Source organism: Schistocerca americana, chromosome 2 (genome assembly GCF_021461395.2).
Source record: "Schistocerca americana isolate TAMUIC-IGC-003095 chromosome 2, iqSchAmer2.1, whole genome shotgun sequence".
NCBI lineage: Eukaryota > Metazoa > Arthropoda > Insecta > Orthoptera > Acrididae > Schistocerca > Schistocerca americana.
In genome coordinates, this window is record NC_060120.1 from 481,408,551 (window position 1) to 481,696,908 (window position 288,358).

Here is a 288,358-nt window from a genome sequence, read left to right on the forward strand (position 1 = left end):
GACAAACTGCCTATTGGCTTCTGTCTCGGGTTCTTCGGCCGACGTTCATCTAATGATTTTTCTGACGTTTCGCCAGCACGAGTGGCTGGCATTGTCAAAGCTTCACCCTCCATTGCCGGTGGTGAACTGGAGCCGAGCGCTGCTGCTGCTGCTTACATCTAATACTTTCCCCTCTTTGGGGAAGTGTGAGGGGGAGTTTGTAGCCTTTCGGCTTTTACTCCCCTGTGTACTTGTGTGTGTGATTATTTCTGTACTTTTTTGATGTCTGTGATTTGTGATGTTTGTTCTGTGTGGGTCTGGTACTTGCCTGAGGTTTGGCGAGATAATTGTAGCATTTTGGGTAGGAGTAGGATTTGGGAATGGGTATTGGGATTTTTCTCTTCGACTTAGTCGTCGAAGATCGTCATGGGGCGATTGTGTTTATCGCGGGACATGTCATACCGACCTAGGGAGTGGATGAGAGCATTTCCCGACCTGGAAGTACCTTCATAGAAGGCCCTTGCCAGGTCTTGAAAACGCTCTCTCAGTAGTGGGATTTCCGCAGCGGCATGCAAATCGTCGATAGGGAATCCAAGGGGTAAACGCAGTGCCCTCCTGAGGGCGCGGTTCTGCAGCCTCTGGAGATTGTCCAGGTGCTGCTTCGCCGCGTATCCCCAGACAGGACACGCGTATTCCATGACTGGCCGGATCAGGGCCTGGTACACGTTCACTCCTACTGAGCAGGAAAGGGAGCTGGATGAGTTGAGGATTGGGTACAGGATGGACATTCTGGCACAGACCTTCCTATGGACCTCGTCTATGTGGGGTTTCCACGTAAGACGAGAGTCCAAGGTTACGCCAAGGTACTTGGCGGTTCTGCGCCAGGGGAGTTGGGTTCCGTTTAGGTGAAGGTGGAGGGGGGGCCGTTGAGGAGGTTCGCGCCTTCCGAGCCTACGGGTGATCAGCATCGCCTGCGTCTTTTCAGAATTGATGGTGATTCGCCAGCGACGGGCCCAAGTTTCTGTGTCATCTAAAACCCTTTGTAGCCTACGGATGACCAGGTCCTTGTTCGCGTTTCTTGTGTAGAAGGCTGTATCGTCAGCGTACTGTGCAGTGTGCACCAGGGGGGCCGTTGGAGTGTCCGCAGTGTACAGACTGTACAAAACGGGCCCCAGGACCGATCCCTGTGGCACCCCAGCACGAATACGCCTTCTGGTGGAGGTGGACGTTTCTACTTTGACAGAGAAAGTTCTGTTCGAGAGATAGCTTTTAATCTGTTTAACTATACTCCCGGGGAACCCTTGGGTGTACAACTTGTAGAGTAGCCCTCTATGCCATACTGAGTCAAAGGCCTTGGCTACGTCAAGTAGCACTATCCCGCAGTAGCCTCTGTGGTTGAAGCCCTCTGTGGCTGCTTCAACCACTCTCATGATCTGTTGTGGGGCAGAGTGGTTCTGCCGGAATCCGAATTGGAAATCCGGCAGAATTTGCTCTCTGGTGATGTGTTCTTGTATGGGTCTTAGCAGGAGGCGCTCGTAGATCTTGCTGAGAGTTGGCAAGAGGCTAATCGGCCTGTAGTGCTGCGGGAACAGAGGGTCTTTCCCTGGTTTGTGTATTGCGACCACTTCCGCGTGTTTCCAGCAGGCTGGGAACTCGCGGGTACGAGTAATCTCGTTGAAGACGTTCGCGAGGTGTTCGATCGCCGTGGGTGGGAGGTTTTTGACCAACTGGTTGGTGACATTGTCATGTCCTGGCGCCTTTTTGGAGGGGAGGTACCTAATTACTTTTGCCACGTCTTCGGGGGCAAAAACTGTGGGTTCGTCTTCTGGGTCCTCCTCAGCATTGAGGAAGACAGCCAGTTGACGACGGACCACTCTTTCATGCTCATCATCCTGGGGTTCAGCCGCTTGGAACTGCTTCTCGAAAGTGTCGGCGAGGGCGTTGGCCTTTTCAGCATTGCTGTAGGCCATACCCCGCTCGCCATGCAGTGGCGGCATCCTAGCGCGTCTTCTTGTGAATTGTTTGGTTGCTTGCCAAAGTGTGTGATCGTCTACTTTGAGGGCCGAGAGGCGGTTTTGCCATTGCTGGTTTCTGTGCTCATTGAGCGCTACCTTCAATTCTCTCTGTAGACGATTGAGCAGCCTCCTTGTGGCCTGGTTTCTGGTTATCTTCCACTCTTTTGCCACTCGGGTTCTTCGGCCGACGTTCATCTAATGATTTTTCTGACGTTTCGCCAGCACGAGTGGCTGGCATTGTCAAAGCTTCACCCTCCATTGCCGGTGGTGAACTGGAGCCGAGCTCGCGGGCGCAGACTATATATACCTGGCGCGCCAACGTCCGAGGGCTTCTCCGCGGTCATTTCCGGTGCGGTTCTCCTCTTGCTACCTGCGACGGTCGTTCGCTGCAGTACGGGAAGCCAGGATCCGTTGACCTTAAGGCTTTCCTCTTTCTTGTTCAAACTATTCGCGTGTGTTTGTATTTCTACAGCTTCTCTGGACAAGCGCATGTGATAGTGCTTCTCTACAGCCAGAACTTCCGTGTCGGCGAATTTTATTACGTGGTCGGTCTCATTGAGTGCGTGCTCTGCCACGGCCGATTTCTCCACCTGCCCCAACCTACAATGTCGCTTATGCTCGTTGATCCTGGTGTTGATGGATCGTCCAGTCATTCCGACATAAAATTCTTCCGCATGTGCATGGCATACGGTATATTCCCGACATTGCAAGTGGGTCTCTTTTCTCCTTCGCCGATCTAAGACACACTTTGATCTTCCTTGTCGGTTTGAAAATCGTCTTTACGCCATGTTTGCGCAATATACGGCCGATTCCGTCCGTCACTCTGGTAATGTATGGCAGAAAGGCCGTACCCGACATTTCTTTTTCTGTTTCCTTACTTCGCCGAGTGTTTGGCTCTGTTACACTTCTAATATAATTTTTGGAGTACCCATTGCTCCTCAGAACAGTTTCCAGGTGTTGCATTTCTCGTTTGAGGTGTTGCGGCTCACATATTCGTCCTGCTCTCGTTACGAGCGTACTAATCATGCCGCTTTTCTGGCTCAGGTGGTGGTTTGACAGTTTGTGCAGGTATCGGTCCGTATGTGTCGGTTTTCGATACACGCTGTGTACCAGGTTTTCGCCGTCCCTTGTGACCAGCACATCTAGAAATGGCAGTTTCTTGTCCTTTTCTACTTCCATGGTAAATGTTATGTTGGCATGGAGGCTGTTCAAGTGTCTTAGGAAGTCACCGAGCTGTTCTTCTCCATGGCTCCACACCACGAAAGTATCATCGACGTTCCTGTACCACACCTTAGGTTTGCAAGTCGCCGAGTCCAGTGCCTGTGCTTCGAATTGTTCCATGAAGAAGTTGGCCACCACTGGACTGAGAGGACTACCCATGGCCACGCCTTCCAGCTGTTCGTAGAAATCTCCATTCCACGTGAAATAGCTCGTGGTGAGACATGCATGGAAGAGCTTTCTGATGTCCTGCGGGAAAATGGAAAGGATGTGCTCCAGAGCGTCACTGAGTGGCACTTTCGTAAATAACGAAACAACATCAAAGCTGACCAAGATGTCGTTTGGTGCAAGTTTCAGTTTCTTCAGCTTCTCAATGAAATGTCCTGAGTCCTTAATGTTTGTGTCGGTCTTCCCCACGTGTGGCTGGAGCAGAGAGGCCAAGTGTTTTGCCAATTTATATGTTGGTGATCCAGGAGCGCTAACGATCGGTCTCAGTGGAACGTTGTTCTTATGGATCTTGGGTAATCCATACAGCCGAGGTGGTAGGGCTTCTGTGTTGCGCAGGTTTCTCTGTATGTCCGCCGGCAGAGAAGACGCCTTGATTAATCGATTCGTATTCCGTGTGATACGCTGCGTCGGGTCTGCGCTTAGTTTTCGGTACGTCGTCGGATCTAATAGGTCTCGGATCTTTTGCTCATAATCTTCGGTCTTCATTACGGCGGTCGCATTCCCCTTATCGGCAGGCAGTACTAATATACTCTTGTCGGCGTTGAGATTCTTAATGGCTTGTACCTCTTCTTTCTTCAGGTTGCAAGCTGGTGGTTTTGCTCGGCGCAGAATCCTGGCTGTTTCCGTGCGTATTTCCTCTGCCCTTTCACAAGGAAGGGTCCGAATGGCTGCTTCGGTGTTGGCAATGATATCCTCCATAGGTATAGTTCTCGGGATGATAGCGAAATTCCCTCCTTTTTGAAGAACAGACACTTCCTCTTCGGTCAATTGTCGTTCAGCGAGGTTGACCACTGTGTGTGACATGTCGGGAATCGCCTTGTCGGTCTGCTTCCGGCATCTTTCAAACTTTTTCTTCTGTCGCTCGGTGCAGCGCTCGAGTTCGTTGTGCATGCTCCTGTGAGTGATGCTGTCGATCTTGTCCCAGTCGTCTCGATGCATTCTGCTACTTAGTTGATAGAAAATGTCTAGAAGTTCCTGATCCGTTCTTGCCAAGTCTCTCCGTGTTGTATGTATTCGCTCACGAAGAAAAGCTCGTTCCATACTGTCTTAGATACGATGTGCTTGGGCGGTAGTGAATAGGGGCTTACACCTCAAGAACTTCGGTGTAGCACATTCATCTCGGCACCGTGACAGAAAGGCGAGAGAGGACATCAGTCGCGCTTTCTTCTTCCGTCGTTGGTCAAGGCGTCGGTACAATCTGCAAATCTCCTCCCCGTAGAGGTGCGATACAAAATTGCTAAGGCTTTCGTGGCCACTTGTTGGCAAACTGCCTATTGGCTTCTGTCTCGGGTTCTTCGGCCGACGTTCATCTAATGATTTTTCTGACGTTTCGTCAGCACGAGTGACTGCCATTGTCAAAGCTTCACTCTCCATTGCCGGTGGCGAACTGGAGCCGAGCTCGCGGGCGCAGACTATATGTACCTGGCGCGCCAACGTACGAGGGCTTCTCCGCGGTCATTTCCGGTGCGGTTCTCCTCTTGCTACCTGCGACGGTCGTACGCTGCAGTACGGGAAGCCAGGATCCGTTGACCTTAAGGATTTCCTCTTTCTTGTTCAAAGTGTTCGCGTGTTTTTTATTTCTACAGCTTCTCTGAACAAGCGCGTGTGATAGTGCTTCTCTACAGCCAGAACTTCCGTGTCGGCGAATTTTATTACGTGGTCGGTCTCATTGAGTGCGTGCTCCGCCACGGCCGATTTCTTCACCTGCCCCAACCTACAATGTCGCTTATGCTCGTTGATAAAGGTGTTGATGGATAGTCCAGTCATTCCGACATAAACTTTTCCGCATGTGCGTGGTATACGGTTTACTCCCGACATTGCAAGTGGGTCTCTTTTCTCCTTCGCCGATCTAAGACACTCTTTGATCTTCCTTGTCGGTTTGAAAATCGTCTTTACGCCGTGTTTGCGCAATATACGGCCGATTCTGTCCGTCACTCCATGTGCATCTCTTTTTTCCTAAGAAATGTATTAGTATTCTTAAACTGGTTGAAGATCGTAAACTTAATTCGTCATCGTTTTTATTGGTGCGTTGTTCTCCAAATATCCCCACATCTCCTGAGACAGGTATGTTACCGAGTCTGGCATTTAAATCACAACAGATGAGAAACTGATATATGTAATTTACTCTGTTTCGACAACGTGTTGAAAGCCTGCAGCATATGATTCTTGGGATGGCTTCCACGTCTAACTAGTGACCTGACAGGCTATAACAGGTTTATTGCGTTCCTTAAATTGCCGCCACCCTCAGACCGATGTCACGTGAGGGTGGCGAAGTACCCCCCGACGCGGAACCAATGTGCAACCACTGGATAACCAAGGCGCCCAGGATGCTCCTTGTTTGTGACTTTTTTATATCCTTTCCTGAATTCCTGTATCCAAGTGGAACGCGGCTCTAACCGTGTACGAAACGAATTTAGCTATACACGTTCTCTGTGGACAGTCCCTTGGCTCACAAAAACCGCGTTGTCCTTGTCGATACACACTTACAGTACACCCGCCATCTTGGCCTGACTGCAGACCACGGAATACTGTGTATCGGCTACTTTCTATGCAACATGTGCAACCAATTTCTTGACACATATAGGAGAGAAATTTGAAGCAGTATGCGGTATTCTGGCGTTTACGACTTATTTATTGATTCATTCTCATAATTCGAGCATGAATTTAATGGCTTTGATTTTAGCTCAAGAGCTAGAAATACCGGGTGATCAAAAAGTCAGTATAAATTTGAAAACTTAATAAACCACGGAATAATGTAGATAGGGAGGTAAAAATTGACACACATGCTTGGAATGACATGGGGTTTTATTAGAACAAAAAAGAGTTCACAGAATGTCCGACAGATGGCGCTGGACAGCAAAACGTCACTGACTGCGCATGACAATTGTGTATAAAAGGAGCTGTTACGAGAGAGAGAATCAGATGCGCCAGCAGTCGCAGCATGTTGGCGTTACCTGAAAAGGCGCTTTTAGTGAAGCTGTATTATAAGAAAGGGGGAATGTGCTAGTTCAGCGTTACGATCCTATCGCCATAGGAAGGGGATTCGAATGGGTAAAGGTCCGTTGACAAATACAGCTGTGGCGGGAATGGTTTCGAAGTTCGAAGCCACGGATTGTTTACACAATAGACTCCATAGTGGCCGACCAAGCACAAGGCGTAATGCTGCTGACACAGTTCAGGAAGAAATGGAGACTGTAGCGGGTTCGTCTATGCACGGGGTAGTCAGCGCTCGTGCGGTCGCACGTTTCACCGGCATTCCATACACTACTGTTTCGTTGGCACTGAGGCGTACCCTCCGATGCTATCCGTACAAAATCCATCGGCATTATGAACTGTTACCTGGGAATTTAGTGAAGCGGAGGGCATTTGCGGTGGAGGCGTTTCAAAAGATGGCGGAAGATGACGATTGGTTGAGTAACGTGTTGTGGACCGACGAAGCTCATTTCACGCTCCGAGGTTCTGTCAACGCCTACAACTGCAGAATTTTGGCTACCGAAAATCCTAGAACTGTCGTGGAAACTCCATTGCACGACGAGGAAGTCATGGTATGGGTTGGATTTACCACATCTAACGTTATCGGACCTTTTTTCTTCGAGAAAATGCGTGATTCTGGTTTTGTAACTGCTACCGTGACGGGTGAGAGGTACATCGATATGTTACAGAATAGCATCATCCCCAGCCTGGCTGATAAACACCTGCTGGAACGTACGATGTTTATGCAGGATGGCGCTACACCCCGTATTGCTAGACGCGTGAAAGATCTCTTGAGCGCGTCGTTTGATGATGATCGTGTGCTCAGCTGCCACTTTTGTCATGCTTGGCCTCCCAGGTCTCCAGACCTCAGTCCGTGCGATTATTCGCTTTGGGGTTACCTGAAGTCGCAAGTGTATCGTGATCGACCGACGTGTCTAGGGATGCTGAAAGACAACATCCGACGCCAATGCCTCACCATAACTCCAGACATGCTTTAAAGTGCTGTTCACAACATTATTCCTCGACTACAGCTATTGTTGAGGAATGATGGTGGACATATTTAGCATTTCCTCTAAAGAACATCATCTTTGCTTTGTCTTACTTTGTTATGCTTATTTTTGCTATTCTGTTGAGATGCAGCGCCATCTGTCGGACATTTTTTGAACTTTTGTATTTTTTGGTTAAAATAAAACCCCATGTCATTTGTAACGTTCCCTGGCAAACTCACGCTATTAATGAACAAGAGTTTATTTGTACCATATACGCCGCTCTGAGCAAGTTGTATATACCGTAATTATTGAACAAACAATATTATTGAATTTTGTGTAAAAGACATTTGTTATTATCGTAATATTTTTTGTAGTAATATTTAGGATAGTAAATTTTCTATATTTGTTATGTGATTGTGAAATGTGTCAGTATCTGCGATAACAGAGATGTGAAATTTAGCCAGAGGAGAATAATATTGTCAAAATACAAAGAAATGTTAATAGTCAGCAGTAGTATAAAAGAACCATGTACAGCGTATTCTTTGGTCTTCTCTGTGTAGAGCTGAATGCGAGAGGAAGCTGTGTTGAAGCGATTTATGAATGTGTAGACTTCTTTTGTCTCTGTCTAGATTTAGCCGCCATTAGAGCAGAAGTTACAAATTAATGTGAGTTGAATTATTGTTTGATCTAAATATATTAGAATTTATCAAAAGTGTGTATTATTAATGTAAATTAGCTTGCCCATGTCATCTATAAAATTTCTTTAAAGAATTTTCAGCATTTTTAGCGGTGTTGCTGGGCTGTGCCGCGACCGATCGATTTGCAGCGGCGGCACATTTAAAAAATTGTTCCGCTAAAGGAAAATCAACCAAACCCGTAAATCGGGAACAGAAAGATAAAAATTAACAGTGAATTAAGAAATTGTTCTTCTTTTACAGTGATCCTGAGACTGATGAATTTTAAACTAATTATACGTTTGTGCATTCGTAGGCGGATAGTTAATGTTAGTTAACATTGAAATTTAACAATTTTGGTTCTTTCAAATAACTTAAATGTATAGCGAAGTAGGTTTGATCAGTGATAATTAAATGTCGGCTTGGCAATAATTAACTATTTTCTGCTAATAGAGATAATCTTGTGTTCCATAGTTAACGCCGGGATAGAATTCAGTAAATATTTAACAAAAAATCCACTACATTTAGAAAATGTGTGCCAAGGCCGAATGATGTAAAGGATTTAATTCTCAACTAAATATTCTTAATCAGTCAATATGAGTTCACGTAATTTTTAAATGTACGTAATTCTTTTGAAAGTGAATTTTTTTATTACCACACGTAAATAAGAGAGAGGTTCTACAACAAAGTTCGTACTTACAGAAGAAAGTTAAAGAAAGGCAAATTAAGTAACTAAAAGCAATAATAATTATTATACTATCTTTAACGAAAATAAAAGCAATTTCGTTAAATTGATACCTGACAAGTGCTCCAGCAAACATGCAACAAGTTCACAAACAGTGTACTATCCTTATGGGCATTTTTCCTGCTGTGGAAAAAAACGCACACAGTTATTGGCAGTTATTATTCAGTAGGCCTTCACTAGTCTGGTTTGCACAATGTTTCGTTGTCACAGTAACACGTTTTATGGGCACACAATATTTTTCACTATGTCATGACTTGTCATTAGTCACACGCAAGTTTTCACCTTAGGACAAAACGTATCACTGTAGTCAATGCGCTTTCCTAGCGTCCCTTGACACACAAAGAATTAAAGTTTGACACTAACTTGATCCACCGTCCGTTATCGGCTCACTGTTCGTGTCGTGCTAGTTCCTTGTCCACTTGCACACACGGCGATGATACAGTTTTTTATTACTTATACACAACAACTTCGTGACGTATTGCTGCAGGTTTAACAGTTACTGTCTGTCTCTGCCACACAATACTGCACTTTTGTTTAAGTTCCTTTATTTTTATTTACAATGCCCGCTGCGCAATTTTTGTAACAGCACATTCGTAACTGTTTACCAAGGTGTGTGATATTTGCGTACATGGTAACAAATATTAAAATTTCGTATTAGTTTGCCCAAAAATCATCTATATTCCTGTTCGAGTAGATTTTATTTGTGCATTCCAGCCGGATTCAGGCATATTGTTCAATAACTCCTTTGAAATTATGTCTTACTTCAATTGCAAGGTCCTACGTAACTACAGTGTAGTCTCTGTAGGCTAAAATTGACTTGGACTGTATCAGGCTAGCTCCTTTTTTACTGATTGAATCTGCACATGCTTCAATTGGAGCTTCTTTGTGCGTAACTTTGCGCTACTTAAATTTGCAATAAGTTTGCCTCCCATGGTGCCCTCGGGTCACTACTGGGTGCATTATTCTCTCTGATAACATTGGTTAGATAATAAAGTTCTCAGGGCCTCATATTATTGATATTATTCTGGGTTCGAATCTGTCAATCTGACAGCTACACATATATACATATATACACATATAATAGAAAAGATTGTACGAGAAATATTTCAAGTTTGACACACATATAGAATATTATGCAGTACACAAACTAATCATTACTAAAATGTTCCTCCTGACTGATCTCTGTCACAATTTAACACTATAAATAATTGCACTAATCAGGTTATCTGTGCAGACATTTAGAGCATGTTTAAGCTAACATTAATTAAAAGAAGACATAACACAAATATTCATAAACAAAAGAGAAAGTCAATCATATTCTTATAACTAAATACTTCTACACTAGTACATTATGTCTACAGATCACACATCATTAATGTTCATTCATTTACAAAAGAATGGTGTCCACATAGGACTATTAGTCTTTTACTGTAGGAATATTTTTACATCCTTACGCGGATACAGTCCCCGTACTCTCCCTGAGTGGGGATCTGCTAAGAGATAGCTACACTCATGTGGCACACTTACTACTCTAAAAGGTCCATTGTACACCAATTGCCACTTGCTATTCTGTTTCAAGGATGCCGAGGACTTAGGATGATTGCGTAAGAGTACCAAGTCCCCAACACTAAATTTTTGGTTATTCGTCACATGTCGATTATATTTTTCTTTCCTTTTCTGAGCGCACCTGGTAAGGTTGCACCCTGCTTTTCTTATCTTCTCTTCCTTAGGCTCAGGAATGACTGGGACCTTAGGCAAAGGTGCCAGCCACTCATTCAGAACTCTATTATTATTCATTATAATCTCGTTTGGTGGATACCCCGTAGAAGCATGCGGGGTTGCGTTGTGAATTTCCACAAACTTAGGTATCAGATCTGGCCATCTTGTGTGCTTATATGCAATGTATAACCTGAAAAATTTATTTAACTCTCCAAATGTTCTCTCTACTAAACTTGCTTGTGGGTGAAAACGGGATATTAGTATGTGCTTTATATCATGTTCATGTAAATAGTTTTTCCAGGTATGGCCTGTAAAATAGGAAGCATTATCCGATATTATCGCTTCAGGCTTACCCACTTGCGTAAAATATTCTTTCCCTAACCATTTAACTATTCCACGAGCAGTGGCTGATTTAAGGCAGTATATTTTTAAGTATTTAGAGAAAAGGTCATACACCGCTAAAATGTACTTTAATCCACCCCTGGCTCGTGGGTGGGGTCCTGCTATGTCTATAGATACTAACTGAAGTGGCCGATGAGGCACTATAGGATGCAGTTCAAACCTTGTGGACTTATTTTGAAACTTAGCTTTTTGGCACAGAGGACAAGTCCTGATAATGGTGCGAGTCTGCTGGCTTATTCCCTTAAAGTAACAGAATCTGGATAAAATCCTTATTGTTTTGCCTATCCCAGCGTGATCCCATGCTAAATGCGTGTGCCACACTACAGCTGGGATAGCCTGTTGCGGTATACACACGACTCCATGGTCATTTGACACACCTGTTTTATAATACAGAATATTATCTATTATTTTGAAATTCTGAACACTTTTAAGATTGGTTCCTTCTTTAATTTTGCTAATGATATCTCGCCAAATCGGATCAGTTTCCTGCAATATAGACATATTCTTACACATATGTAAAAAGTCCCTCCTATGTACCTTATCTTGTACTAAGAGTATGCGATATTCCTCCGATTGTTCCAAAATCTTTGACATTGAGGATTGCCTTAGTGGAAGCCTCGACAAGGCGTCAGCTACAACAATATCTTGTCCTTTTAGGTACATAATCTTAATTTTATTTTCCTGCAATGCTAACCTCCATCTTAGCAAGCGGGTATGGTATAATTTGCAAGACATTAAATAGCTCAGAGCCTGGTGGTCACTGAATACTTTGACTTCTTTACCATTGATGTAATAATTGAATTTCTTTACCGCCCAAACCACTGCAAGAGCCTCTAATTCGGTAGCGGAATATGCTCTCTCACAGCTGTTTAGTGTGCGGCTGGCAAATCCGATTACATTGATTGTTGTGGGGTCGTTGCTCCTGTCCCACTGAAATAAACAAGCGCCCAGACCGTGTGAACACGAATCCGTCGCTATGCAAAAATCTTTTGTCATGTCTGGGTGTCGCAGTATGTTTGCATTCACCAAGGCGTTTTTGATAGCGTCAAATGCGCGTTGACATTCTTCTGTCCACACCCAGTGAGCATTTTTACGCAACAGGCTCAATAAAGATTCGTTATTCATTAATTGGTTCGGAACAAACCGTCTAAAAAAGGATGCAAGACCTATAAACGCTTTGAGTTGTCTCTTAGTTCTCGGACTAGGAAACCCACGAATTGCGTCAAGTTTTTTGCTGTCAGGTTTGATGCCTTGTGGTGTTATTATGTGACCTAGAAATTTAATCTGATTACGTCCAAATTTGGATTTCTCAAGATTCGCTGTTACCCCCGCTTGCTTAAACCTTTCTAAGACTCTACCCAGTAGTTCTACGTGCTCCTCCCAGGTGGCAGTAGCAATCACCAGATCGTCTACATACACTGTTACCCTTTGCAGCAAATCCGACCTAAAACCGCGTCGAGGGCTGTTATGAAAACTCCTGCACTTACATTTAAGCCGAAAGGTAGTACCCTAAATTGGTAGCTCCTTCCCCCAAATATAAATGCAGTATATTTCCTCGACTCGGGTGTGAGCAGGATTTGCCAGAATGAACTTTTCATATCAATAGATGTCAAATATTGCACTCCATGAAATTTTTGAATTTCCTCATCTAAGTTTTCCGGATGAGTCCTGACAGGTACAATAATTTCGTTTATGTCTCTCGCATCTAATACTAACCGTACCTGTCCGTCTGCTTTTGCTACCGCCACCAAAGGACTATTATAAGGGGACAAAGATGGTTCTATTATTCCCCACTCGATCAGTTTTCTTATTTCTTTAGCTACTATTTCCTTCTTGGACCAAGGAATGGAGTATGAGGCTCGACAGTAGGTTTTGTGAGGCTTCACCTCGATATTGTACTGATATCCCTTAACAATTCCTGGTCGTTCTGAAAATACATCTGCATAGTTAGTTAATAACTGTACCAAATCCTGCTGTTGCATTGAGTTCAAATTTTCGGACTGTGATACTTTGTCCACTAGTGCGTCCACATTTGTTTTTAATTGATCACTTTCTACGTCTGGATAATAGAGATTTTGTCCTTGACAATGATTGTCTAACTGTAGTATCCACTGATTCCTACACTTTATGTTAATAGCATTACAATTAGGCACAGGTACCTCTTCAGATCTGAGCATGGACAATTCTATCCTCCTACCAGCGTTCATCAAACTTAATTTTCCCCGAGAAAGGTCGATTACTGCGTCCCTTTCTCTCAAAAAATCTACCCCCAAAATGCAGGCTACCCTTAAACCCTTTACTACCAGGAATGAGCACGCTATGGCTTCTTCCCCTATATACATCTCTACCCGCACTTGGAGTTTAATTATTTGTCGCTGTGCACTTATGGCTCCAGTGACTTTACAATTCGAAGGTTCAAATGGCTCTGAGCACTATGGGACTCAACTGCTGAGGTCATTAGTCCCCTAGAACTTAGAACTAGTTAAACCTAACTAACCTAAGGACATCACAAACATCCATGCCCGAGGCAGGATTCGAACCTGCGATCGTAGCGGTCTTGCGGTTCCAGACTGCAGCGCCTTTAACCGCACGGCCACTTCGGCCGGCGACTTTACAATTGTTCACAGGAAAAGTCAGCATACGCCTTTCTTTCCCCAGTACTTTGAATAAGTCCATACTCATGACACTGACAGTAGCACCTGTATCTACGATCGCTTGCACATCAATATTGTTAATTTTGATCTCTATTATCGCTTGTACTTTGTCTTTGTGCTCCTTTATGCACGTGGATGGTTCAGTTATCAATTCATGTCCCATCTGTAACCCGTCATTATACCTGAGGATACAGATTCCCAATGTTTTGTTCGGTGTCGGGCTGCTCTCACTCCAAACCTCAGCCGACGATGGAGAGCGTACCTCGGCTGAATCTACACTCCTGGAAATGGAAAAAAGAACACATTGACACCGGTGTGTCAGACCCACCATACTTGCTCCGGACACTGCGAGAGGGCTGTACAAGCAATGATCACACGCACGGCACAGCGGACACACCAGGAACCGCGATGTTGGCCGTCGAATGGCGCTAGCTGCGCAGCGTTTGTGCACCGCCGCCATCAGTGTCAGCCAGTTTGCCGTGGCATACGGAGCTCCATCGCAGTCTTTAACACTGGTAGCATTCCGCGACAGCGTGGACGTGAACCGTATGTGCAGTTGACGGACTTTGAGCGAGGGCGTATAGTGGGCATGCGGGAGGCCGGGTGGACGTACCGCCGAATTGCTCAACACGTGGGGCGTGAGGTCTCCACAGTACATCGATGTTGTCGCCAGTGGTCGGCGGAAGGTGCACGTGCCCGTCGACCTGGGACCGGACCGCAGCGACGCACGGATGCACGCCAAGACCGTAGGATCCTACGCAGTGCCGTAGGGGACCGCACCGCCACTTCCCAGCAAATTAGGGACACTGTTGCTCCTGGGGTATCGGCGAGGACCATTCGCAACCGTCTCCATTAAGCTGGGCTACGGTCCCGCACACCGTTAGGCCGTCTTCCGCTCACGCCCCAACATCGTGCAGCCCGCCTCCAGTGGTGTCGCGACAGGCGTGAATGGAGGGACGAATGGAGACGTGTCGTCTTCAGCGATGAGAGTCGCTTCTGCCTTGGTGCCAATGATGGTCGTATGCGTGTTTGGCGCCGTGCAGGTGAGCGCCACAATCAGGACTGCATACGACCGAGGCACACAGGGCCAACACCCGGCATCATGGTGTGGGGAGCAATCTCCTACACTGGCCGTACACCACTGGTGATCGTCGAGGGGACACTGAATAGTGCACGGTACATCCAAACCGTCATCGAACCCATCGTTCTACCATTCCTAGACCGGCAAGGGAACTTGCTGTTCCAACAGGACAATGCACGTCCGCATGTATCCCGTGCCACCCAACGTGCTCTAGAAGGTGTAAGTCAACTACCCTGGCCAGCAAGATCTCCGGATCTGTCCCCCATTGAGCATGTTTGGGACTGGATGAAGCGTCGTCTCACGCGGTCTGCACGTCCAGCACGAACGCTGGTCCAACTGAGGCGCCAGGTGGAAATGGCATGGCAAGCCGTTCCACAGGACTACATCCAGCATCTCTACGATCGTCTCCATGGGAGAATAGCAGCCTGCATTGCTGCGAAAGGTGGATATACACTGTACTAGTGCCGACATTGTGCATGCTCTGTTGCCTGTGTCTATGTGCCTGTGGTTCTGTCAGTGTGATCATGTGATGTATCTGACCCCAGGAATGTGTCAATAAAGTTTCCCCTTCCTGGGACAATGAATTCACGGTGTTCTTATTTCAATTTCCAGGAGTGTAGTTTGTTGAATTATTACAGGTGGATGGGTGTGGCTGCTCTGTGTCACTGACCTCCACTATGTGTAAGTTGTGTTGCGTCGGCCGCCACGGTTGCGCAATTGGCGCATTTTGTGGTGGCGGTCGGTTATTGTCATATCCTTCACTGTTTGGCCGGTCCGTACTGGGCCTCTGGTTCTGTGCCCAAGTTCGGTTTGCATCATTATAGGTATTAGTGTTCCACGGCCCCCTGGCATTTTTCCATCTACTATTGCTTGGTGGGCCTGTTTCATATCGGTCATCAGACCTCCTTCTCCGGTCATTATTCACCGACGGACTATTGCCGTTCCGATCTCTACCTCTATTCCCGTTTTGTACATAATTTTGTCTCCTATTGTTACCTCCGCCGTTTCCATTATTTGGTGGAGGCGTGTTATTTCGACCATTTCTGTAACCGTTTCCGTTACTTCTAGCCTGTTCAGAGGCTGCTTTAACATCCTCCTGAATCAGGTCAATTGAGTCCAGAACAGACAAGAAATGTTCCATGTCATTTTCGGGCACGTGTATAAGTTTTTCCTTTACGTGCATCGGCAAGTGTGACTTCAAAAGTCTGATCAAATCCCGGGATGAAATCTGCTCGTCCCAATAACAGGTCTTATTAATGTACTTCTCAAAATATTTTCGCAAATTGCCTAATCGTGGAGAATACGGCTCTGGATTGTATACCTCCTTCCGTAATCTCTCCTGAATACATGTTGACCAGTATTTGGCCAAGAATGCCTTTTCAAATTGCTCATATGTATGGCAACTGTCAGCTGCTTCGGTTGCCCATAATGCAGCATCTCCTTGTATGTAAGACATAACGAACTGTATTTTCTGTGTATGACTCCAAACGCTAGGCAAAATGTTTCTAAATCCCTTGATAAACACTACAGGGTGAACAGATTTCTTCTCCGTTGTAAATGTCTGAAACTGTCGGTTTCTAATCAGGCTTTCTTCAATCACTACTTTGGAATGACATTTATTTATTTCGCTTACATTGGTTGCCTGTTCTGTCTCGCAGTCGCAGTTTTTTACTGCTGTATTTATATGCCTATCATTGTTGGACCTGGCTGGCGTGACATACAGCTGTAAGTCGTCATGCCGCAAGCTGATTTCTATTTCGGCAAGACGACGGTTGACATTCCGCTGCCACAGCGGAATGTCAGTGTGTACCACCTCTTTCAGGCTCTGCACTTCCGCATTTGAGCCCACATCTTTGGCTTCAATCGCGGCGTGCACTTTCTCGTCTATTTCCTTTATAAATTCGGAATGTCAGTGTGTACCACCTCTTTCAGGTTCTGCACTTCCGCATTTGAGCCCACATCTTTGGCTTCAATCGCGGCGTGCACTTTCTCGTCTATTTCCTTTATAAATTCGCTTTCCATTTTGTGCACTTGTTCGGATACTTTGTGCTCAATTACTTGATTTGTGTCAATCTCTAATTGTTCCACCCTGTTGGTCAGTACACTGATTTCCTCTACGATACTGGCGTTAGCCACTTGGATACTATCTACTCTTTCGCTTAGTTCTTGCACCGTTTTGGGTATGGTTTCATAGTTTTGTTTCAAACTAACTATCTAACTTTGCATAGCTTCCAAAGATTGCATTAACTGCAAGTCTCTCTCATGCAGGCGTCGGTCACGCTCTGCTTGTTTAGCATCACGTTCTCTTTCGCGTTCTGCATGCATACGGGCAAATTCAGCTACCAATCTCTGGTGACGCTCTGCTTGTTCAGCATCACGTTCTCTATCACGCTCTGCTTGCGTACGTACAAATTCAGCTTGGAAATTGAGTATGCGCTCGAACATAACTCTTAATGATTGCACTTCTGACACCTCACCACTCTCTGGTCCGTGTCCAGTGCCTGCGGGTGGCACAGTATTTCCGCTATCAACTGAATCACTGGGTGGCAGTGGCAACATTTCTTGCCCTTCTGCCCCCAGACTCTCACATTGCACTTCCTGAACTACGTCACTAACATTACTTTGTGTCCCACTTTCTAACTCGGTATCACTACTTACTAACTGTTGTTCATTATCCATGTTGATATCCTTCTGACTACGCAATCTAACCATAGTAAACAAAAGAAATAAAATCTGAACTAAATATCCTAACACTCAGGTTTCACTGACATAATCACACAAGAAATGGTCATTTGTTAAAACACACTTATTATATACTACAGTGACTAACTACTCAAATGTCCTGTTATTTTAAAACAAAGCACTAACAACAAGCACACCACTAATGATCCGAGAACACTGCACTGAGGCTACTTTACCACCCACAGGACAACTACACTGTAGCTTTACCTTTTGGTGATCTATCTTGGGTGCAGCTGCCCCCTGATATTGTGGTAGGTAATTAATTTTTCGAAATAATGAGCTCTCTTCTTCAGCTTGCCTCTGGGTATATAGTGTTCTCATGCAAAAAATCATATACAGGTATTACCACACAATATTGGTTATGCAATACATACAATACATGGAAAAATTATTAAATGTTCTCCAACAAAGTTCGACTATAATAATTCCCTAGTTATCTCATGGGTATTTAGTGGCCACTGCATATTCGAGCCCTACGTTGGGCGCCAATTTAACGAAATTGCTTTTATTTTCGTTAAAGATAGTATAATAATTATTATTGCTTTTAGTTACTTAATTTGCCTTTCTTTAACTTTCTTCTGTAAGTACGAACTTTGTTGTAGAACCTCTCTCTTATTTACATGTGGTAATTAAAAAATTCACTTTCAAAAGAATTACGTACATTTAAAAATTACGTGAACTCATATTGACTGATTAAGAATATTTAGTTGAGAATTAAATCCTTTACATCATTCGGCCTTGGCTCACATTTTCTAAATGTAGTGGATTTTTTGTTAAGTATTTACTGAATTCTATCCCGGCGTTAACTATGGAACACAAGATTATCTCTATTAGCAGAAAATGGTTAATTATTGCCAAGCCGACATTTAATTATCACTGATCAAACCTACTTCGCTATACATTTAAGTTATTTGAAAGAACCAAAATTGTTAAATTTCAATGTTAACTAACACTAACTATCCGCCTACGAATGCACAAACGTATAATTAGTTTAAAATTCATCAGTCTCAGGATCACTGTAAAAGAAGAACAATTTCTTAATTCACTGTTAATTTTTATCTTTCTGTTCCCGATTTACGGGTTTGGTTGATTTTCCTTTAGCGGAACAATTTTTTAAATGTGCCGCCGCTGCAAATCGATCGGTCGCGGCACAGCCCAGCAACACCGCTAAAAATGCTGAAAATTCTTTAAAGAAATTTTATAGATGACATGGGCAAGCTAATTTACATTAATAATACACACTTTTGATAAATTCTAATATATTTAGATCAAACAATAATTCAACTCACATTAATTTGTAACTTCTGCTCTAATGGCGGCTAAATCTAGACAGAGGCAAAAGAAGTCTACACATTCATAAATCGCTTCAACACAGCTTCCTCTCGCATTCAGCTCTACACAGAGAAGACCAAAGAATACGCTGTACATGGTTCTTTTATACTACTGCTGACTATTAACATTTCTTTGTAATTTGACAATATTATTCTCCTCTGGCTAAATTTCACATCTCTGTTATCGCAGATACTGACACATTTCACAATCACGTAACAAATATAGAAAATTTACTATCCTAAATACAGAGAGAATATTACTACAAAAAATATTACGATAATAACAAATGTCTTTTACACAAAATTCAATAATATTTTTTGTTCAATAATTACGGTATATACAACTTGCTCAGAGCGGCGTATATGGTACAAATAAACTCTTGTTCATTAATAGCGTGAGTTTGCCAGGGAACGTTACACATTCCAAGCATGTGTGTCAATTTGAACCTCTCTATCTAAATTATTCCGTGATTTATTCAGTTTTCAAATTTATACTGACTTTTTGATCACCCGGTATATCGGAGAAGAGGAAACAGCCATGTAGCTGATAACTATGAAAGCGAAATTTTCATAGAAATCTCTAAGAGGCACTGAGAACTCTAAAAAAAAGTGACTACCGATGATGAAATGCTGTCAGCAAACCATTTTAGAATGGAAAAAAATAAAAGTATAATGAAGTATTTGATTACGTCAGTGTCACTGAAGAGGATTAAGACAAATAAATCAGTGGTGTTAGAAAATATTTATTGCACTAGCGAAGCAGTGTGGTCAGTATAAATGTCTGGGACAGAGCTATTCCGTTCCTGGTACCGTCTATACACTATTGCTTCAGCTGTGTAGCTGTGAGCTGTCTATGCCGCGTGTAGCGGGGCAGAAGGTACACGCCAAGCCACTCCAGAGGGGTCCCCGCGGAAGGACGGGCCCCGGAGACACAGCCCGCACCTGCGCCGTACGTTGACAGCCGCTGCTTGCCGCTTCCTACCCCATCGACAAACCCCCTGCCGCGCCCCCGACCGGCGAGATTAAATGGGGTGAGCCTGTGCCAAGCGATCGATGCCAATCGCGTCGCATAAATCTCGGCCCGGAAAGAAATACCGACAGGCTTTCTTGTGTCGGCGACGAGCGAGGACGTCTTCTCTCACGGGGGCCGGCGATCGGGGGTGCGGTAGCCACCAGCCAGTAGTCTAGAGGCCAGCCAGCGCCAGGGGTGGCGCGTGGCGCGGCTGGCGACTCGCCTTCCTAGCTTCACGCTGGTCTATCCGGTACTCCTGCAAATTAGGATGGCGTGCATATCGGTGCTGCTAAGTAACAAAGAGTCGTCTTAGCGTGCACGGGCAGTGCCTTTGTGAGTGACATCCGTTTTTAATCTAAAAGCTTGTCTGCACAGATCAGCAAAGCGCTAAAATGAAAATGGACGAAGGGGAGCCAAATTTGATATGGCCATATGGCTTAGAACCTCTTGCGCACTTCCTTGAACATATGAACAGCACGCATCCGAGCATGCAGTTCACTGTAGAGACTGAGAAAAAAGAAAGGCTGCCATTTTGAGATATTTTGGTCCAACGAAAGTCGGATGGACGTGTCGGCCACTCAGTGTACGGCAAGCCGAAGCACGCTGATTTACATCTTAGTTTTCATCTACCAGCCCAGAAGAGGGCAGTTTTAAATACATAAGTACACAATGCAAAACTGTTTCTGATGAGGAACACTTGGTTGGTTGGTTGGTTTGAGGAAGGAGACCAGACAGCGTGGTCATCGGTCTCATCGGATTAGGGAAGGATTGGGAGGGAAGTCGGCCGTGCCCTTTCAGAGGAACCATACCAGCATTTGCCTGGAGTGATTTAGGGAAATCACGGAAAACCTAAATCAGGATGGCCGGACACGGGATTGAACCATCGTCCCCCCAAATGCGAGTCCAGTGTCTAACCACTGCGCCACCCCGCTCTGAGGAACACTTGGATTCCGGAATTAATCAAATGTACATGCTCCGAAAGAGCAGCTGTGGTTCACGTGATATGAAGTCAGCGTTCTCCAAGAAACTTGAAATTTGAAAATGTTCAACTTTCACGTGATGAGTCACTGACTGCATTCCTTCCTGATTGCGGAGCTGCATCCAGCAAAATAGGTAGAGTCCTAGGAGGACGAGGTATAAGACCTATTTTCCGACCTCCTAAGAAGATAAAAGAGATGCTACGCCCTATTAAGTACAATGTCGGCCTCAGGACCATTAGAATTTATAACATCCCACGTGAGTTTGAAACCAATTACATCGGTCGTTTCATCTGTGGCGTTTTGCAGAACATCAACAGCATGCTAAAAATCGAGAACTGGAGAAATCGTCAATTGCTGATCGGAGCCTTACAAGCAAACACAAAATGTTGCTTGGCGAAACCAAATTTCTGTCACAGACTCCTACATAACGGGATTTTGTAATTGAAGAGGCTGTAGAAATATAGATGTGTGAGCAGAACTTCAACCGTGACAGCGCTACAGTCTGGAACCGCGCGACCGCTACGGTCGCAGGTTCGAATCCTACATCGAGCATGGATGTGTGTGATGTCCTTAGGTTAGTTAGGTTTAAATAGTTCTAAGTTCTAGGCGACTGATGACCTCAGAAGTTAAGTCCCATAGTGCTCAGAGACATTTGAACCAAAAGCCGCCTAAGGGGCCATTGACGACACCTCAGCAGCAGTTTGGATGACGGAGCTAATCTTCGAAAGCTCCAGATTTTGCCGTGAACTGATGCGGCAAGAAGTCCGAGAATCTTTTACTTGATGCTAAATTAAGTAAAAACAAGATAACACAGCTGTTTTGTTATCTGTGGTTTTCATTTCGAGAACTAGTCTGATGCAGCTCTCCATGTCAGTGTATCCTGTGCAAGTATATTTATCGCTATAAAATAACTGCAACCTGCAACTTCCCTCCATTACCAGACCGACTATTGCTAGATGTCTCACGACGTCTCCTATGAATCGATCCCTTCTTTTAGTGAGGTTGTCACATAAATTTCTTATGGCTCCAGTTTGGTTCAGAATATCCTGATTAGCTACGCGGTCTGCCCATCTAATCTTCAGCATCCCTCCGTAACACATTTCAAAATCTTTTATTCTCTTCGCGTCGTAACTGATCACGTTCACGTGGCTCACGCTTCATTGCCGTGCAAGCCTTCACCTTCAGAAAGACTCCTTAACACTTACAATCATGTTATTAACAAATTTCACTTTTTCAGTACTGGACTTCTTGCTCCTGCCAATTTACATTTTATATTATTTCCATTTCGGCCAGCGATACGAACTTAATAAGCAAACTCGTCTACTACTTTTAGAGTCTCATTTCCTAATGTAATTCCTTCAGCATCGGGTGACTGAAGTCGACTGCACTACATTACCACTGTTTTATTTTGGTTGATGTTCATCTTACAATCTGTTTTACAGACACCGTCCATTCCGTTAAACGGCTCTCCCAAGTTTCTTGCCATTTCTGACACAATTACAAGGTCATCAGTTAACCTCAAAGTTTTAATATTTTCTCCATCATCATCTGCATCTTCCTTTCAAGAATTACGTGGTTTCCCGTTCCGAACTCCCCAAAAAAATCATTTCCATCTCTCTCGATGTCTTCCAGAATCTATTTTCCCATTCGGCTTGTAGTCCAGGAGCTTCTGGGGAATTCTGTGACCTGACAGTCTCATGAGGTGCGTCTAATATTCACGACATTTTTGAATTTTTTCATTCATGTTGAAAGTATTTAATTCTTTTCTAATATCTTCGTTTCTAATCATAATCTCTTCCTGTATAACCCTTCGTCTTTCTTAGGAACCTTATATCTGCCGTTTAAATTTTACCTTCTTTCCTATTGTGGTAACTTAGCTATCGCTTCCATGAGATAACATAGGAACCGCCATTATTTTATAGAATTTCATGATGGTTTCTGTTTGTACTTCAAGCCCCAATGTTATGCTAATGGTACCACAGAGAGCTTGGAATTTGTGTATTTTATTTTCGATATCAGAGTCAAAATCGAGACTTATATAGCACAGCCTAAATAAGAGATTTGAGACATTTGTTCTAAAACTGAATTATCCAAAACGATATTTATCTGACTCGATATTTTCCTCGGAATGCCATTGTTTCTGTTTTGCTGCTAGAAATTTTAAAGTTGTACTTCTTGCAAATTTCGTTCAGCTGGTGTAGTATATTGATCTTTGGAAGCCATCTTCATTCTTTTGAATGATAACGATATCATTACAAAAGTACGTTCACGTATTTCCCATTCGTTATTTTAATTCCTTTGTTTACTTCCATTTTCATTTGGGAGGCATGAAGTCAATGTAAATATTAAAAATATTTCGAAGTATCTGCTTGGTTTCCTTTATTGCTTGCTCAATATACAGATTGAATAACATCAGAGCTAGGTTACAACCCAGTGATACTCTATTCTCAACTACTGCTTGCCTTTAACGTCCATCGATTCTTACAAGTGAAGTTTGGTTTCTGTACAAGTTCCAGGTAACTTCTCGCTTCCTGAATTGCATCCCTGCTACTTTCAGAATTTCAAAGAGTATAGTCTAAACAACATTGTCAGATTTATCTCTAAATCTGTAAATGCTATAAATGTAGGTAAGACTTCCTTCAGTCAGTGACTCAAAGAGTCAGTATTGCTTTGCATGTTACTATTTTTCCCCAGAATCCAAACCGTAACACGCACGTAATAGTTTCACTGTATTATTTATTACTACTAGGAGTAAGCATAAAATTTTAAATACCACCTTCAAAATTAAAATACTTTTTGCTTGCCTTAGCTCTACGTAATCTACCCAGTTTGTCTAATGTGGGGGTATTTCAATTGTCCCTGTAATGCAACATGGATCAGTTAGACAGGACACATCCCAAAGTAATGAATTACGAACTCAATGACTACTAAATGAAACAAGAATCAGAATTAGTTCGGTTTATTACCTTTAAAGTGACGCATGAGTCTTCTGACAAGCAGTAATAACACTCGAGTACGACCTTGGTACATCTGAAAAAAGGTCTGGGGTAAGATTCTATTAAGTGTGTATAAAAAGAAACAATTGCAGTCGTGAAGTTGTACCTTGACTGTACTGAATTAGTGTACTAGAGAAGGGAATGCATTGCACCTATGGCCGGAGATGAAAGCAAACTGGTCGTTTGAACCTGAAAACAAGACTTCAGATTAAAGCTTGAGCTTACGGAAACTATAAAAATGACTTTACTGTCCCAATGCATCATCATGTGGTTGAGGCTTGCTCTCAACGTATCAAACGGAAGAGGGAGGCTGAAGCGGCTGCAAAATCAGTCGTTGGCAGTGCATCAAAGATCTTTTCCAGAGGCTAAGTGCAAATGAGCCTCAAATCTTTCTAAACCCTCAACTCATCTACTCAGAGATGGACTCTGACGGCAACGAAACGGTCGCATCTGGGCGGGAGAACTTCCTGCGATGAAGATGTTTGGAAATAAAATAATTTTGTACCGAATGCTTACTAAAAAGGAAGACTTGCAATTCTGCGGTTTGCTTTCTTTATCTGTTTAGGCTGACTGGTCTAAGGATATTCTGTGTGCCGAGAGGGAAAAATATTCCTTTAACGATGCTGATCCCCTTCGCTGAGTTTTTCTTCAAACGGTTAAGCAGTAATGTGCATCCCACCGCTTCATGTAGAAAAACGGCATCTCACTCTCCACCTCTCTCTGTGCCCAATGAAGTGGGTCGCTGGAAGAGGAGTTCAGTTTCCCTCTCGGACTTCCAGTTTATTTGAATTTGCTCATTCCAGCAGTTCTTGTATTGCGTTCACATTTAGCTTTTGTGACGTCAAAATTCGGTGACACCCCACACTTTCAAAGGCACCGCAAACTACGGGGTTCTCACTCCATTTTCTAGATGTTATCTACAGCGTCTGGTGTGTTCTAAAGAAACACAGTTTCCTACTTTTTGTGCACAATAATGATGTCCTGCACCTTTCTAAAACCAGCGATCCTTCTCTTTCCACTTCTGAGTTGTAAAACAGTTGCTGCTGGAGACCTTACGCCACACGAGATCGTATCTGTGTTGTTTGGGGTGTGTCCGGCGGCCAATCATAGCACTACGAAATAAAGTCCAGTGGTCTGCACAGCACTGACCTGTCCCCGTCTCGGCGCGTACTTCTGAGACTTCCTCTACGCAGGTTCCTCTCCCCCTATGTGCCACCGCTCTTCGCCTGAACACTGTCACCTCATCTCAAAGTGCTTCCAAAGTATTCTCACTTCTATAACGCATGCAGTTTACAATAAAAATGTACACTACTGGCCATTAAAATTGCTACACCACGAAGATGACGTTCTAGAGACGCGAAATTTAACCGACAGGAAGAAGATGCTGTGACATGCAAATGATTAGCTTTTCCGAGCATTCACACAAGGTTGGCGCCGGTGGCGACACCTACAACGTGCTGACATGAGCAAAGTTTCCAACCGATTTCTCATACACAAACAGCAGTTGACCGGCGTTGCCTGGTGAAACGTTGTTGCGATGCCTCGTGTAAGGAGGAGAAATGCATACCATTACGTTACCGACTCTGATAAAGGTAGGATTGTAGCCTATCGCGATTGCGGTTTATCATATAGCGACATTGCTGCTCGCGTTGGTCGAGATCCAATGACTGTTAGCAGAATATGGAATCGGTGGGTTCAGGAGGGTAATACGAAATGCCGTGCCGGATCCCAACGGCCTCGTATCACTAGCAGTCGAGATGACAGGCATCTTACCCACATGGCTGTAACGGATCGAGCAGCCACGTCTCGATCCCTGAGTCAACAGATGGGGACGTTTGCAAGACAACAACCATCTGCACGAACAGTTCGTCGAGCAGCATGGACTATCAGCTCGGAGACCATGGCTGCGGTTACCCTTGACGCAGCATGACAGACAGGAGCGCCTGCGGTGGTGTACTCAACGACGAACCTGGGTGCACGAATGGCAAAACGTCATTTTTTCGGATGAATCCAGGTTCTGTTTACAGCATCATAATGGTCGCATCCGTGTTTGGTGACATAGGGGTGAACGTACATTGGAAGCGTGTATTCGTCATCGCCATACTGGGCTATCACCCGGCGTGATGGTATGGGGTACTATTTGTCACACGTCTCGGTCACCTCTTGTTCGCATTGACGGCACTTTGAACAATGGATGTTACATTTCAGAAGTATTACGACCCGTGGCTCTACCCTTCATTCGATCCCTGCGAAACCTTACATTTCAGCAGGATAATAGACGACCGCATGTTGCAGGTCCTGTACGGGCCTTTCTGGATACAGAAAATGTGCGACTGCTGTCCTGGCCAGCACATTCTCCAGATCTCCCACCAACTGAAAACGTCTGGTCAATGGTGGCCGAGTAACTGGCTCGTCACAATACGCCAGTCACTACTCTTGATGAACTGTGGTATCGTGTTGAAGCTGCATGGGCAGCTGTACCTGTACACGCCATTTAGGCTCTGTTTGACACAATGTCCAGGTGTATCAGGGCCTTTCTCAGGATCTATTAACCCAAATTGCGTGAAAATGTAATCACATGTCAGTTCTAGTATATTTGTCCAATGAATACCAGTTTATCATCTGCATTTGTTCTTGGTGTAGCAAATTTAATGGCCAGCAGTGTAAATTACTTTATCTGACTACCAACAATTACTGGTAATGACATGCATTACTTTTCAAATAATATACCAATAGTCCAATCTAATGGGTCTTTATATTCCGATTTTATATTCGTCTTCCAGACAGTTTTTGAAAATGCAGTCTCGTAACATCTGGTACATAGTGAAATACCATCACTAAAATCTCCCCACCAGAACACTGTGACACGACGTTAGAGGAGCGAAAGAAAAAGAACGGTACACCACATTTATAAAATGTGGTGGTGTGAGGTAATTAATTTTCTATGTTGAAGGAGAACAAAGCTACAGGACTCTATACCGCGTAGGTGGAAGTGCACGGAGACAATGCATCATAATACAGCACTGTGATTAGGGGCAAACATAGTACCAGCTTAGCTGGGTGATAACGTGCTCACCTCTCGTGCAAGTGGTCCTGGGTTCGATTCCCGGCCGAGTTGGAGAGTTTCTCCTGTCGGTGACTGGGTGTTGTGTTGTTATCATCATTTCATCAAATGGCTGGCTCTGAGCACTATGGGACTTAACATCTGAGGTCATGAGTCCCCTAGAACTTAGAACTACTTTAACCTAACTAACCTAAGGACATCACACACATCCATGCCGGAAGCAGGATTCGAACCTGAGGCCGTAGCGGTCTCGCGGCTCCAGACTGGAGCGCCTAGAACCGCTCGGCCACCCCGGCCGGCCATCATTTCATCCTCATCACCGATGCACAAGTCACCCGTTGTGGCGTCGAATGAAATGAGACTTGCACTTGGCGGCCGAACTTCCCCTAATGGGACCCCCCGGCCAACGATGCCATACGCTCATTTCCATTTTTGATACTACCAGTGTGGTTAAACGCGTCTGAATGGTGAATGACGAAGAACACAGTGGCAGAGCGTCTGTACATCTGCATCTAAAACATACTCTCCAAGCCACCTTACGGAGTGTGGCAGTGGCTATTTTGTATGCCAGTGTCACCTGCCGCCTTTCCACTTGCAGTCGCGTGTGGTTTGCGGGAAGAACGATTGCTGGTAAGCCTCCGTGTGGTCTTTTCGAGAGACATACGTAGGAGGAACCAATATACTGGGTGACTCTTCTAGAAGTATACGTTTCTGAATGTTGACAGTAGAAGATAACGTGATGCAGGACGCCTCTCCCGCAGCGTCTGCCAATGGAGTTCGCTCAGCCTCTCAGTGACGCTTTCCCGCTTACTAAATGAGGCTGTAACGCTCTTCTTTGGATCTTAAATAACTGTGAACCGCAAAATAAGTGGAAGCTCTGAGGCTTGAAGAGCGCTGTGTGACAGTCTAAGCCGTGGTAGAGAAGTGGAAATCGGTCATGAGTAACTTGTCAGCGCCTTGCACTACGAACGTCGCCGCCCGCTGGCTTCTGCGACTTCTCACACCCACCTGAAAACCCTGCCGAACCGACGCTGCAGCGGTAATTGTTGCATGTGTGTGAGGTCAATGTAGATGACTTCTGTAGCCGCTTAATCACCACGAACTAGCACTGAGTACAGCACTTAGTCATAAGAATTACATGCATATTCGTATGACACATAGCTCATTAATTAAAGCATGTTTTATTTTGTGGCTGTGCACTTGCATTTTAACTAAACGTTTTACATGGTGTGTTGAAGTGACCAACAGCAGGCAGCCAACACCGATACACTACATCGACGGTGATAGCGTGACTCCATCAACAAGGTGTACAACGCAGCTGCCTCTCTGTATGTGGGCTTAACGAACACACCTTCTTTCAATTTCGCATAGCTTCGAAAATTTGTTATGCAAATATCGAAAAGCGCCTGATCTTTGGAGTTTACGGAATTCTCATTATCCCCATTTTTATATGAAGCGATGTCTTGAGAACTTTTTACTTCTTGTCTGTAACCTACGCAGTGTCCTACAATCGTTGCGGCAAACTTCTAGGAGAGATGGGAAATTTTTGGAAATTTATGGTAAGATCCTATGAGACCAAACTGCTGAGGCCATCGATCCCTAAGTTTACACACTACTTACTCTAACTTAAGCTAACTTACGCTAAGGACTTGAACCTCCGACGTCCGACGGGGGGAGCCGCGCGAACCGTGGCAAGGCGCCTAAGACGGTGCGGAAGGATTGAGGACTGGATGGCAGGATAGGGAGAAATGATCATCACGAAAAAATAAGAGAAATCAGAACCCGCACAGAAAAATTTAACTGCTCTTTTTCTCTCGTGTGCAGTTCGAGAATGGAACGGTAGAAAGACAGCTTGAAGGTGGTTCATTGAACCCTCTGCCAGGCACTTCATTGCGAATAGCAGAGTAATCACGTAGATCTAGATGTAGATGAAAGGCAGATAATTCCTAAAGCCTACCTTCTTCTGGTGAGTAAACCACAGTCAGAATTAGGTTTTACTTGATTTTTCTTTCTATTGTACTCCAATACACAAAATTATATTTCTTCCAACATATTTATTACCTTTTAACTTCATCCTAGTTCCTGAGATATTTCCAAAATCTATTTGTTATGAGAACATCTTAACTATTTCTTCTTCTGTGTAAGCAACTCCTCTTGCATTCCATGTAGCTAACCTTACTTTTCCAAATATCCTTTTTCTCTTGTCCTTCTCAGTGTTTAAGAAGGGTAGTAGGAGTAATCCATCGAACTACAGACCTATATCATTGACGTCGGTTTGCAGTAGGGTTTTGGAGCATATACTGTATTCAAACATTATGAATCACCTCGAAGGGAACGATCTGTTGATACGTAATCAGCATGATTTCAGAAAACATCGTTCTTGTGCAACGCAGCTAGCTCTTTATTCGCACGATGTAATGGCCGCTATCGACAGGGGATCTCAAGTTGATTCCGTATTTCTAGATTTCCGGAAAGCTTTTGACACCGTTCCTCACAAGCGACTTCTAATCAAGCTGCTTCGGGAGGGCGACGGTTCAATCCCGCGTCCGGCCATCCTGATTTAGGTTTTCCGTGATTTCCCTAAATCACTCCAAGCAAATGCCGGGATGGTTCCTTTGAAAGGGCACGGTCAACTTCCTTCCCCGTCCTTCCCTAATTCGATGAGACCGATGACCTCGCTGTTTGGTCTCTTTCCCCAAACAATCCAATCCTAATCAAGCTGCGGGCCTATGGGGTATCGTCTCAGTTGTGCGACTGGATTCGTCTGTCAGGAAGGTCGCAGTTCGTAGTAATAGACGGCAAATCATCGAGTAAAACTGAAGTGATATCAGGTGTTCCCCAGGGAAGCGTCCTGGGACCTCTGCTGTTCCTGATCGATATAAATGACCTGGGTGACAATCTGAGCAGTTCTCTTAGGTTGTTCGCAGATGATGCTGTAATTTATCGTCTAGTAAGGTCGTCCGAAGACCAGTATCAGTTGCAAAGCGATTTAGAAAAGATTGCTGTATGGTGTGGCAGGTGGCAGTTGACGCTAAATAACGAAAAGTGTGAGGTGATCCACATGAGTTCCAAAAGAAATCCGTTGGAATTCGATTAATCGATAAATAGTACAATTGTCAAGGCTGTCAATTCAACTAAGTACCTGGGTGTTAAAATTACGAACAACTTCAGTTGGAAAGACCACATAGATAATATTGTGGGGAAGGCGAGCCAAAGGTTGCGTTTCATTGGCAGGACACTTAGAAGATGCAACAAGTCCACTAAAGACACAGCTTACACTACACTCGTTCGTCCTCTGTTAGAATATTGCTGCGCGGTGTGGGATCCTTACCAGGTGGGATTGACGGAGGACATTGAAAGGGTGCAAAAATGGGCAGCTCGTTTTGTATTATCACGTAACGGGGGAGAGAGTGTGGCATATATGATACGCGAGTTGGGATGGAAGTCATTAAAGCAAAGACGTTTTTCGTCGCGGCGAGATCTATATACGAAATTTCAGTCACCAAATTTCTCTTCCGAATGTGAAAATATTTTACTGAGCCCAACCTACATAGGTGGGAATGATCATCAAAATAAAATAAGAGAAATCAGAGCTCGAACAGAAAGGTTTAGGTGTTCGTATTTCCCGCGCGCTGTTCGGGAGTGGAATGATAGAGATATAGTATGATTGTGGTTCGGTGAACCCTCTGTCAAGCACTTAAATGTGAATTGCAGAGTAATCATGTAGATGTAAAATGTCTCGGCTGACTTCCTGTCCCATCCTTGTCATACTTAACATGTTAGTATTCAAGTGCCTGCATACATGAATTACGTTACTTTCGTTGTTCTTAGTACCAATACATGTTCAGGATCCTTGTAAAAGTGGTATATGGATGAAGAAAACTATTACCAGTGTATCACTACTACTGCTGGTACTGTCGTGTAGAAATATGAATACTGTTCTGTCTTCGTTGCCTCTCATCTAGTAAATACGTTTTCCTGTTTTTTTTTCTGTTGGTTACACATAAAATTTACAGTTAAATACGAAGTTTATGATTTAACTGAGGAAGAGCCCTCTCTCCTTAACATTAACATGTTGCTGATACCAGTTTTCTCTATTGAGAAGGAAGTTTCCTGCTTATATCTTCATGCGTGGTGTGTTAGTATTTCCTCTGACTGCCTGCATCTCTTATGGTCAGCTTCTGTGCTGCTGTCCTATTGGTAACCGAGAGAGGATCACTTCTACACGCAGAGCAGGTGGCGAAAATTGTGCCAGGGACAATTGGATCGGCCTGCATTTAAATGGACGCCCCCAGCAAAGTCCCTGGGCACTCCTTCAGCCTCCAAACTCCTATATCTCCCCACCCACTCTCTCTCTCTCTCTCTCTCTCTCTCTCTTACACACACACACACACGCACACAAACACATACACAAGCACGCACACACCAGCCGTGACCTCTAATGGGCTCGTTGCTCAGCCCCTCTCCTGGTTTTCAGTTCCACTTACAAGCCTTTTAGCACTTCCCAGTGAGATTTGTCGATCACACCCGCCGCTCAGTTTGCGTTTCCTCACGTGATTCACGGCAGCCTCCTAGATGACCTCTAAGAACTTCATTCCTATAATTTTCCTGCGCCGTTAATTTAGCAGTGTAAAGCATAACATCAACTGAGTTCATTTCATAATGACTACCTTTTTTAAAGACACGCGCGTTGTTAGTTACATTATCCGTACATCATTTGAATGATTGCTTTATCGAAATGATACGGAACGAATTAGTTAGCATGATATGTAAAACAGAAATTTGTTTAAGGAATAGAAATAGTTGACCAGGAGTAACTGACATCTTAAACAGTGGGTAATAGACTCATTTTTCCCTGTAATATGACATCTGTTCTTCTGAAATTGTGATGGATTATTCATGACGCATTTAATTAGCAAATATATGTATTATGACGGCGCAGCTGTAATGCCTAGTTCCTTGAAGAGGTGCCTACATGACGGCTGTGGGTGAGCATGAGTGCTCGCTTTTGTGCAATCAATACTTTCTTTCTCAGTGATACGTTATGCTAGAAAATTATGCTACAAGACATTGTTTAGTGGAAATATGCAAAAAATATGAGGAAGTTAATTCGATTGTTTCCAAGATAAGCAGTTACAAGAAGCGCAAAAGCATCTGAACTTAATTGTTTCAGAGACTCAGTAACATGCTTCTTCCAGTTCATATTTTCATCACTACGTGCACCCAAACATTTAGAGCATTCTACTCTATTTATGACTCATACACATGTGCTCCATCAATTGTTGGTATAATTCTGTGCGTTGTACAGAACTGCATATAAATCGTTTTTTCAAAATTTAGGGATAGTCCGTTTTCTGCAAAGCACTTAATTTCTTGGGAACTATCGTTTACAATCTCTTATGTCGCTTTCCCTCTAATGGGATTTATTATAACACTACTATCTTCTGCAAAAAGTATCAATTCTTTCTGATGAATGTTAAATGGAAGGTCATTCACGTATTTAATGGATAGGGGTGGCCCCAAAATTGAGCCCTGTGGAATTCCCTTTGTGATTTCTTCCCAGTCACAACAGCCCAACAATGTTTGGATTATACGGAACAGCCTTTTCAATTCTCTTTGTATGATTCAAACAAGTTGTACATAAAACTACCAGTTCCCTAAAACTGGAGTTTTTGTAAGAGAGGTCCATGAGCTACACTATCATATGCCTTGGAAAAAAATCAGAAAAAAAAATTGTTGGCGAATTTTATTATTTAAGGCTTGTAGTGTGATGGGTGAATGTATAAATAGCATCCTGAGTCGAAAGACCCTCCTGGAATTCAAACTGCGCTATACTAAGTACATTGTTTCTACTTAAGTATGAGACTACTCCACAGTACATTACTTTTTCAAATACTTTGGAAAAATAGGTCACTAAGTAAACTGGATGACAATTGTTTAAATCTGTCTGTCACATTTCTTGTTAAGTGGTTTTACAATTGCGTATTTTAACCTGTATGGAAAAATTTCTTATGCCAGTAATGCATTACAAGTATCACTAAGGACGTTACTTACTAAACTGGAACAACTTTTCATAATTCTGTCTCAAATTCCATCAGCAACTTATGATCTTTTGTTTTCTTAGAATTTTTATAATTGTATTAATTTCAGTGAAGGATAGTGGTATTACTTCTAGTTGCATAAAGTCCTGCAGAATCATGTTTCTCATATATTCTCTTGGTTCTTCAACTGAACCAACTAATCCTATATTTACTCTTAATTTAGAAAGCGATTGTTAAAAGTACTTGCAACTAATGAGTTATCAGTCATGACACTGTCATTTAGTCTAATTGTTATGGAATCTTGTTCGCGACGGTTTTTCTGTGTACTGTTTGACACTGTCATATATAGTTTTTATTTGATCATCAGCATTAATTATTTCTGCCAGGACATGCATATTTCCAGACATTTTAATGACTTTCCTGAAACTACTAAGTATTTTTTTGTAATATGCAAGACACGTCGTATCTTGAATTACTCTGGCCCTCTTCCTTTTACATTAAATTTTAATTCTCTTAGCTACCCAAGGCTTACCTTTCTATGGATCTTTTGGGTAATTTTTTAGTTGATCAATTTTCAAATATTGACGCAAATTTCTATGGAATAAATTGAATCTGACATTAGCATCTCTTCCTACATACCTGTGTACCTCATTCCACACCATCCCTATTAGCTTACACTTAAAATACTGTATCCTGTTCCCACTCATAAGCCAACTGACTTGTATGCACCTGACACAGGATTGTAGGGTGCCTTACTGTTTATTTCCATTAATTATGTATCATGATCAGAGAGTCCGTTAGCAACTGGGCACACATTGTTCGTTTCACCCTGAGCGTTGTCTATAAAAATGTTATCAGTCAGTGTCCTATTATTTTGTTGTACATGAGTTGCAAAATTGTCAACTGAAATTAAATTTAAACACCCAAATAATAATTCTACTCCATTTTCTCTGTGTCTGTCTTTCAAGAAATCTACACTGAAATCTCTACAGACTGCTAACTGTTCTTGTTGTCTGACAGGTAGCTCAATAATGCACTTAGATTTCTCATAAATAGCTGAAAGTTTCCTATTAAGGAATTCTAGACTGTCAGAAGTATTCTACAGTAACAACTCACCAGCACATTCTTCTGGGTTCTGATGAACACCAGGGCCGGACGTGTGGCCGAGAGGTTCTAGGCGCTTCAGTCTGGGACCGCGCGACCGCTATGGACGCAGGTTCGAATCCTGCCTCGGGCATGGATGTGTGTGATGTCTTTAGGTTAGTTAGGTTTAAGTAGTTCTGAGTTTTAGGGACTGACGACCTTAGATTTTAAGTCCCATAGTGCTCAGAGCCATTATTTGTTTCAAATTTTTGACTTTGTGTCCAACTTTTACATACAGTATGTGATCAAATTGTACGGACACCTCCAAAAACATACGTTTTTCATATTAGGTGCATTGTGCTGCCACAAACTGCCAGGTACTCCATATCAGCGACCTCAGTAGTCATTATTCATCGTGAGAGAACAGAATGGGGCGCTCCGCGGAACTCACGGACTTCAAACGTGGACAGGTGTTTAGGTGTCACTTGTGTCATACATCTGTACACGAGATTTCCGCACTCCTAAACATCACTAGGCCTACTGTTTCCGATGTCATAGTGAAGTGGAAACGTGAAGGGACACGTACAGCACAAAAGCGTGCAGGCCGACCTCGTCTGTTGACTGACAGAGACCGCCGACATTTGAAGAGGATCGTAATGTGTAATAGGCAGACGTCTATCCAGACCATCACACAGGAATTCCAAACTGCATCACGATCCACTGCAAGTACTACGACAGTTAGGCGGGAAGTGAGAAAACTTGGATTTCATGGTCGAGCGGCTGCTCATAAGCCATACATCACGCCGGTAAACGTCAAACGACGCCTCGCTTGGTGTAAGGGGCGTAAACAGTGGACGATTAAACAGGGTAAAAACGTTGTGTGGAGTGACGAGTCACGGTACACAATGTGGCGATCCGATGGCAGGGTGTGGGTATGGCAAATTCCCAGTGAAAGTCATCTGCCAGCATGTGTAATGCCAACAGTAAAATTCGGAGGCGGTGGTGCTATGATTTGGTCGTTTTTTTCACAAAGGGCGCTTGCACCCCTTGTTGTTTTGGGTGGCACTATCACAGCACAGCCGCGCGGGATTAGTCGAGCGGTCTAAGGCGCTGCAGTCATGGGCTGTGCGGCTGGTCCCGGCGGAGGTTCGAGTCCTCCCTCGGGCATGGGTGTGTGTGTTTGTCCTTAGGATAATTTAGGATAAGTAGTGTGTAAGCTTAGGGACTGATGACCTTAGCAGTTAAGTCCCAAAGAATTCATACACATTTGAAAAATTTTTTTTATCACAGCACAGACCTACATTTTTGTTTTAAGCACTTTCTTGCTTCCCACTGTTGAAGAGCAATGCTTGGATGGCGAGTGCATATTTCAACACGATCGAGCATCTGTTAATACTGGACGGCCTGTGGCAGAGTGGTTACACGACAATAACATCCCTGTGATGGACTGGCCTGCACAGAGTCCTGACCTGAATCTTATAGAACGCCTTTGGGATGTTTTGGAACGCCGACTTCGTACCAGGCCTCACCGACCGTCATCGATACCTGTTCTCAGTGCAGCACTCCGTGAAGAATGGGCTGCCATTCCCCAAGAAACCTTCCAGCACCTGATTGAATGTATGCCTGCGAGAGTGGCAACTGTCATCAAGACTAAAGGTGGGCCAACACCATATTGAATTCCAGCATTATCGATGGAGGCCGCCACGAACTTGTAAGTCATTTTCAGCCAGGTTTCCGGATACTCTTGATCACATAGTGAATGTTGCAACTCCTCCATTTTGCATGTTAACTCTACATGAAAACGATGATGCTCTGTAATCCCCGATATTAAGTTATCCTTCGCTGTGGTTACGTGGTGCTCAGTGAGGTGCAGAACATCTATCACTTGGGAATTTTCCACCTCTTCTAGGCACAGGTGAAGCTCATCTTGGTAGTTTTAGATCTCTCTAATGATCTAATGAAACAAAATCAATTTTGTCTGGAAATTGTTACACATCTTACGGCGCTGTTCTGATCTACTTTCTTTCAGTACTATCTGTCTACCACCTGACTAAGCTTGGTGCTAGGTTTCACGACGCGGTTACCAACTATTCTACTTCCAGCTTTTCCTGTAGCAATTGGTCTACACCTCTCCCATGACTGCTCCCTAGCAGCAAGACTCTTCTTTCTACGTGACTTTTCTACCGCCCCAACCTTAAAGTAGTTTCGACGAGTCTGCTGCACTACTTAGCTCAAAAACCTGTTGAGGAGCTTCCACTTCACGAAAAAAGTCAGACTGACTGGTAACCGGAATCTGAAATGTGATTTCTGAGATTTTCTCCTTTTGCTCATTACTTGTCACATTCTTACAGACCCAACTATCTCTTCCCCCTTCAACGTATCTAATTCAAAATTTGCCATTTCTGATTCTGCCTGCAGGGTACAAATCTTACTTCCCTGTTCCACGATTTTCTTGTCCCAACTACATAATCTACAACTCAGTGGAGAAGCCCCATTTTACTCTTTATTGTCTGCACCGCCGCATTCACTCCAGTGAAACACCAACCCACATTCCTGAGATGTTTCTCCCATACCAATTAACCAACGACAACGTCAAGGTTTGTCGCATTTGAGGCACTAAACTAAAAAGCATAGCAACACATTTAAAGTGTAATAGAATAAAACTTAGTAAGAATTTATCTTTTGGTGAGTTGTGCAGCTAATTCCCAGGCGTCTGGCGGACGTAAAATAAGACGAATAATGTTCACTTAACTTAAGCTTTAGATAGCAGAAGCCGAGAAGTGAATGAAAAACAAAAAGCACGATATTTTTGAAAAATAATCTTAAATCGATACTATCAGAAAAATAAGTAAAGCACTATAATGAATCCATAACTATTAGACGGAGGGTAGACGTAAACACTAGCTTGTAAACACGCGACCGCTATTTACTGAACTGATGTTTTGTATCACAGAAGGCGCGAGTAGAATAATACAGCTTGTCATTTATAACAGTATTAAACAGACAATAGCCGGGAATTATGAAAAGCACTGCAACGCATCCAAAATAACGCATAGCGCTCCGCAAATCTGTTGTCATTTAGCGTGAAGTATGGACTCGCAGCTGAGCGAGAACTACGGTTTATTGATTGAGTAAGTCAGTACCAACTTTTTCATATGTGCTTATTATCCATCTGTCGTTAACAACTACTTTTAACACATCAACAGTCGATATCGTTAATAACTGGAAGGGTTATATAACTATTTAGAAAAGTATTTCAGGAAACTCGTTAAAAAAGTAAAAACCATTTGTAGAAGAGAAATTATCAGACTTTGGGTGTGGACATAAACTACACATAATTTATTTGTCCTTGGGTATATTTGGAAATTACTGGCTGTTTAACAGACATGTTTTGTCAACTTTTATTGAATCTTCCAAGTCGTTTGATAGCTACCAAACGATGAGCCAGTAGAACATCTTGAGGATATATACCAGATACCAAAGAAATTTTGTGGATTTGGCAAAAATTCGCACAAAGGACAAGCGGAAAAGTAAAATATCGCGAAGTTCTACAATGCCTTGTGACGAGGTGATGCTATTACGTCAATTCTGTTTGCCATAACGCCTGTGAAAGTAATGCGCGAAATAGTAAAAAATGGGAAAAGTGTCTACCTGAATGGAAAAAATCAAATGTGAGCACAACCAAACGACTCCCGAGAACTGCAGCAACAGTAACCATTATAAGTCATTAAGAAAAAGTAATTAATTTTGTTTATATACTCAAGAGCCAAAGAAACTGGTACACTTGATATATATCGTGTAGGGCCCTCGCGAGCTCGCAGAAGTGCCGGAACACGACGTGGCATGGACTCGACTAATGTCCGAAGCAGTGCTTGAGGGAACTGACGCCATGAATTCTGCAGGTCTGTCCATAAATCCGTAAGAGAACGCGGGGGTGAAGATCGCTTCTGAACAGCTCGTTGCAAGGCATCCCAGACGTGCCCAGTAATGTTCATGTCTGGGGAGTTTGGTGGCCAGTGGAAGTGTTTAAACTCAGAAGAGTGTCCCTGGAGCCACTCTGTAGCAATTCTGGACGTGTGGGTTTTTTGCATTGTTCTCCTGGAACTGTCCAAGTCCGTCGGAATGCACAATGAACATGAATGGCTGCATGTGATAAGACAGGGTACTTACGTATCTGTCACCTGTCAGAGTCGTATCTACGTGTATCACGGGTACTATATCATTGCACCTGCACACGCCCCACACCATTACAGGACTTCCACTGGCTTGAACAGTTCCCTGCTGACATGCAGGGCCGTGGATTCATGAGGTTGTCTCCATACCCGTACACGTCCATACACTCGATACAATTTGAAACGAGACTCGTCCGACCAGGTAACACGTTGACCGTTATCAATAGTCTAATGTAAGTGTTGACAGGGCCAATCAAGGTGTGCAGTCATCAAGGGTGCATGAATGGGCCTTTGGCTCCGGAAGCCCATATCGATGATGTTTCATTGAACGGTGCACACTGACACTTGTTGATGGCACAAAATTGAAATCTGCAGCAATTTGCGGAAGGGTTGCACTTCTGTCACGTTAACGATTATCTTCAATCGTCGTTGGTCCCATTCATGCAGGATCTTTTTTCCAGCCGCAGCGCTGTCGGAGATATGATGTTTTATCGGATTCTTTATACTCACGGTACACTCATGAAATGGTCGTGTGGGAAAATCCCCACTTCATCACTACCGTGGAGATGCTGTGTCCCATCGCTCTTGTGCCATCACCACATTCAAACTCATTCACATCTTGGTAAATCGCCATTGTAACGGCAGTAGCCGATCTAACAACTGCACCAGACACTTGATGGCTACATAGGCGTTGTCGACCGCAGGGCCATATTCTGCCTGTTTACATATCTCTTTATTTGAATACTCATGTGTATAACAGGTTCCTTGGCTCTTCAGTGTAGTTTAAATTAATTAGCATTCATTATATTGTAGTGAATAGACAGGTTGCCGAAAAGTAGCTTTCACTGAAAATAATTATTGTGCAGGGACATTCTAAATATTGGAGCCTACTTTAGTACGACATGTCATCGTCGTCGTCGTCGTCACCATCGTCATTGTCATTCAGAAACTTAAATTTGTCCTGTAGCGGCACCACCGTTTAAGATGGGAAAAGGTTAGCTTCAGTGTAATATTTCTGGGCGCACGAGTTACAGCCAGGCGTGGGCCTGTTGACAGGAAGTTGCGCTACCAGCGGTTGCAAAGTATAATGGAGGCCACAGGGCCGTAGACCCGCTGAAAAGAGTAAGCGCAGCGGTTTGCATGGCGCAAGTTACAGGCCCAACCCAGGTGTTATGAGTACATGACTTGGAGCAGCACGTCAGAAAAACAGAGGTGCTGGTTCACTAACAATGCATTCTAGTGTGACAGCTCTCCTGGACGGCTGGGCGTGTCACACCACTGGCTACACACAACAGCAGATGGGGCGCCAGCGTACCAGTCCATGGTAGGTCGCTGGTTCCACCCTCTGAGGCCAATGCGGGGGGATTCAAGAGTGACAGCTCTCCTGGATGGTGGGGCATGTCACACCACCAGCTTCATGCAGCAGCAGCTGGGGCGCCAGTGTTGCAGTCCATGGCAGGTCGCTGGTTCGAGCCTCTGAGGCCAACACGGGGTCTGCATCCAGCCAGTGGCATGCCACGCCACGGCTCACTACTGCAGGCAGTCTTGTTAGCTCCCAACATTGCCAGAGGCATCCCGAGGTGAGGGCTGCAGATTCGCATGCCAGATCACGGGCACTTGTTGTCGCCGTGATCTTAGCCACACAAGCGAGGAAGCACGCCATGGGCATCTTGAAGCTCCCAGTGGAGCGGCACTGAGGCAAGGGACGGAGACCGGTGAGTCGACTGCCAGTGCAGCCTGACGTCACCACAACTCCGTGGCCATACAAGGCCGACACAGCACAGGGCATTGCATGGGTTGCTGAGGCAGCCGTTCCACGCCAGGCCGTTTTGCAGACAGTGACGTGGTGCCCTCAGCATTACAGGAGCCGGTGATGCAGACCGAGAATGGGGGCACTATAGCTGGATGTAATAAATCACTTGGGAAACTCAGACGAGTTTTAATACGGCGCATCCTGACGGACGGTTTTCATCCTTGTTCAACATCCATCTACATTTGGTGTCAGAACAGTGGGCATCGTCTGTACAGTACGATGTTTGAGCCCACTGCCTGCATTACAGTCACAAAATGTGGTGAGTGTTGACCAATTTTTTTTTTGAGTGTTGGACGTTTTCTTTCTTTTTTTGTTTGTATTTTGAGTATGGCAGACCATTTTAGATGTTTTACATTCGCATATTATTTTTTTTTGTCAGAGTATGTGTTTGGGACAGTAAGATCTTTTTCATGGCATTTGATTACTTTTGTTTTGGTTTATGATGAGACTGATTATGATGATACGGAGCTGTAGGAAATCTGATTATTCTTGTACTCAAATGGTTTGTGTTGGGACTAACTAGGAACGAAAGCAACACTTTGGCAGATCAGTGATGCAAGGTGTGTCGGACCAGAAGCGGTACGGATTTTGTTGGAAAAGGTAGCACAATTGACAGCGTACAATATACAGTTGAGAAGCGAATGAGCGGGAAACCGCATTGGATCAGTCGTTTTTGCCTAGGGTGCCACAGGAGAAGATTGATCCAGCTGCAACGAGTTAGATTATTCAGTTTTCTGGCAACGTATCTGAGGATGTACGTTCGTTTGTGGAGGATTTGGAAACTTCAGCTGTGATGAATGGTTGCTTATGAACAGTTGTTACATGTAGCCAAGATTAATGGGTGAAGCGAAGGTGTCCTGAGGCCTTAAGGAAGGCGGGACAGTTTAAGCAGTTGAAGGAGGGGCTTTTACAGAAGTACAAGAAACAGAATAGTGCTCGATACTTCAGGGAGAGGTTGAGTACAATGACGAAGAATCTGGAGGAGACGGTAGAGAAATTTGCAGACAGGATAATAGAAATTAACGAGTATACTTACGAGTTGGGTCAGAGCGATGAAGCAAATTGTGTTGTGTTGCAGGACGCCGAGCAAAGGGCGCTTGATATATTTTTGAGGGGCTTACTGGGGCATGTGGCGCGGAAAGTGCGTGAAGGGACTCCGAAAGATTTGTATTCGGCATTCATCTGGCAATTCAACATGAGGAAATAGACATGGCAGCGGGGGTAAGTGATAGACAAGCGTCCGCAGCTCGTGGTCGTGCGGTAGCGTTCTCGCTTCCCGCGCCCGGGTTCCCGGGTTCAATTCCCGGCGGGGTCAGGGATTTTCTCTGCCTCGTGATGACTGGGTGTTGTGTGATGTCCTTATGTTAGTTAGGTTTAAGTAGTCCTAAGTTCTAGGGGACTGATGACCGTAGATGTTAAGTCCCATAGTGCTCAGAGACATTTGAACCATTTTTGATAGACAAGCAGTGTTTACAACCGGTATAAAATGTTACAAGTGTGGTCGTATGGGACATGTGCAAAGGCAAAGTACCCAGTCACTGATGAATAGAGGAAGGCATGGAAATCATTAACGTGGAGGATGGAGAAGTGGATTTATTAGAGGTGGACAATCGTTAAAAGGCAGGGGGGGGGGGGGGATGGGCCCAAGACCCACCTAAGGGAGTTTCCATTTAATTTCAATGCCACAAATACATATGCAGAGGTGGGATGTTTTAGTGGTAGGAGCCATGGGAATTAAAACGTGTAAGATGTTGTTGGTCACAGGGGTGCAAGTGTCAGTAGCTGCTATGTGTTTAATGGGACGAAGGAAGTTAGACCCACCGACACATCACGTTATAGGTTGCGTGGAATGTGAGATAAGGAGGTCACACCTTTGAGGTCAGTGAAAGTTGAATTTCGCATAGGGAAAGTCCGATGTGATACGTGCTTGGAAGTAGTACCATGGCTAAGCGAGGGTTACGACATGATCCTAGGCGTAGGTTTCTTACATCAACATCATGCCAAAATTGACCTTGGACAACGAACTGTGGAGTTTGGTGGAATGTTATTTCAGCTAGGGCAAACTTTTGTCGATGCAGAGCTGTCGCGAGGGGCGTTCAACGTAATGTACAAATCAATTGAACCGTGTACATTAGCATTAAGGCTTAATTCGCATGAGTGTGAAGCTTTTGGCACCGGGAAGTCGCTTTGGGTAAGGGTAGAGTCAAATCTACCTGTGGGTACTGTATGTTTTACTGAACCATTGGAAGATAATGAATTTTTGAAACCATTAGGCTGTTTTGTGAGACGTAGTATTGTACGCATACAAGAGGGAAACGACAGGCGAGTAGTCCCCGTGATAGTGGATAATTTTAGCGCTGTAGACGTGAGTTACGGAAAGGGAGTTATAGTAGCGAATTTGGATGTACCAGATGACGAAGACTGGTGTTCGAGAGGTAGGCATAGCGATCAACCACTAAATGCCGATAGAACTGCATTGTGTAACAAAGTTAAGCATTTGAAAGGAGGAGAAAAAGAGCATATGGAAGAATTCTTGTGGGAATATAAGGATTTGTTTTTTCCACAAGTTTTCATCCTCGTCTAACATACCCTCTACATCCACATCTACATCCATACTCCGCAAGCCACCCGACGGTGTGTGGCGGAGGGTACCCTGAGTACCTCTATCGGTTCTCCCTTCTATTCCAGTCTCGTATTGTTCGCGGAAAGAAGGATTGTCGGTATGCTTCTATGTGGGCTCTAATCTCTCTGATTTTATCCTCATGGTCTCTTCGCGAGATATACGTAGGAGGGAGCAATATACTGCTTGAGTCTTCGGTGAAGGTATGTTCTCGAAACTTTAACAAAAGCCCGTACCGAGCTACTGAGCGTCTCTCCTGCAGAGTCTTCCACTGGAGTTTATCTATCATCTCCGTAACGCTTTCGCGATTATTAAATGATCCTGTAACGAAGCGCGCTGCTCTCCGTTGGATCTTCTCTATCGCTTCTATCAACCCTATCTGGTACGGATCCCACACTAGTGAGCAGTATTCAAGCAGTGGGCGAACAAGCGTACTGTAACCTACTTCCTTTGTTTTCGGATTGCATTTCCTTAGGATTCTTCCAATGAATCTTAGTCTGGCATCTGCTTTACCGACGATCAACTTTATATGATCATTCCATTTTAAATCACTCCTAATGTGTACTCCCAGATTATTTATGGAATTAACTGGTTCCAGTTGCTGACCTGCTATATTGTAGCTAAATGATAAGGGATCTTTCTTTCTATGTATCCGCAGCACATTACACTTGTCTACATTGAGATTAAATTGCCATTCCCTGCACCATGCGTCAATTCGCTGCAGATCCTCCTGTATTTCAGTACAATTTTCCATTGTTACAACCTCTCTATACACCACAGCATCATCTGCAAAAAGCCTCAGTGAACTTCCGATGTCATCCACAAGGTCATTTATGTATATTATGAATAGCAACGGTCCTATGACACTTCCCTGCAGCACACCTGAAATCACTCTTTCTTCGGAAGACTTCTCTCCATTGAGAATGACATGCTGCGTTCTGTTATCTAGGAACTCTTCAATCCAATCACACAATTGGTCTGATAGTCCATATGCTCTTACTTTGTTCATTAAACGACTGTGGGGAACTGTATCGAACGCCTTGCGGAAGTCAAGAAACACGGCATCTACCTGGGAACCCGTGTCTATGGCCCTCTGAGTCTCGTGGACGAATAGCACGAGCTGGGTTTCACACGACCGTCTTTTTCTAAACCCATGCTGATCCCTACAGAGTATATTTCTAGTCTCCAGAAAAGTCATTATACTCGAACATAATACGTGTTCCAAAATTCTACAACTGATCGACGTTAGAGATATAGGTCTATAGTTCTGCACGTCTGTTCGATGTCCCTTCTTGAAAACGGGGATGACCTATGCCCTTTTCCAATCCTTTGGAACGCTACGCTCTTCTAGAGACCTACGGTACACCGCTGCAAGAAGGGGGGCAAGTTCCTATGCGTACTCTGTGTAAAATCGAACTGGTATACCACCAGGTCCAGCGGCCTTTCTTATTTTGAGCGATTTTAATTGTTTCTCTATCCCTCTGTCGTCTATTTCTATATCTACCATTTTGTCATCTGTACGACAATCTAGAGAAGATTCAAATGGTTCAAATTGCTCTGAGCACTATGGGACTTAACATCTATGGTCATGAGTCCCCTAGAACTTAGAACTATTTAAACCTAACTAACCTAAGGACAGCACACAACACCCAGCCATCACGAGGCAGGAACAAGAGTGGCAGCATGTTTATAGTGCCGATAACGTAGACGAAAAATATCGTGTTTTCCGGAACACATTTCACACGCTCTTTGAAAAGTCGATTTACATTACAACTTTCTAAACAGGGTTCTAGCAGTAAAAGGCAGCCTGGGTGTCTGACTAGTGGGGTAAGGATATCCTGTAGAACAAAATGGGAATTTTATCAAAATGTCAGAAGTAGACACAATGAAGCAACAGTAGCCCATTACAAACAGTATTGTAAGGTGCTGAAAATGTTATTAGAAACGGGTATGTGGTACGCAAACAGCATAGCTAATTCACAGGTTAAAATTAAAACCATGTGGTCAGTCGTGAAGGAAGTGTCTGGTCGGCAGCTCAAGGTCGACGATATAAAGTCAGTTCGTAGTAAAAATATTTCTGTTACTGATAACTCAGGTGTATGTACACTATTTAACAGTCGCTTTCTGAGTATTTCTGGTGAATTAAATAATAACTTAGTTCCTACAGAGAATCATATAACTCTCTTGGAAAATGCCTTTTCGAGATTGAAGTCTGACATACTCCTCTATAATAATGACAAGGGGGACATTGTGTCAATAATTAAATCACTGAAGACTAAGGAGTCTCATGGATATGATGGAGTGCCTAGCAGAATATTAAAGTTCTGTGCTCCACATTTTAGCGCTGTATTTAACCATATTTGTAATTTTTGCTTTAAGAATAGTCAGTTTCCTCAACGATTAAAGTACTCATTAGTAAAGCCGCTTTATAAAAAGGAAGAAAGGGATAATGTAGACTATTTGAGACCTATTTCTAATCCATCAGTGTTTGCTAAAGTTATTGAAAAGGCTGTCTACGTAAGGATAATTGATCATTTTATTTCACATAATTTGCTGTAAGATGTACAGTTCCGAATTAGAAGTGGTTTAACAACTGAAAAAGCTTTATTCTTTTTTCTTTGCGAGGTACTGGATGGATTAAACAAAAGGTTTCTAATGCTAGGCATCTTTTATGATTTAACTAAGGCGTTTGATTGTGTTGATCGCAAAATATTGCTCCAGAAGTTGCAGCATTATGGAATACGGGAAGTAGCTCACAATTGGTTCACCTCTTACTTTAACAACACACACAAAAGGCCATTATTCACAGTGTTGAGAGTGGCTATGATGTGGGGTCTGAGTGGAGTACTGTCAAATGACGGGTGCCGCAGAGTTCAGTGCTGGGGTGACTCCTGTTCCTGATTTGTGTAAATGATATGCCCTCTAGTATTACAGGTAATTCTAAAATATTTATGTTTGCTGTTGACACTAGCTTGGTAGTAAAGGATGTTGTGTGCAACATTGGCTCTGTTTCAAACATGCAGTTCATGAAATAAGTTCATGGCTTGTAGAAAATAAACTTGCGCTAAATCACAGTAAGACTCAGTTTTTACTAACACACAATTCAACAAAATCTGACGTTTTAATTTTACAGAATGGGCGTATGATTAGTGAAACTGAACAGTTCAAATTCGTAGTTGTCCAGATAGATAGTAAACTGTCGTGGAAAGCCCATGTTCAGAATCTTTTTCAAAGACTAAATGCTGTCACGTTTACTATTTGAATGGCATCTGAAGTAAGCGGTAGTTCGACACGAAAAGTAGTCTACTTTGCTTATTTTCGTTTGCTTGTGTCGTATGGTGTTATATTTTGGAGTAAGTCTTCCCATTTTCAAAGGTTTTTTCTATCCAAACACGTGCGGTTCGGGCAATAATGGTGCAAGTTCGCGAACCTCTTGTCAACTGCTGTTGATTAGTCTCGGTATTCTCACATTGGCCTCTCATTCTTTACTGTCGTTTCTTGTTAACGATACCAGCTTATTCCCAAGAATTATCAGCTTTCACTCAATTAATACTAGTCTAATCCAATCTGCATTTCGACCGCACTTGCTTGACTTTCGTGTACAAAGGTGTGCAGTATACTGCTGCATCCATTTTCAATAAGGTACCACAAGAATTCAAAAACCTTAGCAGTAATCCACGCGCTTTCAAATAGAACCTGAACCTCATGAGTCACAGGTTCTATTCTGTCGAGGAGTTCCTTCAAAAATTAAGTTGATTCCTGTGTTACACTGTTGATTGCGTTTACATAAACTTATGGCTTGTCATTTTTTGGGTTCATAAACGTTTTATTTTATCTGTTATTACTTTTATGTTGTTATTTCATGTACTGATACGGTCCATGACCTCAGTTTGGTCGTACGGAACTAGACCTGTAAACTAATAAAAAAAGTTCGAATGTCGAAGAGTAAATAATTTTTGTTTCGCTGGTTTGTGTAATATCTTCAAATCAATAAGTGTCATGTACTATACACTTTGTAAAGTAGCCTGTGTTCTTCGTCAGGGTTCAAGCAATCTCCTTACGAAGTTTCTTCGAATTCTGTTTATCAGGTTAGTAATAATAAATTTAAACGTCACGCACGATGTGCAGCTTTTCATGCAGCTCAGTCGTCATGACGTCATACATCTTAAACTGTATGTCGCACAATGATATAATTTTGCAGGTATATTCGGTGGTGTATGTCTACAACATCCGTCGGAATACAATTAGTGAAAGAAATAAGAAATTAAATGTCAGGTTGTTTTACTGAACAGCGAAAACCTAGTAAGCGATAAACTTTTTCCCCTTTTGTGGGGTTTGTCAACGAGAGATAGTTTCGAAAGGTTTATAATTATGAGTAAAGTTTATTTTAAGCCACTAAATGCTCTTGCTCTCAAATACTGGAAGAATAAAATGTGGGTATTCGCATTTCATGGCCTACATTTGTTTTTCACCCCCGCTCACACCCTTTTGATAACTAGGTGGTTCTTATCCCTACAGCGATTCTTCCCATATAGTATGTGTTCTGTGTATCATGTTTGGTTGAAGTCGATCCAGTGGTTTCGACGGAGATGTGGAATATACTTACATAAATACATACATATATACATGTATATCCATTTTCATAATATGTGTGGATATTATTTTGTGATCCGATTTTGATGAAATGAGGCCTGTATGGAACCCAAAGCTACACTCAAGTTGCCTGCGAAAACCACATGAAATTCGCTTAATAGTTTTGGAGATTAGCGCGTTGAGACAGACAGTCAGATAACAAAGTTTTGCTAAAACTCTAAATCATCACAACTTTTTTTCCGTGATCCGATTTAGATCATTTTGGAGATTAGCACTGTTCAAGACAAACTGACACTACGGTTTTATTGATTTATTATTAGCTTAGATATAGGCATATTAGAAAAAAAACTAAACTCCTCCCGAATAGGCCATGAAGGCCCAAAGGTACCGACCGTCCGCCGTGTCATCCTCAGACCACAGGCGTCACTGGATGCGGATATGGAGGGGCATGTGCTCAGCACACCGCTCTCCCTGCCGTATGTCAGTTTCCGAGACCGGAGCCGCTACTTCTCAATCAAGTAGCTCCTCAGCTTGCCTCACAAGGGCTGAGTGCACCCCGCTTGCCAACAGCGCAGACCGGATGGTCACCCATTCAAGTGCTAGCCCAGCCCCACAGCGCTTAACGTCCGTGATCTGACGGGAACCGGTGTCACGACTGCGGCAAGGCCGTTGGATACAATAAGAAACTTAGTTGTAAATTACTGTCACGTTAACATAACATAGCTGGATAGTATCCTTGTGTTGTAGAACAGAATGCAATCAGTTAAAAATTTGTAACAACAGATGTAGCACGTCTTGTTATAGTAATTAAGCAGCAGGTCAGAATTCAACTTCGGAAAATAAAAATAAAGAAAATAAAACTTGTGGGCAGAAGTAGTGGAGTTCTCTCTCGTGACAGGTGTGAGAACAGCCTGCTGTTGCCGAGGCCGGAGACTGGGCGCCTCCGTCTCTGGGAGCTTAGAGTCTGTCTGGCAGTGGCCGTGCAGCGCCCAGCGCAGCAGGGAGCTCGGCCTGTGACCCCGGCTCTGGCTCTGGCTCTGCATCCAGCGGTCCTAATTCCACCTCACGCCGGCGCTGCCCGCGCATACTGATTCCGGACTGCGCCTCTGCAAATGTCGCTCAGACTGCGCGCCCTGAGGACAGGACACAGTTCTCTAGATGGGGCCTACTTCTTGACGTCGTTCAGCCGAGTCCTGACAACGATGGCGACATTCCTGATTCGGTCAAAGTAACTTAGTGGACGATATTTCAGCGTGTCCAGCAGTAAGAGCAAGCTATTACAAAAGCAGTCTTCTCCGTGCCCAGGCACTTACTATTCAGCGTGCAGGAAAGGAATATAAACGGAAAGTTTACATGTCAGCCACCCTATGAACTCTACTGTGTGGTTTTGAACATCAAGTTCGTATACCCACCCGAAGAGTTCTTCTTCTTTTTCTTCATGTCGACGAGTAGACACCATACCTGCTTCCAATTTCCTTTTGGTTTGTAATTCAATACTTTTTTGTCAGTTTCCCTTCTACCATCCTATCGATATGTTTTGGCCATTTTACTTTCTTTTTCGTGGCAGCTATCGTGGCTATTCTTGGCTAACCGAGACAATGAAATAAATGGAAAAATTAGTTATAAAATCCATCCACTATCTTTATAGTGTTTTTTTTTCTGTGCCAAAGCACAGCTCTGTCAGAAAAGCTTCTGCTGTTATGCAGCGAGCTTCTTAGCGACGATATCACGACAGATATGCGTATCTGATAATTTTGTTCGGTTTTTGTGATTACAAAAAACGGTCTCAGTTGCTTTTAAATAACTTGAATGGTGTTAGCGCTTTGGATCGGTATATCATCATCAAACAACATTTAAGGCAGTGGCGAAGTGGGTTTCTAGGTATTACCTAATGTCAGTAGTCTCATGCTGAGAGTAAAAAAAAATAAAAATAGACATTGAGACTCAAAATGTCTCAGCCCAGTCCAGTTTGCACTTCCGCTGCGATCAGAATACAGTTTCTTGGCGAAGTAAACAAAACACTGCCATAAAGACCCAAATTGCACCTGTTTTCCAGAGTGTAATCCATTGAAGCCTCGAGGGAGGTAAGAGGCATACACCGGTATCAGAGACTGGATTGTGCCACATAGTGTGTCAGTACCTTTTAATGGGTTCAGAGAAAGTTCCTAGCACGACAGTGCAAAGCTGAACATAAGTGACTTCTCCCAAAGAGAACCAACATATGATCCTATCTGTAAGGCGAAACCGAATGATTTCTGCAAAATAGTTAATCGGAGAACATGTACCAGAGTCAACAGTTAAGATTTTACCTGACAATCGATATCTTCGCCACTCGCAGCACCTGCAGCACGGTGTGGCCACGTGGTTAGGGGCGCCGTCACACTGATTGTGCAGCTCTTCCCGCCGGAGGTTCAAGTCCTCCCTCGTGCATCAGTTTGTGTGTTGTTCTTCGCATAAGTTAGTTTAAGTAGTGTGTAAGTCTAGGGACCGATGACCTCAGCAGTTTGATCCCTTAGGAATTCAAACTCATTTGAACATTTTTGTATTTATGACAGTAAGGTTATATTAGTATTATTTTTAATATTATTCGTTATTATTACAACCATAGATAACGTACATTCATCTCACAGGGAATCATGTCATGTACTAAGCCATGAAAAAACTTCACTGTTGAGTTACCACAGAACTTTATGAGACTCATAATATCGGGGTACGGCCTGAGTCTTTAAACAAGACTTAATTACATATTTCTTTAAGAAGTATTTCTGATCATATACTTTTTCCTGACAGATTCTCCGCAATGAAAGGCGACTGTTGACTTTTTTTTTTTTTTAAATTTAGGTGATTTAACTGCCATCTCTTGCGCCGTCGATGACTTATTTGGTTTTTCGTATTAACAGAATTTTTCGTCGGTTCTTGGTAGAACAACATAATAATAATTAATGAAAAGCACCAGTTTGCTTTTGTTCTACAATATTACTTTTATTGCTAACCGGTTTTCGGCTTACAAGGCCATCTTCAGACATTTACTGACACTTAGTTATCACCAAAGAAGTTAAACGTTAGCAGACAACATTGGAAAAGAAGTAACACATCTAGAGTGAAGTAGAAACATACAGTATGATGTGTTACTTCTCTTCCAATGTTGTCTGCTAACATTTAACTTCTTTGGTGATAATACTCAGTAAATGTCTGAAGATGGCCTTGTAAGCCGAAAACCGGTTAGCAATAAAAGTAATATTGTAGAACAAAAGCAGACTGCTGCCTTTCATTTATTATTTGGTTTTTCGTTGGCGCGTTTGACTTACCTGCTTCTTTTCCAGCCTGACAAAATTTTCAAGCTAATAAACCCAGAACTAACTTTCCCCTATCTCTGCTTGGTACCTCTAAATCATAGTACCTTCGTTGGAGAATCTAATGGCACTTCTAACTTACTGAGAAAAGAATGGCGACTTACCTGGTATTTTCCATGTTCCCTTCGTTTATTGTCGAGTCAGAAGCATCGAAATTAGAACACGTGTTCTTCACAGATGACTTCTATCGCACATTTAACTAGAGGGAAACTGGTATCTACAATGTGATAGATACTTTCTCTACTTGAGCCAGCGTAGACGGAAAACTATTCATGGAAATGATATTCAGACTGTTCGCTATACGATTTGCCTTGTTAGCAGTTGTACTGTCACGATTTTGCGTTGCTCCCGTACTGGTTACGGCGACATAGCGTTGAAACATAAGCATCAGTGTACATTTCGACACGCAAGTCGCCAAAGTGGCGTAAACTCTAAAGACTTGCACCAGCCGAACGGTCTACCCGACGGTAGGCCCTAGCCACACGGCATTTACATTTTAGTGTACATTACAGTTGCAGCCGGTGAACATGGCCGGCCGAAGTGGCCGTGCGGTTAAAGGCGCTGCAGTCTGGAACCGCAAGACCGCTACGGTCGCAGGTTCGAATCCTGCCTCGGGCATGGATGTGTGTGATGTCCTTAGGTTAGTTAGGTTTAACTAGTTCTAAGTTCTAGGGGACTAATAACCTCAGCAGTTGAGTCCCATAGTGCTCAGAGCCATTTGAACCGGTCAACATGGGTCTGGACTGGGTGATCAGGGCTTTTGTTTTATCAAAACAACAGCGAGAGTGTTGCTGTTACTAGCCAGTAGCAACGCATCACAGGAATACGGGGAGGTCGTCTTTCCGCACCGGGGTTGAAGAACATGATTTAGAAGTTCGAATTCAATGGCGATTTGGCAAGTGCTTCTGGATAAGGCCGTTGGCAAATTGCGCGACAAATTGACGAGCAAGTTACTGTTGCCATCGCTGAGAATGCTGGACATAATGTGAGATCTTCTAGCAGTGCACGAGCTGTGTCACGACATCTGGACATTCCATGGTCGACCGTTGTTTTGGACAGTGGTAGAACAGTCCCTAGTGCGGTTCCAGGTTATTGTGCTTGCAGATAGTCGTTACACTGAGTAACGTTTGTAACCTGAAACGTAAACGTGGTACGCAATTAAGAAATTTAACGCCGATGTTGGCAGGACCAGGCGAGGTCTAAAACCTTGTGTTGTGCAGTCATCAATGGTACACGAGTGGGCCTTCGGCTCCGTAAGTCCATATCGATGATGTTTCGTTGAGTGCTTCGCACTCTGACTCTGAAAGTCGTCGTTGGTACCGTTCTTGCAGGATCTTTTTCCGGCCGCAGCTATGTCGGAGATTTGAGGTTATACCGGATTTTTTTTCATTTTTTTTTTTTTTTTTTTTTTTTTTTTTTGAATGCCTAAGGGACCAAACTGCTGAGGTCATCGGTCCCTAGACTTACATGCTACTTAAACTAACTTAAAGCTAAGGACAACACACACAGTCATGCCCGAGGGAGGACTCGAAACTCCGGCGGGAGGGGCCGTACGATTAGTGACATGGCGCCTCTAACCGTGCGGCCATTCCGCGCGGCGACCGTATTTCTGATGTACACAGTACACCTGAAGTGGTCGTACGGGAAAATCCCCACTTCATCGCTACCTCGGAGACGCTGTGTCCCATCGCTCGTACGCCAACCTTAACACCACGTTATAACTCACTTAAATCTTGATAACGGCAGTAACCGATCTAACAACTGTGCTACACACTTATTGTCTTATACAGGTGCTGCCGTCTGCCGGCCCGTATTCTGCCTGTTTAGGTATCTCTGTATTTGAATGCGCATGCCTACACCAGTTTCTTTGGCGCTTCAAATTAGGCTAATAACATCAGTAAATTCTAAAGGGGAAAAATTCGTCTCGTGCTAGTTAGATCCCCCGACTGGGTTTAACAGAACTTGTGGTGAAGCTGTTCGTTGAACAACACTCACATGAAGCTTATACTGCCTCTGACGACAGGTCGATCGACGGTTACTTCTTTTGCTCAGTCATCACGATTAACTTTCTCTTTTGTGGTTTCTTCAAATTATTTCAGACTAGTGCTAGTGATTATTGTCGATTTCTTCCCGACACGTCTCCAAGAAGCAAATGTTCCTTGTTAAAAGACCATTCTGCCTGTCCCGTTTCGAAGAGTGCGGTGTGACCATGTTTAATAAGAAAGGCAGAACACTAGTCCTATTTTTCAGTAGTGCATTGATCATAGCATCCAGTTACAGGATTTAAATGACGTTTCGATCAGAAATCGTAATTAGCGAGATTACATACACAGAAGCACTGATCTCTGGAATGAGGAACTGTCGGAGATGTTCTACGTACAATGGTGTCTGCGATATATTTCAAAGAATCACGAACCTTAAATTTCTATTAACAGTCTATACTGTGATTAGTAAAATGCGTCTCCTCAACGCAAATTTCAATGAGAATTTCCACGCCCACCTGCGTCAAAGAGTAGCTGAAACTCCTAATTTAGACAGAGGTATATTTTTCATATCGTCCCCATGTACAGCATATGTTTACTTCTGTTGTTTTAAAGTATTAATTCAACTTAACGCACCTGACAGAAATCGCATGAGTTAAAGCACTAATAAACCTAGACAGCACAGTGTGCAGGAGAATACTTCTGCATACCATTTCTTCGACACGTTGCAGGTACATGGGGATTTATTCTCATCCATAGATTTATTCTCGTCTGTGCAAAATGATGCGCCGGCACGCGTGTGTTTTCGGTATTAGCGTTCATTTACCCCTATTCATATCGCAACTCTGTCAGACAGTGGTACCTGGTTCTGACAGTTCCTGCGTGCGACCGGTTGAATTTCGACGATTCAGCAAACTCTTCCGGTTGGTTTTAGCTGCATCGACTGCTGGTCGCATTAATTTATAGCTCATTTATCATTCTACTCGTAGCTCTGGGGGATTATGCATAACGTCCTTAGTTTGCTAAAGTATTCATAAATTCGAAAAGTGACACTAGGGACGAGTATAAATACCGGACGCACAGATTTTGAAGTATTTATTATCACATCGCCTCCGGAAAATCACTCTAGACAGGCAATAAATCATCGGTTCCTACAGGCAGGAGCGTAAGCGCACTAGTGCTCTGGACTTGATTGTTCTTGGGGAAGTTGGAAGTTCAGGCACACCAGACGTCTGCAAGAGGCAACATGCTGGTCGTTCCACTCTTGTAGTAGTGGAAGCCCAGCCTAAGGAAAATAAATTTAAGAAGCTTTCGTGGCCTTTTTTTCTGCAGTTAATTGTGCCACAACTCAATTGCGTTTCGGTAGCTGATAGAACAGACCATGATTATTCCAGGGGGAAACAAGATTCATATTACAAGACAGACAAGTTGACCATTTGAATTGATACGGATTTGTTTACGAAATGAAGCAGAAACGCTAACATTATGTATTATATTTCAATGCCTAAAGAGCACAATATTTTTTTTTTCTTCATTGATCATCTGTTGATGTATGTGAAGCATACCTTGATATCAGCTCACGCGGTATTGATCTACATCTACGTCTACGTGATAGCTCTGCTATTCACAATAAAGTGCCTGACAGAGGATTCAATGAGCCACGTCTATCGTTCAACTCTCGAACGGTGCGCCAGAGAAAAGAGGACTGAAATTTTTCTGTGCAAGCCCTGATTTCTCTTATTTAATCGTGCTGATCATTTCTGCCTATGTAGGTGGGTGCCAACACAATGTTTTCGCAATCGGAGGAGAAAAATGATGATTGAAATTTCATGAGAAAGTCCGGTCGCAACGAAAAACGCATTTGTTTTAATGTTTGTCACTCCAATTCACGTATCATGTCTGTGGCACTGTCTCCCCTATTTCGCGATAGTACAAAACGAGCCGCCTTCTTTGAACTTTTACGATGTCATCCGTCAGTCCTCCCTGATGCGGATCCCACACCGCACAGCAATACTCCAGTATAGGGCGGACAAACCTGGTGTAAGCTGTCTCTTTAGAAGACCAGTGGCCGGCCGAGGTGGCCGAGCGGTTCTAGGCGCTACAGTCTGGAACCGCGCGACCGCTACGGTCGCAGGTTCGAATCCTGCCTCGAGCATGGATGTGTGTGATGTCCCTACGTTAGTTAGGTTTAAGTAGTTCTAAGTTCTACGGGACTGATGACCTCAGAAGTTAAGTCCCATAGTCCTCAGAGCCATTTGAACCATTTTTGAATTGAATACTGTCTCCTAAAAAGGCGTTAAGAACATTTTTATCAGCTTTTTTGAAAGAGCTATACTTTGCGTTTCTTTTTGATGGTTGTGGGTGTTACGGTATTCAACCTAGAAGCAACTGCCTTGTGGTCGCTAATCCCTGTATTCGTTACGATACTCCCTATTTGTCCAGAACTATTTGTTATTAAGAGATCAAGTATGCTTTCGCAACCATTTACGCTTCGTGTGGGCTCATGAGTTAATTGTTCAAAATAATTTTCAGAGAAAGCATTCAGTACAATTTCGGATGACGTTTTATGCCTGCCGCCGGCTTTAAACGTATAATTTTTTTAGCATATCGAGGGTAGATTGAAGTCACCATCGACTATAATTGTATGAGTGGGGTATCTGTTTGAAATGAGACTCAGGTTTTCTTTGAACTGTTCAGGAATTATATCTTCTGAGTCGGTGGCCGGTAAAACGATCCAATTAATAGTTTAGTCCGATTCTTAAGTGTAATCTCTACCCATACTATTTCGTAGGAACTATCTAGACTACTTCAATTTCACCTGAAGGTAAACTACATCTAACAGCAATACATACCCCACCGCCAAATGTTTTTAATCTATCCTTTCCTGACACTGTTAGATCGTTAGAAAAAAAACGTCTGCTGAACTTATTTCCGGCTTTAGCCAGCTTTCCGTATCAATAACTTTGAGCTTCAGTGCTTTCTATTAGGGCTTGGAACTCTGGTTCTCTCCCAAGACAGCTATGACGATTTACAACTGCAATACCGAGCGTTTCTACAACTAACTTAATGTGTTTTACCTGCCCAATTTTAGACAGATGTCCTTTCTATGGTATCTGAGACCCTCTAACCTAAAAAACCGCCCAGTTCCTTCCACACAGCCCCGGCTACCAGAGTAGCTACTTCCTGTGTATAGTAGACTCCTGACCTCTTAAGCTTAACCCGGAAACCCACCACCCGATGGGGCATGTCAAGGAATTTGCAGCCTACACGGTCACAGAATCGCCTGAGCCTCTGATTCAGACCCTCCACTCGGCTCTGCGCAAAGGATCACAGTCAGTTCCGTCGACGTTGCTGCAGATGGTGAGCTCCACATTAATCTCGCAAGCAAGACTGGTTATCTTTACCATTTCCGCTAACCCTCCGAAACCAGAGAAACCCTCCTCTAATCCAAAGCGACACATGTCATTGGTACCGACATGGGCTACCACCTGCAGTTGGTTGCACCCTATACTATCTTCCCCTTCTTGGCAGCCATATTCCTAAGGGGCCCCATTACGCGCCTAACGTTGGAGCTCCCAACTACCAGCAAACCCCCCATCTGTGAATGCCCAGACCTTGCGGGCCAAGAAGCTTCCTCTGGAACAGGGTGGACGACTGCATCCAGTTTAGAGACATCGTCAGCCATAGATAACGCCCGAAACATATTCGTCAAACGAACCGGGGAGGCCCTACGATTGGCCTCTCGGAAAGTCTCTTGCTGCCTGCCAGATTTTGGAATGATCTCCCACTCGACCACGGGTGAGGGTTCAACCTCAGTGCAGGCAGTACCCTAAGCGTTACATTAGAGAACCAATCGAGGGACATGTGGGATGTGTTCGACGCTCCTCGCATACCTAATTCAGACCACCCACAGTGATGCCCCTTGGCAGAAACCTCAAACTCTGTGACAGAAGCCAACACAGACTGGAGCTGTGAGCAAAGGGTCAACAACTCAGCTCGCATCTGTACACAGCAATCACAGTTCCTATCCATTACTGGAGTCGCTCCAGTTTGAAGTTCGTAAAAATATGTAATAAACGAACAGTGTACTCGCCTTATTAGCAGCAGGAACTTGTGGTGCACTCTTACTGACGGTCTAGCCGACACTGATGCACCGTTTACCCATCAGATATCTTACAGTAGAGGACAGAATGTGTGCTGTCGGGCCATCAGTACTTTAAACGTGAAACTGTATTTACGGGAATCAATTGCTACAATACATTCCCATACAGAGAGTAGAATATCTGAAACAGGTGCAATATTCTGAGAAAAAACGTGATGGTCGCTGTATCAAAGGAGCTAAGTTCAGATCGATGTATTACCGAATCATCGGTTTAATACAGTGAGGTAAAAAAAAAGTCGTGGGATATCTCTAATATTGTGTTGGACCTCCTTTCGCCTGATGTAGTCCAGCAGCTCGACGTGGCATGGACTTAAAAAGTCGTTGGAAGTCCCCTGCAAGAATATTGAGGCATGGAGCCGCGACAGCCGTCCATAATTACGAAAGTGTTGTTGCAAGAGTTTGCTCATGGACAGCCTCTCTACTATGTCCCGTAAATATTCTATGGGATCATGTCGGGCGATCTGAGCGGCCGAATCATTCATTTGAATTGTCCAGAATGTTCTTTAAATCAATCCCTAACAACTGTGACATAGTTAAATGGCACGTTGTTATTCATAAAAATTCCACCGTTATTTGGGAACACGAAGTCCTTGAATGGCTGCCAATGATTTCCTTTCCAGTTAATGATCAGTTCTGCTGAACCAGAGGACCCAGTCCATTCCATGGAAACATAGCCCACACTATTAGGGAACCACCACCAACTTGCACAGTACCTTGTTGACCATTTGAGCCCATGGCTTCGTAGGGCCTACCCCAAACTCGAATTCTGTAATCAGCTTTTTTCCGGGCCACAGTTATACAGTGCAGGCGATCATTTTCCGTTAAAAAAGACACTCACTTGGGTCGTCTGCTGCCACAGCTCACTAACGCTAAGTTTCGCCGTACTGTCCTAACAGATATGTTCGTTGAATATCCCCATTGATTTCTGCCGCTCTCGGTCGCTAAGTGAAGGCCGTCGGCTATAGCGTTGTCAGTGATGAGAGATGATGCCTTAAATTCGGTATTCTCGGCACACTCTTGAAATTGTGGATCCCGGAATACTGAAATCCCTAACGATTTCCGAAATGGAATGCCACATTCATTTAGCTGTAAGTGCCATTTTGCATGTTGTTGTTGTGGTCTTCAGTCCGGAAACCGGTTTGCTGCTACTCTCCATGCTACTCTATCCTCTGCATGCCTCTTCATCTCCGAATAACTACTGCAACCTACCTTCTTCCGAATCTGCTTAGTGTATTCATCTCTTGGTCTTCCTCTAAGATTTTTACCCTCCACGTTTCCCTTCAATACTGAATTGGTGATCCTTTGATGCCTCAGAACGTGTCCTACCAACCAATCCCGTCTTGTAGTCACGTTGTGGCACAAATTCTTCTTCTCCCCAATTCTATTCAGTACTTCCTCATACGTTACATGATCTGTCCCTCTAATCTGTAGGACCACATTTTCAAAGCTTCTATTCTCTTCTTGTCTACAGTGTTTATCGTTCATGTTTCACTTCCATACAAATACTTTCAGAAACGACTTCCAGACAATTCAATCTGTACTCGATGTTAATAAATTCCTCTTCTTCCGAAGCTCTTTCCTTGCAATTGCCAGGATACATTTTCTATCCTCTCTACTTCGTCCATAATAACTTATTTTGCTCCCCAAATAGCAAAACTGATTTACTACCTTAAGTGCCTCATTTTATAATCTAATTTCCTAAGCATCACCGGATTTAATTCGACTACATTCTATTATCCTCCGTTTGATTTTGTTGATGTTCAGCTTATATCCTCCTTTCAAGACACTGTCCATTCCGTTACGCTGCTCTTCCAGCTCCTTTGCTGCCTCTGACAGAATTACAATTCGTCGGCAAGCCTCAGAGTTTTTATTTCTCTCCATAAACTTTAAGTCCCATTTCAAATTTTTCTTTCGTTTCCTTTACTGCTTGCTCAGTACACAGGTTGAATAACATCGGAGGTAGGCTACAACCCTACCCGTTGTCCTGCTTCTGCAGTGGTTCCTTAAAAAAAAAAAAGAGTGGCTAGCGTTGCTTAAAAAAAGGGGGGAGAGGGTAGCGTCTTTGCTTAGTAATCAAAACGTCATCCGTCTTGGGTTAGAATCCCGCCACTGCCTAAATTTTGATTAATAATCAACATTGGTGGCCGAAGACTCCGGCATAAGAAGTCACCATCGTTCTGGCAACGGCCTTGTAAAAAAGGGCGGAGGAGCAGACAGAGGTTGAGGGCACTTTCTTGACCTACAGGTGGGAAACAGCCCTTAAAGATGGAAGAATCAGCAGAGATCAACGGCATGAGGATGCATAAAAAACACGTAACGTATACCCACAGGACATGTGGCCTGTAATTGAAAGGTGTCCTGATGATCTCTCCATTGGCAAAAGATTCCGGAGTAGCCCCCTTCAGATCTCCGGGAGAGGACTGCAAAGGAGGAGGTGACCAAGAGAAAAAGATTGAATAATCAACGAAAGGATAACGTTATACGAATCGGGGCGTGGAATGCCAGAAGCTTGAACGTAGTAGGAAAATCTGAAAAGAAAACTGAAAAGGCTGTCTAGATATTGTAGGGGCCAGAGAAGGGAATTGAAATGGGGAAGAAGCCAAGGATTTCTGGTCAGATGAGCATACGGTAATATCAACAGCAGCAGAAAATGGTATATCGGAAGTACGATTCGCTATGAATAGGAAGGTAGGGCAGAGAGTGTGTTACTGTGTATAGTTCAGTGATAGGGTTGTTCTTATCAGAATCGGCAGCAAACCAACACCGACCGCGATAATTCAGGTATATATACCGACGTCGCAAGTCGAAGATGAAGAGAGAGAGAAAATACGTGAGGGTATTGAAAGGGAGATAAAGATTTAATAGTCATGGGAGACAGGAATACAGTTGTAGACGAAGGAGTAGAAGAAAAGGTTACAGGAGAATATGGGCTTGGGACAAGGAATAAGAGAGGAGAAAGACTAATTGAGTTGTGTAACAAGTTTCAGCTACTAACAGCGAAGAGGAGGTATACTTGGGAAAGGCAGGGTGATGCGGGAAGATTTCAGTTAGATTACACCATAGTCAGACAGAGATTCCGAAATCAGATATTGGATTGAAGGCGTACCCAGTAGCAGATATAGACTCAGATGACAATGTAGTAGTGACGAAGAGTAGGTTGAAGTTTAAGAGATTAGTCAGGATGAATCAATACGCAAAGAAGTGGGATTCAGAAGTACTAAGTAATGACAAGATACGCTTGAAGTTCTCTTAGGCTATAGATACAGCAATAAGGAATAGCTCAGTATACAGTACAGTTGAAAATGAATGGACATCTCTAAAAACGGTCATAACAGAAGATGTAAAGAAAAAATGTTCCGGGAAACTCAGGAATACAGAAATACGAGGAGGAATGAAATAAGCAGGAAGTGAAGGGAAACTCAGATGAAATGGATGCATAAAAATGTGAAGAAATCGAAAAAGAAATCATTGTCGGAAGACAGAATCAGCACACAGGAAAGTCAAAACTACCTTATGTGACATTAAAAGCAAGTGTGGTAACATTAAGATTGCAACGGAATTTCACTGCTAAATGCAGAAGAGAGAGCGGATAGGTGGAACGAAAACATAGGCCTTAATTTGAGGAAGAAATTTATAAAAACGTACGTCTGGAGTACTGCATTTTATAATAGTGAAACATGGATTGTGGGCAATCCGGAACAGAAGAGAATCGAAGCATTTGAGGTGCAGTGCTACAGACGAATGTTGAAAATTTTGTGAACTGATAAGGTAAGGAATGAGGAGGTTCTACGAGTATGGGAGATGGAAGGAATATGTGGAAAACACTGATAAGGAGAATGGACAGGATGATAAGATATCTGTTACGACATGAGGGAACGACTTCCCACTGTACAGGAAGACAGAGATTGGAATACATTCACCAAATAATTGAGGACGTGGGTTGCAAGTGCTACGCTGAGATGAAGAGGTTGGCACAGGAGAGGAATTCGTGACGGGCCGCATCCAACCAGTCAGAAGACTGTTGAAAAAAAAAAAAAAAAAAGCCAAGCCACCGATCGATGACCTCAGCGGTTTGGTCCCATAGGAACTTATCACATTGCATTGCATTTTGAACAGGAGGATGAATTGTAGCACCTTCCCTGGACACGACAATCTCCACATCTCAATACGATTGAGCCTTTGTGGTCTACTTTGTAGAGAATGGAGCTTGATCATCATCCAAATCCATCGTCGTTACCTGAACTTGCCACTATTCTGCAGAAAGAATGATATAAGAGTCCCTTGAAAACCATGCAGGACCTGTATTTATCCATTTGGATGTCAGCGAGTTTACGACTCTGTCTTAGACGTGGTAATGTGTTGTGTTTTTCGTGTTTCCAGGTTTTTGTGCAACCTCTGTATGAGGTAGTTCCAGTTTAGGTCGCTATTGATGCGTGCTGTATCTTGGTGCAGTGTTCTGTCGCTGAGACAGTCCTAGTGTAACACCATGCGCCACAGCCGTAGCATAGCGTCATAACTTGGGACATACTGTGACTTCCTGTCTGTTCCACTCAGCACTGCACTGATGACACTGCCGTCAATTGCCGTGCTGGGCCTCGAACCACCGACTACCAAGTGATCGTCTGGGCTTCTAGCAGCTAGCACGCTGCCACCTTCATATGTCTACAACCCTAGGTCCTAGCAATCTCTGCATCTGCCGAGTCACAGTCTGTTCTAGTATCAGTGGCGGCAGCTGATGCCTGGCAGTCCACCAACGAACCGGTAATGCGTGACATCCATTGGCACCACAGCAGCGGCGGCGATGCACGGTCTATGCTACAGTTGAGAAAGCCAGGCGCGGAGGTCGACACACCAGGAGACTTCATGTCGGTGTATTTGCCACTATCGCCAAGGATGAACAGTAGCAGCATTTAAGACTGAAAAATGTAAAATAAAGAGAAATAAAACGAATTTGTGTTCACGAGTTGCCTTCTTCTACCGTATCATCAGTCTCCGGCAGAGAATAACCGTCCACACCAAGACATCCTAGACACCCTGTTTGTGATGTTCAAAGCTTCCGGTGTTATTCACCACACCATTTATAAATATAGCGTGAATAGTGACAATTATGCAACACTCACTTGGGATACTTCGGAAGCTACATTTTCATCTGAAGATTTCGCTCCGTAAAGAATGACGTGTTCTACTTGCTAGGAAGTCGTTATTTCAGCTATACGTCCTATCACACAACTACAAGTCTCCGTAAATGGCTGTAAGATGACTATCAAGTAGACACTGTACTTTTGTGACCCTTACGTTCCTCTATATTAATCGAACTGTAATTTCGGTGTACTCGTCTGCAAACAAACCTTCGGGCGCTACATGAAGCGATGCAGACAGTTGCTATGTTAGCTGCAGAATGCTGCGCCTCTGGACATCTGCAGATGGTCACACTAACTGTGCCTAGAGAACATGTCACTGCGTTGCTTACGTGCAGTGTGACCAGTACTTCGACACATCTCAAGCGTCAACATTTGCGGCCGTAAATACCACAGACGACGACTGTGAAAGGCGACCGTCCGGTCTGCATCTGAGGACACTTATGGCGGTCAAGCGATTCGGCGTCACTTTTATGGCGGAAATAAAACGAGGCTTCCGTTCACGGCCTCCACGGCCTGCTAAGGACAGCCGAGAAAAGCGGGAAAATATGCCGGGAAATGTTCCGCCGGCCGCCTGTGCGGAATGAAGTAGTCTCACTTTATGGGGACTTCGTGACGCGGGAGCTAACGCTTCCGTCGCGAGAGCGGACCGCCGCATAAAAAAATATGTAAACAAATCCCCCGCTCGCTGTATGTCCACTGTCACCGGGCGCCGTTCTTTATCCGGCTGGCTGGGCGCCAAGTAATTCGCAGGACAGACAAACAACGGGACAAGGGCCTAGTAAATCCAATACAACAAGCGCTTCCGCAAAAATTCAGCATGCACTTGTTATGGCAACAAAAAAAAAACCAATATACAGATCAGGAACCACACACGAATACATACTACAAACTTCTTTATTAATTATGGAAAGGATTGAGCTTTGTTGTATTCCCTGTACTGGAGAGTTTCCATAAATATTAGGAACAGCATAATTTAGTACACATCTGTGCTTATTATTCACTTTAGACTATATATCTCGGTCAAGTTCAGAACAACATCGAATTACAAAAGATTTATCCAGTTGTGCATTCCACAATTGTAGTACCTAACCGTAAGTGAATTGTGTGTAATTGTGTTGGAAAAAACATTTATTCTGTCTTCCACAGTAAACATTAATCTGTCCAGAACAAGCTTATTACCTAGTTTACTGCTTTAACTTATTGTTTCATTTCACTGTCAATCGACAGTTTAGAAAGAGAAAAAAAGTGATAGAAGTTAGGTCAGACCCGATAATTTCAATAAATGTTTGTTTATAACATATTATTTAACTGAAAAGACATCAGAAAGTTAAGAAATGAAATGGAAGAAGAATTTGAAATTTTTATAAGGTGAATTAGATTTTGTGACTCCGCTTTGATAAAACTGAATTTTAACAGAATTTTTTCGTCTCGTACCGACGACATGCTTTGGTTAGTCCGTTAGATGGCAGGTTTCATAGCTGAAGTATTAAGACATCTTCATTGCTCTACTATTCCTGCACGTAGCAAACGTGAATGATCTACAGACATTCAGTTTAACATTGTTCTGAAATGCAGTTGTTGCCTTATGCGTTACGTACCATGTGCTCTCGGAGACTGCATTTTGCGATATTCCTTAGAAATTTCATTTATGCAGCTTGAAGCTCGTTCTCATTAACTTTCGGGGGATTTGTATTTCAGAATAATAAGTCGTCTCAGAAATTCCACGCGTTTAACTGTGGCTGTGTCCATGTTTCGCCTTTTCAAGTTTTTTATTATCTATTTCCTATTTTATTCTGTATCTTATCCCAAATATTTGTAAGGCGAGAATCGTCTGAGTGACTAATTCTCTTTGGCAATTCCAGATCTTATTTGTTATTTTCCGTTGCATTTTACCTCCAAATTGTATCTTAATTGTAGAATGGCTATTACATTTATGGCACTGCCGGCATTGATAAATTTGAGTAATCAGAAGTAGATCCGATTCGAGCATAATGTCCTGCACAGTACGCTCAGTGAAATTTGCACCCAGAAAATGCCAACGAAGTTAAATGATGGTATGGCGTTATTGGGCGGGAGACCCCGTCTGGGGCTGTTAAGTCACCCAGTGCAAGCCTTTGTATTTGATGCCACTTTGGCTACTTGAGTGTCGATGATGGTGAAATGATGATTAGGACAACACAACACAACATCCATTCCCCGAGTGAATGAAACCTCTAACCCGGACGGGAGTCGTATGGGCGCCCTGCATGGCAGTCAACAGGTCTTATCGGTAAGGTATAGTGGCGGACAAGGTCAAGGAAAGTTGCACTAATCTCCCTGTGCGAACCCTCGCAATTTGCCGAGGGCGCCTATGTGTGTACTGATGAAGAGATGCTCCTAAGCAGGACTGTAATTCCAATCTTTTTTACAATAGGAAGCGACTATATGATTTACTTCTGCCGGAAGCAACCACAAATTTTTTGTTGCGAACTGATCTCTAGAAACTGCGATGAAAACATAAAAACGACAATAAAAGCACGGTATTCAAAAATCATATCTCTTCTGGTCGACAAAAGTATACTTTAAAACGAACATAAAATAACATATGAATGATACTCATTGATCAAACAGATATAAAATAACATATAAACCATACTCGTGCATCAGCATATGGTCCGTGTAATGTACATAAGATTCGTTGTGATACTAACTAAAGGGCTGGGATTAAACACGTATAGACGTGACATACGCTGTACCTAACTTTTCTCCCCACTTCTACCGCCACATGTGTGCCTCTTCAATATATGACTTAGAAATATGAAATCAACTTTTTTATAATTATACCTTAATAAATATATCATTGCCATTATTGCCAACTCGGAGGTATAGGAGATTATAGGCAAATATTAGTTATGATATTCTTAAACAAGACAGAGTTTGCATAATAAAATAACTTACGTAAGATTCAAAGGGATGTTGGTTGCAGTAGTTGCTCTGAGATTTTCACAGGATAGAGTAGCAGGGAGAGCTGCATCAAACCAGTCTTCGGATTGAAGACCACAACATCAACAATGAAAAATTACAAAAAATGGTTTAGGTGACGATCCATAACGTGATATCTCATATTACGGTAGAGTACGCATCATAAAAACTGGAAAAAATGAATTTAAGCGGTAACAGAACTAGAACCAGTGCAAATGCGTATGTAAGAGGGCATATCATAGAACGCCATGTCGACCATTAGTGGTAATCTCCTTTCGGTTGCGGGACGTTTGCGTTTCTGGTTATTTGCATTATTTATTAGTAGGTAATCCGTAACTTAGTGAGCAGGTACCGGCTGGTTATAATTAAAATTCAGTTTTCTCACGAAGGTCCAGTGTGGGCTGCAATTATCATACGGCATCGAAACTTGGTAGATATACTAATGTGTTAATGTGGACGAGATTTACGCTGGAAAACAAACTAGTTGTAATTATGGCCACCAGGTGCAAGTCTGGCACTGTACGCTTCATGACGGTATGGCATCGATGTTGTCAGCTGACAAGCAGTGACGTAAGTGAACAGTATGGCCATCGAGAAGAGATAGTGTGCTTTTAGTGAAACTGTTTTATGTGAACGGCAGCACTTAAGGAGCTGCACTGAGAGAGTATCGCCGACTGAAACGTCGGAGGCAAGGAGCGATGTCGTTAAATGGTTTAAAAAGATGATAATGATATTCGAAAATACGGCTGTGCTTTTTGCTCCGAGGATATCTAAAAGGATGCGTTTACTAGCGATGTGTTCGGTCTCTACCTGCACTGAGGCCAGTACACAGAAACACGTTGCTGAGATTTAATCGGAAATACTAGTAACTGTTGATCACGTCGTTTTACGGAAGCAGCATCTCGTCGACGTTCCGGTCCTCATACTGAACAAATTGTGTAAGCGGCAGTTAGGAATGAAATCAAAATTGTGCCTCCCCCACTTGTTTGATCCTCCCTGCCCACCACCAGTTCCTAATTCATTACATATGGAAACATTTAAGAAAACTTACAGTTCGTAGTAAATGACGGAAAGTCAATGGAGTAAAAGTGAAGTAATATCTGGTGTTGCCCAAGGAAGTGTCAGCGGCCCTCTGCTGTTCATAATCTACATAAACGATTTAGGAGACAATCTATGTGGCACTTCTAGATTCTATGCAGACGACCGTGTCATTTACCGTCTTATAAAGTCATCAGAGATAAAAACAAGTTGCAAAACGATCTACAGAAGGTATCTATATGGTGCGAAAAGTAGAAACTGATATAAATAATGAAAAGTGGGAAGATGATAATGATGTTTGATTTGTGGGCCGCTGAACTGCGCGGCCATCAGCGCCCGTAAAAAGTCCCAATTTTTACACAGTCCATTTGTTGCACGCACTCCCATCTAACTACCGTCATGAATTATGATGAAATGATGAGGACAACACAAACACCCAGTCCCCGGGAAGAGAAAATCCCCAACCTGGCCGGGAATCGAACCCGGGACCCCGTGATCCAGAGGCAGGAAAAGTGTGAAACCATCCACATGAGTACCAAAAGGAAGCGGCTAAATATCGTTTTCACGATAAATCATACAAATCTAAAGGTTGTAAATTCAGCTAAGTACTTAGGAATTACAATTACGAATAAGATAAGTTGGAATGATGAAATAGATAATTTTGTGGGTGAAGCAAAGCAGACTATGATTTATTGGTAGAAAATTGAGCATATGATACAGGTCTACTAAAGAGATTACATACACTACACTCTTACGTCCTATTCTGGAGAGATGCTGAGTGGTGTGGGATCCACATCAGATAGGATCGACGCAGGACATTGAAAAAGTTCAAAGAAGGGCAGCTTGTTTTGCACTGCAGCGAAATAGGGGCAGAGCGCAACGGATGTGAAACGTAGGATGGCAGTCATAAAAACAAAGATGTTTTACGTTGTGGCACGACCTTGTAATGAAATTTCAATACCAACTTTTTCTTTAGGGTGTGAAAATATTCTGCTGGCGTCCACCCACATAGAACGGAATGATTATGATAATGAAATAAGAGAAATCAGATAAAAAGATTTAAGTGTTCGTTTTCCTCCACTAGCAATGAGGACAGACGTAGGCTTTGCTCATGAAACCACAATGTGTGTTAACAGCTCCGCTTCTGCAAAAACTGCCCATCGCCCTGGGGAGTCTGTTCTCTTCTACTGTGATACACTCACTGCTTTCTGGCCTCAAACAGGAGCCTATGACCATGCTGGGAGTTCACATACCCAGTGAGAAAAACACAAGCTTTCCTCTGTAGAAAATATGCCCAGTATGGGCGCAAATTTCTTTGATCACAGTCGGATTTGCACCTTGTGGTCAAAACTGGAAGTATTTTTACAGCGTAGATTGGTTCCCTATTAACACGTTAGCATATCTACCAAGTTTCGGTGCCATACGATAATTACAGCCTACAGTGGATCTCCGTGAGTTGATACACTTGAATTACAACTACTCGGTAGTTTATGTGAAAACTGGGCGCAAATTTCACGGATCTGAGTATGGGTACAAATTTCACTGTGTGTAGTTATGACAAGTCCTTAAAGTAGCGGTAATGTAACGTCCGACAGCCGGCTGCAGTTTGGAGTACAGCCCGGCCAGTGAGTGACGCCCCCTACGCGGTGCGCTGCCTGGCGGCCAGTAGCCGCGGCCTCCCCCCCGCGGCCGCGCGCCTCCAGCGCACGACACGGGCTCGCGTGTGTCTGCTGCGGACGCGGGCGGTCGCCGTCACTTCTTCGAGTTCGGCAGGCGGCAGGCGGCCGGCGTCGTATTGATCGGCGGGACGGCGTCTTTGTGTGAGCCGCCTCCACCCCCCCCCTCCCACCCTCCTCTTCCTACTCATGCGGAGGCACGTCGGCTCTGGGCCGAGTCGTCGACGGAGCCGCAGGAAGCAGCAGGCGACCAGTTGCAAGCGCCCGCTCACCGCATAACCACCGTCTCCGTAGCGAGCTGCTATTTTGTTTTGGAATTTAACAGTAATAATCCCAGCTGTCATACAGTACAGTGTCTAGTATTGGTTACAGCGCACTTGTTGGAAATGGTCATCCACACGAACTTTACATGGTTTCGCTGACTCGCCATGTGGAAGGAAGCTAGTTGCAGAGGACAACTATTCGTTCGCTAGCACCCGAATAAAGCCTCTGGAAGTGGGAGGTAAACAACCTTGCCTCCAGATAACAAGGTAATCGGTAAAAGAGTAGAATGGGGCCATAACGTTCGAAGGTGAAACTACATTCATCTACCGTGTGATTAGAACTAAACTGGCGGTGTACACATCTCAGGACGCTGCAATATCGTAGGTATGCTCAGTAAACAGTGCGCTTAAGGAGTATGGTGAAAAAAACACTGACTGTTCGATTTTCTGCCATCAGGCGAAAATATGGCGCTGTAAACTGTCAGAATGTGGAGTGGGTGCAGGAAAAGGGGAGGAACGATCAAACACAGGAGGCTCTAGCACATTTATTAGGACATGGTCACAAGTTACAACGTATGTTCCATATGATCTCCCAACTCAGCAACATGCTGCGTCTGTAACACCACGTAGTCGACAGTTGCTGGCCGCGTATCCGGTATAATCAGAGCGATGTCTAGTCGTATGCTATTCTTCAAGTTAGCAAGCGTCCGGATATGTCCCTGATAGGTAAGATCTTTCTGATGTCCGAGCAACCGGAAGGCGCATGGATTTACGTCGAGGGATATGGAAGGCCACACATCTTGAAATTTCTTAGAGGTGATGCGGACGTTATCAATGGTTTATCGAAGAAAATCTTTCACCTGGCAAGCGACGTGTGGTGTCGCCCCATCTGGCATGAAAACAGTGCTGTGGACACAGTTGCTTTCTTGCAAAGCTGGAATCACTTGTTGCACAATGAGGTCCTTGTAACGCGCAGCTGTTACTATACAGCTAACAAATGTCATCTCATCGAAGAGAAATGGACCGAGAATAACGGAGCGTGTAAAATCAAACTACACAATCACATAAGCTGAGTGCAGTGAATGTTTCAAATGGTTCAAATGGCTTTGAGCACTATGAGACTTAGCATCTGAGGTCATCAGTCCCCTAGAACTTAGAACTACTTAAACCTAACTTACCTAAGGACTTCACAGGATTCGAATCTGCGACCGTAGCAGTCGTGCGGTTCCAGACTGAAGCGCCTAGCCGGCCGAAGAAGCCGTGCGGTTCTAGGCGCTGCAGTCTGGAACCGCGAGACCGCTACGGTCGCAGGTTCGAATCCTGCCTCGTGCATGGATGTGTGTGATGTCCTTAGGTTAGTTAGGTTTAACTAGTTCTAAGTTCTAGGGGACTAATGACCTCAGAAGTTGAGTCCCATAGTGCTCAGAGCCATTTGAACCATTTTTGAAGCGCCTAGAACCACTCGGGCACAACGGCCGGCAGGGAATGTTTCTGCACAACAGGTGGCTGTGTAGGGCACTATATGTGAAAGTTCTGTGTGATTACGGCAGCGGGTAGATTAAAATGTACTTCGACCACAAGCCATATATTTTCATGCGTTCCGGAAAACAAAGGGCAAACTCACGGCGTTGTAGTCTATCCTTGGGCTTCAGCTTGTGCACATACTGAATCTTTTAAACTGTTGACCAGGGGAGAGACAATTGCCGTGACACAGCTCGAGCACTGGCTGCAGAATTTGTGGCATGTAGCTAGAGCAACTTCATCAACAACTGTCATGGGAACGGGCCTGCTTCATTTCCCTGCTCCACCACATATTGCACCTGTTTCTTCAAATTTCCTGCTCATATTCTTTAGCCCATTTATTGACACGGGGCATGCTTCTGACGGCGATATCCCGCATTGAAGCACTACTATCGTTGTGATAAAACTAGTTCACCAGCAGTGCATGGTCTTTCTTCTGTATAACTATTTCTTTCCGTACGGAAAACTACGACCTTCCTAACACTTTACACTAACCGTCACCTCAAAAAAGAAATCAACACGCATAGCCAGGCGAGAAACAGCATACTGACGTCAGAAAGGAAACATTTTACATTTTCACTGGTTGCAGCGCCATGTTTGATAGAAGCTGCAATTATTTTTTTTCTTCAGCCAGCGTACCGATTAACGAACATACGTATGACGTTTCAGCGTCCTACGATGTATACAGCCCGCTCTGCAACAATCAGAACACCATTAGTTTAATTAATTATAAGCCTTAAGTAGTTTCCGTATCCTTTGTCAAAGGTGAGTCTATCGATCCTTTCGCTGTCGAAGGAAGGCAAATTACCGTTTAACTTTCCTTCGTACAAGTGTTTCATTTAGACGTCTTCGGAGACTTGTTGGTCCTTAAACTACCTCAATTACCCAAACGGGGAAAGGGACCTACAGTTTAACGTGGAAACGGAACCACGTGTCATTTCCCGCGAGCCCTCGTCTCGTTGCAAGGTTAAGGTTAGACCAGAGACAGGCTGAAAATTCCGTAGTCTGACGGGGATTCCATCTTGCTTCCTCTTGATTTGCAGGCGTGCCATTAACTAGTAGACCAGGACGCCCGGCAAACATTCCGTTGATAATGAGGTTAGCAAAGGCAGACCGCAAGCACGGATACGAAAGAAAATCGGTCGCATCCCGGTATATATTCGAATTGATCGATTTAGGGTAAGCATGGAAAACCCAAATTTGGACTCTCAGATGACAGTTTCAACTCCACTTATAAGGAGAGTGAGTCCACTGTGTTACCCAACGTACCACTCACTCCGAGTTCGTATTTTACTTATGGGTCGCAAGAGCTGATTCTGTGATTAGCAACAACACACGCCTCGCTCTTTGTACTACTACTTAGTCAAACCTAATGCAGAGATATCGACATCTGTTCACATAGTCTGATACTCTTTGTTAAAATTTGTCTATCTAATCTGAAGCTGAACACCTTCAAAACTAATTTCTATCATTCTGTCAAAAGTCTCCCTGCGCTGCAAGATAGGCAATCATTCTATCACTTGCTCTATCATCGAGCGACATGGCGCAGATGTAAGGAACTGGACTTGCATTGGAGAGAAAGACAAAGTTAGATTTTCTGATCTTTCCCTTAAACCATTAACGCAAAACCCGGAATGGTTCTTTCGAAAGAGCACGGCCTCTTTCCCTCGCCAGCCTTTCCCAGTTTGAGGTTGTGCTCCGTCTCTAGTTATCTCATCATCGGCGGCACGTTAAATACCAACCTTGTTCTAACTGAGATAGCCATTTACTACCAAGAAAATAGCCATTTCGAATTGGGCCGCTGCCTGCTGTCGTCTTGAGTCTACCTGCTTTAAAAAGTCGTTGTCTCCCTGTTAGGCTGCTGGGAAAAGGCAAGACTATCTCTCCCTCCCCGAATATCTGACATTACCCATAGCAACCTTTATAAGTGCCTCGTCACAGAATATCGCACGTTGTCCTAATGGCATATATACACTCCTGGAAATGGAAAAAAGAACACATTGACACCGGTGTGTCAGACCCACCATACTTGCTCCGGACACTGCGAGAGGGCTGTACAAGCAATGATCACACGCACGGCACAGCGGACACACCAGGAACCGCGGTGTTGGCCGTCGAATGGCGCTAGCTGCGCAGCATTTGTGCACCGCCGCCGTCAGTGTCAGCCAGTTTGCCGTGGCATACGGAGCTCCATCGCAGTCTTTAACATTGGTAGCATGCCGCGACAGCGTGGACGTGAACCGTATGTGCAGTTGACGGACTTTGAGCGAGGGCGTATAGTGGGCATGCGGGAGGCCGGGTGGACGTACCGCCGAATTGCTCAACACGTGGGGCGTGAGGTCTCCACAGTACATCGATGTTGTCGCCAGTGGTCGGCGGAAGGTGCACGTGCCCGTCGACCTGGGACCGGACCGCAGCGACGCACGGATGCACGCCAAGACCGTAGGATCCTACGCAGTGCCGTAGGGGACCGCACCGCCACTTCCCAGCAAATTAGGGACACTGTTGCTCCTGGGGTATCGGCGAGGACCATTCGCAACCGTCTCCATGAAGCTGGGCTACGGTCCCGCACACCGTTAGGCCGTCTTCCGCTCACGCCCCAACATCGTGCAGCCCGCCTCCAGTGGTGTCGCGACAGGCGTGAATGGAGGGACGAATGGAGACGTGTCGTCTTCAGCGATGAGAGTCGCTTCTGCCTTGGTGCCAATGATGGTCGTATGCGTGTTTGGCGCCGTGCAGGTGAGCGCCACAATCAGGACTGCATACGACCGAGGCACACAGGGCCAACACCCGGCATCATGGTGTGGGGAGCGATCTCCTACACTGGCCGTACACCACTGGTGATCGTCGAGGGGACACTGAATAGTGCACGGTACATCCAAACCGTCATCGAACCCATCGTTATACCATTCCTAGACCGGCAAGGGAACTTGCTGTTCCAACAGGACAACGCACGTCCGCATGTATCCCGTGCCACCCAACGTGCTCTAGAAGGTGTAAGTCAACTACCCTGGCCAGCAAGATCTCCGGATCTGTCCCCCATTGAGCATGTTTGGGACTGGATGAAGCGTCGTCTCACGCGGTCTGCACGTCCAGCACGAACGCTGGTCCAGCTGAGGCGCCAGGTGGAAATGGCATGGCAAGCCGTTCCACAGGACTACATCCAGCATCTCTACGATCGTCTCCATGGGAGAATAGCAGCCTGCATTGCTGCGAAAGGTGGATATACACTGTACTAGTGCCGACATTGTGCATGCTCTGTTGCCTGTGTCTATGTGCCTGTGGTTCAGTCAGTGTGATCATGTGATGTATCTGACCCCAGGAATGTGTCAATAAGGTTTCCCCTTCCTGGGACAATGAATTCACGGTGTTCTTATTTCAATTTCCAGGAGTGTATTTGCGAGACACCAACGAAACACAGACCACCAGAATATTTCCGAAAGGTGTCACTGTGATCTGTGACTCATACACACACCGCTCACTCTCTTCTGGGGAAAGTGGGAAAAGCAACTCCACCTGTCTTGGTCTCGTTGAACAGGTACCCATGCCTTCATGGTACCAAGAAGCGTCGTGTGACAAATTCCTGAATGATGGAAATTATTCTTACAATAAATAACTGCATTCACTATAATTGCACAATTAAAGGCAATAAACACGAATTGCCTATTTCTTTTAAATAACATGTTTGTAGTAAAGTTCGGATGGGTGATGAAAAATAAGTGTGTTTCCAGTACCGACTGAAAGTTGATGATTCATCTATACATAAATCAATCATCGACAGTGTAGCGCTGCTGGTAGCACTACTGAAGTGCACGTAGTCCGGTCCTGGGTCTAGTGATAAGGTACGAGCCTGGCAACCGGGAGATGGTGGTGAACGATTACCTGTCGGGGCATGGAAATTTTCAGACTGCTTTTATTCTAGACGTGTGGAGTCGCCAGGATAGATACGAGTTGGCTTTCCACTTTCAACTGTGGTCCGCCTTTCCTCAGTTGGGTTGTTGTGTTAGATTAGCGACACGTAAGTCGCTGAAGTGGTGTCCAATTGAAAGACTTGAAACCAGCCATTGAGCCACACGAAATTATCATCATCATCTGTACGTAAGCACTCTAAACTAAATTCTGTCCGAACAGGCCTCCGAAGGCCCATCGGTCCCAACCGACCACTGCATCATCCTTTGCCGAAAGGCGTCACTTGACGCGGATGTGGATCGGTATGTGGCAGGACTCCGCTCTCCCAGCCGTTGTCAGCTTTTGTGAACGGAGCAGCTCTTTCTCGATCAAGGAGCTCCTCAATTGGCCTCACAAGGGCTGAGTTCACCCGTATTGCCAACAGCGCTCGGCAGAGCCGAAACATCACGCATCCAAGTGCTAGCCTAGCCCCACAGCACTTAATTGCACCGATCCGATGGAAACGCTGTTAACACTGCCGCAAGGCCATTTTCATACATAAGCAAACCGGACAAATCATTAGTCACCCCTGGAGACACACGCTAATACCATGTAAAAGGGTTTTGATCATGCTGTCAAGTCGGTGAGAAGAAGCTCTACAACTATCGAGTTAGAGTCGCTCATTGATGATTAGATCCCGCAGAGCTGCCAAACTACGGCGGTGTACACTTCTACATTTCGTATGCTGTTCCAAATAGTTCCAGACATTTTCTATGGGATTAAGACCGGTTGATTTACTGGGGCCAGTCGGGGTGCAAAAGGGTACCTAAGTGTTTCTCAAGCCAGGATCGTTTGCATGCAGCCCTGTGAACGCAGCTGATGTAATCTTAGGAAACAGAGGGTCCACAGCTTACTCGCCATGAGTATATAGATATATAGACGAAAGTGTAACGCCTGGGAACCGAGAACGTTGAGATAAAACCTCTGGTTCATGTTGATGGTAACCTGAATGAGGAAGCTACATGACAACAAACACCATAAGATATGACACAACCACCTCTGGCCTGAACTATATGTAGCACACGCTGAGGGTTAAATGTCTCTCTGGACCATCGGTGCAGTCGACATCTTATTTCATTTGGCAAAGAAGTAAAACTCACAGCTCATCGGTCGGTACTATAAGCTTTCAGTCAGTAACTCCGATTTCTGAGTTGTAGGACCACTGCAGAAGTGTAGCTTCTTGTGGGTTTGTGACAATGGCCTATTGGAGGTGTCTCCGGAGTATTTGCTCGGTAACAGGTGGAGATGGACTTACATTCACTGACAGCAGTAATTCCTGACCGCTTTGAAATCAGATGTCATTAATAAAGCGTGACACTGCTCTCCAGTCCCTGTCGCTTATGATATTTTTACGAAAACTGCTCTTACACCATGTTACACGGCTTCTAGTGGTACTCACTATTTCTTGCATACACTTTTTACAGTAAACATTTGTACACCAACTAATCGGGTAGATTCACTCACGATGTGGTCGTGGGAAAGTGCAAATACGATATCTCTTTTCTGCCATTCTGTTACGTCTCTATGCCGACTCATCTCAGTGCATTGATTCCATGTAACAAAAGGAAGAACTATTAGTGTTTATCGCCTGTCGACAACAAGGCCATTGGAGCACAGGCGCGGACTACGGAAGTGTAGGCGAAGGAAATCGGTGCTGCATTTTCTAAGGAACCATTCCAACATTTGCCTGGAGCGGTTTACGTAAATTACGAAAACTTAAATCTGGATGACCGGACAGGGATTTGGACCGTTGTCCGCCCGAATACGAGTTCAGTGTGATAACCACTGCGCCACCTCGCTCGGTCCCATACAATAGACTCGCCACTTCTCTGCAATGACTTACGTTTGCGGTGGAAGCTCATATGACTGAATGAGACCAGTTCTACAACCTATACAGTGCTCGAACCGACCAGTGTGCTCTTTTAATGGTGCGAGTAATGTGCAGACCGATTAGTGCAGGTGATGAGCGCAGCAAAGCTTGTCTGTGTTGTTCTTATTTTCACTACTTATTGTTATTACTATTATGATATGTGTCAAAACAGTATGTTGCTGATAATATATGTTGACGCGTAACAGTTGCTGTAGGCTGAAAAACACTGTAATCTTCATTATTTGTGAAAATTGATGTTGAAATCCCCATTCTACCGTAAATAGAAATGTTTGTCGTGGGTCCACCAACCAGTTCGGGATAATACGCGTATGGATACTTCAATAAGCCCACGGCCGAGTACCATTGCATGTTTTCTCAGTTCTGAATTTTTTCTGTTTGTAGTGATCACAAAGCTGCCGAAACATTAAGCTCTGCAGATAACCGTAGAGAATCGGTGAAAAGTGCAGGCGACAGCCTTCTATAACGAGGGTATTGGAAAATTGGCACGACGCTATGACAAATGTCTCAGTCGGAGCGACGACTATGTAGAGAAGTTGCTGGAAGGTGTGGCTAACTATTGCAAATAAAACGCTTTTGATTTTCACTGTGGCTACTTTCGGAACAAGCCTCGTGCATACCCACGTACGAAGTTACATTAACATCTGACTATGTTTTCTGAGTACTCAGCTTCTGTATCAGTTAGTGGATTTTCAGTCTTGAAGTCAGATAAACTTATCATAATCTCGAAATATTTATCGCGTTTTGTTGGGGATGTGACCAAGAACACTTCAGCGGTATTAATCACTTCGGACTACCTCGATGGCAATAGTTGTTATATTCTAATTTTACATTAGAAAGCCCGTAGCAACCTTTCGTATATTCTAAACCTTCCATTCCTCACTATGCCTGAACGGAGAAAAGTGTGTAGTATCCTTCTGCTGATACAGTGTCATTTATAATTATTAATATGTGACCATTGAAAGTTCCATCCACAACGGTACAATTACACTTTTGCTGTTTTCACAAAATAGAAGAAAGGTACTGTCCATAAATGTTGATGAGAAACCAAATAAATCATTCGTCTGGGCTGATGGACGCCGAATAATCAAAACTTAATCAATATGCATCTTTAGCTTACACATATCCTTAGTTGTATGAAGTTAACAGTTGCAACTGGATCATTACTCTTCGTCGACTAACATGTTACAAGAGAATACTAAACATGATAAGAATTTTCGGCATGGCTGGTCCTATCTGTCGTGGAATACAGTGGACGGGCACACAGTAGCATCTTTTTATTTTACGACGCGTCGAAAATAAACTTCGATCGTCGAAATAAATGAAGTGTTGAGAGTAATTTTTTGCACTAGCACGGTGTGGAAATGGAAGGAATGGATAACATGTTAAAACAAAAGATTATAGTGATGTGGATAATCAAACAACAGTACATAGACCTCTAAATGGTCACAGACTGTTCTTGAAAATCGTGAACAAGATCTACACTCCTGGAAATTGAAATAAGAACACCGTGAATTCATTGTCCCAGGAAGGGGAAACTTTATTGACACATTCCTGGGGTCAGATACATCACATGATCACACTGACAGAACCACAGGCACATAGACACAGGCAACAGAGCATGCACAATGTCGGCACTAGTACAGTGTATAACCACCTTTCGCAGCGATGCAGGCTGCTATTCTCCCATGGAGACGATCGTAGAGATGCTGGATGTAGTCCTGTGGAACGGCTTGCCATGCCATTTCCACCTGGCGCCTCAGTGGGGGACAGATCCGGAGATCTTGCTGGCCTGGGTAGTTGACTTACACCTTCTAGAGCACGTTGGGTGGCACGGGATACATGCGGATGTGCAGTGTCCTGTTGGAACAGTAAGTTCCCTTGACGGTCTAGGAATGGTAGAACGATGGGTTCGATGACGGTTTGGATGTACCGTGCACTATTCAGTGTCCCCTCGACGATCACCAGTGGTGTACGGCCAGTGTAGGAGATCGCTCCCCACACCATGATGCCGGGTGTTGGCCCTGTGTGCCTCGGTCGTATGCAGTCCTGATTGTGGCGCTCACCTGCATGGCGCCAAACACGCATACGACCATCATTGGCACCAAGGCAGAAGCGACTCTCATCGCTGAAGACGACACGTCTCCATTCGTCCCTCCATTCACGCCTGTCGCGACACCACTGGAGGCGGGCTGCACGATGTTGGGTCGTGAGCGGAAGACGGCCTAACGGTGTGCGGGACCGTAGCCCAGCTTCATGGAGACGGTTGCGAATGGTCCTCGCCGATATCCCAGGAGCAACAGTGTCCCTAATTTGCTGGGAAGTGGCGGTGCGGTCCGCTACGGCACTGCGTAGGATCCTACGGTCTAGGCGTGCATCCGCGCGTCGCTGTGGTCCGGTCCCAGGTCGACGGGCACGTGCACCTTCCGCCGACCACTGGCGACAACATCGATGTACTGTGGAGACCTCACGCCCCACGTGTTGAGCAATTCGGCGGTACGTCCACCCGGCCTCCCGCATGCCCACTATACGCCCTCACTCAAAGTCCGTCAACTGCACATACGGTTCACGTCCACGCTGTCGCGGCATGCTACCAGTGTTAAAGACTGCGGTGGAGCTCCGTATGCCACGGCAAACTGGCTGACACTGACGGCGGCGGTGCACAAATGCTGCGCAGCTAGCGCCATTCGACGGCCAACACCGCGGTTCCTGGTGTGTCCGCTGTGCCGTGCGTGTGATCATTGCTTGTACAGCCCTCTCGCAGTGTCCGGAGCAAGTATGGTGGGTCTGACACACCGGTGTCAATGTGTTCTTTTTTCCATTTCCAGGAGTGTATGTCTCACTGTACACAAATTTTTATTAGAAAGACTGTGTTCTATAAGCGAAGCTGTTCGAACTGGACGGATCAACATACAGTAAATTTTAACTTCATGTTTTGTGCGGATAAATGGCTTTTTAGGTAGGCTGATAGCACTGTTTTTAATAATTAAGCTATGTACCTCAATCGATATGTAAAAATTATAATGAACGAATTGAGGTACGGTCTGGGGTGGTTCACGTTTCTGATGTAGAGACGCAAACTTGTATCACAAAATATAGTAAATGTAGCACACTGAAAAAGTACTGAAACAGTCATAAAGTGTCTACAAGCGTTTTTAGAAGCCTGCTAACTATTTCAGTATTTTCACTTTTGCTAACACCTTCCTTTCTTTCCCAAGTTCGCTGTGGTTGAGAATATTGGGATTCTGTTTCAGATGTCTGTGCACCCTTAGGAAAAATATACAGTTTTTAAATGGTCGTACCTAATTGTTTGTAAGTTTTACACAGCTGTTAGACTCTCTGAGTTTTATCTACGTTTTTAACTCCTCGCCGACAGTTCCACACTCTTATTAACAGGAAGCAGCAGTTATCCTGGATAATTCATCAAAAACGCTTTTGACGCGCAGTGCACGCCCCATTTGATATTACTGCTCGTATCCACATTAACAGCTATGCTTCACACGACTGTTTCATGCAGAATGGGCTACAAAATACGCTATTCATTACGCTGGAATTGCCAGAAAAATTGTGTGCGGCGCGAAGGGGGGACGCGGCAGCCATGTTAACACGCACCGCGTTAATAACTGACGACCTTCCGGTAGCTGCAGTGGCTGGAAAATGTCCATCCAACTCGACAGCTGCTGATCAACCACGTGGGCTCTTACTGCTCCACTGCAACGGGATCATATTCGCATTTTCTTCTTGTTCCATCGCTTCTCGGAATTTTCACAGAATGAAGTGATCAGTACCTGTGTTTTCCTTCCAGTTTATACAGGGTGGTCAGAAACAGTCTGAAAGACTTGTAAGGGTGTTGCAGGATAGGTTCTTCTGAGAAATAATTGTTAAGAAAAAAAATTTATACTTACGCCATTTCAAAGTTAATTAGGATTGAAGTTAGCCAATCGGGCTGTGCACACTCAAATTCAAACGGCCCACCAGATACAGTTGAAGACATGCACGGTGAAACGGGATAATCCTTAAATGTAAAAGCTTAGAGATAAGTTTTGCCATCTGTTGCTGGGTACGAGAACTATCAAGATTGACATTGGTCTCAGCACTAAGTGATATTGAGTTGTGAGACCAATTTTCATAGTTCCCATATTCAGCAACAGATGGCAGCATTTATCTCCAAGTTTTTTACATTTAAGGGTCAGTCCATTCTCCCACGCATATCTTCAGTTAGTGTCAGTTGCTCGCATAGCGTAGATGGTAACGCACTAGAGTACTCAGGTTCCATCCTTACCACCAAGACACGATCAATTTTTGTATCATTCTTCTGTTCGGCTTTAGAAAACCAAACGGAGAACACGTTTGGCGACACCATCTCTGGCTCAGAACGGAGCACTGAATCGAATTTCTTTCTTGACAGTTACTTCTCAGCGCAACCTATTCTGAAACATCCTTACAGACTTTTCAGACTTGTTCTGACAGCCTTCTACATAAGGTGATTCAGATAAGATTTTCATCTCAAATACTTATCGAACTGTTTAAGATATAGTTTTTTCACAAATGAATTATGAAAAACTCCTGACAAAGTGACGTACAGTCTCTTTTCGTAGCTACGTTAATTATAGAGCTTGGCTTTTTCAAATAGGAATACGTTAATGTATGCTGCTTGTACCATAGTTCCAAAAGAGACAAATCCAACGGCATTACACTCTTCACAGTCCGATTACTAGTTTCCAGTAAACTGCAGAGTTTGCAACCAGTAGTTTATCTAATTTAGACATGAAACCGATTGCTATCTTATGCAGAAATTATTGATATCACACTCAAATAATGGAACACATAGCGTCGGATAAGGAGGAAACGAAGTGTTGCCCCGCAGCGAACAAAATAAAAAAAAGGGAACAGAGGAATGAAGTAACTGAATGCTACTATTAATTCAGCACAAAAATCCACAGTGGCAGAAAAGTGTTTCCTTATTACAGTTCCTTAAAGCTGGCTGATGTCCACACTTACTAACTGAACAATCGGTTGACAGGTTCGCACTGTAACAGAAACGTGACAACATAATAAGAAATAACCAAAACATCTATTAAGAGGATTTTGAAAGTTTTAATTAACTTTGGTACAGTCTGATGTCCCACACCTTACACAATGGAGACTAAATACGATGCTGCAGTACCTGTGTTGTTCAAGAAGAGCGATGCAATGTACATTGTATTTATTCGCCCACACCAGTCAACGAATTTCAATTAAAATGTTCTGCCCTGTACGAGGTTTACATAACGCGTGTACGAGCACAGGTTGTGATGCAGGAACAACGACATATGAAAGTTTGAATCTTGTGGTGAGTCATGCTCGGGTAGCCTAGTGGTAAGCCGACTGCTCAAGATAACTGGGAAATCCGATTTAGAGTCCTGGTCTGGCACAAATTTTCACTGTCGTCAGTCCCCTGTGCAGCTGATGGTTATACGTATTTGCAACAGCAGTCTGAATAACTTCGCTATTTCTTTGCAGCCTATGAAATTGTTATTACAACTGACGGTATTGATTACACACACTCCTGATAATCCAGTTACTCCATAGACAGCGACTGCTAAGTCTGAAGGTAGTCTTCTGAATGGTCTACTGAGCTGGCTGCAGGCACTGAACTGGACAGTCGAACTGCTGGCTCGCAACTGTCAGAGTGTCCGCAGCGCCTCGTGTTGTGAATCTTGGCGGCAGAATTTCCATGTCCACCAGTAGAGGCAGCAGCAGTGTAATCCACGGTTGACAGTGCTCTGTGGCGGCTATCCGCACTATCAGTGGACGTGTACGACACGCTGATGAAAGCGGGGTGGAAGCAGGAAAAGGTTTGGGTTTGTGAGCGCCATTTGGAGGCAGCTGCCTGGAACTGACGTGAGAAGCGCGAGGCGAGTGGTTGTGACTGGCACACAACATTTACAAATGGTTCAAATGGCTCTGAGCACTATGGGACTTAACTTCTGAGGTCATCAGTCCGCTAGAACTTAGAACTACTTAAACCTAACTAACCTAAGGACATCACACACATCCATGCCCGAGGCAGGATTCGAACCTGCGACCGTAGCGGTCGCGCGGTTCCAGACTGTAGCTCCTAGAACCGCTCGGCCACTCCGGCAGGCACAACATTTACAAACCAAGAATATAGAGAACACGTTTAAATTGTACATATTAAAACTTCGTGCCGCACTGAGACTCGACTTCGGGACCTTTGGCTTTCGCGGGCAAGTGCTCTACCAACTGAGCTATCCAAGGACGACTCACGACAACATCTCACAGCTTTACTTCAGCCAGTACCTCGTCTCCTACCCTTCAAACTTCACAGAAGCACTCCTGCGAACCTTGCAAGACTAGCACTTCTGGAAGAGAGGATATTGGGGAGACATGGCTTTGATGAGTGAATGTATAAATAGCATTCACAGTCCAGCAACTTCTCTGGAACTCAAAGTGTAATGTGCTAAGTGTATTGTTTCCACTTAAGTGTGCGACTACTCTCGAATATATTATTTTCTCTAATTTTTGGAAGAAGACGACACTAAGAAAATTGGACAGTAATTGTTTGTCTCTCTGTCAGCTTTCTTATAAAGTACTTTAATAATTGGATATTTCAACCTGTCTGCAAAAATTCCCAGTCCCAATGATGCATTGCATCTATCACTAAAGACATTGCTTATTAAGTTGGAACAACTATTCAGATTTATTTTTGAAATTACATCAACCCCATAAGAGCTTTTGTTTTTTGGAAGTTTTTAACTGTTTTAGTTTCGTTGAAGGATGTTGTGCTACTCCTAGTTCCTTAAAGTTTTGTGGAATGACATTTTTAATATATTCTGTTGCTTTCTCTACTGAACCATTCAATCCTCTATTTGATGCTACGTTTAGAAAGTGATTGTTGAAAGTGCTTGCAACTTGTGCATTATCAGTCGTAACATTTTCATTTAGTTTCATTGTTTTGGAATCTTATAAACTGACTGGCTGTTTGCATTACTTATTTCTGTCAGGACGTGCATTGTCCAGAATATTTTAAAGATTTTATTTAAAATACGACAGTACTTTAGTAGTAAGCATGTAATCTCGGATCTTGACTTACTCCGGCTGTTACATAAATTTCCCTGTTTCTCTTACATGAGATTTGAACAAAACTAAATAAATAAATTGTGCGTCATGGTCAAACAGTCCACTAACAGTTGGGTCACATTAAACTTTTCAGCCTGAGCACTGTCTATAAAAATGTTGGCAATCAGTGTCTTACGTACTATTTTGCTGCACACGAGCTGGAAAATGGACTACTAAAATTAGATTGAAACACCTAAATAACAATACTAGTTCGTTTTTTTTGTCCTTAGTACAGGGAATCTGCAGACTGTTACAGTTATCAGAGTAGCGTTCTGCAGCAACAACCCACAAGAACATGCTTCTAGTTTCTGATCAACACAAAAACTGTTTTTTTCAATTCTTCACATTGTGTCCAACTTTTACATAAGCTCTATGTTAGCTCTACACGAAAATGATGAAACACTACAGTCCCCATTATTTAATTCCTCCATCCCTGTGCTTACATGACGTTCAGAGAGGCACAGAACAGACACCCATTCAGTATCTTCCACATCTTCTAGGTATAAATAAGCTCATCTAACTTGTTTCTCATACCTCTAGTGTTGTGGTGAAACAAATTCATTTTATTTTTCTAGAAAATGTTGTTCGTATTATGGTCTTGTACTGCCCTAATTTCTTTCAGTACTCTCTGTCTGTAACATGAAACTAACCTAAAAAAATGTGCCTCTTTGATTCCAGTAATCACAGGGATTTTGTCTTGTGTGCTTGTGGCCCCACTTACACTTCCTGCTAGGCGCTCAGCTAATCCTTCCTTTCTCCTTCTATTTAGGTGCTGGACATAGTTTATGTATTCCCATCTCCCAATCGCAGCAAAAGGCACAGTACAGATATGAGACTTTCTTTCAATCAAAAACAAGTCGCTCACCTGTTTATTCACACAACTAACAGCCATGTAAACCCACGGCTGGTCATGTCTCTGCTAAATTTCGACAAACCCCACACGAGTGTATGCTGTTGCTTTCCTTATTTTCTCCAGGTCTCCTTTAATCCCTCAAGCGTGACGCTGCCCTCCACCTGACTGCACCTGCAGCGTGGCATCTGTTGTGCACGTCTGTGGGTGCTGCGTTCCTCCCATGCTATATCCAATACAGTACTGGAAATAAAATTCTGGAAAAATTAAGGTGAACACTTAAAACTATAAGAATGAAATAGACGAAATCACTTTAGACACAAAAAGTTTAATTATGTTATAAAAGTTAATTGTTTACTAGGTTTTTTGAGAGTGATAAAGTTCAAAGACGGCACAATACATAATGCTGGGTTTGCAGGCAGGTTTTGCATATATATGATCTCTCTCTTCTTTGCAGTTTTGTTGCACACAGCACACATCTCCTTAGGTCCACTATTCTGTTTTTTGTTGCTGGATTTTCTTCTGGGAAGTGTCTGCCGGTAAGTCGGTGACAGTCACTGACAACATCAGAAGGTCTTCCTTACTTCTGTTCAATGGCACAGTGGTGGTAATTAGTTATGAGCTCATCTGTGAGCTTTACTCTAAACTCTAAACGGTCCTTCTTATTTCCATTCTGACAATACAATACGTAAGCATTTAAAACAGCCAGATTCAATAAATGCTTTTTGTACCACATCTTGTTTTGCTTTCTTTCCACAAGGAACGATTCCAGTAATTGGTCATTCAAGTCCACTCCCCGCATGTTCTGGTTGTAGTCAGAAACACAGAGTGGTATTTCGGTCACTTGTGCCTCTCCACTTTTACTCTTCTTTGCACGTCTACTGTTGATGCGCCATGCTTTGTTGTTAGCACTGTAACTTCCATTTTATCCTTCCATTTCAGAATCACCAATTTCCCCTTTTGTGCACCAATGATCCGTCCTTTCTGTAACTTCCTATTTGCAATATATGACATTCCATTCCTAGAAGTTTTAACTGTTCCTACTGCATCAGTATTCCTGTCCACAAGTCTTTGGAAGAAGGCAGGACTTGAATAGTAATTGTCCATTTATACACATCTACCTACATCTAACTAATTTTTACACAAATTTAAAACCACCTTTGTTGACTGTAGATCATCGTCTTTTGTTATTTGACAATTAATATCAGTATTTCTTCCAGTGTACAAAATAAAGTTCCATAAATACCCATTCTTATCACACAGTTCGAAAAATTTCGTCCCAAAGCGTGCTGCTTTCAAAGGTATGTACTGCTTCCAAGAGAATCTCCCGTTCCACAGCAACAGTGATTCGTCAACACTGAAGTTACATCCTGGCTCATAAGCTCTCTGAAATCTTGCTTTCAAATGCTTTATCACAGGCATAATTTTATAAATGGTTTTACTGCCACGTATATTTTGGTGTTCTGTGTTGTCAGCTAAATGTAAAAATCTTGCCAGGAGATGAAATCTTTCTTCACTCTTAACATTAGGGAAGAAGGGCGTTTCTAGCATGTTCCTTCTGGTAAAATACATTTTAGCCGATGTTTTACACACAATCTCCATCAGTAAAACTAGAGCTAAAAGAGCTCTGACTTCATCAGTAGCAGCTGCAAACCACTTTACAAATTGTGTTTTCTTCAGATAAAGTATTTTTTCACTTTCCTTTTGTAAAAAAATTCCGTATGTTTATTTGTTTCTTTGACAATCATTTCCATTATTTCACTGTCAAAGAACAATTCAAAATAAGCTAATGGCCCTGCATTACCAGGAATTCGGAGTTTCAGCATACTTTCAGCAATACTCCATGTGAACGCAGTAGGTGCACAAATAGTGTCACATTCCCTCCAGACAGGCGAGACTGCATGCTGCACAGTAGATTCATCATCTGAAGAATCATCAGAAGACAACGAAAACTCGTCTTCCTCAATATCACTCTCCATCAAAAGTTGCAGAACTTCATCTTCCGTCAGCCTAGCCATTGCGCACGACCTACGGAGAATCGTCATGCACATAAAGACAAAAACATTCGTAACCCACGTGAATGAGAAATGCCAACTCCCGTACTTCGTCAACATGAAGCTAAGGAACGTATGGCACTGCCATCTAGCGGCAGTTATTCAAACTGCATCGGCCGAGAGGATAAATGAATACAAATGTCGCGGACGACATTTGATATCGCTGGTCGAGCTATCGGCGATGGACAGCATATGCCGTCGCACACGCTTGAGGGGTTAATGCTGTATTCTAACGTGTTAGCAAGACTGTTTCCTGCTCCTCCTACAATAAGTAGCTTATCTTTGCCACCGAGCTTTCTACGCGAGGCCCCTATGTTCTCTGTCAAGTGGCTAAGAATGGCCCTAGGTTTCACGATGCTTGTACCTGGTATCCTATGCCTAGCACTTCCTATAGCAACTGACCTGCACCTGTTTCCTAATAGCAGGAATATTTTTCTTTCTACCTGACTTCTACCGACGTAGCCTTAAACTCGTTCCTACGAGTCTGCCGCACCATCTTCAGCTCCAGTAGTGGTTGAGGCTCTTCCCCTATTTCAGGTAACAAGCCAAAATGATTTTTAACCGGAGTTTGAAGTGTGATTTCTGAGGTTTTCTCCTATTGCCTGTTACTTGTCACCTTCCCCCAACTTAAATAATAATATATTGCCACTTGGTATTTTCTGTGATGCCTCCACGGCCTTTGATTGTATAGATCATGACATTCCCTTACGAAAACTCAGGTTTTATGGAATTGACGGCTTTACACACAGCTACATAACTTTAGCCGTACTTGACAAATAGGACGCAAAAGGTTGCGCTGAATAATTCACACAGTGTCGAAGAGGTAGAAAATTTTAGTGACTGGGATTAAAATCACTAAGGGTGTCCCACAGTGATCAACTTCAGTCCACTCCTATTCCTTATATATGTGAGGAACTTACACGTAACATTTAACAAGCAAAATTGGCACTTTTTTGCAGAAGGTACTAGTGTTATAATAAATCCTATTAGAGAGAAAGCTACAGAAGAGTTAGTAAACTATATTTTCAAAGAATTATTAAGTGGATCTCCGAAAATTTTTGGAAAAACGCAACATTCAGTTCTTTACAACAAATAGAGTCATACAAATAATTGATGTGGCACACGAGCAGGAGTCAGTAAGTAGGGTAGAATGCTCCACATTTTTGGGTATACATATGGATAAAAACTTAAACTAGTAGAAGCACTTTATTGAGCTTCTCAAACAATTAAGTTCAAGTACTTTTGCTCTTTGCATAATTGCTAATTTTGGAAACAAACGTATGAACCTCCTTACATATTATGCATATTTCCACTCATTAATTCGGTAAGGAATTTCTGGTGTAACTTATCACTTAGAAAGGAAGTGCTGATTGCAGAAAAGCAAGCAGGGAGAATAATACGTGATGTTCACCCACAGACGTCATGTAGGTACCTCTGCAAGGAACTAAGCACTTTAACTGTGCCGTCAAAATTTATATTTTCGCTAATGAAATTCGTCATAAATAATCAATTACAATATGAGAAGAATAGTGATGTACATACCTACAATACTGCAGGGAAAAATGACAACAATATCAAAACTGAGAGTGTGCCTTGTTTGCTCATTTGTTTACTCATTTATTTCCCAAACTAATTTCAGTGACAAATACCACCATCATCAGTCGGTTTTTTAAATCTAAAACACGCAGAAAAATGGCAGACGTATACAAACACAGTAACACATTATTACATGTTTACTGTTCGTTTTCTGAAATATAGTTTCCTATGGATACTTTCATACTACCTTATTTATTGTATGTTATGGCATGTTTTTAAGAATTATTGTCGCTGTTTACAGCATACTTTCTGTGCTTTTTTCTATTGCCGTTTTTTTCTCAGCGTACATCAGTGGAACATTAGCCAACATTTTCGTGGATCGTATAGAGAACACAATATTCAATACCATTTTAAGACAAGGAGGATAGAAAATAATCTACTGGTACCGATACGTGGATGACATTATCTGCCTTGTAGATGAAACAAAAAAAGGTAGAAGAGCTACACAATAACATCAACAAAGTACACCCACAAATCCACTTCACAATGGAAATAAAAAAAAAAAACAAGAAACTAAATTTCTTGGATCTTACAACCACAAGAAACAATCACCAACATGCATTCTCCATTTATAGAAAACCCACATGCTCCACAAAATACACTGAGCACCTCTTAAACCAGAAAACTACACACAGGAGCTAAATATAATCAAAGAAATTGCTGTTGAAAACAAATACAAAACGGGCATCGTAAACAAACTCAACAACAAGGTTAAAATGAAACATAAGAATAGCGGCCAGCCATTCAAGAGCACAACCACAGGATCTGAAAACCCAGCGGCAGTACACACAGACAATACAACAGACCACACCACATCAGGAAAAATAGACAGATGGTACACACTAACATACAATAACAAAATATCACATAGAATGGGAAACGTCTTACAAAAAGCAAGGGATCCCAATAACATTCAGAAGAAAAAACACAGTTCAGAAAAGGCTGACCTGAGACAAATTCAGCAGCGCTAGAATATATCAACTCACCTGCAACTCCTGTCAGGCTCAATACATGGGACAAACAAGCAGAAATTTCCAAGCGAGGTACACAGTGCACGAGAGAGCTCTAAAAAGTGACAGCACACACTCAACTTTCGCGGAACACCTAATGAACTGAAACCATAACCCCACTAGTATCGAAAACGATCTACACATTCTGAAACACAGCAACAGTCTATACCGACAACTAACAATAGTAGAAAATTACCACATACAAAAGGCTATAGTGGAAGGGAAAAATGTAATAAACGAAAACACAACACTTTGCAACAACACACTCTTCACCGTTCTGAGAGAACTGACCAAGGACACAGACCATAAAGCAAACATCGCAAAAGAACCACTTCCCCATCACACACAGAGACATAAATAAGGAACAAAAGTCGTCGTAACTCCGGCTACAGTTTTCATAGCCTTCTCGCAACATGTGATACATCTCTCGCGACGCAAGCGAACAGCAAGATGGCGTAATGTTCTTGATCATAACAAAGTGCGAAAGTTTTGTTTTTCTATGTGTAGAATCAGGCACATGCCGTCGAAAGAACGTGTGTGCAGAATAACTAACAGCCCAGTACACACAAAAACTGTATTCCACAACACTACCGCAACCCCAAGTGTATAACGCTGACATGCTATGTCCACCTTTTATTATTTGCTTAGTAACAGACGCTCACACGATTGCAGATGACATGATGTAAGCTGAGAGAAAACGGCAACAGAAAAAAAGCATAGAAAATATTCCGCAAACAGCGACAATAGTTCTTAAAAACATGCCATAATATACAATAAATAATATAATATGAAAGTATCTACAGAAAACTATATTTCAGAAACCGAATAGTAAAAATGTAATAATGTGTTACTCTGTTTGTATAACTATGCTACTTTTCTGCATCTTTTATGTTGAGAAAACCCACTGATGACGGTGATATTTATCGCCGAAACTAGTTTGGGAAATAAATAAGTAAACAAATAACGAGATGTTTTGCATCAAGGCGGACTCACAATTCTGATATTGCTGTTTTGCTATGCAAACACGGACCAAATGGAAGAGTTCCAAGTTAAAATTATTGGGAAAAGTGACCTTTATTACCTACTGTTAAAGCTGTCAGCGGCTCAGAGAGAAGTTCCGTATCCAGCAATGATTTTTCTTTTTTTGGTCATTTGCTCATTAAAATCAAATTTCTGAGACGCAACGAAGCAAGTTTTAAATCCAGTTTAAATGCATTTGTCCCGAAAAGAATTGTTTTTAACTGTAGCTGCACGAGTAGGAGTTAAATGACAATGTCTTCATTAATATTAATAGTGATCATGTATACGTATCCTGTAAACTGACTCGTTCCACATCATTTCTATAAAAGAATCCTTCAAATGATGTGTGGGACATGTAACTGACTTTTTCATTATGTTACTGTTCTACTGTCAAAGGTGGTATTTGCTCTATTTCTGTACCTCGCTTATCATGTGTAGTATCTTTTTCAACTTTGTTCACTCTTACTGTACGCTCTCTGATTTTCGGTAATAGATGATGGACTTGCAAGCCGAATGTCAGTTCTACATAAACTTCCCCGCACCACAGAGTGGATATTTCTGCCCTGTACCGATACAGTTTTGCACCAGTGCGTGCCGCACTTTCAGCAACAGGGCCTCTCAGTGACGAGGCTGTAACACATGAGTCAAGAAACTGGAGAATATTTGACTGCTGTCATGAGTTAATGGAAAATGTCAAAACATTCAGCAGATAACACAGATCAGATGTTAACATGTTATCTACAGAGTTCATATTTTTCCCTCTGTAGCAGTTCTAATGGCGACTAAAAAGTGCTCTGGTATGCTGGACGAGCGAAGTTACATATTTTCGGATATTATTTCTTATAGTTTGAAAACCGCATGACACAGTGCTGTCTTGTAATACTTATTTACTACAAAACAGAAGAAAACGTAAAGTGCCATCAAAATAAAATACAAGACCCTATGAAACTAGGCAGTAAATTTCAAATACTTACAAAAAATAGAATCACATAGCATGTACATGTCTTCAACCAGTTTATTGCTTGCCACAGATTGAGTCACGATGCCTTACTACTGTAAACTTATGATCATTATATTATACATTTGGCTAAGTTTAAATTGTTCTTAGTATGTGAAACTGTGAAGACAAGTACGACATGTGATGCGATTGTACTCTTTCCTAAATATTTGAAAGTGACTGTTCAGTTTCATATGAGTTTGAATTTTATTTTGAAGCTACATTACATTTTCTTCTCTTTTGTCATTGTGCACTTACCACAAGGATAGTCAGTATTCTAAACCGGTCGTAATAAATATGTACCACAAGACAGCATTGTATCATGTTTTTCCCAAGTATATGTACGCTGTTAACTGTCCCCTGAAAAAAGATGTATTATACCTTCCGTTTACGATGGCTTCTCAATATCACATGAGACAAATGTCAGGATGGAGTCTCTGAGACTGACATAGATGATTTCCTACCTGTTTCGTTGTCTAATCCGAGCTTGTCACCCCAATATCTAACGAACTCGAAGCTGGCATTCGTTTGAATCTGTTCCTTCTACTGATCGCCAAAGAAATATGCAAGGTAAATTAAACTTCACTGAGAAAATTTCTGAGGTTGTTCAATGACATTTTCTCGGTATTTTGGTGTAGGGACTCCTGGTCTTCAGTAATTCCTTTTGGAGTGACATATTAATCGTGATTTATTTAGTTTGTTACCCCAGTTTCCATTACTTATGCAAAAAACTGAACAGTTTCTTTGATTGCAGTACATCTGATTAAAGCTGATGTGTACACACATCTGACTTACATTGAATATAAAAGTACATTTGGTAGATACTGACTACAAAAGCACATCTCATTCCTCTCCTCTTTTTCCTGGCCTTTATCCTGTATCTTCATGGGGCCATCATGTTTATTATTGGATGTGGCAACGTTAGCGGTAGAGGGAGGTCAGATGTCAATCTTGTCACAGGTGGCTTTCATTACCTTCTTAAAGAATGTACTAAGTAGTCATCAAAACATGCAGCACAAAACAGAGAATAATAAATTACCCATCAGATCCAAAAGTACTTTAAAGTTGTTGCTGACGCTGCAGAAACAGCTCAGAATAGTGTTGTTGTGCCACTTTGCCAGTGCATTCAGTGAACCCACACAAGAGGTGCATGTTGGACACTTTTCATCAGTAAACCTACTCGTTATGTTGTGCATCATCATGAACGTACAGCACTGCTGGAAAAAAACAAACCCAAGTAGTAAACGCAAACTTAAGGACTGAGAGTAAAAAAGGCATTACCCTTGTTAACAGCAGTTACGGCGAATGAATGGAAAATTTTTTTTCCAGTCAATACGCACAGGGAATACTCTCGACATATGCACTGTTCTTCGGATATTTCGAGTGAAATACAGATCCAAAGATAAATGATAATGAGGAATCAGAGAAGATGCAGTGACTCTGTAACGGGATACCTGAGGCCAAAGGTTCCTTACACCAAAATACTCAGAAAATATCCGTGAACGACGTCCGCCATCTGTCGGTGAAGTTCGCGTTCACTGTATATATCGTATATCTGTATAACCAGAAAGTGTGAAATTTTGATTTAAATATGGAGCGCCGTGGTTAATTTCCAATTACATACCCACACAAGGGCTTTTCCGAACCTCAGCATATTCTGAACTCCGCTAACTGTGGTGAGTGCCAAATAAAATGTGCAGGAATGATGGTACTTCAGACCGCGATACACTTAGTATATCTGAAGTAATGACATACAGTGATATCATGCAAATATACTACACATTTATGGTGTAAACGGCAGAGCGATACAGATGAAGCTGCTCCGGACGGGATTAAAAAAGTTTTCGTGCCGCCGGAACAAACAGGAGAGGGACCCGGCGTAGCAGACGGGGGTTGAGTGCCGCTTAATTGACTAATCTCCCGTCTGCAGATAGGCCGCGTCTCCTGAGATCTCGTAGTCTGTTATGCTTTCCTCGCCGGACGCAGCCTGTCCGTGAAACCCTTACTGGGTGAGATGCGACGGTTTGCATTTTCCACCGGTCATTCCGTTGTTAATGACGATATCGACACGCGAGTTAAGATATTTTGAGCTAAACGGATTATAGATTCCAAGTAACTCTGTTGACCGTTGAGGCAAACAGTTATGAATGATATGTCAACCATACGGGGGCTGGACAAAAATGTGAGAAAAACGCGAGTAATGCATGCCTGAACATAAATGCAGATGCTAGGCAATACTCCAGGTTGCGCTGTTGTATTTGACGGCACCTGTGCAATGTCCTCTATACGTAGCAACTGTCAGTTGTGATCAGAACAGATTTCTGTGTTTGAGTGCGTTATGTCGGAGCTAAGTAAATTCGAAAGTGTGCAAATTGTTGCTGCTCCTATGATTGGTGCTTCCGTAACCAAGACAGACAAATATGTTTGGCGTTTCAAGAGGCACCTCATCGAAGATTTACACTCATCAAATGTTCAAATGTGTGTGAAATCTTATGGGACTTAACTGCTTAGGTCATCAGTCCCTAAGCCTACACACTACTTAACCTAAATTATCCTAAGGACAAACACACACACCCACGCCCGAGGGAGGACTCGAACCTCCGCCGGGACCAGCCTACACTCATCAGCAGAGCATTATGATCACTTGTGTAATAGCCGGTATGTCCACCTTTGACACGGATAACAGTGGTGAAGCGTCGTTACATGGAAGCAATGAGGCCTTGCCAGGTCGCTGGAGGTAGTTGGCACCATATCTGCACACGTAATTCTCGTAAATCCCGGGGAGGGGTGTATGAGCTCTGACGCCATGTTCAGTCACATCCCAGATGTGTTCGATCGGGTTCAGATCTGGCGAGCTCGGAGGGGGGGAGGGACAGTACAACAATCGGAACCCGTCACTGTGTTCCTCGAACCACTTCATCACACTCTTGGCCTTGTGACATGGGGCATTATCTTGTTGAAAAATAGCACTACCGTTAGGGAACATGGTCGTCATGAAGGGGTGTACGTGGTCTGCAGCCAGTGTACGATACTCCTTGGCCGTCATGGTGCCTTGCACGAGCTCCATTGGACCCCATGGATACCGAGAAGAGAATGGAGCCGCCGCCAGCTCGTTTCAGTCCCGCACTACAGGTGTCAAGGAGCTGTTATCTGGAAGATCCGCGCCCTCTTATGTGCATGATAAACAAGGTATTGCTATTCGTCAGACCATGCAAAGCTCTGCCGTTGGCCACCGTCCGTGCCGATGGTCACGTGCCCATTTCAGTGTAGTTGCCGATGTCATGGTATTAAAATTGGCACATTCGTGCATCGTCGGTTGCGGAGGCCTAGCGTTAGGTGTGTTTGGTACACTGTATCTTCAGTGTTCAGACACACTTGTACTCTGTCCATTATTAAAGTCTGACATTAGTTCCGCCACAGTTCGCCGCCTGTCCTGTTTTATCTGTCTGCCGTCCGCCCCGATAGCTCAGTGGTCAGCGTGACGGATTGCCGTCCTATGGGCCCTGGTTCGATTCCCGGCTGGGTCGGACATTTTCTCCGCTCAGGGACTGGGTGTTACGTTGCCTTCATCATCATTTCATCCCCATCCGGCGCGCAGGTCGCCCAATGTGGTGTCGAATGTAATAAGATCTGTACCAAGGCAGCCGGACCTACCCCGCAAGGGGCCTCCCGGCCAATGACGCCCAACGCTCATTTCCATTTTCCATCTGTTTTCCCAACCGACGTCGCCCGACATCTGTGACCGCCCAATCCCACGACGTCTGGACGTGGTTTCACCTTGGTTTCGCCACTTGTTGATGATACTCAGGACTCCCCGAACATCCGACAAGTCGTGAAGTTTCCGAAATGCTCGTGCCGAGCCTCTTGGCCATTACAGTCTGCGCTCGCTCAAACTCAGACAGATCACACGCCTTCCCCAATCTACGAACGGACAGCACGCTGTCTGATACAAATGGTTCAAATGGCTCTGAGCACTATGCGACTTAACTTCTGAGGTCATCAGTCGCCTAGAACTTAGAACTAATTAAACCTAACTAACCTAAGGATATCACACACATCCATGCCCGAGGCAGGATTCGAACCTGCGACCGTTGCGGTCGCTCGGCTCCAGACTGTAGCGCCCAGAACCGCACGGCCACTCCGGCCGGCCTCTGATACAACATGCACCGTTCGTGTGTCTGACTAGCACTCATTCCTCGCCAGGTGATGCTGCTGTCGCCTGGACGGATTTATATCGATAATAGGTCGGTGGTCAAAACATTCTGGCTTATCAGTGTATACCGCATACAGGGAAAGCTAAGTCACAATGCGGACGAAAGTGCATGTTGAGTGATAGTGACAGACGACCATTGAAGAGCATTGTGACGAAAAACAACAGGAGGACAGTTGAAAAAGTTACGACAGAACTGAATGTCGCTCTCGCAAGCCCTGTCAGTACCAAAATACGAAAGGAGCTTCAGAAGCACGATATCTCAGGCGAGCTGGGATTGCAAAACCACTAATCAGTGATGCAAATGCCCGTAACAGGAAGACATGATGCCGCAGACATAAAACCTAGACTATGGAGCAATGGATGAAAGTCATTTGGTTTGACACTTTTCCAAACTTCTGGCCGAGTTTACGTCCCAATAGTGAGAGATGGCGGGAGTTCGGTGATGGCTGGGGCAGCCTTATAGTGATATTCCGTGGGCCCCATCGCTACTCTACAAGGTCGCATTACTACCAAGCATTATGTGACCATTTTGGCTAATAAATCGTGTGGTACAATTTTTGTTCCCTACCGGTCATGCTGTGCTCCAAGACGACAGGACTCAAACCCGAGGCGGAGAGCTTGTGATATTTATCGAGTCATGGAACGTATATCGGAGATACAGATCAGAGTCCATAGGAGGAGGAGTGTTCATTGCAGTTGACAAAAATATTGTCTCTATTGAGGTCGAATGCGAATGTGATAATGAAGTTATCTGCTCGCGTAACACAGGTGCAGGTGAAAGTGAACTAATTGGTGGATGTTTTTACCACCTGATTCTGCTATGAGAGTTGTAGACTCATTCAAGGAATGTCTGTGGTCAGTAGCGCGTAAGTACCCAGATCATGCCTTACTAGCCGGCCGAAGTGGCCGTGCGGTTAAAGGCGCTGCAGTCTGGAACCGCAAGACCGCTACGGTCGCAGGTTCGAATCCTGCCTCGGGCATGGATGTTTGTGATGTCCTTAGGTTAGTTAGGTTTAACTAGTTCTAAGTTCTAGGGGACTAATGACCTCAGCAGTTGAGTCCCATAGTGCTCAGAGCCATTTGAACCATGCCTTACTAGCTGGAGGCGACTTTAATCTACCGAGTATAACCTGAGATGTCTATGGATTCATTGCAGGGGGTACAGACACACAGTCTTTTGAGAACGTTTTCTCCAAACTGTCTTCAGCAGCTAGTCCTGCAGGCCATAAGCAATGGAAATTTCTTAGAAGTTGTATCTACAAACTGGCAGCACAACGTCAGTACGGGAATGAGGATTAGCGATCGTGTTATTATTATAGCCACTACAGTTACGGAAGTTGATAAATGAGTTAAGAAGGCTAGAAGGGTGTTTCTGCTAGAAAGACCAGGTAAGCAGTTGTTAGCATCTAGCTTAGAGAGTGAACTGACATAACTTAGTTCTAGTAAGACGTACGTAGAGGAATTATGGGCGAAGTTTAAATAGACTGTAATTAGAAGTCAGGAGTATTATGTGCCTAGCAAATGAATTAAGTACGGAAAAGACATCCCAGGGTTCAATAACGAGATTCGAAAAATGCTGAGGAAGCAGAGGCTGTTGCACTCTCGGTTCAAAAGAGAACGCACAAATGACGACAAGCAAAGGTTAGTAGAGATTCGTGCTTTTGTGACAAGCTCCATGTGCGAAGCATACAACTACTGCCACCGTCATACCTTAGCAAAAGATCTGCCAGAGAACCAGAGACAATTCTGGTCACATGTAAAATCGCCGAGTGTGTCTAAGGCTTCCATACAGTCACTTTTTGACCAGCCTGGTGTGGAGGTTGAAGACAGCAAAATGAAAGCCAAAGATTTAAATTACAAGTCCAAGAAATCGTGCACGGAGGAGAATCGGACAAACATACCGTTGTTTGACCATCAAACAGGCTCCCGCACGGACGACATAGTAATAAGCATCCCTGACGCAGAGAAACGACTGAAAGAAGTAAAAATAAAAAAGTCACCAGGTCCTGGTGGAATCCCTATTCGGTTTTTCAAAGAGCACTCTACGGCATTGGCCACTTATTTAGGTTGCATTATCGTGAATCACTAGCTCAGCAAAAGGTCCCAAGCGACTGGAAAACAGTGCAGGTGACTCCTGTGTATAAGAAGGGAGAAAGAACGGATCCGCAAAATTACAGACCAACATCCCTAACTTCTGTTTGCTGCAGAATGCTTGAATAAACTACCAGTTAGAATATAATAAATTTTCTTGAGACCGAGAAGTTTATAACCACGAACTCAGATTGCCCTTTTCTCACATGATTTACTGCGAACTATGGATGAGAGCAACAGGCGGATTTCATATTTCTACATTTCCAGAAAGCATTTAACAAGGTGCCCCGTTGCAGGCTGTTGACGAAAAGAGCACGTGGAATAAGTTCACAGGTGTGTGAATGCCTGGAAGACATCTTTAGTAATATAACCCAATATGTTGTCCTCGACGGCGAGTGCTCACCAGAGACGAGGTTATCGTCAAGAGTGCCCCAATAAATATGATATGACCACTGTTATTCTCTATATACATAAATGATTTGGCGGATAGTGCGGGCAGAAATCTGCGGTTGATTGCTGATGATACTGCGGTATACGGTAAAGTGTCGAAGTTGAGTGACTATAGTAGGATACAAATTTCTAGTTGGTGTGATGAAAGGCAACTACGTTTAAATGTAGAAAAATGTAAGTTAAGGACACAGTGTACTTTTCCTGCTCAATATTATGTAAAAATCAGAACCTACTTCTTTCAGGCACTGTTTATAATGTATATGTTTTAGAGATTTTTTGTTGATATCAGCTAATGCAGCACACTTTCTAAACAAATTAGAAGTATTTTAAATATTTTTGAACCTGCTTATGGTTATTAAAAAATTACAAAAAATTGAAGCAATTTTTTTCCAAAATTGAGGTACCATTTAATCCAATGTTATACGTTTGAAGGAGACCATATTTTTTCCATATATACAAGACATGATGGCTGAGGTACTAGACCTATTTAATTCCACCTATTATGTATATTACAATGATAAAAAAATCACATCTTACATCTTAATTTTTATAATTTATTTCCTAATAAAAATGTTATTTTTTATATAATTTAGTCAATTCTGCAATAAAGCTTAAGTCTACTACATAAGTAAGGTCTTGCAAGTTACAGAAAAAAATTAGAGCAATGCTTTATAAATTTTAGAAAATATTTGTACCTGAATTCTGAAAAATACAACTTGCGGGAAATTGCGAATCAAGATATGAGTCCAATTAAACTGTGCCTCAGAACATCCCTGAAGCGTAGTCTTCATCCTGTAGCATTTCTTCATCTTCATGCTTCGTCTTGGCATTCCTTTTAGCACTTCTTGGTTCTTTTGTAACTTGAAGAGCGAATCTTTCAGCTTCATGCACGCAAGCAATTGATCTTCCATATTAAGCCACGTTTTATACCTAAATTTCTCAGGACTTCCAACCTTCCTATCACTCCATCATTGAAACATATCACTGCATCTAGTAGACCAACTTTTTATGTATTTAGTCGTACAAAAGCATTCTTTTGTAATATTTCCCATATGCAATGGCTTTAAACTTTCACATGTATTCTGAGTGCCCCCAAGAAGACATTTACTAAGCAATACATGGTCACTCAGGTCTCTAAAAATGGTTTTATTTAATTCATAACAGGCTCAGGAAGGCAAAGCTTATGATGGTATATTTGACCACTTTCTTTTCCTTGTTGGTAACCACACCAAGAATCTGCTCCTTTAGGGCAAAGTCCGTGAACAGGGTGGTCATCTGTGGACAACTTATGAAAGTAGGTGGCCCATACAGCTTTTCTCATTGCTGTAACATCATTCAGAGGTGCAGTTCGTCTAATGGCCAGTCTATAATAACTCTGAAGAAGGTCTGTTTCAGTTTCTGTCAATCTGCCTCGCCCAGACAGAGATTTTCCATCAGATAGCAACTTTCCTTTCATTTCTCTTCGTAGCTTCCTTAATCTAGCACCCATCCTCTTTTGCACATGTCCACAACTCTCCAGTTTTGTTACCTAGGTATCACCATAAACACTGAACTCATTAATTTTATTGGAAGATTTAGAGTCCCCATCGCTTAGGTACATCGTAAATGTACCGTTATAAGCGTGCACCGACCTCTGAAATATTTTTAGAGCTCCATCACACTCCATACCTCCACTGTAACCATCATAATCCGTAGAACAATGATGCTCAATATGTCCTTCAGTGTTACCATGGCAGGTGTGGCAGTACTTAGATAAGCAGTCAACATCAACAACTTTTCCGTTCTCCAGAGAAGTAGCACTTACACCATTCAGGAAACGATGTCCTCGACATTGCCATGTCCCACCAAGTGCAACAGCAATGTCCCTGGTTCCACTGATATTTACAATTTCTCCTACTGCACGTTCCATAGATGCTTTAGACACAACCGTCAAGGCACCTAAAAGCATTTTTATGTACTTGGTGAACCTACTGGGAGGAAGAGGAAGGTCCACAACACCACAAAACGTTTCAGCAGCTTTTTTCCTTTTCCTATTGCACGCACTTCAAATTCACGTCATATTAATTATGCACAATGTTCTAAGTCATTTTAGAGATAGATTTATTGCAGGATCTACACAGAACAACTAATGTTAACGCTAAAGCCTTCCTGCTACTTTGTTGTTCAGTTATTTCCAGACAGCCTACAACATCACGTTGTATACATTACGCCACTTCCTTTATCAAAGAAGGTAAGATGCCCACATCGTCAACAGGAAACCCACTACAAACGGCGTCATTGTTAAGACAAAAATTTGAATCACCAAGAGGCGGGCCATGTGGGAGTTTCTTTCCTGAAGAACTGATACACAGGTTACTTTCAACAGTGTGGTTTGCTTTGTTTGTGAACCGGTTACCACGGAATTTCCTTTTATTGAATTTCTGGATGCGTGGGATAGTTCGTATTTATTGCACACAGAAGGATATGTACTTCTACAAATGTATGTAGCACTTGGGCAACAAACATTCAGTAACACGTGAACAAACTGCTTCAGCGAAACAAAAGTAAATAGTAGCAAAGATAATCATTTACAGACACTGCACTGTTGCCAAGATATCATACGTATAATCGCTGGAAACAGAAAGTTCGCAGTTCTTTGCGAAATAATACTGGTTTATCTAACATAAATAAATGGGGCGTGGCAGCATAACTTTAAAATTTGGTATATATATGTAATTTTTCATTTGAAACCCAATAATGTATATATAAATGTAATCAGGAAAGACTACAGAATTCAATAAAGTCATAAAAATAATTTCGATATTTCCAAAATCAAACAAAAAACAAATCAGTGACATGCGGATACAGTATTAGTAGTGTCCTGCTTGACACAGCGACGTCGTTGAAGTAGCTGTACGTAACGTTGCACAGCGATATGAAATGGTGCTGTACGTAACGTTGCACAGCGATATGAAATGGTGCGAGCATGCGAGAATTGTGGTAGAACAGCCGAATGGTTGACTTCAGTTTATTGGGAGAAATCTACGAAAGTGTGGTTCATCTGCAAAGGAGACAGCATGTAGGATACCACTGCGACCTATTCTTGGGTACTGCTCGAATGTTTGGAATTGTACTAGATCGGATTAAAGGAAGACGTCATGGAATTCAGAGGCGGGTGGCTAGATTTGTTAGTGGTAGGTTCGAACAACACACAAGTGTTGCGAAGATGTTACGGGAACTCAAATGGGAATCGCTGGAGGGAAGGCGACGTTCTTTTCAGGGAACGCTATTGAGAAAAATTAGAAAACCTGCATTTGAAGCTGACTGCAGAACTGACTGTTGCTTCCAAAATCCACTGAACGTAAGGACCTTGAAAATAAGATACTAAATATTATGGCTCATAAGGAGGCATATAGTCAGTCGTTTTTCCCTCGTTCTATATGCGAGTGGAACAGGAGAGGAAATAAATAGTAGTGGTACAGCGTATCCTCCACCATAAACTGCACACAGCACAGCCAGTGATTTTCGACAGAGCGCTACGTGGCGTTACCAATATAAAAGCCTAAACAGCCTGCTTAAAACTGGAACTAGAAAAATAGTCTGAAGTTGTTTCGAAGAACCTCTTGTCAGGCACTTTAGTGTGAATTGCAGAGAAGTAATGTAGATGTAGACGTAGACGTAGAACACACCAGTAACCATGCCTAATACAGTGCTGGAAAACCGTTGGCATTCAAAACAGTTTCCTGTATTCTCGGAATGGATAAATACAGGCCCTGTATGATTTTCGAAGGAATCTTATACCATTATTCCAGCAAAATAGTGGCAAGTTCAAATACCGGTGATGGATCAATCATGTAGACCAAAAAAGATCAATAACATTGAGATCTGTGGTGGCCAAGATACACATGACAGTTCATCTTCGTGCTCAAAACTCCGGTCCTGGACTCTCCAAGTTGTGTCAACAGGATCTACATCTGCATCTATGTCTACATACAATATCTACATCGATACTCCACAATTCACATTACTAACTACTGATAGGCATAGTCAGCAAATGAAAGATTTTGATAGAGAACAAACGATGTATTTACCTTAATAATGTTCAAAGGTCATAATATATATATCAGTTCATGAAATCCCGTCTTACAAATTTACTGTCTCTGTCCAGGTCATCCGCTCTCAAAACTCCGCCATCTCGCTCCCCACATCCACCACTGCTGGCGGCTCATCTCCAACTGCGCAATGCTATGCGCTGTTAACAGCCAACTGCCCAACACTACAATAGCAAATTACAACAATGCCAACCAGCCATAGACTGCACACAGCACAGCCAGTGATTTTCGTACAGAGCGCTACGTGGCGTTACCAATATAAAAACCTAAACAGCCTACTTACACAGTCTCTAAAAACGTGTGGAAAAAACGAACACTTATATATTCCAGTACAAATCCTGATTTATCATATTTAATTGCATTTTATTGGTTTGACAATAGTGAAATATTTTCACATTCGGAGGAGAAAGTAGGTGATCGAAATTTCGTGAAAAGATCTCGCAGCAATGCAAACGCCTTTGCTTTAGCGATTGACACCTTAACTCGCTTATCATACCCCTGAAAAATTTTCCCCTATTTCGAGATTATAAAAAACGAACTGCCCTTGTTTGGAATTTTTCGATGTTCTCTGTCAATCTCATCTGGTAAGGATACCATACCCTCCGATAGTACTCTAGCGGAGGACGAACAAGCGTAGCGTAGGCTGTCTCCTTAGTAGTCCTGTTGCTGCCAATAAAACACAGTCTTTAAAAAAATGGTTCAAATGGCTCTGAGCACTATGGGACTTAACAGCTGAGGTCATCAGTCCCCTAGAACTTAGAAACTTAACTAATCTAAGGACATCACACACATCCATGCCCGAGGCAGGATTCGAACCTGCGACCATAGCGGTCACGTGGTTCCAGACTGGAGCACCTAGAAGCGCTCGGCCACCACGGCCGGCCGCAGTCTTTAGTTTGCCTTCTCCACAGCATTATGCTTGTTATCGTTCCACTTTAAGTTATTCGTATTCGTGATTACTAGATGCTTAGTTAAAACTGACAGCCTTCAAATTTGAGTGATTTGTCATGTAACCGAAATTTAATGGATTTCTTTTCATAATTGTATGGATGACATCACACTTTTCCTTATTCAGAGACGAGTGCCACTTCTCGCACCACATAGATATCCAAGTCATTTTTCATTGGTTTTGATCTTTTGAATACGTGATGGTAAATGACAGAATGATCTGAAAAACAGATTAAGAGTACTGCTCAGACTGTCCCCTAAATATGTTTTTGTTGTTTCTTTATTTTCGTCCATTCTCTATAGTTGAGTTTGTTTCATGTTTCAAAGTATCTAGCAGAGCCTCTCGTTTACATGCAGTGCAGAAAAGGATGAAAGCTTGCCTGAAGAAAACTGCACAGATATTCAGTATACTTCAATAAAATTTGTAAGTGGCACAAAGATTAGCAACTGTATAATTTTGCACCTCACAAAACACCAATGACCAAAGTGTCAATTAGTCGGATAGTCATTTAGGTCTGACTATCTGCCGACGGGTAATTGTACCATGAAGATTGCTTACAGGGAAAGTTTATCTCACTAAGCTTTTAGTTTATTTTCCGCTATGGCGCTGATAACCATGGCAGTTATCCCCCAGAAACCAATGTCACCCTCATCATTATCATGTCACAAAAAGAAAGTATCAACCCATATAAATGCCTGTATGGTAGAGTTTGTAGGGATATGAAATTGGACGATCACGTAACCACAACTGTAGGTGAAGCAAGTGGTAGATTTGGATAATTTGTAAGTCACTGGAGAAATGCAGTCACTGTAGAAATAAAATTTATCATACATTCGTGTGAACCATCGTAGAAAGTTGCTCACGTGTACGAAACCCGTACCAAATAGAAATGATAGCGGATATTGAGCGTATACTAAGTGGGTAGCAAGTATGCTCTCAGTTGTATTTGATCCATGCGAGAGCGCTGAAAATCTTCGAGGCGCTTTAAGATAAATGGCAAATAGGGCCTGTCTTGCGGAACCTTACTTATGAAGTTTCAAAAAGCAGTGTTAAGTGATGAGCCTAAGTGTATGGTTTAGCTTCCTGCGTATACCTTCCGTAGAGACCACGAAGATACGGCTAGAGAAAACACTGCAGGCTCAGAGGCGTTTAGGCAATCACGCCTCCCGCGCTCATTATGCGAATGGAAGGGGAAGAACCTTTCATACGTAGTACAGAAGGCAGTAACCTCTGCCATGGCTAGCAGCCGCTTGATACAACGTTTACTTATCAAGCAAAAACGATGCCTTTCCGTGCGCTTCATGAGTCAACCGAATGCGCCATCCTCTTAATGCAGTGTCTGGCTCATATCTCCTCTTTGAGTAAAACTAGTAGGATATTTGTTATTATTTTCAACTCGTATGGCTCTCTGTGATAAAAACGGGTTGTATACCGTCTTAATATTGTTTCTCACCGAAACGTGGGCGTTAAGGTGTTATAATGAAGTTGAAATCTAAATTTTTCTCATAAGTAATCCGAATAGGGACCCAGCAACACATGCTGGCGCCGTGGCGATCGATCGAAGGAAAGTTGGTTCCAATCATAGTTATGGAGAAATTTTCACCCTGTGAAGTTTTGTGTAATAAATCTCAAATCTCTCCTTGGTGTGTAATGGAGTGAACGCATGTGCGACTGCAGTGATAATCTATGCTTCGACAGGCGTCGTTAAACTTGGTATCCCCTATGGTGCAGTGCTAGAAGGCTAGGTTGTCCTGTTGTATCAGGTTTCAGTCTTTCTCTCATCCTTTTGCCCATAGTGGTCCATAAGTACGCTGGCTTCTCACTACATTGTACAGCCATATACTAAAATAACACACAGAGCAGAGATACGCAACTGACAATTGTCATGGAAATTATTGGTATTTGGAGGGTCACAACTAATGAACTGGTAGGCCCTTACTGACGATAAAAATTAAAAAAAACCTATAGCTGCAGTGTGTACTGTACACTGAAATACGGCTTCTCGGTAGAGGAAGTTCTATATAGAAACAACTCTCCAGCTAAGCGGCATTACAAAAACGTGAACAATTAAAAAAATTCTCGTACGTATTTTATCGCCTCAAGATGGCGCACTCCAACAGCGATAGGATTATGAACTGAGCATCTGTGCGACATTAATATTTCACATAAGCAATTATTGGTGACTTGAAAATAATAAGAGATATCATTAATCATACCCTTCGCTAAACCAAAAAATAATTCAAGTTTTTCTATGTCCATCGTTTTGACTGGAAATCTTTGGGACCTCGGCCGTTCACTATTGTAAGAAAATGAAACGCCTACAGCCATCCTTACGATCTTATTTATTGTGTAGCTAGCAGTTTCGGCGCTTCAGTGCGCCATCTCCAGCCCGTAGTTGACGCCCGTAGTTGACGATCCTTATATACACTAGAAAGTGGCCAATATAACTTGTTTACGCAGACTGTCTGTAACTGTGGTGTCAGCACTCAAACCATCAACTGCCAACTGACTGCAGAAACATTCAAAATACAACATCCAAAGCTCTTTTATAGTTACGTTACACTCCGCTATGTTGCACGCTACAATTCGGAGCCCTCTAGCGGCAGAATGCTGCAGCGTGGTGCGTCAGGGAAGCGAGAAAGTCGAGCGGATAATATGGATGACCTGTAATACTTCAACTGATATCGAAAACAATAAAAAATTTGGAGGCATTGCTTTTGAGCACGCCCTCGTACAAATAACGAATATTCCACATTGCTGATATTTATGGAAACATCGAATATTCCACTATACGCAAATACTACAAAGGAGAGATTTTTCAAGAACATTCCAGAGATGATAATCACAAAATAACAAATAATGGTTGGTGATCGGTTGTGAAATGGCGACTCGCAGAACACCACCAGTGGCAATAACCACTATGCCACCGTGCAAGCACCACAGCTGGTGACATTGCTTCCTCTCCTGGAGAAACGGCGGTCTGCTATTTCAGAAGTTCCAAGTGGAGCCGACTACAGCGCTCTTCATCTAGATCTTGTCAATGATCCACTTTATGGCAGCGCTGGAGGATCCTAGCGTTCTGGTCGTGTTGCTGCATTCTCCTCTCTATGATGAGCTTCGAAGGCAACCTCTCTCATCTAAGCATCACTATCGCCGACAGAGTTTTCAGTTTCCTTGAACCTCCCATCGTTGATCTGCGCATCAGGACTATAGTAGGGCTTCATACGGAGGACATGGACTACGTCTCCGCATTTTTGTCTACCTGATGAAGGTTCATAAACGTCTACTTTATATGTGACGTCCAACAAGCGAAGAAATGGCCATGGTAGCGCTTCAGTAACTTCTCCTGTAGTCCCACTTCCCGCACAGGCATAAAAATCCATACAAAGTCTCCCGAGATGTGTCTCACTTGTCAGTACTCTCCGCGTAGAGCTTTCAGTGTTTCTCCAGGGCAACCACGGTCTGTATGTAAGTCAGTTGCCTTGCTTCTTTCGTCTCGACTACGAGATGTTTCACGTAGTCATACGGAGTATCGCCCGATTGAAACGGGAACAATGTATCCATTGACATTTCGGCCCAGCGAACGTGGAGAAAAAAGAAAGATGTGGGGTCTGTAAAAACATGGATGTCAACTGCCTTTCAAGGAGTCATTTGATGGAAAACGTGGATGACATCTTAGTCACTGTGGCATTAAATGGCATTGTTATTGAAGAGAAAAAGATCCAACGCTACTGAAAACCACAGAAGCTGTGAAGGAGGATGAACCCAATCAAAGGAGAATTCCAATTGATAAATGGCGCGTTTGAAAGAGGCACCCACAGTGGAAACACACCAGCGTGTTGACCTCTGTCCTCTGAATGTATGTTATACTTGGAACACGACGTGGTTGTACCTACGTCGGTCGAGTGCTGTATTGGCCATTGATGACTGTGGCGCATATCTGAATTCGCTGCGTCCATTCTCTTTGGTGGGTTCGGTTCGGGGTGGAGACTGGTGGTAAGGCTGGATCATGCAAGACGAGGGAATGCAATTATCGTTTATCCTCTGAATTCTGAACATAACTGATCGTTGAATTTGACCATTATGGACATCAACGCCGTCACAATGAGGATAAAGAGGTTAGGAATGCACCAGGTTATGTATGTTAGTGTGTTGCCTAACCATGGAAAAGTTGTAGGACGCTGTAAAGGATCTTGGAATCTAAGTCAAGGCTGGAATTAACAGATATTTATTTGTTCTAATGACTGGCAAAAGTCACAAATCACAATAAAAATTAACAGGTGAAAAGATTTTGATTTGAGTTTTAATTCGAACCAAATTAAAAATGACACTAACACTTTAGGGAGGTACCAAAAATTGTGAAAGAGTGTATGCAAAAATCGCAACAAGCTCTACTCATGTGGAGAGCTCACGAAATCAGAATTAATGATACAAGAAAATGCCACAAATTATTACAAAATTAAGCAACACAAGTTATGCGGCGGAGTAAGCAGGTAACGATCTGCTCAAAACATGGATCATGTTATCGCAATGACACCTCTCCATAATCAGCAAACCATGTACCCTTCAGCAGGCGACAAGTGACCCTTATGACAGGTGGAGATCGAATGGGCATGAAATGTAGATCTCCCTCCACAATTCACTGATTCAAAAAACTCTCTATGAAGTACATGGCTGAATGTTGTAGCCAATGTGATGGGTTAGAATATCGCTTATTTCACGAAAAAACGAACTTTGCAGAAACCTCCAAGTCTTGGCGTATAAAAATCATCTGAACAAACGGAGGTTGGTACTGGGATGGAGCAGTGTCCCATTGATTAGTTGGCTTCTTTCCACTAATTATAGTGGAGGGGCGACTGAATTAGATTGGGTACACCAAACCATGGGGCGATATCAATGGAATTTTCCATGCTGGTTGACTGGTGTATCGCTGTCTTGTCCTCTGATGTACAAACAGAAAAAGCAAATATGCCGTGCTCAGTTATTCTCTGGGGAAGGCAGCTGTGGCACAGAGCCTTCTGCTCAGGGTTAAGGAGGCTCTGGCTCTTACCGTCAAAAGCACAAAGCATCTCACAATATTACTTCCTGGAAAACTGCCTAGCTCCAAGGGAACCTTCGGACTTCCTAATGAGCTCCAATGACCACTTCGACGTATCAGACGGGACCCAGAGACGACACCAGGAAGGTACCTTCCCGGTGAGAAGAAGCAAAGCTATTATCCTAGAAAATGTGTGCAGTACACTTTGAATAAAGTAAACCGTGAAATGGCGGCATTATCGAGTAATGATATGTTACGGTAATCTCACATCAGACCCTCATCCCTCTTTCAAAAAGAATAAAATTTCCTCGTATAATAACCCTCGTTTGTCATGTGGCTACAGCAGCCGAGAAACTGATGAATTCAAATAACCATGGGAATCAGAAAATGCCCCCTAAAAATCTTCCAACAGGATTATTGAAAGAAAGTACTATGTGGTTTGTAACAGCATTATCATCTGAGAATAAATATGGTGCCTCAAGTTTGTTATAAATAAAATGCGTTAGTAAAATCCAAAAAATATAATATTGGGAGCTACGGTTCTATACAACATAACTTTGATATTCATGAAATTATCTTTTGGCACACATACCCATTGGGGACTAGTTGCTTTATCGAGTTAATTAATCAAAGTTTTCTTGGATTAAATAATGAAAAATCTGTATATAACACGCGTAATTCGTGAGCTGTACCAACGAATTTCAACTAACGCCACATGATTGCTACAACAAAAGATTGATCAGATGTCATGCAGAAATGTTCTGCCAGACCATATCAAAATTACAATAAAATAAATTGTTTGAATGAGTGTGTCAAAAGGAGGGCAAATACCTAGCAAATTTTGTGTCGGAACGACGTCGTGTGGACATGACGGCTCATAACAACCCAACAACTAACGGAATTTAATGGAACATTTAACATCCCCTATATAGAGAACATCTGCTTATTTGTCTTTACTATTTACAAGTCTCATAAATGTACTTAATTGTGTGCAAAAGGACACAAAAATGAAGTAGTCTGACTATTAAAAAGTAGAATCTAGTAGTGAAGCAATCGGCCAGATGTAACTGTTACTGAATAAATATGATCTCGATAATAGTAGATGTCCATATGAGCTACACCATGAAAGGTGGCATATCCCACTTGTTTATACTGAAAAATTACTAATAATAATGTAAAAACATTAAGTCAACTGTGTTGTATATCAACTTGTTTTCCACAAAATAATGTGTTTTCACATGGGCTTGATTTAGAGTTCTTCAAAATTTTCTTTTTCTGAGACAGCTCAGATCACGTAAGACTATGCTCGTTTAAAAGGACGGCCACCCCTATGGTTTCGAGGTCCCGAATGTCAATTTACCCCGACACCTGTTGTAAGTTGGTCGACATGCCATTGACAAGAGGTGTGTTCCCTTAGTGTGTGGGACAGTGGCTGACTTGCTCTATATCTGAGGTCGGGGACACCGCTCGCGTCTCCCTGCTGCTCGTCTGCTCCGTAAATAGCCGTATGACTCAATTAGCAAGTTTTGTAACTGTGGATAATATTACCACAACAAATGATGATGTTGTTTTAATGTATTGCAATGACTGAACGTTAGAATGGATGTGACTATGAAACCAAGGAAAATTGAACAAAAATTTCTTTGGCATGATGTCTTAGTGTAGTATATTTACTAACAAATCAAAGCATGGTTTCCACAGCAAAAGGTAAGACCAAACCCTGACATAATAAAACTCGTCACTCATTATCTTGAAGTCACTCATTATCTTCATAAACTTGAAGCTTAACAAATTGCTTTTGCGCTACCTTAGGTCTGTGCGTGTGGTGGTCTAAGTGACATGTATGCCATCAATTGTAAATTCAGAGAAGACGTTATTATTAAAATTAGACAACATATTCCAACAATACTGGCTGGCGAACATAGGAAAAATAACACAGAGGAGGGCACAAATCCCAACATAAATACGGTGAGGATCACTCAGAGCTCTATTGAGAAAGCGGTTACCGAGCGTGGAAAACACAGAATCCCTAAATCCTCTTCATACCACGCAAAAATATCGCCCCTGACGTCACAATAGGATTCATTACAGAACTTTAAACAACTGGCGGAAGCTAATGGTTTCCTCGAAGAAAGGTATGCCGTATCACAACAATACTTAATAACACAACATGGACAGAAAACCAAAAGGAAATGAGGTAAAGTATCATGAGAAAAAAAATGAAATTTTAGAGGAATAATACATCAGATTTTGTTACCTTACATCCTTGATACTCCAGAAACAGAATAAAAATCATACATATGGTCAGGACCCACTGATAATTCTAGGAACAGCGCGGCCGCTACGGTCGCAGGTTCGAATCCTGCCTCGGGCATGGATGTGTGTGATGCCCTTAGGTTAGTTAGGTTTAAGCAGTTCTAAGCTCTAGGGGACTGATGACCTTAGAAGTTAAGTCCCATAGTGCTCAGAGCCATTTTGATAATTCTCGCTGACTGTAGCTAAACTCCAGCTTCCTCCGAGTTGGAGAGGAGCATGTCAGGCTGTCTGGGTAAAGTGCCCAATTCACGTTTTTATATGAGGATCCGTACATGTGCTATAAGTGAGGAATTTCCTCAGTGAGAAGAAATGATTGTTATCAAAGCCCTGTTCATTGACGGACGCAAAACCCGATGCCGCACGATTCTCGCATACTGGCGCCGTTTTGCAATGATGCATTCGTCTCTCTAGGCTGCAAATTTTCACAATTGTTCTGTTAATTATGGGTCCTGCGTTTACTGCCTGCTAGGAACATTATTGGCGCCACGACTCACCGTCGCTTAGTCTCCCTTCTTAACAAACATCACAAAGATACTGAGAGTTAAACTAAAAGTGTGCATTCAGCTACAGTTCGCCCCTCAAGAGACTGGACTCTTTGAGATATCGAGGAGTTAGTTTCTATAGTCTGGACCCTCGGAGAATGTGAGATGTTTGTTTCCTGATATTTTTCAAATTTGTCTCAGCCTGGACCAACCTCGTCACGTTTCTTTTCACCGTTTCTTACATTGTCCAACGCTTCGTCCACTGATTTGAATTAGGAATCGAATTTTCTGTCTAGGTCTGCCATCTTTGTTTCCTATCCGCTTCGGACATTTTTTCTGTCTGTCTCCGCTATCCTGTCTCTCTCCCAAGCTTGTCTTCTGTCTTCTTTCGCTTTCCTATTTCTCTCCTCTGCTTTCTCTCTCTCTCTCTCTCTCTCTCTCTCTCTCTCTCCCTCTCTCTCGCATTTCTTTCCTGCCTGCTTAACCTTTCCTAAATGTCTCATGCGTTGCTTCCCTGTCTGCTTCGACATTTTCTAGCATTTCTTTTACCCATAATCTCCCATGTTTCCGTGGTTCGACCTGCTTTGTGCAACGGTCGACTATATTTTCCAATCATCGCTAGCTTCTCACTGCTCTGCTGTTGGCGTAGTTTCCTAGGCTTCAGGCGATACAATTACTGCTAATGTTTCCCCTAAAGAAAATTCTGACGCTACTTCCTCTAGTTCCGTTGCATTCTCCTGTCTCTAGATATCATACTCGATCAGCCCTACTATCGTACAAAAGAAATGACAGCAGAAAGTATTACACAGTGAAGTACTGCTATCACAAATTTGAGGTCAGAGAGCACAAAGAACTATATATATTCACACGCAATACGAAACGAAAATTACGCGCAATACATTTTTTTTCTACAAAATACCCCAGGATACAGGTACACATACAAAAACTCAAATTGTAAGTAACACGTTTTTGTATGCATCGCACTATCATGTTCTGCAGCTCCAGTTTAATGTGCAATCTACAAAATGACACAAAAATGGTTGCTATAACTTTTTGCGCCATCCTGATGTGTCACACTTTAAAAAATTAAGGTCATGGATAAAGGTTGACACGATAGTTGGGTCTCATTTCTGGACCATCGTTGAAGAGAGTAAGTGTAAAGCTCGTTATAAAAACAAATCTTTGATCATACAAGATGAGCTAATGCAATTCTCATTCTTTTCTCTGAATTCTTAATACAAATGAACCTTGCGTTTGACCACTGCACAGCAATAACGGTGTCACAATGTGATCAAGATTCGGTGTGCACGAAGTTATTTTTATTATTAGTGTGTTGCCTAAACTTATAATAGTTGTAGATTAATGTAAAGGATCAAGGCTGAGATTAACAAATATTTATTTCTTCTAATCGAGGTGCATTTCGCCTCGTGGTGCCAATTGAGGAGCTACTCGACTGAATAGTAGCGGCTCCGGTCAAAGAAAACCATCATAACGACCGGGAGAGCGATGTGTTGACCAAACGCCCCTCCTATCCGCATCCTCAGCTGAGGATGATCCGGCGGTCGGATGGTCCCACATGTGGCCTGATGCCGGAGTGCTATTTGCTCTAATGACTGATAAAAGACACAATGGAAATTAACAGAGAACTAAATTACAAAACGAGGCACTAAAAGGTATGGAAGACTGTATGGAGAAAGCGCATCAAGATTAGCTCATCGGGGCAGGTCGCAAAATCAAAATTATAGATACGACATGACGTTTCAAATTATCACCAAATTAAGAAGCACAAGTTACGTGACAAAGTAAGCAAGTAACGAACAGCTCAGAATATGGATCGTACTATCACAATTGCGACACTTATATTTCCTCGAAATCAACAAACCGTAAACTCATCACACCAAATGGCGGCCGGGAGACGAGTGACCCTTATGGCGGGCGGGGATCGAATGACAATTAAATGTAGATCTCCTTCCATAACTCTCTACTTTCAAAAAAACTCTGTGTACAGGGGCTGACTCAGCGATGTTGCCATTGTGATGGATGAGACTATCACATATTTCATGAAAACAATGGAGGAACGCAGCAGGAACTTCACTCTCTTGGAGTGCGAAACGCACCGTTACAAATAAATAACTGTAACTGGGACGCAGCAGCGTTCTGTCGATTGGTCGACTCCTTCGCGCCTAGCACGGTGCCGGGGTGACTTAATTCCACTGGATACACCAAATATAGGAGCGACAACAACGAACTTTTCCACACGGGTCAGGTGGCATTTAGATGTCTCGTCCCTTGATGTCCAGACAGAAAAGTTCAAAATGCTCAAATGTGTGTGAAATCTTACGGGACCTAACTGCTAAGGTCATCAGTCCCTAAGCTTACACACTACTTGACCTAAATTATCCTAAGGACAAAGACACAGACCCATGCCCGAGGGAGGGCTCGAACCTCCGCCGGGACCAGCCGCACAGAACAGAAAAGTCACCAACATCGGGCCCGGTTATTCTCTGGGGAGGGGGGGGGGGGGGGGGGCAAGTGATAAAAACGCAAAGGTTTCCTTCAAATGTGCCCACTACATTCTAAATAAAATGTACCACGAAACCGTGGGAAAAACGAATCAATATCGTGTAGCGATATGTTTTAGTAACGTGACAAGATTGATACATCTCTCCTTCACCATTATTTCTTATCGCTTCATGGTTCTGGTCAACATTCATGGCTACTATCTCTTCCTAACTCGGTGCGGCAGTTCTGGTTATCATAAAATTCTGTATCTTTTCTCTCGCTACCTGGTGGATGAGAAAGGTGTGGTCGTGGTAGTCATGCAAAACTGACATAGCTACCACATTCGGAAGTCGGTCATACTTCTATCGCCTGATTTTTTTCTCTTGTATTTTCAAGCCGTGCTCCGTCACTCGGTTGTTCAAAAAATGGTTCAAATGGCTCTGAGCACTGTGGGACTTAACATCTGAGGTCATCAGTCGCCTAGATTTAGAACCACTTAAACGTAACTAACCTAAGAACATCACACACATCCATGGCCGATGCAGGATTCGAACCTGCGAGCGTAGCAGCAGCGTGGTTCCGGACTGAAGCGCCTAGAACCGCTCGGTCACAACGGCCGGCCGGTCGGTTGTTGTGGCAGCCTTTACCAGAAGAGATTAGTACGTGTTTTCTGCAACTCCTATCATCAAGTGTTAGATTTTGTGAGTTTCTGTTATATTTTGATCCATGATGTGACACAGAGCCAAAACATTCTGTATGTGGGATTTTGTCGTTTCCACATGACTTCGGGCCCTGATCTTGAATCGTTCTTCCCCAAAGGGGACCAGACATTATCTGCAGTTCGACCTGAATATTTATTCCAACTATTGAGCTTTTCTTTGTTGTTGTCGAACTACTGTTAGGCTGTGGCGTCCAAACAAGACATAATGTTCTGTCGTATTTGGGCTGTTTCGTTAGCCATTTCATTGCTTCCTGACTCTCATGAGCGCAGAACACTGAAGGATGCCTGATGTGCAGTTGACCTACTGGTGGCATGGAATCCACTGGTTTCCTGAATATACGAAACATGGAATGGAGGCGTACTGTTTGTGTTTCTGTTCCTGGCCGTGTAGCGACGGCTTTCTTTGTTGCCACGTTGGAATCACGGTGATGTAGATGTTGGAACTACCCAGCGTCTCCACCAAACAATGTCACGTCGTAACCACTTTACAGTCAAACTCCGAAACCAGTGTCGTCAACGAAATTCAACATTAAACACTAATAGCACTGTTATTACGAACACCAACGTTCAGTCTGAACAGAATTGAACTCCTGAACGTTTAGTCCAGCTGTTTATGCAAACATCAATTATTTCAGAATACTGGTATTTATAAAACAACGAATATTGTAAACTGTTGGTATTTATATAAACTTCGAATATTACAGGATATACAAAAGTTACAGCCATAATATATTTCAAGAACCTTCCACATATGGTAAATACAAATAACAAAAAAGTTACTGGTGGCTAAACTGGCGACTCACACCACACCAACCAACGACGCCAGCCAGTGTGCCGCACTGCTTGCACAAGAGTTGAAGGCAATATTCAAATGTTGGTGGAACGTAGCTTTTGTAAGCTACCTCCTTGGGTAGTTGGTTTCATGTTCTATCGATCATTAGTACGACAAATCGCAGTGATGTGGAACTAGTCAGTTTACACTCACATCAAACATTCATTTATTAGTATGTTCATTTACAAGTTATTGTACATACGATTTAATTATTGATATCCACCACCTGCCACGAGCTAAAAAAATAGAAATACAGAAATTCTTCTACGAAGAACAAGGAATTGTCAAGGAGAAACTTTTTCAATTCGTTCTCAAATTTCACTTTACTGTCGGTCAGACATTTTATATCACTAAGTAAGTGACGAAAAATTTTGGTTGCAGCATTGATCACCCCTTTCCGTGTGAAATCGAGTAATGAATACCATTTTTTCTTCCGGTATGGCGGCGACCATTGTCGTTTCAAAATGTCCTGCAAGATCTTAAAAACTGATCCACGACTGTTTCTCTAGGGTGGCTCTAATTCTTATAAGTTTAAGTTTTTCTCTGCGCTGCACAAAAAATTAAATTGTATAATTTGGGATACATAGACCCCTACATTTGAATAAAAGAATTCCCTATACTTTTATCTCACAAAAATTTACAGTGAAGTAGCTGATTAACTAAATAGTATCAACTTACTTATTTAATTTGTTGTATTATTTTTAATAATTCAATGTAGAACAATTCTACGCACATTGTAAGCAAATATGATGAGAAAATCAGATGTCAGTCGATTTTCAACAGTGTTTTTCGTGCCAACAGCATAAACCATGTGACTATTGCTCCTTTTGATCCTCAGTTTAACAGTGAAACTGAACAGTTCATTCGAACGTCGAAGCGTCACATAGAGGAAGTCTGTTCCTCCCACACTCAGGAACAAACCTTCAAGATTTTTGTTTCATCCTGCTGTTGCTTGCCATGTGATGGGAAGTCACCGGCAAAATTGTTACACGGTCGTCTTCACTGTATCCTGTTGTATCTTCTGCGGCAGCCGTGGAAACAATTCGTTCCACTGCGTCAAACACAGTTTCAGCCAGCCGGCCGAAGTGGCCGTGCGGTTAAAGGCGCTGCAGTCTGGAACCGCAAGATCGCTACGGTCGCAGGTTCGAATCCTGCCTCGGGCATGGATGTTTGTGATGTCCTTAGGTTAGTTAGGTTTAACTAGTTCTAAGTTCTAGGGGACTAATGACCTCAGCAGTTGAGTCCCATAGTGCTCAGAGCCATTTGAACCAGTTTCAGCCACAGGATGAAGTCTTCTTTAAAATTTTTGTCAAGGAACAGTGTTGTCATCACTAAAGTCTTAGGATGTTAAAAGCGGTGGCTCGTTTTATTTTTACAGATTACTATCCCTTGCTGTAGGGTCTGTAATTCTGATATTTTTTCTAAACCAACAAGGTAAAACAGAGGCCACTATTTCCACCACATCAAGTGGGTTTAGTGCTCACGCACTCACACTGAGCCGGGAACACTTCCCAGTGTATCAGTGGGGGATAATTGAAAATTATTCTTCTATTATCGGTGCCATGCGTCCAACGGTCGTGCCAGGCGCACGATATTGAGTCTTTATCCTATCATTAAATGTGCGAGACCTGCACGACCTTATAGCAACCGTTATGGTTCTGCATTATTCTAATGTGATGCTAAGGGTCATTTCACGTAATGAAAGGGAGAATGTAAAGTTTAAAGGACTCATTTATTCAACAGTTGAATATTGAACAACTATACAATCAAATGGGGGTGGGGGAAGAAAGAATAGAGTTCAGCAGCCTGCCCCAACTTACGTTCATAATAAGCCACGATAGCAGGAGAAAAGGAATTTTAGGAACGATAGCCGTATTATCAAATGGGGTTCAATTTACTAAAGGAAGGGGTTGCAGGCATGCAACGACCACCACCATGAATCAGCCAAAGACTAAGAAAGATGTACTGTGGGTGAATCGCTAGGTAGCCTCCTGTACTGAAGGGATAAAACCGGCAAGACGCGAAACTATTCATACAGGCGATACTAGATAACTTTGCCACGCGGTCCGACTACGTTAACGAAACATGAAGGGGCGCCAGACACTCACCACGTGGCGTAGGACAAAGGGCACAAGTTTTCAAGCTAGGAGGACCTAAATTCTGAGTCGAATTTTGCGCGAGAGAACTGCAAGAACTAATGCCAAACGAAGCGGAAAAGTGAGCATGAAAATATACACTTTAGTGCCGTACTGCAAGCTACTGGGACTAACCAACACATTTCGCACATTATGCCCAACTGTACAACGAAAACCTACAGTCTTATAACCCGGAAAAATTGCGTAAACCGTTATTTAAGGGACGCACATCAGTAAAATGACTTACGAGGTGCATTCAAGTTCTAAGGCCTCCGATTTTTTTGCTCTGGACTGGAAAGAGATAGAAACATGCGCATTGTTTTAAAATGAGGCCGCGTTCATTGTCAATACGTCCCAGAGATGGCAGCACCGTATGGCAGATGGAATTTTACTACCAGCGGCGAGAATGAGAACTGTTTTAAATACTTAAAATGGCGACGTTTTCCTTACTTGAACAGCGTGCAATCATTCGTTTTCTGAATTTGCGTGGTGTGAAACCAATTGAAGTTCATCGACAGTTGAAGGAGACATGTGGTGATGGAGTTATGGATGTGTCGAAAGTGCGTTCGTGGGTGCAACAGTTTAATGAAGGCAGAACATCGTGTGACAACGAACCGAAACAACCTCGGGCTCGCACAAGCCGGTCTGACGACAAGATCGAGAAAGTGGAGAGAATTGTTTTGGGGGATCGCCGAATGACTGTTGAACAGATCGCCTCCAGAGTTGGAATTTCTGTGGGTTCTGTGCACACAATCCTGCATGACGACCTGAAAATGCGAAAAGTGTCATCCAGGTGGGTGCCACGAATGCTGACGGACGACCACATGGCTGCCCGTGTGGCATGTTGCCAAGCAATGTTGACGCGCAACGACAGCAGGAATGGGACTTTCTTTTCGTCGGTTGTGACAATGGATGAGACGTGGATGCCATTTTTCAATCCAGAAACAAAGCGCCAGTCAGCTCAATGGAAGCACACAGATTCACCGCCACCAAAAAAATTTCGGGTAACCGCCAGTGCTGAAAAAATGATGGTGTCCATGTTCTGGGACAGCGAGGGCGTAATCCTTACCCATTGCGTTCCAAAGGGCACTACGGTAACAGGTGCATCCTACGAAAATGTTTTGAAGAACAAATTCCTTCCTGCACTGCAACAAAAACGTCCGGGAAGGGCTGCGTGTGTGCTGTTTCACCGAGATAACGCACCCGCACATCGAGCTAACGTTACGCAACAGTTTCTTCGTGATAACAACTTTGAAGTGATTCCTTATGCTCCCTACTCACCTGACCTGGCTCCTGGTGACTTTTGGCTTTTTCCAGCAGTGAAAGACACTCTCCGTGGCCTCACATTCACCAGCCGTGCTGCTATTGCCTCAGCGATTTTCCAGCCTTCGCCGCTGCCATGGAATCATGGCGTCAGCGTTGTGAAAAATGTGTGCGTCTGCAGGGCGATTACGTCGAGAAGTAACGCCAGTTTCATCGATATCGGGTGAGTAGTTAATTAGAAAAAAAATCGGCCTTAGAACTTGAATGCACCTCGTATAAGGTTCCCTCTGGGCCGCAGGGCGCGAAGCTACAGTCAACGTCGGCGCTCATGCTTACCGAACTTCATCTCCTGGAAGAAGCACCTCCGGTCTCAGGCAAGGTGACACTAGAACTGACCTATTGCCCCTTTGCCCACGATCCACCCGCGGAGGGCGGTTGGCGCCTAGCCGCGAGAAAGGGGCGCGCACCTCAATTGGCCAATCAGAGGGCCGGAATCTCACAGGGAGGCGACATCGCGACGTTAAAATAGAGCAGAAACAGCAGTTACAAGGTTGGTAAGGCAGGTTGGGGAACTGAGAACCGGAGAATCTTTGGCCACTACTGCACGTTAAAACGACACCAGATGCTACCCTGGTGATCGGAAGAAGGATCGAAAACGGGAAGCCATCATGGCTGCTAGGAAGACTGCTGCCCTCGTCCATAAATAAAGAAAATTCCTAGCGCCAAGCTCCTCTCACAGATCAGTAGGAGACAAACTGTAAACATCGTCAAATAAATTAGGCAACCCATAGAAATTACACTCCTGGAAATTGAAATAAGAACACCGTGAATTCATTGTCCCAGGAAGGGGAAACTTTATTGACACATTCCTGGGGTCAGATACATCACATGATCACACTGACAGAACCACAGGCATATAGACACAGGCAACAGAGCATGCACAATGTCGGCACTAGTACAGTGTATATCCACCTTTCGCAGCAATGCAGGCTGCTATTCTCCCATCGAGACGATCGTAGAGATGCTGGATGTAGTCCTGTGGAACGGCTTGCCATGCCATTTCCACCTGGCGCCTCAGTTGGACCAGCGTTCGTGCTGGACGTGCAGACCGCGTGAGACGACGCTTCATCCAGTCCCAAACATGCTCAATGGGGGACAGATCCGGAGATCTTGCTGGCCAGGGTAGTTGACTTACACCTTCTAGAGCACGTTGGGTGGCACGGGATACATGCGGACGTGCATTGTCCTGTTGGAACAGCAAGTTCCCTTGCCGGTCTAGGAATGGTAGAACGATGGGTTCGATGACGGTTTGGATGTACCGTGCACTATTCAGTGTCCCCTCGACGATCACCAGTGGTGTATGGCCATTGTAGGAGATCGCTCCCCACACCATGATGCCGGGTGTTGGCCCTGTGTGCCTCGGTCGTATGCAGTCCTGATTGTGGCGCTCACCTACACGGCGCCAAACACGCACACGACCATCATTGGCACCAAGGCAGAAGCGACTCTCATCGCTGAAGACGACACGTCTCCATTCGTTCCTCCATTCACGCCTGTCGCGACACCACTGGAGCGGCCTGCACGATGTTGGGGCGTGAGCGGAAGACGGCCTAACGGTGTGCGGAACCGTAGCCCAGCTTCATGGAGACGGTTGCGAATGGTCCTCGCCGATACCCCAGGAGCAACAGTGTCCCTAATTTGCTGGGAAGTGGCGGTGCGGTCCCCTACGGCACTGCGTAGGATCCTACGGTCTTGGCGTGCATCCGTGCGTCGCTGCGGTCCGGTCCCAGGTCGACGGGCACGTGCACCTTCCGCCGACCACTGGCGACAACATCGATGTACTGTGGAGACCTCACGCCCCACGTGTTGAGCAATTCGGCGGTACGTCCACCCGGCCTCCCGCATGCCCACTATACGCCCTCGCTCAAAGTCCGTCAGCTGCACATACGGTTCACGTCCACGCTGTCGCGGCATGCTACCAGTGTTAAAGACTGCGATGGAGCTCCGTATGCCACGGCAAACTGGCTGACACTGACGGCGGCGGTGCACAAATGCTGCGCAGCTAGCGCCATTTGAAGGCCAACACCGCGGTTCCTGGTGTGTCCGCTGTGCCGTGCGTGTGATCATTGCTTGTACAGCCCTCTCGCAGTGTCCGGAGCAAGTATGGTGGGTCTGACACACCGGTGTCAATGTGTTCTTTTTTCCATTTCCAGGAGTGTATTAATATTGCCTGAATTATTATATTACCGAGTACCAGAATGCTGGGATTAGAAATATGAAATGCGAGCAGTGAATGGTGAACGAAGTGCACGTCCTTCAACGTTCATCTTACACCGTTCAAGGTTACGCTGTGCCTCGGCGTCACCAGGCCCAGCTGCATCGCTCGTGTGTCAGTGATTAAGCAGCAGAATTTTTGTCGACAGACCCAGTACGCTGCAGCGCTTCACAACAGCAGTCGCATCTGCCTCTCCACTAGTTGCAGACGGCACCACCCAGAGTGGTGTACACGCAGGGCGACGTCGTGCCACCGCAGCAGCCACCGCCGCCATCAGTGACGTCGCCGATGTCGCCACCTGTCCTGCAGCCTGAGCCGATGTCCATGGAGGCGACGCTCCTGGACCTATAGCTATCATGTAGCTCCAGAAGATTCCCTTGCTGCCCACCCGACTACAGTATGAATACAGTATGTGCGCCACTGGATGCTCACGTGCCACCTTGCGGATGGTTTCTCGGCCAGTGTTCCCGGTCACTCGTATAGTGTATACCGGGGACCGGGGTGCGGACAGGGAGCTACCACTTATACTTGTTGCACTCGCTGTCTCCTCATCTACTCTGCCGTCGTCAGGTGACGCAGGTCTATACGATGTCGGTGAGGAGGTTTCGGAGGAAGGAACTAGGTCCTAAAGGAAGGTTGGTATTTACCGACGGAACCACAAGCAAGCACAGTCACAGTCACTGCTACAACGAATGAGAGTCGGCGGCGTAGACACGCCCTCAAGAGTGCCACGCGCTACCACTGCAGCGTGTTTATTTACGTCTGACCGCACCCCAGTGTGCAATCATCGCTGGAGGCGACAGAATCGTCTCACTACAGGGTCTGAAGTGCTATAGTCATATCAGACAAACCTATTTAGCAAAGTTTATACTCAGATCAAGACTCTTATCCTGTATTGCATTGAATGATACATTAAGTGCTCTGTGACAGTAATAAGAACATAACATTTCTATGGCCATGCCGAGAATGTATTTCTTCTTGTTCAAGTTATAATAACGTGATCTGATAATCAGAACGTGTGTTGTAGTTCCAACTCGGCCTCCTCCAGAAGTAAATCTAAGAACCCACTTCCGTTCCCTCGACGAGCGCTTTTTTTTCCGGCACAATATCCATCAGCTAGCTTGACGGTAAGGATTGCTATTGGGTATACAATGGGATGGCGTCTGGTTGTTATATCCGTAAATTTGGACAGCAGGCCGTTTTATTTTCGATGTGTCAAGTTCGCTGGCTGTGCCATGTCTTCGACGTCTCCCCAACATCAATAAAAAAATAACTGGAGACCTCATATTGTCTGTGCTGTCCTGACTTACTTCGACATGGAGGGTGATCAACTGTTTTCCTGGCCAGCACATTCCCCAAATCCCTACCCCCTGAAAACATCTGGCTTTGGGTTGCACGCCATCACTCGCCAGCCACTGCGATTGATAATATCTGCCATAGACTTGAAGCAGTTTTAACTCAGATCAAGTACCGTTGTTGCTGCCACAGGTGGCAATAAACTTTTTCACTCTGAGTACGGCATATTACCGCTTTTTCGAAGCATGTATTGTTGCAACTGCACTGCCTGCAACCAGTAGATGATTCTTCGTTATTTGATATCCTTTCCGGTGTTACAACATTAATGGCCAGCACTGTAGCTCAGTGAAAGGGCAGAAGATGAAATCGTACATTGCAGTGTTGACAGAACCACAGAAACGTATCTACATTCGCTTGTCAGGCTGGCCAGACAAAAATTTGGACCACTATCTTCCAAACCATCAAGGGAAGTGTCTCAACTACGAGGCCATCTGTCGTCGTTGGAAACAACTAGCGATGCATTGTCTGTGCCAGTAGACACATGACACCCCTTTGTCAACGGCTGCGTGCCGCCCACAGATGAAAACAGCGTACACTCGGGTCATCAATTCTGGTCGGCTATGGCTCACTGGCACGCCTGAAACGTGATCGAATGTGCACGACTGATGCGTGCGCCGTTAATTGGGAAGAGAGCATTTCGGTGGACGTCCGCACCGCTGGCGGCATATGAGAAAACGCGCGTTAATTATGCCGCGGCACTCCTCGTAAACTGCAGCAATTAGCGGTCCTGTAATCAACTCATTTCGGAGGCCGCGGATTCTGGCAGTCCAATGAGTATCGCCCCGCCGCCCGCCGCCCGCCCCCCGCCGCGCCACGCCCGGCAGCTGCCAGTAATTGAAGACGCTCCCTTCCGGCGCTCTTAATGCGGCCCTGAGTGCCCTATTAGCGACGTCTTGGCCCGCCTCTGCGCGCAACCATCCGACACAGTTGGGCGCATCTGTTTATTACTCTCGAGGAGACGAAGATACTTGTTTATATAGATGAAATTTTCAGGTTCTAGGCATTAGTCAGAGATTACTCATAGGCTGATTTCTTACATTATGGGATAATAACTTTTACAACGTTCTACTGAAACCCGAGCAATCGCTACGTGCTTACAAGTGCTTGACTAACCCAGTCCCTCCAACACGTTTCGAGACTAGATTAACAGAAAATAGAGAAGAGTTAAGATGGTGGTTTTAATATTTCATGTGTTCTACGTGGTCTCCACCTACTTGAGTATAACGCACAGAACATTCATAACGTATGAAACTATCACAAAACTGCGTGATAGACGGCAAGCTATTCAGTTAGTCTCTTTTAATTCAATATGATGACTAATTTAAAGTAGAGGATAAAGAGGAGATAGGATCCAACGATAATAGCTTGGAAAAGTAAATACTACAGCATTGGCTGCCGGAGCTGACTTCTTGCTGACTTCGTGTCTTTTCACATTTAACCTGATGCTGCGTCTGTTCTTTGCTTTTCTGGGAGGACTTTGGAATCACACACGTGATCGTCTCAGGACAGATGATGCGCAGTCCGCCAGGAAAAAAGCAGGCCTCTGCAGCTGGGACGCAAGTGTCCACAGAGAGGGAGCCAGGTGAAGCCGCAAGTAGAGAGAGATGTGTTGTCAGGTGAAAGTTGCAACGCCAGGCGGCTTCCTGGTGGTCTGCAGCATTTGTTCAGCTTATCATCACGTGCGATGGAAGAGAGACCTTGTATCAGTAATAGGCTGGCACTCTGCCATGTTCTGAATAGTGCCCTCAGCAGATAAGAATCTCCAGTTTTCCAATAAACATGGAGAGGTCACAGAATTAGCGGCTAGTCTTGGGAACAGTTTCAACTTTCTCCGGACCTGGAAAGCAATGTTAGCTGCTGGACGGGAAAACGCAGATTGATAAAAGACATGTGACTCCACGAGGACACATCACATAAAGGGCACTTTTTAGAGAAGAGGGGAAGATGAAGAAGTCATTAAAGTTTCTTATGCGATGCAGTTACTGAAGGATTTTTGCCAGAGAAGCACTTACACTATTAGTGTACTGCCAATACTTGTAAAAGCGATTGTTGATCATGTTTTCTTGACGAGAAGGCAAGAGCAGTCTGTTCGATTATGGTAGAAAAGAGGAACTTCGATGTGGGTCTTGGCGCTGAACACATCTCTGCAGGCTGTGGTCTCCACTGGAGTAGCCGATGGGGGTCTAGTGGTGGATCTGCAGGAACGCAATGCTAGTGTTGTACTTGACAGACCCAGAGGCGGAGGTAACATTCTGCCCGTCGTCCGCTGATAACTTATGGTGAAAAGTAATGACAATTCATGATCAGCATTCAATGTGAGCATTGCGACTAATTGTTCCTTCTATTAGTATATTGGTAGATGCACACATTCCTTTTTACAAAAAATGGTTCAAATGGCTCTGAGCACTATGCGACTTAACTTCAGAGGTCAGCAGTCGCCTAGAACTTAGAACTAATTAAACCTAACTAACCTAAGGACATCACACACATCCGTGCCCGAGGCAGGATTCGAACCTGCGACCGTAGCGGTCGCTCGGCTCCAGACTGTAGCGCCTAGAACCGCACGGCCACTTCGGCCGGCTCCTTTTTACAATTTATCATTCAGCCAAGCTGTTACTGTAATCAATCAGCAGGAAACTCGTGAGTTATTTCAGAATGTGAATCCCCATTCGAAACATTCGAAGTATCTTTGCCAACCAGTAGTTTCACTTTGTCTGAGGCTCATTGTACAGTTTTGTAATTTTAACTTTGTTTATTGTCATATAGTTAGAAGGGTTCTCATATCCATGCTTCGGTTGAATAACTTAATGGGTTCATCCAAAGATTGTTGTTGATAACACCGTATCTTAATTTTTGATATTAGGCAATTCCCCTCTTTAAGATACATATCTAGGGCCTTAAAATTTCTTTGCGGTTATTAATCCTTTTGCATACAGTTATTTATCTTGGACCTTAAGGGTGGGAGTTTCTCTGATAATAAAGTTTCTGATCCAGATTATTACTTCTACATGCAAGGGGTTTTGCAACCGTTGACCCTCGATGTGAATTTCTGCACGTTGCCGTTTTATGGTTGTTTCATATTGATATCACCAAGTGACACGACAATTTTTTCCAGGAAAGAATGTCCGCATTTTACATTTCAGTCAAGTCGGGACAGGTGGTCACATGCTGTTTTTTTTTCTTTTTTTTGTACTCAAAGTCTGTGGGATAAACTTTACACACATTCTGGAGAACTGGCGATTTATCTGGGTGTAAATATGCAGCCAATCGTTTATTTTTTGGAAATCAGATACAGTTTATTGTACCATTAACTAGTTCCCGCGCCACAGCAGTCTCATTATCAGGTGAAAACGTTACAGGAATGTTATATCGTGGAACAAGTGTAGCTAGACGCTGTGGTGATGGGTATGGCGAAATTGGGTGAATCTTAGTAATCGGTAACGAAACGTTTATGAAACGAAAATGTTGTTCTGTTTTCGGTACTTGCGGTGCACTGAACCATGGTGTCCATGGGAGATCCGTTCGCATAATATACACTATCCAGAATTTCCAAGACATCCTGGCACCAAAACACTAAAAACGCAATAATAAGACACATTTCATCCTCCCGGATAAATTATGTTCTTCCGGTCTTCTGACTATGACAATCTGTAACTCATTCATTCTTTAATTATATAGAAAATATTTCACTCTCTTAGTTATGTAACTACTATGATATGCTGTAATTCATTCCCTTAATTACCTAGTAAATAGTAGATTCTACTTGCTTATACATTTTAATCTATATTACTTTATTGTTAGCAGTATAAGAAAACACAGTCAGCTAGCAAGATTCACTCAAAACACTATCTGCACTTGCAAATGTTTATTTTGTAAAACAATACATCTCAGGCAATAGATTATGAAGTAGCAAAGTGCTATATCTATTGTATACATATTATTTGTATTTATATACACTTTTTACATACTGCGAATAGATGTACAACCAAGGGCAGCTAAATGCTGTGTAAATTTGTGTGTACATCTGATAATGGACAGTGGCTCGAAAACTAATTAATGATACAATACATCGTATCGAAAATAGAAAAAATGGCTAGTTCCATATTTACACACAGATAAGTCGTCCATTTAAATCAGAGTTGCAGTTGATGATCCATAATATATACACTGAAGCTACCGCTGTCTCGCTAGGTAAAACAAACAATGAACATCTATAGGAGCAAAAAGTTTAAATTGATGAAATCCATCAAAGCCATCAAGTTTAATAAGAAGTGTCTCACAGAAAATGTCATTACAAAGTGCACTAATGTAAAAATGAGGAACAGCAGTCACCACAGAAAGTCAAAAGAAATTGTGAAATCTTGTCGGTAAAATCTGAAATCAGAATGCTATATAAACAGACTGCTTGCTAAACAGGTGTGAGAGTTACATTTTCAACTATGTAATGTCGTTGATCCAAGTCACCTTACACAATTTCTTGACAATGCTGCCACATAGGTTAATAAATCACAACTACAAAATGGAATTTAGTCAAAAGAATAAAGTTTCAGATCTGATCTTAAACAAAACAAGGAATGAACCTGCTGACCTTACCTCTACACAACATAAATTCTATGACAGACTTTGAACAAATCTGATATAACATTCGACAGTAAAGATATTTAGCTTACTTAATAAACGGCTCAAATACAACATTGCTCCCAGGCTAAATAAGAGTAATTTGAAGAATTAAATTCTTAGCACGAAAATAGCCTTTCCAACACCGAAATAAAACCACAACACACAGAATGGTATAGCACACAAAGTAAATGAAATTATAAGAAAAATCTCAGAGAAAATAAATTTTCAATATCATCCTACAATGAACAGATAACAGTTTCAACATCAGTAAGAAACTTCCTAGTAATGACGCCCTTGTGATAAAAGCAGATAAAAGCAACACAGCAGTCATCATGTATCGAAGAGACTACAACAACAAAACACTTAAATTTTTTGAAGCTGAACTAAAAACAGACCCCATTCCAACCTATCAAGACAAATTGAATAAACTAATAAAAATGCAATTTTCTGCTGGCAAGTAACGAAGCCCAGTATTGTGTTGTAATGAATCCACAAGATCCAGGCGAAGGTCGCAGCCTAAGACTCCCAAAAGTGCCTGTCTTGTACACCTGATCGTAAATGCTATGAACAGCCCAGGATAAAAAGTTACCAGACAATTCATGATGTACTGAAAAAATTACATCTTTGAAAATAGCTTTTCAATTAACAAAAGCTTTCAGATAATCAGTAACATTAAGCAATTAATGGTGCTGGATACAGTAATATTTGCCTCCTTTGACACTGTAAACCTCTGCACAAATATTGCCTGGAAACACATTTTCTTAATAATGCAAGAGAATTTAATGAAATACAAAAAGCTAACCAATGTATAAATTTATTAACTCATGATACTGCTTGAATTAATCCTCTTAGATCACTATTTTGCATTCAGTCGCACGTTTTAGTTGCAAAACAATCAACAAGAGTGGGTAACAGCTTTGCATGCTTCCTTTCTGAAATATTTATACACAGCCTTGAACAATAATTCCTCTTAACTTATCCTCAATCTAAAGACAAAATTGTATATATTATAAAAGGTATTTGGGTGACACGACAATATTTTCCAGTGGCCAAAAAAAAAAAAAAAAAAAGAACTAAATAACCTAATAGATGAAATGAAAACAATGAACCCAAATGTCAAATTCACAGCCAAACATTAGACTACTGAAGTAATTAATTTCGTTGACATGGCCAGTTTCAGTCACAATAACGAGTATGCTTTCCAAATATATAGGCACTACCAGTGATGTTGTCATTAACAATACCTCACGTCACCTGAACCGACATAACACTAATTTCTTCAGGTCATCTGTAAACTGTATGCTCCACATCACTAGCACTCAAGCAGATGCATGTAACAAAATTAACATACTTAAATCTACAGCCCAAAATAATGGACATAACGCGTCCCTCATAGACATTCCTGTTGAGAAAAAGTCAAAGTAAACTTACGCAAGCACCATCACCATTACAAGACAAAAAAGGAATGAGAAAATTGGTTAGTTTCTCATTCCTTGACAGCGTGTCAAACAGACTTGCAAATCCCTTCAGACCATTTAACATAAAAGTATTCTTCTACACAGACAATGAACTACAGAATAAAATTGTTCACAATAAGAAATCCATTGAAGAATGGCACCAAAAGTCTGGTATATACAACCACACGCTCTTATTCTTGCTACTATATTGGCCAAACAGGTAGAAATTTTGCAACCCGTTGCAGATAAAACGTGGATGCCTTCCTGCTCAAAAAATTTAAGAAGTCTAACTTTGCATCACGTATTGCTCATCATGAGCACTCTGTTGGTGATATCAATGACAATCTTTCTCTTCTACATATTGCTGAGAAAAGGTTACAAAAGGATCTCTTTGACGAATTATAGATTTACATTCACAAGCTAAAGTCAACTCAAAAATCCTTAACGAACAGACTGACTCAATGCAGACCTTTTTCCCTCACAATTTCCGAGAAATCCTGGCAGCAAAACACCAAAAAAAAAAAATTACACAATAATAATGTATTTTAATTGTCTTGTATAAATTATATTCTCTCAGTCTTGTAATAACTACGACATTCTATAACTCATTCACTCTTTAATTACATAGTAAATATTTCACTCTCTTAGTGGTGTAACAGCTTTCACCTGCTGTATCTCATTCCTCTTTAATCAACTAATAAATAGTTCACTCTATCTGTTTATCTTTTTAATCCATATTATTTGTATAATTTCAATATAGGAAAACACCTGCAGCTAGCACGAGTCACTGAAATATATTATCTGAGCTTGTAAAAATTTGTTTAGTAATAGAAAGCATCTCAAGCCAAAAATCATTACGTAGCAAAGGATTTTTATCTATTGTATACATATTCTTTGTTTTTACACACAAAGTGAAGTTCTTCGAATAAATGTCAAACCAAAAGCAACAGATACTAAATTTGTATGTAAACCTGATAACGTACATTATGGAAATGCATTTGCGATGGGTACCACGATGCAGTGCACCCTAAGTCTCAAAACGTAACATCATTCCCGTTTCATAAACGTTTCATTACCGATTACTAAATTTCGGCCGTTTTCGCCAGCCTCATCGCTACAGCGTTACATACATTTGATCCAAGCTGTAATGTTCCCTTAACACCCCCTTCTGACGAGCCTGCAGTGGCACGAAAACTAGTTAATTGTACAATAAATCGTATCTAAAATTTAAAAAAGCGACTCACAACAAGATGGCACCGTATGTAGGCAGTCAACTATGTACCTCAGAGAGCAAATCGAAAGAAGTGCAGAAAAGTGCAGAAAATGCGTTAATTTTGCTATATATTGGGATGGTAAGTGTATTTCATGTTTTATTGTATCAAAAGTTACTTAAAATATTGCGGAAGAAGCAAATAGAAAAGCGAATAACTTGTTCGGTGATACAAGAACGCCTTCACATGAGTACAACCGCCATATGGTGTCTGAAAATGTAAACCTGAAACTATGCTACTGCTAAAAGAGAGCATATATTGGTATTATATGTTTTAAATGTAAGACTATTTATCGTGTCAGCTGTGTGAATGCTAATCTAAGACAGAAAATCTGTTTCTGTTCGAAATGTGAATGCAAAGAACTAGGCCTAAATCTAAATGAAAACAGATCCACTACCAAAATTATTTCAGGGTTACTTCAGGAAATATCGCACTTAAAACAAAAAGTAATACAGCATGAAGCATTTAGAGCATCGGAAGAACTCAATAATGGTAAAACCGAAAGTAAATCGAAGGAAAACGAAAGTGTTTCTACAAAACTTTTGCAAAAACTGCGACAAAAAGACAAAGAATGGTGTCGTATGTGTGTGTTGCAAAAGCACATTTCATTATCGATGTGGCAAACTAGGCCTCTCACTAAAGAATAATGTACATTACGTACAAGTGTGGAAGTGTGAATTATGCGGAGTCAGTAAGAACAACAGCCCGGAACTCTCCGAGACTTGTGATATAAACATCGCAAATAAGTGCTCGCCAATCATTCAAGTGAAAAATAGTTGTAAGGTTCACAGTGTTTACAGTAACGAAACCCTTTCATCACAATATATCGCTGAAGGCACACTTAATCGGCATACGACAGACACTCAGATAAGTAGTGTTAAGGTGAATAACTTTTCTGAAGATAATCAGTTCGATCAAAACGCATCTAGTCCGCAGCACTATCACCCACAAACCTCCAAGGAAGAAAAATCAAGAACCAAACTGATGCTTATTGTCGACAGCCATGGGCGCAGAATCGCCTCATGTTCTAAATGATGCATCTACAACGCTTGCTGCTACTGGATTCATCAAACCAGGTGCATGTTCAACTGAACTGAGGAAACATGCAAACTCGACAGAAGGCGGCAAGTTATCCACAAATGATTACGTTGTGCCAATTGGAGGATCGAACGATATCTTTAAAAACGAAAGATCAAATGCTTGTCAGGAGCGAAAGAAATGTTTGGGTCACTTAACTCATATTAATATGTTGTTCTCAACATCCCGTATCGTCATTTTCTGCCACAATGGTCGTGCGGGGATCGTGAAATAAGCCTACAGCTAATGTGCAACATGAATCATTTGCTAAATACTTCAGAAACAATACGGGCCAGTACCTTGTCTCCTACCTTCCAAACTTTACAGAAGCTCTCCTGCGAACCTTTCAGAACTAGCACTTCTGAAAGAAAGGATATTGCGGAGAAATGGCTTAGCCACAGCCTGGGGGATGTTTCCAGGATGAGATTTTCACTCTGCAGCGGAGTGTACGCTGATATGAAACTTCCTGGTACTGGCAGAAGTAAAGCTGTAAGGATGGGGCGTGAGTCGTGCTTGGGTAGCTCAGATGGTAGAGCACTTGCCCGCGAAAGGCAACACACAGTTTTAATCTGCCAGGAAGTTTCATATCAGCGTACACTCCGCTGCAGAGTGAAAATCTCATCCTGGAAACATCCCCCAGGCTGTGGCTAAGCCATTTCTCCGCAATATCCTTTCTTTCAGAAGTGCTAGTTCTGAAAGGTTCGCAGGAGAGCTTCTGTAAAGTTTGGAAGGTAGGAGACAAGGTACTGGCCCGTATTGTTTCTGAAGTATTTAGCAAATGATTCATGTTGCACATTAGCTGTAGGCTTATTTCACGATCCCCGCACGACCATTGTGGCAGAAAATGACGATACGGGATGTTGAGAACAACAGTTCTTACATGACAGTGTCACTGCCCTTTGAAGGTCAGCCCCCAACACGCAACCCCCACTGCCAACAAAACCCCAGAGCCTTGTGCTCACAGAGTCAGTTCTTGATGAAGTGTGCTACATCAGCAGAGGCCCTCTCAACTCGAAACACAATATCGCCACTGGAGGACAAACGTTGAACCATGGGATATTCATGACCAGCCAAAATAGTAACATAATCATTGGCAGCGATACGACATTGCGGAGTAAACATGTGGCTCACGGAATAACACAATATGGCTGATGAAATGATCACTAAACCCCCGCCATGTTTCACTGCTCGGATGTAAACTCAACCATAAGCTCGAAACATTGTGAAACAAGACTTGTCCGATCAAATGAGTTTCTTCCAGTTCTCCACAGCCCAGGTTTCATGGCCTCAACACTAGGTTTTCCTTTTACAACTGTACGCATCACTGATGTGTGCTTTTGGAATTCCACCTTACTCTGCAATTCCCAGCTTATGGATATACTGTTTTGATGCTGACAGGGTTCGCAAATGCGTTATTCAGTTCTACAGTGAATTTCGTAGCTGTCATGTTCTTATTTATGGCCACAATACTCTTCTATGATCGCCCATCACAATCAGTCAACATACACTTCCGACCACGTTGTGACTCATCAGATGACGGTTTTCCCCTTTCCCTGTATGCAGTACCGATCTTCTATACAAACATACAATCTGGCGCTGTTTTCCTAATTTTGTCCACCCCCAGTATCTTTTGTCTCTTTATTTACTAGCATCCTATCAGTGTGTCTCCTTCGACATCCTTCGGAATCTACAGGACACGTCTGTGCTTACAATATGCTCCATAGGCTGCTAAAATTCACAGAATTCGGCTGACCTGTGTCAGTTTGGTGTGTACTGCCCCCCTGTGAGGCTTCTAGCCATACCTGCCTGTAAACAGTAGCTGCCATTCACATATACAGTAGAACCCCGTTTCTCCACCCCTAACTCAGCGTGTTCATCCACATCGGTTTTTCGTGTTCAGAAAAGTTACTGCGCTAACCATACAGTATTTGATCATGCAGAAGTAATAGCAGCAACAATAGGTGACGTTAATTATAAAATTTAAAGTTAGTTAATCGCCTTACCCAGATCCTACCATGGTGTCAGTTAACAAGTTAACACTGAGTTCTACACTACTGCATCGCCCCTGTTTGTTGCGAGAGTGAAATGACATCGAAGGGAAAGAATAGTAGTTTATGGAAAAAAAAGTCAGACCCATTGCATAGGGTGAATGTAAGAGAGGATTTGGAAGCCTCTACTGCTAAAGTTTTGTTTGACCTTCAGCAGTGTCGGATTAGAAGAATAACGTATAAGATGTTGAAAATTATTGATCCCAAATGATCACTTTTGATGGTAAAATTATTACCGATTTTTCGTCTACAGGCAATGACAATAGTGATAACAGTTGGATCATGTAGTTGGCGCATAATCTAAGAAAAACATGACAACCATAGATACAACAAGGGAGCTGGCCAAAATAGTGGTTTATTTGGAACACCAGGCGGAAACGACTTGAGCCGAACTGGTGCTGGTGAAACCCTTGCGTGATCGTGCTGCACATTAACAAAATACGAATCTGGCTCGAAAGATACTTAATGATTATTATAGTGTATAAATCACTTTTTTAACATCTATTCAAAATTCATTCGAAAAATGCATAATTTGCGTACTGGCGCAGAAATAAGTATAGCTTGTTTGTTTATGTCACTTAGCGTAAGTCATTCTAATTTTTGGGTTCTTAATTTTCTATTTGTCTGGAATTTCAATAATCTGGATGACGTCGTCTTCAGGTGCGCTTTGCATCACAACATTCTTTACTGTATGAACAGCGACAGCGCAATCTAATTTGTTTTACCCCTTTCATGGTCATGATTCCTTTCATCGCCTGCACACTGTGGCGAGGTTATCAATGAGCTTTCCGTCACAACCAGAGACGTGCGTATGTGGCCAGCTACGGTAGTGCTGAGTCAGTTGAAGAGGGAAGATGGGTGTGCAGTACCGGTTATCCAATTTTGAAACACTTCATTTGAAAGCTAATGTAACTCTTTTAAAATTAAGATACATCATTGATCATGTATTTAAGCAGGCCAATTAACAACAATTTGATGATATTTAGAAATAATGTGGATCAGAATAAAATGTTCTAAAGACACGGGCCCAGGCCAGGGCCTGTTTCCAAAAACTAGCCACTTGCTGCGACATACGCTGTGTCGGCATTACCGTTATACCAACGGCACCAAACCACAAACCGGATGATGGGACTATGACCAGCGTTTCAGACGTTTTGGCGGCGCTTGGCGATCTCTGTACGTGACATCTGCAACAAAAAGGCCTGTGCTATTTGAATAAAAGCTGGATGTCCGATCAGGATGACCCTGCGTACAGCCGCAGTTCGAATCGACGTCCGCTGTATGTAGGTGTCTGCCATGAGTCTTCCAATGTTCCTCCGCTAGACCTGTGACGCAACCGCAGCCTAGATGGGCTGGCAGTAGAAATACTCCCTACACCACTGCGGTTCGTGAAAAGAACTACTGGTGATGAATCTCCATGTGGACTCTAATTTCTCTGATTGTATCTCCATGGTCTTATCGTGAGATCCACGTAATATGGAAGCAATATATCGGTTTAGGAATGTACACCATCAGCACTTTAACAGTAGACCATACACTGGTGCCGAACCTTTCTCTCGCACTGTTAGAATGGCTTTTGTGATAAGTATTCATTCAGTTTGCTATTGCACTTTGATGTTTCAGGAGCGAGACTTTTGATGAACTGGATAGAGCATTGTAAATATTGTTGCCTGTATAATTTACTCCTTTCTGTACATGGGCATAGTTTGACTTGTTGCTACAACAATCCTTTTTTGACCTTGTGTTCTGACTATGACATTCACAGTTGGTTTTTAAGAGAGAGTTGCTTTTAATAATGAGACATACAAGGGAATATATGTTCCGAGATATCATTGTTAATACCTGTAGATTCCTAAACAGGTTCCCGCATGAGTACCTTGGTTTGCACATCACTCATGATGCACGTAACTCTCTTCTGAGCTATAAAAACTTGTTTTACTAAGAGCTGGTTGCCCAAAAAATGACTCTGTAAGACAAAAGTGCATGGAAATACCCGAAATAAGCAGCTCTTAATGGTATCCTTATGTGTGGTTGGTACAATTATGCATAAGGAAAATGTTGCAGGATGTAGCCTTTTTTCTAGATCAAGTATATGGTTGTACCAATTTAGTTTGCAATCTCTGCACACACCCAGGAACTTAGCTGAGTCGACTTGCTTTATTTGTTGTCCATTACATTCTATACTTATATCCCCTGGATCTTTATGTGCCATATGAAACAGTACATAATGAGATTCTTTGATATTCAGAGAGAGTCCATTACAGTTAAACCATTTCAGAATATCATCAAATTTATTGTTCGCAGATGTTTCCCGGTTGTTCCTTGTTGCTGAGTCAATTAGAAGAGAAGTATCGTCATTGAATAGGGTGAACTTGTTCACTAATGTGGTGCAGTGTGGGAGTCATTTAGCAATATAAGAAACAGCCCTGAGACACTCCGGTGTTGACTGTGACCCACTTGGATAAAGCTGAGATTCCATTACTGTCACCAATTATTATCTTTTGTTTCCTATCTGTAAGGCGAAATTTAATCCATGTCCCCATTAATCCACTTAACCCATAGTAGTCTGCTTTATTTAGCAGAATTTCATGGTTGGCACAGTCAAAAGCCTTAGATAGGTCACATAGGATTCCAGTTGGTGCCAATTTTCGGTTAAGAGATTCGAGAATTTGATCAGTGAAAGAGAAAATACTATCATCAATTGATTGGCCTAGCTGGAAACCAAACTGACATTGACTGAGAATGGTATAGCCGTTCAGGTGATTCACAGTTCTCCTGAATACCAGTTTCTCTAGGACCTTTGAAGAACTTGTTAGCAGGGATATTGATTGGGTGGTAGTTTGTTCCATTAGTTTTTTCACCATTCTTTCTAAATGGAACAATATCTTGTTCTAGTGATTCATTAAAGATGTGACACAAGACTGCATTTATATAGCCATGATAGTGCTTAAGAATCTTAGTTGAAATATTATCAACCCTACAAGAGTTTTTTATTTCATTTCCCTGATTGTCTTATTCATCTCTTTAATAGTTATGGGGGTTATCTGCGTTTGGCAAACTCTAGCTTTGTTAACTTTATGCAAAAGGGCTATTGCTTTGCTCATGGAGTCTCCAGGGCCAATTTTTTCAGCAGCTGTTAAAAATGTTTATTGAAGATATTAGCAACTTCCTCAATATTTTTTACGATATTTCTACCCGGAATTAATCTATAGGATGGCATTAGGGTCAACTAACAAGATGAGAAACATAGTAGATAGTAATGCCCTCTATTCTTCCTGATCTATATTAACGACGTAGGAGACAATCTGGGTTGCCATTTTAGATTGATTGCAGATGATGTTGTCAGTTACCGTCTTGTAAAGTCATCACGTGACCAAAACAAATTGTAAAATGATTTAAATAAGGTATCTGTATGGTGCGAAAAGTGGCAATTGTCCGCTAAATTTCGATTACGTGATAAGTCACACGAATCTGAAGGCCGTAAATTCAACTAATGACTTAGGGACTACAATAACAAATAAACTAAATTGCAATGATCACATAGATAATATTGTGGTTACAGAAAACCAAAGACTGTAATTCATTGGCACAACAGGTCTACTAAAGAGACTGCTTACACCCCACTTGTCTGCCCTATCCTGGAGTATTGCTGTGCGGTGTGGGATCCACATCAGGTGGGACTGACGGGTGACATCGAAAAAGTTCAAAGAAGTGCATCTCGTTTTGTATTGCCGCGAAATAGGGGGGATAGTGCCACAGACATGATATGTGGATTGGAGTGCCAATCATTAAAACAAAGGCGTTTTTCTTTGCAACGGGATCTTCTCATGAAATTTCAATCATCAGTTTTCTCCTCTGATTACGAAAACATTGTGTTGGCACCCACTTACATAGGGCGAAATGATCATTACGATAAAATAAATCAGGCTTGCACAGAAAAATTTAAGTGCTCGTTTTCCCCGCGCGCCGTTCGAGAGTGGAACGGTAGAGAGACAGCATGAAGGTGGTTCATTGCACCCTCCGCCAGGCACTTCATTATAAATAGAAGACTAATCACGTGGATGGAGATGTAGTTGCAGGGTGTTTTATCAGTAATAACATTGATGTAGCAAGTTAATTTATGACTTATAATAATTAACAATACATTTTTCGAAGTGGTTTTCAACATTTCGTTCAAAACAAGAGACTGCTCATATATAGCGGTACAGCACACTAATACAATTCATTTTTTATGCATGACTAGCAGAAATACATCATAGTAATACTAATAGATGAGGAGAATGATTTTACACACATAATTTCCACAGCAGCATCAGACAACATCACACTAATACAACTTCTACGAATTATTTTATATACAATACTTATACTATATGGGGACTAGCAGCTGCCAGCTGCAGGCGAAGAAGAAAGAACTATGTAAGTCTGAAGGCTTTCGTGGCCGTTGGCACTGAAGTTAAAATCTTTTGGGTTATTAGGCCACGTCATATTTACTCTAAAATAATCGACGTTTTGACCCCTCTGCTGGGACCTTCCACTACTGCTAGAACATATACACTCACTCACACACACTCTCTCTCTCTTTGACACACACACACACACACACACACACACACACACACACACACACACACACATGCATACCAATTCACTCTAGCAGATAGTGTGAGAATGGGAAGTTCCTGATCCCATCCACACAGGTTAAATGTTTGTCGTCTTAGCGCGACATTCTGAGCTTCAGTTGCAATGCATTATACACCTCACGATCTCACAATCGCAAGGCTATCTGGAGCACTATATGCGGATTCAAATCAGCACTGTGCAAACACTCCCTGTAGTATTTGATCATAAATGCCAGTGAGGCCACACAATACTGTCTCTTAGCCCATTTCTGGGTGGCACCTGCATCTGTGCAGTGCGCATACATCTTTGATCTGAACCTGACAAACTCCGCAATCTGTGAGCCATTCCCCTCATCTTTCATAAGGCCGATAACATTTTTGTTTGGAGGTATTATGCTGTAAAGATTATTGGACATGTATCTAGACTTCTCGAATTCCTTGGGATTGTCCTTAATTACTTCATATGGATCACACCTTCACTCAATGGATGAAACTGTCGGTATCTATATGAAGCGTCTTGGCATCAGTGAAATTTACAGAATAAGATTTTCACTCTGCAGCCGAGTGTGCGCTGATATGAAACTCCCTGGCAGATTAAAACTGTGTGCCGGACCGAGACTCGAACTCGGAACCTTTGCCTTTTGCGGGAAAGTGCTCTACCAACTGAGCTACCCAAGCACGACTGACGCCCCGTCCTCACAGCCTTACTTCTGCCAGTACCTCGTCTGCTACCTTCCAAACTTTACAGAAGCTCTCCTGCGAACCTTGCAGAACTAGCACTCCTGAAAGAAAGGATATTGCGGAGACATGACTTAGCCACAGCCTGGGGGATGTTTCCAGAATGAGATTTTCATTCTGCAGCGGAGTACTGGTAGAAGTAAGGCTGTGAGGACGGGGCGTGAGTCGTGCTTGGGTAGCTCAGTTGGTAGAGCACTTGCCCACAAAAGGCAAAGGTCCCGAATTCGAGTCTCGGTCCGGCACACAGTTTTAATCTGCCAGGAAGTTTCAGTGAAGTTTAGTTTTTGTAAACTCTTAGTGGAATTGCTACATGCAGGATTTGGAGAGGTCCAAAATTAACGTGCCGAGAGAGACACACCTCCACTGAACTGTGAACTCCACTGAAATATTAGCCATCTCCACATGACTAGTCCTTCATTGAAGACTGTGACCCACTTAAAATTTGTGGTTGGCAATATATTCTTTTCATCACAAGCCCAATCTCAATAGTAAACTAAATATATTTCATGATGATTCCTAACATTCCCTACAGTTATGCTGAAAATGGAATTATTTATTAATTCACAAAGCTCTTTCTCAAAATCACGTGTTGCAAGAACCCTCTCTTTAATATTAATATCACTGCACTCTTTCGACCAGGAACACTGCTTTTAGTATATGTTGCAGGTGATCCTAATAAATCGCATTCTCAAACTGTGACACTGCAGGAGGTTTCTCTCCTTACTCCCTAGCAGTGTTATAAGCTTGGGGATGGCAACATTTCATAGGAAATGGCACAGCATCAAGTCGTTACACACATCATGCAAATTGGTGGGATATTCCACATCTGCCTTCAGCACCAGCGGCCACATCTCGGATCTCATCTTTTAATGTAATGATTCCATATTTGAACAGCCATCAGAACCCCCAAAACAGCGAAGGTTTTTGCATGGCATGCCAGTAGAGACTGTTTACATCAATGTAAAGAATATAACTCAAATCTTCCAGTGGCCTATACATCTCACTTATTCATGGGCTATTTGCCTTGGTATATCTGTGCATGCACTAGCGAAGTTCCCTGAGAATCCAGAGTTTGGAAATAAGCAACATCTCATAAACAGACAACAGTTTCAAGTGTATGCATGCGTTTTTTAACATTATATCCCATGAAAACCTTGGCCTGGGGAACAGACGGCAGGATCCATAGCGTATGCGCCCAACTATACATTCCAGAGTTTCTCGAAAACGTCTGTAAGCAAGCACAATCTCTCCTGAAGTACAACTTGGCACATCTCTCTAAATTAGATATGTTAAACACCTGCCATGTTTCACCATGCTCCTATATTCCTCCATTTGTTATGGCAGTGACTGTGAATTCAGCAGTGAATGTGGTTATATTGTGCACTATATTTGTGCAGAGTCCCTCCATCGAATCTAGGTATTCATAAGGGATGATTCCATACTTCATCACACGCTGAAAATTTGCATCATTGGGATATGCAGCTTTGGTGACATACATATCCTCCTAAAGAATAGTCTCACCAAATTTCTGAAGAGTGCATACATGATTTGTAAGGAGTCAAGGACATGGACTGCTATTGTTAATATGATTCGTTTGGAGAATAAAATGCATTTTCCTTGATTGGCACCTACCATAATGACCCTATCTTTTTGGAAACAAAAGTTACTCAAGAGCTCAACAAAAAAGTGAGAATCATTCTTGTTCAAATCGTGGAAGAAAACGGGTACATGTCATGACAGTTTATACTTAAAGTTGCATGCATTGTGAACTTCTCCATTAGATGGCAGTGGTCTATAATATTTTCAGCTTTTGAAAGTGCCTGCTTGAACAAAACATCGTTCTCCCGTGAGTCGCTCACTGGAATGTTTTTGCCATAAAGAGCATCAACACACAATGCAAATTTTTCCAGTTCAGTGAGCAAACATCATGAAAGATGATTTGAATTTGTTGAAACTCGAGTCATATGAGCATACAACTTGGTATGCTGCCACACACAGCAGATGTAATTCTGTCAAAGTTTTGTGAGATCCTGCAAGATCACCTTCTCAACACACCACAGGAACAAGTAAGCATTCAAAGTCAGTGTATAAAACAAAGGGACAACGTTCCTGGTTGAGGGCATTCTTAAACTTTATGAACGTTTTATCCTCAGTGGGCATTTCCACACTACCAGGTCCTTCCTGGAGTAATCAAAGACTTGTCTTTCTAAATCTTGAAGAGTTGGGGCATTTGTGGCAAAAATACCCTGTGGCACAATATTTTGACAATTGGGAGGAAAGTGGATGCGACAGTCTCTTGATCCAGACATAGTGATGCTTCTCACTTGTTGAGAATAACAATAAATCTACGCATTTAGGATGCTCAATGGCTACTTTGGAAAACTGAGCGGTCCAACTAGTTCATGGATTGCTTTTTCCTTATCTACATCCAGACCATAACCATTAACCAAATAATTAGAGTTCTGCCTCTCAAATTTTGGCAGGACTGGGATTGTGATGGGGAATGTGATGCTTGCGAAGTTATAATGCTCACAAACATTGGATTTCTTCTCAGTATCTGTATGTACTATGTTTTTCAAGCAATTTATATTGCAAGCCAGAAGCGATCATGCAAATAAATAGTTGCCCTTCTCATTCAGATTCTGGACATTAGTGTATGCTTTTTTAGGGTCAGTATCTTTTGGAAGAGGAATGAAACTGGACCCCCATTAACTGGCTCAAAAACATGCGATTACGTATCAAGATGGATTACACATCTTAGCGCCTTACGAGGTCCTCTTTCCAGCACATCAGAGTATCAATTCAGGATGATGCCCTAGGTAAAAATTCCACGCAACTTCGCGATTGACTAGCCCCACGACATCATGCTGTCCTCCCCTAGAATTCTGACAACGCTTTTCTCTGCAGAAATACTGTCTTCAACTCACAGTACAGAACTACTTTGCATCTGATGGTGGGTTACTGGTGGGCGTATGTGATTTCAGAGAGCTCCCTTTCCAACATTGCTCACCAAGGTCGAAGGAAGGTAGACAGACCTCCGTAACCCGCGTTGGTGTTATCAATGCGAAATCGCAAGATCCTGTTCGTGAGAGCATCAGCAACCATGGAGTTGTTTGAAGCAGCTGTGTGATTTACCTAGCGTTCACTAACAAGATAAGTTGGTGGGCTGCTACTGCTAGGTCAGTGACAACATCCAGACAAGCATGCATGAAGTCAAGGCATAGACAGTGATGGTAACATCATCGACGGGTCCAGTGGCAGTGTTGTTGGAGCCGAGTCAGCCCAGGATTGTCCTTTCTACACAAGTCGAGGTGTATCAAGCCTGCCTCCAGACAGAACAAGAAAAGTGGAGATTCCAGGTCATTAAGTAACTCTGAAACACAAACATCATGATAGTCTATAAGTATCATGTGAAATTAACCACACACAGATACTTACACAGATGCAAATATATACAGTCAGATACTTACTAAAAAAAACTCTGCCTCACCTGAAAGTGTTAAATGGACACATATCCTTACAATCTTCTCAGTCACTTCATCTGAGAGCCTCATTGGGAGTGTTATATGTGGAGGCAAAAGAGTTATACTTCATATTTATTAAACAGTCGTAGAAACTCTATATCATCATCACCATCTTCAAATATCTGTCTAGCAGGCAGGTATCTAGAATAATAATGGCACATAAACCACTGCTGCATCTGGCTCGCTAGAACAAGCAATAGTGCTTGTAAAGTATATGAGAAACAAAAGCATTGCTTGGCACACATATATAAAAAACACAAATACATATATACTACATACTGTTAGTTAGTTAGTTACATGTTCTGCATATTATTTGAACGATTCTTTTGTTAAAATCATGTGGAAAGAATCACTTTACAGGATATGTCAATATGGTTAATGTTAACATAATGAGTACATTATTAGTTTTAGATTAACTCATGAACTACGGTTTTTTTACTGGATGGATTTTTAAGTAGAAAGTCGTCAATGTAACACAAGTAGCTTCTCAGGAGAATTAATTTTAAATTAGACTTAAAACCTGCTTCACTACCTGTCAGACATTTTATGTTATTGGGTAAATGACCAAAAGTTTTTACTGTTGCATATTGAACTGATCACTGAGCCAGTGACATCTTTAACAATGGTCATTTAAACCCTAGTGTTGCAGGTATGTATATCACTGTTATTCTCAAATTATGGTGGATTATTTATCACCAATTTCATTAATGAAAATATGTATTGTGATGGCACAGTTAAAACGTCTAATTTCTTAAAGAAGTGTCTACATGACATCTGTGGATGAACACCACATATTATTCTTATTGCTAGCTTTTGTGCAATCAGTGCTTTCTTTATCCCAGAAAATTATTCTGCATGTCATTAATGAGTGGAAATATGCAAAATATTGCAGGAGGTTGATATGTCTGTTTCCAAGTTAGACAAAGAGAGTAATATGTGTCCCCCAGTTTAAGTTTTCATCCATTAAGAGCATTCTGCCCTACTTACTGACTCCTCATGCGCAACATAAATTCTTGGTAAGACTATTTGTTGTATAGAGCTGAAATCAGTATATTTTTCAAAATTTAGGGGGGGGGTCTATTTTCAGGGAACCACTTAATAATTCTTTTGAAAATATCATTTACCAACTCTTCTGTTGCTTTTTCTCTAAAGGGCTTTATTATAACACTAGTATCACCTGAAAAAATTCCCAGTGTTGCTTATTAAAAGTTAACTGAAAGGTTATTCACATATGTAAGGAATAGGGGTGGACACAACACTGAGCCTTGTGTGACACCCTTCATGATTTTTTTTTCACAGTCACTAAAATTTCTGACTTTCCGACCTTGTCTGAATTATTCAGCACTACCTTTTGCATTCTGTTTGTTAAACATTATTCAAACCAGCTGTGTGTAAAGCCATCAATTCTATTAAACTTGAATTTTTTTAAGAGAATATCATGAACTACATAATAGAAGGTTTTGGAGAGATCACAAAAATACCATTTGGCGATATATTATTATTTAGAGCCGTTACTATTTAATGAGTATATGTATAAATAGCATTCTCAGTTAAACAACCTTTCTGTGATCCAAATTGTGATACGCTAAGTAAATTGTTTCAGCGTAAGTGGGCGACTACTCTTGGGTACATTACTTTTTCGAATATTTTGGGAAAAGATATCACTAGGAAACTAGACTATAATTGTTTAAATTTGGACTATCACATTTTAACAGATCTGAAAAAATTCTCTCTGCCACTAATGCATTGCATGTATCACTAAGGACATAAATTATTAAATTGGAACAACTTTACTGAATTCTGTTTGAAATTCCATCAACCTCACAAGAGCTTAAATTTTTTGTAATTTTGCATTAATTTCAGGGAAGGATGTTGGTGCTGCTTCTAGTTACTTACAGTTTTGTGGAATGACATTTTTAGTATATTCTCTCGCTTCCTCAGTTGAACCATTTAATTCTATCTTTGCTGATACATTTAGAAACTGATTGTTTAAAGTACTTGCAAGTTGTGAATCATCAGTTTAATTGTTATGGAATCTCGTAGACTAACTGGTTGTCTTCTCTCTTGTGTGCCACATACTTGTAATCTTATTATCTGCATTATTTATTTCTGTCAGGGAGTGCATGCTTCTGGATATTTTAAAGACTTTCCTTAAAATACGACAGTATTTTTGTAGTAGGCAAGTAATCTTTGTTCTTAATGTACTCTGGCCTTTAGGTAAATTTTCCTCTTCCTGCTACATGAGGTTTTAATTCCAATAGTTATCCATGGATTACTTGTTTTTTTAATTGATCTTTTGGATAATTCTTTCGGAAACCAACTTTCTATATCTACATCTATATACATAATCCGCAATCCACCATATGGTGTGTGGCGCAGGGTACCTCATACCACAACTTGCATCTTCTCTCCCTGCTCCACTCCCAAACAGAACGAGGGAAAAATGACTGTCTATATGCCTCTGTACGAGCCCTAATCTATCTTATCTTATCTCTGTGGTCTTTCCGCGAAATATAAGTTGGCGGCAGTAAAATTGTACTGCAGCCAGCCTAAAATGCTGGTTCTCTAAATTTCCTTAGTAGCGATTCACGAAAAGAACGCCTCCTTTCATCCAGAGACTCCCACCCGAGTTCCTGATGCATTTTCGTAACACTCTCGTGGTGATAAAACCTACCAGTAACAAATCTAGCAGCCCGCCTCTGAATTGCTTCTATGTCCTCCCTCAATCCGACCTGATAGGGATCCCAAACGCTCGAGCAGTACTCAAGAATAGGTCGTATTAGTGTTTTATAAGCGGTCTTCTTTACAGATGAACCACATTTTCCCAAAATTCTACCAATGAGCCGAAGACGACTATCTGCCTTCCCCACAACTGCCATTACATGCTTGTCCCACTACATATCGCTCTGCAATGTTGCGCCCAAATATTTAGTCGACGTGTCTGTGTCAAGCGCCGCACTACTAATGGAGTATTCAAACATTACGGGATTATTTTTCCTATTCATCTGCATTAATTTAATTTTATCTATATTTAGAGTTAGCTGCCATTCTTTACACCAATCACAAATCCTGTCCAAGTCATCTTGTATCCTCTTACAGCCACTCAACGATGACACATTCCCGTACACCACAGCATCATCAGCAAACACCCGCACATTTCTATCCACCCTATCCAAAAGATCATTTATGTAGATAGAAAACAACATCGGACCTACCACACTTCCCTGAGGCACTCCAGATGATACCCTCACCTCCGATGAACACTCACGATCGAGGACAACGTACTGGGTTCTTTACTTAAGAAGTTTCGAGCCACTCACATATTTGGGACCCAATCCCATATGCTCGTACTTTAGTTAGGGGTCTGCAGTGCGGCACCGAGTCAAACGATTTCCGGAAGTCAAGGAATATGGCATCCGTCTGATACCCTTCATCCATGGTTTGCAAGATATCATGTGAAAAAAGGGCGAGTTGCGTTTCGCAGGAGCGATGCTTTCTAAAGCCGTGCTGATGCATGGACAGCAACTTCTCCGTCTCAAGGAAATTCATTATATTCGAAGTGAGAATATGTTCGAGAATCCTGCAACAAACCGATGTTAAGGATATTGGTCTGTAATTTTGAGAATCCGTCCTTCTACCCGTCTTATATACTGGCGTCACCTGCGCTTTTTTCCAGTCGCTCGGGACTTTACGTTGGGCAAGAGATTCGCGATAAATGCAAGCTAAGTAAGGAGCCAATGCAGTAGAGTACTCTCTGTAAAACCGAATTGGAATCCCATCAGGACCTGGCGATTTATTTATTTTCAACCCATTCAGCTGCTTCACAACCCCAGGGATGTCTATCACTATGTCCTCCGTACGGGAATCTGTACGAGACTCAAACGGCGGTATGTTTGCACGATCCTCCTGCGTGAAAGATTTCTCAAATACTAAATTTAAAATTTCAGCTTTAGTTTTGCTGTCTTCCGTTGCCAGGCCAGACTGATCAGTGAGTGACTGGATGGAAGCCTTCGACCCGCTTACCGATTTTACGTAAGACCAGAATTTCCTTGGGTTTTCAGCAAGATATTTTGCTAAGGTATGACGGTGGTAGCGGTACTTTCAAACATTGATATAAATTTAACATTGAATAAACTTCATTTGACATTAGCACCTCTTTCTTCATTTTCCTCATTCCATACCATGTTTCTTTAAAAGAATTATAACCTGTTCTCATTAATATGCTTCACTGCTTTGTATGAACTTGCCTCTGGGTTGTAAGGTGCAATACTGTCATCAGTCGATGTCCTCCTGTTTTGCTGCACAGGAGTTGGAAAATTGACTACGGAAATTGCATTGAAACGCCTAAATAATAATTCTAGTTCTTTTTCCCTGTCTGTGTCTATTAAGAAATTTACATTTAAAACTCTACTAACTGTTTCTTTTTGTCTGAGAGGTAGCTCAATAACGTATCTAGGTTTTTCATAAATAGCTGAAAGTTTCCTAGAGGGGATCTGTAGATTGTTACAATTATCAAAGAACTGTTCTGCAGTAAGAAATCACAAGAACATGATTCTAGGTTCTGATCAACGCAACGAATATTTGTTTCAATAATTCTGACTTTGTGTCCAACTATTACATATGTTAGAACGCCTCCTTTTCCCATGTTAACTGTACACGAAAATGATGCAAGTCTATAGCCACTGATATTTAACATCTTCATTTTTGTGGTTACATTATCTTCAGAGAGGCACAGAACATCTGTCCCTTCAGAATTTTCCACATCTTCTAGGCATACAATATGTTCATCTATCTTGTTTCTCAACCCTCTAATGTTCTGAAGGAGCAAATCAGTTTTATTGTTTTTTAAACTGTAACACATATTATGATCCTGTACTGCTCTAATTTCTTTCAATAATCTCTGTCTGTACCCTGACTCTAACCTAAAGAAATGTGCCGTTTTGATTCCAGTAATCACAGGGATTTTATCTTGTGTGCTTATGCCTCCCCTTACACTTTCTGCAAAGGATCGGCTAATCTTTCTTTCCACATTCTTTCTAGGTGCAGGCCATGATTAATGTATCCCCAGCTCACAGCCGCAGCAACAGGCACAACACAGATACGACACTTCGTTTCAGTCAAAAGCAACTCTCTCATCTCTGTTCACATGGCTACCAGCCATGTTAACCCAAGGCTGTTAATGTCGCGACAAAATCTCTACAAACCCCGTATAGGTGTGTTTATTGCAGTTTCTGTTTTCTCCAGATCACCTTTTACACCATATTCTAAGTTGTTAGCCAGGTTGTCTCTGCTCCTCCGACAATAAGTACTTTATCCTCACCATCAAAATCTCTACACATCGTCCCTATGTTCTCCGTCAAGTAGCTAAGCTTGACGCAATGTTTCATGGTGCTTGTTACCTGGTATTCTACGCCTAGCCTTTCCTGTAGCAATTGGTCTACACCACACCTGTGACTGCTCCTTAGTAGCAAGACTCCTTTCTTTCTACTCGACTTTACTACCGACCTAGTCTTACAGTCGTTTCTACGAGTCTGCTGTGTTACGCTCAAACACTGGTATCTCAGTTAAAAAGTGAAACTGATTGCTAACCGGAATATGAAATGTGATTTCTGAGGTTTTCTCCTTCTAGCTATTACTTGTCCCCTTCTACCATGTCCTATTGCTTCTTTCCCCCTTCAACCAATCAACCCTTCAATTCAGAATATGCCATTTCTAATTCTGCCCGGAGATCACAAGTCTTTCCCTGTTTCATGATTTTCTTGTCTCGAATAGATAATCTACAACTCCATGGAAGAGCCTCGTCTGACAATCTGACATTGGTTTTAGCTACATCCTCCCTAATGAAACACCTACTGACAGTCCCGACGTGTTACTCCCACACCAATTAGCCTACAGACAACATCCAGATTTTTCATACAGGACACTACTCTTACAGTAAACTAAAAAGCACTACAACAAACTTAAACTGTAATTAACTAATAACCAGCAAAAGTTATCTGCCAGTGCGGTGTGCAGTCGGTTCAAATGGTTCAAATGGCTCTGAGCACTATGGGACTTAACTTCTGTGGTCATCAGTCCCCTAGAACTTAGAACTACTTAAACCTAACTAACCTAAGGTCATCACACACATCCATGCCCGAGGCAGGATTCGAACCTGCGACCGTAGCAGTCGCGCGGTTCCGGACTGAGTGCCTTAACCGCGAGACCACCGCGGCCGGCTGTGCAGTCGGTACCAACAAAAATCCAGGATGGTGTGGCTAACATACCAGCAGACCAATCTGTATACACACACCATTTCTCTGAGTCCACTAATCGTGGTAGTGAATCATGAGCAGTGGATTCTGTATGCTGAAACAGTAAGGAAAATAATAATAATAATTAAAAAACTGGCTAAGTAGCAAAGGAAATGCAGACACTCACACATGTTACACGCCAGGAATGATTACATTTGGTTTATGAATAATTTGTGTGGCATTCATCGAAAAATTACCAGCCACACCTAAAAACGACATAACAGTCAAAGAATACAGAAAAAAGTTAGACACACACAACAACAACTACTGATTAGGTCGAATATCCTCATCTTACATTAACTCCGCATCGTCAAAAAGGGGTGATGGTGGGCTCCCATCATCATGACTCCTCTCCTCAAAGACAGAGTGCTTTCTTCATCACCATTCTTCAGCACGTACTGATCATTTCATGACAGACGCTGATCAGACTGAAACGGATAGGAGCTGTTCAGCGCTGCTTATGTATGGGCCGCAGTCAGGATGCAACTGCATATGGTTGAACATACACATGTATCAAGGGAAATTATTTATGTAGAAATCATCAGGCAAGCAGCCGCTTTCAGTATTGTCTTTCTGTGGAAATCGCTGTGTGGTTATTCTGACAGAAGTTGAATTACTTTTTCTACTCGCACTTGTCTTTGATACTGGGGTAACTGAGTGCTGTCATAGATTTCCATGTCAACTTGGAAATCGACCGTGGTAGAATAATGTCGTCATGCATTTTTCCGCAATCGTGTGTAAACTTGTGGAAGGAGTGGACAAGCCTATGATATTACAAGATGGGATCCAAGATGGATGGCTATAAAGTCAGACAGCTGCCGAGGTATTTGCAAAGATTTGTGTTACAGCACCTATGACATGTGATGTGCACTGCCGATCCAGCAAATTTCTTTCGGCTTTCGGCCAAGGCTCCAGGCACAACTGCACAAGGCAAGAGACATGGACGCTACATCTTCAGTTTTTCATGAGGAGCACAGACGATGTATGTTAAATACTTACCTGAAGCCGGTAAGTAAGGAGGTGCAAAAATCTGAAGTGAATAAGTAAAGAGAAAGCTTCTGAAAACAATTTACTATCAATAAACTTGTTCAAAAGTAGCTGTGTATTTTCTGAAGCATTTATAAACTCATTTTGTCAATATCTTTTCTTCTACAGTTGGCCGAGACCAGGACGTCCGTGTGTTTCGAGATTCTGAATAGGCGTATTTTTATAAATTTCTTGAAACCAGGACATCTCCTCACGACATTTGATGTAAACTATGCTGTCTCTATGATCATAAGTTCGAAGCGATGACATCTTATTTTCTTACCCCACACCATCATCACATCAGCGTTTTGCATGATAACATCAGATCAACTACGTCGTTATATTTCGAGTTTAACACACTGTAATGAGAAAAAGAGCGAGAAACGGGTGATATGCAATATGTACAAGAGCCGAGAGGGAATAATTAGAGTGGACGACCAAGAACGAAGTGCACGGACTGGCTGTAAGACAGGGATGCAGTCTTTGACCCCAACTGTTCAATCTGTACATTGAAGACGCAATGATGGAAATAAAAGATAGGTTCAGGAGCGGAATTAAGATTTAAGGTGAAAAGGGGTATTGTTGGTCGACTTTATGCTCACTGGGAACACAATTAACGCTGACAGGTACTGTGAGACTCTGAAAAAACTCAAACAGGCAATTCAGAACCGGAGAAGAGATATATTGAGCAAGGGCGTACACATTCTCCATGACAACGCTCGCCCACACATCGCTCGGCAAACCATTGCTCTCCTGCAACAGTTTCAGTGGAACATAATTACCCACCCACCCTATAGTCCTGACTTGGCACCCAGTGACTATCACCTGTTGTGACTATCACCTGTTCCTAGGTTAAAAGAACAGTGATACATTCGCTGATGATATTACTATCCTGAGTAAAAGTGAAGAAGAATTACAGGATCTGCTGAATGGAATGAACAGTCTAATGAGTACAGAATATGGATTGAGGGTAAATCGAAGAAAGACGAAAGTAACGAGAAGTAGCAGAAATGAGAATAGCGAGAAACTTAACATCAGGATTAATGGTCAAGAAATACATGAAGTTAGGGAATTCCACTTCCTAGGCAAGAAAATAACCAATGACGGACGGAGCAAGAGGACATCAAAGACAGACTAGCATTGGAAAAAAGGGCATTCCTGGCCAAGAGAAATCTACTAGTATCAAACATAGGCCTTAGTTTGAGGAAGACATTTCTGAGAATGTACGTTTTGAGCACAGAATTGTATTGTAGTGAAACCGGAACGGAAGATAATCGGAACATTTGAGCATTGCAAGCGCTACTCTGAGATGAAGAGTTTGGCACAGGAGAGGAGTTTGTAGCGGGCTGCATCAAGCCAGTCAAGAGACAGATGACTCGGATAAAAAACCACAAGCAGTTTGGACGAAGAGAAGATTGTGGAATACCTCCTTAATGCTTGTCCACTGTTAGAGAGAGTAATGGGCGCAACATCTTTGAACACAAACTGTCCAAACCCATCATGAAATACCTCTGTTTTGTGATGATTCGAATTCAATATATACATTCAGACTTCCAGTCTTCCCCACCTCATGTCACTTTGAACGATCTATCACCACTAAACTAAAACTAAACTCCGTCCTAACGGGCCTTGGAAGACCCAACGGTACCGATCGGCCGCCGTGTCATCCTCAGCCCACAGGCGTCACTGGATGCGGATATGGAAGGGCATGTAGTCAACACACCACTCTCCCAGCCGTATGTCAGTTTACGAGACCGGAGCCGCTACTTCTCAATCAAGTAGCTCCTCAGTTTGCCTCACAAGGGCTGAGTGCATCCCACTTGAGAAACAGCGCTCGGCTGACCGGATGCTCACCCATCCAAGTGCTAGCCCATCCCGACAGCGCTTCACGTCGGTGATCTGACGGGAACCGGTGTTACCACTGCGGCAAGGCCGTTGGCAATCTTCACCACTATGGACGAGAACTCTTTAAACTTCTGTGGGTTGAGCCGCACGGAGTGGCCGCGCGGTTTGAGGCCCCATGTCTCGGATTGCGCGGCCCCTCCCGCCGGAGGTTCGAGTCCTCCCTCAGGCACGGGTGTGTGTGTTGTTCTTAGCATAAGTTAATTTAAGTAGTGTGTAAGTCTAGGGAGCGATGACGTCAACAATTTGGTCCCTTAGGAATTCACACACATTTGAACATTTTTCTGTGGGTTGAGCGTGCATCCTCCATCATCGGTCTTGTAGTAAGTTGAGTAAAACCTTGTGTGCAAGTCACATAATAGTTCAAATACGTTTTTGTCCCAGTCAAGCTGTAAGTTGTCATATGGAAAAAACTGGGAGACTAGGTATACTTTAGCACATTGGTCACTTTAAATTATCAAACACACACTAATCCTTTTTTAAATTCCCGTTCCATTCCTTAATGCTGAATTACAAGGAGCCTTTCATTCGCCCTTTTGAGGTGTTGTCGGCATGAAAGAAGGTTGTATACGTGGAAGAATCCTGGAGATACTACAAGGTATCAGATAGATTATATAATGGTAAGACAGAGATTTAGGAACCAGGTTTTAAATTGTAAGACATTTCCAGGGGCAGATGTGGACTCTGACCACAATCTGTTGATTATGAACTGTAGATTAAAACTGAAGAAACTGCAAAAAGGTGGGAATTTAAGGAGATGGGACCTGGATAAACTGACTAAACCAGAGGTTATACAGAGTTTCAGGGAGAGCATAAGGGAACAATTGTCACGAATGGGGGAAAGAAATACAGTAGATGAAGAATGAGTAGCTCTGAGGGATGAAGTAGTGAAGGCAGCAGAGGAAAAAGTAGGTAAAAAGACAAGGGCTAGTAGAAATCCTTGGGTAACAGAAGAAATATTGAATTTAATTGATGAAAGGAGAAAATATAAAAATGCAGTAAATGAAGCAGGCAAAAAGGCATACAAACGTCTCAAAAATGAGATGGACAGGAAGTGCAAAATGGCTAAGCAGGGATGGCTAGAGGACAAATGTAAGGCTGTAGAGACTTATCTCACTAGGGGTAAGATACATACAGCCTACAGGAAAGTTAAAGCGACCTTTGGAGAAAAGAGAACCACTTCTATGATTATCAAGAGCTCAGATGGAAACCCAGTTCTAAGCAAAGAAGGGAAAGCAGAAAGGTGGAAGGAGTATATAGAGGATCTATACAAGGGCGATGTACTTGAGGACAATATTTTGGAAATGGACGAGGATGTAGATGAAGATAAAATAGGAGATACGATACTGCGTGAAGAGTTTGACAGAGCACTGAAACACCTGAATCGAAACAAGGCCCCGGGAGTAGGCAACATTCCATTAGAACTACTGACGGCCTTGGGAGAGCCAGTCCTGACAAAACTCAACCATCTGGTCAGCAAGATGTGTGAGACAGGCGAAATACCCTCAGACTTCAAGAAGAATATAATAATTCCAATCCCAAAGAAACCAGGTGTTGACAGATGTGAAAATTACCGAACTACCAGTTTAATAAGTCACAGCTGCAAAATACTAATGCGGATTCTTTATAGACGAATGGAAAAACTGGTAGAAGCCGACCTCGGGGAAGATCAGTTTGGATTCCGTAGAAATATTGGAACACGTGAGGCAATACTGACTCTACGACTTATCTTAGAAGAAAGATTAAGGAAAGGCAATCCTACGTTTCTAGCATTTGTAGACTTAGAGAAAGATTTTGACAATGTTGACTGGAATACTCTCTTTCAAATTCTGACGGTGGCAGGGATAAAATACATGGAGCGAAAGGTCATTTAAAATTTGTACAGAAACCAGATGGCAGTCATAAGAGGCCAGGGACATGAAAGGGAAGCAGTGGTTAGGAAGGGAGTGAGACAGGGTTGTAGCCTCTCCCCGATGTTATTCAATCTGTATATTGAGTAAGCAGTAAAGGTAACAAAAGAAAAAATTCGGAGTAGTATTAAAATCCATGGAGAAGAAATAAAAACTTTGAGGTTCGCCGATGACATTGTAATTCTGTCGGAGGCAGCAAAGGACTTGGAAGAGCAATTGAACGGAACGGACAGTATCTTGAAAGGAGGATATAAGACGAACATGAACAAAAGTAAAACGAGGATAATGAAATGTAATCGAATTAAGTCGGGTGATGCTGAGGGATTTAGATTAGGAGATGAGACACTTAAAGTAGTAAAGGAGTTTTGCTATTTGGGGAGCAAAATAACTGATGGTGTTCGAAGTAGAGAGGATATAAAATGTAGACTGGCAATGGCAAGGAAAGCGTTTCTGAAGAAGAGAAATTTGTTAACATCGAGATCGAGTATAGATTTATGTGTCAGGAAGTCGTTTCTGAAAGTATTTGTATGGAGTGTAGCCATGTATGGAAGTGAAACATGAACGATAAACAGTTTGGACAAGAAGAGAATAGAAGCTTTCGAAATGTGGTGCTACAGAAGAATGCTAAAGATTAGATGGGTAGATTACATAACTAATGAGGAAGTATTGAATAGAACTGGGGAGAAGAGAAGTTTGTGGCACAACTTGAGAAGAAGAAGGGACCGGTTGGTAGGACATTTAGCATTGGAGGGCAGCGTGGAGGGTAAAAATCGTAGAGGGAGACCAAGAGATGAATACACTAAGCAGATTCAGAAGGATGTAGGTTACAGTAAGTACTGCGAGATGAAGAAGCTTGCACAGGATAGAGTAGCATGGAGATCTGCATCAAATCAGTCTCAGGACTGATGACAACAATAACAACCTAACGTATATGGATTGTTCCTGCCGATCCATATGTTCTGTGCATCTCACCATCTCATTGATGGTTAGTGAAATCAGTAAATCAGTAGTAGCACATCCTTCCTCTTCTCCTTTTTCTTCTTCTTCTTCGTTTCTTCTTTTCTGCCTCCATCTATAGCGCCTGAGAGCCTTTTCAGACTTTCAGTTACTGATTTAAACTTTTCTGAGAGAGGCTGATCTCATTGCAACTGCCCTAATATTGACACACAACATTTATCGAATACCTTTCCGCCCTACAGTAGCTTGACGCTTTGTCATTGTCATGCTGTTATATACTAAGTCAGTTTTGTGATGACATACGTTTAACACACACTACAGAGGATGATAGGATACAACTTTTGCATCTAAACACCGGATAAAACTATGCACATCGATTAGTATTGTACTGGATTCTGAATTCTGTCATCGACATCACATATTTTCTAGCTACTGCCTCTATAAGCTTCCCCAGATCCATTTTAGCATTGATTATCTCGATTTTTCCGTCAATGTAATGAAAAGTATCCTTCACACCCACGGGACCGGTGTGCAGTCCAGGTGAAAATTTGACCATAGTCTACAGTATACTGATATAGCTCCGTACTGGTACTCTACCTTTTGCGCAGGAATTCCTGGAACTCCTGTTTATATCGGCAGTCATTCAGATTCCTCGTTTTATCTACAGCCAGGGAGCAACACAGTGAGTTTCTAGCAAATCTGATGTATATTAACAATTTCACTGAATATGAGGTCAGTTTCGACGTGCGCTTGTTTAATATGTTTCAAATTTTTTATTGTCCTATCTGAATATGATAATAAGGGTTGCATTATCCTTTATTAACTTCTTTGGAATCCTGTAATATGTCTGGCTCAAATGAAAGACATTGGTTTTTATATGATGGCTGAAACAAAAATATCTGCATATTTCACTGTAGGTTTCCGCTACGACGTCATCAAACACGAATAAACAGTTTAGTTTTACTTTTTCAGGTTTTGTAATATCTTAACTTCCACTGAATGCCTGGAAATAAATGACATATGTATAGCTCTTACATTTTTTAATTTATAAACTCTAACATATAGCTGGAATTTTAACAAACTTAACTAATATGGTAGTTCTTATTCACGCATTTTCACCTCTAACTGTGTACAGCACGAACGGTAAAGTTGAACTGCTGTTTATTCCAATGGGTGGAGAGTTTGGTGAGCTAACTCCAGCAGATTACTGAAAAATGTCTCATAGAACTGATAGACATGTGGCTGATACCTTAGTCGACACTCTAGCTCATACTGTATTGCTAGCTGGTATATGATACATTCTTGAAAATCTTCTCTTGTAGATGTATGCACTCTCTGTTGTTAAACGTTTTAACAGTTCCAAGGAAGTCCCCTGCAGGTATTGTATGGTCACCCAGTAACGTCGATGACGACTGAACTTCACATGGAACAAGAAATTGTGGGATTTATGTTAATATTTCCGCGAACTGCTATAAACGGAAAGCGTTGATGTTAGATGTATTTCAGGGTACTTACGACATGGAAATATGCTTTCGAGGTTCCCCTGCTTCTCTTCTTATTGCAATTCACCCCTCTCCTTGGCAAAGCAACAAGTCTACCGTCATTTGCCCAAACGTTGTGACACTTAAAAAAAGTAGGATTTAAGTTTGAAACGTTGAAAAGTTTATGCATGTATTTATGAATAAGATTATTGTTCTGAAGGATTTGTTATAGGAATAATACGCACTAGGAATTAAGAGGTAATAAGGTAGGCCAGGGAGAGATATCTGAATGGAGTTCCGTAGCTGCAGAATCAAGTGAAGCGTCTATTAATTATATAGCCGGGCAAGATGACTCTGAAGCGTATAATTAAATGAGCGAACCGCGGAAGTGCTGGAGAATAGGAGGATGTGCTAGGCCTGGCAGCAGATATGGCTTCAGGGGTGGGCTTAACGGTCTGCGGCGAGTTGTGGTTAAAATTACGGAGGGGGGAAGCATAACGAGGGTGTGGATATGTGAGCTTGAGGGCAGACTGATAAAGGCGCGGCAGGGAGATAGGGTCGGATATTTTGAGCGAAACAAAGGGGCCAACGATTTATGTGTGAGGAATAAAGGGACATAATGCGGAGGGAGTGCGATAGAAATTTGAAAAGCCCGCTTCACTGTTAAGAAGCTCCCCCTTTTATTACATTCTCCCAATTGTGGCTGCCAAACTATAGAATACGTCACACCATATGATCCTGTCGGCGTCATTTGATACTAAGGATGCGATCATATGGCTTTTTGGTATGTTTGCTGTTCCACTGGACACTTGTAATTTCGAATTTCGCAAACTTTCTTTTCTCCTTCTGATGTCTGATAATAATTGATACATATTCTTCTCTAGCGCTATAGAAACTTTGCCACAGTGTGCGTCTATACTAGCTAGGTTTGTAGAATGCTCTTACCTACAGAAAAATGAAACTCCTCATCAGAAAATTAATTTGATTGAACCACAAGTGAATAATTCTTCGCATGTTGTACAAATTTTATACGTTAGTTCGTACGAGAATTTCAGCTCTCAAGAGGAATGATCCAAATTAATAGAAACTTGGGACATGTGTAGAACAGTGTGCCATTAAAAAAAGTGACTAATACTAGTTTTTACTTGCAGATTGGGATCACAAAGCTACTTTTTTGTACATTTTTTCAAATTAATGTGTAGCATATTCATTAGCAGCTGCGGCAATTTTAGTAATCGAACGGACAGTGAGCTAAAATAAGTGCTGTTGTATTATCCGAGATACCATGCATCCTTTCAAAGTACTGTCCGAATGCATAAATTTTCTAAAACTGGTAAATTATGACTCATCGCCTCCTCTGTTGGTTTACAGATCCTGGAACCTACTGGCTGACAGACAACTTGTGTCGTACAGTATATTGTTTTTCTTTTTCTAATTTCAGGATACCCAATTAAAAATATCGGTTTTCCCAGTCATTAGCAAAAATCTTCATTATTAAATGTTACGGGATTGTCCATAGCCAGCCAGCCTTTCTGAAGATAAGCCTTTCCGTTGTAAGTAATTGAACTCAAGCATATAGAATAACTAAAAAATTTCGCCCACAATGAATTTCTTATTAACGGTAAGATTTTCATTTATAGTATGTAAGAGGCGATAAAAATGTTCTGTATGAGCGTGTTGCTGCAGCATACATGCAACGGTGTGTGACTCCGAGGCGGATATAAAAGCACCGACATGTAGGCTAGGGATTGGTGTTGCATTAGTGTCTTTCCGACTTGCTGTTATTCTTTCCTTGGCTACCGAAGGACAAACTCCGGTAGATATCCATCAGAGAACGAAAATTGTGTATGGGGCAGCATGTCTGTCAAAAACACCGTTGTAGAATGGTACTCCAAGTTCCGCGCTGATGCTTCATGTTTAGTATGTCCACGCATCGCAAATGTCTAACACAGAAGTTAGCCATCTCAAGCGGGTGACACTCGAGCACCCGCCCTACAGTCCTTATCTATCCCCATGTGATTATGACGCCTTTGGTCCCCTAAAAAAAGTCCTCGAACGGTCGATGATTCCTATCGGACGACGATGTGCAGCAGGCACTCACGGACATCTTCACACAGCCAGACAGGGTGTTTTATCAAAAGGGTATCTTCAATCTGGCGCTCACGGTGATTTTGCATGATTGGCATACCGATTCTGGACATTTCTAGAGGAAACGTTTTGATCACCCCTTATACAATGTCTCCTCTTACAGGACATTAGCATTAAAATTTAGAAACAATACTCTAGGATGGAAGCGGAAAAATCGTAATTTCTTTCATCCCACTAGCAAATTTACTAGTGTTTCTTATACTGAAAACGTGACTAAACACATATCTATCATTTAATTACTGCTATAACGATATGTGCAGGTCCCTTCCATTACAAATTAATCTCTTTGATTTCCTCTGCTTGTGCAGCTTAATTTGTGTTCAGTCTTCTGGTGTCTTCAAATTAATGTTCATTAGTCTAGTCTTCCCATTCGACGTGAATAATAGTTATGGGAATTCCATCTTACTTTTCACATTTGTCTGAAAATCCTTTACCAAATGTCAATTTATCTACACAATGTCATCTTCACTCGAAAATTGCTCAGTATTGTCGACAGGTTCCTTTTTTTGTAACCACCACAGCTATGATCCCCTTTCCAGCCTGGATTACAACTGACCAATTTGCTTGTAACTTCGAGTTAACGGTATTAATTACATTTAGATATGCATTTTGTTGCCGCCAAACTTTCTTTAACCTTATCGTTTGCAGATGCTTCTGAAAGTTAGAAAATGTGCCTTCTACAGACGCTCTTTTAAGGGATGCTATTTTCTGTTTTATGGTTTATAGCGTCCCCAGCGCCAAATTTTTATCATGTAGCAGTAAAATAATAATTTCTCTGTGTAGGTTTAGATTGCAAAGAAATAATTTATGACAGAATGATCTAAAGAGACGACAAGATACGCTCTTTTGTTAATTTTTTAGTCGACTTCACTTCTTCTTTTGTCTTGAATGTGTCTAGAGGGACATCTTGCGTATGCTGACAAATGTAAGCATATTTGTATGAGTTAAGCATATAATATACTGATTTAATGTTATTGTGCACTTTTAATTTGTAGGATGTGATCCCGATTTCATGTCCGCCTTCCTTGAATTAACCTGCATTCAAGTAATTTACAGCTCAACAATCGCAGCGGCCGATGCAGCCAACGACGCCATTACGTGGCGATATTAGCTTATGAAAAATTAGCGGAAGCGGAAAACTCGCCCGCTATTAGCATAATATTAATTTTTCTCCACAGCCGCACGAAGTTGCAGAAATACTTAGCTTTAAGATTCTTATTTTCAGTACCATAGCCGAGACCCAGAGCCAGGACTCTGACTACAATATAATGGTTAACGGAGGTAAGAAAATACTTTCGCGCGTGTGTGGGCCGCAATTGTAATTAATAACTAAAGATCTTTTGCTTTAAAGTGAACTGACTAGCCGAGGAAATTAATATGAAAAGTTTATTACATTGTTCAACTTAAATATCATTTTTATGAAGGCCCACCACGTAAGTCGGCAACAATCAAATAATAATAATAACAACAATAATAATATATATATTAAATTACGACGGCCGACGGACGCGAGATTGGCGCCCAACGTGGGGCCCGATTAATATGATTCTATTGTAGTGAATGTAATTATGTATGTGTCTAATTGTTGTAAAATATTAATGCTTGTATGAATTCTTTTACATGTACAACAACAAAACCACACCCTGAGGAGATCTGGAGAGGAAAAAGTGTAGAAAAGAAAAAGGATTGCGAGGAAGAAAAATAAGTAAGGTAAGGCCTATTGTGCAAGCATCCTGTGTAGCTCTGTGCAGAATATCGGACCCATGTGCACATGAGATACCTTCGGTGTTTTGTGTATTTATGTGTTTATTTTTGGAGGGGATAATTATTCGTTTTGTGTATTTATGTGTTTATTTTTGGAGGGGATAATTAATCGTGTGTGTATCAGTGTTAAAGATTCGTCAGGGCCTTAAAGTGAATTTATTATGGGTAAGATAGGACAAGCTAAAGCATCCGTACCAGAAGAACAAAATTCTGTTAATATGGAAAGTGAGGATCATTTGCAATACGTAAACGAATCCCAAGCCACCGCCTCGGATAACATAATTTCCGGAGCGGGGGGCGAGGATCTGTGGTCGGTGAATGACGCTCCACAGCAGAATGGGAATAGAGTAACAACTCCACTGCCTGGGCAGGGGGGCCAATCGAGTGCTAGATTAAGCGGGACACCAGTATGCTCACCGATTGCAGACCCATTTGCAGAATTTCTGCGCAGGTTAGAAGAAAGAGATAGGGAAAAAGAAAGAATGTTAGAACAGAGGGAAAAACAAAGAGACGAAAAACTGGCTCAGATGCTGCATGAGCAGGAGAAAAAATTAACGCAAAAGCTCATTGAGCAAGAGCAGCGCAGTGAAGCAAAACTAGATAGGATCCAAAGCGAACTTGCCGAGATGCGGGACGTTTGCAAAGAAATACCCGATCTTGTGCAAAGCTTAGCCGGCAAAATGCAAAAATTACAGATATCGCAGGCTAGGCTTGAAGATAATGTACAGACTTTAACCAACCGCGTGGATAATGTGGAGATAGATGCACGGAAAAGTATTGACGCATATTTGGAAGTGCAAGCTCAAAAAGTAGAAAAAGAATTAAATGAATGGCTAGAAGTAAAGGATCGCGAGATATCTGCAAAGATTGAAAGCGACGTAAAAACAGCTGTAGAACAAGCGACTGCGGCCGCGAGTGTAAATATTGACGCTAGCGCTGCCGCACTACATGCCGAATTAGCACAGATCAAGTCCCGTGTGACGGCGGAGTTGCCAAATTGGCAACAGGAGATCGCGCGGAGACTGTCTGCGTTGGAAAGCAATGTAAACAGTGGCGGACAGATCATGAATCCGACTCCGCGTACTGATTACTATAATAACGCTGACGGTAGGCAGGGTGCGAGTGCGCAACCGCAACCTAATGCGAATTATGAGCACGAACAACATGCGATACCGTGCAGCGCACATCACGAAGTAATGAATGTCACAGAATGTAGCAATCAGATGTGCAAAAAAGAGGACAATGCAATAAAACACAGGACATTCCAACCCTTCAATAGCGAAAAACGAAATGTCCACCCTGTTGTATTTATTAAGAGCTTCAGGAATGTGTTTCCCAGGACATGGACGGAAAGACAAAGAATACAGTTCGTGGTCTCCTTTATTCAAGGTGACGCGGCACTGTGGGCCACCGACGTGTCCGAAAAATGTCTAACGATGCAACAGTTTGAAGGTGCATTCTTGCAAAAATTCTGGTCCAATAGCGTCCAAGAAAGACTACGAAAGGAGTTGTACAGTCCAGAAATGTACAATCCTAAGATGGGAACGTTACGCAAATATTTCGAAAAGTATATAAACAAAACCAGGTACTGGGACGAGCCAATGTCCGATCGTGACATAATCAGATTAATAAAAATGAAGTTGCCCAGTGAAATTAAAAGATATTTCATCAATGTGCCGGAATACGATATAGAACAATTCATGGAAATAGTGGATTCTGTTGACTTATTGATCGAAGATATGAAAACCGAAAACAAGTGGAACCATGCAGGCTGTAATCAACAAAAAGCCGATTACAATAGCAGCCCCAGTAATGGTAGTAACTTAGTACCAAATGGTAATGGGAATAGGGAAGAGCACCGGCAACAGAACCGAGGCACAAACAATGGCAATGGTTATAAGGGCAACGGTTATAATCGTCAAAATCGAAAGAGACATCATGATGGGCGCATGAGTAATGGATATAATGGTAACGGCAATCCGCAATGGCGGAACAACCGAAACCAGTGGCGTGGTCGTAACGAACCGACACCACAGTGGCAACAAAACACAGCGCCACAATGGAACGCCAACCCAGGTCCGTCACAGAATATGTCAGGGAGTGACAACCGACCACCGCAAAACCAGAGCCATACACAATATCAAAATACACCATCGGGGAGGCAGGGCGGCCAACCCAACAGTAGCAACAACAACAACCAGAACCACAATGTGAGGTTAGTGGAAGTGACAGACAACTGTCAACCCACTAATGCTCATCCGTTAAACTAAAGACAGCCACAATACGCTCTCCGTTGTTGGCTGCAGGATGGTGTAGTGAGGGCACATTCACGGATGACAGCCGAAAACTTTGTATGCTGAGATACAATGAGGGAATAAAAATAGAAAAGGAACTTGTAGACATACCGCAGAAATGTAACCGAACCGACAAAAGTGTTGTGCAGGCTATATTGCAAGCAGATATGTACGGAGCACCAGTACAGATAATAGTCGATACCGGTGCGTCAACCAATGTCATGAGTGCAAATTTTTACAAGTACTTGAGTCAAAATAATAGAATACCAGTATTGCCAGTGAAGAATTGTCGTGTTACAGGTGCAATAGGTGCACAATCTCATATCATAAAGCACCAGGTGCAAGTCGAGTTTACGGTAGGAAATGAAGCAATGAAAAGCTCGTTCCTAGTAGTTAAGGGATTAGGTGTTGCTTGCATCCTGGGGATGGAATTTTTACGCCAGAGGGACGCAAAAATCGACCTCTTGTGCGGGGAAGTAAGCCTTATGAATGAGGATAGACGTGTAATTTTGCCATAGTTGAGGACACGGGAAGTGCACGGTAAATATTGCCGGAACTTTCAGTCGAGATTCGAAGGAATACAGGTAATGAATTTATATTCTGACTTAAGTACCAGACAAGCATATTATAAAGAATTCATTACTGAAGATAAAGAGGAAAAAAGGAAACTGATAGCCATGAAAGTTAGGGAGTCAGAACATTTGACTGAAGCACAACAAAACGACTTGACTCAGCTACTTACAGATTACGAGAATGTGTTTTCGGAAAAACCCGGTGTTATCGAGGGCTACACCTATAACATCGAAGTGGTACCTCACGATACTTTATGTCACGCAAACTACATCATCCCGTGGTCAAATAAGGAGGCAGTTACCAAGGAAATAAGAAAAAAAATACTTACAATGACTTAAAGAAGTTAGCTTAGTAGAGCAACTTTTACATATGTGAATAATAGGTTAAGTTTATAGTGTATTTTTTTTGTGAGTAAATGTTCAGATTTTAGTGTAACATTTAAAGACAATGAGGCACACAAGATTAGTGCGATTCAATTTTGTAGATGCTAAGGAATAATAGTATTTTTAAACAATTGCATTTTGAAAAAAAATGAACGTAGATTTAAGAATATTTTAAAAATTTCATGTTGAAAAATGCTAAAAAAAAAATTTTAAAAAAATTTCAATAGCATGTAATGATGACAGAATTTTTCATTAGAGTGTCATGAATATTTTTGAACTGTAGTAGTAATGAAACTTATGAAAATTTAATTTTATAATGTATATGTTGTTCCATGTATTTATGTCTATACCGATCTTGAAATATGCTCAAGCATAATTTACTTAACTATATGAGTGCCGGGTGTACATCACCCAAGGTACCTCATGTGTTGGTGGACAAGGTACAAAGCAAATCAGTAAATGCGACTACCGCTAAGCACTGTTAAAATATATTGCCATCTGCTAAGGCAGAGATTTACACGAATTTATAGTGTAAACAAAAGTCACAAATCAAACACTAATCTAGGAACTTGCACGCTAAGCCTAGATTATAAAATGTGTACGATAATGCGAGAGGCAAAGTTTTGTAAAGTCGAGCCTGGCTCTGGAGGGCAAGTACGCAATGAGTGGGCAGACATGACATGGGGACTTACCTCAGATGAGACTGAAATACAATTGTATAGTCAAAAAATCTGAAGGCAAGTACGACTCTAAGTGGAAAATGAAAAGAGATAATTAGTGCGAGAGACTGGTAAAATCCAGCACGAGCCAAAATCCAGTTCAGACTGAATGAAATACATTAGTGTTTGTGAACTAATCGAAACAGTTACTTTAAACAGTGTGAAAAACTGTGCAGGTGAAACTGTGATATGGACAGTGAAGTGCTAGTATTGAACGTTCAACAGCGGTGAGGACGCCAAACGCCAATATTACGCACGAAAAACTGTGAATTTGCTTATAAATGTGAACTGTTAACGTGAAGTGAACCCACAGTCAATATTTTTGGGACAGACTGTAGTTTCAGTGAGCACAATAATGCGAGATTGGAATGTGATGCGTGGACTGTTGCAAAACAGCGACCGCAGAAACGGCGAATGTTTGTGCTAAGCTCGTACTGGGACACTCACCAGTGCCTGCGAGTGCGGCGAAAACATAAATAATTTTGTTAAGACAAAAACTGACGTGTAATGGAAACAGTATTGCATCAAAACTGCATTCACGGGAAAGGTCCATGTCATGTATTCTGCAAGACAGTGCTAGCTTGACACTCGGAAACTGGCGAAAACTTAACAACAACTGCCGCACTAATAAATTCTTCTTTCCCACTAGCGTAACCATCTGCAGCGGGAAACAAATATTACGTTGGTTGTGTGTATGTTTCATGTACTACGTCGGAGATGCGTAGCAGAGCTGACTCCTGCCAACAAGAGCGGGGGGCGGATATCATCCCACTCCGCCACGCCTGGCCGAGACAGAAGCGCATCGCCAACCGTGCAGCCGATCAGCTGATTCTGACGTTCCGCGACGGCTAGAGACACGCTGGCGTCGAGCGGGCGTTGACCTCTCCGCAGCCGCCGCGAACGCCGAGCACCGAACACACCAACCGACGCCGTCGCGAGCTAAACGTCGCGGCGTAGATCATCAACGACACCGCAATCAATTGTTATAATGACCTCATTTTTTGCATAGTGCAACAAAATGCACATCCTGTACTCCAATGACATTCCAGAAACAATTAAGTGAAAGTGACCAAAGCAGTTAGTCTGTCGCTCCGCCGAGGTTTTCCCCAGGTTTCCCTACGGCCGCGCCAAATGGGGAGCGAACAGTTGACACACCTGGGACTTCAAGTTTATGGACTAACTCGTGATTGTATACCTATGAACACTGCAAAAGTTGCAACCCTAAGAAGAAGCAGCCAAAATAAAAATAGTTGTATTCTATGTCCTTTTGTACATGACTGTATACGTAACCAATTGTATATTATATTGTTATGTAGATAACTTCATCTGTATTACACTTTGTGTGCAACACACCTCAGTAATTACAATATACGATGTGACATATATAGACTGTGAAAGAACAATCTGCGTGTGGACACTGTGAACATGAAAGTGGAAATATTTATGTCAAAAAACACGAACATTTTTTATGACATAAACATTTCGGGGGGCAATATAGCGTCCCCAGTGCCAAATTTTTATCATGTAGCCGTAAAATAATAATTTCTCTGTGTAGGTTTAGATTGCAAAGAAATAATTTATGACAGAATGATCTAAAGAGACGACAAGATACGCTCTTTTGTTAATTTTTTAGTCGACTTCACTTCTTCTTTTGTCTTGAATGTGTCTAGAGGGACATCTTGCGTATGCTGACAAATGTAAGCATATTTGTATGAGTTAAGCATATAATATACTGATTTAATGTTATTGTGCACTTTTAATTTGTAGGAGGTGATCCCGATTTCATGTCCGCCTTCCTTGAATTAACCTGCATTCAAGTACTTTACAGCTCAACAATCGCAGCGGCCGATGCAGCCAACGACGCCATTACGTGCCGATATTAACTTATGAAAAATTAGCGGAAACGGAAAACTCGCCCGCTATTAGTATAATATTAATTTTTCTCCATAGCCGCACGAAGTTGCAGAAATACTTAGCTTTAAGATTCTTATTTTCAGTACCATAGACGAGACCCAGAGCCAGGACTCTGACTACAATACAATGGTTAATGGAGGTAAGAAAATACTTTCGCGCGTGTGTGGGCCGCAATTGTAATTAATAACTAAAGATCTTTTGCTTTAAAGTGAACTGACTAGCCGAGGAAATTAGTATGAAAAGTTTATTACATTGTTCAACTTAAATATCATTTTTATTAAGGCCCACCACGTAAGTCGGCAACAATCAAATAATAATAATAACAACAATAATAATATATATATTAAATTACGACGGCCGACGGACGCGAGAGGTTGTTGATGTTTGGATGTGGATTATATTGTAATGCTTTAATCAGAACGTGTATTTGTTGTTCAGAGGAAACAGTCAGTTAAATTTACAGATAAGCGGTACCGTTCTGGCTTCAGGAAGGCCAACTGGGACTGACTGACTGTGCTGTCTCCCTCAGCCAATGATGCCACAGTTGCGCTTGGCGTGAAGTTAGTTCACTGCTCTGCCAGCCGTCGACGGTCTTACAGACGTTGGAGCCTCTGATTGTCGTTCAAATAGGTCCTAAATTGCCGTCATGAGGTTAGTGGACCCCGTTACAGCCCTCAAATCAAAGAGAAATCCATAGCTGTAACGGGAACTGAGCCAGAGTCCTCCACATGACAGCCTGTTACGGTGCCCACTCAGCTATGGAGGCGGACAGACTTTAGTCTACCTCTTCCTTAATTGAAGCAACCTTTTTTTTGGTATCTACTTTTAATTTCTTGCTTGACCCAAAGATCCTCGGCTTGTTTCTTTGTTGTTTGAGATGTCATACTCACATTTAGTAATTGTTACGCAAGAATTTCATATTTTGGTGTGCAACTGAAGCGAATGCTACAATTATTAAATTTGATTTTTTAATTGTTCTTCATTAATTTCAGTTTTATGCTAAGAAATCTTCACACATCTCCTGCAGAGTGACTAGACACTACCTTACGAATATGAGACATTTCGTGTAGTAAAGAAAACTATGTCACTTACATGTCCCTAAACATGAAACGAATACAAATACACTCATGACGTAAAATATGACAGCCATTGCCCACCGCAATACTGATTGCTGCTTGATGATGTTGTGGGTACAGGGCTCTGTAAGAAATGTAGAGAAGCATAACAGAGACTAATGAGGATTCTTTGTAATTGACATATGGGGAGGAAATGGGAAAATCTCTGAGTTATGCAAGTTTGACAAGGGGCAGATTGATATGCACCAGTGCTTGTGAACAGAAACGTCGGAAGTGGGTGCTACTGCCATGAGCATCTATGGAAGGTCGTCGAAGGACGGTGAAATGGTGATGTTGCACGTCAACATCTCAGCAATGAAAGTGGAGGTCGGAGGCTTTCCTGCTCTGTAAAGTACGTTACGAGGCGATCTGTGGCACATGTGACAAGAGAGCACAATGATGGTGTGTGTACAAGTGTTTCTGAGGAAACTGTACAGCGCACTTTGTTGAAGATGAATTCTACTGTGAACGACCCCTATATATTGACACGCTAAACCAATGACGTCGTCAACTTTGGTTGCAGTGGGCTTAGGATCATCGAGATTAGACTGCGGGTCAATGGAAATTGTCGTCTCATCGGATGAATCACGTTTTTTGTTACGCTGGACCAACGATCATGTTTCAATATTCCACAGTCTAGGAGAACAGCAGTAGTAAAACAAAGCCATTTGTGGTCCGTTTTGTTAGTGCGGGTTGCCTACATCAGTGGTTGGTATGTACTCAGGAGCAAACCTATTGTTCTCCTTCGATTGGCAGGTATTTAACCTATTGTTCTGCTAAAAAGATCCTTCCTTTTGATTGACAGGCACTTAACCTATTGTTCTGCAGCCCCCTCCACCCCCCACCCTTCAGGAAACCTCATCTCTTGTTATTATAGATACACTTTCAGGTCTGAGTTATTGAAATAGCCCCTCTCACTCTTATCAATTTGATTGACTACTTAATTAAATTTATCAATTAATTAACCTAACTGCCTCCCCTCCCCCAGAAAATGGCAGGAAGTTCAAATTCCAGAATGACAATGCAACACTTAGCTAGTACACAGTACCGCCACCAGAGGGCGCCATCATCCCTCCTGTGACGTAATCCAAGACGGCGGTCTGGAGGGGGGAAAATGGTGGGAAAAGGACTCAGCCTATTCTGGACTGCTGGAGAGAGGAAGGAGTGTACTTTATTTATTTCGGAACAATTTATTTAGGGACGGATTTGAATTAGTATATTTATTACACTGATACAAAACACTGACCCTGATGTGCTTGAGGTTGCAGTAAATAGTCTATAGACCTGCAAACTACTCGTATATAATGCAGTACACTATTGTGCAGAGATGCAGACAACTCTGGGGCAAACATGTTGCGTAACTAAATTTTCAGCACTGTACTCTGGGTGTGTTAACCTAATGTTTCGCCCTTTGTCTACACTTAACCTATTGATCTGTTAAGTGGTTTTCCATGTCACCCCCATTTTCTTAAACTATTGTACCACCATTAATACCAAATTACGTAATTAGTTATGTGCTCCCACCATTTCTGGTATACTTTTCCAATATGAAATGCCTTTGAATGCCATATATGGCACATTCTTCTTTGTCACCCACCCCCTTAAACTATTGTACTGCATCTTACACAAAATTATGCAAAGTAACCTCGTGTTCTGCACTTAACCTGCTTTTCTGCTCCATATCTCCCACTCACAACACCCTCCCCTTAACTATTGTATTGCTAACACCACATTGATATAAAAAATTTATGTAAATTAATTAAATCGAAATTCTTCACCTGTATGGGGTAGTTTTCTTTAATGTGCAGCATCCTGCTGTTCGGTTAAATCGATGGAACATAGTTTAAACAAAGATATCGGGTAAAAAACACATCCCTCCGTCCTCTGTCCACTGGACAGCACAGGACGCTATCGCACTTGCTCCCAGGAGTCAGGATGCTCCGGCGGCCCCCACGAAGTGACGACATGCCTGTCAGCTGCTGAACCACGTGCAGTTGTCAGGTCAGGCCCCACAATGATGAGGTGGCAGCATTCCTTTCATACTTGACACCTGAGAAATTCCTGTGAAAATACACGTTCACCGAGGCACCGTTGCTGACACGATGACTCATAGCTGCGGTGTGGGTCAAGTGCCGAGAGAGATGTTTGCATAGCAGCTAAAAGGTACGCAATGTTATACTGATGTGATATGTCGATTTAAATAAGCGTCAAATCACCCTCTGCGCCGATGGCGTGAAACTTATTTACCTGCGGGTACTGACATCACAGCTCTCGCTATATAAATCTGTTCCAAAGCTTCCCACAATAGCACAGCGTTCACTGTTCCTAGCAATCAAAAATGGTTCAAATGGCTCTGAGCGCTATGGGATTTAACTTCTGAGGTCATCAGTCCCCTAGAACTTAGAACTACTTAAACCTAACTAACCTAAGGACATTACACACATCCATGCCCGAGGCAGGATTCGAACCTGCGACCGTAGTGGTCACGCGGTTCCAGACTGAAGCACCTAGAACTGCACGGCCGCACCGGCCAGCTCCTAGCAGTCCTAAAGGGGTATGGAAGCTATGTCTAGTAGTGCACACATGCTTGCCTGCCAGTGTGGCTGACGCATCGCTGCGAAATGTATGTCCATGTGTCAACATATGTCTTAGAAACGTTCTCACCACTAAAAGCCTTCATCATGTCCGTGCTCACTCATGAAAATACTGTTAATCATAAAATCATTCTTGTTGTTTTGAAAGAGAGTACTGTCTAAGCATAGATGGGGTAACCAAAACAGTTACACAAACAGAGTACTGTACTAGTTCAGATGGCTCTGAGCACTATGGGACTTAACTTCTGTGGTCATCAGTCCCATAGAACTTAGAACTACTTAAACCTAACTAACCTAAGGACATCACACACATCCATGCCCGAGGCAGGATTCGAACCTGCGACCGTAGCAGTCGCGCGGTTCCGGACTGAGCGCCTTAACCGCGAGACCAGCGCGGCCGGCCAGAGTACTGTACTACAGAAGAGAAAAATGGCGGGAATTTTCGGTATCCTACAGCTACTGGTCTGGAGACGCCCTAAGGCCACAGTGGCGCATGAGTGACGGCATCCCTTCCAGAGATGAATGGTCTGGCTCAACTTGTCTTTGAACACTTGCTTTCTAAGAACTTTCTGTAGATACCTTGCCTCCATCTTGTTCGAATCAGTTTGTATATGCTCCCATGTCCTGGCACAAAGGATGTCTTGTGAATGAATGGAGCATTATGATTGACTCTTATTGAATTTACCCACCGAATTACTGATGCCACCGGTGTGGAAGCACCGTCTGCCTTTTTTTTCTTCTTTCTGCAGGCGATACTTTCAGTCGTAAAAACTATTTTGCACAGATCACCATACTACACCGACAATTAAACCCTACCTATAGATTGCCAAATACAGAAAGACTCTTACTCGATTACACTGCTCTGCCACTGAGGACAGGAGCTTGAATATTAGCACATTAAACCAATCTCCAACCCAGCAATATATCACCTCATACCATGTCGATGTAGTAAACATACAATTTGTAACCTGTGCCATACAGAATCATTCTGCTACATCATTCGTATAGCTATCAGCCACCAGACACTCACACATATACCGTGGTGACAGAAAGCATAAACAAATGCACCATAGGTATACTCCTCACTGCACTAGATATTTCCCTGGAGATTGGGCGGTCTTCGACTTCCGACACGCAATCAGAGTGCCCTCATCAGACTGAAGTCACTCTCAGAACTGTTGTACTAAGGCCCACAGCACAAAAGCGTTACTGCTTATAGCCCTGACCTGCTTGCTTTTCTACACCCATCTCCAGACTCTGGGATTGTAATTTTGCATGGTTTGTCAGAATGTGATACCATTTTCGCAATATTTCTCTATATAAAGCACATAGCAATCTTACATGCATAGCAGTATTGCTCGAGCAACATAATTCCAAATTTATAGACTGGAAATTATTTCTCTACAAACCCAAAACTTTAGCGAGGTGGAGCATGCTGTAAACCTTCGAGTAACTAGAAACTTATCCCATCTGCAAAGACCTTTATGTGAAAACTCGGAAAAAATAGAGGAAACTGATATTTACACTTGCGAATACTGATGTCAGTGATCAACAGGTTCCAAATCATCCCTATAGTTTACAAAGTGAACTAAGGTGTTTCTCATGTCTAGAGAACCAGCAAACGTGTCCTCACCCGTCTTTCACCTGCTAGATGCGCACACCACAATCGATGTTCTCTCAACCAAATGAAAATGGGAAAAGTGAAGAAATAGTCAACCGGACAATTTACATGGGAGGGAATAATGGTCCAGTACAAACAGACGTCCATATTGAATCTTCTCAAACTTCCACATGATCACGAAAGCCATCCAACACAACCACAAGTATTAGTTTGCTATTCTGCCATCTAGAGGACGACATGGTTAAGTCAGCTACGTTCCTGCATCCCAACAGGCCTTTCCATTTGGATGGCTCCTGCTGTTAGTGGGAAACATGAATCATTCCCGCCACAGGCCACCAGGACTGCATGCCACGCACCCCTCGACAGAATCATCGTAGTTCAAGAAAGTGGGGGTGACGTAGAAAACCACTTAACAGAGCAACAGGTTAAGTGTTGGCAAAGGCCCAAACCTTAGGTTAACACACCCAGAGTACAGTGCTGAACATTGGGTTATGCAACATGTTTCACCCAGAGTTGTTTGTGTCTCTGCACATCAGTGTACTGCATTATTTACGAGTAGTTTTCACGTCTATAGACTATCTACTGCGACCTCAAGCACATCAGGGTGAGTGTTTTGTATCAGTGTAATAAACATACTATGTCAAATCCGTCCCTAAATAAAGTGTTCCAAAATAAATAAAGTATACTCCTTCCTCTCTCTAGCAGCCCAGAATAGGATGAGTCCTTTTCCCACCATTTTCCCCCTCCATACCGCCATTTTGGATTACGTCGCAGGAGACATGATGGCCCCCTCTGGTGGCGGTACTGTGTAGTCAGTTGGACTCCAGACCTCGTGGTGAACACACTTGATGGTGGTACTGCCTAAAATTATTTAAATAAAGACTGAAAATAAAGACTTCTATCAATCCTATCCAGCACAGGCTGACCTTTTTCCGCCAATTCCTAGGAGGAGGTGGTGGCTGGATGACAGGTTAGTGGAGGTAGCCCAAGTGACCTATTTTCCAGCCATTTTCTTAGGTTAGTGGGTGTAATCATGGTGTGTCGCATTGTCCTAACTGAATTTGAACTTCCCGCCATTTTTGGGGCGAGGGGAGGGGAGAGGGGGGTGGGTGTTAGGTTAATTAATTGATCGATTTAATTAAGTAGTCAATCAAATTAATAAAAGTGAGGGGGGCTATTTTGATAACTCAGACCTGAAGTGTGACTGTAGCAGCAAGGAGTGAGGTTTCCTGAGGTGTGTGGGGGCGAGGGGTCTGGGGAACGATAGGTAAAGTGCCTGTCAATCAAAAGGAAGGATCATTTTAGCAGAACAATAGGTTAAGTGCCTGTCAATCAAAGGAGAACAATATGTTAAGTATCCGTCAATCAGAGGAGGACAATAGATTTGCCCCTGAATGCATACCAGCCCCTGATTTAGGTTCAAAAATAGCTCTGAGCACTATGGGATTTAACATCTATGGTCATCAGTCCCCTAGAACTTAGACCTAACTAACCTAAGGACATCACACAACACCCAGTCATCACGAGGCAGAGAAAATCCCTGACCCCGCCGGGAATCGAACCCGGGAACCCGGGCGTGGGAAGCGAGAACGCTACCGCACGACCACGAGCTGCGGACCCTGATTTAGGCGACCTGAACTAACAAAATGGACCACAAACTGTTTTGTTCTACTACTAACAGCTCCTACAAACTTGCACTGCACAATGGTGGGGGCAGAATTATGCTATGGAAGACATTCACCCCCACTTCACCTGTGAAAGTAATTGAAAGGAACGTTATAGCTGCAGACTACGTGAACATTAGTGGAGACCGCCTGCATCCTTTCATGTGTGATGTCTTTCCCATCTCCTAGTATGATAGTTTTCCATGTCATAAGCCAAGAATCGGGATACAGTGGTTTTGGGAGTGTGATAGTGAACACAATGTCTTGTCCCCTAAACGTACTTAATCTAAACCGGCTGGAACCCATCTGGGACGTTATCTGGCATCAGCTTCGCGCGCACAACCGCTGTCTCGTAATATAGAGGAATCGCTTGACCTGTGCGTAGAAAGTTGGTGGTAGATACCTTGAAAAATCTACCAAGAACTTTTCGAATACATGCCATGCAGAATCGCAAGTGGACCAACACGCTTTTCAGTCGATTCTCATAATGTTTTGGCTCATCAGTAAAGCTGCAGTGTGCCTTCTTAATGTAACCGAACTTTACTGGAGCAGTACTCCTGGGAGGACAAAGACTTACCCACTGAATAGGGATTGTTTTCGTAATTTATCTTTCACTCCATTAAAGCAATGTAATTATGGGGCGAGAGAGAGAGGGTATAAGTGTGCACTTCAAGGGAGATGATGTAAGGTGGCTCAGTTATTCATGCAGCGATGTCCTACATAACTGTACTCTTTTTTTATGCTCTCATAGTACTCCCAGGTCTACTGACATACTGAGTGGGTAACCGAGATGTTCTTCTCGCAGTTCGTGTTACTATTTACAAAAAAAAAAAAAAATGGTTCAAATGGCTCTGAGCACTATGGGACTTAACATCTGAGGTCATCAGTCCTCTAGAACTTAGAACTACTTAAATCTAACTAACCTAAGGACACCACACACATTCATGCCCGAGGCAGGATTCGAACCTGCGACCGTAGCTGACGCACGGTTCTGCACTGAAGCGCCTAGAACCGTTCGGCCACACCGGCCGACTACTACAAAATGCATATTTAACTTCACATATTGCCTACAGTCAAGTTAGGAATTGAATTAGCTGTTCACGGTTTCTAAAAAGCTCTATTTTTCCTCCCGCTTACTCATCACAACAGCATTAAGCAGCCCATTTACATACTGATGAGCCTGCCATATTCTTCCTCCCCCCCCCCCCCCCTCACGGCCTCACTGAGCGGTCGCCGACTTGTCTGACTTTATGTAAACTCATTATGATTGGATGGCAGAGTTGTTCAGCAGTTTTCGCCATGACAGAACAGAAGGGAAAAGGACAGAGTGTGAGATGGCAGCCGGCCAGAGTGGACGAGCGGTTCTAGGCGCTACAGTCTGGAACCGCGCTACCGCTACGGTCGCAGGTTCAAATCCTGCGCCTCGGGTATGGGTGTTGTGTGATGTCCTTAGGTTAGTTAGGTTTAAGTAGTTCTAGGTTCTAGGGGACTGATGACCTCAGAGGTTAAGTCCCATAGCGCTCAGAGCGCAGAGGTCTGGGCTAGCAGGTAGCTGTGTGCCACTGGAGATGGACCCAAACGCTATGGAATCGTACGCCATAAAGGTCAACATATCGGGGCAGAGCAGCTGGTCAGAGGGGTTGGCCGACTGGTCGGCCTGTGAATGTGTGGTTTAACAGAAAGAGACGGCGGAAGTGAGCAAGAAACCGACTTTCGGTGTGACCATTAATATGTAGCGTGAAGTGGGCTTCATGGTCGAAGCTGCTTCCAACCTTGCTGTTTCCCCAGCCTCAGAGGTGGCCATGTTCGCGCGGCATGAGGTAGTACTTCGGGTGGCAGCGCTTGGAAAAGTTCTGTAAATACGCTATGGCTACGTGAATGAGTGTCCCCTTTCCAACGTTTATAACATGGCTAGAAAGATGGTTAGCTTCTACCGTTGTACCTGTCTAGAAATAAAACAAAAATTTCTCTTCTTGCACTCGCTTTTTCGAAATCTTGAAATTTCGTTGGGGCGGTGGTCGCAATCTTGGCAAAACTTGGCTACAGACTGGATGGTGCTTGGAATTATTACGTTTGTTGGTCGATCACTTGAAACTTTTCCAAAACTAGAGAGAAGTTACAATTTGGTAAAGACACTCTGTCCTCTGCCTACAAGAACGATGGTCTTGCTGCAGCCTCGCGTTTCCCTAGCGTTAAGATGAGTCCCGAATGCTACTAACTGCCGCACACGGCCAGTTCTCAAGCACGAGTACTGGAAGTTATTTGGTGAATTCGAACAACAATGCTTTTCCGCGGTATAATTCAGCGGACGAGGTATTTGTTAACTTTGAGAAGTTAGTCGTTTCGATAACTTACGACAGCAGTTTTAGTTGTTTGATTTGCACGGTGCACTATGCATCTGTGAACGGTGCTTGATATTCCGAGTTCGTTTTTCATTAGTACTTTCTGATATGCCTTTCGCTTGACCATTGGCAATATTCGTTACACGTTCCTGAAATTGGTACCAAGATCAGAGGTAAACGTACTTGCCTCTTGAACTTTGCATTCATTGTTATCTTGTTGAAGGTTTTTTCACTAGAATGCTTTCAGCATGCATTTTCATTCAATGGTTATATGGTTCCCTTAACTAATATGTGGAGCTGTGTGGTGGTTGACCTACGTATTTCGCACGTGACTAATAACTTTAAGGGGTTGGTCTAGCCTGTTAAATTAAGATTTAACAAGACGTTATACATTGCCTAACTTGTCTCATCAGTTTTTAAAAGTAAACCCGAATGATTGCATAGGGCGTCTTGTCACCGTTCGCGCGGCTCGCCCCGTCGGAGGTTCGAGTCGTCCCTCGGGCATGGGTGTGTGTGTTGTCCTTAGTGTAAGTTAGTTTAAGTTAGATTAAGTAGTGTGTAAGCTTAGGGGCCGATGGTCTCAGCAGTTTGCTCCCACAAGTCATCGATTGCATAGGAAGCTTAACTTTCTTTTCCGATCACGGGGACTTTCGTTTTGCATCTCAGGGCTACGCACAACTGCAACCACAACCACTCCACCTCACAGTGAGATCATCTAAGCGCAAAGTTCTGCAAGAGATACTTGTAAAGTGTATCGTATTGACTTCTTATTAGTGACGTGTATTAAATGAGGAGCAGAATCATGCACTGATGATCCACAAGGACGCTTAGTCTGTGAGTTCATATATCTGACTTACGCTTAGCAAGATCAAGGATCGAAATTTATCGAATGCCCATTTTATTCAGATATCATATGCACAACTGAAATGGGGCACATTGGTTTAGACGCTTTAACGCATAAGGGAGACACAGGTTCTTTCTCATATGTTATGACCTAATGATCTTTCAACTCTCTTTTCCGTAGACAAAAGTTTACGTTTCTGTTGCACTGTTCTGCGGGTTATACCACCTGAAGAGCATCTTCTGGCGGTGAAATCGATACTGATTATTTTTCAAATATCCTCTGTGCAAATTAGATTACGTGATCAACAGAAGCCTAAAATCTTATCGGGGCTAGTTTTATTTTGGCTACCATGTTCTTGAGCAATGAGGTCAGAGAGGAAGTCGGCAAATTCCGAAAGTATGAAGTTTTTAACGCAGGTGCCGCGAAAGGAGCAGCGTGACGACAACCAAGGCATTTTAAGACCAGTATAGAGAAACGCTCCTATTCGTTCGATCATATGTTGTTACGGTCTTCAGTTAAAATACTGTTTTGATGCAGCTCGCCATACTACACTACTGGATATTGAAATTAAATTGCTACACCACGAAGATGACGTGCTACAGACGCGAAATTTTACCGACAGGAAGAAGATGCTGTGATATGCAAATTATTAGCTTTTCAGAGCATTCACACAAGGTTGGCGCCGGTGGTGACACATACAACGTGCACACATGAGGAAAGTTTCCAACCGATTTCTCATACACAAATAGCAGGTGACCGGCGTTGCCTGGTGAAACGTTGTTGTGATGCCTCGTGTAAGAGGGAGAAATGCGTACCATCAGGTTTCCGGCTTTGATAAAGGTCGGATTGTAGCCTATCACGATTGCGATTTATCGTATCGCGACATTGCTGCTCGAGTTGGTCGAGATCCAATGACTGTTAGCAGAATATGGAAACGGTGGCTTCAGGAGGGTAATACCGAACGCCGTACTGGATCCCAACGGCCACGTATCACTAGGAGTCGAGATGACAGGCATCTTATCCGCATGGCTGTAACGGATCGTGCAGCCACGTCTCGATCCCTGAGTCAACAGATGGGGACGCTTGCAAGACAGCAACCATCTGCACGAACAGTCACCTCGGAGACCATGGCTGCGGTTACCCTTGAAGCTGCATCACAGACAGGAGCGCCTGCGATGGTGTACTCAACGACGAACCTGGGTGCACGAATGGCAAAACGTCATTTTTTCGGATGAATCCAGGTTCTGTTTACAGCATCATGATGGTAACATCCGTGTTTGGCGATATCACGGTGAACGCACATTGGAAGCGTGTATTCGTCATCGGCATACTGGCGTATCACCCGGTGTGATGGTATGGGGTCGCATTGGTTAGACGTCTCGGTCACCTCTTGTTCGCATTGACGGCACTTTGAACAGTGGACGTTACATTTCAGATGTGTTACTACCCGTGGCGCTGCGTTCAAATGCGTGTGAAATCTTATGGGACTTAACTGCTAAGGTCATCAGTCCCTAAGCTTACCCACCACTAAACCTAAATTAACCTAAGGACAAAAACACACATCCATGCCCGAGGGGGGCTCGAACCTCCGCCGGGACCAGCCACACAGTCCATGACTGTAGCGACCCGTGGCTCTACCCTTCATTCAGTCCCTGCGAAACCCTACATTTCGGCAGGATAATGCACGACCGCACGTTGCAGGTCCTGTACGGGCCTTTCTGGATACAGAAATTGTTCGACTGCTGCCCTGGTCAGCACATTCTCCAGATCTCTCACCAACTGAAAACGTCTGGTCAATGGTGGCCGAGCAACTGGCTCGTCACAATACGCCAGTCAATACTCTTGACGAACTGTGGTATCGTGTTGAAGCTGCATGGGCAGCTGTACCTGTACACGCCATCCAAGCTCTGTTTGATTCAATGCCCAGGCGTATCAAGGCTGTTATTACGGCCAGAGGTGGTTGTTCTGGGTACTGATTTCTCAGGATCTATGCACCCAAATTGAGTGAAAATGTAATCACATGTCAGGTCTAGTATAATATATTTGTCCAATGAATACCCGTTTATCATCTGCATTTCTTCTTGGTGTAGCAATTTTAATCGCCCGCAGTGTAGTTTGTTCCGTACAGGCCACTTAACCTCTCCATAAAAACAACAATCAAGAACCATTTGAACCTACTTACTGTAGTCAAGCCACAGTGTTCCATAACAATTTTATTAGCCTCCCCCCAGCCCCCACCCTTACACACACACACACACACACACACACACACATCTCTTCGTTACCACATAAACTATTCCCTGATGCGTCAGGATGTGGTCTACAAACTTATGTTTTCTCTTAGAGAGTATTTCAATTATTTCTCTTCTCCCCAATTCGTTTCAGTATCTCATTAGCCATCCCATCTACCCATCTTATCTTCAGCATTTTCCTGCAGCAGCACCAAAAGCTTCTTTTCTCTTCTTGTCAGAACTGTTTGATGTCCATGTTTCATTTCCGTGCTAGAATCTCCAAAAATACTTTCTAACTCTTACATTTGTATTCGATGCTATCAAATTTCTAATCTTCAGAAACGCTCTTCGTGCTATTGCCAGCCAGAATTATGCGTCCTCTCTACTTCAGCCATGGTTCTTGTTGCACTTTCATTGATGCTCATAATGTCTTTTCAAGACACTTTTCATTCCGTTCAATTGATTGTTCGAGGACTTTCCAGTCTCTGGCAAAATTAAGATATCATCGGCAAACGCCTAAGCTTTCCATTCTTCTCTCTCAGTTTCAACTCCCATTCCAAATTTTTGTGTGATTTTCTTTACTGCTTACACAGATTTCAAATTGAATGACATTGGGGAAAGACTCAGTTTCTCTCCCCATCTCAAACAAAAGCTGTGTTGCATTCGTGTCCGACTCTCGCGATAGCAGTTTCGTTTCTGTGTAATTTGTACCTAACTTTTCGATCTCTACATTATATCCTTGCTACATTCATTATTTCGAATGGTCTATGCCAATCAATTTTGTCAAAGGGCTTGTCTACATCTACAAAAGCCGTAAGTGTGGGTTTGCCTTCCTTCAGTCTTTTTTCTAAGATAAGTCGTAGGGTCATTGCTATCTCATATATTTAAACATTTCTCGGGAACGAGAACTCATCTTCTTCGTTGCGTGCTTCTGCCAATTTTTGCATTGTTCTATAAGTACGTCAGTATTTTGCAATCATTACTTATTAAACTGATATTGCTACTGTATTCCCACCTGTCTAGCACTTCCTTATTTTGTACTGGAATTAAATGGATTCCGTACCTCCGTGGCAGTAACAAGCCCCGCCGCATACGACTCTATTCGTTGCACGTGCCGCCGTACATGCTTGATAATTGTTCCCACCTTAAGACTTCGTTGGTCTTTGTCATTGCGGTTGTTAACGGTAGGTTACGCTTGGGGCCTGAAGATGACACAATTTGGTATCGAAATTGGTGGCATGTGTTAAAGAGAATGAACGACGTTGGATTCCAATACGCTGTTGGTTTTGCTATCATTATTCAAGTATTTCATGTACCCGCCAGGATACCGTGGGTCTAAGGCATCTGTAACCCTCCAATGGGAATGCGATGACATTTAAAGATACCTCGGGAAAGCTTTGAGCCTGTTTTAACACGTGGCTTACACACTGGTTAGGACTGATGCTCTAACAGCAGCTGTATTAGCGGAATAAATTATGCAAACTCAGATCAGTCTGTTATCCAAAAAAGCACATCTTTTTATAGCCAAAACGTGTTTCAGAACCATTTTGGAATCATCAGATGGTATTTATCAAGTCTGCAAAATAAAAACTAGTTTTAAATAATGGAAGTCAGAACAAAAATTTTTTATCTGTTACGGTTATTACCTTTTCCTTTGGAATGTTAGCTTCTATGCGACCTTCTTCACGTTATTATGTGGTTTACCACGTGCAACGAAATGATGTTTTGATTTTCTAGTCAGACGCAGTTTTCTTGCGTGAAAGTGTTTCACAACTGTTTTGTGTCACTAATTACTTTTCTTGATGCCTGTCCTCAGTTTCTAGCTCGTCTGTTCCAGAAATACTTACAAAAACGTGATACTGTACATGTACACTTTATGAAAAGTGAATCTCTGAGAAGCAATGGTCTGCATCATGTCAAGATAAGAGAACGTGTAGAACAGCGGAACCGTAATAAGTGATTGAAACGGCAGAGAGCTGGCGTCCACTTAGGCCCAAAACCGGCCACTTTTGTGTGACCGAACATTTCAGTGTTACGCAACGGTCTGTCGGTGCGGAGCCGTCATACGAAGTAGATACGTCTAACCAAGTGCCACTATGCCTCGCCGACATCACAGGGTGGAATGTAAGCATCGTTCAGCGGCATACCGGACGAACGCCAAGTGCAATGGTTTGCGTAGTCTTTACATATAACACGTGATCTAACCTCCAACGTCTTGAGGGCAATATGAACAGCTGTCGGTACATAAGGGAAGTTTTACAGCCCGAGGCACTGCCCCTCCTGCAACCAAGGAATGTGCACGCCTTCTTCGAAGAGCTACGGGCACCACTGCTTCTCTGGCCTGACATGTCGTCCATATTGGGATATTGGTCGATCGGCAACTTGTATGTTCAGGTTCTTCCGCAGCCACACTTGATGCTTCGTGGACGCTCCTACAAACCGCGTGGCAGAGTATTCCCCAGCAGTATATTAAGGCGCTCTTCGATTCCATGCCACGACGTGTAGCGGCTCTGATTAGAGCATGTGGTGCCGCTTCTCCATTCTGGTTTTCCACAGCCACAGCCCATGTACAGGTCTGTAATGCTAATCATTGGTGTAGTGTCATGTCGCTAATCAGTGGAATAAACTTCAATGTGACCACATCTCTCGGTCTTCGTATTTCACTTTTTCTAACCAATTGTGCATTTAATGCACAGTAAGCGAAGTTGGAAGTCGAACTTCACAAAACACAATGCTTATTTTCCTACCTTTAGTATGAAAATTGTTACATATCAACAGCAACAGGAACATAGCACGCGCCGCACTTTATCACAGTCACATCCGCGGTCAGAATCCGCACATTTTTACGGACGTGCAGCGCATGAGGCAAACTACGCGATGTATCGTTCTGCAGATCTACGCGGAAACTATGGAGGAGCCGAAATATATCTTCTGCACTGCTATCAATGCGGTCTAAAAAAAGTCACCAGCCTCGCTTTGAACTGCGAGACAGAGTTAAACTTCTCTCTACTCTAAGGTTCTTGAAGGTCTTCCTTACTTGAAAAATAGAGTGCTTGATCCCTAACGATCACTTGCTCCCAACTTTCAAAACGATAAACTGTTTAAAACAGCGCCTCCAACCCAGAGACTTCTTCTCCGAAATCGGCGAGGATTGTTGAACAACTCCTCAAATGCGTGAGCTTCAGAGTGCTGCATTCTTTTTTTTTTTAACATCCAGCCCTGTCAGCCACATAGTCACAGTAACAGAATTCAGGCACCTCCACTGCCCAGTCTCTGCTTTCACCTAAAGAACTTCCTGCCAGGCATTCCAGAGGATTCTTTCCAGTGAGTGTTGCAATACACTTGCCGTCCTGGTAAAAAGCGCACCATCTCCAAGTCAAAGAAGAGTTCCATCACCCGACACCGACAACCGGCTCTGGTGTCCACAACGGCAAACCGGATAAGCACAAAAGCGGAACCAGAAAATGATATATTGCAATGTAAATGTTAGTGGCATATAAATAAACTAAGTTGATTTTACCCGTCACTTTTTTCCACCTAAAACAAAGTCGAGAAAAGTACGAGGGGCGTTCTGAAAGTAAAATCCGATTGGTAGCAAAATGAAAACCACAGTGAAAATCAAACATTTTTTATTCAAAGCAGTTAGCCACACCTTCCAGCTACCTCTCTAAGGAGTTGCTGCTCCGACTTAAAAATTTGTCGTAGCGTTGTTTCAAACTTTCCAGTACTCTCTTCACGAAAAACAGCCGCCTGTGCTATCCGCAATTCTCTACACTAGTCTACCATTCATTGTTTGTGCCAAAATGTTGTCTTCATAGCCAGCGGTTCATGTGAGCATAGATGAACAACGGAGGGAGCCAATTAAGGGTTATATTTTGGGTGATCAAAGACTTCCCATCGGAAACGCTGCAGGTGCACCTTCATTGCCCCTGCACAACGTGGCTGAAAATCGGCTTGAAGAAATAAACGCGTGATATTGATGTTACGTGTGCTGCATAGCTGCACTTTAAATGCGAACATTTTAGGTTAGGCTTTACCGTGAGTGTTATTGACATAAATGAAACAACAAGTTTACTGTTACCAGTCGTAGTTTGTTTATTTCCACTGGAGACAGTGCCACAAGTTCCTCCAAAAATCCAACACAGCACACACACACACACACAGATGTCATACTAACAAATGCAAGTCCACCTGATGATGGAGGTTTAAACCTATGAAACGCGTCGTGGAGATAAACAAACAGTGAATGGTAACAGTAAACTGTTTTTTTTTCATTTAATGCATAGCTTCAGCTTGTTTTAGGCATTTCTACGTGATCGCTTTGCGCTCTTAACTGAAAAGAGCGACGTAAAGCAATCGACAGGCTCACTAAAGACACTGCCCAACACATCTATGCAAAGCTCTAACGGATTTTCACAGAGGTTTCCGTTTCACGCCTAATCGGATCTTACTTTTCGAATACGCCTCGTAAGTAACTGCTCAACTCCGAATATTTAGATGGTGAAGGACAAACTGCTCTGCAGGTTTCCATTGCAAATAATGACCCCTTTCCTTAGTACAGACGTCGTAGATATCTGAGAAACTGAAGCTAAAGGCATTTAGGCAGCGTGCGACTTTGAATTGTTAGGAATGTACTTTAATTCTTAACATCGTAATCCACTCACATTGCCGTTTACTTTGTAACGAAATGTTGACTGTAGGTTTTATAATTTTGTGGCAAATAAGAGCCAGTGTAAGTGTAATATTGTACAATATGTAGGCAAGCCCTACTGCTGCGAGGGGCTTCCATGGCGCCGGCACGGTAGCTCAGCGTGTTCAGTCAGAGGGGTACCTGCCCTCTGTAATAAAAAAAGCTGAGGTAATCGATCAACAACGAACTTAAATGAGTGTCTTAAGACGTCCGCCCCGAGCAGCTGCGACAAACAAAAGCGAACAAAATGAGATGAAAAAAAAATGACGTGTGTGTGTGTGCGTCGTAATTCCATTGTTATACCAGGGTGTTCCTGGGTGGCGAAAGCCGCAGTGGACGGTCTCGTCGGTTATAGATTTCGTCAGTTGTTGAGAAATACTGCGCTGGATCATCAGCCGTGGTGTTTTTCTTCGAGTGAGAAATAAAACATTTAGGCAATGCTTTTCATGTTACTCGGTAGAGAATTAGGTGCAATACAAATAGCGCGTTTAAATGTGTGTGAATTCCTAAGGAGCCGCGCGGAGTGGCCGAGCCGTTTGAGGTGCCATGCCACGGATTGCGCGGCCCCTCCCGCCGGAGGTTCGAGTCCTCCCTCGGGTATGGGTGTGTTTAGTTCTTAGCATAAGTTAGTTTAAGTAGTGTGTAACTCTAGGGACCGATGACCTTAGCAGTTTGGTCCCTTATGAATTCAAATGTTCAAATGCGTGTGAATTCCTGAGGGACGAAACTGCTGAGGTCATCAGAGTTTGGTCTCTCAGGAATTCAAATGTTCAAATTTGTGTGAATTCCTGAGGGACGAAACTGCTGAGGTCATCAGTCCCTAGACTTACACACTACTTAAACTAACTTATGCTACGGACAACGCATGGACCCATGCACGAGGGAGCACTCGAACCTCCCGCGGGAGGGGCCGCGCAATCCGTGGCATGGCACCTCAAACGGCTCGGCCACTCCGCGCGGTAATACTGCATTTAATTTTTTATACTGACGTACTCTCTGTTCTTTTCAAATGTTTCTGTTCTCATCAAAATGGAGTGTCAAGTCGACACTAAAGAGCACTTGAGACACATCCTGCCTCTTGCATTTAATAGAGGTGCCAAAGTCAAGTACGTGGCAAAGAAACGATGCCTCTTAGAACAGCTCAAAATTGGTTTAAGTGATTCTGAGACTGCAGTTTACTTGTATCGGACCATTGTTTCACACATGCAGCACCATTTTTTACAACATAGGAACATAAGAAATAACAACAATTTTAATATGACGTGGAAGACACGCATGGTCCACCACGAATTAAAGGCCAATCAGCAAAAACGACCTAATCGGTGACGTGCTGTTCACATACAACGCAAGAACGCACTCACAACGTCGAGGACGCCATACAGATGTATACCTGGGACGTGCCGCCACATTCCCCATATTCTCCGACTTGGCGCTTTCGGATGTTCGTCTGTTGCGATCCCTCTCGAATGTTTGCATTATTCATTTATTTATCGTTCATTTCCTGTTCATTTTTGTGGAAGCCTAAGCGTTAAAAATAAAGAATCACACACCAAGGTTATGAGCTAATCCAATATTTCTTGGTTATAAAAGGGTCGGTTGTATATGACCATTATGAACAGTCAAGTGTGATAGGTGTAGTTCGTTACTTACTTCATTCCAAGTCACTCATGGCATAAATGGACTGTTCCACAAGGGCTGGAGCTGAGTGCGGCCTCGGATGCGTGCAACAGAGTTGACCGTTATCGTTATTCACGATCTTGACGAGTGTCACGTGCCACATGTTGTTAATACCTTGACTATAAACTTAACAGGGCTATATAAAAGGTACAGCACGTAGAAAACGGCATCCTTTTTGACAGGAGATTTAGGTCCTTTTTCACTGAATTTTTGTACCAGATTTTCCTTCGGTTCTCAGATTACAGCATCACACGGTCAAGAATCCACGACCGAGCGTCATCCTGTGCAGCGAAATGGCAAGGTAGGAGAAATACGAGGTTCCAGGCGCTGCAGTCTGGAACCGCGCGACCGCTACGGTCGCAGGTTCGTATCCTGCTTCGGGCATGGATGTGTGTGATGTCGTTAGGTTAGTTAGGTTTAAGTAGTTCTAAGCTCTAGGGGACTGATGACCGCAGCAGTTAAGTCCCATAGTGCTCAGAGCCATTTGAGAAATACACGAGAAGTACCGCGAAATGGTTCTGATGTTGTTCATCTGCAATGAAAATCATCGCGTGTATGACAAATGTATTAGAATCATATAACGGGGTACGTATCTCAACAGAGCCGAAGGTGCTGTAATTTGAAAACTGTGTAATACAGTCTCTCTTGCACCACCAGTAAACCTGTTAAATAATGGTTCCTATGTAGCTCATTTTTCCCCTGGTTTCGTGTTTGTGTTTTCCAGACGTCACATGCATTTCCAGGCGGTATTTTTCGCCACGAAAATGGTTGCGCGCACGCATATCCTCGCATGGCGCGCTATCATCTCTGGTATTCAGCTGTTAAGCGCAGGGAGGAATGTCTTTGAGGCACGCATTACGCAGTCACGCACGAGAGCAGCAGGCACGCAGTTCGCAGCCTGGGGCGCCGGCCCTCCACCTCCGCCTCCACCTCCAGGCTGTCCCTCCAGATTAGGACGGCTCGCAGCGCGATAACGGCCGGCCACAGCCGCGGCGGGGCCCAGGGGCGCGAACTGCCAGCCCACGGCTTCACTGCACGCCGTAACGAGATAACGTATCGTTTTACTTGCACTTACTTACAAATTTTCAGGTTTCAAGTGAACTGCTGAGGTGCAGCTACTGGATCATGAACACATTTCAGTCACTTTTAAGTGACAGCTTGTGATGTGCTTGCAAGAACATTAGATACAATACGAAATAATGCGATAATGCACTGGAATAGGTGAAACGACACCCATTATAACGGACAGTCAAATAGAAACCAGATAGATGGGAAAAGAAGTAAGTAACTGATTTGTTATTTAAAAAGTAATAGCCATAACTCTTAATATATTAATCATACTGTGAAACAAGACGGTCAACGCCTTCATGGAAAAATGTTTGCTGCTGCCACGACTGTACTGACGCGTGCACCTTTTTGTTCAAAGCAAATCGACGGCCACGAACGTCTTTCTTCGGGGAGCTCAAAAATATACACTACTGGCCATTAAAATTGCTACATCACGAAGATGACGTGCTACAGACGCAAAATTTAACCGACAGGAAGAAGATGCTGTGATATGCAAATGATTAGCTTTTCAGAGAATTCACACAAGGTTGGCGCCGGTGACGACACCTAACGTACTGACATGAGAAAAGTTTCCAACCGATTTCTCATACACAAACAGCAGTCGACCGGCGTTGCCTGGTGAAACGTTGTTGTGGTGCCTCGTGTAAGAGCGAGAAATGCGTACCATCACGTTTCCGACTTTGATAAAGGTCGGATTGTAGCCTGTCGCGATTGCGGTTTATCGTATCGCGACATTGCTGCTCGCGTTGGTCGAGATCCAATGACTGTTAGCAGAATATGGAGTCAGTGGGTTCAGGAGGGTAATAAGGAACGCCGTGCTGGATCCCAACGGCCTCGTATCACTAGGAGTCGAGATGACAGGCATCTTATCCGCATGGCTGTAATGAATCGTGCAGCCACGTCTCGATCCTGAGTCAACAGATGGGGACGTTTGCAAGACAACAACCATCTGCGTGAACAGTTCGGCGACGTTTGTAGCAGCATGGACTGTCAGCTCGGAGACCATAGCCACAGTTTCCCTTGACGCTGCATCACAGACAGGAGCGCCTGCGATGGTGTACTCAACGACGAACCTGGGTGCACGAATGGCAAAACGTCATTTTTTCGGATGAATCCAGGTTCTGTTTACAGAATCATGATGGTCGCACCCGCGTCTGGCGACATCGCGGTGAACGCACATTGGAAGCGTGTATTCGTCATCGGCATACTGGCGTATCACCCGGCGTGATGGTATGGGGTGCCATTGGTTACACGTCTCGGTCACCTCTTGTTTGCATTGACGGCACTTTGAACAGTGGACGTTACATTTCAGATGTGTTACGACCCGTGCCTCTACCCTTCTTTCGACCTCTGCGAAACCCTACAATTCAGCAGGATAATGCACGATCGCATGTTGCAGGTCCTGTACATGCCTTTCTGGATACAGAAAATGTTCGACTGCTGCCCTGGCCAGCACATTCTCCAGATCTCTCACCAATTGAAATCGTGTGGTCAATGGTGGCCGAGCAACTGGCTCGTCACAATACGCCAGTCACTACTCTTGACGAACTGTGGTATCGTGTTGAAGCTGCATGGGCAGCTGTAACTGTACACGCCATCCAAGCTCTGTTTGACTCCATGCCCAGGCGTATCAAGGCCGTTATTACGGCCAGAGGTAATTGTTCTGGATACTGACTTCTCAGGATCTATGCACCCAAATTGCGCGAAAATGTGATCACATGACAGTTCTAGTATAATATATTTGTCCAATGAATACCCGTTTATCACCTGCATTTCTTCTTGGTGTAGCAATTTTAATGGCCGGTAGTGTATATCACAAGGGGAGGTATCGGAACTTTACGGAGGATGAGTAAGGACTTCCCAGTGAAACGTCTGCAGCGTACTCGAAACAACCTTGGCAACACGTGGGCGGGCATTACTCTGCAACAGAGTTAATTTTACCAAGATTGTCCCGATTACGCTGCATAAGTACCGCTGGGAAGCTCTCACACATCCTGCGTACAGTCTCGTTCTTTCCCCATGCGATTTCCATATTTTTGGATTCCTGAAAAAATTTCTTCGTGGCCGTAGATTTAACTCGGACGAAGAGGTGCACGCCTGAGTACAATCATGGTTCCATAGGCAACCGAAAACGTTTTTCCACGAAGGCTTTGTCTGTCATGTCTCATAGTACGATAAATTTTTTAACAGTTATGGCGATTACTTTTGAAATGATAAACAGTTTTCTTATTTTTTTCCAGCTGTATCGATTGCATTTGACTTCCCTTTACAGAAAATTTCTCATCTGCTCTGACTCCCCTAGTGCCCTGAAACCTGTGAAGGAAAAAATGGTCCAAACTGTCAAACATAACACACAGCAGGTTGAAAACGAGGTGGTATTCAATTCGGTACTGGGACACTGTGGGATATGGGGAAATAAAGCGGCTGACAAAGCAGCCAAGAGGCGACGTTGTGATTGAGTGTGTGACTCCCCCCCCCCCCCCCCCCCCTTCCAGCTCGGTATCATCTCACTGTGGGACAGAAGGATCAGCCACCGCTGTGAAGACGAGTGGTTGGAGGTGGTAAGCAACAACCTCAGGTCAATCAAATCGACCACCCACGTCGGGTGAGGGTGAATCTAACGCGAGCCATACCGATGAAAGAAAGTGAAACTCACAACGTTGAGAATAGAACATTGTCTGTTCAAACAAAGTTTTCTTCCCCAACTCGTTGATTCAGCTTGTGGAACACCACTTCCGGTCAACGTATTATAGCTACATGTGTTTCACGCGCTGTCATAAGGGCAACCCTATGCTTGGTTGGAGACCTGTTCACTACCACGGTTACTCGTTACACACATTTCAGAATTTTATGAACTCTCAGACTGTATTCCTGAAGTTTTGCGGAGAGGAAGTCAATGAGCTGTTGGTGGATGGCGCGGCCCCTTCGTTTTTTTTTCTTTTTAATAGTTTAACCATCCATTTAAGAAGCAGAGTGTCGTAAGGACGGTTTTACAAACAGATGGAGGATTTTAATACATATGAACACGGATAGGTATCGACAAAACATTACGTTCTGAAGATATTTGATAATGTGTGTTCCTCTGGAACTGTCTCAGCACTTTCGCCTGTGTAAATGGATATCATTTATACCATGAGATATGTATATAGAAATCCAGTAAGGGACTTGATGACTACGCTGTTGAGCGCCCTAAATACAAAATCAATATCACCACGATGACGCCTTTTGATAAATTTTTGTAAGACACGAAACTTACACAGGTGGTAGAAAAAACTACTTTTATAAAACTTGAGGAGCGATAACCAATATGAAAACAAATTGCAGTAAGTAAGAAAGTAGCACTGTGAATTGCTAGATACATTTTATAGGGACCTAAACTGTGAAAGCTATAAAAGAAAGAGAAACAATAACTCTAGCTGTTCTCTGCAAACACTTATTGATGTCTTATTCTTACCACGGCTGTTACAAAACATTTGCACCTGCAGCATCCAAACAGAAAACCTATCTGCATAAAAGACATGATATGACAGAACATTTCTACATGATTCCTTCTATTTGGCTGATAATCTCGAAATCTATGAAGTGCTACAGTCTCCCCACAAATTTATAAATTACCAAAGTCTTTACAACGATGACAGTGAAATACTTTAACTTACTCATATGTCAGCTGCCCTCTGTAGGGCGATGCTGACTAGCAAAAACTACAATCCTTAGAAACAGCTTACTTGTTTAACTGAAGAAGTTCTTTTGCAGCACTCTGTCATCCCTTAAAATTTGCTAAAGGAGTTTTTCCCACAATCTGTGGGTGGATAGATGTAAGAAAATCCCTAAAGGGAAGCAACGGATATTAGTGTTTATTGCCTAGTTGGTGACGTGATTGTTAGAGATGGATCAGGCCTGGATGGAACAACATTGTGGAAGGAAAGCGGCCATGTCCTTTCCAAAGGATCCATTAGCCCTAAGAGACTCAGTGAACCCTAAATCTGCCTTAGCCTTAAGAGACTTAGGAAATCTTAGGTGAGATGAGGAACCGTAGCCTCAATTTACCCAAGGAACCAGAAATCTGAGTGAGGTACCGTTAGCCAAAAGAGCCGTAGGGAATACTAAATCTGAGTGGTAGCACGTAGAAATGAGCCCTCCTTCTTCTGAACATGAATCCATAAACATTGCGAAATCTTGCTCGTCCTGTACACGTAGAAGACTAATTGGTTATACTGATGTAAAAATGTGGTAGGAGTGGAAGATTTTAATGAGGAGTATGAATCCTTCCATATACATAGAAGAGAAATTTGATAACTGAGGAAAGTTAGGAGGGGGGAAGGGGAAAGGGATTTGTAGTTGCAGAATAACGTTTGAGCACAGTAAAGAGGTCCAAATGCGTGTCGTTGTTGGTGTTTTTTTCTCCAACAGTCTTCTGACTGTTTTGATGCAGCCCGTGGAGAGTTCCTCTCCGTGCCAACCTCTTCATCTCAGAGTAGCATCCTACGTTCTTAATTTTTTTTCGATGTATTCCAGTCTCTAGCTTCCTCAACAATTTTTACCCTCTACGGCTTCCTCTAGTACTATATAAGTTATTCCCTGATGTCTTAACACATGTCCTACCATTCTGAACCTTCTTCTTCTCAGGGTTCTCCATATGTTCCTTCCTTCTCCGATTCTGAGGAGAACTCTTCATTGCTTACCTTATCAGTCCAACTAATTCTCAACGTTCATCCTCAACACTACATCTCAAATGCTTCGACCATCATCTTTTTCGGTTTTCCCATAGTCCATGATTTACTACCAGACAATGCTGTGCTCAAAACGTACAGTATTAGAAATTTATTTCTTAAATTAAGGCCTATGTTTGTTACTAGTATGCTTCTTTTGGACAGAAATGCCCTCGTTGCCTGTGTTGGTACGCTTTTCATGTCCTCCTTGCTTGGTCGGTCATGGATTATTTAGCTTCCAAGGTATCACAATTCATTAGCTTCGTCTACTTTGTGATCAACAATTTTGATTGTAATTTCTGCAACTTCTCATTACTTATGTCTTTCTTCGATTTACTCTCAATCCATGTCCTGTGCCCATCAGACTATCCATTCTATTCAACAGATTTTTAATTCTTCTTCACTTTCGCTCAGGATGGCACTGTTATCCGCAAATCATACCATTGATATCCATTCACCTTGAATTTTAATGCCGCTCTTGGACCTTATCTTATTTCCATCTTAGCTTCTTCGATGAATATGTTGAACAGTAGGGGCCAAAGGCTGCATACCCACGTTACCCTATTTTTTATCGGAGCACCCCGTCCTTGGTCTTCTGATCTTACTATTCCCGCTTGGCTTTTATACATAGTACATATTAATCGTCTTCCCCTACGGCTTATTCCTAATTTTCCCCAGAATTTAGAAAATCTTGTGCCACTTTACAATGACGAATGCTTTTGCTATGTCGGCGAATGCTGTGAGCATGTCTTCATTTTTCTTCAACTTCGCTTACATTATCAAGGATAAGATGAGAAATTCCTCTTTGGTGCGTTTACCTTTACTACAGCCAAACAAGATGGCCATCTAACTGATCCTCAATTTCTTTTAAATTCTTTTGTATATTATTATTGTCTGCAGCTTGGATGCATGAGCTATTAAACTGGCTATGCAATAGTTTTCGCGCTTATCTCTCCTTACTATCTTCGGAATTTTGTGGATGATGTTTTTCTTAACGTCTGATGGTACGTCGCCACACACGTAGAGTCTACACACCAATTTAGACAATCGCTTTGTTGCCACTTCCTTCAATGATTCTAGAAGTTCCAGTGGAATATTATTTATCCCTTTTGCCTTATTTGATCTCAAGCCTTCCAGAGCTCTTTTAAACCCTCTAGGAATGGATCCCCTGTGTCATCCCTATCGATTCCCAATTTTTTCTTCTAACATGTCATCAGACAAGTCTTCGCCCACATAGAGGCCTTTAATGTACTCTTTGCATCTGTCTGCTCTCTCTTCTGCGTTTAACAGTAGAGTTCCCACTGCACTTATAATGTTGCCGTCCTTACTTTTAATTAAACCGAAAGTTGTTTTGACTTTTGTGTAAGCTGATTCAGTCCTTCTGAAGATAATTTCTTTTCCGACTTCCTCGTGTTTTTTCTGCATACATTTCGCCTATATTTCCTTGCATTTCATATGTATTTCATTTCTGAGCAATTTATGTTGCTGTATTCCGCTCGTAAACTGAATATTTTTGTACATCCTTCTTTCATCGGTTAACTGAAGTATGCCATCTGTTACCCAGTTTTCTTTCACAGTTAACTTTCCAGTACCTATGTTTATCTTTCTAACATCAGCGATTGTTCTTTTTAGAGATGTCCACTCCTCTTCAACTGAAGCGCCTATTGTAGTATTGCTTACCTCTGTATGCAAACCTTCAGCGAACTTCAAACACGTCTCATTATTCCTTAGCAGTTCAGCTTCCCACTTATTTCCACACTGTTTCCTCCGCGCGATAGTCTTTAACTTCACTCTTCGTTTCTTCATTACTAAGTTTTGGTCTGAGTCTGTATCTGCTCCTGGGTACGCTTTGGAATCCGTATTTGATTTCAAAATCTCTGTTCGACCATGATATAATCATCCCGGAACATTCCCGTATCACCAGGCTGTTTCCTTGTAAATCTCCTCTTTTTGCGATTTTTGGACAGTATATTGGTTATTACTAACTGAAATTTATTGGAGAACTCAATTAGTCTTTCTCCTCTCTCACTCCTACTATGAAGCCCATATTCTCTCGTAACTTTCCTCTATTCCTTCCCTTACAACCGCAATCCAACCCCCGCGGTTATACGATTTACAGGCTGAATTACCTGTTTAATATCCTCATATACTTCTCTATGTCTCCATCTTCTGCTTGCGACTCGTCATGCACATCTGAATTATTGCTGTCGGTGTTGGTTTGTTGTCGGATCCGATGAAAACAATTATGTCATTGAACTGTTCACAGTAATTCACTCTCTGCCCTACCTTCCCATTCATAACGAATCCTACTCCCACTATACCATTTCCTGCTACGTTTGATATTACCCTACGCTCGTCTGACCAGAAATTCTTATCTGCGTTCCATTTTAAAAATGGTTCAAGTGCCTCTGAGCTCTATGGGACTTACATCTGAGGTCATCAGTCCCCTAGAACTTAGAACTACTTAAACCTAACTAACCTAAGGACATCACACACATCTATACCCGAGGCAGGATTCGAACCTGCGACCGTAGAGGTCGCGCGGTTCCAGACTGAAGCGCCTAGAACCGCTCGACAATACCGGCGAGCTGTTGCATTTTACTTCACTGACCGCCACTATATCTAGATCGAGCCTCTGAATTTCCCTTATCGGATTCTCTATCTTCCCTACGATGTTGCATCATCTGACGTTCTACTCTCTGACTCACAGAATGTTGCACTGTAGTTAGTTGGTTTATGGGTGTATGGTGCAATAGTTAGGCAGATATGAAGAGAGTTGCACACGTTTAATTAGCGTGGAGATCTTCGCCAAATCAGTACTCAGGTTGCTGACTACAATAACCATAACACAACAGAGAAAATTAAAACAATGTTATTACTGTTGTAAACGCCACGCAAATGGTTTCATGCAGCAATAAGTTCTGGGACAACAGCTAAAATTAACGTAACGAAGTGGGGAAACAGGTAAGCAATAGACACAAGCGAGAAACACCTCGGAGGATTTTGGGTGCTAGCGAAATACAAACTTAAAGATACTGTAACGCTAGGTTCTTTTTTTTTTCATCGTCATCGCCGTTTAACAGCTGCGGTTGCCCATGTGCTTTATGTAAGCCTCCTTCATATCTTACTGCAAAGATACATTCCATGGTTCATGACATCGTCTCTGTGCTCCCCCTTTTGTTGCAATACTTATACATCTGTATAAAGTCCATCCACAGTGTTCTTGGTCCTCCTGTCCGTCTAGTCCCTCAAACATTTCTCTCCACATTCACTCGAGCTGTCCTCGTTTGTTCCAACCTGAACGTATGTCCAAACCTCTTGAGTCCAAATATTTTGACGCTCTAATACTGCTGCGTTAGTCTCAGACTTTCCTCCCACCTCTCGATTGTTTGATCAGTACGCTTTTATTTTCTACACCGTGGACCTCAACAGCTTCATCTACGACGCCTGTAGTCACGATGAGTCACGTGAACGTGCATATTTCCATAGCAAATGTTTGGACTGGTTTGAAGTCAAGCCTTGCAGCAGTGACAGCACCTGATGATGTCGAGTAGTTTCATCGATAAAATATTGTGGGAGTTACACAAACGACCCGGCGGCAAACCCGAGAAGCATAATTGCAACAGATCCGTCGGGAAAGCATGAAAAGTCACATCTGGTATGAAGTAGCTGTTATAGATCACTGATTTTGCTTTTCTCATCATGTCGGGTTCAGAGAGAAATGGATTAGCATGTCCTCTGGATCACATCTGCAACATCTTTTACATTGTATTCATGATGCCATATAGTCTGTTGCAAACAAGGAATTCGAGGAAGCGGAAGTCATCTGCGTTATTATCGATGAGTAGAGTTCTGCGTGAGTGAGCATATAATTGAATAAACTTTTAATCACTTCTGTAATGAGATGCCTCATGAAAACCTTATTTGAACGTTTTCAGCGAAAGAGGATAAACGATCTAAACGGTAGCTAACTGTAAGAACAGTGAAGAAAGGATGTATATTAAGAAGCAGTTATACTGCAAGCAGCTATCTAGTGGCGTATAGCATCGCTTTCCACACTGATGACGGTTGCCAATCGTAGTGGCATTGACTCCGTGAGACACAGAGTTGGGAAGACCTCGTGACCTATGAGCGCTCAGACTTCATTCACAACCCACACCGACATGCTTAACAGGACTGTCTTCAGTTGAGGATTTAGACACGAACTCGTCGATTCACTTGGAGAGTTCCCCAAATACGTGTGATCCAAGTCGCGATCGACATGACCGTGCACTCTCATGACGAAAGTAGAGGTCGCCTTTAGGCTGCTGGGAACACTCGTGTACCCACGGTGAAACTGTCTCGTTCGCCTGTGACAGACGATAGCAGAGTGTCAGAGACCGCGTTTCATCCTGTGTAGACGTTCCCACACAACAGAAAGAGCGTGCAGCACGTGCCTTATAGTTAGGAAACTTCAGCATTCAGGGAATTCGTTCCCTCGTGGATTTTGACCTACTCGTACTCTGCCACTGCTGAATACCAACACATAACACGACTGATCCGTCCAGGTGGCCATTTTCCAATGATTCGATTGCATTGTGATAGTTCTCTTACCCCAAGATAATCTCTGAGTCGTGGGACATACAACGAGGAGAGGTACCAGTGCGGTTTGACGGTTTGTTGACTCCATGACAAGAATGGTGTTCATGATGGTATGGCTTCTCGCTGGTTGCTGCATACATCTGCGTGTATGCTCTTTGAACCCTGTGAAGTGCATGGCACATGGTACTTTCCCTTGAACCACGTTCCGTTGGATAATGGTGCATGGAAAAAAATTACTGCTGAAATGCCTCTGGGTGTGCTGTAAATAATTAACCTAATCTTCCCTTCACAATTTTTACAGGAGCGATTCATAGGGGGCTGTAGTGTTCTCATGGATTCCTAACTTATTAGTGCTTCCTGAAATTTTGTATGCATACTGTCGCTGCATACTTGACGCCTATCCTCAAGTGTCCGCCAGTCGATTTTTCAGAATCCCTATCATCCTCTCCCTTGGACAAACAAACCTGTGTCCATTCGTGCTGCCTTTCTTTGCGTAACTTCCAGTCAGTCTTGTTTGGTATGTGTTCCACGCACTTGTGGAGTTTCTTCAATGGGACGACGACTGTCGTGTAAGCAATTGCCTTAGATTGAATACATTTTTCAGCATTTCACCAGTGAACCAAAGTCTGCTACCTGTTTTATCTACGACTGAGTATATAGTATCATTACTTTTCATATAGACACAAATTATTATAGGTATTTGCATAGGATGGCTCTATTTGTGATTCATTAATACTGTAGCTATAGATTACTACGTTATTTAGTATTGTGAGCAGCACAATTTTACATTTCTGAACATTTAAAGCAAGATACTAATCGGTGCACCATTTTGGAATCTTTTCACCATGACATTGGACATTTGGAGGCTTTTATCAGATCATACTCCATTACGGACAAATGCTGTATGAAAAAAGTCTGAGGACGCTACCGTTATTGTCTAGCAGGTCACTAATATACAAAAAAACAAAGAGAGTCCCAGTATACTTCCGTGGGGCATTCCTGAAGTTAACTTTAAATTTATCCACCACTGAGTTATTGAATGATTCACTGCACTGTGACCATTTGTCCGATCATGATAATTGACGGCAAGATCTGTTTTAAATACGTTTTTCTCCACTGTAGTTGTCTTGGGATTATGTTTTCGCAGAATGTGTGACATATGCAAAGCCCAGTTTCTTCCGCATCTCTCAAGTGGAGTATCCCTTGTCTCAGACAACCACGACCAGTCCGCCGTCAGATACACTTTTAGCAAGCATGTTATCCATCCAACACGTGAAAAATTTCATGAGACCCTCGGCTGGCCGTTATATACGCATCTGTGGACTGTTATGCCAACAGCATGTATCAGGTCGGATAACATCTGCATGACGTGTTACGAAGACCTAGCCCATACACCAGATGATAGTACCACTCTGTATCCGTCACAATAATTATCTTTAATCTAGTTGCCCACGAGTCGATTAATACGCCAAAAATTACATTTTATCTTAATGGTGACGTGAATTTAGCTATGTGATAGAAAAATATTAATAAAGAACAAGCTAGTAATTTGAATGTATTGTTTGTAACCTGTGTCCATGATAAACTGCTCAGTTCAGCAGTGACACGTACGATAAAAATTATTATTCATGGAAACTATTAAAAATAGCGAAGGCTAAAATCTGTTAATGTTTAGCCAACAACTGGGAGAATTGAAACCTATGTTATTTTCTTTCTAGACTTTTATGAATTTTTCATAAATCTGTCGTGGGTTAAGCTCCGGCATTTTTCCTTTTTCTAAGGCGATAAAGTAGCAGATGTGAAATCGCTGGCAACGTACAAAATTCTTCCAAAAGATATCTTAAACCGGTTGGAACAATAGAATTACATTATTGATGACTACCAAGTAGGAATCAGGAAGAATCGATCGCACACAAAACTGACGTGAAAACTGACGACTAGATTAAGGACCAGTCTACGCAGCTGCACAACTGTCACAGTTGTAGACATTAAGAGAGCTCGTAACTCTATATACGGATTTTTTTGATATTATAGAAGATCCCGGATTGAACATGAAGACCAGAGGACTAATCTGCCAGAATCTTACAAGTACATCAACAGTAAAATGATTTGGTGAAATCTCTGAACATTTTGTGATATATACAGGTGTTCGATAAGGAGACTATCTTTGTCCTCAGCTGGTTACGTTGGTTCCGGAAAAAGTTGTAAGAGAATCAACGGTATAAACATCGGATACTGTAAATGGAAAGTAAATGTTAATTATTTAGCCTGTGCTGTTGATTTAGCAGTGATCACCAAGAGTATGGAAGACACAAAATATGCCATGTTAAAACTGCGCAGATGACTGCTAAGGCAGGCGTCCAGAGATCTCATAAGAAAATCTTTTACGCGGAAAATCTGTATCAAAACTGCAGAAGAGTTGTTCTAGAGATGGAATATGGAACGATTTTACAGGTATCCTCTTTCAGACAACTTGGAAAGATACACTGCCATCAGGGGTAGAGAGCAGCGCAACGTAGAAAGAACAATAAAATTTCAAAAGGCATTCAGAAACGTACGACACCAGTATAACAAAAAAGTAATATCACGCAGTACGAAATTGTGTCATTACAAGAGAATATTTTTGCCGGTAGCACTATCTGCATCAGAGACAAACATGATGTGTTCTCTTGTGTTTCTTCGGAATGACTGACTAATGGTGTAATTTCAGGTGTACAAAGGCGCTGTTGATTCCTTTTTGTGCACAATATTTCGACAACCTTTGATGCTCTGAAAAAGCTAATGAACATCGAAGGGTATAGTGGGCGTCGGTAAAACTCGGCCATAAATAATAGCGCGACGCTAACGATACGTCACAGTGCAGGCAGCGAGTAGAAATATCATCACGGCTCGTAGCAGTTGTAGAAGACGAGTGGGTCGGTCGTTGAAATATTGTGCATAAACTGGTATCAACAACTCTGGTATACACCCGAAAGCACGCCATTTATAGGCCATAACTTCTGGAGAGCAATATGAAGAGGCAGGAATTGAGAAACATGAGCAGCAAATGCTTAGGAAAATATATTGTCCAACACAAAAAAATGGAATCTGGGTGAAGAGGAGAGCATCGGACCTCTACACACAAACAGATAAGTACACATGCACCATTCGCAAGAGACGTTTAATACTCTATAGCCATATTTATGGAATGAACAACAACAGACTACTTAAAATACTACTAAAATTATTAATTCAAAGAAGATCAGAATTAATTGCTTAGAAGCAAATAGGGAAGAGTTATGTGACATGACCATCACAGAAGAAAATATGATAAATCGTCTAGTCTTTGGAATACCAGGAATGAATTATAGATTCAGGTAGTAGCTTAAAAAGAAGGTTTGCAATAAATTCGCGAATAGGATTTTGAGAAAGCGTTATAAGCCACATCTTTTGGTTAACTTGCTGAAATTATTTGATTTTATTGCATGATTCTAAGTATGACCTCATCATAAATCTAGGATTTTTGTTGGCAATAAACCACCAAACGAAGTACAAGTTCTGTCATATGAATTACACTTCTGTTTTCTTCGGTATACAAGCCACAATACGTGCCAAGAAAGAATACAGCTACTTTCAGATCTGTGAGTATTTATGTTAAATATTTTTGGATTTTTGTTGTTCGTAATGATGAGGTCTTAGTCCGAAACATATTTCGGGATTAAAACAATTAACGTGAGTTAAGAAAACACTGTAACTGCCAGCAGCCTCTGAAAACCTTCCGAAAAAAATAATAAAAAATGTCAGCGTCAAATAACAGCCAGTGCTGCCTTAAACTGGCAAGAGATCATCAGAAAAACGAAAAAAAAATACACAGTTACTTCAAGAAGCGATTTTGAGAGCTTAAGAAGGCAGAAATCATCACGCCAACTATTATATGTAAACGCGTGCCTTAAGTGGGCAAAATGAAGAAAGAAGTAAGGGAATTCCTTACCGGAAATGTTTGTGCACGAGTTTTGTCTTGTTATTTCGGAACCAGTTTCTATGAAGAGAGCGGGAAGGCTGTGAGAAGCGTTACTCCACGCAGTGCCCTGATACACACTTTTCTTCGCCTCTTGTCAAGTCAGCGTGGCTACACGAGGGGAACGCCTGGTGACCTGGCAGCCCGCAATGCGGGACACGGCGCGCCTCTCCCATAGCCTGGCGGTGGCGGTGCTCCACCTGCTCTTCGAGACAGGTGAGCATTGGCTGACTGGCTAACGTTCATGACGTCATAAAGAAGTTAGATTAGTCTTTAAGTACGAAACAATAGACTCCATAGACGTTCCTATAGTTTGAAACTTCGTGGCTGATTAAAACTGTGCCGGACCGAGACTCGAACTCGGGACCTTTGCCTTTAGCGGGCAGGTGCGCTATCATCTGAGCTACCCAAGCACAACTCATTCGCCATCATCACAGCTCTACTTCTACCAGAAGTGTTAGTTCTGCAAGTTTCGCAGGAGAGCTTCTGTGAAGTTTGGAAGGTAAGAGACGAGGTACTGGCGGAAGTGGAGCTGTGAGGACGCCACGCGAGTCGTGCGTGGGTAGCTCAGATGGTAGAGCACTTTCCCGCGAAATGCAAAGGTCCTGGGTTCGAGTCTCCGAGTCTCGATAGGGAACACACTTTTAATCTGCCAGGAAGTTTCATATCAGTGCACACTTCGCTGCAGAGTGAAAATTTCATTCTCATTCCTGTAGTTTGCTCACGGCGCTGTAGCCTCTCGTGGTGGTAATACTCGAAATGGATTTCGTGGCGAAGTATTGAAGAGCTTCGTGACTTCTCAGAAACGTGCGTGGCATACTGAATGGATGCACGAAACTTCTAGTTGGCATCAATACACCGTTTATCGTAAAAGTTTCCGTGATGGACAAGGTTTGAAGTGTCACGTTTTCTCGATGCATGAAAAAGACCGTGACTGTGGAAGAATTCCGAGCTGTTCTAGGCGCTACAGTTTGGAACCGCACGACCGCTACGGTCGCAGGTTCGAATCCTGCCTCGGGCATGGATGTGTGTGATGTCCTTAGGTTAGCTAGGTTTAAGTAGTTCTAAGTTCTAGGGGATTCATGACCTCAGAAGTTAAGCCCAATAGTGCTCAGAGCCATTTGAACCATTTTTGTGGAAGAATTAATGTCCCCAATTTGCGGATGAAATTAGGTTTGAAAAAAATTTCATAATACAGTTAATCACATTGCTATGCAGACAGAGACTTTGACATTAGACACTGTAACCTTCTAAACAATGGAAGATCCAAATTAAAACAGAAACTAGTTTCAGGTTTTAGAATTGGCGTATCCCAAGGACAACTAAGGGCGAGATTTTAGAAGGAGACTACTTACTTACCAATCGCGCATCTCGTCTCTGAAAGTTTCTTAAGCAGTTGGGACCAGTCCACATTCGCAGAACACATAAGAGAAAACGACCACAAACCAACCACTAGAGAAGATGACATGAAAATAATTAGAATCAACAATAAAAAACACCTCCTAACCATGCCAGAAAATTACCACATACAGAAAACCAAAGCAGAGGGAAAATCCTGTTGAATGACCAAGTACACATGCCAAGCAATTCATTATTTACACTAATACATAAAATAATACAATAACGTTCGAAAAAAGTATTAATGTAGTAATAATAGAATCCAACATCTTTACACTGACTCATCCATGAACATCTCCGCAGAATATTGAAGCAAAAAGTCAAATCAGCTGTCACTAAAGTTTTCAGCCACTTGCTAAAAGCTAGTAACCACCCCCTCTCCCCACACGCACACACACACACACACACAAAAATCCCTTGTTTGCTCTATCCCCCCTCTCTCTCAGTCATACACACACACGCTATAAACATCATAAATAGAAGTTAGTCTCGCACATATACTTCGTTATGTTGGCAACAAATAAGTAAACATACCAAAGAAGATGAAACACGTAATGGAGTCGGAATATCTACGTTGTGGAAAGCAGTGTGCGACGAAATAATCGTATCGAGGGACCAAAGAAAACTAGTTTAGCACAAAAAAAGAGTGAGAAACATGGTGAACAGTGTGAGGAAGGCCAGAACACAAAGATGTGACTATATGGCAGCGATAAAAGTGGTAGTGCGACCTCCAGACCAGATGTGAGGAAACGCAGATCAGAAAATTATAAGTAATTACTTTTTTTTACAAAAAAATCGCGAACTGTTTAATAACCTAAAACTAACAAAACTGTATCGTTATAGATCCCACTGATAATGCCGTAGAAAAGGAGAAGGCGAAACGTGTATGCGAAAAATAAAGTTACCAGCAGCAGGAAAAGGTAGTTTTATTTACAAAAGAAGTATATATATGCTTGCTGCGGAGGATGGCCACACAAACAAACTTGATATCCCTGAATATTTACCATTCTTCCCGGGACACCATGCATAAGAGATTGTCCATTATTATTTATGTATTTTTCGCCAAAAGTCACCACTGTTAGAGGTACTGTGTTATTTTCCATTCTGGGATTTAAATCTCCAGATATTAATAGGTAGTCCTCTTCGTTCCTTCCCTTTGTAGAGTTTCGCTTAAAGCTTTAGTCTCTTCTTTTTCCATCTTCGTGAAGTTACACCCCAATCAATGTTAAACGCCTTTAATCTGGTCTGAATCTCTATGTTATGACTTTGTCATTTATTTAAGTGAAATCTTGGTTTTTAATTTTCCATTTATTATCTACTAATACGCAACTCAACTATAAGCACTTTCATTTCCTACACCACTGTAATGCATTTTTTATCCATGTAAATCTGCATTTCCTCTCTGGTTTTCTACGTTTCGTTGTATGTTGCAATGTTAATGTTTCATATTTTCAGTGCCTTAGATAGCTCTGTTTCTTTTAAGTGTGTCCGTCTCACATTCCAGATAGGAAATGTTTAGCTCTTATACTATTCTAAATGGTTTATTCATTTCTTGTTTCGACTGTTTCCTATTTAATCCATGCATCTCAGAATGCTTTAGCTAGAAGGGAGATGGGACTGGTAGGGCACCAGGCATCAAGAATCGTAAGACTTCACACAGAAAAAAAACGTGTTATTTAAGAAGCTTTGAAATTTAAATATCTAAAATGAATGTAAGAAAATGAGAACTAAATATTTAAAATTTGAAATTCGAGACTTTTTTCAGTTGGTGTTTGCCAGAGTGACCTTACGTAGAGCTTCCGCCTCAAAATAATTTCAGTATATCACAGTATAAATTAAGGCACTACCAAAACAAACAGCTAAGATTTCAGTTAACACATGTTCAAAAAAATACATAAAGCATTACATCATTTAACCTCTATAAGTTGGCGTGATCGAATGCGCACATGACCCCTGGTGCCATGCAATGGAGACAGTTACTTAGCTACACAGGCAAAAAGATTATATCGCGTTTTCCATTTCATATCGAAGTGCACATGGGTCTCGGCTCGTTTCTTTGAAGGTTATGAGTAAATTAAAGTCCCTGTTTTGGGATGCCAACATGTAGCCAGGTTAGACATGTGGCAGGACAGCTACCCTTAAGCCTCATGACTGCCAGTAGTTTTTGAACAAGGTCTATGTCCTCTAGGCCGTGATAAGCCAATCATCTAATTGCAAGGCAGCATCTGTTTAGTTTTGGTTCAGGATTATTTTCGTCAGGAAGATTGACTTCACCATATTTAAGAGCCCTACCTGTCCCAGTCTGAGCCCTCCTAAACGCCGTCTAATCTGAAGCCATGACGGGCCTCGTTATGGACCGCTCTTCACCTGGTCCCAAGTCTTCGATCTATGTGGCTCCTCGTTTCTTATGCCAACCTTAAGTTTGATTTTTAGCGCCTTACGTGTCTGTTGTGGAGAAAAAACTCCCTTAAGTTTGAGGCTTATCCTTTAGATTACACTCATCAGCATTGCTACCAGCCATTTACATTTAAATATAAATCTGCAGGAGTCAGCTTCTGGTAAACTGCATGTAACAAGATGCCATCATATTAACAGTGAACCAAAACATCAAAAAATGGAAGGTGTCCCTCATTTTCATTTTTCATTGTCAACCGATTTTTGGCGGTTGCAATTAAGATGTTTTAAAATTTTCTGTAGTTTATCCTCACTGTGGGGAGGGACATACTGGAAACATGTCATCAACTGTGGTTTTCAGACTAGCAGATTACAGTGCCTTTTCGTTGAAGCCCTTATAAACAATATGGTCAACAATACTGACAGGGGATTACCTATGATAGCACCGTCAGTCTGTTCAAAGAACCCATTTTAAAAAAAAGTAAATCGAGATGAGCACATGCTTGAGCAAAGATGTACTTATTTATAAAAACTTTTGTCAACAAGGGGTAAAGATTCTTACAGGAAAACCTTTGTTGAAGTGGAAATAATAAATCAGAACTGTTAAGTATCAGTGCTTTAAATTTGCGTATATAGTGAGCACACGTTAATAACAAGACCACGTTTTTGATACAGTCATAATTTGGATAAGCGTTGTTACTCATTACTGGTCATATACAATAGAAACATCTTAGTTATGGAGTTTTGGTAGCCATAAAATCTCGGAGGTACGACAGCATTTGATTTCAGTTTTCGCACGACTTCCGGCGGAAAGACGGAAACGTTCAGAGTGCCTAGGTCTTTTTACCACCAGGTTGGTGGAGTCTTACCGATCTTCCGATGTGTGCTATCACTTAGTAATCTATATATTTCATCATGATAGGTGTCACGATACATCAAAACATTGAATTACACCCAAAATCTAATGTATCTGTGATTGCGTCATAAAACATGATGATGCACAAAAGCTTTAGCAAATTAATATATTTTTGTGCTCATATACGCAGAAATTTCTGCTTAATAAAACATTTATCCACATTTTAAATGGAACGTTTATTGTGAGCACTTTCCTGCTTCTTTGGGGTATACGCTTCAATCTATCTCCTCTCAGCATCGTGACGCTTCGTCGGTAAATTACCCACCAACGATTTTACCTTTTTCAGGTTTTTCCAATTTTTCCGTTTGTACTTTAATCCATTTCTCATCGCCAATACGCTTAATGGAGTTAACAGCGATTGGTTGCGGCTACCATTGAAGATATTTTCCGCCAATACATTCCGTACCCGCACTGCGAGATAATAGCGCCCTATATTTCTACTGGGACAATACTTTTATCACGCAACTAACTTCACTATCGGTATGGCCGAGTCCACAGCGCGCTTTGTCGAGTAGGGCCAGTTATGCTCCACACTACCTTTGTTAGTTCAGACAGACCACCAAGAAAGTAATTGGAAATAAAGTAAACAACTGCAATATGTGACACGCAACACATTGACTGTTGTATTCTGAAACGAAACACCAGACTGAAAATAAAGTAGAGGTGTAGATAGAATTGGAAAGTAACTGTACAATTATTCACGAAATAATCTAAAATCACGAACAATAAGGGATTACCTAACGGCGGTTTCCAGTCACATCTCTCGGAGAGAGTATAGAAAGTAGAGAAGACATTCCAGTATTGTGATAGCCATAGTAAAAAGTTCTCATTTTGATGAGCCCTGAGCCATGTCGGAGTATCGACCTTGCTGGATCTGAGTCAAGCCATAGATTTCCAGCTGGTCTATGTAATCGATATCTGAATCTTGTAAAGAGGGGTGAAACCGTCCCGTCTCCTCTGTATCTCTTTTGTTACGCAACCTTCCCTTCTATAATAACCTATGAAAACTTCCCTTAGGATTTCTATCTCTTGCTTAATAATAACAAATGAAATCTTGCCATAGAAATTATTTCTTTTTCTCAATCTTCGCATACAAATTTAAATGCTGCTTATTAAAAGAAATTTTCTGATTATTTCGGCGAAACATTGAATGTGTCGTCGTCGTGGCCCTCAGTCGTTACCTGCAATAACCCAAAACTGTTCCTTACCTTTTCCACTGTTACTGACTGCTACATCGAACTGCGACATGAATATACTTACTCTGTTTTACCATACTCTGTTAGCTGCAGGTGGGCTGTCATAATAAGTGGCTGTATTTAGTACCAAAGCTGACGTTATTCTTTTATAGCAAAGCTGACGTTATTCTTTAATTAATTTGACTGAAGTTACGTAATTCATAGCTAAACTTTTTCTTGACAAAAATAAAATTTTGCAAAGTTTTACGTTGATGGTTTCTGGGATGGATTATAATCAGTAATGCAATATTGCTGGCCAAAATTAATTATATTCTGAATGAAATGATTTTACAAACGTTCAAATGGGACTTACTTTTTACAATAATCTACCTTCAGTAGTCTTGAGTTTCTCAAAACAAATAAAAACAAAGAACAAAAAAAATCACTAATATTAGTTCCTCTTATGATACTAGCTGATGTCTCTGTACATCCGTTTATAATCTCTTTTAAATCATAGCTGGTGGCTGGCAGGCACACCGCTCCTTTCAACCTGTCGCTTCAGACCTGCTCCCGACTCGCTTCACTTCTCGCTTACTACTGACTTCCTACGGAACGCTTAAGTGCGGTCTCTCCCGCCAACAATGCTTTCTGTTGCAGAGAATCCCTGCTACCATTACAAAATGTATCAATGCGCGGTCGCCGGCTGGAGCGGCCGAGCGGTTCTAGGCGCTACAGTCTGGAACCTCGCGACCGCTACGGTCGCAGATTCGAATCCTGCCTCGGGCATGGATGTGTGTGATGTCCTTAGGTTAGTTAGGTTTAAGTAGTTCTAAGTTCTAGGGGAGTGATGACCTTAGAAGTTAAGTCCCATAGTGCTCAGAGCCATTTGAACCATTTGAATGCGCGGTCTTTCCCGCTCTTTTCTTAAAATGTATCCATACGCGGTCTCTCCCGCCCTTTTTAAAATTATATCGATGTGCAGTCTCTCCTGGCAACAATACTTTGGTGCAGACATTCCCTGCTACCACAATTATTTCCAACATGACAAATATTAATTATTCCTACTTAATCCTATTAATAAAATATAAACATCTTTCATAAACTGTGGTTTGACAATAGACAATAGAAATATACACGTCTTACAGGGGGCGGAGTAGGCTGAGTTGGAGAGCTGAGTTGTGGACAGAGCGGCGAGCACGATCGGGGCGGTGGCTGTCTATAGGTAACTGTGGCAACCGACCTATGGTGCAGTGCGGTACCGCTGGACACTACTTACACACGCAGCAAGCAGAGCTCTGGACTCAGCAGCAGGAGGCGAGGTGGACAGCGCGGGGCGGAAGTTATAACCGTTGGCTGCTGCCCGACTACCCTATATCAGTGTGCGTGTATTGGCGAAGCATCAGCCAGGGCAGAGGAATGTGCAGCTGAAGCACGACTACACACTACGGAATGTGAATCTGGGGAATCGGCAGGTTTAATAAACAGTGTAGTGACGTGTGTGTCGCGTGATTGTGCTCGTGAATATAACCAAAGCGTATTCTGTTCAATATCAGTAGAACCTGACTGTCATGGAAGTAGGAATCTTGCCCTACCGTAGCTGACGATTTGTAATTTGATAAACTATGTTCCGTTTCGGTACCTTCTTCGTATAAATTCAGAGGGAAACAGTAATATTGTTTGAAGTTTTCAGGAACAGACTCAGGGATGGGTAGTGCTTAAGAAGTGAATTGCTTTTAATTATCAGGTTTAAGTTAAATTCTAAAGAATGTATTGTCACGTAGCACAAGGGTTATTCAACACTTGCACATACAAGAGCGCGGAGCGAACTGCCTCTGGTCAGAACACATACAGTGTATACAGGGTGAGTCACCTAACATTACCGCTAGATATATTTCGTAAACCACATCAAATACTGACGAATCGATTCCACAGACCGAACGTGAGGAGAGGGGCTAGTGTAATTGGTTAATACAAACCATAAAAAAATGCACAGAAGTATGTTTTTTAACTCAAGCCTACGTTTTTTTAAATGGAACCCCGTTAGTTTTGTTAGCACATCTGAACATATAAACAAATACGTAATCAGTGCCGTTTGTTGCATTGTAAAATGTTAATTACATCCGGAGATATCGTAACATAAAGTTGACGCTTGAGTACCACTCCTCCGCTGTTCGATCGTGTGTATCGGAGAGCACCGAATTACGTAGGGATCCAAAGGGAACGGTGATGGACCTTAGGTACAGAAGAGACTGGAACAGCACATTACGTCCACATGCTAACACCTTTTTATTGGTCTTTTTCACTGACGCACATGTACATTACCATGAGGGGTGAGGTACACGTACACACGTGGTTTCCGTTTTCAATTACGGAGTGGAATAGAGTGTGTCCCGACATGTCAGGCCAATAGATGTTCAATGTGGTGACCATCATTTGCTGCACACAATTGCAATCTCTGGCGTAATGAATGTCGTACACGCCGCAGTACATCTGGTGTAATGTCGCCGCAGGCTGCCACAATACGTTGTTTCATATCCTCTGGGGTTGTAGGCACATCACGGTACACATTCTCCTTTAACGTGCCCCACAGAAAGAAGTCCAGAGGTGTAAGATCAGGAGAACGGGCTGGCCAATTTATGCCCGTGTTTGTTACAACACGCAACTGAACGTCGGAGGTTTCAAGAGTCAACTTTAGGTTACAATGTCTCCGGATGTAATTAACATTTTACAATGCAACAAACGGCACTGATTACGTATTTGTTTATATGTTCAGATGTGCTAACAAAACTAACTTGATTCCATTTAAAAAAAGGTAGGTTTGTGTTAAAAAACATACTTCCGTGCATTTTTGTATGGTTTGTATTAAACAATTACACTAGTCCCTCTCCTCACGTTCGGTCTGTGGAATCGGTTCGTCAGTATTTGATTTGGTTTACGAAATATATCCAGCGGTAACGTTAGGTGACTCACCCTGTATATACAGGGTGATCAAAAAGTCAGTATAAATTTGAAAACTTAATAAACCACGGAATAATGTAGATAGAGAGGTAAAAATTGACACACATGCTTGGAATGACATGGGGTTTTATTAGAACAAAAAAAAAACAAAGTTCACAAAATGTCCGACAGATGGCGCGTACAGCAAAACTGCTTCCGTGACGGGTGAGAGATACGCCGATATGTTACAGAATCGCATCATCCCCAGCCTGGCTGATAAACACTTGCTGGAACGTACGATGTTTATGCAGGATGGCGCTCCACCCCATATTGCTAGACGCGTGAAATATCTCTTGCGCGCGTCGTTTGGTAGTGATCGTGTGCTCAGCCGCCACTTCCGTCATGCTTGGCCTCCCAGGTCTCCAGACCTCAGTCCGTGCGATTTTTGGCTTTTGGGTTACCTGAAACCGCAAGTGTATCGTGATCGACCGACATATCTAGGGATGCTGAAAGACAACATCCAACGCCAATGCGTCACCATAACTCCGGACATGCTTTACAGTGCTGTTCACAACATTATTCCTCGACTACAGCTATTGTTGAGGAATGATGGTGAACATATTGAGCATTTCTTGTAAAGAACAACATCTTTGCTTTGTCTTACTTTGTTATGCTGATTATTGCTATTCTGATCAGATGAACGCCATCTGTGGGACATTTTTTGAACGTTTGTATTTTTTTCGTTCTAATAAAACCCTATGTCATTACAAGCATGTGTGTCAATTTGTACTTCTCTATCTACATTATTCCGTGATTTATTCAGTTTTCAAATTTATACTGACTATTTGATCACCCGGTATATAGCTACAGAACATTCCAGTACAATGATTCTTGACATTTGTGGATGCTTCTAGAGCGTAATCGAACCGAATATAGAAATTAAAATTGTACAATCTAGGTGAGTTTTGAACTCACGACCCCTTCAGGCAACAATTTAGTTTCATAACCACTACACCACAGTGGTACTGGGTTTCTTTGGCGACTCTGACCCCTCCTTAAGAGAACAGCGTCTCGGTGTTACGTCGTTCTAGTCCGGGAACGAGTCATCGCTACTGCATACTCCGACTCCCGATGACTATTTCTCGCCCTGGCGGTGATCTTCATAGAACTTCTTTTGCCGCTACGGTCTTCGTCACCTTTCCGCTTGTTGCCTGTCGCTGGAGCTTCGGATTTACCCTGGGTTGTAGGATCCTTATAGGGCTTCATTCGAAGGACGTGGACCGTATCTTTGATCTTTCGTCGTCTTGTGTCGGGGTCGAAATCTTCCACTTCATAAGTAACATCAGACAACTGTCTTACAACCATATAAGGTCCAAAATAGCGCCTGAGGAGCTTCTCAGGGAGACGAACCTTCCGAACAGGAGTGAAGATCCAGACGAGGGCACCAGGCTGGTAGACAACAGGGAGGTGGTCCGCGTCATACCTTCAGCGATCATTTTCTTGAGCCTGCAGCGTGCGGAGTCGAGCTAACTGCCGAGCTCCCTCAGCTCTGGTTAACATCTGACCAATGTAGTCGTCGTCCGCATCATCAGGATGTAACGGAAACACGGTGTCAATCGTCGTAGTCGCCTCACGCCCATGCACCACGAAAAATGGCGTAAAGCCTGTGGTGTCATGTTTGGCGGTGTTGTAGGCAAACGTCACGAAAGGCAACACCTCATCCCAGTTGCTCTGATCAACATTGACGAACACTGATAGCATATCGGCCAAGTTCTTATTAAGGCGTTCAGTAAGCCCATTAGTTTCCGGATGGTAGGCAGTCGTCACGTGATGAGTAATGTCGCACCGACGGTTTATCTCTGTCACAAGATTCGACTGAAAAACTTTCCCTCGATACGTAATTAACTACCCTGGGGCACCGTGTCCGTCACTATGTGTCTCACTGTCGAGAGTACCAGAGGAGAAAGGTAGTTCTTCAGAAACCACTTGACCGACTGATACCAATTCCACGAGAATAATCTCACGCAGTAGAAGGTTTATTCAGCACTTGCACATACGAGAGCGTGGAACGAACTGCCTCCGGCTAGAAAACATATAGTTTATATACAAAAAATGGTTCAAATGGCTCCGAGCACATGGGACTTAACTGCTGAGGTCATCAGTCCCCTAGAACTTAGAACTGCTTAAACCTAACTAACCTAAGGACAGCACACACATCCATTCCCGAGGCAGGATTCGAGTATTCGAACCTGCGTCCGTAGCGGTCGCGCGGTTCCAGACTGTAGCGCCTAGGACCGCTCGGCCACTCCGGCCGGCCAGTATATACAGGGTGTTACAAAAAGGTACGGCCAAACTTTCAGGAAACATTCCTCACACACAAAGAAAGAAAATATGTTACGTAGACATGTGTCTGGAAACGCTTACTTTCCACGTTAGAGCTCATTTTATTACTTCTCTTTAAGTCACATTAATCATGGAATGGAAACACACAGCAACAGAACGTACCAGCGTGACTTCAAACACTTTGTTACAGGAAATGTTCAAAATATCCTACGTCAGCGAGGATACATGCATCCACCCTCCGTCGCATGGAATCCCTGATGCCCTGATGCAGCCCTGGAGAACGGCGTATTGTATCATACCCGTCCACAATACGAGCACGAAGAGTCCCTACATTTGGTACCGGGGTTGCGTAGACAAGAGCTTTCAAATTCCCCCATAAATGAAAGTCAAGAGGGTTGAGGTCAGGAGACGTGGAGGCCATGGAATTGGTCCTCCTCTACCAATCCATCGGTCACCGAATCTGTTGTTGAGAAGCGTACGAACACTTCGACTGAAATGTGCAGGAGCTCCATCGTGCATGAACCAAATGTTGTGTCGTACTTGTAAAGGCACATGTTCTAGCAGCACAGGTAGAGTATCCCGTATGAAATCATGGCGGTGAATCGAGGAAGTACAGTACATACTGACGAAACTAAAATGAGCTCTAACATGGAAATTAAGCGTTTCCGACACATGTCTACATAACATCTTTTCTTTATTTGTCTGTGAGCAATGTTTCCTGAAAGTTTGGCTGTGCCTTTTTGTAACACCCTGTATACAGCTACAGCACGTTCCAATATTATGATTCTTGACATTTGTGGATACTTCTAGAATGTACACGAACCGAATATAGAAATTAAAGTTGTACAGTCCAGGTGAATTTTGAACTCACGACTCTTCAGGTAACAGTTTAGTATCATACCCGCTACGACACGGTGCTACTTGGATTCCGCTGCGAAAATATTATTTTACCCTTCCTAACAGCAAAAGAGGCTTTATTAATTTCCTGCCTTATTGTAAAAGTAATTTGTTTTAGCGTAGTTGCTCAAAGCTCAGTATGGTTTGTAAAAGCCAAGTAAGACAGTTTAAGCATATGAGGGTTTTATTTTATGAAGTTACGATTTTTATTAACTGGTGTTCTACATAAATCTGGAAAGAGAATTTTCTTGTATAGAGAATATTTTTGAGAATTAATGTTTGTGCTAAGAACTATGTAATACAACAGATTATGGTACACCTGTGTAGCAATATTTGACTCTTGTTTTGGCTACTGACGTCAATTTAAATGTTTTTAAAAGTTTCTCTTGATGTTCAGTAAGCATCCAGTACGGTACATTTCACTTCCCTACATGCGTGTCCTGCCATTGTTCATGGTAGCAGAGTGTGGTTACTAAAAGAAAACGTTGCTAGATAGGTAAAACAATGTAGAAGAAGAAAGCAGTTGGTAGATAATTCCTGTATTAGTGAGAATAGTTACTGTCTTCTATTACTCTGTTTCAGCAGTATGATGTGCCAAGAGATAACGGGGTTGATAATTTGAAGAAGGAAAGTTTGATATACGATCTTCTGATTTGAGGATGAGGTATACAAAGGGACTGGTGTGCCGGCTATGGTTACAGCTGACTGCACCAAACACATATGCCGGAACGGATAGGCAAGGTGAGTGAACCCGTCTCAATGTTTTCAATGGTTATTAAGACTTCACATGAGCTTGGTAGTACGTAGCCCTTTTTCAAACCGTGTGCACCATCCCATAGTCAGGTCGAAAGAATTAAGGAATTGCAGACGATCAAGTTAAACGTAGAATAAACAAATAAAATTCAGGGACTAATGAATGCAGTTACTGATAATTTTGGTGAAGTAGCTAGACTGTTAGAAGTGGGTAATGAAATAGAGGTAAACAAATCTGCAGTCCCGAGAGGAAGAAGGAACGGAGGGTTAAATTGTGATCAATCATTTCAGTTTCGAATATTCCACAACCTTTTCGACCAATAATACGAACGATAAAAACCATGGCGATAGAACCACTTCCGGAACTGAAAAATACACTAAGGTCTCTTGTGGAAGCGATGGAACACAGAAAAGTATATAACATCGGTGAGGTGCTTATATTGAAAATGTTGTATCCAGTAGCGAACGGAAGGTGGCAGGATAAGATTGCTGAGATTATTAAGCGAAAGGGGTCAGTTAGGCAGCTGAAAGAGCTAATTTGTAGAGACTCTATTCCCAAGAGTCTAATGTATGAATTTGTTCACGTTTAGTATTCTCAGGTTCAGACTCAAGATAAAAGCCTGTCTAGTTACATTCGCGGCATTATTACTTGGGCCAAGGCATTGTGTATAGAGTTGGAAGAAGCGGAATTAAGGCAACATGTTTTAGGAGTCGGACCAGAAGACCGATCCAGGATAGTCGTTTTTGCTAAATGTAAGACATTCAGCGAAATGGAATCATTTTGTTTAGAAACTGAATGTATTAAACGGGCAGATCAGAGTAGACCATCTAAAATAGTTCAAAATTGAGAAAAAGGAAAACAAGGGAATTAATTGTAGTCAAGTGTTTTAGATGCCATAGAATTTAAAGCTACAGCATATGGTGCGTTGCTATCCCGATCACAGACAAGACGGTAAACAAGAACTAAGACTAGGGAAAAGCGGTAAGCATAGCAAGAATCTAGTTCCCATCAAACAATGTATGGGTAAGGATAATACATTGCCATTTCTAAGTGCTCAAGTCAATGAGGAACAGGAGTGTGCGTTGCTTGACTCAGGCAGTTCCGCATCTGCACTGTGTACTAAATGGTACAGTGCAAGCCTGGCGGACGGGTAAGTTGTCAGAATTATGTAAGGCGGGAATAGGGTGTGAGGCGACAGGTGGTTCTGAGTTAAACATATTCGGAGAATTTGTGATAAAAATTAGAATACGGGAGTAATCTTTGAAAATATATTTTTTTGTTGCTGATGAATTCTCAAATGACTTAATACTGGATTACGACTTATTGCAGAAGGTGGTGTTAAGTTGTGACTGAGAACAAGGCAGTTTTCATTTCAATTTCGATCAGGAAAAATTTTTCAATTTTCTTCTCATATCGTGAATAGTAGTATTTATAGTTTTCATATAGGCCAGAGTTCGATACTGGAACAGGGTCACGCAGATAATCTTAAACTGCCGCAACCGAAGGACTTTGGCCATTTACTAGGAAGGTGTAGCGACGTTCTAACGGTAAGGTTGGGTAAGACCAGGAGAATTAAATATCGGATAAGACTAACGAATTATTAACCTGTCAAACTGATGCCATACAGATTGTCTTCTCGCAAAATTAGAGAATTAAAAAATATTATACAACAGTTGTTACACCACGGAGTAATGCAGCCCTCAGATTCCCTATATGTTTCACCCATGTTTTCGTTTCTTAACTCCGGGGGAGGGGCCGGGGGAAAATATAGAACAGTAGTTCATTACAGATAGTTAAATAATAAGCTACCGTAATTTTACAGTCAGTATCGCTTCCTGATTTGCATACTTGTTTTAGCTGATTTAAGGGGGGTTAAGTATTTTATTGTATTAGCCTTAAACCAGACATATTACCAGATACCTTTGACGGAAGGTTCCAAAGTGGTCACTGCATTTTGAACAGACTGGAATCTCTAAAAGTTTAAGAGGGTGTCGTTTGAACTTGGTACAAGGCCGGCAGTTCTTTCACAGTTATTGGATTCTGTAACTGATGATTTAAAATTTAAATCTGAATATCATTACTTACTTGATGTCATTTTTATGGTACTTTATTATAAGAACATTTAGAGTATGTAGAACAGGTATTACAGCGTTGAAGGGAAAAAGAGCTTACTGTGAAACAATCTCAAGTTAGTTTAGCGGATTCCCGTGTTTCGTACTTCATGCATATTATACCCGAAAAAGGAGTACAAGTTGATCAAGTTTCCTCCACCATGAACGGTTAAATGAGAAGCTAAATTTATTGGAATGGTCAATTTTTTTAAAAAAATTCGTCCCTAAATTTGCACAGTTAGTGGAACTTGAGAAAAAATCCGAGAAATTTCGGTGAACGGATTCATAAAAGGCCACATTTAAAGGTTTAGGAAACACGTTGATGAACGCCCCGGTGTTGGAAATACCTGATTAAAAAAAAAAAAAAAATACATATTATATGTCAGACGGATGCATCCCTGCCAGTTGTGGCCGCCATTCTTTGACAAGAAGAGAAAGAAGAGAATGGAGAACTTAGGCCAATAGTATATGCCTTAAGAGTTTTCGCAGATTTAGAAAGGCGTATGAATTAGAAGCACTAGCCGTGTAATTTTCTGCAGAAGTATTTAGTTTCTATCTGGAGCATAAAAGTTTTATGTTGGAAAGCGATAACAAGGCATTTAATTGGGTGCTGGCTCGCCCTTGTAAAACGGGCAGAACTGCTCAAAGGATGGTGCGCTTATCGACCTTGAAATTTGAGGTTAAACACGTTAGAGGAACCGAAAATAGTACTGCAGATAGTCTGAGTCGGATGTTCCAGAAAGAATCAGAGTGAGATCAGGAAAAAGAAAGTCGAGGAGCCACACGAAATGTTGAAGAAATAGGAGTTAATAATATCCTAATGAATTTGCCTGAGCTATATAGGGATATGAGTTCCTGCCATGATAAGGATTTGGAATTCCATGTCATCAATAGGAAATTGGAAGGTAAAGAAGATGTAAAAGGGTACTACTTTAAAAATCGTGTGCTATGTTACCGAATATGTAATGATAAGAAGAGGAAATATAGTATTAATGACAGTGGTGTTTGAGTACTATCATGAATCAGTCATAATTGGGCATTTACACGAGGATGAAAATCAAGGAGTATTTTACATACACTGAAGAGTCAAAGAAACTGTTACACCTGCCAATACCGTGTAGGGCCCCCACGAGCACGCAGAAGTTCCGCAACACGACGTGGCATGGACTCGACTAACGTCTGAAGCAGTGCTGGAAGGAACTGACACCATGAATCCTACAGGGCTGTCCATAAATCCGTAAGTGTACAAGTCGGTGCATATCTCTTCTGAACAGCACGTCGCAAGGCATCCCAGATATGCTCAATAATGTTATGTCTGGGGAGTCTGATGACCAGCGGGAGTGTTTAAACTCAGAAGAGTGTTCCTGGAGCCACTATGTAGTAATTATGGACGCGTGGGGTACGCATTGTCCTGCTGGCATTGCCCACGTTCGAAGGAATGCACAATGGACATCAATGGATGCAGGTGATCAGAATGGATGCTTACGTACGTGCCACCCGTCAGAGTCGTATCTAGACGTATCAGGGGTCCCATATCACTCAAACTGCACACGCCCCACAGCCTCCACCAGCTTGGACAGTTCCCTGCTGACATGCGGGGTCATAGATTCGTGAGGTTGTCTCCATACGCGTACACGTCCATCTGCTTGATGCAATTTGAAACGAGACTTGTCCCACCAGGCAACATGTTTCCAGTCACCAGCAGTTCAATGTCGGTGTTGAAGGTCCCAGGCGAGGCGTAAAGCTTTGTGTCATGCAGTCATCAAGGGTGCACGAATGGGCCATCGGCTCTAAGAGCCCATATCGATGATATTTCGTTGAATGGTTCGTACGCTGAACTTGTTGTTGGCCCACCATTGAAATCTGCAGCAATTTGCGGAAGGGTTGCACTTCTGTCACGTTGAACGATTCTCTTCAGCCGTCGTTGGTCCCGTTCTTGCAGGACCTTTTCCCACACGCAGCGATGTTGGAGATTCGATGTTTTACTGGGTACCTGGTATTCACGGTACAATCGTGAAATGGTCATGTGGGAAAATCCCCACATCATCGCTACCTCGGAGATGCTGTGTCCCATCGCTCGTGCCCCGACTGTAAGACGTTCAGACTCACTTAAATCTGAATGACCTGCTTTTGTAGCAGCGGTAACCGTTGTAACGCCTGCGTCAGACGCTTCTCTTATATAGGCGTTACCGACCGCAGCGCCATATTCTGCCTGTTTGTATATCTCTGTACTTGAATACGCATGGCTATACCAGTTTCTTTGGCGCTTCAGTGTAGAAGGGAGTGTATAGGGAATACGGTAGTTAGTTGGACAATGTCATGTATGTAGAACAAGCAATTTCAACATAGGATTGAACAGCCAACCGGTTGCCCATGAACGGTAGGTACATTGACCTAGGTTTCGATACCCATTAGGGATTGTCCCCAGCTGGGCACAGTTGGTATAGTCTAGAACGTTTTATTTTACTTTTGACTAGAACATAGCTACTTCAAATTCTGACTATTGCTTTTTAGCAATGTAATTTTTACGATGTAGCAACTATTCATTCTGGTGAAAACACCCCCAGTAGGTGTCGAAATCTAGATCAGTGTACCTACCACTTATGTGCAACTGGTTGGGTGTTTAATCCTGTGAAGACCAATAACGATAAACTACAAGGTTGGTTGGCATCAAGTAGATAACAAGCTCTTATGGATAGGTTAATTATTGACTATCTGAGTTCCTTCCCGAGACCTGAGGATGGAAATAAGTATTTGTTTTGGTTGTATATGGTTATACAAGGTCCTTTTGGTTAAAACATTTGCTTTAATCATGCTATTATCCATGACCTTCCTTTGAAGGCAGAGTAAATCGAAATCTCAAGGCCGCATTAATCACTCACCATCACAAGAATCAAGCGAGATGGGACCAATTCCTTCTGTCAATAATTTATGCCTTTAATACGGCCAATCGCGAGAGTTGTAGGACGTTTCCACATAAACTGATTTTGGCTTGTAGTGCTAATTCGCAGTTGTCTAATGTATGGCGGATGGATGATGCGCTACTGGAGAAGAGTGATCCTGTCAGTATCCAGGAAAATTAGAGTAAAGCGCTTATTTCCCCTTGAGCCAAGAGCAGCATGAGTTTAAGGGCAGATCGGGGGGGGGGGGGGGGGGTGAATAATCCGTGTTGAAGTTGGACCTTGCAAAATTAGGTTAGAGTCGTAGATTTTGGCTTTTTTTCTGTGACGCAAGCCAGCAGCTGGTGTCTACAATGGATATCTGAGTGTTGTAGAAAGGGGCTGAGTTACAGAGTTGAGTTGTGGACAGAGCGGCGAGCATAATTGCCGTGAGCTAGCTGCAAGTTAACTGTGGCTACTAAGAGACGGCGCACCGGGCCGAGCAGCACGGCACTGCTGGGCCCTGACACATCCAGCATGGACAGCGGTAGACTCTGCGGCTGATGGCGAGGTGGACAGCGCGGGGACGGAAGTTGCATCCGCTAGCTGCTGGTCGACTACCCTCTACCTCTGTGCGTGTATGTGCAAGGCACAGAGTAGCGTGCAGTTTGTGTTCGGCTACGTCCTGAGACCGACGGTATGTGCATCTGGGGTATCAGCAGGTTTACTTATCAGTGAAGCGACGTGTGCTCGAGAACATATTTAAAGGGTATTACAGTCCTATTCAATACAGGTAGAATCTGACTGTCAACGAAATAGGACTCCTGAACAACTGTAGCTGACGACTGGTAATTTGATAAAATATGTTCAGTTTAGCTGTCTTCTTCAGATAGTCAGACAGAAAGAGTAACCTTGTCTGGAGTCTTCTGGAGTCTTCAAAAACACAGGTTAAAAGGGTGGGTAGCGCTTAAAAAGTAAACCGATTTTAACTAACAGGTTTAAGTTATATACTGAAGGTGTATTATTTTATATGGTTTTTAATTGTGTATATACGCTTTCTGATCACATGGAAAGCTTTATAAATTTTCTGCCTTACTTTAAAACTATCGTTACACCCCATAAAAGTACACCTGACATGAAATACAAATTCGTCAAAGTTCTACCTTGGCAATTCCTAGAAGCGAAACTGCCTATGTGAATGAACAGTAGAGTGCCAGAAGGGGGAAATGCCGAGTGAGATGCGGCAAATATGGAAGCTATCGCAGCACGAGGGAACGACTGAGCGCTCAAGTCTGCAAGGAAAGCATAATAACTTCACTAAAGCCTATAAATACTTTCATACTAGTGAAAAAGCAGAGTGTTGTAAGGAAGACTAGGTACAACGCAACAGTGAGTATTCAGGTGACAAAGAAGCAGAAAAGAGACTCTGGAAGATGAAGCTTTGAAAAGCCTGAAGTCTCTAGGAAAGCTGACAGCGATGGAAAACCAGGACACATGTCATAGCATCTAAACATTCTGCGTGGTGTCTGTTTGTTCTATATCGTGTCTCCCTACCACTTTCGCGCAACGACGCTCTGAGAGTGTTTTTTAGGGAATTGACGAGTTTGAACCTGGGACCTGTTGCTGGTAAGGAGACGTCAGACCACACATGACATGTAGAATTCAGAAGAGTTCAGTGAGACTAGCGATGATATAACCAAATACTTAATGATTTCTTTGTCAGCTCCACTGCACTCCCTGTAAAAGAATCTTAGTACTAACTAAATTTAGTGGAAGTGGTTCAAGGCTTTCCTATTTTTACTTAGCTGGTAAAATAACGTCGAAAAAGCAGTTATGTTTACCATTGGAAATTTTATTCTACCCACAAAACATTGTTTATAAATTGCACTATTGACAAAAGGAAATGTTTTAATACAGGATGGTAAAAACCAACTGCGTTCAACAAAAATGTGAACGAATATTCCCTGAATGGGTTTCCAAGTTCTACAATGGATCGAAGGATGACCTATGCCATATCACATCTATAATCTAGGTTTAAATTAAGTTTCACAAGAGAGAAAACTATCAAAATGGTCTACAGTGACCCTCAATTATCTTTAATTACTTATCTAACTTGTCGTAAATTACAGTGGCTGATGTGGCTTCTCAATAACTATATAACAGAAAAATCATCGAGTTTCAGATTTTTACTTCAAGTGGCAAATGTGAACACCATTGATGATCGACACTAGTATTACATAAAGGGGACGTAACAGATGAGACTTCTGCAGTTCTGAGTGAAGCCTTATGCGCTCAAAAATGCGGCATCACGTGTGTTCGTTACCTTGTCGGTGTTCGTCTGGAGGCGGCGGGCAGCGCAGCTCTGTCCAGCTCGCCCTCTCGGAAGCAACTCTCTAGCAACTTCCCCTTACTACAATTTACCGAAGTTGGTTTAAAAAAACTATCTGGCTGTGTTTTAATCTGACCAATCAGGGTCTCAATGTTAACCTTAAGCTCCGCCTACAAAAATTCTGTTATACTTTTCATGGTGGGGCATTGTTTTTAAAGTTTGCAACGTAACAGAGACGCGAAAAAGTCTCATGCTAAAACTTGCAGCTGGTGTGGTCCTTTTAGCGTTATCGTAAGATCTATACTGTTCTTCTGGAGGGCTCTATCTTTTAACATGGGGTGAGGGGTGGTCCTAATGTAACAGAGACGCAAGAAAGTCTCACGCTAAAACTTGTGGGTGGTGTAGCCCTTTTTGTGTTATCATAAGAACTATACTGTTCTTCTGGAGGGCTCTAGCTTTTAACATTGGCTGGGGGGCGGTCCTAACGTAACAGAGACGCGAAAAAGTCTCACGCTAAAACTTGCGGGTGGTGTGGTCCTAGCAGTTAGCTGGCGACGTGGGTGTCCGTCCGTCCCTTATCGTAGGACCTTCCAGCTTAACACGGTTCTGATCTCGGCTTCTGTTCTCGTTTCTCCCCTCAGAGCTGCGTTTGTCTCACGGTGGGAAGGTATGACATGCATTTAGGCATTCTTGTGTTAGCCTGTGGTATTCCATTTGCTCACTCGTTACTCGTATTACTTTGGTTAATTTAATGTCATGATTTATTCAGAGCTATGTGACATACTACTGGATTTGCTTATCATGTCAGGGTTTTCATGGAGGGTGTTGGATTTGCCTAACACCTTACATATCACCACGCTTCGAACTTAATTTTTGTACTGAATTTAGGCAATGATTGAATCGTTGTCTAAGTCAGTCAAAAATTATTCTGTTGTCTAAATTTTGTTGCCTACTGTTCAGCCATGTGATTCTGTTCTATGCTAGTCTGTATTACCAATTTATATTTTTATATTCTTCCACGTTATTTTCAAAAATTACAAGAGAAGAATATTTTTATGCTATTATTAATTTTTAATTATTTTCTTTCTTTATTCAAGTGTGAAGTTTGTTTTTTAAGAAGTTTGTTATCGAAAGTGAGGAGTCTTTCACATCGATTTTCTTAGAAATATGGTTTTTATAAATGTAGTAATTAAGTAAAATCTATACCTAACGCATTTTCTAAATATCATGTACAAGTAAAAGGTTTTTGTTTCTAGACACTCATTCCAACATTGTCACACTAACAAATAAGAATTATTTCCAAGAATTGCTTTGACAAAGAAATATACATACCCAAGTATTGAGATATTATCCTAACAAATGGTACAAATGTTAAAAAAAAGGGGAAACATCCAACAAGATAATTTTTTATTCTTTGTTTTTATAAGGAGAAAATAAGTAAAATATAGTCATTCTTTTATTTTTATGAGGAGAAAATCAGTGGCATAAAGTTTTAGTGTTTATTATGCCTTACTTTTGTTCTTTATATACTGTCCATTTCAGAACTAACGACTTATTTTTACCGATAGTCTATTTTTTACTTAAGTCCATAGTCAATGACTGTTAGTTTGTAGTTTATTGGCTGTCTGGTGTGCTTAAATTATTTAGTTTTTCACACGTTTCTTTTGCACAATCCCTACATCACATAATTTGATTTCACACATTCACACAATCCTATGAATGTTTAAGCATGAGGTTGGCGAATGTTTTTGCATGAAGGTGATGAACTTGAGCAAGATGGATGTGGGCAAGTATTTGATGTACAGCTTCGTTCGTCGTTCCTTGTTGGCTTTGCAAGTGTGTGTTGCTGTTGTGGAGGTCCCATAATGGAATGGAGCTGTGAGTGCAGAATCTCATGGTTCACTGGCTTTGTATGCGTGAAAGTCATCGTTATGTGTCGCTGAAAGTGGTCGTTTTTCGTTGTAATACTTCGCAGACACTAGTTTACAATAGGATAGGGATTTGGGAAGGTATGTCGTCTATTCTTCACCCATCTTCTTTCTTGGTCTCAATCTCGCGAATCTTCAACTTCTGTTCTTCCTGCTTTTTCTCTGCTTCTTACTTGATTCTTGGTTCTTCTCTGGGCAGGATATGAAAATATTTATTGATAACTAGTCGCTTTGAAGTTTTCTTCCTAGTAACAGTTTGATAAATGGTTTGGACATGTCATTTCTGCTTTGTGGACGTTTTCTTCAGTTTCGTGCATCAGCGTGCTGTTTAATAGTGGTAGTGTGACTTTTACACATTTTTTGCCAGTGGCGGCTTGCCCAAGCGGTCTTCTCGTTGGGCCGTTTTTTCGCTTGCTCCATTCATTCGGGGCGCTCGGAGACCCGGCGTTCAGCGTCCCATCGCGTCACTGCAGGGTGTTCCGTCCCAGCAGGGTTCCGCCTAGTGGGCAAATTTATTGCCCACTTCAGTTACAAGGGCCTTCTGTTGGTCTCGCTGTCCTTTCCCTTCTCTCGATGCTTCTGCCTTGTAGGAATCGTGTCTTGCTAATTACGTCCTTTTCTTTCTTGACACTTCTCGCATTGCAACTTGTGGGTCGTTGCATCTCGTCCTTGCTGGAGTTTTTACAATGGTTCTTACAAAAAGTTTTACTTATAATCATCTAACATATATCTAGTACCTACATTATTTTGCGCCTTTTTAAAAGCTTTACAAATTTCGGCGTCCTTTTCATGTTGCAATTCTAAGATATTTTGAATCTTAACTTCTACAGAAATCCTCAAATTAATTTTTTGTTTTTGTGTTGTGTTGTGGTGTATAGCATTTTAGTATTTCATGCTGTTAGACTATCTACACTTTATCCCTTCACCTTAATCTATGGTACTATTGGTGTTATTTTTGTTTTTGTTTTTATTGAAACTACTTTCTTTTTCCCACATTCCTCTCTCTTCATTCTTCTTTCTCCTGACGATCTTATCTGCAACATAATCTGGAAATATTGTGCTGATTATTTACCAGCAATAAAATTAATCTTCAAACTTTTTGATATGGCTCACATGGTGAAGTCCTAAGGTTTTGCCTGTTTTTGGGTTCATTAGTTCCACAGCATTATCATGAGCAATTCGGCTAATTATGACAGGTCCTTTGTGTGCAGCGTAAAACTTATGTATTTTGTGTTTCTGTTTGCTGGAGAGATGGTGTGTTTTTACAAATACTTTCTGGCCTACTGACAAGGTTCTTTTAATTGCTGTTCTATCTCCTCTTTCTTTTCTTTTAATGGCTGCCTTTCTGATGTTGGAGAGTGCTGTTGCTATGACTTGTTTGTGCTGTCTACGTGGTACAATAGAAAATCTAACATTTTCTCTGGTTATCTTTGGGGGTTCAATATTTTTAAGTACAGCAACTGGAGGTAGTAGTGTAGTGCTATGTGGCATTTCATTTATTACTTCTTGAAAATCTTTGAGGTATATATCCCAAGTGTTGTGTCTTTTGCTTGCATATAATCGGCATAAAGTGCCTATGTCCTTCATAGATCGTTCTGCTGGATTTACGCTACGTTTGTACTTAGATATGCAGATGGGTTTTATTTTGTGTTGTTTTAACGTGTTCTGCCATTGCACTGATTTGTATTGTGGGCCATTATCCGAAATTATTCGTTCCTCTCGACCTACTTGTCTGAGAAAATCTTGTCTAAATGCTTTACTTATAGTAAGACCTGTTGCCCGTTTTAATGGTGTCAAGGTAACATTCAGAAGTAAGTTCCAAAACGACAAATATGAAAATATATCCATTTTTTGTGCGTGGGAGGGGCCCCATCAAATCTGTTGCAGCTGTTTGTTTTAATCTTTTAGGGATTATTGGAAACGTAGGTGGTTTGGTTTGGAAAGTGACGTGTTTAGCCCTCATACATTTTTTACATTTGACTAATACTGTTTTAATTCGTCTTTCCATATTATGAAAATGGCTTGTTTGTTTTATTTTTAAAAAGCATTTCGTTGGTCCAAAGTGGCCATTACTTAAATGTGTATACCATAGGTACTTATTAATTAGTTCATCTGGGATATAAATTAACCATTCATTCGTTGCAACATTTCGTCTAAAAAATAAAACATTGTTTTTTACGAGATAGTGCTGTCGAATGTCTGGAAAATCCTTACTTCTCCACTTGTGTTCGATTCCTAGTACTATTTCGGGATCCTTGTCCTGTTCTTTGCCTATGTTTTTCAATGCTGTCGTAATGTAGTTTTTGAAAGGTACTTGTTTCATATAGTACATTGTAAACTGGTCTTCTGCTGCTTTCAAACCTATGTTATTGGATGCACCCTGTGGACATCGTGATAAAGCATCTGCTAATACATTCGCTGGTCCTGGTATGTGTGTAATAGTGAAGTCAAATTCTTGTAGTTATAACATCCATCTGGCTAACCTCCCATGAGTTAGTTTGGCGGATAGCAGAAATTCTAATGCTTTGTGGCCAGTGTATACTTTTGTTTTTCTTCCGAATAGGAAGTATCGAAAACGTTGGAAGCCCCATACAATTGCCAATGCTTCCAGCTCCGTTACTGAATAGTTTTTCTCGCTTTTTGTGAGTACCCGACTGGCAAATGCAATTGTTCTATATGATCTTAGCCCTGCCTGTTCGTATTCTTGGAATAAAACAACTCCTAAACCTGTTTTCGCGCTATCAGTGGCAATACAAAAATTTTGTGTTAGGTTAGGATGTGCTAAAATCGATGCTGTTGTTAGTGCGTTTTTCACTTTTAAAAATTCTTCATTGGCTTGTTGATCCCATACCCATGGCGTGTTTTTTCCAGTCAATGCACATAGGCGAAGTGTTGTGAGAGAGTCGATCCAAATAAATTTTTTATAGAATCCGGCGAGACCTAGAAATCCTCTGAGAGTTTTCTTATTATATGGAATACAGAATTCTTTGATTGCCGTTAGCTTTTCTGGGTCGGGCATTACCCCTTTCTCGGAAATTATGTGTCCTAGAAATTTGACCTCTCGCCTTCCAAATTTGGATTTTGTTATATTTACTGTGACCCCATGCTCTTTCATGATCTGTAAAAACTGATTTAATGTGTCGTTGTGATGTTCCCAAGAGGGTTCTGCTATAATCACATCATCAACATAACAAGTAACTTTTTGTAAAATTTCAGGACTGAGTATAGCATTAAATCCCCTAATAAACGCTGCTGATGATATGTTTAAACCAAATGGCAATCGTTTAAACTGGTAACATCTACCGAATACGATAAATGCTGTAAATTTTCTACATTCTGGGGCCAATTCTATTTGCCAGAAACTACTCCGTTAATCAATTGATGAAAATATCTTAGCACTGTGGAAGTTTTGTATCAATTCCTCTAATTTTTCTGGGCGATCTGTCTCAGTGATTATGATTGTGTTGATCTGTCTGGAATCAAGCACTAACCTGATGCTCCCATCTCGTTTTTGTACAATATGGAGCGGGCTGTTATATGTGGAGGTAGCTGGTTCAATAATATCGTCATCTAACATTTTAGATATCTCCTGGAATACTTTATTCCTGTAGCTTCATGGGATTGTATAGGGTGGCACTCTAAATGGTTTGTGCTGTTTTACTTCAAACTTGTACTGAAAGTGTTTAATACTGCCAGTCTTAGGTAAAAATACCTCTGTTTTATATCGTAAAATACCCTCTAATTCTCTTTTACTGTGTTCCGAAATACCTTGAACTTCTTGCAATTTTTCGTCGATTTCTTCATGGACTTCTAACATGAGTTGAGGCGATTCCCCCTTTTGTGCATATCATTCTAATTCTTCATCCTCTTTATCTCACATCATTCTTAATTGTTCGTTTATGTCTGGTATTTCTTCTAATTTTAGCTTTTGCTCAAAGAGAAGTGTGACATTCCCGAATGTTACGCTACCTTTCCCCATATCTATTATCGCTCGTCTCTCATTTAAAAAATCTGCACCTAGAATCAAATCTACAGTTAGTTTAGATATAATCACGAAGTTGGCTTCGATCTTTCGACCTTGGCACGAAAGAGTTAACCTTGTTTGTCTCGTAACTTCCGCAGCATTGTTTCTAATACGACCTCTTACTTTAATCTTACGTGTTTTCAGAACTGGCAATTCCTCATTGGCATTACACTGCATGAATAAATTTTCTGATATCGCAGTCAGTTCACTTCCGCTATCAATTACGATATTGACTGGGATATGCTTTACCATGGCCTCCACAATTGGTTGAATTTGAAACGGTTGGTTCTGTTCTTCTTCTTCTTGCATCAACGAATCCTCCACTGAATCATACATGAGTCTTTTTATAGGAATTTCCCTTGTGAATTCGAACTTTCTGCAGGATAAGCTTCGACTGCTACTTCTCTCTCTTTTGTTTCCTCTTCTCTATTTCTGCCTTCATTTACGCTTTCTTCAACATCCTCTACTTTTTCCTCATCCTCGTCTATCTTCTCCTTCTTCGTCGCTACTTCCACATAATCGCATCTAAATGCTCTAATTATCGCTTCATAACTTCCTTCATTATATACGTTGGGTTGTGTGCCCACTCGTAACTTATTTTCAACTTCTGTCAACTGCGCATTAACCTAATTGAATTCGCTTTCCCTGGTTTCCATCTCAAATAGCTCTGCAATACTCATTACTTCGTCCTTTCCTCCTACATTCGTTGTCCATGCCTCTGGTAATTCATCTTCCTCGTCAGTATTCTCCCAATTAATTTCGTCCCAACACGATATTGTTATTTTCCTGTCCTCGTTTTCATCTGGTCCCTGCGGATTAGTTTCTTCTTTCTTCTCTTCTCGTGATAAGATTTTTACTTCTCTGTTCAAGGTGCTGCAATTGTCCTGGGTCGGTGCGTCATTCTCTTTGGCATGGGCGCTTAGCTGTCAATTCGAACGTTTATCGGGCTTTGGTGGTCTTACCTCCACCTCTTCTATCTTTATTCTCTTTTCTTGTTCAGCTTGTTGATAGTGGTTTCTTTGTTGATAATTTGTCGGTCTATTGGTTCTCCAGTACCCGTACCGGTTGTCGTTATTCCCTCTGTAATAGTTGTTGCCGTTCCTGGGTGAACTATAGTTATTACCATATTCTCTTCTAAATCCATAACCGGTTCTTTGTTGAAATCTATTGTCGTTTCTTGGTGCAAAGTTATCACATGGTTCGTAATTATTGTTTCTTCGTACTGTGTCTTGTGCATTCCACTGCTTTTTGCTTTCGTTTTCACGTGCGCTTCGTCTTTTTCTTGCGTCATCTTCCGAAAATATGAACTCTAGTTCCCTTAGAATACCTTTAAATGCTTCGACGTCATTGCCTTCGCGACCTACTAATGATTGCAAGTATTTCAATGGTAGCTTCATCGCGCATAATTTAATCAACTCTCCATCGCTGTATGGTACATCTAAGCATTGATTTTTGTTTGCCATTACTTCGAAAAATTTCACGGGACTCTTCTCTCCTGAATTCTCAAAATATGGGTTCTGTAATAATTCGTACTTCACTCTGTTCTGTGCTTCGCTGGACCAATATCGTGAGAGAAACGTCTCTCTGAAATCTTCGTACGATCGGCATGTCGCTGCAACATTCTGCATGGTTTCTGCGACTGTTCCTGACATGTGTGCACATATAAAGTCTAATTTGTGTGCTAGCGTCCAGTGTTCTGGTAATCCTACTCGGAATTGATCAATAAAAGTTCGTGGATGTAATGAGTTTCCTTCTCGAAAGTTTTGAAATTTTCTGACTGTGAGGAAATGATCGTTGTCGTACTTCGTCATAGTTCCATATGAAATTCGCGATTCTTCGCCACTTTTGTTTCTGATCATTTCTCCCGTCGTTCTTTCCGGTTGTGGTAGATCCATTGGATATTGTCCACTGTAACTTTCGCCTACCCTTGCGTAGTATCGTTGGAGTGGTACGCAATAATTTTCTTCCATCGGTTGTGAACGTGTAGCTGAATGCATTGCACTGTACTCTTCGTGACCTGGCTTTCCATTATCAGGTATTGGTTCGGTATCTTGTCTGGCTAACCTTGCTGCTTCATTGCACGATCCAAACGGTCTTGAAACATACATTTGTGGTTCCGCATGTGTTTGTGATGACGTTTGTTCATCAAGAATTTCGAAACGTGTTTGTTGTTGTGCAGGCTATCTGATTTCACGTATGTTACTTTCCGCCTGTGATTGGAATCGCAAATGAATGATATCTTCGTTAATTGCTTGTTTTTCCGGTGCTGTTACAGATACGGATGTGGTTGCAGACTCTGTGCTTGTTCGATCCTGTTCACTACGCTCTTCAATGGTTGCAACAACTCTGTTCGCAATTTCTGAAATTATCGCTTCGTTTGCGCTTCTATTTTGACCATGCGGCTATCATATCTTTTCAGCCCTGCTTTTGTAATACGTTTGTGTAACACACTGTTGTCAACAATTTCACGCGCTGTACCTGCTGCTTGTCTAGTAATTTCGTTTATCTGTTTCTCTAGTTTCTTGACTTCTCCCTGGGTGTTGTTACGTAATGTTTTGATCTCGTCCTGAATGTCATTACGCAATGTTTGTACGTCCACTTGTACCTTGTCAATGCCTGTTCTCAATTGATTGTGACCTGTTATTAAGTTTCCTATCACTTCTCGAGATTCTTTTGCCTCGTCTTCAATATGACTTAGGTGTAACTGAATTTTTTTGTTTTGTTCTTTAATCGAACGCATTTGTCTCGTGGTTTCTGCATTTTGTTTCGTCATTTCTGCATTCTGAATTTTAATTTGGTTCGCAATTTCTTTATTTTGTCTTTTCATGGTTTCCGTCATTAATTGTAGTAATTCTGCCAGATTGGTGGGTCCTACTGCGTTTTCTTCCGACGTCCTACGCTCTGTGTTTTCGCCCAAGTGTTGGTTCGCAACCGATTGCACTGAACTGTGCGGTGACACGTTTCTGCTCGCATTCCTCGTACTCTGTGGTGAGGGAGCTCTGATTACTTGTACTATTGGTTCTACGTATTCAAGACGCAAGTTAGAATCCTCATCGGCTGTCTTTCTACTTTCCTGCTCCTCTGTCGTATGCTGACTTAAGTTTTCTATGTCTTGACGTACATTATCCTCGTTATGGTACGTTATGTGTCCTGTTTCTCGCGATACTGCATCGTCTGTTGTACTGTCCTCTATTTTCTGTCCATTTTCGTGCTGGGTCTCTACGTCAATTCGGTCAAGGTCTCGATCTGCCATTGTTAATCTTTCCGAATCCCTTATTTTCTGTTTTAAAAGCAATTCACGCGCCCTACTTCGCGTCAACATGCGCTCTACGATCTCACGCGTTTCATAAACTTTTTGTTCACACGACTTGACACTACCAAGACTGACAATCCATTCACTTACTTGTTGGGTCAGAACCAACTTGTCAACGATGTATCCGCCACCTGTGCACTTGCATTGAGGAGAAAACTTAATTCTAACAATATTAAAATTCTCAACTTAATTATGCTATTGTCTCTGACACTTTCTTACTATCTATCGCTGCAGGTACAGTTTTCGACTATTTAAAACGTAAGGCAAAAATTTTTTACTACGAAAATTTTTCAACAGGATATTTTTCTGACCTAGTTAGGCATGTGGTCGACCTTCAATCATGGTATTTTACCATCCAGGCAGGGTCGCCATTTTCTAAACATTCTGCATGGTGTCTGTTTGTTCTATATCGTGTCTCCCTACCACTTTCGCACAACGACGCTCTGAGCGTGTTTTTTAGGGAACTGACAAGTCTGAACCTGGGACCTGTTGCTGGTAAGGAGACGCCAGACCACACATGACATGTAGAATTCAGAAGAGTTCAGTGAGACTAGCGATGATATAACCAAATACTTAATGATTTCTTTGTCAGCTCCACTGCACTCCCTGTAAAAGTATCTTAATACTAACTAAATTTAGTGGAAGTGGTTCAAGGCTTTCCTATTTTTAGTTAGCTGGTAAAATAACGTGGAAAAAGCAGTAAGTTTACCACTGGAAATTTTATTCTACTCACAAAACATTGTTTATAAATTGCACTATTGATAAAAGGAAATGTTTTAATACAGGATGGTAAAAACCAACTGCGTTCAACAAAAATGTGAACGAATATTCCCTGAATGGGTTTCCAAGTTCTACAATGGATCGAAGGATGACCTATGCCATATCACATCTATAATCTAGGTTTAAATTAAGTTTCACAAGAGAGAAAACTATCAAAATGGTCTACAGTGACCCTCAATTATCTTTAATTACTTATCTAACTTGTCGTAAATTACGGTGGCTGATGTCGCTTCTCAATAAGTATATAACAGAAAAATCATCGAGTTTCAGATTTTTACTTCAAGTGGCAAATGTGAACACCATTGATGATCGACATTAGTATTACATAAAGGGGATGTAACAGATGAGACTTCTGCAGTTCTGAGTGAAGCCTTATGCGCTCAAAAATGCGGCATCACGTGCATTCATTACCTTGTCTGTGTTCGTCAGGGGGCGGCGGCCAGCGCAGCTCAGTCCAGCTCGGCCCCTCGGAAGCAACTCTCTAGCAACTTCCCCTTACTACAATTTACCGAAGTTGGTTTAAAAAAAACTATCTGGCTGTGTTTTCATCTGACCAATCAGGGTCTGAATATTAACCTTAAGCTCTGCCTACAAAAATTCTGTCCATCCAATGAGAAACATCATACTTTTAGTGGTGGGGCAATGTTTTTAAAGTTTGCAACGCAACAGAGACGCGAAAAAGTCTCAAGCTAAAACTTGCGGGTGGTGTAGCCCTTTTTGTGTTATCGTAAGATCTATACTGTTCTTCTGGAGGGCTCTAACTTTTAACATTTGCTGGGGGGTGGTCCTAACGTAACAAGACGCGAAAAAGTCTCACGCTAAAACTTGTGGGTGGTGTAGCCTTTTATTGTGTTATCGTAAGATCTATACTGTTCTTCTGGAGGGTTCTAGCTTTTAACATTGGCTGTGGGGGGGGGGGGGGGGGGGGGCGGTCCTAACGTAACAGAGACGCGAAAAAGTCTCGCGTTAAAACTTGCGGGTGGTGTGGTCCTAGCAGTTAGCTGGCCACGTGGGTGTCCGTCCGTCCCTTATCGTAGGGCCCTCCAGCTTAGCACGGTTCTGATCTCGGCTTCTGTTCTCGTTTCTCCCCTCGGAGCTGCGTCTGTCTCACGGTGGGAAGGTATGACATGCATTTAGGCATTCTTGTGTTAGTCTGTGGTATTCCATTTGCTCACTCGTTACTCGTATTACTTTGGTTAATTTAATGTCACGATTTATTCGGAGCTATGTGACATACTACTGGATTTGCTTATCATGTCAGGGTTTTCATGGAAGGTGTTGAATTTGCCTGCCACCTTACAAGCACAAATGCCAACGTAAATATCCCATCCTTCCTTACAAATGGCAGATTGCTGAGTGCTGATTGCGGTCTGCCCAGCCTGTATTCTCAGCCCTTGTGTCAGTCGAAGCCACGCAGTAAGACGGGAGGCTATGAAGATCGATCCTCGGCACACCTAGCTGTCTCCGATCGTCTATGGAACCTCGAGTCCAGCTGGAAGGACGCTGCTGCTGCCAGCTCCACTGCCAGCTTCCGAGGCAACGTTGTCGGGTGCGGATGCCGCCGTCAACCTCCAGCTCTGCTGGAGGCTTGATCTGCATAACCTGGGCGCTGTCCATAATCCACCTTCTAAGGGAAGACCACTGCTGCTGCTCATCCCATTCCTGTGGAAGACACCGATGCTGCCGACTACTGTCTCCTACAGGAGGCTGAGAGCCGATCCCTGCGAGCCAGCGAGTACTTCAGGTGAATCTGGGAGCGGGACTCCTGAGTGCAAGTCTTAGAGGTCAACGAGAGCTCTTTGGACATCGATACAAAGAGCTGGAGGCCGCCGTGATGTAACATCCGCCACCTGACGCTTTGCTGCCCACGCGACACTGGAAGTCGAATGCATGGCGGCCTTCTGCTACTGACGATGCTGCTGCTCTGCGGCCTGTCTGTGACGTAGCACTCAGGAACATAATCCTGTATTTGGTGCAAATAACTGTATTATTGTCAATTATGTTTGCTTAGTGCTCTAGAGCGCAACTGGGTCTTCAACACTGCATCCCGCCCATCTCTCCCCTGACGACAGTAGGAGTCTGGGAAATGGACTCCTATACTAGTGTGTTTAGAGCGTAGTTGCTCAGAGCTCAGTGCGATTTGTAAAAGCTCACTAAGACAGTTTATATTCTTCGAGGTTGTAATTTTTATTAACAGTTGTGCTACATAAATCTAAAAAGAAAATTTACTTGTGTAGAAATATTTTCGAGAATTAATCCTTTTGCATTAGAACATGGTACAAGTGTGCAGCAATGTTTGATTCTTGTTTGGACTACTGATGTCAAAGAAATATTCTTAAAACATTCCCTTGACATTCAGTAAACCTCCAGTATGGTATGTTCCATGTTCCATTTCCCTGAATCCCTGTCCTGTCATTGTTCAAAACCAAAATTATAGCCATTGAAAATAAAGAAGGAGAAAGAGGGAGAGGGTGAGAGAGAGAGAGAGAGAGAGTGAGAGAGAGAGAGAGAGAGAGAGAGAGAGAGAGAAAGAGAGACAGAGAGAGAACTCTTCACAGAGAAGCGTTTGAAAGAATTCCTGAAGTTCACAGTGGTAAATGTGTCTTAAAATTACGTTGAACAGGAAGAAGAAACAAGTGCTACGAGGACTGTCCAGAAAGTAAGTTACGATCGGTCGCGAAATGGAAACGACTATGAAAATCCGATAAAGCTTTGCAAAGATGTGTTGGGCAGTGTCTCTAGTATGACTCTGGGTAGAATTATGTCGCTCTTTTTATTCCTGAGCTCTTAGTGAGCGCATAAAGATGTTATAGAATATAGTGTCTCCCGCCAAGTACGAGGGCCTGGTGAGAATTTTCCCCTGAAGCTATGTAACCAACATTACATAACTGTCGTGCGGTTTCTTCTTGAAAACAATTCTCAGCCTCATTTTGCAGGGGCAATGAAAATGTTCCTGCATCGTTTCAATTGGAAATGTTTGGTTACCCACAATACAGCCCGTAATTGTCTCCCACTGAGTTTCATCTCTGCTCAAACGAACCGCTGGATATGAAGACAACATTTTGGCACAGACAACGAGCTTTAGGCCAGCGTAGAGAATTGGCGGAAAGCACTGGCAGTTGCCTTCTATGATGAGGGTATTGGAAAGTTGGTACAACGCTACGACGAATGTCTCAGTCAGAACGGCGACTACGTAGAGAAGTAGCTGAAAGGTGTAGCTAACTGTTACAAATGAAACATTTCTGATTTTCACTGTGATTTTCATTTCGCGATCAATCGTAACTTACTTTCTGGACAGCCCTCGTATAATTTAAGTTCGAATAGGGAAAATGATGGTACTAAACTGAAAATAAGTGGTACCTATATGCAACGTCCAAGACGCACAAAATTTCTAGACACGAACATTAACAGTGACAACAGTGTAAACACAGGAAATAACTTTCACAATCATCAGGAATGTATGGTCTATGGGTATTGTCATCAGTGCGTAACAGCAGTTGCCCTTGTTATGTTATGCATATTCACCTTCACGTCTTAGATATGGAATTGCTTTTTGGGAAACAACTGTATAAGATATGAATACTTTTTTCAGTCTACAAACTTGGGCCAGAAGAATGATAACCAAAAATCGTAATCGCACTCATTATAAAGATCTGTTAGTACATTTACCAGTCAGTTATGCACATAAAAAATCTTGATAATTACTTCATAAATAGCTCTGTCCAAGAGCATGGCACAAGATCTAGACTGAATTTTCATTGACCAAGAAAGAATAAACAAAAAACGCAAAATAATATTTTCTACCAAGGATAACATTGTACAATTAATTACCTATGAAGATTACATAGATTAATAAAACAAATTTATTTAAAAATATAATTTAAAAATATCTGTAAGGCTATACTTACTATACAGTCATAAATTACATGTCATGGAATACACGTCTAGTAAAAATCTAACGTAAGTAAATAATGAAACTACAATGTCATTTCACACCATGAGGCTGCTGGTAAGAAGTAAACTCACAAGCCAGCATATGAGGATAAGAAAGAAACGGTGCATACGGAGCGCCAGGATTGAGACATACGGTTCTCTGTCGAGCGGTAAATCGAAATCAGTGATTCTTTGGATGAGGGCTATAAGTAAATAGCGATCGTTCGATTTTTATGAAACGCAGCGGCATTGTAGGTGTTAAAATTCATCTGATTTATGAAAATAATTGTTAACTAAGGTATCTTGAAGCACTCAACACTACTGTAAATACAGAAAATCGGAAATTGTTCATGGTCTGTCCCACTGTTCTCATCAACATGCCAATGGCTTTATTGTGCTATACGTTAAAAATCAGTTACCAACTATTTAATATTCAATTTTTAGTTATTCTGTATCATCGTGTAATACATTTCAGTGTACTGACATAGCTTGTGCCGCGCGGAGTGGCCACACGGTCTGGGGCACCATGTCACGGATTGCGCTGCCCCTCCTACCGGAGATCCGAGTCCTCCCTCGGGCACGGATGTGTGTATTGTTCTTAGCATAAGCTAGTTTACGTTCGTTTAAGTAATGTGTAAGTCTAGGGACCGATGATCTCAGCAGTTTGGCCCCTTAGGAATTAAAAACATTTTTGTACACAGTTTGTAACCTTCATGTTTACATTTTCTGACAATAAATATACGAAATTCTTTACCAGATGTTAGAGTCATCCCATCCGGATTGTAATTTTTAGTAACAAATTTCTTATGAATCGCTCGACATTTCTCTTAAAAAGAGACACGTTTCATATTTTGATGAACAGTGACATTTCGTGTACAGCGCCAAGAAAAACAATGGTAGACAAATACTGACTTCTGCGTCGTGCACTGTTTTACCTACGTGAGAAAGAGCACCTTCTTTTCCAGGTGAATATTGAGTTACAGTATAGCTCCTGCTGCGAAAGCAGCCCTTTTTTCGTCTCTGTCAGTTTCCTACTGATTTATGCATTACTTCAGCCATATTATGTGGTCTTCTTTCACAGGTAGCAGTAAGCTTTCTCTTCTTCTTCTATGAGTTTCCCAATATCATGTTATTCTCTTTTCAGTTCTTCTTTATAATTTGTCTGTTAGTACTGCTTCCCTAGACACACTTTCTTTGCTAAGTACGCCCATCTTTCATTTTGTTTGTATTTTTGAATCCAAAAATCATTTGTGTTTACTAACGGATGAGCATTTTGTACGAGGGACACACGGACAAAATACTGGACATGTCCAATGGACGATGTGTTAAAGGTTGGGAAGATTAGAAAAGAAATGCCGTCTGTCACGGAGAGGTAAAAGTGAGGAAATGTTTTGTAGTGTGTAGGTGATACTAATTTAAAACTGGTCACTCACAAGTGGTAGTGGACGCCACAATTGGGAAGAGAGCCAAAAGATGCTTCTGTGAAGAAGGCTTAAATAACTGTTGAAGAAACAAATAACGACAGCCTGTTGTCATTTATTGTAAGCACACTTCTGCAAGGATACTGGCTTATTCACTTATCAACAAACATTTATTTATATTTATTGTGAATAGTTTAAGTGTGACTGGATGTTGTAACATTTCTTTATTCAAAAAATGTTGTAATTTATTAGTTCAGTGCGTGAAAGTGGTCACGCTAAATCAACTCATGTCTTTATCACTTAAGAGTGATGTATTTTTCATGAGGATGGCTTTCATTCAATGGAAAAGCAGAGAGTGGTGGAACACTATGGGAGTCAAGCGAAAACTGGGACTTTCTCGAATGAAGAACTCAAGTTAGCGATTCTGGACCCTTTATATTAAACGCTGGAAAAAGGAAGATCTGCCGATGGTAACGTGGTGATTAGGTCATATAGGAGATTGGTTCTGGGTGGTGAATGTCCGATATAATACTGTAACTTTTGATGGCTCTTTATTTTTCGAGTGGGACTCTAACTTCTGCCGCTTGATTTATGGAACTGAGAATAGACAGAGTATGAATTATTATTCTTCGTTTTGTCTGTGGTAATTTGTGAATGTAATGTTGAACTCTGACCTTTTTTCGAGCAAGTGGATCTTTCGTGTATTGTGATAGTGAAATGGGCTTAAATTTTGAGAGTCTTAGATGACTATTTAGGTTGGAGACTTTGATAGCATTCTCTTAACACCCTCAATATAACTTTACTGCATTTGATAAGGGTATTTTCTATCTGTATTTTAAATGAATATTGTAGAACCACTTCCAGTTTATCTGAGATTTCTTTTCTTGAATAAAGATTATTCAACATAATTCCCTGTCGTCTTCATCAATTACAGACGTTAGAATGGAACCATTTTTATTAAATTATTCATTTATCTTTTAATTTACATTCCTGGGTATTTTACTAACTCGCAAATTCTAGCCAATGCATAGACTGTTTGACTACAGGATCACAGCTACAGGTTATTATTTGTAGCGAATTAGCTGTGGAGCGCGAAAGCAGATGTGTACATCTCGACCCACTGGCTACATTGAGCTTCTCTTTTTTTTTTAACAAAAAATAGGCCTGTGCATAGCCCCAGTAACTAAAGTAACAGTAAATGCAGGTAAAGAGGCAACTAGTTTGCTCATGTGCGCTGCTGTTTGGAAGAGTAATAACTCTCAGCAGTAACTGTTAGGAGCAGTCTCGAACTGAGACAGTGTAAGTTCAGTCCCGCAATAGGTTTAAGGATTGATTGTCACCAAACTGAAGTACGTCTGGGTGATAGGCTTCAAACAACATTTACTGAACCATCTGGTCACTACTAATATTGCAGAATGTCTTTTACTTTAAAGAAAACACGTGTAACATTCTAGCGCTTGTTACATGGAGTCCTTCAGAGTTTGAAACCTAAAAAATGGATGGTTTGTTTGGTTGACATCATAGGTTTTGCTGAAGATTTAGGTGAACGCATAAAGTGCCTAAGGGAAGCATTCGACAGGTTAATGGCAGCTTGTGTCAAGTTAAGCTTTGACAAATGTAATTTTGTGCCTTGACAAGTTCATTACCTAGTACATGTTACTAGCCAAGCTGGAGTGAGGACAGATCATCATCTCACTTCAGCATTGTATGATTTTGCAGCTCCCCAGATAGTAGAAAACTGCACAAACACTGACTAGATAACTAAAGAAAGGAGTTACATTTCACTGGAAATCAGAGCTTCTCTCAGCGCATTTGATCTTTCTGCAGCGTTTCTCTAACGTATGTTACGTGTGTTTCGTACACACAGAATATTCATTTTCTCTTTTCAACCAATCTAAGGCCTGCAGAAGTATAGCCTCGCTCGCACCGCCTGTGATTTTGTCCTGCTACCAGTGGAGGTACCCGGCATTTCTCGGATATTTATTTATTCACTCTTCTTTTAGTTAATCTCTTCCTTCCCCCTCTCCCTGTCCATGTCCCCCTCTACTAAATGTATCATCCCATTATCTTCCTCACCTCCACCCCTATGCGAGGCTTGTGTGATTTACATTCACAGCAGTTCGTTCCAGACAGTAATACATCTACCACCTTCAGTTGAAATCGATCCAGGGACTTACAAGGAGATGTTGAACGTATGCATATGTGACACATATTTTACAAATATGACCATACAACTCCAGAGAGGATGTTAAATTTATAAAAGGACAGTAAATCAGCCTTGCAGCTTGATATTAGGTCATGAAATACGTTGACATAAGATTGGCTCGCTGTAGTGTTCATTCTCGCGATCTGGTTGACGTAGTGAACAGAAAAAACTGCACTTCATACTTTTAAAAGAATTCCAAGTCAGCCAGATAAAGGCAATAAATTTTAACAAGATATTTTCGAACACTGTTATGTCAGCCTTTCTCATCACAGCCCCACCGCTAGTGTTGTATTTTTATACAAATAATTAATCCGTACCTAAGAAATTTGATTGAAATTGCTCCATGTGCTCTTGAGTTACGCTTCTGTGTCTCCCTCTTCTGATTTCTACCCGTATAGTGTGTCGGTGGGTTTTTATTCCACAGTGCTTCTTTGCAGATACCGTTGTTGTTGTTGTTGTCTTCAGTCCTGAGACTGGTTTGATGCAGCTCTCCATGCTACTCTATCCTGTGCAAGCTTCTTCATCTCCTAGTACTTACTGGAACCTACATCATTCTCAATCTGCTTAGTCTATTCATCTCTTGGTCTCCCTCTACGATTCTTACCCTCCACGCTGCCCTCCAATGCTAAATTTGTGATCCCTTGATGCCTCATAACATGTCCTACCAACCTATCCCTTCTTCTTGTCAAGTTGTGCCACAAACTCCTCTCCTCACCAATTCTATTCAATACCTCCTCCTTGGTTATATGATCTACCCATCTAATCTTCAGCATTCTTCTGTAGCACCACATTTCGAAAGCTTCTATTCTCTTCTTGTCTAAGCTATTTATCGTCCACGTTTCACTTCCATACATGGCTACACTCCATACAAATACTTTGAGAAACGACTTCCTGACGCTTAAATCTATACTCGATGTTAACAAATTTTTCTTCTTAAGAAACGCTTTCCTTGCCATTGCCAGTCTACATTTTACATCCTCTCTACTTCGACCATCATCAGTTATTTTGCTCCCCAAATAGCAAAACTCCTTTACTACTTTAAGTGTCTCATTTCCTAATCTAATTCCCTCAGCATCACCTGACTTAATTCGAATACATTCCATTATCCTCGTTTTGCTTTTGTTCATGTTCATCTTATACCCTCCTTTCAAGACACTGTCCATTCCATTCAATTGCTCTTCCAAGTCCTTTGCTGTCTCTGACAGAATTACAATGTCATCGGCGAACCTCAGCGTTTTTATTTCTTCTCCATGGACTTTAATACCTACTCCGAATTTTTATTTTGTTTCCTTTACTGCTTGCTCAATATACAGATTGAATAACATCGGGCACAGGCTATAGCCCTGTCTCACTCCCTTCCCAACCACTGCTTCCCTTTCATGCCCCACGACTCTTATAACTGCCGTCTGGTTTCTGTACAAATTGTAAATAGCCTTTCGCTCCCTGTATTTTACCCCTGCCACCTTCAGAATTTGAAAGAGAGTATTCCAGTCAACATTGTCAAAAGCTTTCTCTAAGTCTACAAATGCTAGAAATGTAGGTTTGCCTTTCCTTAATCTATTTTCTAAGATAAGTCGTAGAGTCAGTATTGCCTCATGTGTTCCAACATTTCTGCGGAGTCCAAACTGATCTTCGCGGAGGTCGGCTTCCACCAGTTTTTCCATTCGTGTGTAAAGAATTCACGTTAGTATTTTGCAGCTGTGACTTATTAAACTGATAGTTCGGTAATTTTGATATCTGTCAACACCTGCTATCTTTGGGATTGGAATTATTATATTCTTCTTGAAGTCTGAGGGTATTTCACCTTCCTCATACATCTTGCTCACCAGATGGTAGAGTTTTGTCAGGACTGGCTCTCCCAAGGCCGTCAGTAGTTCCAATGGAGTGTTGTCTACTCCCGGGGCCTTGTTTAGACTCAGGTCTTTCAGTGCTCTGTCAAACTCTTCACGCAGTATCGTATCTCCCATTTCATCTTTATTTACATCCTCTTCCATTTCCATGATATTGTCCTCAAGTACATCGCCCTTGTATAGACCCTCTATATACTCCTCCCACCTTTCTGCTTTCCCTTCTTTGCTTAGAACTGGGTTTCCATCTGAGCTTTTGATATTCATACAAGTGGCTCTCTTTTCTCCAAAGATCTCTTTAATTTTCCTGTAGGCAGTATCTATCTTACCCCTAGTGAGATAAGCCTCTACATCCTTACATTTGTCCTCTACCCATCCCTGCTCAGCCTTTTTGCACTTCCTGTCATTCTCATTTTTGAGACGTTTGTATTCCTTATTGCCTGCTCATTTACTGCGTTTTTATATTTTCTCCTTTCATCAACAAATTCAATATTTCTTCTGTTATCCAAGGATTTCTACTAGCCCTCGTCTTTTTACCTACTTTCATCCTCTGCTGCCTTCACTACTTCATCCCTCAGAGCTACCCATTCTTCTTCTACTGTATTTCTTTCCCCCATTCCTGTCAATTTTTCCCTTATGCTCTTCCTGAAACTCTGTACAACCGCAGATACCGAGTAACCAGTAAATCTCCGATTGTTTGAAGAGTCGAACACCTCTGTACAAAACAACTTCAAAATTCTGATTGTTCTACAAAGGAGTTAATGTGTTAAATATTTGATGTTAAGCATGTAAGTTAGAAAAAACGTGGAAAAGGTTTCAGATTATTTTTATAATGTGCTGGAAGTTTCTGAACGCTCTTATTATCGAACGCTGGGTGACTACAGTTCGTTTTCAGAAAACGCAGTTTAGTACTCGTGTCAGTGTTTGTGACGCCATATCTCCTGAACTATGTGTCGTAGAAAGATGTAATTCTGCAGGTAGGTACACTGGTGTACGGTGTATGTGTTGCTAGTAGGAGCAACAAAGTAAAACGTCGTGGCATTAAATGAAATTTCGCTGCAAGAACAACGGTAGTACGCGATGAACTTCTTGCATTTCATAATTTTTTAGAGAGAAAAGTTTTGCATATATTTGATATTAGGTGTAAAGTTCTTTGCAAGTGCTACCGTTCTCAAATACTGGAAGAGTGTAGTCTAAAAACTTGCGCGCAGTTAGTTATGCTTCAATTTCACCCCCACCATCACTCCTTTGAGATGTAGGTGCTTCTTACCGCTACAGTACTTCTTTACAGATAGTAAGTGATACGTGTATCAGGTTTGGGTGAAACTGGGCCAGGGGTTTAGGAGGAGATGTGGAACATACACATACATCATACGTTTATAGTTGACAAACATGACATTGCCTGGGTATTGATTCTGACAATTTTCTATAAGAAATGATAAATTATTTGAACTCCTGCAGTAGACGCGGTGTGAGATGATTCCAGACAATTTCTGTGGGCTGGGTGCAGCTCCATCGCGTATCTAAAAGACGATTTTGCAAACGTCTGTATTGTAGGAGGGTGCTGGAGCTTAGGAAAGGGTGGAGCGATTGATTGAGCCTGGGTCTAATTTAAACATAACATACATATTGTAAACCAATAAATATAAAATTTTAAAATTTAGCCAATAAGAGAAACACTATACACTTATTCCAGAATCATAACTGTATGTGAACTCTGAATGTATAACCAACATTCACAGCTTGAAAGCCGTAAACAATGGCCGTTACAATTCTCTATGATCCCGCATGTGTTACGACGTCACAGCGCCTAAGAAAATTTCTGCTACAGGTAGGTTTACATGAGGACACGATGTTCAGGATGATTATAAGTCACATCCTCAAAAACGCTATGTACTCAAGCATACAACTCACACTCTACACGGTTCTCCACGTGAGAAAACAAATTTCAAATGGAAATAATCTCTTAAATAAAGCAAAATATTTTTTCAAATCCCCAGATGAGGTTTATTTTAGCACAGTCCTATAAATTTACCTTCAGGGATAGTAAACAGAAAACAAAGGATACCAAGTTGAACAAGGATCAAAGAATGTCGTCGCTGATAGACTGGCCTGTTTAGCTCCAACATGGCATCACCTTTTGATACATGACCAAAATACCGTAAAATAAACGAACTGAAGCAGACTAAAATTCCGCTCGTTGCGTCAGGTTTATTAGAGTTTGACATTTCCGGGAAACACGTTTTTGCAAGAAATCAGACCACAATCTTCACGAACGCTTCTACTTTACGCTTATTCCACTAGCTGTAAAACAGTATTGCTACGGAGCTTCACCGGAGTACAGCAACGTCCTCAGTATATCCACGGAACTATCTTCCTCCACGAGACCTGTTGATATCGTGGTCACCTTAGCATGCAACAAGCCAGCCAGGTCTCCAAATCCACGAATGGAATGGGGTGCAGGTTACGGACTGTCACTCCTCACTCCCTCCTTGGCGCTCGCTAGATAAACACCTCGCTCGAAATTGATGTACCCTAACTTCATCAACATCTATATCTACGTGATTACTCTGCTATTCACAATAAAGTACCTCGTAGAGGGTTCAATGGACCACCTTCAAGCTGTCTCTCCACCGTTCCATTCTCGAACGGCGCGCGGGAAAACGAGCACTTACATTTTTCTGTGCGAGCCCTGATTTCCCTTATTTTATCGTGATGATCATTTCTCTCTATGTAGGTGGCTGCCATCAGAATGTTTTCGCAATCGGAGGACAAAACTGTTGATTGAAACTTCTTGAGAAGGTTCCGTCGCAACGAAAAACGCCTTTGTTTTAATGATTGCCACTCCAATTCACATATCATCTCTGTGGCACTCTCTCCCCTACTTCCCAATGATACAAAACGAGCTACCCTTCTTTGAGATTTTTCGATGTCATGCGCCAGTCCCACCTGATGCTGATCCCACACCGCACAACAATACTCCAGAATAGGGTGGACAAACGTGGTGTAAGCAGTCTCTTTAGTAGACCTGGTGCACCTAGTAAGCGTTCTGTAAATGTATCACAGTCTTTGGTTTACTCTACCCACAACATTATCTATCTGACCGTTCTAGTTTAGATTATTTGTAACTGTAATCCCTAGTTGAATTTACAGCATTACAAGCTTAAGATTTGTGTGACTTACCGCGTAATCGAAATTTAGCGGATTTCTTATAGTACTGATGTGAATAACTTCACACTTTCCTTTATTCAGGGTTAACTGCCACTTTTCGCACCATACACATAACTTATCTAAATGATTTTGCAATTCGTTATGGTCATCTGATGACTTTAAAAGACGGGAATGCCGGATATTTACGTCCGTTTTACTCGATGACTTCCCGTCTATTACTACGATCTGTGACCTTTCTGACAGGAAGTCACGAATCCAGTCGCACAACTGAGGCGGTATTCCATTGCCACGCAGCTTGGTTAGAAGACGCTTGTGAGAAACTGTGTCGAAAGCCTTCTGGAAATCTAAAAATATCGAATCAATTTGACATCCACTGTCGATAGTACTCATTACTTCATGAGTATAGAGGGCTAGTTGTGTTTTGTAAGATTGATATTTTCTGAGTCCGTGCTATGTGTCAGTGAATCGTTTTGTTCGGGGTACTTAATAGTGTTCGAACACAGTATATGTTTCAAAACCCTGCTGCAAATCGATGTTAGTGAGATGGGCGTGTAATTCATCGGATTGCCCCTACTTTCCTTTTTTGGGTATTGATGTGACTTGAGCAATTTTCCTGTCTTTAGGTACGGAACTTTCTGTTAGAGAGCGGTTGTATATAACTGCTACATATGGAGCTATTGTATCAGCACACTCTGAGAGGAACCTGGCTGATCTAGACCCAGATCCTTGCCTTTATTAAGGGATTTAAGCTGCTCTGCGACACCGATGATATCTATTTCCATGTTCCTCATCTTGGCAATTGTTCTTGCCTGGAATTCAGGAATATTTCCTTCGTCTTCTTTGGTGACGGAGTTTCGGAAAATCGTGTTTGATAACTCTGCTTTAGTGGCACTGTCATCAGTGACTTCACCGTTGTTATCGCGCAGTGAAGGTATTGATTGCGTCTTGCCACTGGTGTGATTTATGTATGTCCAGAATCTCTTTGGGTTTTCTGCCAGGTTTCGAGTCAGAGTTTCGTTGTGGAAGTTATTGAAAGCATCTCGCATTGAAGTACGCGCTATATTTCAAACTTCTGCAAAACTTTGACAGTCTTGGGGATTTTGCGTTCTTTTAAATTTGGCATGCTGTTTTTGCTGCTTCTGCAATAGCGATCTGACACATTTTCTGTACCATGGGGGATCAGTACCATCACTTATTAATTTATGTGGTATATATCTCTCAATTGTTGTCGATACTATCTCTATGAAATAATTCCACAACTTTTCTATGCGTACATGATCACATCGGAAGGAGTGCTGTCCCTTAAAACGGTGTTAAAAGCATTTTTATCAGCCTTTTTTAAATAGATATACTTGTGGTCGCTAATCCCTGTATCGGTCATGATACTCTCTATATTTGTCTAGGATTATTTGTTGCTAAGAGGTCAAGTATGCTTTCGCAACCATTTACGCTTCGAGTGAGCTCATGAACTAATTGTTAAAAATAATTGTGTGAGAAACATTCAGTAAAATTTCGGATGACGTTTTATGCCTACCGCCGGGTTTAAACATATAATTTTTCCCTCATATCGAGGGTAGATTGAAGTCACCCGCGACTATAGTTGTATAAGTGGGGTACCTGTTTGAAATGAGACTCAAGTTTCTTTGAACTGTTCAGCAACTATATCTTCTGAGTCAGGGGGTCGGTAAAGCGATCCAATTAATAGTTTAGTCCGACTGTCAAGTATAACTTCTACCCACACTACTCCGCAGGAACTATCTACTTCAATTTCACTACAAGGCGAACAACTTCTGACAGCAATAAATACTCCACCACAAATTGTATTTAATCTATTCTTTCTGAACACTGTTAGATCGTTTGAAAAAAAATTCTGCTGAACTTATTTCCAGCTTTAGCCAGCTTTCTGTACCTATAACTATTTGAGCTTCAGTACTTTCCATTAGGGCTCCGAGCTCTGGTTCTTTCCCAACACAGCTACGACAATTTACAACTACAATACCGATCGTTTAACTGTGTTTTACCTGACCTCTTTTAGTCGGACGCACTTTCTGTGATTCCCTGAGGCCCTATAACCTAAAAAACCGGCCAGTCCCTTCCAAACAGCCCTAACACCCGTGTAGCAGCCTCCTGTGTGTAGTGGACTCCTTACCTATTAAGCGGAACCCGGAAACCCACCACCCGATGCTGCAAGGCAAGGAATCTACAGCCTACAACGTCACAGAACTGCCTGAGCCTCTGATCCAGACCCTCCACGCGGCCCTGCACCAAAGAGCCACAGTCGGTTCTGTCGACGATGCTGCAGATGGTGAGCTCCGCCTTGATCTCGCAAGCAGGACTGGCAGTCCTTACCATTTCCGCTAGGAATCAATGCCAACCTCAAGTGGAGTGCCAACCACGGCACACTATGGCAACGCCGCTTGATAGCTATGTAGACGTTGTTGTTTTCACCTGAAGCTGGTTGCCCTTCGCAACTGAAGGCTCTCAAAAGGTCATATTGCAAACTAGTCTCGAATTTGGACACAATTGGCTTTCCTTATTCGATCTTCTGAGACGGTATACACTATGGACATCATGTTGCGCCCAGATTCTTCCTTCTTTTCCCGATCGAAAACCCATAGCGTAGTGTGGTTGCTGGGACGCTTCGTTCATTATGCTGTAGAAGGCGAGGGAGACGATCACATGGCCTTCAGGCAGTTCATGATCACGGCTTATTGGACTTGCTTGCGGCTACCTCGATATCGAGACCGCTTCGCCAGTATGTTGAATCTTGCTTGTCGTCGGCAAGGCGTCGGTAAATTTCGTTTTCCTGATGAATTTTCGCATCTGTTTTGCTTCGACTTTTCTCTCCTAGTTTCCCTGCTCGTTTTTTTTGTGCTTTTGCTCCGTCGCCTCAGTTCTATTGTATAATGTGTATACATCAAGTACATATACACATGGGCGCATATAATCCTTGCTATCAAACTGAATTTTTTCATTGGTTTGACACATTACATGTGAAGGATTTACGGCCATTCCCCACCACAACAGTGATTTAGTGCATATTCCTAGTCCAATGCCAATTCTGTTGAAGTTGCACTATACCGTACTGCACTGGTTGAGACCGGCGACTTTGACTGTCGGATCTTTTATGAGGTTACAGTTTCTAACTTCTTGTCTCCATTTTGATCGCCAGTGCTCGTCTGTATTAGAGTTCCAAAGTTGTGTTACTCTTCTCTCTGGGGGATTTCTTAATTACAGGCATAATTCCATTCGTTCGTTGGTAAGTTGCACAAAAGCGGCGTGAATATGCAATGTTGGCTTATTAAAACATTTTTCAAGCTGAGACGTACAAGATGCCTACAATGTTTTGTAAATTATAGAACGCTGCAATCAGTCGTCCTTTTTCTGCAGGTTTTATTTGGCAAATCCAGATTTCGGCTAGTGCCTAGCCATTATCGGTGCTAAAAAATAAAACATGGCCAGGCGATACGATAAAAAGTTACAACTCATGGCTTAACCTATATGTTGTTGTTGTGGTCTTCAGTCCTGAGACTGGTTTGATGCAGCTCTCCATGCTATTCTGTCCTGTGCAAGCTTCTTCATCTCACAATACCTACTGCAACCTACATCATTCTGAATCTGCTTAGTGTATTCATCTGTTGGTCTCCCTCTACGATTTTTACCCTCCACGCTGCCCTCCAATACTAAATTGGTGATTCCTCGATGTCTCAGAATATGTCCTACCAACCGATCCCTTCTTCTTGTCAAGTTGTGCCACAAGCTCCTCCTCTCCCCAATTCTATTCAATACCTCGTCATTAGTTATGTGATCAACCCATCTAATCTTCAGCATTCTTCTGCAGCACCACACTTCGAAAGCTTCTATTCTCTTCTTGTCTAAGCTATTTATCGTCCACGTTTCACTTCCATACATGGCTACACTCCATACAAATACTTTGAGAAACGACTTCCTGACGCTTAAATCTATACTCGATGTTAACAAATTTTTCTTCTTAAGAAACGCTTTCCTTGCCATTGCCAGTCTACATTTTATATCCTCTCTACTTCGACCATCATCAGTTATTTTGCTCCCCAAATAGCAAAACTCCTTTACTACTTTAAGTGTCTCATTTCCTAATCTAATTCCCTCAGCATCACCTGACATAATTCGAATACATTCCATTATCCTCGTTTTGCTTTTGTTCATGTTCATCTTATACCCTCCTTTCAAGACACTGTCCATTCCATTCAATTGCTCTTCCAAGTCCTTTGCTGTCTCTGACAGAATTACAATGTCATCGACGAACCTCAAAGTTTTTATTTCTTTTTCATGGATTTTAATACCTACTACGAACTTTTCTTTTGTTTCCTTTATTCCTTGCTCAATATACAGATTGAATAACATCGGGGATAGGCTACAACCCTGTCTCACTCCCTTCCCAACCACTGCTTCCCTTTCATGCCCCTCTACTGTTATAACTGCCATCTGCATTCTGTACAAATTGTAAATAGCCTTTCGATCTCTGTATTTTACCCCTGCCACCTTCAGAATTTGAAAGAGAGTATTCCAGTCAACATTGTCAAAAGCTTTCTCTAAGTCTACAAATGCTAGAAACGTAGGTTTGCCTTTCCTTAATCTTTCTTCTAAGACAAGTCGTAGGGTCAGTATTGCCTCACGTGTTCCAACATTTCTACGGAATCCAAACTGATCTTCCTCCAGGTCGGTTTCTATCAGTTTTTCCAATCGTCTGTAAAGAATTCGCGTTAGTATTTTGCAGCTGTGACTTATTAAACTGATAGTTCGGTAATTTTTACATCTGTCAACACCTGCTTTCTTTGGGATTGGGATTATTATATTCTTCTTGAAGTCTGAGGGTGTTTCGCCTGTCTCATACATCTTGCTCACCAGATGGTAGAGTTTTGTCAGGACTGGCTCTCCCAAGGTTGTCAGTAGTTCTAATGAAATGTTGTCTACTCCGGGGGCCTTGTTTCGACTCAGGCCTTTCAGTGCTCTGTCAAACTCTTCACGCAGTATCATATCTCCCATTTCATCTTCATCTACATCCTCTTCCATTTCCATAATATTGTCCTCAAGTACATCGCCCTTGTATAGACCCTCTATATACTCCTCCCACCTTTCTGCTTTCCCTTCTTTGCTTAGAACTGGGTTTCCATCTGAGCTCTTGATATTCATGCAAGTGGTTCTCCTTTCTCCAAAGGTCTCTTTAATTTTCCTGTAGGCAGTATCAATCTTACCCCCAGTGAGATAAGCCTCTACATCCTTACATTTGTCCTCTAGCCATCCCTGCTTAGCCAATTTGCACTTCCTGTCGATCTTATTTTTGAGGCGTTTGTATTCCTTTTTGCCTGCTTCATTTACTGTGTTTTTATATTTTCTCCTTTCATCAATTAAATTCAATATTTCTTCTGTTACCCAAGGATTTCTACTAGCCCTCGTATTTTTACCTATTTGATCCTCTGCTGCCTTCACTATTTCATCCCTCAAAGCTACCCATTCTTCTTCTACTGTATTTCTTACCCCCATTCCTGTCAATTGTTCCCTTATGTTCTCCCTGAAACTGTGTACAATCTCTGGTTCTTTCAGTTTATCCAGGTCCCATCTTCTAACTAATAGATTGTGGTCAGAGTCCACATCTGCCCCTGGAAATGTCTTACAATTTAAAACCTGGTTCCTAAATCTCTGTCTTACCATTATATAATCTATTTGATACCTTTTAGTATCTCCAGGGTCCTTCCATGTATACAACCTTCTTTTATGATTCTTAAACCAGGTATTAGCTATGATTGAGTTATGCTCTGCGCAAAATTCTATCAGGCGGCTTCGTCTTTCATTCTTAGCCCCAATCCATATTCACGTACTATGTTTCCTTCTCTTCCTTTTCCTACTGACGAATTCCAGTCACCCATGACTATTAAATTTTCGTCTCCCTTCACTACCTGAATAATTTCTTTTATCTCATCATACATTTCATCAATTTCTTCGTCATCTGCAGAGCTAGTTGGCATATAAACTTGTACTACTGTAGTAGGCGTGGGCTTCGTGTCTATCTTGGCCACAATAATGCGTTCACTATGCTGTTTGTAGTAACTTACCCGTACACCTACTTTTTTATTCATTATTAAACCTACTCCTGCATTACCCCTATTTGATTTTGTATTTATAACCCTGTATTCACCTGACCAGAAGTCTTGTTCGTCCTGCCACCGAACTTCACTAATTCCCACTATATCTAACTTTAACCTATCCATTTCCCTTTTTAAATTTTCTAACCTACCTGCCCGAATAAGGGATCTGACATTCCACGCTCCGATCCGTAGAACGCCAGTTTTCTTTCTCCTGATAACGACGTCCTCTTGAGTAGTCCCCGCCCGGAGATCCGAATGGGGACTATTTTACCTCCGGAATATTTTACCCAAGAGGACGCCATCATCATTTAATCATACAGTAAAGCTTCATGCCCTCGAGAAAAATTACGGCTGTAGTTTCCCCTTGCTTTCAGCCGTTCGCAGTACCAGAACAGCAAGGCCATTTAGGTTAGTGTTGCAAGGCCAGATCAGTCAATCATCCAGACTCTTGCCCCTGCGACTACTGAAAAGGCTGCTGCCCCTCTTCAGGAACCACAAGTTTGTCTGGCCTCTCAACAGATACCCCTCCGTTCTGGCTGCGCCTACGGTACGGCTATCTGTATCGTTGAGGTACGCAAGCGTCCCCACCAACGGCAAGGTCCATGGTTCATGGGGGGAGGATAACCTATATGGCTTATACATTAGATTGCCCGCCTGCTTAGCTGAGTGGTAACGTGCTTACCTCCCGGCCAACAATGCCACAAGCTCATATACATTAGATTACATACCACTATCTTCCAGTCTCAATTCATGTCAGTTCCCTGTTGTTGGGGCGTCAATTACAGTTCTTTAAATACTACTGTACAAAATGGCTCTGAGCACTATGGGACTTAACATCTGAGGTCATCAGTCCCCTAGAACTCAGAACCACTTAAACCTAACTAACCTAAGGACATCACACACATCCATGCCCGAGGCAGGATTCGAACCTGCGACCGTAGCGGTCGCGCGATTCCAGACTGTGGCTACTGTGTAAAGAAGGTAGACTGTGTGCAGAACACATCACTTAGTTGAATGACGCCCCTTATATGAAATACGTAATATATAACACTCAAAGGAAAGTAAAAGATGCATGGGGATTGTATAAAATAAAACATAAGTGAAATTCTTTACATTGCTGTCCGACTTATTTCCACATTTGCCAGTAAACATAGAAAGTATAACAAAATTTCCAGGTTCACTCCTTGTGAGTCAGGTTTTTTTTATTCTTGAAACACATATGTAACGTCAGATAGGTAGAATTTTCTTTAAATTTATTTACAAGACACAAGAAGGCACATGCTATATGCAACTATTAGAATTGATCTGATTTAATGTTTTTATCTTTGTATTATTTTTCTCTTTATTTAAACATCATGACGGGTATTTTGTTCTTCTTATTTACTGAATAGTTCGTAGATGACACCAAAGGTCAATAAGGTGGATAGTTGGTGTGACTTGGCATTCTGTGACAGATGTAGAGAGTAGTAAACTCTGTGTCACTTCTAACAGATTTTAATTATAAATACAATAATATCAATTCACTGAATTGCTATTATTAACAGTGTACATGCATCTAAACTAACGTACCATGGAGAAAGTTCTGTAGGTTCAATGTTATAACCATCACACTCGTATAGTACGAGGGTTGTTTTTTAAGTAAGGGCCGTTTTTATTTTTAAAAAAAGATACAAATACTTTTGTAAAAAAACTTTTATTTTCTGATTCTACACACTTTTACCTATTTTTCTACATAGTTGCCTTGTTTATTTAAGCCCTTGTCATACCGTACAACTAAGTTTTTAATTCCCTCTTCAAAGAATTTGGCCGCCTGCTCCGACAGCCAAGAGTTCACGGCCGCTTTCACTTCATCGTCGTCATTGAAGCGCTGCCCGCCATGATGGTGTCTCAGGTACCGGAAAAGGTGAAAATCGCTAGGAGGAAGGTCGGGGCTGTATGGTGCATGGTCCACAACTTCCCAGCCAAAAGAATCAATCAAATTCCGTCTTTTGAGAGGTGTGAGGCCTAGCGTTATCGTGCTGGAGAAAAACTCCTTTTGTCAGCATGCCGCGCCTTTTGTTTTGAATTGCTCTGCGGAGCTTCTTTAGAGTTGCACAGTAGGCATCTGAGTTGATTGTCGTTCCTCGTGGCATAAAGTCCACTAATAAAACACCGCGCCGGTCCCAGAACACAGTTGCTATAATCTTGCGCTTTGACAGCGTCTGTTTGGCTTTGACCATGACGGGTGAGGTTGTGTGTCGCCATTTCATCGATTGTCGCTTGCTTTCGGGAGTGATATGGGATACCCATGTTTCATCTCCTGTGACAATTTGACTCAACATGTCATCCCCTTCTTCCTCGTAACGAATCAAAAAGTCCAATGAAGTGGCAAATCTCTTCCCTTTGTGGTCCTCTGTGAGGAGTCTGGGGACCCACTGAGAACACAGTTTCTTAAAGTTTAGGTTTTCAGACACAATTTTGTACAAAACCGATCTTGAAACTTGTGGAAATTCCAAAGTAAGAGTGGAAATTGTGAATCTTCTGTCCTCACGAATCTTTGTTTCGACTGCAGCCACCAAATCATCAGTGATCACAGAGGGCCGGCCTGAGCGTTCTTCGTCATGGACGTTTTGACGGCCATTTTTAAACTCTCTAATCCATTGTCGCACTTTACCTTCACTCATTGCATTCAAGCCATAAACTTCTGTTAACTGACGATGAATTTCTGCAGCTGATGGGCTTCTCGCGGTCAAAAAACGTATCACTGACCGTATCTCACACTCGGCGGGCGATTCAATAATCGTAAACATTATAAAGTAGCACAGCGATGCGTACACATCGGCTACAGAGCTGCAACTTGCACCAGTGTGAAGGGGAGGGATGCCGGCAAGTGGCGCGGTGGCTTGTTGCCGCGTCCGCGCGAACTACGGGACTATACGCACGAACGGCCCGTACTTACAAACAACCCTCGTATTATGCTAATGGCTGCTACGTATTGGCAAGGCGCTAGCAGTTACTTCGTTCCTTCTGAGTCAAGCCTTATACTGTTTCCCAGCAACAAGTTTTCAAACAATTGGATTATTAATCAGGTTACTGCCGGCATTCTTGTGATGATAAAAGATCTCCACCTGTTCCAGGTGGTAGAGGAACCTGCTCTTCTCGCATTTATGCAGCAACCTCACATTAGATGTCAAAGTCGGTAGCTTATGTTTTGCTGTAAGTAAATCAGCAGGCGTACTCGATTTCTCCGTGGTATCTTTTCTGCCCAACTCTACGTGGTCTCCAAATCTAATTTACAGCCTCGTTCCTGTCTGGCCAACGTTACAGCCCTACAGTCCGGGCAATCAATTTCAAACTCCGGAAGCATGAAATATGTTCTTTGCATCTACAGTGTGTTGCAAAATACATGCTAAGTTTTCTTTTTGGTTCGAAAAGACACTGTCATATTGTATTTTATAAAGATAGTTGCTATCCGTTATTCGTATCTATCACGGCCAAGTTTGTCTCTAAAACCAGCTGTGTCTATAAAACTAATGTTTATGCTGGGGAATCTTACTCCCTAGGAAAATGCACCAGTAGACTAAAAATGGGACAATGTGCCTACCAGTATATGCCCTATCACAATCATTACACTTGCCAATAGCGATCTTCACACTCTGTTCTAACAGATGTGGAAAGGATTCGAAAGGTGACACTGACCTGATAAAATTATTAGGTTTATTGTCTCCAGTACAAGCCACGGTACACGTTCTTAACGTTTCTAAGCAGACGTACTGACGTTCACTCTTACTTCAGCTTGTTTCTTTTTACCTTTCTGAGGTAACCATTGCTTCTACTGATCTTTGTTTACGAATCCGTTCTAATATTGATGGGTTCTCAATCCCGTCCACGAACACTGCAACATTTAATGGGTTTATCGAACTTCTCGCGGCACGCGGGCAACCTCGTCCAACCTCGTCTCACCTCAAGCCGCGACTCCCCACTACCGTTAACTTCCGCGCCAACCGTAACCACTGGCGCCAAACCAAGCTTCTCGATCATTGGGAGTTCCCCTGACGGCAGTGCTGTTGCGCTAGGCCGCTATGTGTAAGGCACGGATATCGATACTGAAGAAGTAACAACATCTGTAGCCTTGCACACGTTGGAGCAGCGAAACCTTTGGTCTTTGAGTGGTGCTACGTAGCTCAGAACAGGTAGCCACTGGATGGATGTTGTCCTGATTGTTCTCGTAACTAATCTGACTCCTTGACTGAGTTGCATCAACAAGCTGTGTGTGATGGCTATTGTTCCATACAGGAGCACAATACTCAGCAGCAGAATAGACCAAAGAGATGCTGCCGCTTCTCAAGGTGTTGGCGTCAGCTCCGAAAGACGTTTTTGCTAATTTTTGGTTTATGGTTGTTCTGGATTATACTTCAGCTGAGACATTTTGCGAAAGTTGTTTGCGCGACACAGTTCGCTGGTGCGTTACTTATGCATACTCCTATTTCATGTACGGATCGTGTCTTAAGGTGGTTCCTTTCAGGTGAACATGGGTCTGTCTGCTATTTAGATGGAAAGCTGTGACTACGGTTTTATTCGAATTTGTCTTACGCCCTACTTTATAAAATATTCATTTATTGTTTGCAGGTCTTGACTGAATGTGTCCTCTGTTTGGGCTAAGTTCGCACTTTATGAGGCTGTGACGCATAAAGACAGGTCGATGCGTACACATGACAAAAATATGGAAAGGAGTTATCTCATTAATTGGTTGTTCCATCGCCTATTGGTAGAATATTTCACATATTGCGAATGAAAACACTTATGACGCTGTAATGTTCTACAATATTTATTATTTACTTCACAAACCGGTTTACGGCTGTCACACCATCATCAGCTACAGAGATAAATACGTGGTGCACTGAAATTTTGTTGGCTCAAATATTTTAAACCAGTGCATATACACAGTATCTCCATTCCAGAGACGCAAATGTTGATGTTACATTTAGGAATAAAACGACAGGAATTATTTCAGTGTAAATGTGGTGTGATATTATTTAACTAACATAAAATATGTGATACATTAACTAATGATCTATACACAAATTACAACAATTATTCGTAAAAGAAAGTACATTTAACAACAAACTTCGGCGACTTGTTCCAAGAACGTAGCTGAATAAAATAATGTTGTCTTTAATATGATCTAAGTTACGCACAGATAAGATGTACTAGGCAGATGAAGCAGGTAAGTAAAGGAGCTATGATTATGCAAAGTATTCTTTTTTTTTTTTTTTGACACGACGAGAGGAACTTTAGTATTGAAAGGAAAATGTGGCATGTGAATAAGAGGAGAAATTTACAGAGTGGTCTGGATGGGATTATGAGTAGTGTCTGCAGTTGGAAGTGGCGAGTGAGGGAACTGTGTCTGACCTTTCAGAACTAAGGTTGAGAAAATGGACATGTATTTATTAATTTCCAACATTTTAAGTAAGTTCATCTTACTTTCTTTATGGAGATAATGCAATACTTCATGTTGCACCTTATAACTATGGCCTTCTTTAAGCAGGTGATCTGTAAAAAGTCTTTTTCGAAGTCTCCAACCTCAATCTGGTGCATATTACCCTGCCAGACTGACCTATATAGAATTTGACGCAAATAAGAATAATTTTACAAACCGGTATTCCTTTCATTTACAAAGCTGAAGTGCTGTGTTTACAGTTGTGCAAAAACTGTTCAACAGTGTTGTGCACATAAATTGATGTTTTTAAGTTCCTGGGCCGGCCGCGGTGGTCTCGCGGTTCTAGGCGCGCAGTCCGGAACCGTGCGATTGCTACGGTCGCAGGTTCGAATCCTGTCTCGGGCATGGATGCATACGATGTCCTTAGGTTACTTAGGTTTAAGTATGTCTAAGCTCTGGGGGACTGATGACCAGAGCTGTTAAGTCCCATAGTGCTCAGAGCCATTTTTTTTAAGTTCCTGGACTTAAGCTTTTTGGCTACATCCAGTGGGACTTTCCTAAATATCTTACATCGTGTTTACGTTGAAATGATTACTTTCTTTTATTCCTAAATCTAACATTATTTTCATATCTGGAAATGGAAATGCTGTGCAAGTGCGCTACTTTAAAATCTTTGAGCCAACAAAATTTCACTGCATCACGTATTTGTCTTTGTACCTTATGATGCCGTAACAACAAAAAATCTGTTTGTGAAATAAATATTGTAGAATATCACACTAGTGTTGTATGTGTTTTCATTTATAAAAGAGTTATCGTTTTTCAACGTGCCCATGGTCACAGCATAAATGAAGTTGCTCTGTTTATTGATGTGTCAGCGCTGACTGCCTAAACCGCCCAGTGACGCGTTTAGCCCTCAGAGTGTAAAGGGTGGCCGGATGTTGTCCGGTGATATTTTGATAGTGCTCTTCGTTTCACGATATGGGCCGACTCATTCATGTTGTACTGTAAAAACGAAGAAGGACGTTTATCTCAACCTTCTCGGTATATACGTTTGTCTCTTTCTTCTATTTCCTTGTTATGGGTGTGCTGTGCAAATTCCCGCTTTCCAGTATGATAACAACTGTGTTACAGGGCTGCACACGTAAGTTCCTGGTTTGAGAAACACTCAGGCATTCTATCTCATACCGGCTTGCCCGCTAAATGACTTTAGCATAATCACTAAAACAGGCCTCGGACTTATGGGACAACGGATGCAACGTAACAGCCGACACACCCTCGACTGCTCTACGAGATTCAGTCAGCAATAAATGGCTTCAGCTGGCTGTGACACACATAAACGAACTTCTTTTTCCCAACGTACTGATGCGAAAGGTTACAGGCGACGTTATAAGGTAGTATCGTGATGTCTTTTGGGGCGACAAATTTTTTGGCTGGTGTACTTGCGTACCATTAGTAGGTGAGTGGAAGTCATCAGCATAGTACCTGTGGAAGTATGCGCCACATTCCGTTTATTTTATACTTTGTCTCTCCTCAATCAATGATAAATTTTAAATTAGGAATTATCGTCCTAGTTGTGTCGTTCTCAGGGAAACACAACTGAAGATAAGGCAAGTAACAAGACCTCACTACTTTCTTTTCAGGTGACTGAATAGCATAAAGAAATTCCATTACTGTAGTTTGACTAACGCAAAGAACGACAAGTGAGATGTGGAAGTTTGTCACACATCATGAATTTCGGGATTGTTGTGTTGTTTCTACAGTACAATATGCATTTTAAATCTGTAATTGTTTTGTGAAAGAAGGCGATTAAAAATGTATTATTCGTACTATTTCACTAATGGACATTTATGACAGATTCATAACAACGAAAAATCACAAAATCTGTGTTAGAATGAGAAAAACGATTTTACGAGGAAGTATGAAAGATCTCGTAACAGATTCAATGGTGTGACTCGCCTCAAATTCAAGAACCCCATTCATCAACGAAAACAAATTACCAACACAAGAAGCGATCCTGGTTTGACCTTTAAACACGTAACGCTGTTACAATGACAGGACGAGGTTTATGTGAGTATAAAAATAGGATTATTAGTTCCTGTATAAAAAGCTACTGATTCGTGGCTTTCTAGCAGCGTTTTAAAACCTAGAACGTATTCTCCTAATCATGTTGATTCCATGTTTTTCAGAGACTTCTGTTCTACTTTGATGAGTAAGGGAAAAAGCTAACCATTCAAGCATAGAACTGGAAGATTACTAGACTCCAATGTCCCATCGACAGAGATCATTAGCGATTTGGGAAAATCATGGAAAACTTAAATCTGCATAAACGAACGGAGACTTCAAACGCCGCCCTTCATAGTAGGAGGCCCATTTCCTTCTTCTACGCCAACCCATTGCGTTCTTTCTTGTACAGTTTCTTCTAGAAAATTAGTCAGGATCCCACTTTGTAAGAGACATCGAGTGTCTTCAGACAACCGTGTCCAGTACGCAGCAGTTCTGCTATCATAGACAACGCGGCAGGACTGCAGCACAATGCCCGTTTTAATGTTTTATACTACACCATGAACCTTGAAGTGGAATAGTGGCTTGCGTGCCTAAGCGATAAAGATAGCCATACCGTGAGTGCAACCACATCTCAGGTAATCTGCCGAGAGGCCGGACAAACGTGTGGCTCCTAAAGACGGGGATCAGCCTATTCAGTAGCTGCAGCGGATCCAGTCTGGATTGAACTGGCCTTGTAACGTCAGCCAACACTGCCATGTTGTGCTGTTACTGCGAACGGTCAGGCAGAAGCTGCCAGCCAAGCGACAGCAGCAACAGGAGAGTAACCCATTTTGTAACCATTTTCGAGTTCCTAACCAGGCGCGAATTACATTGTCTCACCTGTGTGCTTGGGTTTTGGAATTTCTACGTATTAATCTAATTTACTAGACACGTGATGTATCACTGCCAAATAACACAGCTGGATGAATGTTGGACCATACATAGAAAGAACTGCTACAGTATGAAACGGAAAGTAACAGATAGAAATACGCAGTGATGTGAACAGAAATGACACTTTTCTTCAAAGACAATAAATACACTGGAGTCACTGCTGTTCATGGTGGTTCCCTGGATATTGCATAAGGTGAGACATAGTTATTAATAGGGTGTGTGCTCATCATGGATAGCGATTCGTGCTCTGCAACGAGCTGCCTTTCTGGTCACAAGGTTGGTAAGAAGTTCTTCGGCCACCGAAAAGATTGTGCTCGATAATATTCCTGTGTGTATTACGTGTTCCCAGCTCTTACCATACAAGGGTACGTAATGACGCTGTGGTGTGAGGAGGCATTATGTTGGAAGGGCGCACTGGCCTCCAAATCTTTGAACACGGTGCACTCACCGGCAACGCTATTGTAACACTGCACTCCTTCCCGAAGTGCGTCTTTTCACGCGTGCATTCTTCTACTTCGTTTTTATGCCTGCCATCGGGCGACCGCGTCTAACAGCGCACTTGGAGAAGCTCTTAGAACCAGTGGATATTCAGCGAATGGATTGGCCTGCCCGGTCCACCGACTTCAATCCCATGGAATGCATTGGGAGACGTACTGCAGGACGTCCACAGGCACCAGCGTCCACCCAGCAGTTGCCAGCCGAACTGGTGGAGGAACAGAACGGTCCACCACAAGGAGTGCTTACCAACCTTGTGGCCAGGAGGCTATGCTTGACGTACGTGAGCATTCCCCTATTAAGAACCATATCCCGCTTTCATAACGTCCTGGGGACCATCATGAAATTAGGTGACTTCAGCCTAATTATTGTCTTTGAATAAATGTCATTTATGATCCCGTCAAAAAATGGTTCAAATGGCTCTGAGCACTTTGGGATTTAACATCTGAAGTCATCAGTCCCTTAGACTTAGAACTACTGTAACCCAACTAACCTAAGGACATCACAAATATCTATCCCCGAGGCAGGATTCGAACCCGCGACCGTAGCAGCAGCGCGGATCCAGACCGAAGCGGCTAGAACCGCTCGGCCACTATGCTCCTGTCATTGCGTAGTTCTTTCAGTTACCTTCATCTGCATCTACTTGATTACTCAGCAGTTCACAATTAAGTACCTTCAGAGGGTTCATTAAACCATCTTCAGCTACTTCTCTGCCATTCCACTCTCGAACAACGCGGCAAAAATTAACACTTAAATCTTTCCGTGCGAGCTCTGATTTCTCTTATTTTGTTATAGTGATCATATCTCGCTAAGTACGTGGATGCCAAAAAAATATTTTCACACTCTGAGGAGAAAGTTTTTGATTGAAATTTCATTAGAAGGTCCTGTCGCAGTGAAAAACGCTTTTGTTTTAATGAGAGTCACCCCAATTCGTGCATCATATACCTGTCACTCTTTCCCCAACACAACGAACTCTCACTCTTTGAACTTTCTCGGTCTCCTTCGTCAGTCTTACCTGATGGGGATCCCACACCCCACAGCAGTACTCCAGAAAAGGATGGACAATCGTAGTCCAAGCAGTCACTCTAGTTCCGCCAACAACTCACAATCTTTGGTTTGCTTTCCCCAGAACATTATATATGTGGTCGTTCCAATTTAAGTTTCTTGTAAGTGTAATCCCTAAATATTTAATTGAGTTTCTAGACTTTAATTTGTGTGATTTATCATGCAACCGAAATTTAGGGGATTTCTTTTAATACTCATGCGGATGACTTCAAACTTTTCAGTAATTAGAGTCAATTGCCAGTTGTCGTACAATATGGATATGTTATCTAAATCATTTTGCAGTAGGTCATCTGGTGACGCTACAAGACAACAGATAACAGCATCATCTCCAAACGTTCTAAGACGGCTGCTCAGAGTGTCTACTACATCGTTTAAGTAGAGCAGAAACAGCAGTCGGCATATAACACTTCCTTCGGGAACGCCAGATACTACTTCTGTTTCACTTTATGACTTCCCATCAGTTTTTACGAACTGTGATCTTTCTGACACGAAATCGTGACTCTAGCCACACACCTGAGACGATACCCCATCGGCACGCAGTGTGATTAAGACGTTTCGCTACACCGAGGATATCTTCTTCTAAATTACTCATGTTGGCAGTTGTTCTTTATTCAAATTCTGGGAGATTTACTTTGTCTTCTTTTGTGAAGGAATTAACGAAAACCTTGTTTAGAAACTGTACTTTGGTGGCACTATCAACAATAACGTGAACATTGTTATACCGTAGTCCAGGTATTGACTGCGTCTTGACGCTGGTGTACTTACCATACGACCAGAACCTCTTTGGGTTTTCTGACAGATTTCGAGAGAGAATTTCGTCGTTCAAAGTATGAAAATTACTTCTTTCCGTGTGTGGTTCAAGTTTCATCGAGCTGTTTTACTTGGCAGTGACGCATCATGGGAAGGTTACTTTCGTCCATAAATTTTGCACATGAGTGCATTTAATTCAAATACGATACCTTCCCGCAACATCTGGTTAAAAAATTGAGTTGTCTGTAAATAGCAGGATGCTAAAAAATTTATTTTGTCCTAAATCCGCTTTCCGTGAAATCAAACTCACGTCAGCACACCAAAATTCTGTTAACCACTCTTTCACTCTTTTAAAAGTCTTGGCGGTTTTGCCAGTTGAAGCGCCACACGTCTGACCGGGCCCTACTGGGGATTTGACAAGAGGGAGCGCACGGGCTGAGATAAGGCTGATTTAATTCATATGAGAGTTCCACTGAAATCACAACCCAAAAAACCTCTACAAATTAATAACTCCTACGTCTTTTATCATTAAAGAGCCCTGCACAACAGTAATAACCCTTTGAGTCCAACCAATATAAGAAATATCTAATTTTTAAATTTTTCCCATGCTTTACCTCTGTTATCATAGGAAGCAACGAATACAAGACGAAACTGGCAAAAAGAAAACAATTAAGTGTTTTAAGGAGATGGTTGCTGTTTCGAATATAAATGTAATTTTTTTTACAAAAGTAACCGTATGATCATAGTAAGCAACGAATATAAGATGAAATTAGAAAAAGGTGAACCATAGGTTATTTTAAGGAGGGTGTTTAACTTTGGAGCCACTGGGACATGCAGTACTCAACTACTCATCATTTCATGTGATATATTTTTTAAAAAATTTCGCATCAACCTCGACTAAAAGTCACGTCTCAAAACGTCATAACCTCATAACACAAGAAACAAATTATAGTCCTAAATAACAAGCAAAGATGAACCTAAAATTTAATAAATTTTATATCATAGCTTCATATTGTCCCAATGGCTTCATTTCGGTTGTACTCAGAAAAGCAGTAGTACAAACTCAAATTTACGCTACAGTAACTTCGATATACTTACTTTCACTCTCAGTGATGTCCTCAGTATCGCTGCTGTAAAAAACATCATGTTAGAATCTTCTACAATCATGTAGCACAATCTCAGCACTGCCTATTGTTTTGAACGCTGTAAGTGGCTGCTGCAATGCACTCATTACATTCATAGAAGTACCTCTATGTACCTCTAGAAGTAACTGTCATGTGAAAGGCACTGATACTACAAATAATGATAATAATGATAATAATAATAATGGTTTCAGGCAGAAACCACTGAAATACAAAAGTTTGAAAGAAAGACTTTTTTTTATTTAATGTGTGCGGTAAGGGTCCCATTGTGTGGGATCCTGAGCTGTGGGCTAGATAGTCTGTAAGTGCAGCCCTGTTGGTGGTTGCTGTATAAGACATCGGAATTCCATGGTTCAAATGGAGTTTGCAAGGAACAATAACACAGGACTGTGCAACTTAAAAAGTGCATCTTGTGTCTTCAGAGGTGTTCATCCTTTCCAGAAGCATCACGATACTTTACTTTTCAGCACAGAACCCTGTTGCAAGTTCCACGGCTCTAAGATACAACCTAACTGTTGGTAACTGCGCGTGACTAAAGCTGACGTTAACAACTCCGTGAAACTGCGAGGGGACGGCCGTTGTCTTGTGGTCACGTTCCCAGCCGCCTGCAAGTGGAATGTTTTCCACACAATGGTTTCAGGGAGCCCCACCGCCCCACGGCACTGGACTCCCCCTTGCGAGCTTCATACTGGACGACACGGTGAAATATAAGGCCCAGCTAGGGGTAGGGGGCGGGCAGGGCGGCAATGGATGAAGCCATTGTTAGTAAATTCGCCATTAGCGGGCCGAGCGGCCATTGTGCTCGCGGCTATCTGGTCGCCATCAGGCGAATGGCCGCTTGCGGCTGTGAGTGTAGGTAGGCCGGGCAGCGTTCCTTCTGTAAAGCAGCAGCCACTACCTGCCTGCCTGCCTGGCTAGCTGGACACACGCTCTGCGAGTCAATCACGTCACTCTCCATCAGGAGACTGTGGCTGGCACACAGAAGTAAAGAGAGAGCAGATACTTACAGGGACTGCACAGCACAATATGCCCACTCTGTTACGAATGCTATTTAGAGGCTCATTTTCTTTCGTCTCTGGCACACAGTACAGAAATTATCCTGAGACGCTAGTACCTCTGAGATCAACAAATTATGTTCTTCTGGGCCCGCAGCGTAGTATACGTCTTTTAAGGCAATTGTACGAGGGTCGTCCACAAAGTAAGTTCCGTTTGATTATATAAACTAAAAAAATATGTATTGTACAAAAATCTACAACTTTTAAACTACTTTTCTACATAGCTTCCGAAATTTTGTAGGCACTTGTCACAGCGTGGCACAAGTTTTTGTGCCCCTTCTTATAGAAGGTTGCCGCCTGTGTATTGAACCATGTGGTAACATGTTCTTTCAGCTCGTCATCATCACCGAGCGAGGTGGCGCAGTGGTTAGCACACTGGACTCGCATTCGGGAGGACGACGGTTCAATCCCGTCTCCAGCCATCCTGATTTAGGTTTTCCGTGATTTCCCTAAATCGTTTCAGGCAAATGCCGGGATGGTTCCTTTGAAAGGGCACGGCCGATTTCCTTCCCAGTCCTTCCCTAACCCGAGCTTGCGCTCCGTCTCTAATGACCTCGTTGTCGACGGGACGTTAAACACTAACCACCACCACCATCGTCATCATCGTTGAAGTGTTGACCACCAAGGACAGATTTTAGGTGTAAGAAGAGACGAAAGCCGCTAGGAGCGAGGTCCGGTCTCTACGGGGGATGATCAAACGCGTCCCAGTGAAATTCCGGTAAGAGTTCTTTAGTCACATTCACCGTGTTGTCGGGCATTATCGTGGAATAAAACAACTACTTTTGACAGTAATCGTCAGCGCTTGTTCTGTATTGCGCGGCGCAATTTCTTAATTGTCTCGCAGTAACTATGTGCATTGATTGTTTGGCCTCGTGATAGGAAATCAATCAGCAAAATGCCATTTCTGTCCCAAAAAACGGTGCACATGACTCTTCGAGGTGTCAAGATTTGCTTAGGCTTAACCTTCGTTGGGGATGAAGTGTGCCTCCATTCCATTGATGGCCGTATTGTTTCAGGGGTGTCGTACGATACCCAAGTTTCATCCCCCGTGACTATCCCTGAAAGAAAACCATCGCTTTCTTCATCGTAACATGTCAAAAACTGAAGTGCACTACCCATCCGTTGTTTTTTGTGTTGTTCAGTAAGAATTTTGGGTACCCAATCTGAGCAAAGTTTTCGAAATTTCAGTTCTTCAGTAACAAATTCATGAATTAGTGATCGTGATATTTGCGGAACTTCCAGAGTAAGGGCACTAAGTGCAAACTTACGGTTATGCTTAATCTTCTCTTCAATTGCGTGATCCAGTTCATCAGTAACCACACACGGGCATCCACTTCGTTCTTCTTCATGCACTTGATCACGTCCTTCATTGAACAGTCTGACCCATCTTCCAACCATTGAATCACTCATAGCATTTTGTCCGCAAACCTCGCAGATTTGCCGATGAATTTTCGTTGGTTTAACTTTCTTTGCATTTAGAAAACGAATCACAGATCTGATTTCACACGCGGCGGTATTTTCAATTACGGCTGACATTATAAAGAAGCTCTACAAAGCACACGTCGGCAGTAGCGATCTGAAAATGACCTCCATGTCTTCTCCTTGAGTCAGAGTAACTGCAGCGCATGCTCGGAACTGCGATCGTAACACTGCCGCGGATGGAAATAGAAACGGAACTTACTTTGTGGACGACCCTCGTATAGTTATAATTTATAATTCCAAGTACGCTACTAAGTTTAATTGTTCTTATTTTATAGAAGGCCTCTTTCGTCTGAATTGTCATCATCAGGTTATCTGTAAGTAAATGGAACATAACTTGGGTACATTATTTCAAATTTTATGCGTAATTATTAAATAGACTTCATTATTACACATTTTTACAAACGTATGATGATGGTTTTGACATCCAGGCGAAGTCTGCGATTCTGTCACTGTCTGTTTGCTCCGAAGTTACCTTCAGTTGGTATTATTATATTATTAATGGGTAGTTATCAACCTACCTGACTTACTATTTTTTGTAGTTGTCAGATTATATACTTTATATCGTTCTTTTTTGGTGACAGTTTGTTTGATAGATAATCCAGCGATATTGTATGGTTACAGGTAATACTCTTTATCAGAGCTGTTGTGTAGATAGTGATCATTGCATGAACATGTGCAATCGCTGGATGCTCTCACTGTAATCTATTTTCGTAGGGGGAATTCAGTATAGACTGTGATTAGTGCTACGTATTTGTTTGTATTCACTCATAAATGGAATTAAACATTTCGTTCTTGTTATTTATGCGCTGTAGGTTTACGTTATTTTCAATTTTCATAGTTTCGTCTTTTTGTCTACTCGTTAAAAGGTTTTCCTGCGATGCTGTATAGCTACAGCATTTTTGAATCTATGTCTTGTTGTCAATTCAGTTGTAATGTAATCTCTGATTTCTCGCTTTATTTGATTTTATTCATCCATCCATTCTTCTGGGGGATAAATTCAACCAAGTTCTCCATGTATTGCTGAAAAAAAAACCACAAATATAATATTCGCATACCAAAAAAAGACAATCTTAGACCACAAATTTAATCGTGTAGAACAAAATCACTAACACTCTCGAACCCAGACATATACAAAATTCAGTGCAATGACTGCGGTAACTTCTACGTAGGTCACGCGGGCAGGAACCTCACCATTAGATACTGAAAACACATCAGAGACGCCGACAACAATCCATCTACTTTTATCGACCACTGAAAGACCGAACAGCACACAGTAGCAAGCTGTCCAAATTTTATACGTATCACCAAGAGGACCTCTAACGAACATTCTGGAAGAGAGGGAAATCTATGTATACACGCGACTGAGATTTTTGGAGTGTTGTTTGTGTCTATCATCTAATTCGAAAACGAGCCCTATGGGATCGGCATGAAGGACTGTCTTTTCGAGGTCGATGTGATTGATTGTAAAGCTGATTGATGGAATTTCAAACAGAATTTTGAAAAGTTATCCAAATTTAATAAGTCGTTTCCACATATAATGCATCACCAGTATAGGGAAATTTTCCAGACAGATTGAAATATGCAATTGCTAAACCTCTTTATAAGAAAAGTATCAAGTAGGACTTAAATAATTATCGTCCAGTTTCTTTACTGACATTTTCCCAAAAATTTTCCAAGAAATAAGGTACAAAAGCTGTAATTCCCCTTCTCCGTTGTTTTTTTAATCTTTCTGATTATTTCGCCAGCCGGTTCAGTAAATTGGTAAATGGATTTAATTATAAAGTCGCGTAATAGTTCTCGCCGTGATGCAGCGATGCGACAGTAGCAATAGACACAAGTGGAAACTATGCCACAGAACATTAATAAAATATAAGTGATACTGAACACCAGAGCGGCTGCAAGAACGAGTAAAGGCGCGTACATTCGCGAGTGAGTGGGTTGTCTAATAACAACTGCATTTGGGGATGATGGTAAAAAATTGTAATTATTGTAGAAGTCACTCACGTACAACGAATATACGGGAGAGGTTGACGCACGGATTTTCTCAGGTTTAACTCTCCGCGTGGCCTGGCTGCAAAGAATATCGGTTGGTTGGTTTGGGGAAGGAGACCAGACAGCGAGGTCATCGGTCTCATCGGATTAGGGAAGGACGGGGAAGGAAGTCGGCCGTGCCCTTTGAAAGGAACCATCCCGGCATTTGCCTGGAGCGATTTAGGGAAATCACGGAAAATCTAAATCAGGATGGCCGGACGCGGGATTGAACCGTCGTCCTCCCGAATGCGAGTCCAGTGTCTAACCACTGCGCCACCTCGCTCGGTAAAGAATATCGGTTACGGAGCAAATAAGAATCAGATAAAAATGATAACAAAAGGAATCGGACTTCGTGAGACAGAGAAATGATGAAGATTGCAGGCATTAGTGTCGCGGCCAATGATCAAATTAAAAAAAAATGAAAATGGCAGCCACAAAGGAAGAAAAGGGCATGTTCACCTACCTCCATTTTTGTACTACCTTGTCGCGAAGATCGCCGCTGCTATCTGTATGCATCTTGTATAAATAATAACAATATTGCACTAGGAGAATTTGCTATTATTGAGTAGAACGGAAATGCTCTTACGTGTAACATTAGAAGAAAAAACAACCGTTATGGCCCATTACTGAAACTGTCAGTAGCTCAGAAAGGAGTTCATTACAGATCAGCAAAAATTATGGATCATTTGCCCAATGAAAGAAAATTTCTGACAGATGACAAAGCAAGTTTTGAATCTAACCTAAATCCATTTCTCCTAGCATCTCGTTTTTTCCCCGGACTATTTTTTATTTAAAAACTGGTATCCTGTAAAAATCAAGCCCTAGTTTTTAAGTGGAGTTGCATGAGTGCATGAGTGGGACTAAAAAGAGTACGTCATTAATATTGACATTAATTACATATACGTACCGCGTAAACTGACTCGTTCCACATCATTTCGAGAAAAGAATAGTTCAAGTGTATCTATGGAACATCTAACTAATTAACTAATTTACAGTGACACTGGAACAAATATCTACCTTGGTTCCTAAGGAAACCTCGAATTATTTTAAAATTGACAAATGAAAAGAAAATGCTCCTTAGGCTTACCTTTAAATCTTTGTTTCGCAGCATGTTAGGCAAATATCACGGTTTTAAAATAGTGTATAATGAAGATTCAAAGCAAGGTGACTGCCTTGGCTGTTCTTTTGTGTTTCCTGGTCATGTATTCAGTATCGGTCTTCACAATTAACACACGGTATTTACTGTAAAGTTCCATGCAATCCTGAAGACACTGGAGAAGATAAGGCTTATTCAAAACAATAAATTTTTCATCAGCTCTGATTCCCACACTGTAAAATAATTTACTGTGGGCGTTAAATTCCTTGCTGTCGTGCATTCAACACAACGTGTTCACAATATCATAGAATACCTACACGGTTCTACCAATGGCAGAATATTGGCACCAATTTATTTATTGAATGTGATACAACAGTTACTGTTTTAAATGTTGTTCTGCCTAACAAATTTCATGTGAAAACTTTCACTAATAAATACTATTTTGAGAGGATCATGTAACCTCACATGTTACAGGTAACTGCCTATCTCAGCAGTTCCTTTCACTTATTATTTGCTCTGGAAATGTCGAATCTTACAATGTTCGCAGTGATATAGCTAATTTTTAAAATTGCATTGTTGTTCACGTCGGGGGGGGGGGGGGGGTGCTGGACATGAAGATTTGTATTCAGGACAGACGGGTCCAGTGAGTATTGTGATACATTATCAGAATTATTGTTGGCTGTGGGTGCTGTGGGTTTGTGTCACGGTTTCTATTAATGTAAATTCTAAGTGCAAAAAATTGTTCAGAGTTGTGGCATAAACACATTTTCATTAAAATGCCGTTTGATTTTGGGTTCTGGTGTTCGTACAACGTATGAAGCAATGAATAACTTCGTTACCTACTATTAGATGTTTTATCTTACAGCTCCCCTATCCACACTATCGCCGATGGAGAATAAATTCCCAGAACTATCAGGTTGGTGCATCTTGCTATGATGGAAATAGTATCTCCGACTTACAAACGTCGTCGTTTCAGTATGTGTGCTACGTACTGTTTACGAAAAATTAATAGTGCCCATACAGAATGTCGTTAAGGAGAACTGGAACCTATTGAGAAGACTATTTCCTTTATTATGATTTCTATTCTCAGTTTGCTTCCACAACAGACTGGTTCAACAAACACTTGGCGATTAAAACCGCGTGAATGAATCTGTACACAGTAAAAGCCGTAATATCAAACTGTAGTGTTGCAAGCAACATAGAATCAGACGCAGTTGTTAATGGAAATCTTCATCAATCGTTCAACGAATCTGTTCTCTATCGCAGGATGCGTTAGCTAGGGATGTGCTCTCGTGGTACAGTGCGAGGAGGCGCAGTGCTAACACTGCACTCGTATTCGGGAGGACGGTAGTTCAGATCCGAGTCCGGACATCCAAGATTGCTTTCTCGTAATTTCCGCAATTCGCTTAAATGACCGGATGGCTCCCTTGAAAAAGATACTGCCCGTTTCCATCAACGTCTTTCTGCAATCGAAGTTTCTTCCCCGTCTCTAATGTCCATTTCATGTACGGCGCGTTAAAATCTAATCATCCTTTTTTGTTCAATTCAGCCTCTTCTCCTGAACGTTAACTCGACTATGCTTCTTTAATGGTTAATGAGAGTAGGTGATGGTTTTCAGTGATTTATGATGTGGTATTGAAACTAAAGGATCGCATTCTTGCAGCCACTATCTACAAGGTCTCTATGCTGATCGACGGTTCCCCATGGTTCTACAAGCAGCCACCACTAGACTTGCTCCCACCAACTGTGTGACCTACGGCTGGCTAACCCCTCCTCCATCCCCTTCAATTTGTACACTGCACCATATGTCTCCAACTAACATTACACTACGTGAAAGTGTGCGAATGTGTTCTATATGTATGTAAATCGTGTAAATCGTGGATACCACCCTTGTTCGATATGGGATGTTGGATGTGGGAAACACCACCTATAAGCGACACCCAGGCGTGCTGGAGCAGCTGTCCTCGACAGTAGTCCACCCGCCTCACCAAATCCTTGAAGCTACCTAGTAACGCACGCAGCTATCCGGGCGGGCAACAAATTCAAGTATGAGTGACTGATGTCTATAATATACAATGCAGCTGTTTCATTTTCATGTCCTGCAGAGATAGTTCTTTCTCATTGCAGAGGTGAGTACTCAGCTCGTCTGACTGTCGGCAGGGCTTGTTTTATCCTCTTTGCCAGCAGAGGATATCACCTAGCCTCCTTACGCTCAGTCTTCAATTGCAGTACAATGTGAGTATTTGACTATCTCACATGGTAAGCACTGAACCAATCAATGGTTCACAGATATACTCTTTGGGTGAACACGAGCAATTGATTCCCTCCAGTTTTATATATACACGTAACTTATTTCGACAACAGTCTCTAGTCACTAACGACTAGTCAGAGGATCGGAAAACCGAGCTTCGCGAGCGTCTCTTCCCACACACGCGCGTGGCTGTCTGTTCCGCGCTACAGACAGTCTCGAAAGGTTACTCAAATAAGCAAGAAACTTTGACCTTAATTATTGACTAAACCGTCCCCGTTATCGGTACGTTCCTTTCTGTCATTACCAGTGGGATCTCCTGGATCCTTGCGTCCTGTTATAAGGATAGAACATTAATAGTCCCTTCTTATGTATTTCTTCGGACAAGTCTGTCTTTCACCGGGACCATGTTGGCCGTCATTGCTAGCAGATCTGCCCAAAGGCTTTGTCACCTTCGGTATTTGTTTTGATCCGAGGATTGTTGAAAGCAAATGGGTTATCCACTAGTGGCTTGCTGTACGGGTGAGTAACATGGATGTGTCAATATCGGTCACCAAGAAAATATAGACGTTCAAAAAGCGGTGCTTGCGAAGGATCTTGAGAATACTTTGGCCGAATGTAAAATACAATGAAGAGCTATGGAACCTTACCAACGAGACACCTGTGGATGTACAGATGAATGCAAGAAAATGGAAGTGAGTTAGATACACGCTGCACAAAAATCAGATAGCAATAGCGAGACAAGCCCTGGATTAGATTCCCCTGTGCCGTCGCAGAAGAGAAAGACCGAGGATAACGTGAAAGAGTAGAGTGGGAAGAGATGCAACAGGAGCAGGAAGAACGTGGGGAGAGGTTGTGAGGGTACGTTTTTCGCGACCGCTCTAATTTATTTCGCTAGTTGACTACTTGATTCAGTTACTTGGCGACACTACTTAAAAAAGACGGTTGAGAATACAACACCCGTCCAGCCTGAGAGGTATTCTATATATTAATCAAGGTAAAAAGTTGTAGAAAGTATACCTTGACGGAATAAGACATGCCGCTACTGGTGCGACTGTTGGATTGAGAATCTGGCCACTTGAAGCGAACAGCGGGCCCCGACTGTGCCGGCGACGAAATGAAGATACCAAAATATACTGTAATAACACAAGTTTATATGAGGTACTGAATCTGTAATGGTCTTTATATGTGTACGAGTATCAGCGCCAAGCCAGACTACTGGACTTACAGTTGAATGTAATTCCTGCGTTGGAGTTTATTCAGTGATTTGAATCGGTGCATTGCTGTAGGCATTACGAGACATTGTACTGATGTTGCGTTTAACTTCTATTGAAACTGATTAGCAGTTCGAACTTTGGTGACGTTTTTAGAAACTGATGTAATAACCGATATTTTGTTTTGAAATCAGAAGTGATCAGAATCGTCATTGATAGATAACTGAATATTTTACGAAGGTGACGGATTGTTTGCACCTTGGAAGTGAGATATTCTGAGTTTGTAACTCTTTCTAGTAATCGTGGTTGTCACGATTTTCCTCGACCCTAGACACACAGTTCGATAGTTCGGGGTTTGAATAGTTATTACAAAATAGCAAATATTCGGGGATTTTATTCAGGTGCATTTTTGTGGCATCTCCCTGAGTCGATAAATTTGGCTAGGCGCGCTTTGGTTGTAGTGGGCCCTTTCGTGAGATCTTACATCCCAAACCGAAGTATAGTGAGCGCCATTAGAGAGGAGTCCCTCCACAAGGTGAAGGCAATGCCACAAAACCGAGTCCAACTGTGGTCCTTTGTCGAAGCCCCGTATCACAACCATGGGAACGAAATGAAGTATTCCGAGTCTTTTAACATTAGTATTATTACCTAAATTAGTCGACTGGACGACAGAAAAGTAAAATACCAAACCAGAAGCGCTGTGTCGACAAACACGTTTGTGAGCTGCAGCAAAGCTGTGACTGAGATAGTTTTGTCGTAATTATCACTGGTGCATACAACACATTTATTATTCATGGCATATTAAAGCACTGGACAGGACTGGGATTCAAACCTGGACCCTGAAAGCGTGGACAGGGGGTTAATAGTAGAGCACCTAGACCCGACTTCACAAACTGACTGCTTTCCTTCCATAGTGTAAGTAGTGCCTGCCACGATTTTATGAGATAAGCTGTTCCAGAAAAATGAGCACAGAAGAGTTTGACCTTACCATAGCCTCGGAGTGCTAAATAAGTATGAAATACCTTTACTTTCGGCAGAGTACATGCGTTGTAACAGTCGTGACAAGCGGAAAATAATTGTCGAAATGGGACATCAGATCGGGCATACCAAGTTCGCAGGCTGTGCTCTTCTATTAGAGGCACAAGAACTTGCGTCTGGCAGCATCGTGAGTTTGAAAGGAATTGAGAGGAGTGACGTGTGAGTCAGAGCCTCGAATCGGTCCACGGGGAATGCTCCCCTTTCTGCGTCGTAAATACACAGTTGACGAAAACTAGAAGTTCGGGCCCGTATCACAGCTCAGCACGCTATTTGACTTGTCACAAAAGATCATTTCACACAGTTATATGTGTGACGAGTGACATGAAGGACTGGGCACCAAATGTCTAAGACCACGGAAGGCCTACAATTAAATAAGATCGATGATTTGCTCCTGTATCCCATACGCTGATCACAGATGTCCAACGTGGTGTACTTGATCTTGCTGTAGTGACCTGCTACCACCTATTATGTTTTATGTATCGTCAGATGGAGCACATTTGAACGGAGGCGCTTGTGCCGTGCGGGTACATCGTGGAGCGGTTCAATATCGATAGATCCCTCTGGTTCGTAGCATCACTGGCAGTGGTATAGTCATGGCTGTTATCCGCCGCCAGAGGGAAGCGCAGTGACGATTAGGTCGATTGAAACGTGACCGCGGGCACGGTCGACCTCTGTCAGTAATCGGGTGTCAAGCAGTTATTGTGGCGACGGTGGGTAATAAGCGCCGTGACGTCGTGGTCCATAATATTCTTGGCTCGCTTCTACATTTTGAATGTTTGTCAGAGCGGGTTACGTGATGTCCTGGGTTGGCCGGTTCAGTGGAGATTGCCAGATGTAGAAGTTATTTCGGTGTATTGCGTGGGCACCAACTTCGATTTGGATCATTCCGAAGAAGCCTGTGTTCACTACGGTGCCAATTTGGTTTCCTGTCAGCCAGTTTCGAAAAGAGTGAACAGGAGGGCGACTGTTGGATATGTTCAACCGATTACAGATGTTGATCGGTCGATTGTTGACTTATGTTCCTACTTCCTGGGAATTATGGTGAGCATTCAGTTACGGTCCTAACCGTTACAGTCTGTATGTGAAAAGGCTATTCTCTTACTTGCCATCCGTCGTCGTGTGCAAAGAAGTTTTTGTGAACCTTTCAAATGATCTCGGTAAAGTCATTTTACAGTGTATTTTTAACTACTAAACTGGCGATGTGGAGGCCTCTTGCCTGGGTATGGCCGCGCTATCTGGCATCATCTAAATTAAACAGTACATAACGTGATTTCAGCGCAAGACTCGCATTTTCTAAAACTGCTCCAGTGTCTTTCGGTCTTATAATTTTTTCTACACTTGTTAAACGACAATTTATACGTTACATGGTAGCTAGAGAACAAATGTGGTTTAATACTGTGAATTCCGCTAAAATGGTCATGAGTAGAAGAAATGGTTCATCTTAAACTGGTTACTTTCTCTGTTAATCCTAGTAAAGCGAGAGCCTAAAATCTCACCTGGCCAAATAGGTTGAGTGTTATTTATAAAGAAAAGGAAGAAGTTCTTTTGCCCCTACACGAACATATTGTCTGCACGACCAACTGCTTGCGTTTCCTGTAAACTTGTTGGATTGCTTCTTTCTGCTAATTACATTCGATCCGTTTTACTTATCAGTGGATGTCGAATGTTAATTGCCTGTTAAACATTTCTGTAGGTTTCCAAAGCTCAAAATTTGGAATGTATTGTTAAACACCACATTGCTGATCTTATTAAGCATTTGTGTTGAGGCTTGGATTTAATGTAAATATTTCAGACAGTTTTTATCAAGATGCCTTTCTAAAATTTTTTCTTAAAAATTGTTTTAGACATTTTGTAAATTCTACCATCAGTTTCCTTACTTCCGAAAGAAAAAGTCACTTCTAAATTAAATTCTTGTTGTAGTTTCTGAGATTTTTTAGGTTTTTCGATGTGGCACTAATGTTGTTTATTTTTTATTATTTGTGTTAATAAGCATCCTACCAGTCTCCTACCAGTCAACACAAACTCCCAACCGCACTTCAGAGCTGGCTGTATACGCGTAACACCAATATGAAATATCTTGATCATTTCAGACTATTTTATTCCGCACGTACTTAAAGGATATAAAACAAGCTAATGATGCTACTAGTAGTCTTCTCTTATCCTTTTTTCCGGTGCTGGTCTGCTTTTGATGTCCTCCTTGCTCGCTCCGCCATGGGTTATTTTGCTGCCTAGGTAACAGAATTTCTTAACTTTTTCTACTTCGCGATCACCAAGCCGGATGTTAAGTTTCTTGCTGTTCTCATTTATGCTACTTTCCATTACTTTCGTCTTTCATTGATTTACTGCTACCCATATTTTCTACTCATTAGACTGTTTATTCCATTCAGCAGATCCTGTAATTATTCTTCACTTCACAGTACACATACTCTTCATGCTTTATGAAAAGAGTTCATTTTTGTCTGCGTGAATAATCGATGTACCCACTAAGGCGAAGAAAACTTTTTTCGATTCAGTTGTTGACTAATGGTTTTGGAAGTGGCTTCTTATGAAACCCTTACAATTTGCGCAACCGTCTCTGTGCATAGAAAAAGCATTACACAATAACTAGGGCGCTTGATGTTGTTTTCAGTAGCTTTGCAGGCCGTGGTTCCGCTCTGAGCTAGGGATTCGTCAATGTCCTGAGAATTCCGATAAACGCCGTCGTAGCATATGCAAATACTAACGAGTCGAAAGACGCACATGTTTAACACGATATCTTGCTCAAAGGACTCACAAAGGGACGTTCTCTTGATAATGAGGTATGTTACCAAACCGGCACCGACAAATACGCATCCGCATTTTGTACTCGGTCTCTAGATGCGTGGATCGTCACTTAGACTGTGGTAGATTCTAAGCTCCTAGTGTATGGGACACGATCCAGACTTTACTGCGAAGAGAATCGCATCTGCACAGACTCGCAAGGAAAATTAGTTTAATTGTTAATCCGGTAAGAGGTGCTTGCGACGCCCCTGCAGGTGGATTCCGTAATTAAAGCGAGGGGTTATTAATTGTAACAAGGGGTGCCAGCTCACTATACGGGGCGCCGTTGTAAATCGCCCCCGCTGTATCCCCAGGCCTAATGAGCAGCCGGTGACGTCGGCGCCAGCACTCAAGCTGCCGCTGCACGCGCCTCGGGGATCCGTTCCGCGACCCACTTCTCCCAGCAACATCTGCCCCGCTACTCCACGTTTCCAAATCGTACTCATCCTGTTTCCTGACAACTACATAACATGTGTTACAGTAATTTCTTATATCTGCAACGTGGTATCATCCTCTGTCAGGAGGCAGAACTGACTCACTTCTAAAACTAATTTAACCTTTGTACAAGATTTTTCACTATGCTCTCATATACTGAAATCGGAATCTCTCTCAGTTTATCCCTAAGATGTACAGTAAGATTCCGCTGAAGAGCGGCGTACTAAGCTGCTGCCAGCCCACCCTTCTCTGGGGAGAATCGAAACTCAATAAAGGGAAAAAAAGTAAGATTCAGTACCGAGCATTGGGATAGCACTTTATTTTTTGTTAGTTGAGGCAGTATGTAATTGTCTTTCCTTTATGGAGAGGGGCTTATTGTCATGACACAAGAAAGCCACAGTTCCAGACTGTTTCCATGGATTGGGAAGCTTACGATCTGAATTATTTTTACTAACAACTGCATTGTGAGCGTTTCTCTATAGAATAATATTCTGGATTCGATTGTAATAAATTTTCTTGAGATGGAGAAACCTCTGCCCATGAATCAGCAGGTATTAAGAAACCATCGCCCGAAAGAAACTCAGATCGCCCTTTCCTCACATAACAAGAGTAAAAATCAACACGCCGATACCATATTCCTAGATTTCCGGAATGTGTTTGACTTAGTGCCCCATTGCATACCATAAACGAAAGTCCCAGCATACGGAATAGGTTAACACAGTGAAATTTGCACTCCACTGGAAATCTGTGAAATCTGCACATAGTATCCTTGGAAACAACACTAATGCTCATAAATTAAGGATAATACTGATACATGGTGAAACAACGCTCTGGTGGGCGGTTTGCGGGTTTAAATCACTCGGGGTATGAGCAGCCAGTGCATTTGAGCTGCGGTCGTCGCACGGTGGCGTTGGCAGCAGTCCACATACGCAGAGGTGTGTTGGTGCTTTTCAGAGTACGGTGCAGCGAGTAGGTGTGCAGACGTTTTCAGACGTGCAAATGGTGACTGTGTGTTGAAAATGGCTCAAACAACACATATTGATGACGTTATGAGGGGTAGAATACTAGGGCGACTGGAGGCTGGTCAAACACAGCAAGTCGTAACACGGGCCCTCCGAGTGCCACAAAGTGTGATCTCACGGTTATGGCAACGATTCCAGCAGACAGGAAACGGGTATAGGCGCTGCAGTACGCGACATCCACAGCGTTCAACACCACAAGACCGATATCTCATCATCAGTGCCCACAGACGAACATGGAGTACTGCAGGTAGCCTTGCTCGCGACCTTACCGCAGCCACTGGAACAGTTGTCTCCAGATACACAGTCTACAGATGACTGAACAGACATGGTTTATTCGCCCAGAGACCTGCAAGATGCATTCCACTGACCCCTGGTCACAGGAGAGCCCGTAAAGCCTGGTGTCAAGAACGCAGTAATGGTCATTGGAACAGTGGTCCCAGATTATGTTCACGGACGAGTCCAGGTGTAGTCTGAACAGTGATTCTCCCCGGGTTTTCATCTGGCGTGAACCAGGCACCAGATACCAACCCCTTAATGTCCCTGAAAGGGACTTGTATGGAGGTCGTGGTTTGATGGTGTTGGGTGGGATTATGATTGGTGCACGTACACCCCTGCATGTCTTTGACAGAGGAACTGTAACAGGTCAGGTGTATGGGGACGTCATTTTGCACCAGTATGTCCGCCTTTTCAGGGATGCAGTGTGCCCCACCTTCCTCCTGATGGATGATAACGCATGGCCCCCACCGTCGTGGAGAAGTACCTTGAAACAGAAGATATCAGGCGAATGGAGTGGCATGCCTGTTCTCCAGACCTAAATCCCATAGAGCACCTCTGGGATGCTCTCGGTCGACTTATAGCTGCACTTCTTCACACTCCTAGGACACTTCAGGAACTCCGGCAGGCACTGGTGCAAGAATGGGAGGCTATACCCCAGCAGCTGCTCGACCACCTGATCCAGAGTATGCCAAACCGTTGTGCGGCCTGTGTACGTGTGCATGGTGATCATATCCCATATTGATGTCGGGGTAGATGCGCAGGAAACAATGGCGTTTTGTAGCATATCTGTTTCGGGACGGTTTTCTCAACTTATCACCAATACCGTGCACTTAAAGATCCATGTCGTGTGTGTTCCATATGTGCCTATGCTATTAGTGCCAGTTTTGTCTAACGCCACTTTGTGTGGCGCCACATTCTGCAGTTATCCTTAATTTATGAACATGAGTGTACATTGTCACTAGGCCAGAGTTTACCTACACCCGCTGCCTCTGCCCACTGTGGGGGTGCTGCGCCACCCTGTCCGAGCCGCATTGGTGCCACCATCAAACGACCAATTGCCGGAAAAAGAACAAGAGTTGGGTCGGATATTTTCTCCGCTCGGTTACTTGGTGTTGTGTTGTCTTAGGTTCGTATCGTCGTAAATAACGTCTCCAGTACACTGTCCTATCGTCATTACTAAGATGACTGAATGGGCACCAACCGAAGGACAATAAACTGAAACAAAAAAAGAGCAATAGCGCCACCAATTGTCTACATAATGCTCTACGATATGTTCTCTTACATACGCATTTTCCACTGCTTCTACTTGTTTTAACGTTTATAGTCCACTTTTTCTTCTTTTATCAAGCATATGTATCTACACCTACATGAATAATCTGCAATTTAAACGCAAATGCCTGGCAAAGGGTTCATCGCACAACTTTAACGTTATTTCTCTAGTGTACCAAACTCTAAGAGCGCGCGGGAAAGACGGACATTTAGATCTTTCCGTGCGAGCCCTAATTTCTCTAATTTTATTATGACGATTGTTTCATTCAACAAAACATTTTCGCAATCGGGGGCGGGAGGGAAGTTGGAGATTGAAATTTCGTGAAAAGTTTCGGTGCAGTGAAGAACGTCTTTGTTTTAACGACTGCCACACAAACTAGCGTCTCATATCCGTGACTCTCTTTCAACTATTTCACGATCATACAAAACGAGCTACACTTGTTTTCGACTTCCTCGGTCAAACCTATCAGGCAACGATCCCACAGAAGTACTCTAGCATAGAACGATCAAGGGTACGACTGCGGCCTCTTTAACGGATTTGTTGCATCTTCCAAGCGTTCTGCCAATAAATCGTTGTCTTTGGTTCGCTGATAACATTATCTACCAGATGGTTCTAATTACAGTTGTTCGTAACTCTTATCCCTAGATACTTAGTTGAACTGACAACCTTTAGATTTAAATGATTTGTCGTGTAACCGAAATCTGACGGATTCCTTTCAGTATTCATCTGTATGACCCGACGCATTTCATTATTTAGGGTCACAGCTACCATTTTTCGCACCATACACATATTTCGAAAATTCATTTTGCAATTTGTTTTGATTTCCAGTGACTTCAGTATACGGTAAATGGCAGCATCATCTGCAGACTATCTAAGATGACGCTCAGGTTGTCTACTAAATCATTTATACAGATTTGGAACAGCAGAGGGCCTATAGCACTTCCTTGGCAAACACAAGATATCAGTTATGTTTTACTCCATGACTGTCCGTCAGTTACTTGGATCTGTGACCTATCTGCGGCGATATTCCATTGACGTGCTCTTTGTGAGGAACAGTCTAAAAAGCCTTCCGGAAATCTACAAATATGAAATCACTTTGAGATCTGCAGTCAATAGCATTCATTACTTCATGGGAATGAAGAGCAAGCTGTGTTTCAAAATAACGATTACACTGAATCCGTACTAACTATGTAGCAATAAATCGCTTTCTTGGAAGTAATTCATAATGTTCCAATACAATATATCTTCGTACATCCATATTTAAATTGGATGATGGTGGGACATCAGCTGGTATAATTTTTTTTACTGAAAATAAAACTCCTCCAGCTGTACTTAAGATTTCATATTTATTTGGCTACTAGTTTCGACGTTGCGTCAACATCATCTTCAGGCCCGTACTCTTTGATGATATCAGTTGTGTGTGGCTGAGTACTAACTTCTATTATCGTGCAGAATACAGAGATTAGCGACCACAAGGCAGCAGCTGCTAGGCTGAATACAGTAACACCTACAACCATCGAAAAGAAACGCAAAGTACATCTATTCAAAAGGGCAGATAAAAATGCTCTTAACACCGTTTTAAGAGACAGCCTGCACTCCTTCCGATCTGATCATGTAAGAGTAGAAAAGTTGTGGAGGGATTTCAAAGAGATAGTAATCGACAGCAATTGAGAGATATATACCACATGAATTAATAAGTAATGATACTGGTCCCCCATCCTCCACAGATCGCTGTTGCAGAAGCAGCGGAAAAAGCATGCCACATTTAAAAGACCGCAAAATCTCCAAGACTGGCAAAGTTTTGCAGTAGTTCGAAATATAGCGCGTACTTCAATGTGAGATGCTTTTAATAATTTACACAATGAAATTCTGTCTCGGAATCTGGCAGAAAACCCATAGAGGTTCTGGTCATACATAAAGAACACCAGTGGCAAGGCGCAATCAATACCTTCACCGCGCGTTGACAACGGTGAAGTCACAGATGACAGTGCCACTAAAGCAGAGTTATCAAACACGGTTTTCAGAAACTCCTTCACCAAAGAAGATGAAGTAAATATTCCAGAATTCCAAACAAGAACGACTGCCAAGATGAGAAACATAGAAGTAGATGTTCTCGGTGTAACAAAGCAGCTTAAACCACTTAATAAAGCCAAGGCCTCCGGTCCAAATTGAATACCAGTTAGGTTCTTCTCAGAGTATGCTGATACAATAGCTCCATATGTAGCAATTGTATACAACCGCTCACTTACAAAAGGATCCGTATCTATATACTGGAAAATTGCTCAAGTCACACCAATACCAAAAAAGGGACATAGGAGTAATCCTTTGAATTCCAGGCTCATATCACTAACGTCGATTTGCAGTAGGATTTTGGAACGTGTACTGCGTTCGAACATTATGCAGTGCCTGGAAGAAAACGAATTATTGACACACAGTCAGCACGGATTCAGAAAATATCGTTCTTACAAAACACAGCTATCTCTTTATACTCATGAAGTAATGAGTACTATCGACAGGGGATGTCAAATTGATTCCATGTTTTTAGATATCCAGACAGCTTTCGACATCGTTCCTCACAAGCGTCTTCTAACCAAACTGCGTGCATATGGAATATCGTCTCAGTTGTGCGACTGGATTCGTGATTTCCTGTCGGAAAGGTCACAGTTCGTAGTAATAGACGAAAAGTCATCGAGCAAAACAGAAGTAATATCCGGCGTTCCCGAAGGAAGTGTTATAGGCCCTCTATTGTTCCTGATCTATATTAATAATATGGGAGACAACCTTAGTAGCCGTCTTAGATTGTTTGCAGATGATGCTGTCATTTACCTTCATGTAAAGTCATCATAATTATGACCAAAACGAATTGCATCATACAAATCTGAAACCTGTAAATTCAACTAAATACTTAGGGATTACAATTACTAATAACCTAAATTGGAATGATCAGATAGATAGTGTTGTGGGTAGAGCAAACCAAAGACTGCGATTCATTGGTAGAACACTTAGAAGGTGTAACAGCTCTACTAAAGAGACTGCTTACACCACGTCAGTCCGCCCTATTCTGGAGTATTGTTGTGCGGTGTGGGATCCGCATCAGGTGGAATTGACGGATGACATCGAAAAAGTTCAGAGAAGGACAGCTCATTTTGTATTATCGCGAAATGGGGGAGGTAGTGTCACAGACATGATACGTGAATTGGAGTGGCAATCATTAAAACAAAGACTTTTTCGTTGCAACATTTCACGTCCAACTCTCTCGCGGATTGTAAAATTGTTGCTCTTTGGTTTATTTATTCTCTTTGTAACAACACATTTACGAAAAGAGTTACGTGAAATACTTTTAGCAATGCTGTGCTTTGAATTTCTTTATCATCATTACCCTTTAGCGGAATAAAATGTATATATGGAAGTCTTATTGATCTGTATCTGGCCTACAATTTACGGAACGATTTTTCGTAACTGCAACTCATGCTAAGAATCAATATATCTTCCCTACTTCATAGTGATTAAAAGTTGAAATTACTTTGTTATGAGCACTGATGTTACAGTCCGTGTGATCGTTCAAAAACACAAGTTCGCAGTGGATTTTATTTCTCGTTAAAATGCTATTTCATACCACGACTAGCCCAAGAACATGAGACTCTCATTAAAAAATACGTTGTCACTATAAAGTTTGCCAGATCAGAACGGAGCACAGCAAGATTCCTATCAGATTCTGAAGGTACATTAAATTATTTGCACTGTAAATTATATCCTATCAGCAGCCCGCGTCAATCTGCAACACATCATAAAATCTGCTGATCTTCACTGCCAGTCTGGGAGCTAAAAGAAATAATATTATTTTACTATTATTTTACCGCTTCCTTGCGGTATGCTCGACTATATTGTAAGTCGTTTAAATACGCCGCGGCAGCGGCTCTTCGTTCTCCACGCAGCTCAGCACCACAGATAATATTTATATAACTGAAAAATGTCTCAACAGGATGGGATAATATGCAAGCAAGCTTAACAATAAATAATACAAGTTTTCATTTAAACAACTCTATTAAAACCTTTAAATATCTCAGTGATTACAGACCTTTGTGAATTCACACGTAATGGCGTACATTGCTTAGTCTCGACAAAAGAATGCTACACTAGCGTTCGCTACTACGACACAGGATATCTTACTCGTTCGACTCCCAGATGAAGAAGACAAAGAAATTGCTATTCGTCACGTATTATATACTAGTTACTTATTTTAATCTTTGTTCGACATTTATCGTCTGTGGCGGTTTCATTACTCGCCGACGCAGATATTCTCAAAAATAAATAATAAAAAAAATACATAATTTTATACAATAACACAATATGATACATATAATTTTCTCGTTACTACATAATATGTTGTTTTTGTTTCTTAGTAGACGTTACAATGCCCCCTGGCAGCAATTGACTAACGTTAAGAATGTTCGGCAATATGCTGCCACTAACGTCTGTTTGGTTATTGTCTGTTACCTTGGTTAGAACATTCACTTTAAACTTCTTAGTTCTTTTACACTGTAGGTTTAATTACACTTTTTATACTGTTCTTACACTTTGCGAGGTGACCATAAACCTAGTCCCAGGGTCATTACATTTATTTGGCTCCCCCATTCGGGCTACGTGCGATCAGAAAACCTGGGAAAACTGCGCCGGAGCCATGGTCATCTCGTCTGGTTTGTTTTAATACCCAGTTTGATCACAAAAAGTTCAGATTCTATCCAATGTTCACATATAACAAAGGCAATTTGTGAGAGCATGTTAAACCTTTAGTCTCTTTGTTACCCATATAATATTTGTGTTTTGGATTGTAATGAAAGTCACTTATTACACATTTTTACAGTAGTATCATGAATCGTCCTTGCATTTACTCGCGACAATTGGTTTAAAATGTCTAGCATTCATGCGAGTATACTTCATTAACATGACGAAAACATATTATATCTATATATCACTGAACCAATGAATACTTTGGGTCCGTATTGAATAACTCAAAAAAAAAAAAAAAAAAAATGTTTGTCACGTCATTTCGTGTCCACTAAACCCTATTCATGTTAGTGCATTAAACACATATTTGGTAGTTCATTTGAATGACAACAATGTTGTACGGAGCTGGCGGCGCGAAGCAATTGTTGAGTCGCGTCGTCTGGAACGCCGCGTGCCGACGGCCGCTGGGTTCGACGACCGGCTCTCAGTAACAGCGACGTCGTGCTGACGTGGCGCCCAAGCAGTCGCGAACCGCGGCGAACCATTCGCCGATGTCGGTGAGTGGCAGTGGTTTACCGCGACCGGCTGGCTGGCGGCACGGCACTCGTCTCGGCTTCTCCACATGGCTCCCCGTTGTAGCGCATGAAACAAACATTCCACAACGGTGTACTGCCTTTAAGGACACAGATTACTAGCTGTGGAAGAAGATGCAACTTGTTAAAAGCGTTTATTGTTCAGTAAGCCGTCGCTTCACTGGTATGCACAGGATGGTTTGGCGTGATAACAGGTTTCTTGTGGCATTGTGACACTGGTATTCAAGGTTCGTCACACGCACATTGTACTACACATTTTCACTCACTCCACGGTTGGTACACTGCCAGAGCGTCTTTCAACACGTGAAAATGTTTCGTAACACACATACTACATGTCCCCGTCGAGCTAGGTTCGTTTAACTCGACTCCGAACGGATCAATAACTACTGTTTTTATACACTGTCTATTGTTCGTTGAGCACTGCGCTAGGACAGTCTGTCACTCAACACTAGACTTATCGACGTATATATTGGTGCAGATACAACAGTCATTTTCTGTCCCTGCTACACACAATATTCCGTCCTTTCCTCCATTGTTTATGCACACAGTTTATTTTTTAATACCTTTTAACTGTTCTTCGCATACTCACTCTCATCTACATGGCGTCTATTTGTTTTTACCTTATCACAACACACTTTTCATATTGTTACTAGGCGTATATAGCCCTTTTGTGAAATTTTTTAATTTTCTTATCAGTGTAGCTTGCCTGGTTATCACCCATCTATCAAACAGATTTTACCATGTGCATGACAGCTTGACTTGGGCATATTGATCAATAAATACTTCATTTAGCACTAGCATTATTTTTAATGATTTTTCCTATATGACTACAGTGTAGGTTCCACATTGGTTGACTTAATTCGCGTATCGCGTAATGAATATTCAAGGGCGTGTACCAAGTACACAGGCTTCAATTGAAGCATTGTTATATACAAAGCGGATTTTCCACGGAACGGGCTTGTTTTTTGATTAGCTTATGCTCCAGTGTCGTTCTCATATCACTACTGGCAGCAAACATCACATAATTGTTGCATATTACAGAGTCCATGTTTGGCTAGTCAAGACTCTCTCTCTCAGGGTTCCTTATCCTAATACAATTACAACAGTTACCTTACTATATTAGATTGCATCATTAATTGCACTTACATACTACACATAGAAAATGGTTCAAGAAATTAATCCTTTGTATAATGATTCAAGAAATTAATCCTCACTTTATCAACAAGAAGATTGTTCGTTGCTTAATGAGCCTATAATTTTTAAATGGCTCTAATTGTCTGTAAACAAAATCTTTCCTGTGTAAGCTATTGCCTACTTTCTGAATCCACTTCCTCCAAGTTTCATTACACACAAATTTCTTTCTTAATACTAACATACTTATATTCTAAAACACAATTAAAATCTTCTTACAACTATTACTCTTTATATGTGATATGTCACTGAATAAATAACTTCACATCTTTACGTGGATACAATCCTTTGATCTTCCCCGTATGGGGATGTGCTAACAAATAGCTACATTCGTGTGGCACGCTTATTACTTCAAAAGGCCCTGAATATAGCAATTGCCACTTACTATTCTGTTTTAAGGTGGCTGAGGATTTAGCGTGGTTACGAATAAGTACTAGATCTCCTACATTATATTTCTGTTCGTTAGTTACACCTCGGTCGTACTTCCTTTTCCTCTTTGCCGCACAGCTGGTTAGTCTGTTCCATATCTTTTTCATCTTTTCCTCCCTTGTTTCTGCCTTGACTGGTAGTCTCGGCAAAGGCGTGAGCCATTCATTCGGTGTCTCATTAAATCCCTTCAATATCTCTACCGGTGGATAGCCTGTACTTGAATGGGGTGTTAAATTGTGTATTTCTACAAATTTCGGTACTAGCCCTGGCCATTTTGTATGTCGGTTCCCTATGTAGATTCTAAGGAACTTATTCAATTCTCTGAATATTCTTTCAACTAGACTGGCTTCGGGATGGAACCGGGATACCAGAATATGCTGTATATTTTGTTCCCGTAGGTAATTTTTCCAAGTTCGACCCGTGAAATAAGAAGCATTATCAGTCGTTATGGCTTCGGGTTTTCCCACTTGAGGCAAGTATTCTTGACTGATCCGCCTGACCATGGTTTTGGCAGTAGCTGATTTTATGCAATAAATTGCCAAGTATTTGGAAAAAATATCGTACATGGCCAGTATATATTTCATACCTCCTCTGGCCATGGGATAAGGACCGGCTACATCCACAGATACTATTTGAAGCGGCCTGAGTGGAACTATGGGATGTAATTCAAACTTAGTGGATCTATTATAATGTTTTGCTTTTTGACATATCACGCAAGTTCTAACTGTTGCCTGAATCTGGTGTTTCATACGAGGAAAGTAGCAGTATCTCGCCATGATCTCTGCACACTTTCCAATCCCTGCATGGCCCCATGCCAAGTGCGTGTGCCATATCATAACTTTTACCGACTGGTTAGGTATACATACCGCCCAGCAGTCTTCTTTCGTATTAAGTTTATGATACAAAATATGGTTCACTATTTTAAAACCTTGCTCATCTCTATTGTTAACACCCTCTTCAATATTATTAATGATTTTCTTCCACATCGGATCTGCCCTTTGTAATTCGCACAGGTTTTTACATATATATAAAAAATCCTTCATGTAAGTATTGTCACGCACTAACAGCTTTATACTCCGCGGATTGCTCTAACATTTCTGCTAAATCCGGTAATCCTACCGGCAGTCGCGACAGAGCATCCGCTATTACGTTATCTTGGCCTTTTATGTACATAATCTTTATCCGGTATTCTTGTAAGACAAGCATCCATCTCCTCAGTCTGGTATGGAATAGTTTGCATGACATCAAAAAACTTAACGCCTGGTGGTCACTATACACTTTAATCTCCTTCCCTTGTAAATAATAATTAAACTTTTTCACAGCCCAGACTACTGCAAGTGCTTCCAGTTCGGTTGCCGAGTAGGCTCTCTCGCAGCTAGTTAAAGTCCTACTGGCGAAGCCGATAATCTTTATTGTTGTCGGGTCGTTTCCTTCCTCCCACTGAAATAAGCACGCTCCCAGGCCATAGGAACATGAATCCGTCGCAAGACAAAAATCTTTTGACAGATCTGGGTGCTGCAAAATATTTGCATTCAGTAGGGCGGTTTTAATCGCTTCAGAAGCTTGTTGACATTTGTCAGTCCAAACCCACTGCACACTTTTTCGTAGCAGATTTAGTAGCGACGCGTCATTTAACAACTGATTGGGCACGAACCTTCTGAAAAAAGACGTGAGCCCAAGGAACGCTTTCAATTGCCTCTTAGTGCGGGGGCTTGGAAATTCTCGGATCGCCTCTAGTTTTTTGTTGTCTGGGCGTATACCAAGTGGTGTAATAAGATGGCCTAAAAATTTAATTTTATTTCGTCCAAATTTTGACTTTTCTAGGTTTGCTGTCACACCTGCTTGCTTAAATCTCTCTAGTACTCTACGCAACAATTCCATATGTTCGTCCCAAGTAGCAGTAGCGATTACCAGATCATCAACATATACAGTGATTTTTTCTAATAAGTCTGGACCCAGTACCGTGTCTAGTGCAGTAATAAACACTCCAGCACTCACATTCAATCCGAAGGGAAGTACCTTGAATTGGTAACTCCGCCCTCCGAATATGAAAGCTGTGTACTTCCTGGATTCCGGTGTAAGGGGAATTTGCCAATATGAACTTTTCAGATCGACCGAGGTCAAGTACTGTGCTCCATGAAATTTTTGTATCTGCTCATCTAAATTCTCAGGGCGAGTCCGGACAGGTATGATAATTTTGTTAATGTCCCTCGCATCTAACACTAGCCTGATTTTTCCATTGGCTTTCGCCACTGCTACAAGAGGACTACTGTATGGAGAGAAGGAGGGCTCAATGATATCCCACTCTAACATCTTCCGAATCTCTTTAGCTACTAATTCCCTCCTCGACCAAGGGATGGAGTAAGTTGCGCGACAGTATGTTTTGTGGGGCATCACCTCTATGTGATAGTGGTACCCTTTGACTATTCCTGGTCGGTCGGTAAATACCATAGTGTATTCCGATAGCAGCTGCGTCAACTGTTGCTTTTGTTTACCGCTTAAACCTTCAGATTCCTGCACTTTGGTTTGAAATGCCTCAACATTTGTTTCAAAATTTCGATCCTCTAAGTTCGGGTAATAGAGGTCTGCTGCATGTGACAAATCATCAAGGTGTAGTACCCAAGGGTTCCTACCCTTGATATTGATTCGATTACAACACGGCACATCATAGATAACTCAATCCTCCTACCCCTATTAACTATGCTTAATTTCCCCAAGGAGAGGTCGATCAATGCGTCCCTCTCACGGAGAAAATCTACTCCCAGAATGCAGGCCACCTTCAATCCTTTAACAACGAGGAACGAGCTCACTATGGCTTCGCCCTCCTTACAAATCTCCACCTGCACCTGGTATTTAACTAACTGGCTCTGTGCACTTATGGCTCCAGACACCTTACAATTATTAACCGGGAAAGTCGGAATGCTATGTCCTTTTCCCAGTGCCTTAAATAACTCCATACTCATTACACTTACTGAGGCACCTGTGTCGATGATTATATTCACTGCAACATCATTGATTTTCGCTTCGATAATAGCTTGCACATTTTCGTTATTATCTTTCTTGCATTCGTGTGGTTCGTTCAGTAGATCTTTATCCATACTGACACCATCGTTGTATCGCAGCATACGTATCCCAGGTATATTATTATCACTCGTGTTGCTCTCACTCCATCCCTCGGCCATCGATGGAGAGCATATCGAGGCCGATTCTAGTTTGTTGGATTAGTTGCTTGTGAAGTACTTGGAAGGCTATTGTCCGCGACCTCCACTATATGTACACTCTGATTTGTCGGCCGCCACGGCTGCGCAATAGGCGCGTTTTGCGGCGGTGGTCTATTGTTGTCATACCGGTCATTACCCTGTCGCTCTGGGCTTCTTCGCTGATTTTGCTGCCAATTTCGATTACTATCACTATAATTGCTCTGCCACTGACCTCGCGCATTTTTCCAGCGGTTGGTCCCTGACATTCCAGATTCGTACCGGTCGTCAAATCGACACCTTTTGTTATAGGTTGTTTGTCCATACCCGTTCTGGCCTCTACCATTTTGCGAATGTTCTTGCCGCTTGTTACCACCCCCACCATTTCCATGGTTGTGGTTTTGTGCACTACTATTTCTGTCATGTTTACATCCTGACCCATTATTCCGCGAGTGATCACACGCTGATTTTGCGTCTTCCTGTATCAAGTCTATAGAATCTAGAACAGACAGGAAGTTTTCCATATCGCTTTCTGGTACGTGTATTAATTTCTCTTTGATATGAATGGGTAAATGTGATTTTAGTAGTCTTATTATGTCTCTTGGTGATATAGGCTCGTCCCAGTAGCGTGTTTTGTTTATATATTTTTCAAAATACCGTCTCAAATTCCCCAGACGAGGTGAGTACGGTTCGGGATTATATACTTCTTTTCTTAGCCGCTCTTGTATACAAGGCGACCAATATTTCGATAGAAATGCCCTTTCGAACTGTTCATATGTCATGCAGCTGTCTGCTACTTCTGTAGCCCACAACGCTGCATCACCTTGAATGTACGACATTACGTATTGAATTTTCTGTGTTTCGTTCCACACACTGGGCAAGATATTTTTAAAGCTTTTTATGAATACTACTGGGTGTACTGATTTCCGTTCAGTAGTAAACGTTTGAAATTGTCTATTTTTGATTAAACTTTCTTCCACTAATATTTTTGAACTACATGGTTTTGCTCCTTGGACATATGCTGTGTGCTCCGAACCGAAGCTACAGCTCTTCGCATTATCGACTACAGATTCCCCATTGTTGTATCGCGTATAAGTTTGTGCGTTGCCGAAACCATGGGCTGTTGGCGACAGAGGTTCCTGTTCCAAATGTTTTCTGCTTGGTGCTAAACCCTTCTCCAGGTCGGATATCCGTTTGTTCATATTCACTTGCCACTGCGGAATATCCTCACTGAGTATTTGTTTGATGGTTTGCACGTCGTTCTGTACCTGACTATTCACTGCGGTACTGAACGATTCGGAGCCTCTATTTGCTATGGCTGCTTGTACTTTGGAATTAATGTTCTTGTCAATCTCACACTCCTTCACTTCTAGCCATGAGTTGAATTCTGTTTCAATTTTAGTTGCTTGTTCGTTCCACTTCTGCTCTACAAGCTGCATGGAATCTATTTCTAGCTTTTCTATTCGGTTGGCTAATACACCTATTTCGTCTACCCTGTTAGTGTTTGCTACTTGCAGGTTGTTGACCTGTTCAGTCAGCTCCTGCACGGCCTTAGGTATCGACTCATAATTCTGTTTCATATCTGCAATCTCTTTTTTCATGTTTTCTAACGATTGCACAAGTTGCTGGTCCCGCTCAGCTTGCCGGCGATCTCGCTCAGCTTGCTGGCGGTCTCGCTCGACTTGCTGTTGCGCAAATTCTGCCTGGTAATTCAGCACGCGCTCTAATATAGCCTGAAGCGAATACCCACCAGGCAGATTACCACTCTCTGGTTCCTGCTTTTCTGGTGGTGGTACAACTTCTTTCTCTACATCCCCTTGAGGACTAGTGGGCGGTGGCACCACTTCCTGTGGCCCTGCCCCCACATTCTCACATGTTATATCCTCAAAGAGAGTACTAGTACTACTTGAGGTACCCGGTTCCACATTTCCTGCACTAACTAATTGTTGTTCCTCAGTATCCATATTGCTCGGACGTTGACTACGCAACTTAACCATATTCATAAATTGCTTACTAAACCACAAAGTCTGACAGTTTTGCCCCTTGCACACAAAATACGTTAATTTATCTACACTAACTGCACACTAAAAATTACTATCTACCATCAACTTTGTCCTGTCACAAACACTAACATCAAACTACGCACAATATGCACACCACTAGCGAAATGAGATCACTTCACTGGAGCTCGACTTCTACAAACAGGACCACTACACTGTAGTCTTACCTTTAGTTTATCTTATCTCGGGGTTCGGCTGCCCCCGGATTACGTAGTCGTTACAGCTTCTCAGTACTATCAGGATCGTCTTCTCAGACTCGTTTGCAGTAGTACGTTTTGTCATGAAAGAGTGTTTACACATTCATTAATACATAGCATTGATCATGATATACATACATACATTTATCACTAAATACATATATATCTACACATACATAACAATCAACACTGAAAGAAAAATACATAAAATTTTATATTTGTGGCCACTGCAAATTCGGGCCCCGGGTTTTTGGGCGACAGTTTCACGTTTTTGATATCGCATATACGAAAAGAGCCGCGAAATATCTGTTAATAATGCTGTGCTTTGCTTTTCTATATCATCATTACCCTTTAGCGGAATAAAGTGTATATATGGAAGTCTTATTGTTCTGTATCTGGCCTACAATTTACGGAACGATTTTTCGTAACTGCAACTCATGCTAAGAATCAATATATCTTCCCTACTTCATAGTGATTAAAAGTTGAAATTACTTTGTTATGAGCACTGATGTTACAGTCCGTGTGATCGTTCAAAAACACAAGTTCGCAGTGGATTTTATTTCTCGTTAAAATGCTATTTCATACCACGACTAGCCCAAGAACATGAGACTCTCATTAAAAAATACGTTGTCACTATAAAGTTTGCCAGATCAGAACGGAGCACAGCAAGATTCCTATCAGATTCTGAAGGTACATTAAATTATTTGCACTGTAAATTATATCCTATCAGCAGCCCGCGTCAATCTGCAACACATCATAAAATCTGCTGATCTTCACTGCCAGTCTGGGAGCTAAAAGAAATAATATTATTTTACTATTATTTTACCGCTTCCTTGCGGTATGCTCGACTATATTGTAAGTCGTTTAAATACGCCGCGGCAGCGGCTCTTCGTTCTCCACGCAGCTCAGCACCACAGATAATATTTATATAACTGAAAAATGTCTCAACAGGATGGGATAATATGCAAGCAAGCTTAACAATAAATAATACAAGTTTTCATTTAAACAACTCTATTAAAACCTTTAAATATCTCAGTGATTACAGACCTTTGTGAATTCACACGTAATGGCGTACATTGCTTAGTCTCGACAAAAGAATGCTACACTAGCGTTCGCTACTACGACACAGGATATCTTACTCGTTCGACTCCCAGATGAAGAAGACAAAGAAATTGCTATTCGTCACGTATTATATACTAGTTACTTATTTTAATCTTTGTTCGACATTTATCGTCTGTGGCGGTTTCATTACTCGCCGACGCAGATATTCTCAAAAATAAATAATAAAAAAAAAATACATAATTTTATACAATAACACAATATGATACATATAATTTTCTCGTTACTACATAATATGTTGTTTTTGTTTCTTACTAGACGTTACAAACAGGGTTTTCTCATGAAATTTCGATCACCAGTTTTCTCCTCCGATTGCGAAAACATTTTTTTGGGATCCACCTAGATACGGAGAAATGATCATCACGATCAAATAAGAGGAAATAGGGCTCGCACATAAAGTTGTAAGTGCTTGTTTTTCCCGCGCGCCGTTCGATAGTGGAACGGTAGAGAGACAGCTTGAAGATGGTTCATTGAACCTTCTGCCAGGCGCTTTATTGTGAAGAGCAGACTAATCAAGGAGATGTAGGTGTAGATGTAGATGAATTTCTAGCTTCTACATCACTTTTGGAGCATTGTCTTACGAAATCTGAAATTGGATAGGTGTCCTCTCAGACTTTTTGAAGGCGTCACGGTAGTTGGCTTGGAGCCTACTAGGATGTTTCATTTCCCCGATCTCTTCTTGTCTGCGACTGATCAGCACATCAGGAAACAGCTATTGATTTCTTGATTGTTGACTGATCCGCGCTGCGGCATCTGGATATTTCCCACGAGAAAATATTGTTTAACAATGGAATCTTGTTGCTCTTGGGTAAATAACGTGTTTACCAAGAAGTGAACTGCGCAACCCTAAAGACGCCTTTCACTTGTACACTTTATATTGGCGTCTAGGTTTTTTTTTTTTTCGTTAATACTTCCTATGTTTTCATGCGGTTGCTAAGTGAAAGAATGTGATAAAGCTAGTGTTTTCAGATACATTTACTGGCTAATAGGCGATTTTTTTATTGTAGTGTATACAATATACGAGAGGAACTTCTTTTATTTTAAAAAAAAAACTTTCGCTCGTTCGTGAAGTTAAAATCACAGATAAATTCCAGTGAAGCTTTCCGCAGATATGTTAGGTAGTCTCTCAAGTATGCCTGGCTATCGCGTCACTTCGCCCTTTTCAGTTCTAAGTGCATGTGAGGACTTAAGGATGCCTACAACAATAGCGTCTCTCGCTAAATGCAAAGGGCCTGTTGAGGGGTTTCACCTGATTTCGTGCAGCCCACATAACGTAATTGTCGTGCGTTTCCCTGTTCATGATTATTATGCAGGTGGAGCGGAGACGTCCCTGCAGCGTCTTCGATGGAAAGTGTTTGATCACCCACCATACAACCCGGACTTGGCTCCCTCTGATTTTCATCTCTTAGCTCACACGAACCGCTGGCTATGATGACAGCATTTTGTCACGGACAGCGAGCTGCAGGCCATGGTATTGGAACGGCGGAAATCACAGACGGCTGCCTTCTATGATGTGGATATTGGGAAGGTGTATTGTTAAGTGGTGCCATCAACGTGCATTAGAACTCCTAGTTTATGACTAGCTTACTGACTAATTCACTGCAAAATATTGTTATAATTTAACATCTGTCAGGCTACCAGAAACATGTTGATGACCACTGAGCTTATAAAAGTGACTCGCGATCTGAAAATGATTATACACATACGAAATGTGGTTTATTATATTCTTTTGAATCAGAGGGAGCCAAGTCCGGGTTGAATGGTGGGTGATCAAACACGATATGATAGATGTCTAAGTCGGAGCGGTGAGTATGCAGAGAAGTAGCCGGAAAGTTTAGCCAAACGTGCGAAATAAAACTTTCTGATTTTCATTGTGGTATCCATTTTGCGACAGAATGGATGTTGAAAAAGAATTTAC